The sequence below is a fragment of the Lynx rufus genome, unplaced genomic scaffold, assembly GCF_022079265.1.
Source record: "Lynx rufus isolate CCGP_SWC_20201006 ecotype Redwood Valley unplaced genomic scaffold, mLynRuf1.p SCAF_8, whole genome shotgun sequence".
Lineage (NCBI taxonomy): Eukaryota > Metazoa > Chordata > Mammalia > Carnivora > Felidae > Lynx > Lynx rufus.
In genome coordinates this window covers 38,505,175-38,793,532 of record NW_025814896.1, presented here as the reverse complement: position 1 = coordinate 38,793,532, position 288,358 = coordinate 38,505,175, and the positions used below count along the sequence as shown (strand labels likewise).

General features: G+C 40.1%; 1 protein-coding gene and 1 pseudogene across 1 annotated transcript; one reads left to right on the top strand and one right to left on the bottom strand.

The window, feature by feature from the left end:
* Positions 1 to 46,564: 46,564 nt before the first annotated feature.
* On the bottom strand, positions 46,565 to 176,315 carry SPTLC3 (serine palmitoyltransferase long chain base subunit 3). Its single transcript, XM_047067546.1, has 12 exons — positions 176,199 to 176,315; positions 146,824 to 147,009; positions 134,112 to 134,266; positions 133,326 to 133,474; positions 114,341 to 114,465; positions 112,074 to 112,167; positions 97,617 to 97,722; positions 88,195 to 88,414; positions 79,555 to 79,681; positions 57,044 to 57,179; positions 51,292 to 51,421; positions 46,565 to 46,678 (listed from the first exon to the last, which is right to left on the bottom strand). Exons 1-12 carry the CDS (start codon positions 176,313 to 176,315, stop codon positions 46,565 to 46,567), a joined length of 1,659 nt encoding a protein of 552 aa, XP_046923502.1.
* Positions 176,316 to 233,390: 57,075 nt separating this feature from the next.
* LOC124503880 (60S ribosomal protein L31-like) lies at positions 233,391 to 250,107 on the top strand (annotated as a pseudogene).
* Positions 250,108 to 288,358: the final 38,251 nt, after the last annotated feature.

Genomic DNA, 288,358 nt, shown 5'->3' with positions numbered 1-288,358 from the left:
GGAGTTCACATCTTTATGCAAGGCATCTCAGCTGAGTCTAACCCAAATTAAGACAAGAAACACTTCACCATTCCGAAAGTTTCTCAGGTCACCGTGGCATTTTGCAGAATTTAAATAGCAATAGTAGTGTAGGGTGTGATAGTTGCGTTTTAATTTGTGTCAGGGGGAAGGAAAGGCTAGGCTAGTTGCCGTTTTAGAGACGCCTTGAGCATCTTTAAAATTCTAACCAGCCTTATCATTTTTATTAATGGATTGGCAGCTGTTTATAAAGCACTCGATATCTTTCCCTTTTCAGTAATTTTTGGGGGGGGGTGAGGGGGAGGAGTGCAGGGTCTGGGGAAGGGAGATATTTGGAGGGAGTGCTTGCTCTGGATTTTCAGGCGGTCGGTCCTGTCCAGCATCCATTGCAATCTCCAGGCTCTGAAATGCCAAATAATTGTCAACCCGAGGGCTGGGGGAGAATTTGAAACAATAGACCGTCCGCAGTTCAGATTGGAGATCAAAGGAGATCCTAGCAGTTCAGATCCCACAAGGATCCTCCAGTGTGCTTTCTAATTAGAGTCACTTCCAAAGGGGAGCAGGGTGGGACAGTGGGCACGATGATGAAATACATAAATTAAGATGGCAAACTAGAATCTGAAGGCAGAGAGAGTTTAAGACCGGCTCTATACCACAGTTGTGCCAGATTATGATGTGGGCGCACAGGGACAAATGACTTTTCCTATTGCCTGAGGCAGGCTGGTCTAAATTAGAATCCAGGCGCTGCTGTGTCCCGTATTTCCATCACACACAGTCCCCACATGTGAGCCTCAATTGCCTCTCCTCTCATCTAAAATTAACATTTTTGGATCCTAAGGAAAAATAACTTAAAAAAAAAAACTCTGGAAAGAAATCCTTGCAGTGAGTGTAAATTCTTGTAAATTTGTAAAGGGGGAGTTAGAGATCAAAGTCTTTGTAAAATGTTGTAAAAATTGTAAATTGAATTTTGGGGACAGAAGTCTTTATAAAATGTTGAACAAATGTATGAATGAATCCTATTAAAATCCTTTCACGCTGCGAGATCCAAATTCCAGGTGAGTTTATGTTCTAGTGAGTATACATAGCCAGTATCGATAAACACCCGTAATCTGTGACTGAACTTGCCAAACCAGGCTGCTTTTTAGGGGGTAGGGAAAACCGGACTATAATTTTTTGTGGAAAGAGAATTACAAATTTAATAGCCCAAACAAATTAAGTTGCAAGCACATTTATGGAATTGTGAATTGCTGATCAGTTAAAAAAAAATTCCTACCTCCTCTTTTAGAGTCTTATACAACTTATTCATATCTTTATTATTGCTCTTATTTTGCCCTAATAGAATGTGCCTTCTCACCAGATCCGGATCACCATTTACGTAGAACATTCCAGAATACGTGTCCCCTCCCCTCCCCCAGCATATAGTTTTCTTCTTCCTGGGTTCATAGAGAATATTTTCCAGCAACACTAGATCTAGGTGAGGTGTGAAGAGCTCTGTTACATTCAGGTCTGGTTATGAAATATCACGAGTGAGTGGGGCATCCGGATGGCTCAGTCGGTTTAGTGTCCAATTTTGGCTCATTGGGCTCTGTGCTGACAGCTCAGAGCCTGGAGCCTGCTTCAGATTCTGTGTCTCCCTCTCTCTCTCTGTCCCCCACCCCGGCTCGTATTCTATGTCTCTCAAAAATAAATAAACAAAAATAAATAAATAAAACTCATGAGTGATCACCTATACACACGCTATCTTTCCTTTCTACATAAAAAAGGACTCTGAGGTGAAAGGAGCCCAAATCTCTGAGTTACTGCTCAAAATAGAGCTATTGGACCACGAATATCTGCATTTAACCTTGCGCAGTGAGAAATAAAGCTTGATTGTTCAAAGCCACTGTGATTTAGGGATGTTTGCTATAGCAGCTTATTATTACCTGTCCTGACAAGTACATTCTTCAAGAGAGGAACACCTGTCTCATCATCATTGTATTTCTAGACCTGAGCACAGTGCCTTACATGGAGTAGTTGCTCAATCAGTGGTTGCCCAATGAATGTGGTCTTTATATAGACCTTATTTAATAAATTAAGTGTCCTTAAAGTGTTCCTACTATAGGTGGCTGACCTATAAATATTAACTCTTCTATGTCTGGAATGTACTATCCTCTCATAGATTTTTGTCTTGTGTTATTGGTCTGTTTCTTTTGCAGACAAACTTGTGTAACTGGAATATTAGGAGAAAGCAAGCAAAATTAATAAATCAGAAAACCTTCTTGGAAAAATTACTAAAGAGAAACTTGCAAGTCTATTATGTCAGGATTTTACTGTTGTTCCTTTTTTAAAAAAAACTAAAAATTGTTGCAAGACAGTAAAGAGTAGTTTTAGTGTCTTTAAAACACACTTTTTTTTATCATGGAAAAATTTAAATATGTACAAAATTCAAGAGGCTAATATAAGAAGTCCTTAGACACCCATCACCTAGCTTCAACAAAACTCATGTTTCATCTGTATTCTCATGTACTTTCTCCCTCTCGGATTGTTTTGAAGCAAAATCCATGACATCATATCATTTCATTTATACATATTTCAGTTTGTAGCTCAAGAAGGCAAGGGATCAATTAAAAAAAATTTAAACATGCACACTGTATGTGAGGTATAAAACAGATTTGAAAAGCCAAAACCAGAGACTTACGGGGTGCACGAACAATTAGCATTTAGGGATTGCAGTGGAGGCTGTTATGTGTTACCAAAAATTGTTTCTTTTTCTCCCTAGACTACATTTCCCATTATCCTCTGAAATTCTGGCCAATAGAATGTGGGTGGAGGTAATGTGTGTCACTTCCATATCTAACCCATAAAAGTCTCCTGTGCATGATCCTTCTCTTTTTCCTTCCTTGCTGGCTAAATGTGTCTGCCCAGACCTTAGAACAATGATCAGCCTGGATCCCTGGAGCAGAGCCCTTACCCCACCCCTAACTGTGCCCAGAACACCCTGGCTGGGCTTTTGTTTCATCTATAAACTTAAAAGAAAAATAAACTTAAAAAAATGTGTTAAACCACTAAAATTTGAGGGTTCGTTATAGGAGTTTCACCACCTTCCCTAATAAAGGGAGTACTATTCTGAGAAGGACGGGTGGCAAATCTTTCTTTTTGAGGGACGGATAGCAAAATTTTTTTTTTTTTTTTTTGGTCTGTGGGCTACAAGGTTTCTCTTGCAAATACTCAACCCTCCTGTTACAGTGGTGCAGTGGGAGAGCAGTCAAAGATAATACATGAACAAATGGGTGTGGCTGTGTTTTCATAAAACTGTGCATACACAACAGGCAGCTGGACCACATGACTTAGTTTGCGAATCCCTGTTTGGAGAGACTGGCACACCTCCCCACCTCCTCCCAGGTGCCAATATGAAGTGAAGTTAGATGGATTCCACTTGCTAGCCATGTACCTCTTGGGCCAGTTATTGTACCTCTCTGAATCTGTTTCCTCCTCTGTAAATTGGATCTAAGAATGGCTGTTCTAGGGCTGTTGTGAAGTTCAACTATCACTTCCACATCAAGACAAGGTGAGTAGTCCCAGGTCTTTGGCTCTACTAGATGAAGGACACCATGTTGTGTCCATGAGGGCAGAGAGCTTCTTTGTGTCACTCACTTCCAAATTTGCATAGTCGATGCTCCATAAATATTTGTTCAATGGATGCAACTTTTAGAAAACTGCTGGAAATTGTTGCTGAAAGAATCTGAGATAAACTCTAAGCCCTCAAGGAAACACAAACAAACAAAAAGCCCAAAGTGTTGTTTCATTAGAGTCCTTTGAACTATGAAGGGGTCACAGCACTCAAAAGTGAGAAAATCACCACCCTCAGAGGCTCAGAGGCTCAGAGGCACTCCCAGGGGCCAGGCTTATGGGACACCTGGACCTCTGGCATTCTGCTTCCTGGGGCTCCAACACACGCAGGCAAAACAAAACGTGTGAAGATTGCAGGGATGCCTGTAGCTCTCTCCACTCCACCCTAAGGGCCTCTAAATGTACAAAGAACCTGAATCCACTGAGTGCATGACCTTTTGAGGAGGCCCAGAAATGGCATTCCAGAGTGAGGGCTGTCCTTCCCAGACATGAGCTGGAGCAGTGGGGAGATTGGATTGGCTTTTTGAAAAGGTTTATGAAGGTTCTTCGTTATGCGGCAGCGTCCTTTACTGCATTTCTAGTGTGATATTAAAATATGAGATCCTGCCTGTCCACTGACATCTTCGGCAAATAGCTGGCCCTCATAGCTCTCCTCTGTATTTTATTTACTTATTTTTTTGACATTTTATTTATTTTTGAGAGACAGAGAGAGAGCACGTGTGCAAATGGGGCAGGGGCAGAGAGAGAGGGAGACACAGAATCCGAAGAAGGCTCCAGGCTCTGAGCTGTCAGTACAGACCCCAACATGGGGCTCAAACTCATGAACTGTGAGATCATGAGATGAGCTGAAGTCAGACGCTTAACCAACTGAGCCACCCAGGTGCCCTTCTAATCTGTATTTTTAAAAAGACCCCTTTATTGCTTTTGCTTTGCTATAATTACTTCTGTGCAATCCTGGGAAGCAAAATAAAATCTCAGGGGCATGTTATAGCTGGAAGAGAAAAGCAGTTCATAGTTATAAGGTTATATATTATACATGGTATAATTTTTTTTTAACTTCTGACGATTTCTAGGCAGGAAGTGAGTGAACTATTCACTCAGAGTTGAATCTCAGAGTCTAGATGTTGGAAGGGGCCCACAGAATTCACTATCCAGCTACCTTCTATAGATGAGGAAACTGAGGTCCAGAGAATTAAAGAGACATTTGCAATATTGCAAAGGCACTTGATGGCAGTATTAGGTTTCCCAGCTCCAAGACCAATATTCTGTTGTTCAAAGTAAACTTTTAAAAAATGAAAATATGATCTACACATGGAAAAGAATACATATCCTAAGTGTACAGATCAGTGGAATTTTTACTACCCAGATCAAGAAACAATATATTACCAGCACCCAAGAGGCCAATTACCCAAATGTTACCAATGTCCTGACTTCTATCACCACACATTTGAGTTGCCTTTAAAAAATTAATATAAATTGAATTTTACAGTAGATTTTCTTTGGTATCTGGCTTCTTGTGCTATCATCTATCCCTTTACTCAACTTTTTATTCTGAAAAATTTCAAAGCTCGAGAAAAGTTACATGTATAATTGAATGAACACCCATTCACCCTTGTGGTAGATTGCACAAATGATCAGTTTTTCCTTCATTGTACCCAAGCCCTTCACAACATGACTTTGTGGCTTCTCCCATCACGATGTGGAAGCATCTCCCCTTTGACTGTACTGGCCTTGTGATTAACTTTGACTAACAAAATGCAGCACAAGTGGGTTTGTGCCAGTTCTGTGGTTAGGCCTCAAGAAGCCTCACATGCTTCCTCTCTCTTTGTGTCTGACTTGGAGCTTTGTCACTGCCATGTGAATAAGCCAGGACTAGCCTACTGGAAGAGAAGAGACAGGGTTCCAGTCACTCTAACCAATACCCACCCTGTCCCCAGAAGTAGAGCCACCTACTGATTGCACACACACATAAGGGGACCCAACAGAGATGACAAGAAGCACCCAGGTGTTGTGTGGGGGTTTGTCATACTGAAAAAGCTTCTCAGTATAATCCTTCACCCCAAATATGTCAGCATATACCTCCTGAAGAGGTTCTGCTATATCATCACAGTCTAATCTTGCTCAGGACACTTACCATGGATACAATAATCTTATCTAATTTAAATCCCTATTCAACATTTTCCTACTGTTCCTACAATATCATTTACAGTTATTTATTTTTCTATCCAGGATGCAGATGAGAATTACTCATTGCATTTAATTCCCATTGTCGTGTCTCTTTATGTCTGTCTTGAACAGTCCCTATCTCCTCCCCACCACCCTTTTCTTTTGGTCTTTCATGTCATTAACATGTTTAAAGAGCCCAGGCCAACTGATTTTGCAGTATGACCTTCAGTTTATTCTTGTATGATTGATTCTCCAATATTAGTTTTAGATTATGCACTTTGGGAAGGAATGCTACCTGCATGATGTTGTGTTCTTCTTAGTGCATTGCATCACAGGCACCATGAAGCCCAATTGTCCAGTTGTTTGGGAATCTCTTTCAAGATGCAAAGATCTTGAATCATTTTGTAAGGTTAGGTGAGAATTCTTGACTGAGGATACATTGGTACTTTTTTTATGTGGAAAGAGAAAAACACAAGTTCATCTAATTTCCCAGCAAACTACACCACTTTGTTCTAAGTTGTCAACCTTGTCCAGTCCCCAGAGGGCAATGGGCTATGACCATATTAGAGGGTGATTTATCTATGTGAGTCACTTATTTTTTCATTTGGTCTAATCAGAAGTCATTATCAATTCATTCTTTTTTTAATAATTATTATTTTTAAAGTTTATCTATTTTGAGAGAGAGTGAGAGCACACACAAGTAGGGGAGGTACAGAGAAAGGGAGAGAGAGAATCTTAAGCAGGCTCTGCACTGTCTGCATAGAGCCTGATGTGGGGCTCAAACTCACATACCATGAGATCATGACCTGAGTCAAATTCAAGATTTGGGCATATAGTATAGCCAACTGAGCCACCCAGGCTCCCTTATCAATTAATTATTAATCATCTAGCCTCAAACAACTTCTTCTTCTTCTTCTTCTTCTTCTTCTTCTTCTTCTTCTTCTTTGGAGGAAAGAGCAAGCCAGACTTGGTGTAAGACAAAAGAGAAATACATTTGTTATTAATCACAATTGGCTTCAGTGATTTAAAAATAATAAATACACTAACTCTATGTTGCATTAAAAAAATACAAGGAAGCTAAATATACTTAGAGAAATTACAAAGAGCTCAGTCAGATGAGAAAACGAACAGACTAGAAATGGTCGCTCTTTTTTAACAACTAAGGAGTAGTGGAAATAATCTTTTCAAAAGCTCCTGGCGAGGTTATGTCTGAAAGAAAGCTAAAAGCAGTAACTTTGCATTTAGAAATGGATTTAATGACAGCAGTTCCTCAGCAGAGAAGGAGCAAATGGACACCTCTAAGATGCCACATCAGAGATACATCCACTCACAACAGTTTGCAACTGACTGCTTCTCACATCTTTACTAATAAACACAAGATCTCATCACCAATGCTTGTGGCAAGGATTTCACAATGACTGGGGGTGTTGGGCTTCATTTGTGAGCCAGATGTGTCTAAACTGAAATCTGAAGATTCTCATTTGGTAAACTCTAAACAGGATGATGAAAGTTAAATGAGAAATAGCCCTTTGGAGGAACAAGCATGAAAGAGCTGTTTACACATTTTTGGAACTCAAATTTGGTATGGTTATTTCACAAAGGTCGAGATTTTCCTTTATTTACCTGGTGTCTAACTTAGTTCTGAAATTGTAGTTGTTTTATCCCGATGTGATGAGTAGGAAGTAGTGTTTTGGAATAAAGATTTTCTTTGTTGGGGATATGAAAGCCAAATAATACTTTTAAGGGATGTTCTGGTTACTCACACAGACTGAAGGCTAAACTGTTCTCACACTCTTTGTGTATGTGTATATGAGTAAACAATATGCGATGGTGATATCAGGCACAACGATATTGAAAGGCTTTTTATACATGTATTAGTCAGGGCAAGTAGCATCAGCTGCTATAACAAACAACCCCCCCCCCCCAAAGCTCAATGACTTAACAAAATAAAAGTTTACTGCTTGCGTATACCATAATACTTTGAACACTTTGGTATTAGAGAGAGCAGACTTCCTTTGAGTAATGGGGCCAGGCTCTTTTCATTTAGTGGCTATGCATTTTCTAGAACCTTTATCCAGCAGACAAGGGAAGAGAGGAAAAGATAGATGGAGGATTGCTCAGGAAGCCATTGGCCAGAACTCAGTCACATGGCCCTGCACAACTGCAAAACAGCTAAGAAATATAGATTTCCTCTGTGTTTAAAAGGAAAATAAAATGGATGTGTTGGATGTTTAGTGTTGTTTCCACATGACACTATCTCTGCCAAAATACCACTTGTTTTCACCAGTATGTAAACAAAAGCTTGTAGTTTGTGGACGGGCTAGGTAGAGGAGGGGTCAACAAATTTTTCTATAAAGGGCTAGATAGTAAATATTTTCAGCCTCGTGGGACAAGAAGGGAAATTAAAGACATTACATATGTACTTTTATAATCATTTAAAGTATACCTGTTAAAGCTCTGGGACACTACAAAAAGAGACAGTGGACTGGCTGTGGCCTATGGGTCATAATTTGCTGACCCCCGGACTAGAGAAGAAATTCTAAAAGGAAATACAAGGTGCTGAAGGATTTTATGTTTCTCAGATTCCTTTCTAAGCTGACTTTGACTTTGGTTGAGATTTTTCAGATGACTTCTTATGCCAAATTACATGAGAATGTAGACTAATTGAGGTCATGAAGATTTTGCTCAATAAAATATTTACATTCTTAGGAGATAGCATATAAAATAAAAACATCTACTATAGGGGCGCCTGGGTGGCGCAGTCGGTTAAGCGTCGGACTTCAGCCAGGTCACGATCTCGCGGTCCGTGAGTTCGAGCCCCGCGTCAGGCTCTGGGCTGATGGCTCAGAGCCTGGAGCCTGTTTCCGATTCTGTGTCTCCCTCTCTCTCTGCCCTCCCCCGTTCATGCTCTGTCTCTCTCTGTCCCAAAAATAAATAAACGTTGAAAAACATCTACTATAAATTCAATAATAAATGGGAAATATTAGGTTATATTTCAAAACATAGTAAACATATATGTCATTATAGAAGGGTTCATTTCTGCAACATAATGCACAATTACCACATGCTAGCTAGTATTTTCTAGGTACTTTGTAAAGATGTATTTACTGAGATTAATCTGGTACTTTCATTATCTCAATATAGCAATGAAATGTTGCATTTCTCCTTATTTTTCCTTTTCTTGGTTATTGTACGACTGGATAATAGTATTAATGAGAAACTGGATTTATGGAATAGTCCAGGCAGAGACACGAAGGAAGATGCCTGCTTGGCCTCACCATATCAATCCTGACTCATTAGCTGGTGTGATAAGGGGTAAGATTTTATATATCATTTAGGTTAAGTAAATTTAACAAACTTTTAAAAAGCGAGGTACCTGGGCAGTTAAGTGTCCGACTCTTGATTTTGGCTTAGGTCATGATCCCAGGGTCGTGGGATTGAGCTCTGTGTCAAGCTCCATCCTGAGTGTGGGGCCTGCTTGGGGTTCTCTCTCCCTCCCTCTGCCCCTCTCCCCTGCCCATGCTCTCTCTCTCAAATAAAAAAAATATATAAAATAAAATAAAAAGCATTGCAAAAATGTGGTTTGTAACATAAGATTTTATTAATGAATAGAAGATTTGTTATTTTTATTTTTTTAAGTTTATTTATTTTGAGAGAGAGAGAGAGGTAGAGAGAGAGAGTAAGTGGGGGAGGGGTCAGAGAGGGAGAGAGAGAAAATCTCAAGCAGGCTCCACTCTGTCAATTCAGAGCCCCATGCGGGGCTTAAACTCACAAACGGAGAGATCTTGACTTCAGCCAAAACCAAGAGTCAGATCCTTAACCGACTGAGCCATCCAGGCACCCCTCTTTTAATTTTTTATTAACCATTTTTGTAATTATAAAAGCAATATGTTTTCACTGTTGAAAATATGGAAAATTATAAAAAAGGAAAATCGATTATACATATTTCTATCACCTACAGATTATCACTATTTGCCTTCTGGTATAGTTCTTTCCTGTTGATACACATACACACACACACCAAACACATACATACATATGCACATGCAAATATACATAGTTTATATACCTATTTAGACATTTTACATAGTTTGGGGACATAACTGAAACAATAGCTCATATGACCATTAAAAATCTTCTAAAAGAAAACTTTTAATGATGGCAGCATAGTATCTTATATGAATATATCATAATTTACTTAGCTAACCTCTGTTTTTGGATACTTCTGTTACAAAAATATCTTTAAGTAAAATACCACTAAGAGAGATACATGCAACAAAATAGTTACATCAATAGAAAAACATGTGAGAATATTCATAGCAACTTTATTTCTAATAGTCCGCAGCTGGAAAAAATCTGAATGTGCATCAATTTTAGAATGGACAAGTAATTTTTGCTATATCTATACAATGGAACACCAATCATCAGTGGAAATGAACTGATGACTGGCTACTGCATGTAACAATAATGATGATTCTCACAGCCATAATATTTAATGGAAAAAAATAGATACCAAAGAACACCTTCCCCATGATTCCATTTATATGAAATTCAAGAATAGGGGCAACGAATCTAAGATGCTGAGAGATCAGAATAGTCCTTTGGGAGGGATGCAGACAGGAATAGGGCATGAGGAAAAGTCCAGAGTGCTAGAGGTGCTGTATATTTTGGTCTGGTAATTACATGCTACATTAATAGATTAAAATTAATTGAGCTGTACACTTCAGATTTGCGCAGTTTGTAAATTGTACCTCAATAAACAAAAATAAGAATAAAAATATCCTGTGATGCATCTCTGAAGACAAGTTTTGACTACATTTCTATAATAGTATAATCTCATATGTTCTAAAAAGTGCTGTTTTGAACTAAATAGCATACTATTTTGTAAAAATCTAGGATCTCCTTTTCTGTTACCCTTATAAACTAGATAAAGGACAGCATTTTTCAGATAATGCTAGTAGTGTTTAGTTTTGTCAAAGAATAATAAATCAGTTGTCAGAATCAGGACTAGAACCCTTCTTTAGAATTCATAGAAATTTCCATTTAATCCAGTACTGAATGTAAGATATCTGAATTCAAGGGCGTCTGGCTGGCTCAGTTGGAAGAGCATATGACTCTTGATCTCAAGGTGGTGAGTTCAAGCCCCATGTTGGGTTTAGAGATTATAAATAAATAAATAAATAAATAAATAAATAAATAAATAAACAAACTAACTAACTAACTAACTAAAAAAAAAAAAAAAGAAAGAAATTTGGGCACCTGGGTGGCTCAGTCGGTTTAAGCATCCAACTCTTGATTTCAGCTCAAGTCATGATCTCACAGTTCATGGGTTTGAGCCTCGCATCAGGCTCCATGCTGCAAGTGTGGAGCCTGCTTGAGATTCTCTTTCCCCTCTCTTTTTGCCCCTCCTCTGCTCACGCTCTCTCTCTCTCTCAATAAATAAATACATTAATTAAAAAAAAATCAGAAATCTAAATTCAAAAGTCAATATAATTAAAGATGTTATTCCACGAACTACGCTTTACAAAAAGGATTCATAATAGGATTCTTTGTCTTGTAAAATTTCCTAGTACAATTCAATTATGCTATAATTAATAACAATTGTTTTATATTTTCAAGATACTGCTAGTTTATAGAGTAAAATAATATGCGTCCTAGAGTATACTAGCTTTATATATCAATACTCTGCTATGAGTATTAGTATTAGTATTAGTCTAGTTTCTGCTGTGATAATGCTGCTTAACAAAAACACCAACATTTCAGTGGATGCGGTAACAAATATTTTAGTTTACACTTGCAAATCTGCAGGTCAGCTATGGCTTCACTGATCTTGGCTGGTCCAGGATGGAGTATGGGTTTTAAGTTAGTTTCAAGTCTGCTCCCCATGTCTGCATTTCAGAACTCAAGCCAAAGGAACAACAGAGAGTCCTGGCCCAGCCACATGAGCACATTTAAAGCCTCAGCTTTATGTCACATCCACTTAACATTCCATTAGTCAAAGAACCATAGCCAAGCTCAATATCAAGCATTAGGGAGGTGAAAGCCTAGGGTTAGTACACTATGTCTGTACCAGTAAATACTACTGCATTACAAACAGCACCCAAACTCAGTGTCTTGAAAGAAAAATTTACTATATCTCACAAGCCTGTGAGTTAGTTGGGGTGGTTTTGCTAATTTGGGCTGGTCTCATGCATCTGTGGTCAGATGCCAGGTGGGCTGGGGACTTGTCCATCCAAGGTCACCTTAGCAGGGGCAACACAGCTCTCTTCCATGTGCTATCTCATTCGCCAGCAGGCTAGCTTGGACTTGTCCTCATAATGACAGCAGGGTCCAAGAAAGAATGGAAGATCGTAAGGCTCTTGAGCTAGGCTTTGGAACTTGTACAGCATCATCACTTCTGCTGCATTCTGCTATCTAAGGCAAGTCACAAGACTGGTCCAAATTCAGAGTATGAGCAAATAGACTCTAATGCCTGATGGGAAGACCTTCAAGGGCACATTGCAGAGTGTGCCTTTCTTACTAATAGAAATGCCACATAAGGAATAAAAACCTGTACTGGGTTGCTTATCTTAAGATCTTACTGTATACTGTCCAAAACCATTAAGACATTGCCAGGTGAAGGATTTTGTTCCCACTTAAGGCTTTAGTCAGGCTCATACTGAGATCCTGAGGAAGTTGTCTACTTGTACCTTATGAGAGGAGAGAAAGGGATACATTATACTATTCTAATTTGACTCTCCATGTTTTCAGTGTTCATCATTCAATTAACTGTAAAGAAACTACATGATCACAGAAACCAATGCCAGAATAAATTTAGGCAATGAATAAAATTGTGTAGATAGGGTGTGAATTTTATTCTCATTCCCTCATACTTTTCTCCCAAAGATCTTTCATTCTTCCTTTGAATGTCTGTACCGGGACCTGTGGTGGATTAGACTATTTTCCCCGTTTCTCCAGTGGAATGTATTTTCATACTCCATTGATATTAGGCTTAGCCCTGTGACTTGCTTTGGCTTATGTTCTGTGGATAGAAGCAATGGTGTGTTAGTTTCAAAACTAGGTCTTACGAGACCTTGTTTCTTCTCATGCTCTGTGCTTCTGTCCAGGGGCAGCTACCTAGGTTCTAAGGAGGATGAGAGATATGTGGAGCAGACCTGCACCCAGCCCCCAGTCTGTGGTCAAGGCCAACTGGGCCAAACTTAGGTCATGCAACCCCACCTTCTCTGCAGACAGGCGAATAAATGATCATTGTTTTAAGCTACTAGTTTTAGGGTAATTGTTGTGCAGCATTATTTTGGAATTAGTTAGCTGATTCCTAAAATTCCCAGGGAAATGAGCTGAATTATCTATGACTCAGGTTCACATTTAACCACACAAAACTTGAACAAATTCCCTGTAAAATTGTATAGTTGGGAGACATTCATATCTTACATTTGTAATTTGCCACATCTATATAACTCTTCCACTATTATTAACCTAATTTTGTGGACTTAATTTCAAACCAATCATCTATTTTTTTGTTTTTGTTTTTTAATGTTTATTTTTGAGAGAGAGAGAGAGAGAGAGAGAGAGAGAGAGAGAGAGAGAATGTAGGAGGGGCAGAGAGAGGGGACAGAGGATCTGAAGCAGGCTTTGTGCTGACAGCAGAGAGCCTGAGGCCAGGCTTGAATCCATGAACCGTGAGATCATGACCTGAGCTGATGTTGGAGCTTAACTGACTGAGCCACCCAGGTGCCCCTCAAACCAATCATTTAGATCAACATTTCCACCTATCCATATACAGACAATAATACCCATGAAATCAAAAGTTTGGTGCGTTGTTATATTTTTCATATCTGTAACTGTATCTCTATCTATATATCTGTATGTACATATATACAGTAGTAGTGATAATTCTATGCATGCATCATCAAACCCCATTTGCTACTTTCCTGGGCACATAGAAGATAACATTTCCAAGCTAGGTGGGACCATGTGACTGCATTCTGGCCAAGAATGGTTAGATTAAGAATGGTCAGAATCAGTGGTAATGATTTACTCATTTCTAGACCTGGTTCCTAAAGTCTCCTACACTATCTATCCCCCTCTCTTTCTTTCCTTGTCTACTGGCTAGATGAAAATAATATAATTTAGGACTCTAGGTTCCTTGAAAATAGCAGAGTCAGCTAAGGGAAGGAAGCTTAATTTTTAAACTATGTTATAGATCAGAGACCTACTCCACTCACCCCTTCACCCTCTCTTGCCATCCCACCAACCTGCACTGGACTGTCCATGAGTGAGAAATTAATGCTTACTGTGCTAGGCTACTGAGAATTTGGAGTATATTTTTTTTTAGTAATTAGAGTTACCTGTCTAATAAAAAATGCACAACCCTTAAAATTAGAACATATCCATCCATTTATTACTGAAGCTTAACCTCTGCACCGCCTATAATCCATATGCCATAGTTCGAAAACACTGCTGTGATTCAAATCCCCATTTTACAGTCAAAGAAATAGTCCCCCAGAGGGAAGGTGCCACCCAAGTGTGCATGGTGAGTTAGAGCAGGAGCTGGGGCTTGAATCCAAGATGCCCCAGTCCCAGACTGGCCATATTCCAGGAATGTCGTCCATATATTTAGTCCCCTCAGAATTATGAAATAGCTCGTAATCCACACTGCCAACATCCCATATTGCCTCGGCACCATGGCAGATGCCAAGGACTTTCCTCTTTGATCACCTGTGACTCTGCTTGAGGGTCTTCTCTGGCCACAGGGGTGCATCCTGCCTGCATGCGGTGATGTCCCAGGGCTGCCCTCCACCAGTATACACACACAAGAATTGGTGGGCCAGTACTCCTGTTCCCTTCCTTCAAAGCCTGTTCTACACAGTCTCTCAGCAGAGCTTCAGAGGTACCGAATCCCCCCTTACCCACCTACACTCCCCTCTCTTGGCTCCTTCCCTTTTCCTCTCACTTTCCCCACCCTACATGACATGGCAGATAGCTTGAGGTGAGTGGCCTCTGAACAGAGACCTGAATTTCGGGAAGGACATGCTAGAACAGAGTTTCAGGCAAAAGATTCACCACTTAAAACATCCCTGGAGGTGGGCATGGGCTAGATTCCTCTGGAGAGGTTTGAATGTGTCCCAAGAAAGATGGATGGTCAGCAAAAGGTCTTAAACAGAGGCGCCATTTAACCAGACTTATTTTCGGAATTCAATAACAGACCTTCCCAGAAAATGTGAAGACCAAGGCATTGGTGCTTTTTGGCAAGAAGCAGCATAGGTGCCCCAACAAGGTTCACCTGTGAGCTCCCTCTTGGAGGGGAGGCCAGGCCTGGGTCCAGTGTCCTGTGCATGGCGGCCAATGCCTGCCCTCTGCCTTCCATTTTCACCATGATCTGTCTGTTCCTCCCTCCAGTCGAAAAGAGCTGATGGAGGTGGCCCTGGAGGAGTGAAGGTACCCCCACTGCTTTCTAAACGGACACGTTAGTCTATCTTAAAACCCTTAAACTGCCAGCTACCTCATGCTAAATCCAGAGTGGAGTTAATTCAACTGGGGAGAAAATATGAGCCATGATTAAACAGGCATTTCCCCCACACTTCGCCCTGCACGGAATAAACATCTTTTTGTACCACACCCCGTTAAAATTATTAAAGGAGGCTCCAGGAATATTTCCATGCCCAGGGGAGGAATTCTATTACAAAGGTGGGCAACATTGGCCCTTGAAAACTCTAACAAGGGATCCTGGAAATGGCGGGGAAAATTGGGAGCTGTCTATGGAAAATAATTGACTAAAAGTGGCCCAGACAGGCAGAACAACTCAGCCTTCTGAGGGGAGTCTCTGTCACCCCGTTTCCTTCAGAGGTGGGGAATTCTGTTGTGAAAGCAATTAGGTTGTTCAAGACTTGGAACTAAGACGTCTCAAAATTAAAATAAATCTATGGAAATCCAAAACCAATCAGTACTCAAAAGACTGATTAAGTCTGTCTTTAAACGTATAGATGCTTGAATAATATTATTTGAGTTATTATATTCATGAGGATTCTGAGAAGTCTTATGGCGTTATTAAGTTTTATGCGAAATGATTTTGCAAAGCTGTTTTTGGTGTGAGCCAATGTGACAGGCACTTGGATAAACAGGTTTTTTTTTTCCTCTGGGAGGCACATTTATTGTGGTTTCAAAATAGATTTAAAGAGTTGGGTCAGAAATTGTTTTAAAAGGTGAGCTTACACGCAGGTTTTGCATTTCTTAGTCTGAAGCCCTCACATCCCGGCCCCCAGCCCCACTCTGAAGTTTAAAAAGATGATTTGATAGTACAAATTATTTTCTTTGTTTTCCATTTAACTGAGCTCGTGTTTTTTTTATAGACATATCAACTATTTTTATAACTTAAATCTCTACAAGCTGTGGCATGAAGAGAAATAGCCAATGATTATAAAAAATGTATGCTAAATCACTGCTAATTAAAAATGCAAGTATTGACCATGTTAACAGAGTCAATTAATTGTTTTTTTTTTTACATTATCATTTAACTTTATTCTCTTTTTTATATCCATGAAGACTCATTTTATTAAAAGAGGCCATGATTTCAAGTGCACCGAGGCGGTTAAAAATGCAAAAGACTTCCAGTATTTGAACAACATACTATGGATATTCAGATGAGTATTTTCAGTTGAAAAAAATACATATTCAAATATGTGAAACTTCATGAATGTACTAAAGGAGAGATTTTTACTTCATTTTTTTCTTATTTATCTTTAACTTTAGAGAAGGGATTCAAATCATTACATTATCAATCTGCCCAGTCTCTGTGCTCTGATGTTTTTCATAAAACAGAGATAATAGTATGTTAGCTGACTGGAATTTAAATAAAAATTTGAAAAGAGAAAAAAAAAACTAGGGATAATAATAGTAGCTACTTGTAGGACTATCGAAGGTATTAATTCAGTTAATAAAGAATCTAGGACATTGACTGGCACATGGTAACTTTAAATACATGTTATTTGTATCCCCCAACCTCCAACCCCCAGTTATCGAGTGTGTAGCTAATACTTAACAACTGCTTACTAATGAATATTCTGGTCAGGTAGACCTTTTCTAGAATGTGAGTGATAAGACATGTATTTTCATTAGCTCAGGGAGGCCATTAGCTCAATGACGCTCACATTCATTGGTGCTTATCCTGTGGTACAGCAAACCATTGGTGGTGGTGTGCTGCAGAAAGACCCATTTGTAAGACCGAATGTTAAATTTCCCGGAATTTTGTGCACCGCTTTTAAAGCATGACCATTATTAACAACTAAATCACATAAATGTGCAATTAAATAAATTCTATTAAAAGCAAGTTGATATTCAAAATTTAACATTTCCTCATTATTATACATTTTACGATGACCTCTGCTCTTGAATTTATTTATATCTGTTGTAGCTATGCAGTGGCAAAACTGTCTAATGGTGCGCTTTTACACATCTCCTCCCAACTCTGTGTTCAGTGATGTTATTTAATGTTGGTAGGCTGAAATCAGCCGTGGAGTGAATATTTATACCATAGAACCCAGCAAAGGCTGCAAATCAGGGCTCACAAGCTACTAAATATTTGTCAGCATACCTGTGACTATGCTCAGCCTGGAGGTGGGGGTGAGGGTGGGGGTGGCAGAGATTAGGATCGATGAATATAGTCAAAAAGTGCATTAAGGGCACCTGACTCAGTAGGTTGAGCGTCCAACTTCTGCTCCCAGCATGATCTCATAATCTCGGGGTTTCTTGAGAGTTCGAGCCCTACATCTGGCTGTCTGCTGTCAGTACAGAGCCTGCTTAGGATCCTCTGTTCCCCTCTCTCTGCCCCTACCCCACTTGTACTCTCTCAAAAATGAATAAACATTAAAAAAAGTTTATCATTTAACAAAACCTACAATTTTTACTGCTTCATCCCAAAGTTTTCTTCATGTTTAAGTTTTCACGGATCATTACACAGGGAACACTGAACCCCTATTTGTGATATTTCTGATCACTCAGTGTGAAAATCTATGTGTATTTCCTCTTCTCATTTTCTTTCTTTGCACACAAGCATTTAGATGGTTAACTTTCGGTAGCATAGGAGTAGCATTTTATGCTGCTCCTGGCTCTCTGCCCCCAAAATTTTTCTGAAATTCACCAACTTCTTACCCCCAGAGCCAGCTGGCTCAGCAAGGCCTCCTTCAGGCCTCATCAAGGCCCTGCAACAGCCTTGACCTTCTCATTTTCATTCTTGTTCTTCGCAAATCGTTTTCTCCATATAGTGGTAGGAATGGTGTTTTTTCAGAATACATCAACTTTACTTTTTTCCCCACTTAAAATTTTTTTTTTAATTTTTAATTATTTTTTTAAATGTTTATTTATTTTTGAGAGAGAGATAGAGCGCAAGCAGGGGAGGAGCAGAGAGAGAGGGAGACACAGAATCTGAAGCAGGCTCTAGGCTCCCAGCAGTCAGCACAGAGCCTGACGCAGGGCTCGAAATCACAAATGGTGAGATCATGACCTGAGCTGGAGTCAGAAGCTTAACTGACTGAGCCGCCCAGGGGCCTGGACCATTTTATTTTTTTTTAAATTGCATTACTGAGGTATGATTGACACACAAAAATCTGTACATGTTTAATGTATACAACTTGATGAGTTTGGAGATAACTATACATTAGCGCCATCTATATGAGAAACACCCATCACCTCCAAAAGTTTCTTCCAGTTTTCTTTCTTTATTATCATTATTATTACTAATCATTTTTGTGGTAAGAACACTCTCGTGATCTACCCTTTTAGCAAATGTTTACAACATTAATAACTATAGGCACTATGCTATATAGTAGATCTCTAGGACTTAGTCATAGGAACAAATCTTTGAAACATGCAAATCAGGTCATGTCACTTCCGTCTTAAAACCTTTCCAGGGGGGTATGCATTGCACTTAGAGTAAGATGTAAATTGTGTGTCACAATCCCTAAGAATCCACAAGATCTGGTCTTTGCCTATTTGCCCTACTTCATCTTCTCATTGTTCCTCTTATAGTCCCTGGAACACGTCCATTTTTTTCTGTGTCAGAGTCTTTTGCACAACAGCTCTGTTGTCTGGACCATCTCCACGCTTCCCATTCCTCAAAGCCTCGCTGCTTTTTGTCCTTCAGATTCAAGCTGATATGTCACCTCCTCAGAGAAGTCTCTTTGATCATCCTATATAAAATGGGTCTCTCCTCTTATATTCGTCTTAATATAGGTCTGTATCTCTTTCATTTATTGCATTTTGCATCATTTTAAAATATGTATTATTTATTTGCTCGTCTTTTGTCTGGTTCCCCAGCTAGACAGTAGGCTTCATGAGTTCAGGGACTGGGTCTATCATGTTTCATCAGAGTATGCCCAAAGTCTGGAACAGTGACAGATACATAGCGGGCACTCAGTAACATTTCTTGAATGAAACATGCATGAAGATTTCTTTAAGCCCAGGGTTACATTTTGTTATAACTACCATTTTCAAATGAAAATAACATGAATTTTGCTTCTTTCTCTTTTGACAGAATAACAAAAATTTGTTTCCCTTTCATGTATTTCTTCCCACTTTTATGTCTTTACTGGTCTGTTTCTTTTTGCCTGGCCTACCTGCTGCCCCTCTACCACCTGCTGTCCATGAGGTCTCATCTCCAAGGTTACTCCCCCAGGAACTTTCCTCTGGTCTTCCCAGATCGATATGCCCTTTATTCAACCTCCCTCTTCCTCTATTGTGCCTTCCCAAAGGCTCTTACCTTGCTGAATGTGATTGTAAAGTAGACTATAAACTTTTCCAGAGCCCATACAACTCTATATCCCCGAGGAACCTAACAACATGCTTTATAGATAACCCTGCCCTCAGTAAAAGTTGCTCAATTAGTTTATGATGAAAAACTGAAAAAAAAAAAAATGAGCTAATTACCCAAATGTTTCCAAATGTCCAGATGTTTATCTTCATGTAGGAAAAAAGAAAACTTTGAATGACTGATTAAATGTCTTCCTTTTCATCTTTGTGGTTTAGAATTGTTTAAACACAATCCCATGGTTTGTTTCTTATCAGCTTAACCGTGTTCTCTCCCTTGCTCAAACAGTGCAAATTTGCCTTCGCCTTGTGCTTCCTCTTAAAAAAAAAAAACTTAAGCAACTTAGTGTTTTCCTCTTTAAAGAAAGGCTGAGAAACACTAAAAGTACTAGTATTGAAGAATAAATATCGTGAGGTGAAATTCCTTTTGTGGATTTTGTAGGAAGAGCCAAGGCAGACCTGCTCAAAGGACTGGCTGTCTCTCTAGGCTGGGATCAAAGGGCAGGTGACCTAGATTCCAGACTGATGTTTGCAGCATAATGTGTTTGCAACTCTGCCTCCAAATTCCAAAGAAGGTCACAGTAAAATGAGTGGGGTTGATGATGACTCCATTTTCTTAACTTAAAAGGCTTAGAAAAGTAATGTGCCACTCATTTTCAAAGTTAATGAAAATCTTGTTTTTATTTTGACTTTGTACAAGTATATCTTATAACCCAGCTACACAAAATGGGGGCTATGAACTTTCTGGGATGATGGCGATGATCTCTATTTTGATAGGGTTGTGGATTACCCAGGCGCGTGCATTTCTTAGAATTCATAGAACCAAGCACTTAAGACCTGTGTGTTTCCCCTATAGATATTGGGCCACAATTTTTTAAAAGGAAAAAATAAAAGATAACACATGGGTATTGGGGGAAAAAAAACAAGTAGTACTGAATTAGATAAGGGAAAAGATTCATAATTTAAAAATGACATAGGCAATTATCAGGCAATGTGGTCCATGGCCAGCAGCATCCTTCGGCATCACCTGGGATCTTGTTTATAAGTGAAGACCCTCTGGCCTTACCAGGGAACTGCTGACTCAGGACCCATGGTTTAGCAAGGTGCCTTGTGTAATGTGTCTGCACGTTAAAGCTCGAGAAGCCCTGCCTTAGAAAAACTGGGTGGGGCACAGGTATCTTCTCCACTCTGAGGTCCCTTTTACCAGCTGTGCTGCCTTGTTTACCTGTTACTTTGGTTTAAAGTTAGCCATTTCCTCACCTTCCCACACTTTGCAGAATCTCCCTTTCCTTTTCTCCCTCACAGCCTCCGGTGCCTGTGCCTGGCATTGGAGGCTGTCACTTGGGCCCAATTTTGTTCACAGCCATTCAGTGACTGGCTGAAATGAACCTGGTGGAAACCACTTAACTTCCATGCACTTCTGTTTACGCTTCTTTACAAAAGACATAATGGCACTGGACTACCCAGAGCTTAAATTAATTAATGTTTATAGAGCACTTCAAGCCTTGGGGATAAAAGTCTCTTGGAAAGTGTGTGTAATTATTATTATGGCTAATGAAGCTGGCCGCTAACCCCTCCCCCTCACTGGGGGGTGAGGAGGTGCCTTTAGTAACAAAATCCAGAGAAGGTAGAAATTTAACTCAAAGGTCATTTTCCTTCTTTGGTTACTCTATTGATATTTTCAGGATCTTTTTCTTTCTTTCTCTCTCTCTCTCTGTCTTTCAACTACAAACTGCATGGCATGTAGATAAATTAAGTCAAGTGGGTTTATGGTAAAATAAGCAAACCATGTTCTAAATGCAGTGCTCTTCCTCAATCTCCTACACTGCACCCCTATTGTTCCCTTGTCTGGGAAGGGAGATCTGAAAAGCCTCAGAGAGAGAGAGAAGCTTTTACTAGAAAGTGACTTAGAGTTTATAGCGATGGTTCTCATGATGCTGAAGTTTATTATTTAGTCTTGGGGTTGACCAACTTCCAGAAACATAAAAGTTAGTGCTAACTGCAGTACGAAGATATTCTCAATAGGTCTCTGCTCTAAGAACATTACATTCTAAAGGAACAGACGCCTCTCCAAGTGGCAAATGCACAATTGACAGCGTTTCAAGGGAGACTCATCTGCTGCACAAATGACACTCAGCATTGACAATCTTAAATTACTCTCTATTCATTTCTATGGTTTCAGTCTCAGGTTGTCTCTGTTAGCTTGATTTCAGGGATCCTGAGGGAAGTAAATGCAAAAAGTCAAGGAAGGTGTCCCAGTGCCTTTTGGGACCTTATATGAAAACAATCAATTATTTGAGTTCTGGGACATTAACTCACATTTATACGTACTAAGAGAAACTTGCTACTTTATCTGTTTGGAATCATTTCGAAGACAGAAACTTTAGATGGAAAAGATCTTTTGGGGACGAATTCACACGTTTGTTAACTGGATTTTATCATGCCTAGATAAATCTTCCCAAGGAAGAATTCCTGAATCAGGCCTCAGGACTGCTCTGTGCAGGAAGAGTGAAGTCAACACCTTTGGTTGAAGGAGTTCATCTACAGCACGGACCATGCTTGGAGGAAGAAGAATCACTGAACTTGAAGTGTGAGCAATGTCTTTTGGCCACTATCTTGGCAGCTTATTCAGGACAGGCTCACACCTTCACTTCCTCTGTATTCCCTAGAAAGGTTGAAGGCCCTGATTGGGGTGAGGGGGCAGATAAGTGCCTGGGTGGCTCAGTCAGTTAAGTGCGTGACTCTAAGTTTCAGCGCAGGTCATGTTCTCATGGTTGGTGAGTTTAAGCTTCTCATCGGGCTCAGTGCTGACAGTGTGGAGCCTGCTTGGGATTCTCTTTCTCCCTGTCTCTCTGCCTCTCCCCTGCTCATGATCTCTCTCTCAAAATAAATAAATAAACTTAAAAAAAAAAAAGACCCTGAATGGGGGATAGTGAACAACTGTTCACTGAAAACCTGAGTCAGAGTCCTACAGGCAAATACAGCAAGTTAGTTATGAACATAAATATCAAGTTCACTGAGAGGGCAAGGGTCAATTAAGAGGCATTCCTGAGAATCAACTTTGCCCTGCAACATGAAAAGTTGTTCCTGCCCTCAAGGGGCTTGTGAGATACCTACAGAGACAAGATAAACAGATGAATGTCTGTCTCTTCCCCTAGAAGAGTTTTATGAGGGCAGGAGCCAGGCCTGTTTTACTTACTCTTTGGGTCTTGGTGCTTAGCAGAAGCGCAGTATGTGTTCTTCAAATACGGGGAGGGAGAGGGGTGCCTGGGTGGCTCAGTTGGTTAAGCATCTGACTTTGGCTCAGGTGATGATCTCACAGTTCCTGAGTGTGCATCTGGTAGACGTGTGAGTTTGAATCTCATAGTTTGTGAGTTTGAGTCCCACATAGGGCTCTGTGCTGAAAGCTCAGAGCCTGGAGCCTGCTTCAGATTCTGTGTCTCCCTCTCTCTCTGCCCCTCCCCTGCTCATGCTCTGTCTCTCTCTCTCTCTAAATAAATAAATAAACATTGAAAATATTTAAATGCAGGGAGGCAAAAGAAGGAAGGAAGGAAAGAAGGATGAAAGGAAGGAAAGGAGTGAAATAAACTATGCATGTTGTTGTTATTCAAATAGAAGTCAATTACTATGCTCAGTCTTCAGGAAGTAGGGAGGCAGTGAACCAGGATCCAATGGCGTTAAGGGTTTGGAGAAACAAGTGGGAAAAGGAAGACATTCCAGTGGAGGGGAATAACAAGAACAAGGATGAAAATGAGCAAGTATGTTTGTGGGATGAGCTGGGAATTAAAGGTAAAAAAAAAAAAAAAGATGAACAGAGAGAATGAGATCAACTTACAGGCATTTAGGTATGAGGTAGAAAGGCAGTGTTGCCCTTTATCAGGTCTTGTCCTCAGAATAATGAAAATTTATTAAAACTGAAACATTTACTTAATAACCCAGGCATTTCCAAATAACTGAACATTTGTGATATCCAGAAAAGAATGTCGAAATATTAATGAAACTGAAATTTTCTAGGCTTTTGACAAAGACCAGTAGAGATCCCAAAAAGGCTTTGCTATTTATATATTCATGCTGGATGATAAGTTTTTTAAAAAATTTTGTTTTAATGTTTCTTTACTTTTGAGAGACAGACAGAGCACGAGCAGGGAGGGGCAGAGAGAGAGGAGACACAGAATCCAAAGCAGGCTCCAGGCTCCAAGCTGTCAGAGTCCCATATGGGGCTCGAACCAGAACTGTGAAATCATGACCTGAGCCGCAATCAGATGGGGCAGATGCTTAATCAACTGGGTCACCCAGGCGCCCCTACTGGATGATACGTTTTGAAATTTTTTGAAATAAGTTGCGTCTGAGGGAAGGCATAATTATAATAGTATATGCATAAAAATCAAAGTCTTTTTTTCATGGAAACTAAATTATTTTTGCAGTGGGCATATCTAAAACCAGGAAACAAGAACAGAAAGGGGTTAAAAAATTTGTTTAAAACTTTTCTAAGTCATTGACCAGGATACACAACTTGAACCCTAGGCTCTCTGGAAGTGAGTTGAAATGTTCTTTGAACATAGAATTCTCTATTATAAAATAATAAGGGGGGGGGGGGAGTACAACTTTTCACATAACTTAGAGAGCACTCTGATCGCTGAAGCCCAGTCTCTTGATGTTCTGTACAGGACTGAGCCAATTCAGTGAGCAAAGTGTAAGTAGGTTTTGACTTGGTCTGGACAAAGTTCTTTGAGTGTTCAGACAGGCAAATCTAAGAATAATAGTAGTGAGTGAAGTGTGATCTTTCCCATTCATCTTAATGGGGTTGTCAACTATGAAGTTTAATTATATCACTGTTAGCCATTTGACAGCAGTTATGAGACTCAGAGGCCAGCAATTAGTGGTGACTTCTAGCCCAACGAAGTACCTCCAGTTTCTTGATTGTTGTAATGATTGTTCGCTAAGCAGAAGGTCAGTTACAGTCTTTTTGATCCCAGTCAATCGCCTTAGTGACTGAGTCATTGGCTGCCTAATAATTGGCAAATCCTCTGGTCAGTTAGATCTGTCTTAGGTGTGATGGTCATTCTTCCCAGATGAACCAAGTAGTCTTTCATTTCTGACTGTGATTTCATAAAGAAAACCACAAAATAGGATTAAGAAATGGCCAGTGAGCAAGTTCTGTTTCTTTTGTGTGACTGCCCCTTTTCTCCCTCTGGGGGGATCCAGTCCAACTCACTAACCTGGTAAATACTCAGTGAGGTTGAGTTGCAATTGACAGGCAGAGCCCTCAGGGAAACAAAGCTCGTGGACCAGTTTTTCCTTTATTCTTCCATTTATTCATTTCATAAAATGTGTTTTCAGCTCTGCTATGTGTCAGAAACTGGTTTCAAGTAAGTTTGGTTGACAAGTGAACTTACAGTATACAAGTGAGCAAATTAGAATTTACTTGTGTAATTCCAGTACTCTAGTAACTAGTTTAGAATTTACTTATGTAAGAGAGATAAAGTGCTATGATGACAAGAAAGCAGGTGCTGAGGGTGGTATGGGCATTGACTCAGATCATCAGTGAACAGGAGAAATACCACGCAAGTCAAAATAGGAGCCACATACGTCATTAAATTTTCCTGTAGTCACATTAAGAAAAGTATTAAAAAAGGCATAATTAATTTTAGTAATATATATTTTAACTTGATATATCCAAAATAAAACTTCAACATGTAATGAGTACAAAAATTATTATTTTTAAATGTTTATTTATTTATTTTGAGAGAGAGAGTGTGCACAAGCAGGTGGGGAAGGGGCTGGAAGAGAGGGAGAGACAATCCCAAGCTCAGAGCCCCACTCGGGCTGGATCCCACCAAGCTATGAGATCATCACCTGAGCTGAAATCAAGAGTCAGATGCTTAATCAACTGAGCCCCGCAGGCACCTCATCAATATAAAAATTATTAATGAGATGTTTTACATTCTTTTTTCTTACTAAGTCTTTAAAATCTAGTGTATATTTTACATATATAGTACCTCTGAAGTGTTCAACATCCACATATGGCCAGTGGCTACTATATTGGACAGCACAGCACAGTTTTAAACAGTGGATGAAGAAGGACTTTCCATCACCCAAATAGTGAGAAAGAGCAGCCATGTAGAGATATGTATTCTAGGCAGAGGGATCATGAAGTACAAAGGCACTGAGGCAGGGTTAATTTTTTTTTTTAATGTTTATTTATTTTTGAGAGAGAGAGAGAGCATGAGCAGGGGAGGAGCAGAGAGAGAGAGGGAGACACAGAATCTGAAGCAGGCTCTAGATTCCGAGCTGTCAGCACAGAGCTTGATGTGGGGCTCGAACTCATGAACCGTGAGATCATGACCTGAGCCGAGGTCAGACGCTCAACCGACTGAGCCACCCAGGTGCCCCAAGGCAGGGCTAAGTTTTTAACCAAGTTTGATTTCAATTATAAAATTAGAAAACAAATATAACTTGACATTCAATTTATAATACTTGTATGCAGCTCTGCTAAATGGCAAAACCAAATTATCCTCTCAAAATGCTCATGTAACACAACAGGCCATCATTTCCTAGGAGCTTAAATGAAATGACCTGTTTGGCTCAATTGAATAGCTTGATTATAATAGAAACGAACTCTGTGTAAAACAAAACTCTTTAAATAATGGCTAAGTGAATGCATCTTGAACATATTTTTTCTTTTGTCTTCAAACATGTAAATTCATCACAGTCTAGTGTGCATTTTACTGATAAATATACTAATTGTAGATTCTAGGTTCTAATAGTATTATCTGTCTTCAGGACAGGACTTTGTGAAAAATACATCTGTGGACCATTGCTTGTGTTTTATCTTTCTCTGGAGGCAGGCTGTGTTTGACCCCTCCGTTAGCCTAGCCACATAATGAATTAATTGGAAACAAAGGTATGCTATACATAGAAATGAGAGCTCACAGAGAAATCCCCTAAAAAGAATCATTGAATACATTTTAAAATAAAACGTCTGGAACATGCTCTTCATATCAAGTAAACATTCTTATATTTGTATATGAGTTTGATGTATGTCTGCATTTGGATTCTTCCAAAACTGACCTTAAGAGGAGAATGTGAGTATAAGAAGCTTATTCGAGAGGCAATTCCAAGACACAGGGGTAGACAGGAGGAATGAGACAGGGAGGGAAGGAAGCTAGTACAAGGTGCATTAAGAAGCCAGTCATCCTGGAGGACAACTGGAGCCTATTCAAGCTATGCCACTCTGGGATTCGTGTAGAACATGCTCCAGAATGATCTCAGTTCAAGGGTAATAAATTTATTCCCCAACTCCATCTGTCACAGGCCACACTGCTCCAGGGCTGGGGGAAAAATTTGAATCCCTGAACACTTGTGACCTGACTGCCACAGGGCAGAGAGGGCTCCAGTGCCCAGAGAAGAACTTCAGCAAAGAGATGTGGGTGTCGGCAATTGGAAGGTGGGAAAGGCCAAGTGAATCAGGTGGTCCCTGAGAGTAGCTGCTCCATGTGTATAATGGAAATTCATCCAGTTTACCTTTAGCACTTAACAAGTATATCTTGCATCATCAAGCACTTTACAGTTTTCCAAGGGCCTTCATTTATGTTATTTTACTCAGTCCTCCCAGGGACCCTGAAGGTTGGATTGAGCAGGGTTTACTAGTCATATGTGATAGAGGACAGATTCATGGGGACCTATGCTCCCAGATGGTAAGGGAGGAATGCAGGGATTTGGTTTTTGTGGAAATTATGGTTGCCTCCCCTGTCCCCTCAATCATTGTCTCCCCCCACTGCACAACTATGCACCTGGCACTTTGCATGGGATTGACCCCACCCCCACCTATAGGGATGGGCCTTGATTGGTCAATCGGATCATTGTATTCTTATTAACATAATGTGATTGGTTCAGTTCATTCAGAGCAGAGCGAAGGACCGTAGTAAACTAAATGACGGGGATAAGAGAAAGATATATTTTTACCTCTTTTTTGATTTTACGCGTGGATGAGACATCTGTAGCCCTGTAGTTGTTGGCAGCCATCATGTGAGCGTGAGGCAATCCAGCCTTGCGAAGCCAATGTCACCGATGGCAGAAAAGAGAGATTGAAATGCACGCACACAAAGCAAGAAACAAAAACAGAACCCTTGGAGACATTATTGACCCACTGGATAAAACCCTGCTGAAGCTGAGAAACTCCTTATATGGTTTATGAAAACCATCTGGGGTAGGATTTTCAAACACTTGCAGTTGAGAACGTTTTACCTGATTCCAGACTTGGTGCTCTACACCAAATGCCCCATGTCCTCCTCAAATGAAATGACTTGAAGTTCCTATATTGAAAATCTAGAGGAATTTTACATATCATTTGCATAACATGTTCACATAAATTCTCTCTTTTCATTTGAAGTGTGTGTCATAATCCGTGGAAGCATAAATACAGTCCCCGTTATAGCCTGAAGACCAGCTCTATGTTAGCAATGGAAGAGCAGAAGTGTTAAATAGATGATGAAGAAGAAATTGTTTCAGTTTTAAGTGAATTTGTGGCTAACATAGAGAATATACTATAAATTCATTTTTTTTTTGAGAAATCATAAGTTCAGACAATAAAGGAAGAAAAAGTAAAACTAATGATACCTAGAAAATCAGATTTTCTCTTTTTGGGGGATATGTAACTGTAGCCACTATAAGGGGTTTGTCTACTTTTTTCTCCTTCACCCATCTCACTTATATAGATTAGAAAAGTGAAATACTCATGGTCTTAGCCTATCTTGTTGCAGCTACAGATGGTTACATGATATAGTTCCAGCCAATAAGATGTAAGCAGGAATTTCAGGGAAAGCTTTTGTTTTTCTGATAAAGTGGGGCATGTAATACCATGCCCCTTTCCACTTTTCCCTGTCCTAAATGATGCAAAGTGCAGAACTATTGTGGCCATTTGGAGATAACGAGGAGACAGACGTAAAGCCGAGGGGGGTGGAGTGAAAAGATAGAAACAATCTGGCTACCTGGTGGCCCTACCAGTGGAACTCATGCCAAAAACAGTTGTCTCTGACTTTTCCTAACTGGTATATGCAACCACCTCAACAAGTTTTTGAATATCTAAGGTTATTTTAGACTTTTGCTTTATGTGTTTTTTTATGTTTCAATGGTTGTAACTTGACTCAGGAGATATTCGTATGTCAAACATGTCAGTGAGTGAGTCTTTTTTTAAACATGTATTTATTTACTTAATAAAAGAAATGCCCACCTGCTCTGGTAAAGCAGCAAGAGCCTCTATTGTGGATTCAGACAGTTTTAGGAGAATATCTGGGTTCTTCCCACTAATCACCTCTTTGATTTTTCATTCACTGGGCAATTTCTCTCCTAATTGGTATATTTAGACCATTCATATTTAAAGTGATTATTAATATAATTAGAATAATATCTCCCATGTTTGTAATTAATTTTTTTTTTCGTTGCATTGTTCTTTGCCTCTCTTCCCCAGGCTTTCTTCTTTTTCTGGTTTTAATCAAGCATTATATATGGTTAATTCCATTTTACCTTTTCTCTTGACATATCAGGTATAATTAAGAAAAATTTTAGTGGTTTCCTTGCAGTGTAAAATATACCTTTTTTAAAAAGCTAATGTAAGTCCATCTTCAAATAACATTATAACATTTTACATGAAATCCAGGTTCCTTTTAGGAAAATATTCCTAATTTATCTGTCTTATTCTCTGTGACATCACTGTCTTTTTTCTTACTTATCCATATCTTATATTCACTGCAATATGTTACTCTATTACTTTTTAAGTTATTATTTAAACTAAGAATAATAAGAATATCTTATCTCTACTTATTCCTTCTCTGATACTTTTTTGTTCTTTATGTAGATGCGAGTTTCTGACCTAAATTATTTTTCTTTTGCCCGAAGAGCTTCTTTTAATATCTTCCTTGCAGAGCGGGTCTACTTGTGCTGAATAGCCTTGGTTTTGTTTGTCAGAGAAAGTCTTCATTTCTCTTTCAGTTTTTTCTTTTTTTAAGATTTTACTTTTAAGTAATCTCTGCACCCAAAGTGGGGCTCAAACTCACAACCGTGAGATCAAGAGTCACATGGTCCACCTACTGAGCCAGCCAGGCACCCCTTTCTTCCAATTTTGAAGGATTATTTCACTGGATATAGAATTCCAAGTTGATGGTTGTTTCTTCAACACTTCAAATATTTCACTTTGTTCTCCTTTTGCTTGTGGTTTCTGACGGCAAGTGCACTGTCATCCTTATCCTTATTCTTCTCTAAGGAAGGTATTATTTCCCTGTGGCTTCTTTCAAGATTTTCTTTTTGTCTTTTTCTGCAGTTTGACTATGATAGGGTTTTTGGTTTTTGTTTGTTTGTTTGTTTTTGTGTTTATCTTTCTAGGGTTCCCTGAGCTTCAGGATCTGTGATGTCTTAGTACCCATCATTAGTTTTGGAAAGGTCTCAAACATTATTACTTCTAATATTTCTTCTACTCTATCATTTCTTTCTTCTTCTGATATTCCCATTACTTGTATGTTACACCTTTCAAAATGGCCCTGCAGTTCTTGAATCTTCTGCTCTGGGAAATTTCTGTAGCTTGAGGATAGTTTAAACCTATCTTTAAGGTCACTAATTCTTAACTCAGTCATGTCAAATCTATTGATGAGCCCACTAAAGGCATGCTTCATTTGAATTACAATATTTTTTTTTAATTTTTAACATCCCCTTTGCATACTTTCTTAGAGTTTTTATTTCTCTGCTTATGTTAACCATCTGTTATTGCATGTTGTCTACCTTTTCCATTAGTGTCATTAGTGTATTAGTATAGTTATCTTAAATTCGTTGTCTTATAATTCAAATATTAGTGTCATATCAGAATCTGTTCTGAGGATTGTTTTGTTTTTTTTCAAACTATGATTTTTTTTCTTTTGTATTTTGTATGTTGTATTAGGTAATAAGAACTAAGGTAAATAGACCTTTAGTCTGAGGATTTATGTTTGTCCAATTAGGAGTGTGACTTTGTTTAAGGCTTGCTGTAGCTATGCATGCGAGAAATTTAGAAATACTCTAGTGTCGCTGTTTTTGTCTTGACTTTGAACTTCCCTAAGCATTCCTTACCAGAGAAAGTCTGTCAGCATTTTTAGTGATGGTTCATTATTAATATACTGGAGTTCTATTAATATTATGATAAGATGTTGGGGAAAGGGCATACTTTATAGACTTTAAATTAAATCTCAACATTTTAGTCAGTCTTTGGGCTGTGACCTTCACAAGTATTTTGCAATTGATATAGCTATTTTCCCCTCTGCACCCTACTTCCTTCCCTGGCTGCAGTATTCCCAATCTATTTCCTTGGAACCCTGTCGCATGTTGACTATGCTCCCCAATCCCTTCCTCATTAGATGAAACAAGAAAGCTAGAGGGGACTGGAGTGGGAGACATGACCCTTTCCCAGGTGAGAGAAGGCTCTGACAACGTTCGCCCCCCCCCCCAACCTCCTTGGAGAGTATGAGTTTGTTATGGAAATGTTCTGGACATATTTTTATAAGGATTACTTCCATCCTGGCCAGTGGCCTCTTCACTGTGAGAACCTGGTGGATTTCCTGGAGATAAACCGCATAAAAGTTTGATCCCCCCCTTCCAAGACCAAGGCCCTATGGATTTTCTTACTCTCATGCTAGTCCACACAGCCTCCAGAAATTCATCAGAATTACCTTTGAGTGTCTCTACTACTTTATGGCTCCAACAACTTCTGTTCCAGTTCAGCAGATCATAATGGTCACTTCTGGATGACTCTGCCTCTCCAGATTTCAGAGCGGCTGTTTACACACCTCAGCTCTCTGATGGGTCCACAAAAAGTCATGGATTTTCAGTTTGTTTAGCCATCTTGCTGTAAGAATGGGGGTGACACTTTCAAGCTCCTTACATGTCAGAGCTGAACCCGAAGTCCCCTTCCCTCTCCTCTGGATGTCTCTTTCTTTACCTATTAAAATGAGTACATTTATAGCTACCTTCTGATGCTATTGCCATTATTTTATGAGGCAAAAATCTGTGAAAAAACTAATGCAATACCTGTAGCAGGTGGTCAATGAAATGTCATTCTATATTTAAATTTTAGATGGAATTCCGCTATAAAAAAGCTAAGTAGATTTGAATTTGATACATTTACCTTGCATGAAATCAAGTGGATGTGCTAAAAACAAAAATTAATAGAGAGAAAATAATTTAAACAATGTGAAGAGTTCTGTCAATCCATAGTAAACTTATGTCAACTAACAGGAAGGAGCAGTAAAAAGCTGGGGAGTGAGGGTGAGGAGGAGAAGGAATGAAAACTTCCAGGCAAGAGAAACAATGGATGGGAGATGCTTGGGGTGGGAAGAAGCTAAGAACATTTAAGAAATATGGGAGTGGAACTGAAGGGGGAGAGAGGTGGCGATAAAGCTGGAGGGGAGGTCTAGTGATCATTGCAGAGTGCTTGGACTCTTTTTTAAGATTAGTGGACTAGTTTCTCCAAAACTCAGTTTGTATCATTCACGTATTTCATTGTTTTAATTTTTTTAGAGGTTTTATTTTTTTAATGTTTATTCATTTTCAGAGAGACAGAGAGAAATCATGCGCAAGCTGGGGAGGGGTATAGAGGGGGGTGGAGAAAATTCCAAGCAGGCTCTTCATTGCCAACACAAAGGGCGACATGGGGCTCAAACTCTCGAACTGTGAGACCAAGACCTGAGGCAAAATCAAGAGTCAGAGGCTTAACCAACTGAGCCACCCAGGTGTTCCTCATTCACATATTCAATAAGTAGAAAATTGGCAATGGTGCCTTACTGTTGATTTATTTTGTATTTTTTTATTGCTATCTGAAGTCAATATTTTATGTATTTATGTGAAATTATTATCTCATGTCTTATTTATTTTTAAATTTATTTTTAATTTATTGGTTCTTATTGGTTATTATTACTGTTGAAAAAACTTATTATGTATTATTTTTTAAATCTTTCATATTTGGGGGGAAGTGATCTTCTCCAGTCTTTTGTTTTTCTTTCATTTTAGTTCCTACCATCTTAAAAATGTATGGCTCTTCCCATCTGTTGGTGTAATAATTTGGTGGCTGATAATGATAAGCATTCATTTCTCACTCATGTGTCTTTGAGTTAGTTGATATTCACCTGATCTAGACTGGGCACTGTTTACAGAGCTGGTGTTTGTTTTTGTTTTTGCAATATGGTCCTTTAAATACATCCTTGTTTGGTTTCTTGGACTAGGTTATAACAATTCCATAGTTGACTGGGCAAGTTTTTGTGACTCTAATGACCACAGAACTCAAGGTCAGACATTTGTAAGTTAAAGAGAAAGAGGTGTCTTTTTGTTTGGGTTAACCCAACAGAAGACCCAGAGATAAGGATCTGGGTGCCAATAATTAGTTTGGGAGAAACATAGTGATAGAGTGGGAAAGGGAGATAAGAAAAAAAACCCAGCCAATAAAGTGTTCATTGATGAGCAGGTTACCTCTGTGGGCAGCTGGAGCTTTAACCTGTTGAGGACATTGGGGGAAACTGTACAAGACATACCTTTAAATTATCCCCCAAGATGGCAAAGAGGTTGAAGTGCTTACCTGCCAACTCCCATCATTTACTGGGGAGGGTTGCTCCTGGGATATCAACTTCTGCTTTATGTGGACAGGTGGCTACTAAGAATAGAAAAAACCCTTAGGAAGAGAGATGCTAGTGCTCTGGTAGGAAGTTGTCAGCAGGAAAATGTCCACCAAGCTGCAGGTAACCTCCAGGGTGGGCAGAGAGGACATAGGCAGAGCATCTGCCACAAGAAGGTACTACAATGCAGAGACTAAAATAAACCCAAGAATGTCATGACTCTTTTTATTAAATACACTGTGAACTCAGCTGGTCTTCAGTAAACACTTGTTATATTTAATTAGACCTTTGGGTTCATTTAGCAGAACGTGAATACCTTGCAGATAGGGACAGAATGGTTGCCTTCCTTTCCCAACATCTAGTTCAGAGCCTGACATACCATTACTCAATAAATGATGGTGTAGGGAGGTAGTTTAGGAGAGTAGAGAGAGTTTGACTTTTGGGGCTGAACAGACTGCATTGACTCTTGTGGTTTGGTGACTTATGCCATTGTATTCCAGTGGTCAAGTTACTTGCTTCTCTTATTCCATTTCCTCATCTTCAACACTGAAATAGTGATGCTGAACTCAAATATTATTGTAAGAAGAAAATGAATTAACAGATGTTTAGTGGCTGCTCTGGAATTTCTATATTGGGACAACTTAGAGGAGACAGCAATCTAGACAGAAGAGGAAACAGGGATAGGTATTTTGCAGAAGACTGAGAATATCATCAATCGGGGAAGAGATCCCTCCAAACACCCACTTGATGTTGCTACAATATTTGTTAGATTCTTAGACTAGGGTTTAGCAGGTTACAGGCTTTTAACCAAATGTAGATGTTATTATCAGGCTATTCTGCCAGAGATTGTCCTGGTTTGGAAATGTTGTTTTGTTTATATCTTGTGATACATAATTGTTATTGCAGTATAGTGATGTGACTCCTGAAACAGAAGTTTATAGTCCAAGACAGAAGGTACCCTTGAAATCATTCCTTTCTCCTTTGCTTTTTCTTTCTTGTGAGTATCTGAGTCCTGTGGGTGACTATCAATCCAGGAATCAAAATTCAGAATAGGGTGAGGAACCCAACCCAAAGCCTGGATGAGTGATGAGAAGGTCAGTGTCCTTACCCTCAACATTAAGAATGGCCAATCCTGTCCCCGTAGGGTATGAACTCTGTAGCATAGGGAGACTTGATGGATGGTGGTATTGGGGAAATCAACGAATTCATCCTAGAAAACAGGATGGAGTCCAGCTCTGTCAGTATTCTCACCATGTTGGCTGCTAGGCAGGTTTGCAGGGTGTCTTGAAAAACTTGTAGCAGGCTCCTTTAAGTAGATGACCATGGGGAAAAGGTACTAGATGTTAACCCTCAGTGATGAACATTCCATGTCTGTGATCCGGGTTTCACTCTGAATGGAGCTTAAGGCCTCTCGAGAGGCATCTCCACTCTCCACTCTTTTGTCTCTGAATGCAGAGCCATAAACCTATAAACAGCCTTGACTAGTTATCTTTAGGGCCTGGCATCCAGCCAGCAGGGACTTCAAATCACGACAGGAAACAAAAAAGAATTGTTAACCCAAGAGAGTAATGTTCCGAGCTATTTACGTTGGTATTTTTCTTCCAAATTAAGTTTGTTTTATTTTCTAATTGTGGAAGATCACACCCCCCACCTCATAATCCTTACCCAGAGAAAATGGGGTGTAGTCTTCCAGATCTTTTCTTATGCAGTATATAAATACATGTTTTAAATATGTAATTAGTCTTGTAAAAATATTTATACTTCCAATATCAATAGATACATTTTTTCAGTATTGTTAAACTTTGAATTCATTAAACTTAAGTAAATCTTAAAATAAATAAAAAGTAGTTTAAAAATGAGGCATCGGGGCGCCTGGGTGGCGCAGTCGGTTAAGCGTCCGACTTCAGCCAGGTCACGATCTCGCGGTCCGTGAGTTCGAGCCCCGCGTCAGGCTCTGGGCTGATGGCTCGGAGCCTGGAGCCTGTTTCCGATTCTGTGTCTCCCTCTCTCTCTGCCCCTCCCCCGTTCATGCTCTGTCTCTCTCTGTCCCAAAAATAAATAAACGTTGAAAAAAAAATTAAAAAAAAAAAAATGAGGCATCAAAATTAAATAAATCTCCTATTTATGGACAGTTATGTTATTTCCAACATTTAGATTTTATAAACAATACTTTGATCCTTGTTGCTAAATCTTTGTGATACCTTTATTTGTTCTTAGCTTTCTTTCATATGTATATATTTTTAATCTCTTAATCTCCTTGGGCTGCATTCCAAAAAGTTTCTTTCTTTGTCTACTTAAACCTTCTTTTGTTTTTTAATGTTCATTTATTTTTGAGAGCAAGAAAGGCAGAATGCAAGGAAGGGAGGGGCAGAGAGAGAGAGAGAGAGAGGCAGGGAATCTAAAGCAAGCTCCAGGCTCTGAGCTGTCAGCGCAGAGCCCTACATGGGGCCAGAACTCACGCACCTGAACCATGAGATCATGATCTGAATGGAAGTTGGATGATTAACCGACTGAGCCACCCAGGCAACCCTTGTCTGTTCAACCCTTCTATTGAGATTTTATTTTTAATTATCATAATTTAATATTTCTAAATTTCCATTTTTCAAGTCTGTCCTCTCTTTCTGATATTTTCTATTCATTTTTTAAAAAAATGTCTTTAATCATTTAAACATGATTTTTTTGTGGTGCCTACTATCATGGTTTCTGATAACAACTGCTAGTGCTCTTGTTCACAGTGGATTCTTTCCCCATGAGTTTTGTAATTTTGGTTCATGAGCTCATCTTTCTGTGGACCTCATTGGGAATCCTGGTGTAAAAATATGCCCCTTCAGAGACATTTTCTGATAGCTTCTGCCAGGCACACAATGGGTATTATCAGCTCAGAACATGTTTTATATTAACTGATAGGAGAACTCTAGTGAAAATCTGAATGCCAAATCCATGTGGTCAGACCCATGATTATGAATTCTCAGACTAGACCAATTTTGTCTCCATCTAGATCCTAGACAGAAGAATGTCATTGTCATCTCTCTCTGCCTTTGGGTGGATTGTTCTAGTTCAACTTCTCATCTGTCAGTGGCCAGAGTCCTTATCTGTGTTCCCCTACATGGGCATTAAAACCCAAGCCTAAGTTGTGAGACCAGAAAAACATCCATAGAACATCCAGAGTTTCAGCTCAGTTGTTATAGCTTAAGATTCCAGGTTCCTCTTCATTTTTTATCCCAAGAGATTTCCCTAACTTTCTTGCAAGGCTCAGCTCTGCATCTAAAAGAGTCTTAACATTTTCTCTAGTGTTTCCACTTTGTAGTGAGAGAGTTTTTGGTTATTTAGACTAAAATGTTGCCAAAACTTAAAAGGTCTTAAGTATATCTGCAGTGTAAATTCTCAAAGGAGGAATTTCACGTTTAAGAGACATGTATATTTTTAATGTATCTCATACATTAACATTTCATAGATAATACACAATGTGGAAAGCAGTTTGTCCTCAGAATATCTTATAACTCAAGAGCACAATGATAACCCAGGACAGCTTTGAAATAAATTCTTAGCTCTTTGGATGAAACCTGTCTTCTTATTTCTCTCTCACTTTAAGCATCTTTTTGTTAAAACTCTATCTTTTCAAAAAGTGAAAAAAGCAAATTGCAGAGAGTGAAGCTCACTCTTAGATTTTTATTTCTGGTACATTTCTTCTTTAACAGAACATCTGCCTCATCATGAACTTTGGAAGTTTAGATCAAATGGGCCTAAACAGGAATGCTCATGGAATTCTGATGAACAAGAGTTTTCTAAAAATATGTTCCCAAGTTCTTCCCTCTACAAGGTGAGGACCTACTATATGTATATTCAATGTTCACATCACTCGCATATATACATGTCTAAGGCTGGGTGGTGAAAACAGAGGAAGACACTACCTAGGGATGAAGCAGGAATGAATTAGTGCACATGCTGTGATTTTTTAGTGGCTACCTCTCCTAGTCCTTAAACTGTCACTGAAGAGTAGCTTTGAACAAGTTGCAAAACCCTGAAAGGTCATAACCCAGGAAGGGAGAGACTCCGGGAACATGCACCAGCGAAGATGCATATGGATAAACAAGCCATAAAGTGCACCATATTTTCTCTTTTCCAGCATTCACTGAAGAGTTGACCTCATGCTATTACCCTGTGAAAGTGGAATTTTAAAACAGCCAACCCCAAACAAACCTGTACTAATCCCAGGGTGGCCAGCTTTACCCATCGCTAATGAAACCCAGGAGGGTCCCGAAGTGAAGTGTGACAATTTGAGAGGCAGAGTGAAGATCACAGAGGTGAGAAGACTATCACCTCTCTTTTCCCATCCCAAGGAACATACGGGCCAGACTTAGCATGTCCGAAGTTCTTGTGGCCTGGACAGAGGTCCCCTGCCTGAGAGCTACAAGGAGATGGATGCCCACCTCTGTCACACCCTCTCCTCTAGCTGGCCCAGCTCAGCCCTTTCAAAGGTGCCTTAGCTGAGGGCATTCAGCTGTGACAGCCATTTGCACATGTTATTTCTGAGGAACTAGGTGAATGCACTCACATGGAAGGAGGTGATGAGAATGAGAAATGGTATAAGTGACTGGTCTGATCTCCTGGCTGGCAGGCTGTAGGGTCATGACTCTGTGCTCCCTCACAGGGGTATGGTTAGAGCTTATAAGTTCTCTTCTGTCTGACTGGAGTAAATGGGGTGGTGTTGGAGCAGTGCTGGCAGAGGAAGGCTGGATCTCCAGGAACTAAGATATAAGGGTATTATCTGCCACAATTCTGCTTCTTATTGATCTCTAGATACTCCCTTGGATGGTAGAGTCAGGCTCTGCCATATTCCTCAGAATGGATCCAAAGAGTCAGAATTAAGTCAGCCATCAGACAGGGATCAGAGGTGGACCTCCTCCATGCCCACTTTTCCTTTCTGACTGGTTGAAATCAAGAGCCTCAACCACACATGAAATGATGATGTCCTGGAGCTTTGTGAAGCCACAGGTGGGAAAATAGCTTGGGTCCTTGAAACACTGTGTGGAGGAGTGTGCTTTACAACCCCAGATATTAATTTTGAATTTTATACAAGCAAAAAAAAAAGCCCATCACCTTATATTAGGAAAGTTTAATGTACTTTAATAAATTATCATTCTGAGATTTCTTTTCATTGGATTCCTATATAAATTCTGCTTTTTTTTTCTGGATGCCATGTCTTCTTTTAGTTTGGATGTATTTATTTTTGAGGATTAATCAAATAATATTTTAAAGAAAGGGTACTGAGGAAATAAATTTCTGGACATTTTATGCCAAAACAAAAAGTCCCTATTTTGCCCTCTCTTGATTAGGTAGATTTTTATAGACAAAGGATTTTATATTTAAAACTATTTTTTCCCTCTGAATTCAAAGGCATTGCTTTACTGCCTTTATGCATCTATGCTAATGAGACATTTATGATAGAAAAAGTGTCAGGAGATAACAGCAACCGTGCAAACAGCCAGTACATACACGAACAAGAATCATGTGTAAATGAGAATCAAACATTAATGAGAATCCATTTTCTTCTCTATCAGATTGACAAAGATTATAAAAATGGTAATACTCAGCATTGGTGCATATTGGAAAATGAATATTTGTCTACACTGCTGATGAGTGTGAAATTGGAACAAAATTTCTGGAGGACACATTTATAATATCCAAAAATAAGATCTATTACTTTTACTTTGTAGGTGAGATTTTTTTTTTTCCTAACAGGAAACATTCTAGTTCTCTATTATCTTTGGTGTAGCAAAGTTTCATTGAGCTACATTTAAGTGAAAAGCTATTTTTATTCATCAGCTCAGCACTTACTGGGCCATTTCTACCTTCTGTTTTGTTCTAGCCTCAAGGAAATAGTTCTATGATTTATTTTTTTTTCCTGCTTTTAATTGTCCTGATTTTTTTTTTCTTTCTCAAGCTGTCATTAGATGGATATTGGTTCTTCTGTATGGATCTGTTATACATTTTAAAGTTTCTCTCATGTTTTTTATCCTTTTTTTGGTCTTTTGCTTTATATTACTTTTTTTTCTCTTAAAAAAAAAAAAACCTTTTTTTAAAGTAACCTCTAGGCCCAGCCTGGGGCTCGAACTCATGACCCTGAAATCAATAATTGCATGCTCTGCCAACTGAGCCAGATAGGTGCCTCTAACCTTTGCTTTATATTTTTTAGAGATTTTAAAAACTTCTCTTCTTTGCTTTCTATTGATTTAGTTTCATCAAATATTTAAATATTTTAAATTTTCATGAACTCTAGTTCCCTTTCATATCAACCTATTCTTGTTTTGTCGATGTGATATCTTCATATAATTAGTTTGACCAACAAGGGTAATAATTAGAATATGTAAAAAGTTCTCTTTTTCATGTTATCTGTTCCTGTCACTGAATGTTTTTGTCTTTTTTCAGGTTGGCTACTCATTTTGGTGTTGTTGATTTTCCTCAAATATCTGGTAATCCCTGATCTTTCATCCTTCCTCACAATTGAGGTCTGTGCTGATTAATTTGAGTAGCTGGCATGTTTCTTCTTTACTTGGCTATTATAAATAATAAATGCACAATACAAAATGTAATTTTAAAGAGTGTTATCTTGTTAGAAATGGGCTCACTTTAATAAAATATTTTATTTTTCTATATAATATGCTGGTAATATTGACTATCGATAGGACTGCTAGATTTATCCATATAGGAAATCTGTAACATTGGTTTGATCCCACCTAAAGCTATCTGATTAATAAAATATCTTACAAATATACACTTTGAAATTTTGTCTAAGAATTTTTTGAGTTAAAAATCTCTTCATATTTAGTTGAAATGTTTTAGGGGAATCAAATTATTTTTTTTAATATCAACACATTATTTTATATGTAAAGGAAAATCATTGTGTCATAGATGTCTATACTTTGTGACCATGATGTATTGATGCCTTATGTGGGCATAGATGTATATGTAAAGTGTGTGAAATTGGTGTGAACACTATTAAAATAGTCACATGACTTAGCTACAATTATGTACAAAATAAACACATTATGGGGAAATCATGTATTGTTGGCAAAAGAGATTATTTTTCTTTAAAAAAAAAAAACCCTCATGGAATGATTGGCTGAATCAGCCTGGTGAAAATTTTCATTCAGAAGATGCCAACATCTTTTTCCATGATCTTACATTGCTACCCATTCATTTTTCACACATAGGGCCTTGTTCATACTGGGGCTCACAGTCAAGTTGTAGGCTAGATTGATCTCATCACAGTGAAGCCATTACACTTTTTTTGGTCTTCCTTACACATTTGCTCCATGCATGCTTAAAATCTGGAAAAAACATACTCATGGGCTGGAGAAACAAAGAAGCAGCAATTTCCTTGCCTTATTCCTTGGCCAGTGATGAAGTAGAGAGCATGATGTGGTGATTGGAGCCAGACCTAACTCTGGCCATGGGCATTGCTGCCGACCCCAACCTAATTAAGAAAGATCTTGAATAAACTTGGGTGAGAGCCAAAATCACTAGCCTCTTCAATCAGTATTTTTGATATAAAAATTAGCATCTGGGCTGAGTAAAAGGGAGCCCTGTTTCTTGCCAAAGCAAAAAAAAAAAAAAAAAAAAAAAAACCTCTTTTGCTTCTACTCTGACTTCCTGATGTTGGATATTTTATCAATTTGTATCTGTGATCATTTTCAGAGCAATTGACTTACAATTGTCAAGTTCTGTCCTAAACCCTGTCACAGGCATCAGCCTTTTCCAAATGGGTAAGCTGGACTGACTTGTTTTCTTATTCCTCCTTGAGTTACCCTTCTAATATATAAAGTTTAGCTGAAGTAACTGTAAGAAATTTGACTGGACAAGGAATACGACAAAGGAAAATAACGCAATGCCCCGTTGGAGCTTTGGAAGTCCTCTTTACACATTGGTAACACCCTGAAAACTTCAACAAAATGGCCTTCCAAGATGAGTCCACTATTATTCTCTCCAAGAGTAGAGGATCATAGTAGAGAGTAGTAGTCTAGAGGATAATGTATGTTGAGGTCTTGGTACAGTATCTGGCACATAAGTGTCCAAAAAATGATTGATTTGCTTTCAAGATATCACATGACTGCTTCAGAAATAATTCCTAGTCTTGAGGTGCCTGGGTGGTTTAGCTGGTTGAGCATCTGACTTTGGCTCTGGTGATGATCTCACAGTTCGTGAGTTTGAGACCCACATTGGGCTCTGTGCTGAGCTCAGTTCAAAGCCTGCAGCCTGTTTCAGACTCTGTGTCTCCCTCTCTCTCTGTTCCTCCCCCACTAGCACTCTGTTTCTCTTTTTCAAAAATAAGTAAACATTAACAAAAAAACTCTTTAAAAAGAAATAATTCCCAGTCTTGATCCAGGAAATTCACACTCAGGGTATGATATAGAGAAAGAAAAGATTAATATTTGATTCATGTTAATGCCTTTGTTATACTAAAGACTACTTTCAATGAAATTGAAACAAATTAAGGTACAAAGACATCGCTACCTTTCAGAGAAACTCAGTGAAATATTCTCTGATGAAACCATATGATTTTTGGGGCTTTCTTCAAAGTAATCTGTGAATGGGGGGAAATAGATGAAAGGCCATGAACTGATAATGTTTGAAGCTAGGTGATAGGTGCATGTGGGTTCTCTATACTAATGTCTATCTCTTATTGTATGTTGAAAAATGTCCATTTTAAAACCTTTTAAAGTAGATGGATTAGAAATAATTTTTAAAAAGTGGATGGACTTCTGTCAGTTCCAATCTGAGTCCCTCCCTAAGAATTCCCTTTGGCTGAATAGAATTGTCTTGCCCAAAGTAATGCCCTCTCCCACACCTGTACCTTGGTAACTTGTATCTCATGATTAGTTGATGACAGAAAGAACATAGAGGCTTGTCTCCTTTGCTTCATTTTGAGATAATTCTAACAGGCCATCTCTGTTACATAGCCCTCCATGGGATTGACTGAGGCCTTTATTACGATGAAATCACAGGCTTCTCCTTTTTCCAATCCTGTTTCCTTGCTCCATCCTAGATATTGTCCCATTGTATGTGGTTTCAGTGGTGTGCTGGTAAAGGTTTAATAGATGGCTCTCCACGTACCTGATTTGTAGTGTTTGCCAATTTCCATGGTGTAAATACTTTCAACATGGCCAAATTCAAGCTACCAAGGTGACGTCACAGAAGGAGGAGGTGGAAACAGATGGGCACAATTGGTTCTTTTGACACAGTTCAAGTCAGCACTACCACTCTTGCCAATTTTCCTTAATGGAATTCTTAAATGCAAATCTCTATCTGAGTCTTTATTTAGGGTAACCCAAACTAACACAAAACCATCAATTATTTTTTATATTGTCTATTTTGGTGATTTGTCTATTAAAGAAACTAATATTTCATAGGCAGAATGAAATGACATTGGTCACCTCAAGTGTTTCAGTGAAACACACACACACACACAGCCCACAATACTGTAAGACAGTGTCCCATAATAATTGCTTCAAAACATTTAAAATACAGACACCTTTTAATTTCTTAAAATTACACAGCTACATAGGGTGTTCTGAGAAAACAGACTTCAAATAACTTGTTTATACTGAGACTAGGAAAAATGGCCAAGAGATCACCAGATAAGTTCAAAATATAATTGTTATTATTGCCGTAAATCAAAGTACATATTTAAGAGAGTTAAAGTTTCCTTATCAAATATTTTAAGTAAGAGTAAGCCATTTATAAAATTTGCTATCTCTGTAGGAAATACAGAGGAGCATTGCATGTTTGAAGAACTGTTAAGACTTTTACCCTATTCAAGAGCTGTTGTTGGAATAAATAAATAATCAGAGGCAAATATCCAATTTTGTAGAAAAAGAAAGTACCTGGAAAATGGGAACAAAATGTCCCATTGAGGAGAAAAGGTTGGAATAATTCACTTTACTTTAGTAGTATAAGCACCCTTAATTATCAACAGACACTCAGGACAAAGTTTCTGTTATGTTTAATTAGAGACAACTGATCAGTCAAAACAAGAACTCCAACAATGGTTCTCAAATTATGACCTGGATTAGAATCCCCTGAGGAGACTTGCTAAAATGTAAATTCCTGAGCACCAACAGCTATTCTAATTCAGTTAAGTCTGGTGTGGGGCCCAGGGATCTGCATTTTAACAAGCTTCCTAGTAAATTCTGAAGCCCATGGTGTCTGTCAAACCAAAGCATGCTGAAAGGTAATGTAGCCAAACATCCACAATACAGTTCCATAATAAGATTAGGAATGTGTCTATGCCATTTCCGTTACACAAATGTATTTCCCTTACAAAATCAGTCTGCATCCTTTATCTACTGTTTCACTAAAGGCCATTTTTAGAACATATTCCATCTATCTATCTATCTATCTATCAGCCAGCCAGATTCTCATCTCTGTACCTTTATACTCTTGCTTGCTCTGTAAAGGAAGGGGAAAGTGTGTGTGTGTGTGTGTGTGTGTGTGTGCGTGTATGCATTTGGGAAGGTTGGGGTGCATAACAGAGTTTTGTTAGAAAATTCTCTTTCTCAACAGAACTGGCCAAAGGGACATTTTGGCTGTGGTATAGTTACTGAGATTCAATAATCCCTATTGATTTGAAATTATGCTTTTATTAACCTAGCAGATATTTTCTTATAAAAATTAAAAATTCTCACAATCACCCTCTTAACCAACTTCACTCTATATGACATGTGCTCTTATATTACCAGCCCTATGGGATCTGGGCCCCTCCTAATGTGCATTGAATTTAGTTGTCCTCATAAGTGTATTCAGTGTAGACCCTCTGACAGAGTATTTTTTTTTTTTTAATCTTGCACTTGAGAATGTAATAAATTGCCCTAGGATCTTGATGAAACAGGAGTAGGAGTAATGTCCGCCTTGCTCCCCAGGCCGGGTGGGTAAGTAATTATTTTCCTATCACGACTTAGACTCCGGATCTTCCATAAAAGGCACACTGGTCACAAAGACATCCTTTTATAAGCTTAAAACTCAAAGCGTGGGTGTGAAGATGTGTATGAAGGTCATGGACATCCAGAATGGAAGGGGATGTTTACTGCTTACTGTACCTCAGGTGAAGCCCAGATGTTTCACTGGCCTCTTTGTCTATTGTTCCCTCTATAAGACTGAACACACTTATGCATTTTGGATAATTAACTAGAATCAATTTTGTTTCAATGAACATTTTCTTTCTTTCTTTCTTTCTTTCTTTCTTTCTTTCTTTCTTCTTTCTTCTTTCTTTCTTTCTTTTTAGTTTTACTTATTTATTTTGAGAGAGAGAGAAGGCATGAGTAGGGGAGGAGCAGAGAGAGAGAGGAGAGAGAATACCAAGCAGGCTCCACACCAGCAGTGCAGAGCCTGACTCAGGGCTCAAACTCATGAACCACAAGGTCATTACCTGAGTCGAAGTCGGCGCTTCACTGAGTGAGCCACCCAGGCACACTTAAGTGCACATTCTCGAGTGAGAAGACCTACATGTCTTCCTTTTTTGGGGATATTTATACTACATATATTTTCTTTGCATAAGTAATCCTATGCCAATTCATTGGGAAGAGTTGGAATTTAGTTATCAATATTAGTCCTGGGATGGGGCAACTGCATTTTCAGAACCACTCCCTCTCCTCTTTTGCTAAGAGTGATCCTAACAAATGTTTATGAGAAACTTTACCATTGTGATCCACTTTTAAACTGATGTACCTAGTAGGGGTTATACTTTCCCCATAAAAAGCTCTCTACACAGATCACCTTTATCCTTTAATAAGTTGTGAGCATCAGGGCATATTGCTGTATCCAACACTGGTGCTTCAGGCTGGGTTTCTTTCTCAGTGCACAGCATGAAAGCTTGGGTCCATCTGTGTCACAAGTCAAACTTCTCTTGAAGTGATTTGTTTATACTGTCATTTGATGGAGTGGAATGTTCTGTAACTCATTCAAACTATTACAGAAGCTTTGCTAAAAGGTCACCATTGCTCTTTGGAGTTTCCAAATCTGGGAGCCATCTGGGAGCTTGTTAAAGATAAGGTTTTCCACTGGCTTTTTCCATACCAACTAGATCCAATTAGCAAAAGGGTACTATTCCAGATAAGTTTGTGTTCACATTTAGAAAGAAAGACAGACATAGCAGAGACAGAGAGAAAGAGACAGAGAGAGAACGGAGGTAAATTACAATTAGTCGCTCAATAGTGTATAAGCCTACTTTACACCAGAATTGGAGTTCGTGTTCCAGCAGACAGTAAGAACTCAATAGGTCTGAATGGGGGTGTCAGTGTTAAAAAAGTTGAATAGAAGTTGCTTTCAAATGTTGTTTTTGAATCAATACATTCAAGTATAGTCTTGAGAGTCAACTCTAAAGGAAATTGAATCTCACCATTTACTCAAAATTTAATAGGAAAATGACAACTCATTCCTTAAAGTAATAAGGGCTATGTTCGCAAGCTAAACATTCACTCCACATGGCACAGACAACCTTCCAGTTGCTATAACATTACAGTTTTAGTCTAGGCCTAAAATTGGCTTGTGTTTGCTTTCTGCCCCCTTCCTTACAAAACAAAAGTCTTGGATTTTCCAAACCTCAAAAGCTCAGCTGTAAAACTGTAGGAGACCAGCGAGAGGAAAAGGAAAGTTTCCTTCAAAGACGTCTTTAGTCACTGCTGGCTGATTCTGCTCTCTCCCTCCAAACGTTAACTATGGCTTTTGACACTTGTCCTTGGAAAAAGTCCAAATGTGGCAAATGGTAGAAGCAATATTTCTTTACCCTCCTGCCTGGAGCTCCCCATGATACAGATGAGTTCTAGCTGGGGCATTCATGGGTGAAACAAGGAGGTCAGCTACTGCCCACCACCTCTGCTCATGTCTGCAGATGAAATAAGTAAACACGGAGTGAGAATCTATTGAATTAAAAATCAAAACCCTCTCATTTGGTTGGAATGCCTGAAAGAGTCTGGACCAAAGAGGCTGCACAGTAGCAGCTAAAACACAGGCTCATTGCCATTAAAAATGTTCTAGGAAGTGTGTGTGTGTGTGTGTGTGTGTACGTGTGAGTGTGTGTATGTGCACGTGTGCGCATGCGTGTGTGTGCATGTGTTTGTAGCAGGATACTTGGATGAGGAGAAAAGTTAAAATCTGGAACCATATTTTTGTCTTTGCAGTTCCGGATTGGAGACATTAAAAACATGACATTTCCTTCAGTTCAATTCAGCTGGTTCAGAAACCAAAATTGTCCTTAGAAAGGGGGAGAAATCCATTTATGTTCCTTTTGAGGCAGGGAGGGAGGTCTTTCTGGCAAAGTCTTTAGGTGCAATTCAGGACCAGGAGACTTAATCGTCCAGTTCAAAGCTTGTCTCATCATAGAGTTCAGGGCGTGCTGACTTCTTGTGCCGGGAATACTTCAGTTGCAGGAGATCACCCATTTCATCCAGGTTTTCCAAAACCTGCAAAGAGATTGCCTTCCATCAGTTATTCTTTAAACTCCTAAATGGCTCTGCAATCCAGAGCCTCAGAGATACAATCTTCTTTTGCCATCTTCTTTGATTTTAAAGAAAAGGAGAAAGATCCAAATCATTAAGGTGTGGTTTACAAACCAGCTGTAGAGGAATCTTAGATGCTAATTCATTTTATTTCATATTCTTTAACAGCTTACCCCATATTATGAATATTTAACTTATTTTGGGGGTGTGAAGAGAGGAATAAAAGTGTCTGATGCATGCTTACCCTTTCAGGCCTTATTTTAAAATTTAATGAATTATATATAACCTTGTGGAAGAAAAAGGTAAGGTTGCAGGTTACAACTGGGTTATGTCTTCATGACATAAATGGCCAAGAGCAAAATGGAACACTGTGGGAGCTGATTAGTGTCTTCTTCTCTCTCTCAAATTTCCCTACCCCCAGCTATTAAAAACTCATCTCTGTGTCCCATGGAATCATCAAACTTAAAACCTTAAGGGACTGAGAACTCATCCATTTCAGTTCTCTCCATTCAGGCAGGAAAACGTATCCCCAGTTTTCCCGAGAAACAACCAAGATCCAGAACAGACAAAATCTAATATATCACTAATCTTATGGTACTGGGGATATGCCCTTTTAACATATTTAGGCCTATCTCTCTTACCCTGTCCGTTGAGACAGACGATATTAGGATCTAATGCTTTGAAAAAGGGAAGATGTTTGTTAACACTGGAACGAATGATTAGTGGAGCATAAGGATTTTCCTCTTTGGGAAGTGTTTCAAACTGGCATCAAGTTAGGTACCCACCAACATGTGAAGACTCATCTATTTCTGGGTGGTAGCATTACGGGTGGTTAAAATGTTCTTTTTACTTCAATGTACTTTCTAAATTTTTCCAGCAAATCTAAGCACTAAGACAAAGTAACAAAAGTTGGATTTAAAAGGACATCAACTAGGATAGTGTCTGTTGCTCTTTGCTGAAGGCGGGGATGGAGTAATACAGGGCGTGCATCTGCATACCTGGCAGGGGTAGGAAAGACAATTCCTGGAAGGTATGGGAGGAGAACATAGGTTTTTCTATTCAGGTTAATTTCAACCTTTTTTAGCTTCCATTTTTGTGTCTGCTACAAAGTGTACGTAATATATTGACAATGCATATATAACTTATAAATGGATTTGTGTTGAAGCCCATTGATCAGACTACCCAGAGCACACCTGTACTCAAATGAAGGTAGGTTTATTCCACTTGCTGCAGCTGGGAGTGTGTATTTCAGAAGAACCATCTTAGGAAGAGGGAGTTGGGAAGGTCTCCTTATCACATTTGGACTTGTGCTCCAGATGACTCTAAGCAGGGACCAGTTCTGGGTTGGATGTTGTCTGAAGCAGGAGAAATTCAGTGATTGGCTATGTGCCAAATTCTTAGGTGGAGGGCAGGATGCCTAAGGTGGGGTGATTGGTAAAGGAGCAGCAATCATGTTAGAAGAAGGAAATTCTGAGGCATTTTGTGTTTGTAAAGTGGCTTTGACTCTGTCTTGTTCCAAACATGGTCATGGAGGAGACTTGTCTAATATGTATTTTCTGTGAGTGTTAATGTTCGGTTGTTACCTTAATGCCCTGGCTGTTCATGGGTCATTTTTCACTTTCCCTGATGTGTATATTGAGGAATATGCTCACAATTTTTTATTGATGTAGGTGCCTGATTTCAAAAGTTTAGAGGCATCTGTCTAGATGATGTCTCAGTGCTCCTTCCAAACCAGGTAGTCCAAAGGAATTAAGAACTTGCAAAGAGAACCACAAGGTCTGATGTCTACAGAGTTGGGCATTCATGAATGTTTCAATGCTGCTGAGATCACAAAAAATACAAATCCACCCCCGCTGCCCATCTCCTTCTGTCATCTCTGGGTGCTTCTCCCTGGCCATCTCCTTTGCTCTACCATGCCTAATGCTGCTCTCTTTACTCTTTTCCTCCCTTAATGTGTAAACATGCTCAAGTATTTCCCAATTTTCAAGCGCCTTTTCTAAACCTATTTTTTTTTTGCTTTTACTGTCAAACTCCTCGAAATATTTGACTACTTTTTGAAAAAAATAAATAATTTGTTAAAGTTAATCACTAGAAATAACTCATTTTAGAGAACCTGGGCAATATGGAAAGATACAAAGAACAACAACAAAGTTCACCCATCATCTCAAAGACCTAGAATTTGCTCAGTTATTAGTGTGCCATGCAGAAAGTTGGTATTATGTATGTACTCTGGAGTATACATTGGTTTAAGTCCTAAGAATGTAATGGTGAAGCAGAAAGACATGGAGACTCTGTGTGTATGTGTGTGTAGTTTATTATTGGAGCTCAAAGTATTCACTTTTTTATTTGTTGTATTCTTATTTCTGTTCCCTATATTCTCCTAAACCTGTCTGCTTGGAGGAACATCGAGCTCCTGCTAATTGCTAATCCAATAGCTTCTTCCCATCTCTTGGAGACACTTTGATCCTCCCCCTCCCTGAAACTTTTTCCTTCTTACTGTGTTTAACACTACACTAGTTTGTGTCTTTTCAGACTCCTCTAGCCCCACTGAAGTCTCGTTCCTCACCTGTGGTTCCCGTGTCTACGCTGGGAGATGGGCACTCTGCCGGAGCCTGTTCTTGGCCTGTTCACTTGTGTTTGGACAATTATATCCTCTACCTTTGCTTTCATGATCCCTCAGCTGCCCAAACTACAGAAGCTCCAGCATTGCATATGCTCCCAAGCTTAGAATCTGATTTTCTTTTCCACAGGTGGCCCATAGACATATAATCCCAACCTGTCTAAAACTGAACTTGTTTTGTTTCTCCAGTCTCATTGATGATTTGCTGTTCTTTTTTTTTTTTTAATTTTTTTTAATATTTATTTATTTTTAAGACAGAGAGAGACAGAGCATGAACAGGGGAGGGGCAGAGAGAGAGGGAGACACAGAATCTGAAACAGGCTCCAGGCTCTGAGCGGTCAGCACAGAGCCCGACGTGGGGCTAGAACTCACAGACCGTGAGATCATGACCTGAGCTGAAGTCGGACGCTTAACCGACCGAGCCACCCAGGCGCCCCGATGATTTGCTGTTCTTTATTGCATACCTTATCTCATATAAATGGTTTAGCTTTACCATCCTTCCATTCACCAGGTCTGGAGACCTTGAATTATCTTTGATTCCCTCTTCCCAAATGTTCCCTGCATGTGATCATTTGCCAAGTCTTGGCAGCTCCGTGCATTTACGATGTCTGTTCATATATACGTTTCTTTTGTTTCTACTGCCATTCATCTTGTCATCTCTCTCTCTTTTTTTTTTTTTTTTTAAACAGCTCCATTTTAGGTCCCTTCTTCTTGCCTTTTCCTCTCCAATCAATTTGTTACATTTATTTTGTAGTAACATGATTATGTCACTCCTTTGGTCAGAAACCTTGGATGATGTTCCATAACTTTTATTAAAAAAGCCTTAGCTCAGGGGTGCCTGGGTGGCTCAGTCAGTTAAGCGTCTGACTTTCACTCAGGTCATGATCTCACAGTTTATGAGTTCGAGCCCCACATCAGGTTCTGTGTTGACGGCGCAGAGCCTGGAGCCTGCTTTGGACTCTGTGTCTCCCTCTCACTCTGCCTCTCCCCTGCTCATGCTCTGTCTCTCTCCCTCAAAAATAAACATTAAAAAAAAAAGGCCTAGCTCAAAAGTCACCTCTCCTGTGAAATATATATATAATATCCATATCCATATATATCTTTATATATTATGAGTCATTATATGTGTATGTATATTACACATATACACATAATTAATTCACATCTTTGCACATAACTTATTCATATGTAATGAACGAATTCATATAATCTCATATATCATTTCTACCTTCATGCTTCCACAGTTGTCCATATTTCTTTTCCAAGATGAATTTATTTTGTCCAATATTATCACCAGTTGCTTATTTATTAGTACCACCTCTTAGAGTTTTTGCCCTAGGGTTTTGCACATAGTAGACAGTCAGTGTGTTTGCTAAACTGCATTGACATTATGAGACAGTTCCATCAACCCCACACTGATTGAGATGGCTTAGTTTTCTGATATCACTCATTCACATAAAGATCAAAACCAAAGGACAATGAAATGTGGTTTTTAAATCGTTTACACCTCATGTAGGTCTGGATGATATGATAGATCTGTCTTTGTTATTGTTTTTCCAACACGTTGCTTCATTGGATCATATTTTATTATGATGGGCTTGGTGGCTACGAAAAATGTCAGGTTGTGGGAAGTTAATGCTGAAATAACACGTCAGGTTAGCTTTTGCATTTAAGAACAAGTAAATAGCATAACATGTGGCTACTCAGTCTGTTTTATGAAGCCAAATACTGACTTGAGTTAAGTCTTCACTAAACTCGTTTTCTTTTCTATCCCCTGAGTTGATCACATTGTTGGACGTTGTTGGCATACCCTTGCTTTTTTAGCAGTGAGTTTATGAGTGTTGTTTTTCTACACCACCAAGAGAACCCAGGGACACCGAAGCTAGCTCAATAAATGAATGTGCTCAGAATGCAAGGCACCAGTGCTGGAGATTCTGTTGGCCTGTCGTGTACTTACTGTGTCTAGCATCTCCCGGGTATGTGCTGCTGAAACACAAAACCGAGCCCGAGCTTCTGCGAGGGGAGTAGCTGGAAATCCAACGACCACCACCCCGATTTTTCTATTTAATAGATGCCTTGCAAAAGCCCTACGGGAAAGGTAAAAGAGGAGGTTAACTGAGAGATGACAAAGTTACATGGCAGGAGAAAGAATATGCTAGTTGACATTTCTTATTTTATATCAGTAAGTAAAAATGATTAAAGTTACTAAGCTTCTGTCACATATAATTGACAAGGAAATGGGGCAGTTCTTCCATGGCACCCATGGCTGAGTGTGTATATTATCGGGTCCAGCACATTCATTAGAGCATTGTGAGTACTGAGTCTCTGACATAGAGCAGAAAAAGCTGATGTATATAACCCTGGTTTAACAAGTTGGCATCCTTTGTCTGAAGGGTTTCTAGGAATAAAAACCCCAAAGCTAACACAATGCAATTGCATAAAGAAAGAACATACATGAAGTGCAAAGTTGTATGTCTTAAAAATTTAATACCAATAACAGAATACGGAAATTTCAAGAAGCCTGTACTTAGTGACAAGAATTTGAGAACCAGGATCTGAGGGTCTTCAGGAGCCAATCCTGAGCTGTATGTATTCTCACTCCAGAGCCAAAGATATATATTTTTTGCCCTCATTAAACCAGACATGGAAAACAGCAAGGGTCTCCTCATTTTTTATTGTATGAATAAATACATCCAGGTATGGTCAGGGATAATAAACCCATTGACTGGGTTCAAGGGGAAATGGGGAGGGAGACAGGGAAAGAAATGTGCATACACAGAGTGGCTGGTCCGTAGATGCAGCCTGTAGGATATAAGTCCTATAACTGCAATGCTTTTTGACACAGGGTAAAACCTTTCTAAGCTATGATTCCTTTCTCTTATCTTCTTCTAGCCTCCTTCTTTCACAGAGCTAATCTCAGTGACAATTCTAGAATATCAAGCTCTCAAAGTCTGCAATTTTTTTGTGCTAAGAGCCAACATCAGACAAAAAGGCATGTGCCCCCAAGTGAATCTTTGTCCACTTTGTGCTCTGTTGCTCTCTGTGGGAAACCTTAATTACGAAATGTCTCTGCCCACAATCAAGGTAAATGCCTCAGATCTGTTCTTAGCATTAAGAGGTTTCTGGTGTCCTATTTTAGGCTGGAAGCTGACAGCACCACACAAACCTTCCAGTCATAACTCAGGAAGGATTCTTGAACCAGACGTGGAGAATGAGCCTGTTCATTTATTCATTCCTCTTGCCATGGAGCTGTCTGCCTTTTTGGTTACCTGATGCAGAATGCACGTTATCAGACAAAGTGATGGAGATTGCAAGACCTACTGAGAATACTGCCTCTCTGGCCCTGTGGCCTATGCAAGGCAAGATACGCCTTCTATTTGGACTGGGAAGATTAACAAGGAGACGAAGCTTTCTGAGAAAGCTTGAAAACAGAGGCTGTTCTTTCTCTTTCTTGTTCACCCTATGGAAGGCTGCCCATGGAACTACACAGGATGAGAGCTCATAATTATCTGAGAAACAAGGCAAGGGCTTTTATTGCTAGAATACAAACTACCTGACCCATGATCTCAGGCTACTTTTCGGGACTCCCAAAAGACCATTTTCACTGTCTGTATGTTTCTCTTTGTACCAGAGGAAGCGAGTTTTGCCAAAGAATGCAGAGCAAAATATATGACTGTTGATTCATTAGGCTAATCTGAGGCCTCCCTGGAGCACTTTTGGGCTTAAAATTTACACTACTAAACCTGGCCTTCTCCAGTTAATGTGTCTGATTGCCCTGAACATTTTATATAATGAGCCTCTGGATTTGTACTCCCCAAAGCAAATTAAAGCCAGTGTGGGCTGCAAGAAACCAAACTATGTGGATAATAATAATAATAATAAAAACATTAGCACTGCGTTATGTACAGCATCCCTGCCTCTTGTATCCTCTCATCCTCCAAGTGTATCACAAGGCCCAAGTTTATTTGGTAAACTCTGTACCAAATAATAAATACATTCTTGATTATCTGAGTGAATGTTTCATGGGTGAAATCACATTGTACTGAACGTCATAGAAGATTCCAGTGGTAAGAGCTGCAACAAAACTTTGCCCAAAAGGATATGTGGCTAGAGACTTTATTTTCATTCTGCAGTCGGTGGAAATGTGGAGAAATCACAATTCTTTAGTAAAATCAAAGGGTTTAAAATGAGCAAATGAAAGATCAAGTGCTCATACACTGGCTTCTACAATTAACTCCTTGTCTCAAAAGCTTTTCTATGTATAAACTTTCCATTGAAGAAGTATTTGAGAAGGAAACAAGGCCAGGCAGCAGGGAGGCCCTTGCCAGCAACTCCTGCCAACAATACACGATATTACCTTTTGTAACTAACCTGTTCTAAGTTTCCATAGACAACCCAAGCAATTAGATTTTTCTTTCCATTGCAGTGATTGATGCCTTTTGATTCACCAAAGATGACATTAAAGAGAGTTAAACTTATAGTCTGTGTTGCTTTAATGAGATGTGCATGTTTTCCTCCGTGGACTGAAGCTTCAGAGGCTGTGCTATACACTGAAAAGAGCTCTGGTGTAGGAGGCCAATGGAACTGGCTTTAAATTCTGGGCTCGGGGCGCCTGGGTGGCTCAGTCGGTTAAGCGGCCGACTTCGGCTCAGGTCATGATCTCACGGTCCGTGAGTTCGAGCCCCACGTCGGGCTCTGTGCTGACAGCTCAGAGCCTGGAGCCTGTTTCAGATTCTGTGTCTCCCTCTCTCTGACCCTCCCCTGTTCATGCTCTGTCTCTCTCTGTCTCAAAAATAAATATACGTTAACAAAAAAATTAAAAAAAAAATTCTGGGCTCTACTATCTACAATCCGAGTGACTCTTAGCGGTTTAACTTTTGTGGGTCTCTGTCCTCATTTGTAAACTAGGACTAAGCATCCCAGCCTTGGTGAGTGATTGCTGATGTAAGAGTCTTACTCAGCATATAATCAGTGTTCAGCCACATCATCTCCTCCATAAATACCATGTGAAACTGGAAGGCATTAGATAGACACATCATCTGGTGTCTAACATAGCATATTTGATATGGACAATAGCAGGATATCTACCTACTATTTTCCTGGAAAGTCTATTTTTATTAATGCAGCCAAAGATTGCAATAATTATTTTGGACAGCCATGCAACCATGGTGATTCATTTTTGCACTCAGTTGAAACTAATAACAATAATAATAATAATCCTAGTAGTAGAAGTAGCAGTAATAATAATAACTACCATTGATTAAGTTATTATAGTATACCAAGTACTATATTAAATGCTTTATGTACATTGATAGTTAATACTACTAATAACAGTTCCCACCTAGACCATCGTGCACATGGCCAGCTCCTGTATAAGAAACAACAGGGGCGCCTGGGTGGCTCAGTCGGTTGAGCGGCCGACTTCGGCTCAGGTCATGATCTCGCGGTCCGTGAGTTCAAGCCCTGCATCCGGCTCTGTGCTGACAGCTCAGAGCCTGGAGCCTGTTTCGGATTCTGTGTCTCCCTCTCTCTGACCCTCCCCTGTTCATGCTCTGTCTCTCTCTGTCTCAAAAATAAATAAACGTTAAAAAAAAATTAAAAAAAAAAGAAACAACATGTTTTATTCTGATAGGCCTCATTTTGCTTAATCTTCACAATGGCCTTATGAAATAGGCACAATTACCTCCCATTTTAAAAATGAGAAAACTGGGGCTTCAGAAGTTTGCACAACTTGTCCAAGATCCCCCAGGTAGGAAGAGGTAGGGTCAAATCCTTTCTCATTCCAGACTCCTCAATACACCAAGGAGCATACTTTTACAAGTAACACCCTGTTTTTATTTTTCATATTAGCTGTTGTCCAGTTAGGATTCCTGACATATAAAAGAGCAGAGGTACTCCCTCTCTCTTTGCTATCGCAAAGTTGAATTATTGAATTTAAATGCATTTGTTTTTACTATTTGTGAACTCTTCTTATTACATGGATTCATTTTTCCAGCATGTTGAGATTCTATTTCCAACCTCCACCATCAAAGTCAGAACTATCCGTTACACTCCCTACTGCCTCCCTCCGGTGTTGTGCACTTGAGGCTCTCAAAAATAAAACAAATTTATTTTTGGTGTCTTCATTTGAGCTAGTGATAAAATATTAGATAGACATGGGCTAAGTGTGGAATCTTACTTCCAGAACACCCCATTTTGCCAACCACTCTGATTAAACATAGGCTTTCTTTTGTGCCTTCTGAAATCAGATGGTAAAGGGTTGGGATTATCTGCTATTTTGAATCACAGTTATACCTCCTCCCTGCCATAAGTACAGAGCAGTATCCTGTGTGTGATGTTTCTGTAGCACACTGTCTTCTTGCCCACTACATGCATAGCCTGACCCAGATCTGTGAACAAAGGACCCACTGATGGTAATGGTGTGGCACACTAAAGAACTCATATGTGTGTTTTGTTATTTTGCTGTGGTGAAATGATACAAAAGCATATGCTGAAGAATCAATCTTTCAGAAACTAATAACTCATTCCTACCCATCATGAGTTCTCAACTGATAGCCCCAGAGCCCCTTATCTATACTTAAAATACTCTGCCAATCTATTGAGACTGTTAGAGAGTCAAAAAAAAAATTCCAACAATAGGGTTATGTTGCAGGAGAGTCAGGACCAGTAGAATCTCATAAATATATGTTGACTATTACTTTCCATCGTGCACATGGCCAGACACCCAAATAAATATTTTACATTTAGAAAGGATTTTAATTAAGTTCCTTTTAATAACAGAGGTAGTGTGTGGCAGGTTGGAGAATGGCTCATGTATAAAATTGTCTATGCCATATTGAGAAATAGTCATTTTTTTCTCTTTATGCAGCTATTCTCATGCTCAATTTCAGAGCTGTAATCAATGGGAAACAACTCCGCACAGGTTTATAGGGGAGGCTTAAAGTTTGGTGTTCAGAGCATGAGCCCAAGTTTGGGTTTGTCTCTTGGTAGTCTCTTGATTTTATTACTGCTTAACTTGTAGGAGTTTGGGCAAACTATTTAATTGTTATCAGCCTCAGTTTCTCCCACACTTGAAATAAGGGTGCCTTCTTCTGAGGATGGCCATGAAAAATCAGTGGAGAAAGCACAGAGCCTGGTAATGTTGTTTTCACATGTTGGGAGAGATGGTCTTCAGAAGTTCTCCTTGAAAAAGATCATGGGGCAGAAGGAGGCACAGGTTCATCCTTAATTTACAGTTGAGACCCAGCGGGTGACACCCAAATTCACAGAGCTCAAAAGTGGTGAGCCTTAGCACATGGTTCCTTTTTTTTTTTTTAATTTGTTTTTTACTTGAGAGAAAGAGAGAGTGAGAGGGAGAGAGACAGAGTCCTGAGCAGGCTCTATGCTCAGTGTGGAGCCCGATGTGGGGCTCAATTACATGACCCTGGGATCATGAGCTGAGCTGAAATCAAGAGAAGAGTTGGATGCTCAACCAGCTGAGCCACCCATGTGCCCCTTGATTCCCTTCTTAGAAGACCTGTGAAAAGGCCCTGCTGATGGGTTGGCCGGGGGCTTCCGAGAAACTATACAAATGAATTCTGAACTCGGCACCCCATTCAAAGTGCATAAGCAATGCCAATGCTGAAGGAGCCTCATAGAGTCAGAAGCACTGTCTTTGTCAGATCACCCTGAGGCTCCACTGTTATTCTGAGAGTCTACTGAATACTCACGCTACTTTAGCAGGCATGTAAAGGAGCAGGGGAACGACAGGAGATTCCTCATTGCCATAGATAATGAATCCCATTTCGTTCAGTCTCTGTCTGAAGTATCTTGTATTTTTTGCAAGTTGCCGTACTCTCTGAAGCCCTGAAAGGAGACAGGCATGAAATCCATCAATACCACCAGGAAGAGAGAAGCAAAGGTCAGATTGACTTGGCAAGCATTCCTAAGTCTTTCTGCAGACCTGCATCATTAGCTGGGAGGGGGTCAAAATAGGGTGGGTAATATCTCTTGGTGAGCAAGTGTGGGCACTGATATCTGAGAACTGTCCTGAGTCTGGAAGACAGGATCCAATGGGTGGGGGTGGGGGGGAATTGTGTTATTAGGTACTGCTAGCAACTAAAAGTAGGCTAGTCTGTGGGGTGATGAGGGGACAAAAAGGGTGTCTAGTAAGAAGGAAGGAAATGAACTATCATTTACTAGGTACCTACCATGTATGGATTCTGTTCTAAGTGCTTTAAAGACATTAACTCAGGGAAAGGGAATGTGACAAGAAATGACACACACACACACACACACACACACACACACACACACTTGTTTTAGCCAACTTGAGCTGACCCATTAAGTTGTTTCTCATCTAAGTCTCCAATCAAAGAGCATTTCACCTAACCTGAACTTAAAGGGGTAGCACATCCCTGAACAAAAATAGGTCCAGCTGAGACCACAACTGTTTTCTGAGGCATTTGATAGTAGTAGAGTAATAGAGGGAAGGGAATAGAGGGAAGGGAAGAAGGGGACCTCTGTTTTCCCCAACCACAAAAAATGATGGTGTGGGCTCCAAACAGAAGGTCAAGGAAGGTACCTGTGTCCATTTCCAGGACAAAAGCTCAAAAGCCTCTGGCCTCCATGTGTGTCCCAGTGAGGACATCACATATGAGAGGACAAAGGGAATTAAAGAGTGGAAAGAGTTCTGAAGAAACATGTCTACTCTATGAAGTAAATGAGCAAAACAGCCAAAACCAGAGTGTGTGTGCTCAATACAGAAGATTGAACAGAACTGGATGTTTAAGTCTCCTGGAAATCACTCCAGTGTTTGCATCTGATGCAAGGTGGCTATTGAGCAGGAACAGCTGCTATAGCTGACCTCCATTATGATTGGTCAGGTGTCCATTAAAACTGATCAGAGCTCTTGTTCTACTAATTTTTCAATATTCTGGACATCGATCCTTGGTATCTTTAACTCTCCTGGTGGAAAATGGGTAAAAATGTCAATAAATATGTTAATCAGGTTTCTCCAGTTCCTTCTTGGAGAGTTGGCCCCAGACTGTGTCTTGGCAAAAGGATTCACAGTGGGCATTTCCTGTTCAGCATCCTTCCTCCAAAGGTCCATGATGTTCAGTTAGAGTTGGCCCTGACTTTTCTCTTTGCTACAAGGGTAGCACATGATCAAGACGTGGCCAATTGGAACATTCCATCCCCTTGAATATTGGCTATGGAATACAACCTGGGCTCATCAGTCTTTCAGATCTGCTGAAGAAGAAGTATAAGAATGAGGTCATCCTCAAGCTACATGTTTGTCATCATATGGAGGAACAGGGGAGAGCTTATAGTCTAGTGGGAAGACTGATATTACATCTAAAAATGGATGTAAAATTGCAAATCTAATAAGTGCTGTAGAGAATGCTATATGGTGTTATGAGAACCCATATTAGAAAGATTGGATCAAATTTGAGAAAGTCAATAAATGATGAGTGAGCTGAGATCAGAAAGGTGGACAAATGTTAACAGGAAAAATATCAGAGGACAGCATTTCAGGTACAGGAAACAGGTGCAATGGTCTAGTGGTTTGTAGAAGAAAAGAGTAGTTGAGAACCAGGTAAGATGTGGTTAAATGTGGGGCAAGATAAGGCTGGAGCGATGGGTAGATTGAGAAAAAAAGGACAGGAATTGAAGAATCCAACATTTCATGGTTAGGAAGAGGATGAACTTAAAAGGATGACAAAAACAGCAATCATAGAGGAAGAAGATAACTCAGGAGATAAATTAGTGTTCACCGAATTTGTTAACATGGCAATCATTGGTAACCTTCATTTTGGGGTCCCTGGTTTGGCCTTTGGTTTTAAAGGAACAGGTAGCTTCAAGTAGGGTTTACTTTAACTCATATGTTAAATTTTTGCTGCATAGAAAAAGCCTCCTTGGTGCTTAAAGATGAATTGCTTTGTAACATGCTGAAGGGTTTCTTGGAAACTTGTATGTGCACAGTTTATTTATTTATTTAAACTTATTTAAATTTGTCTTTATTTAAAAAATTCATCTATACATCAAGACTGCGTGTTTAGGGAGGTGATAGCATAACAAGTAGGGAGATATTGTAGAAGAAGAATGAAAAGAAAAAGAGGGGCTGGAGTAAGACTTGTTTTAATGAAGGTGATTCAAATGAAGGCAGAGATATACATCAGCCACCAAAATGTATTCCATATGGCCTGTCGCCTTGTACGTTTAGCTCTTTTGTTGATTGTTAGCTGCACAATGAATAGATGACTTCATCAGGCTGGGTCTGATGATTCCTAAATGATCCCCCTCAAAGACCAGAAGGATTTCCTGGCCTGGAAGTGCATGAATGACTTAAATTGCTTTTCCCAATGGCATTATCTTTGCGCTTGCCCATAATGACTCATCTATCATTGGGCTGCCCAGCTACTTAATTGGCCCCGTCTGTCCCCTTTGCCTTGATTAACCCAAGTAACTGGATCATCAGCTAATGTCATCACTTTACTGCTTCTAGATTGTTTGGAGAGTTGACTGAATAGATCAGAATATTGATCCCAGGGGTAGCTGACTCTTAAGAATTCAATGTTTTCTTCTTGCCCTGTCTTTTCTATCTTTGAATCATTTAGCACAGCATGGCTGACAAGCCATTATGATACACTTCGTGGTCACCATGTTTTCTCATATAGATCACTATTAATGCCTTTGAGGTCCTTTGCATCGGCCAAGATACAGCTCCTTTCAATTACTCTGTTGCTCACTCTTTAAAATTGGAAACATTCTACTCTTGTAGGGCCTGGGGGCAGAAAGGAATTTGTATATATAAAATGCTACTCATCTAGACAGGATGTGGGTGATTTTATTAATTATGCTGTGCTTTGAGATCCTTGCTTTAAGAGTGTTTGTAAGAGAAGGAGGAAATTTTAGCACTTGTCTTTTTGTAGAGATGGCCATGCCAGGGTGGCACTGAGATTGGGCATTGCAGCCACATTCCTTTCCTAACACTCAAAGTCTCTAATTCCAGAATTTCTGGTTCTTCTTTCACATATCACACAGAAGACAGGGAAGGTCTCTGCTCAGATAAATAAGTAAATGAGCTGATCTCTTATGTAGGGTTCTGGAGAGTTTATACGAGTGTTTATTTTGCTATATTCTGGGTTCTCTGAAAAAGGAATAGGCTTTGGAGTGAAATGGACTAAAAAACTAAACTCCACCTGGACAATTTAAGGCCTTAAAACCTTGGTTTTACCTGTAAAATACAGATAAATAAGCTTATCACACAGAAAGATAGGTGGAAATAAAGGGGTTAATGTAGAAACATGCTTAGTACTGTGCCTGGCATGCAGCAGGTGTTTGAAAGGTTAATTACCTTTTTCCATAGGGAAGTAGTTCCAAGTAACCTCAATGGCACCTCAGAATCGCCTGGACAGGTTGGCAAAAATCCCATGCCCGGTCTGCACTCCAGACCAATTAAATAAGTATCTATGGAAATGGGACCCAGGCATGAATTTTGTTTTTTGACAAGGTATAGCCACGGAGACTCAGATATCTCAGAAATAGCCACCATTGCCAGTCCAAGCCCAAAGCCATGCATTTCTGTGTTAAGAGCCGTGCCCTATGTTTATTTCTCAGTTAGATGTGGAAAATAAAAAATGGGCACATGTCGTGGCCTCTTGTTTGGCACGATTACATCTCAGCAGTTAATCAGTGCTTGGGTGCTTGGGTAGTACATTTTGTGGCGGGTGACCTGCTCCCCTGACAGCTGTCTGCTCCAAAGTGCTCATTCAACTTGAGATCAACCCAAGTGTCCCCCTCACCCCTCTCATGAGGCTGGATAAAATATGGATGAACCCATCCAGGCAGCTGACCTGTACACTGCCGTTCTACCCATTCAGCTTTCTAGCTCTGCCAACTTGAGAGATGGGCTAGGTTAACGGAGGCCACAAATACTTTAACCTTCTCTCCAGTGCTGTTAAAACAAAAACAGCTGGGGCAGGGGAAGGAAAACAAATAAAACACAAAGCATCCCACTACAAAGCTTTGCAGTCCCCTAATAAAAACAATCGTCTGTGGCGTTTCCAAAAATATGTTTGGGACAAGTCAATCTCCAGAGGGCCAGAAGGCATCACAGACGGTGGAGACTCCCCGAATGACCCGTCAAAAGCTAAAGAAGGAAAATTTGTTGTCTGCTGAACCACTGGCATGCAAAAGAGAGAGAGAGAGAGAGAGAGAGAGGCATTTCCCTCTGAAACACTAGGAGGAAGAGGTGGATTTTACAAGCTTGTGAGCCAGCTCCAGTGCCACTCTCGATTTTCTGCAGATTTTGCAAGCTCCCTGGCTACCAGACAAGACATGAATATGCCCAGATGCCACATAGTGACTTATTTTGTTATTTCTCAGGCTTTAAAAATGCACATAAAGAAATGAATGCTGCTCTGCCTCCTTAAATTATTTAGCACACCACCGTGACAGTCACAATACAGTCAACGGACTGTCTATGGACAACCTCAAACATGCCCTTAGGCAGCATTGCTTGGAAAATGTTGTCCCTGTTTTTAGAGATGGGAGGAGTGTTTCCATAGAATATTTCTCACAATTTAAGAAGTTGACCTTTCTGAAAAATCAAACTGATGTTAAAGAATGCTTGAATGGCCTGAGAATGACTAATCTCCTTGTCTCTTGCCCCTTCTTTGTCCATTCACCCATGGCTTCTCCCCCCTGGCATGGGGGGTTGGTACTGGGGAGAGACCTTGGAGTCAAGTGTCAGTGTGACAGCAGGAACCCAGCAGTCTGTTATTTTAAGCTCTGGACACCAGACAGGACATTTTGTTTCCAACACACTTAGGGGCAGAGTGATCTCAGGAAAGATCAAGAGGCTACAGAGCAGCAAGAATCATAAGAATCACATTAGCAGTGACAAGCTTCCCAGTGGGATGGGGAAAACTGTTTGGAGTGGTTTGCTAAGAGGAACACACATTTTTATCAGGCACTGAAGCTCTCCCTTTTGATGTCCAGATTCCAAGGTTACGGCGTGTTTTATAGTCATATACTCATGTTCCAATGACTCTTCGGGTCCCTCAGTCATACCCCCGGGAATGCATGCAGGAGCAGGGAGGACGGACGTTAAGGGTGGACAGCGGTCTGCACGGCCTGATTTCAAGGGCCCCAAGAGGACACCATTGCCTCCACTCCCTACCCGCTGCTCAAATATACCATCAGGCATTTAACTCATAAGGAGACATGAGAATGGACATGTCCTGCACACCTATTATGAGCCAGAAATTGTGTTTTGGGGCCCTCTTTGCAGATACAGAAACTGAGGCTGGAGATCATTAACGCATTACCCAGCTGACCCAGAAACTAGCCGTACTTCCTCGTCTATCAAAGTCTGCTGTATGGGGAAAAAGCTGGTAAATTCATGTCCGGTGAGGTGTGAATTCTATGCTTCATGGATTCACACATTTCAGAAATGAAAAGCACTCACTAGGTAAAGGAGTCAGGCCAGCTGCTAAGGTGAAGCAGAAGATAAGAATATTCTGAGGCTGTTGGGAAAGAAGTGGTTTAATGGTAGGGCAAATATCAAGTAATAGATCATTGAGAGGAAGAGCCTTAAGACAGATCTAGGCAGAGTTAGCAGGGTTTTCACACAACAATGCTTCAGAATAAATGATAAGATTTCATGCTAATTTGCATTTAAATAGAGAGCAGTATCTTAGCAAGTCACAAATTACGGAATTCTACACATTAAAGAGGGTAGTTTGGGAGACTGGGGCCTTCTGGAAACTTTGTAAATCAGTGATTCTTAAGCACAGGAACACACCAGAGTCTTCTGGGAATATTTCTTTCTCTAGAATATGTACAGTAAAGCACCCCCCCCCCCGTAGGTATTCTGTTCCAGAAACATTCCCAGGGTAACTGTGTTGTGCATCAGTTAAGAACCATTGTTGAAGTCATAACTTACAGTGTGGGTATTGATTCTGTTGATCTTGTGTGTCTGTTTGGAGGTGGGGGGCACCTGGGAAATGGGTAACTCACTTGCCATAATGTTTACACCACAGTCATGAGAAAGACCCGTGGAGTCAGACCACTGATAGTGGTGAATGCCACCCTAGGATTTGGAAGGTTTTGGTGGGTAATGGGGAGCCATGGCAGCATCATGAGCAGGGCATGCCATGGTCTGAGGGGTTTGAGCAAGAGGAAGCTCATGGTGTGTGGCATGTGGATTAGGATGAGGGGGAAAACTGGAAGTGGCAGGACAAGTAGGAAGCCAGAGTGGCAACAAACATCTGAGGTGGGTGAGGAGGTGTGTGTCAGCAACTGTTCTGATCTGTGGCGGGAAGGCAAAGGAGGTGGCAAAGGACAGGTCCTGAGCAACTGGGTTCATGGGATTTCCTGGAAGGGCTCTGAGAAACATTGCAAGTCAAAGTGGCCATCGGGGAGCCCCATCAAGGCAGCTGCCTACATAATCCAAGCCTCTGGCTTTCCAAGTATCTGCTGGGGAAGCCTCAGAGAGCGGTGTGGGGATCAGGGACATTAACCAGTGTTTAAGACTTAATTAGGTTAGGGGCACCTGGGTGGCTCTGTGGGTTAAGCGACCGGCTTCAGCTCAGATCATTACCGATCACACCGTTTGTGAGTTTGAGCCCTGCATCAGGCTGGCTGCTGTCAGTGCAGAGCCTGCTTCAGATCTTCTGTCTCCCTCTCTCTCTGCACCCTGCCCCTCCTGTCCCCCAACTATTGCATGCTCTCTATCTCTCTCAAGAAAAAAATAAAACATTAAAAAAAAAGACCTAATTAAGCGAGCCCATAGGAGGGACTGGGCTCTCCCTGAAGAAAGAGATTCGAGGAGAAGGGCATCTGATGTGAAGGAGATTCTCCACTGTTGGTTTTGAGGTGGAGAGGGCTGCATGGTAAGGAGTTCAAGCAGTCTCTAGGAGTGGAGAGGGTCTGGCTCACAGCTGGCAAGGAAATGGGGACCTCCTTCTCGCAACCCCCCAAACTAGAGTCTGCCACAAACATGTGAGCTTGGGAGAGGAACCTGAGCTCCAGAAAAGAGGCCAGCTGCAGACACCTTGATTTGGCCTGGTGAGAACCTTGAGCAGAGAACAAACTGTGCCCCAACTCCTGACCCAAGGAGACTGAGATAATAAATGATGTTGTTTTAAGCCGCTAAATTTGTGGTCATTTGTTATGCAGAAATAGAAAACTAATACATTCATTCTTTCTAGCCCCGAGCACACGCTGGGCTTCTCCAGGCACAAATCCACCTGCTTAATCCTCCCCAGCTGTGGCTGGTAGCATAGCTGGTTTTCTCTGCAACTTGTCCTGACAAGAGAGGGGCTGGGGCATGGCATCGGCTGCATTTGGGAGTTTTTGCTGCTTGGCTGAAAATGACCCAGTGGAAAAACAAGGATCAATGTGGAACAGCAGCTCCCCTTCACCCTCTAAGATGCTACAGCTGGAATCATGTTCTTTCCTTCTCCTGTTGTGCTGAGCTAACATGGAATTTCATGTGCGCTCCATCACAAACTCCCCCATCTCAGAGTCCAGCCACACAGAGGAGACAAAAGCGAAGAGGAAGCTTCTGTAGGGCTCACAGTGTAAAAGGATATCTTGTTTGTGGGGAGGGTGGAAGGAAGTGGCCACACTAACCTTCTGCCCCAGTGCCATCTAAAAGACACACAGATTCTCTTTACACTCTTGCTAGGGAAATGTTTTAAGGCCTCCAAGCAAGTGCAGAATTTACTGAGCTGCCCTAAACCTCTACCCTTGCCTAACTCCTAAGGTGAAATAACAAAGGGGTGGGTTTTGCGAGCCACTCCTGCACAACCAGACCAGCTTCCTCTGCTCGCTGGAGTTCAGTTTGCTGGCTCACTCTGTGTTTATTGGATAAATGCACGTTGTCCTACGTACACATAAGCAGCACCAGGGCAGAGAGGCGATGCCTGTCACTTCGCTCGCTCACCCCAACCTGAGGTCCATGCATACAAAAAGGCCAGGTAGGACTTTTTACCCCCCAGCACAGGTGATTAATCACGATGGAGGCAGCCCCTCAGTTGAAAGCCAGCGGAGCGTAGCGCCTGGCCATCTGTTTTGTATTAGCTGTTGCTGAAATGCCAGTGGCCTGAAACCTTTAGAAAACACAGAAAGCCCCAAGTCTCTTTCTCTACCCCTGTCTGGTCCCCAGCGGGTAACCAAGCACATATCTTCAGGAAGCAGCAGCTAATTCCTCCCTCAACAATGCCGGGGCCCTCTGATGGCCCCGTTCCAGGTGGGTTCTCTGTGCACTCCTCTGGCATTCACTGAGGGACTTCCAAGAGACAGAGCTAACAGCATGTTGCCAGGTTTGAGGGGGGAAGAGAAACTGTAGGAAGGCTGACTTTTCTGTCTGCTCTCTGCCCCCGGTAGGTGCTAAGAAGTGAGAGACCTTTTAAAACCCCATATCTAATTATTAGAATTTCTTTGCCCCAACCAGAGTTCTTTTTTGGTTTTCCCTGCCTCTTCCTCCTTTGAGGAAGAAACAGAATTCCTGCTGAAGAGTATATTAGTAAGAACAGCCCCAGATGAGCTTGATGATGTGGATGGATTAGGGTAGTTTTCAGCTCCCACACAGCACTGAAGAAAAGCAACAGTATATAAGGGGAATTTGTGAATGGATCTCATGTCAAATACAAGCAGTAAGAAAGTGAGAAAGTTTGACTGGAGAGCAAACTGCTGTCACCTAGTCCTCCCGCTCCCCCTCCCCAACGCTAAATCTTCCCAGTTTAGTCACTCCCATTTTTAAACCTATCAAACTCAAGTGTAAAAATATGTGTGCCCTGTTCCAGGACCCAGAGCAAAGGTCCAAGGTCACAGCTGGAAGGCACGGGTGCCACTTTCTCCAAGTCCACGTGGGGTTAGAAGCAAGGTCAACACCTCACCTGCCAATCTCATGATAGAAGTTCACAAATGACCAGGATGAAGGAATTAATCCATACAAAATGATTTAAAGATGAGGCATGCTTGTATTTTTCAGTTCAAATGCATGATATGATAAGCCTCACTTTTTTTCCCTTTATCTTTAGATCCCTTTATCTCTTCAGAGGGTTAAAAAAAAAAAAAGGAAATTAATGAATTTCCTTGAAAGACCTTGCCATTTTATTCCTCTTTTTCCTAAAAGTTGAATAAAAAATAGAGTTTAAGCCTTCAGATTTTTTTTTTTTCAAATTTCAGATATGGGCCAGTATGAATGATCTGGTGTGAACTTACCCATGTAGAGATAATATACGTGAACTAGTGCTTCTCAAAGTAGATGAAATGCCTCAAGAGAAGTTGGGCAGGATCGTATATTCATATGAACTCAATGTTGATATGAATGCTCTAGTTTTATTTCTCTGCCTGCACAGAATTCAGTCACCTCTTGTGATGAGTCACATTGACCAGCCAACTGCTGGGTGCTGGTATGATGAGCATCAGAGGTTCAGTGCTTGTTCAGAACTACTAGCCCCCTTTGAGTTCATGGTCCCCAAAGAACCCAAGGGTGGCTGTGTGGCAGGGTTGGGGTGACTCAAAATGAACACATCCATTTTAGATAACTAGCCTAAATCGGTTCATGTGTATAAACTGCACTTTTTAAATTGCAACTTAACAATATTCTGTCTCATCACATTTCCCATTCCAAAAAAAAAAAAAAAAAAGTCCTACTTGTCTGGGAATATGTTACTATTTCCAAAATATACATTCTTCTCTGTTCTGGCCTGATGTCCAGAGCTGTACCAATTTCATGCCATTTTAATTTCTCCTGGAGAAGCATTATGCCCAGGGTCCATTTTCTGTCTCCAAAAAGTGCACAGTATTGAGGAATTTAGCAACATAATAATGATAATGTTCTTGATAACTGCCATGGCCTGGGACTAGGTTCTGTGCAAAAGAAGCAGAAATGGTTGTACTAAAATCCAGACTCAGAGCTCTGAGAGTCCCTATAAAAGGGAAAGAGGTTCATCTTCGGTTCTTTGGACTTTGTTTTTCTTCTTTTCTTAGCTACTTTTATTCCATTCCTGGTCAAGAGTTTATTTACTAAGTCAATAGAGAAAGACTGGGAAACTGTCTAAAGTATACAGTGTCTTCCTACAGTATACATCCATCAAAAGTCTGGGGAAAGAATGTCCTGGACTGAGGTTAAGTACTGTGGCAAAGACTGGCTAGCTATTCACTGAACCCATTTCCTTCTAGGCAGACAGTTACTTCATTTCCGTGGCTCCTTTGTGGTCAGGCAAGGTCATGTGGCCAATAGAGTTATGGCCAATAGAATGTGGGCAGAAATGAAATGTGCCTTTCCAGTCATGGCCCATAAAAACATTATATACACCATGCTCTATTCTCCTTCCTCTTCAGTGGCAAGCTTGGAAGCCATATGTTGAAGCTGGAGAAGCGACAAGATGGAAGGAGGCTGGATTCCTGGAAGAGAACTACCTGTCCAACAGGAACACCCATTTTGGACTTTATATGGCCAAAAAATAAATTTCTATTGTGTTAAGTCACTAATATATTGGGACTTATCTGTTACAAGAATGAATTACTTTAACTAACACTAGCCTTATAAGACTGTATATACCATGAAAACTTTCAAGGATTTAAAATCCTAACACTCCTCTACTTTTCATTGACTCTATGGTGTAAAGGGAAACTGTAATTTTTCTGCAGGAATTTTAGTTTCTCAACCTCTCATTACTAGTCACCAAGTAATGCCATGAAAACATGAAGTTTCTTGATTGAAAAAGATCCTAAGTGCAAATCATCATTAAGATGGAGGAGGGAAGAGATGGGGGTCCCTCCAGCATATTCAGTGGAAAATGCCATTTTGGATGCCTAAGAATCAACCTACTCTTCTCTATTTTAGATATGTACTTTGCCTTGGATGGAGAGGATTAGCTGGTGGCCAGGTCTTGCTGATTACTGTGTATAAAAAAGTCACATGCACTTTTGAGCTTTGGATGTCTCCATAGGAAATGTTAAGTAAGGGATTCAGCTAACTGCTTGTATAATTAAAGGAAAAACTCCATTTTTTACTTCTGCTTTTTGGGTATCATTGGCTTGAATTACCCAGCTTACTCACCTCTGTATTCAATGGTGTCTAGACAAAGTCTTAGTATATGTAATAATATAAAAACATTCATTTATCAAAAGAATAGAAAAGGAACTCTAGATTTAGTCCACACATGTACTTGTCAAGGAAGTGATTCTAACTCCAGTATTTGAACCAAAGTAATTCTATAGGTAACCTATAAAGAAACGATATCATAATTGTTGATAGGTGGTGATTAGATTCTAAGCCTTGTCCAGGAAATCTGCATGGCCCCAAATCTATTCATTCACTTACATATTTGATACTTAAGGCACAATTAATTAACCAATCACTAACTACTTGGAGGGCTGGGTTGGGAGTGTGTGACTAACATTGGAGGAGGGGAAAATTGCAGGAGATGGAGGAGGGAAGGAATATTTTCTGACTGCAGTCATTGAGATAGGGCTTAGAAGGCTGAATAGGGGTTAGGAGATAAAGAATGGGTATAAGTGGGTTGTGGGGAGAGATGAACACCTTCCAGAGAGAGGAAACATCATGAACACACATAAAGAAGCTACCAATTCCTGGTGAATAGTTGATGGGATATGGCCAAAGCTTACACTGAATGCAGTCATTCATTCAGTCAACATGTATTGCTTGGGGCCGGGGACAGTGTCCTTGCCCTCACAGCATTTGTGTTCTCCTGAGGGAGACAGATGATAACCAGGGAAGCAAGTATACAATTCCAGGTGGTGCAAGTGCTATGAAGAAACATGGTGCAGAACAGGTGAGTAACCCACAAAGAAGAGGGTGATATTTTAGAAAGGGTGGTTAGGGGAGATCCCTCTGGGTTGGTGGCAGGAGTTAGAAAGGTCACTCCAGCATGAACCCCCATTTCAAGACCCTGAGTTTGGTTCTGAGACTGTTCTGAGAGATGAGCTGGAATGGCAGAAAGCATAAGGGCATTTGTGTCTGGGGTCCGGAGCAAGGAAGGTCCTGTATGGTGGTCGAGGAATCAACATGAGGAAATGTGGCAAGCCTCCGGGGAATCAGAGAAAGTCCCAATTGTTTTCTTTCATTTTGAAGATAGATTTGTCAGGCTAAGACAAATTTTATCAGTGACAATTTTTGACTTATCTGTGATTTTGAACATAATCTAAACTCGTTCAACTAACAGAATGTATGCTCCTTTTCCATTAGCTGTTGCTTTTTGCATAGAAACCAGTCATCTTTAGCCCCTCAGATATTCTCAGTGAATAGAACTGGGGATTTTGCAATGAAGGGACAGACTACCCAATTTTAATTTTAGAATAAACAATGTTACCATAAAATAGTGACACCATGGTATAATCAAATGTAGTGGTGTCTGGGTGGCTCAATCATTTAAGCATCCAAATTCAGCTCAGGTCATGATCTCACGGTTCATGAGTTTGAACCCTGCATTGGGCTGGGCTCTCTGCTGTCAGCACAGAGACCACTTAGGATCCTCTGTCCCCCTCTCTCTCTGTTCCCCCCACCCCGCTCTCTCTCTTTCAAAAATAAATAAACATTAAAAAAATATAACCAAATGTAGATTTAAAAGACATCCCCTCCTCATTTCAGGCACGGAGAGCCTCTCCATCCCAGAGGCTGATACTCAGAGGGAAAAGGAGAGCGACCCCATTAGCTGAGAGCCTTCATTCCCCAACCCTGCCAAAGGCAGCATGGGATGTGCAGAGTTCTGAGGCCCAGGTAAGGACTTCTTCACAGATGGAACGTTATTTGAATACTTCCCAAGTCATGCAGGAAATAAAAATCTCAGAAAGATTTAGTGTCAGGAGGCCCTCTGTTGGGGAGCGTGTCTATTTAATACTTCCTTCTCAGATCCTGGGCCCATCACTGTTTTGATTTGCCGACAGGCAAAGGAGGCCAGCTTGAGGAAGAATTTCCTGTATTGGCACAATGGCTGGAGGTACTTAGCTTCCATTTGCAGATTCAGTGTCCCCATCCTTCCTTAGCCTTATTGCTCAAATTCACCAAAACCTAGGTTTCCATGCTCTGTTAGGCTTCTTAAGCTTTTTATTCGTATTGAAAGTGGAGAATTGAGGTAATGATTTTGATAATATCTAAGTTTGATTGGTAGTATCTAATATGATCAAGGAAGGATATGAGTAATATTGTGGCTGTGTTATCTTTTGTAGTAATAATGTCTGTGTACTATATTCAGAAAATATATTAAATTAGTGGTGCCTGGGTGGCTCAGTTGGTTGAGCGTCTAAATCTTGATCTCAGCTCAGGTCACAAACTCATGGTTCATGAGTTTGAGCCCCACAGTGGGGTCTGCCTGACAGCGTGGAGCCTACTTGGGATTCTGTCTCTTCCTCTCTCTGCCCCTCCCCCACACATGAGTGTGTGTGTGTGTGTGTGTGTGTGTGTGTGTGTGTTCACTCTCTCTCTCTCTCAAACTTTAAACAATTTAGAAAACATATTAAATTAAAAAGATAAAACACCCTATTGTTGAGGGGTGCCTTGGTGGCTCAGTTGGTTAAGCATCTGACTTCAGCTGAAGTCATGATCTAATAATGGTTCATGGGTTTGAGCCCCGTGTCAGACTCTGTGCTGACATCTCAGAGCCTGGAGCCTGCTTGGGATTCTGTGTCTCCCTTTATCTCTACCCCTCCCCTGCTCATACTCTCTCTCTGTCTCTCAAAAATAAAAATGTTAAAAAAAATTAATAAAAAATTAAAAAAAACAACCAAACAAACAAAAAAAAACCCATCCTGTGAAATTCCCATCTTTTTGAGGATCCGGTATGATGAATTGCCTTATTTCCAAGAAGAACGTAAATCATTGTTTCATCTTTTTTTTTAATATTTATTTTTGAGAGAGAGAGAGACTGAGCACGAGCAGGGGAGGGGCAGAGAGAGGGAGACACACAGAATCTGAAGCAGGCTCCAGGCTCTAAGCTGTCAGCACAGAGCCCGACTTGGGGCTAAACTCACAAACCACGAGATCATCACCTGAGTCAAAGTGGGACACTTAATCGACTGAGCCACCCAGGCACCCCTTATTATTTCATCTTAATTTTACTTTTAGTTTTTCCTCTACCTACACAGTATCCAGACACATCTCTGCTGTTACCCCGAAACTCCCTGTTTAAGGGTAAAAAGGGACAAGTATGACTTTGAAGAACAAAAGAGAATTTCATTTTTCTTAACTTTATTGTATAAGCATAGGATATTTTATTAACAATAATAAAGGTGTAGTCTACTGAAATTGGGTATTATACATTACGAATTGGTATTCTGTCTTTATTTTTTCTTGTAAGTAAAAATTGTTTTCACACTATTGTTTTCATTTCTAGGGATACTACTGGCCACTCAATTATAAACATCAAATATTTCCACACATATGATAGCAAAAAGACATTTTGTGATTCAAAAAGTTGGTGACCATCTCAACAGCCTAGCCCTGAAGAACCAGAAGGGAGAAGGATGGTTACATCATGGATATTATGATTTTACCACAAGTCATTTTGGTGAAATAAGAACTGAGTTAGCCAATGGAATGATTCAAATTTAAGTACTGACTTGTTAATTATAGCTAGAATTGTTCCAAAATTATTCCTATCTCTGGTTAAGTTTTATATCAAAAAAATTGATTTCCATAAAAAGTAAAAATATTACATGTCTGGATTAAACTTAGATATTTGGATAAATTGGTCTATAGGCTGCGGGTTGGCAAGGAGGCAAGTAAGTGCTTGATAAGAATATAGTTGCTATTTCATCCTGACCTGAAATTGAAGGTATTCCAAAATCTTAGTCTGATATTCAATAGATATATCAGGTTGAGTAGACCATGTTTATTTAGAAGAGTGTCAATATCATTTCCACACCATGTCATTAAAATTGTAACAATCACAGCAGGGACATGAGTAGCCAATAGGAGGCTGACAATTATAGTGCAAAGTCAAGCAGACCCCATGTATTTACAGGAAAAGCCATTCTTCCCAAGTTATGAATATGAAATACTTCGTCATAATTTATTTTAACTTATTAAACTTCATTTGTCATAATTTAATTTAAACTTAGCAGTTGCCCATTGGGGATCTCCTTTCTCACCAAATGGATTCCACCTATTGAAGATGCACTAAGACTTGAAGTAATTATTGTACCTTGTCCAACCCAAGGTTTGGACACGAATTATTAGAGAAATGGCAGTCTCTCTGTCAGATGTCTACTATCAAATCAAACACCATAATCAGTATTGTGATCATGAACTCTTAATGACTTTATGTACTTCAAAAAGTTATATGGAAGCACAAGTTTAAGGGAGAGGCTATTGTGAGCACAAGTATCTCATGAGGGCACAAAGCCCTTGGCTATCAGGCACTAATGGATTGTGGATTTCTTATGAATAGAAACCATCATCTTCATATCACTGGTGGTAAGCACAGTGCCTGATACATAGTAGGCTTCCAAAACATATTCTCCAAGTTGAATTAAAAAGAAATGTGCTAAGCCCTAATTGTGCATTGGCCATAATACAGATGATGATAAAATATCTGTTCTGGGACATCTTTTCATCAAAAGAGTCAAGCAGAAATCTTTGAATATTTAATATCAGCCATCTCAGCATTGAACTTGCCCACCATGGTCAAGCCTCTTTCGTGGGTTTCTTGCCCTATGTCTACATCTAGCTTTGCTCATTACGTTTATATTCTAATTATAATGTCACCAATGTCTGAAAAGGTTGTTTACGTGTCACCTATCATCACTTCATGTTTCAGGGAGTGATGGGAGAATCCGATGGGAGGGAGAAAATGACTACAGATCATCATACAGCTGTGATTCTCAAAGTGTGGTCCCTGGGGCCACAGTATCAGCATTGCTTGGAAGCTTGTGAGACGTGCAACAAGCATTTCTGAGTCAGAAACTGTTGGCAATCCATTTCCACTATCTCTCCAGGTGATTATGATACAGGCTCAGATCTGAGACCCATGTTTCTGCATAAGGGAAAGGATAGGGTGTGTGGGGGGGTGTGCTTATGCAGAGGGAAATGTAAAGAAAACAGAGGATGAAATTCTGGCAAATGAAGACAGGGAACATGTCTAACAGAGAAGGGAAGTGGGGGGTGCCTGGGCGGCTCAGTCTGTTAAGCATCTGACTCTTGGTTTCGGCTCAGGTCATGATCTTGCAGTTCATGGGATCCAGCCCCGAACTGGGCTCTGGGCTGACACCTCAGAGCCTGCTTCAGATTCTCTCTCCCCCTCTCTTTCTGCACCTGTCCTTCTTGTTCTCTGCCTCTCTCTTAAAAATAAATAAAAAAGCCCTAAAAGAGAGAGAGAGAAAAGGGGGGGGGGAGAACAGACAGAAAAATAAAAAAGGAACCAGAAAAGAAGAGTGTCTGCATAACTAAGGGTAGACTGCAAAGAGAAGAAGAGGTAGAGAGGTCAGACCAGTCTGGCTGGGGAAGGGCCAGTGGAGTAGGCGAGCAGGGGTGACCTTGGAGGGAGCAGAGTCCATGGAAATGGGCAGAGGATGAGATGAAGTTGTTGAAAAATGAGTGGGGAGGAGGAGGGGAAGCAGGCAGAACCAGTCAGTGTTTCAGGAAGGTCTGTAGCAATGGAAGACAGGCAACTTGCTTGCTGTCGGAAGAGGAAGGGATAAGGGAAAACTTTTTAGGATGAAGGAAATGAACATCCCTGAGAAAAGAGGCAGTGCCTATAGAAGGTGGGGAGGGAGAGAATCAAGCACAGAGATGTGGAGACTAGTCATTTATTTGCTGGGCTAAAAGGGAAAGAGAGGATTCTGTATTTGAACAAGTATTTGTTGAGAAACTGTAACTGCCAGGCACTATTCTCAGTGTAATGAATAAAATGGACAAAATGCTTGTTCACCTGGAATTTACATTCTAATGAGGGAAAACGAAAAATGAGGAGATGCATATGTAATTTTTCAGTGCTCATAAATGCCATGGACACTAAAGCAAGGTAAGGAGAGAGTGTAGTTTAGGATAGCGTCGCTCCCCTCACAGCTGATGTTTGGCAAAGATGCCAGAAATGTAAGGGAGTGGGCCACACAGATATTGGTCAGAAATGCTGGTCTGGAGAGACCAACAAGGGCAAAGACCCAATGCAGGAGCCGTTCCCTGAAGAATGAGGATGCCAGCTGCTTGGAGTGGACTGATGGTGGAAAGATGGTGGGAAAACAGAAGACCTTATCAGGAGAAGCCTTGAAGAACACATTCTGACCTCCACACTCCAGTAAGATGGGAAGCAATGAATAGTTTTGCACTAGGGGTATTCTGAGTTACATTTCTTTAAAAGATTGCTTTGGTTTCTGTATGGAAAACAAGTCATCAAAAGGCAAGAGCAGAATGGAAAGAATATTCAGGAGGATACTCCAGTAATCCAGGTGGGAGCTGACAGGTAGAGTTGGGGCTGGCAAGAAGGGACCAGATTCTGGACATACATCAAAGGATGTGCTGTGGGATTTGCTGATGGAGTAGGTGGAGGTCTAAGAGAAAGGCAGAATCCTAGAATGAGTAAAAACTATTGAAAATTTGGAGGACAGAAAGCAGATGAGTTAAAATAATAGTAACTGTTAGCTTTAATTGAGTATTTACTATGTATCAAGCATCGTGCTAAGTCCCTCACATTATTTATGCCTATGTATGACCCCAATTAAAGATAAGGGACCAAAGCTAAGCAAGACTAAGTAGCTTGCCGGTCACAGAACAAGAGTGGCAGGGAGACTGGGCTATATGCAGTCTGGCCGCAGATTGCACACACCCATTTTTTTTTTTTAACTTTTTTTTATTTTTGAGAGACAGAGAGCACAAGCAGGGGAGGGACAGAGAGAGAGAGGGAGCACACAATCCGAAGCAGGCTCCAGGCTCTGAGCTGTCAGCACAGAGCCTGACACAGGGCTTGAACTTGTGAACCTCGAGATCATAACCTGAGCTGAAGTTAGAAGCTTAACCGACTGAGCCACCAGCTGCTCCAGAGCGCACACCCTTAATCCTCCATGAGATACACCCTCTATATTCTCTGAGAAGGCAAAGATTACCCAGGGTGGGGAAAGGGAGAGTGCAGAAGGAGGCCAAGATTGGAAGTACAAAAAGAATATTACTGATTAATTAAAAAAATATGAATCAAAGATTTAAATAAATAATAAGACAGTTGTTGCCAGTGCTTTCTTAGGGGGGTTGCTATGGTTTGGGGCTTAGCCTCCCATGGTGGCTTATGCCACGGCTAGGTGAAGAGAATGATCAAGCTGCAATCTTTCCGGACCCCTTCAAAAGTGGTGTCAGGTACAGAGGGTCCCAAATACTGAGTGATCCCTCCAGCTGCCGCATGGGTGTGGAATGGATTCCAGGCTTCCAGTCCTGTGAGATAAACATCCTCTAGATCTCGTTTAGCATAAACACTGACCTGAAATCGAGGAGCCCAGTGAGATGGAAGGTGAATCATGACGTATTTATTAAGCCGAGCACCGGGTCTGACACTCACAGGAACACCAGATTAATTCAAGACACATTTCTTGCCTTTAAGGGGCTTACAGCATCGACTTGGCTTATGGACCACCCAACCACCATTAGGATGGAGAAACCAAATCTCCACTTTGGGCTTATTGTGCAGCACGATGTGACAGGCCAGGAGATTAAAAGGGCCTTGGTGCATGTGGAATGCATGCATGGCCTGCAGCCCCTCAGCCTGTGTGCATTAACTCCAGGAGCAGCCTGGCTGCAGAGTGAAGGTGGCTGTGCATAAACATTGTCATTTCACTGAGACTGCTATTTCATCTTTGAACTTTGGCTTCAAAGGAACACTGACCTTATTCCTGTAGCTTGCCTCTCTTTGAAGCCTATGGCTTTGCATTGCAGATTAAAGTGAAGATATTCATCAAGGGACAGATCTGGCCAACTGCTCCCCAAACTCAACCTGAAACAAAGCCTTGAAAGGCTCCAATCACAGTTGCAGTGGAGTGGGCCAAAGATGAAGGCTCGGAGCCTGACTCTCTTTCTCAGATCCTGTAAGGCAGCTCTGGCATGACATAGTGCATCCCTTTGAGCTCCGGGCAACTTTACCCCGAGTGTCCGTATATCTCAGCAGAAAGGGGTGAGTTAATGCAATATTCCCAACCTGTCCTATTCATTTCATTTAAAGCAGGCATTGTTGTAAATGAGGCCAGCATGAATATTCACTGGTGCCTTTGAATTCTTCAAAAGATGTATCAGGCAGAACCATCTGAAACTTGGCTGATGATTCTGTCAATTTTCTTTTCTACTACTTTCCTTTGTTCATCCCTTTGAAAAGAAATTGTCCTGTCTTTCCCCTTGGGTCCTCCCATCTTGGCTCTTAGAAAACAGACACCACACATTGCCTTCTCTGTTCTTTTTCCTTTCTTTTCCCTATTAAGATGGCAGAAGGAGTAAAGTGAGAAAGTTTAACTGGGAGGTAAAAAGAATAATAACTAACTAATTAATTAGAAGGCTGAGAGAGAGAGAACCAAGGGAAATATCTCCCACCTCAGAGGAAGAAAAATTGATGCTAGAAGACTATCAAAGAACAAATGATCAAATCTTTCAATGTGGTTTTTCTGCAGATCTTCATCTGTGATCAGATAAACAGAGTGAGTTCTGTCTGTGATGGAGAGGTAAACCAATCCAGAGGAGGCAAGGAAATGATTATCAGGTTGGGTACATGTAAATTAACTGACTCTGAGAGCATGTACACCAAAAGGTTTAAGAAATTAGTGCTCCTAATTTTTGGATAACTTCCTTCCTTCCTTCCTTCCTTCTTTCCTTCCTTCCTTTCTTTTTCTTTCTTTCTTTCTTTCTTTCTTTCTTTCTTTCTTTCTTTCTTTCTTTCAAGTTTATTCATTACATGAGAGAGAGAACACAAGGAGGGGAGGGGCAGAGAGAGAGGGAGAGAGAGAGAGAATCCCAAGCAGGCTCTGCACTGTCAGTGTGGAGCCTGATGTGGGGCTCAAACTCATGAACCACCAGATCATGACCTGAGCCAAAACCAACACTCAGACACTTAACCAAGGTATCCCCAGGCACCCCTCCTAGTTATTCACCTTTAAAATAATACCATTTTTGTCACTGTAGGACAATTCATTTAACTCGTATTTTAGCTTAAATTTCAAACAACTGTTTTCCATTAATAAATGCATGAAGTTCAGGAAGATCATCAATATAGCTTCCTGAGAAGCCAGAGGTTCCAGACCAGTTTTTTTCATGCAACTAGGACAGCTCACATGGGAGCAACTCTATTTCTAGCTTTGGTTTTAAAAGGTTGAAAGATTATCTGATTATCTATGCCATATCCTTTAATTTACTAACTCCCTCTCCCACAAATTTGGGTGTGGTCATATGCCTAGTTTTGGCCAAAGGACTATAAGCAAGGTGGTAAGTGTCTCTTCCAGGCGGATGCTCCTCTGTTCTCTGCCAGGAGACTGCCAAGCCTTAGGCTACAAGTAGCCTGAGTCACTGCCCCCATGGAGGACAGCTGTGCAGAGAGTTGTCTATTTGTATTAGACTTGGCATGAGCAAGAACTAAACTTTGATTCCAGGAAGCCATAGAGATTTTCAGGGTTTATTTGTTATGGTGGCATAACTCTTCTTATCCTGACTAATCCAGGGCCTTGGAGGACATCTAGTCTTACCTCTCTTCCATCATAAGAATCTTTCTATAGCATCCCTGGATGTGGTCCAAATACTTATCACCTGAGATTTGAACACCTCAATAATAATAGCAAATAACAGTAGTGAGCAATTATAAGATGGTCACTAAATAATTGTTTTCAGACATAATTTTAAGAATTTTATATATCTTAATTTACCTAATTTTCACAGAAACATGAGCTCAATCAATATGATTTTCCTAATTTTACAGTGGGAGGAACAACACATTGGGAGGTAAACTTGCTCAGAGGTGAACAGATAAGTTAAATCACTTGTTAAAGCAAGAGTAAATAGCATCCCAGGAGTCACATCCAGGTAGCAGCTTTCAGTTTATGCCTTTAACCATTGCACCACATGGACTCCCTAGATTGGATTTTTATTTCCTTTGCACGCAGACGATTCAACAAGAGACAGAATCATAAAACCCCAAAGACAAGGTTGGAAGAGACTTTGGAGAACAATCAATCACTGCATTTTACATGGAAGAAGAAAATCTTTCTGCAAGCCATTTTCCTGTTTTAGTGAAAAGTAAAGGTCTATCTCGGGGATTTTCAAACCAGTGTCCTGGGGAGCACTAGGACCTCGGGGGCTGCCAGCATGAAGGTAGGTAGAGACACAACTTCAACCAGCTCAGCCCTGTTCCGATCTGTTGTATATAGGAGACTTCTGGGTAAAATTTGTATGTGAATAAAGTACTCTGCTGTTTTAATAAAATTGGGAAATGGATCTCCCCATGCTTGTACTGAAGCAGGAGGCTTGGAAGGTTGCACTCAACAATGGAGGGCTTCCCACCAGCTGGGAGGTGGGGGGGGCACATGGATTTTATGGCTCAGGGACCAGTCCTGGGGCCAGGATAATCTGCTACTTCCATAAATGCACTCACTCGATTGCCTGGCAGCAAGACTGCCTTATTCATCATTGTATCCCCACTGTGATATGTAGTAGAAGCTCTGTAAGCTGTATCTAAGAGATAGAAGGAGAGTTCCAAAAGGCTTTGATGAAACAATTTTTCAAAGAGACGATTAAGCTCCTTTGGCTTGAGCAAAGAAACACACTTTGGCTGTGGTGACCCAAATGTCTGCAAAATGACTGGGAAGTTGTCGTGTGTGTTCTGTCCACATATCCTCAAGTGGGCAGTGGTAACCAACCCCTTCCCAACCTCTGGCTTGTTTCCAGGGAAACACAAGTGACGGCCCCAAGCAGGCACAGGCAAACACATACCGCTGTTTGCTTCATTTTAACGGAACTGATCACACAAAATTATCCAACTTTGCAGATCATGTTAAGAGGTGAATTAGAAAGTTTTCTTTGCTTAAGAAAAAGCATTTCTTTCTTTTTCTGTGTGTGCTAGTGTATTTTTGTACTATGGGTTATTATATATCACGTACAAATTGGGTTTGTACAAATTGATTTTACAAATTGGGTGAAGACAAAGGTATATATCTGAGAAGGGGGCAGATTGATAAGGCAGAAGGGAGACAGAGAGAAGTTTAAGGAAGGATTTATGGGAGTTGTGCTCCCCTCATACCCTCTTACCTTGTGTGGTTCCATCCAGTCCCATGATAAATTTCATTGATCTGATGATTTGCTCTGCTATCGGTGGGCTCATGGATGTAGCATAAGCAGCACTATGTGAGTGAACTCGTAAATAATCCACAAGGTCCTTTAATAAAAGAGTAAGCCCCAAAAGAAGGCAAATAAGTCTCAATGTTTGTGGTGAGAATTATATCTCATCCCCTCCCCACCTATCATAGGACAAGACGTTTGATTCTCGAATGTGGTCTGATTTTCAAGGGGGAATCACCAAACGGTTTATTTTGTGTTATCTCTTCTTCTTAGCCTCTCCCGCAAAAACCTACATGGCATACAAAAGTGGGATGCTGAGAATTCAGAGTTAAAGTCTGTAAGGCAAAACCACATGTGTAAAGCAAAAACGATTTCCCAAACATTTGTTGAATACCTAGCACGTAGGAGCACTGGCTTTGTATGCAGGAATCTCCAAAGAATACAGGATGCGCTTCTTGCCCTTGAGCCTACAACATTAGATTGTGCCCAGGGAAAAGTAATGGGAGGAAAAGTAACAGGACGTGCAAACCTGTATATGCAATAGGGTGATAAGACTTCGGAAGACAGGGATGGGTATTGCTAGTGGGAGCAGAGTGGGAAGGAGGGCTTCAGTGAAGAGGAAGAGATGGGGAGGGAGGGCTTCAGTGAAGAGGAGGAATGGTCTTAAAGAATCAAGACAGATAAAGAAGAAAAGGGAGTGGCAGAAGGGAGAGGTGGGAAATTAAACCAGATTATACATGAGGACCAGATAGACTCTGGTTATGCCTTGGTCAGCAGACAGCTATTGCAATTTTTGTGCAACGTTATTTGGAGTGCTGACCCACTGCAGATGCTGGTCTTTAGTGATAGGAATGACTCTTTGCTTGCATGCCTGACTCCTGAGGCCAAATAGAAGGTCCCAGGTAAGCTTGCTGAAAGCCTTAAGAAGCTCCTATAACACAATGCCACAGTGGGGAGGGCCATAAGCTTGCATCTGGAGGTGCTCAGTATTGACTGACTGGACCATCCACTGGTCCACCTGTGCTGGCTCATGGCTTAGGACCCTCAGGATGCTCTGCAGAAGAGCTAGTGGGCTGATGATAGTTCTCAAATTAGCAATGAGTCAGAAAAGGATCAGCCACCTTCTCTTCAAAGATGAGGAGACAGTTTAGAATCCCACTGAGGGGTCTTTTCTGATCTATTCCCTCATAAGGTGAACTGGGTAAAGCCCTGCTTTGGGCAGACCCATCTCCTCCTAAACACCCATTTCCACCCCTAAGCCTGGGACTGTGCCCACCCTTCACTTTTCCATCTCGCTTGGAGAAAGGGTACTATGGTTGTTCACAAGCATTTTAAACATTCTTTTTTTCTAAATTTTTTAATGTTTTATTTAGTTTTGAGAGGAAGAGTGCCAGTGGGGGAGGGACAGAGAGAGATCATGACCTGAGCCAATGTCGAACGCCAAACCAACTGAGCCACTCAGGGGTCCCACCGTTTTAAGCATTCTGAGCTCATCTTCCTCAGTAAAGTGAACGGCCCATCTCACAGGTGGTTGATGATGTGATGCACCTACCTGGCCCATGGGGGACACTAGCAGCTCCATTCTGTCCCTCCTGCCTCCTTCAATGTGTCCTTCATTCTAAATCTCCTCTTCCATCATCCTTCTTCCCCAACTTTCTTTCTATTGTCCTTCATTTCATACTCATTTCTTTCTTTTGTTTCTTCCTTCTACTCTGATTCCCTTTTTCGTTTCAAATTCTCCATTTAAATCTTTTTCTCCTCTCCATTCCTAAGTATTTCCTTCTTCCCTTCCCTTCCCTATCCTTTCTTATCCTTTCCTGTCCCTTTTCTTTCTTCTCCCTACCCCCGGGGCCTTCTTCTCTGCTTTCATTTTTCCTTCAGCAAATTTGTACAAGGACTTGCTCCAGGCTCTGTTCTAGATATGGGAGACTAAGAAGAGAAGGAAGATATAAAGACTAGTCCCTGGTAGCCATTATCCACTTACATTAAAATTAAAATTAAGTTTCCATCTATGCTTTTGTTTAGTGAATCTCATACAGGCAGTTGGGTGGGTTTTCACCATAGTCAAAGAGTATGTGCATCATGATGGCCTGACTTAAAGCATTGGCCACACAGTATTTGGAAAGTTCACTCTGGAGGATTGGGGGGCAGAGGTGGGGGTGGAGAGTGTGCAGCTCAGAGGGAGGGGGGGGAGAGAGAGAGAGAGAGAGAGAGAGAGAGAGAGAGAGAGATGGTCATTTTCCAGGGTAGCTGAAGCCAGGCTGTTCTTCACAGCATTATGCTCAGTGCTGCTCCATGAGCAACATCAAAGGTTTTCTTTCTCTGTTGAGAGTTAGTGCCTGACAATGCTGGGGAACCCGAGTAGGAGAGAGTGGGTAGGGCACAGGTGACAGGATGATGGGGGCTCATGTGGACTAAGGCTGGAAAGGGCTGCTTCAAGGAGGTGATCTGGCCTTGAAGGATGGATGGATTTGGACAGATGCAGAGGAAGGGAAAGGCATGGGCATGTGCTAAAATTAGGAATGAGGCCGGCATCTTATCAGCAAAGCATAAAGAGTCAGTCGGGAGTAGAGGGAAAATTTCTCACGACAAAGTTATTCCCTTGAAGGGAAGCATGACCAAGGAGTTACAGGACAAGCTCTGGAACCTGACTGCTTGGGTTCAAATCCTGGCTCTGCCACTTACTGATGTGTGACCATCGGCAAGTTACTAAATCTCTCTGGGTTTTACTTTTCTTCTCCGAAAAATGAGATAATAGTAATGCTAACTTCAGGGTCATTATGAAAATTAAATGAGTTAATATATATGTAGTACCTAGGGGGCACCTGGGTAGCTCAGTCAGTTTAAGTGTCTAACTCTTGATTTCGGCTCAGGTCATGATCTCACAGTCTGTGAGACCGCATAGGGCTCTGGGCTGACAGCACAGAGCCTGTTGGGTTCTCTCTCCCTCTCTTTCTGCACCCCCCCCAAAATAAATGAAAAAAATTTTTAAAAATCCTTAAAGATGTGCTTGGGTGGCTCATTATCCAAACAAAACATGGTTGGATAACAAGGATTTGGACCCAAACGGCCTGGCTCTGGAATCCCCACCCTTAGCACCACACTACAATACTTCTCCAGACCAGAGGGGCTGGCCTGGCATGCGGTGAGGGGGGCAGGGGAGCACAGAGACTACCACCTTCACTTGTACTTCACTGTGATACTTTCCCTGATCCACAGATTGCTCCTTTTTGGGGGGAGGTGGGAAGAATCCCTAATATACTCAAGTGTCAACAGCACTAAACTACAGACCGAATCACATCAGTCTCAAAATTCTTTGGGGCTATTGCTCTTGTTTCTCCAAGGGGAGTGAGACCCCCTTGAGAGCAGGGATGGATTAAACACTCTTCTAAAGCCCAGAATGGTGGGTACCTAGCAGGGGCCTGGTAAATACTGATGATCTAATGAAAAGAAGAGGGGTTTTAGGGAGTGAGGAAGGATGGGGAGGGTCCCTGAAGTATATAGGGTATATAGAGGGTAACTAAGCTGTATGCTTAGGAATAAGAATAGAAATATTCTCTTCGTTTTGGGGCATCACTGGACAAAGATCAGACAAAGAAACAAAACAAAGCTTTCTTGCGTCCCTAAAGGGCTCTTCTCAATGTCCTCAGCCCCTAATTTTCCTTTCCAAATTGGGAAATTTCATAAAGCCAAGGTCATGTGCATTCTTAGTTTGAATAAATGCCTCATCAAAGCAGTTATCATTCCCTTTTAACATTAAGACTGTCTTGCCCACCATCTTATTTCTTTTAGACTGGGTCCCCTTCCTCTGAAGGTCTTAGTTTGTGGACAGCGCTAGTTTTCTTGTGTGGTTCAGAAAGTGGGGCTCTTTAAGTAACTTCTGCTGAGCATCAAGGAAGGTCTTGATGCCTGGTTTCTGGTTCCCTCTTCTCATTCCCCCACTGGGCACCAGGAGCCATGAATTAAGAGTTTGCTTTGGTCTTTTCAAGGAAAGTCTGGGTTATGTCTTCCTTCAGGGTGGGTTAGAGGTCTCCTCCTACCAAGGTTTCCAAGTCTTTTTTGTAAGTTCAAAACCCTGATTATTTTCTCTACCCATGGGCCTGGAGTTCAAGGGCAAGGGTAGTTTGCTGAGGAAGTCAGACAGGAGGCTCTTAGAATAAACATCTCGGTGTTCATACCATGACCCCCATTTACTTCAAAGGGCTGTTAAATATAGCCGGGGCTGAGCAGACAGGGCAGAGCTAGCTTCTGCAAGAGGCCTGCCTTTGTCTGGCACACAGGCTTCTGGGGCTAACGCTCACCCCAAACTTGGCTGCCCTGTCAGACTTCCCTCCTCCAGAATTCTAGCCCTGCAATCTATCAATCATTAAGGCTACCTTTTCTTCACTTGCTTGCAATCTTCTCAGCCTATGGAGACTATGAAAGCCAGTGGTTAGCAGCAGGCATGCAAGGGGACTCAGGATCCATGCCTGAGACATATTTGGACCCCTCAAAATCAGGGTCTTCAGTGTTGACCACACCTCCTTAGCAACTGGATCGACACACACATTAAAAAACAAAAATAAGAAACCTAGCCCCATCAGCTCAGGCTCTAACAGGTGGAGAGAAGTCATTATCTGATACTTCACCTCAAAGGTCTTGAAAGGACAGAATGTTCCAAGTTGGGTTGCTCACAGATCATCTACAGCAGTTCTAAACTCAAAGTGAACAAAATAGCAAAATCTTGCTGGCTCTGGAGAGACCATTTGGGAGGTCTCCCTAAAGCGGGGAGAGAAGGTCGAGGCCAGGGCAGTAAATTACAACAAGCAGAGATGACTTTGTCGGACATTCTCTGACAGCAAGCCTGAGGCCAAGACAGAATCTTTACTCTCAGTGATACTATCTTAGCACCAAATCATTTTTTTTCTCCCCTTGTTTCCAAACACTTTTCTTTCTGTGACATGTCTGGTGGCTAACAAAGACTGTAGTCCTGACTTTGATCAACTCCACAAAGACTTCTAGAGCCTCCTAGAAACTGCTATTAGGAACATAGTGTCTCTACTTTTAACCCTAGCACTGACATTTAAAAAGAGAGCCAGACAGTTGTACCTTTTTCTAGATATTTTGACCCAAGTAATTATTTTCAACTCTCAAGATTCACTAAGAACCCCATGAACATAGTGAAATTGAAATTATTAGGGATTCAGAAAAATGTAAAGTTCTAGTGTGTGCATTTTAACATTCTTAGGGGTAAATTTTGTTGCTTTTGTACTCAAAGGTTAGAATCCTGGATATTTTGCAGTACATCCCCAAACTGAAGTATACACTGCAAAATATCCGGGAGAAAATATGATTAAACTCTGAAAACTCTTCTAATTATTTAAATAGGTAAGTGGAAAGATTTCTTTCAAATTAAAACTGTTAGCATTTGTCCAATCCTATGACCTATCAATTAAAAATCCTAATTCAAAACAAAGTCAAAGTGAAATTTTTTTTTTGCAAAAATACTCCAAAATCCAGAGGATTGAAAACCGTGAGTTAAATGGAAACCACACGTAATTTAAAATTAATATGACTTGGGGCACCTGGGTGGCTCAGTTGATTAAGCATCGGATTATTATTTTTAAAAAATTTTTTTAACGTTTTATTTTATTTTTTTTTTTGAGACACAGAGAGACAGAGCATGAACGGGGGAGGGTCAGAGAGAGGGAGACACAGAATCTGAAACAGGCTCCAGGCTCTGAGCTGTCAGCACAGAGCCCGACACGGGGCTCGAACTCACGGACCGCGAGATCATGACCTGAGCCGAGGTCGGCCGCTTAACCGACTGAGCCACCCAGGCGCTCCAAGCATCAGTTTATTGATTTCAGCATAGGTCGTGGTCTCACAGTTCCTGGGATTGGTTGGTGGGATCCAGCCCCACGTCCTGTCTGAATCCCCTGCTTGAGATTCTCTCTGCCCCTCCCCTGCTCATGCATGTATGCTCTCTCTCAAAAATAAATAAATAAATAAACAAACAAACATTAAAAAAAATTAACATAACTAAAAAAAAAAAAAAAACTAAAGGTACAGACAAGTAGATACCAAAATTCCATTAACTCTTAGGCATAGCAGGTTGGAAGGAAACCAATTTATCTGAGTTTATCACAGACTCACCAAAACCATTCCAGACAGGTGTGTATTTGACCGATTTTGAACTCATCAGGGAATGGCACATATAAACACTTTCTCAAGTGGCCTCCACGTCTTGGAAACTGCCCTATGTTTTCTAGGTTTTGCATCTTGCTCTTTTAGGGCAGTAAGTCTCTGTAGGGACTAATGGACCTCTGCCAAACACGCTCTAATTCTTGCTGCCATCTAGTGGTAAATTCAGAGACTGCAGTGTATAGTGTGGAGCGGGAGAAGACCTGGAGAAGACCTTTCCTCTGGAAAGGAAATGGGTGGGGGAAGGATGATGCCGTTCTCTGGATCCAGGCGCGCAGAGAATGAGTATTTTAAAGAGCAAGGAAATGAACATTTTTCTGCATTGCAATTAATATAAATGATAATTTTCCACAATTGCCCAGTGTCTGTCCCAAATGAATACGAGTTACATAGATAAGAACAAACACACTTTTAAAACAGTCCTCCTGACTTTAGGATGGAGAGTAAGAGAGAACCGAGTGAGCTGGACCTGACTTCAGGCCAATCAGGGGTCTTTGTTTAAAGCAGATATCAGATGAAGGAACTCCAGGGGGAAAATGTGACATCTACCAAATTTGACAACATTTCAAGGATATGCTTGCTTCAGTTTATTCAGGTGCCCTTGGTTCAGGAAACATAGTTACGCTTGGTTAAAAATTTTGTAGCTCAGAACTGCTGCTAAAGTAATCACAAAACCACAAGCTCACAAAGCAATGTAACCCGGATAAGGGACCTCCTAAATTTGAGACCCTCTGATCCCCTTGCTTCGACAGTTGAGAAGGGAACGTTTAACCTTTCACCAGATTTAGCTAAATTTTGTAGATCCTAGGCATTCCCTATGTTTTTAGCATTACCAAACTAATTCCCAAAGGCCAGCGGAGGGAGGATGGAAAACGATGCTCTGAGCTTAGAAGAAAGTAATGCTTATTGAAGGGTCAAGACCACTGAATACTCTGAACATTTGAAGCATTTGTGCATCTCATGGCAAGGTAAGGGACCACAGTGAAATCTGTTGTTTTAAATCATGGGCTTTCAGTGAATAGACTGTATTCTGCTACAATCCCTAATTTGTCTAACTGGTTTACCAGGACTCTGAACTCTTGTGTGTAAGTAATGAGTAAGGAATTGGGAATTTTGGAGAAACTGTTGATGCCACCTGCATGCACTGGTTTTGGGCCCAGTGTGCCTCCTCAGAGAAGCCAACATCACTGTCATAAGTCACTTTGGGACAGGTGTAGGCCTGAATGAGACAGCTATCAGGACTCGGATAAAGGGCAGACAACAGGCTTCTTTATCAATCAAATCCTCTCTTTAATTTCTTTTATTTTTTATTATTTTTTAAAAGTTTATTTATTTGGAGAAAGAGAGAGCAAGTGAACATGAGTTGGGGAGAGGGGCAGATGGTGGGGGACAGGGAGAGAGAGGGAATCTTCAGCAGGCTCCATGCGCAGCACAGAGACTGACATGGGGCTCCATCCCACAAACAATGAGATCATGACCTGAGCCCAAACCAAGAATCGGATGCTTAACCTACTGAGCCACCCTGGCACCCTTCTGTTTAATTTATTTTAAACACTTATTGGTTTATATTGGCAATCCCCTTGATGATACTGGCCCTAAAACAACAGGGATAACACTCAATAGTCCGATTCCATCAGGTGAGAATTTTAAATCATGTAGATAAGATATTAGAGGGGCATCTGGCTGGCTCAGTAGGCATAGCATGTGACTCTTGATCTTAGGGTCATGATTTCGAGCCCAACATTGGGGATAGAGATTACTTAAAATAAATAAATAAATAAATAAATAAAATCTTAACAAAGAAGATATTAGAGGGTGACACAATTTGATGTATGGCTTATCCAAAATGTGGGATAGAATTATTTTGCAGAGAAAATCTCTTGATCTGATCTTATTATGGCTTTGATTAAAACTCTTAAAACCCAGAACTTGTAGTACAGGGTCAACCTCATTAATAATCTGACCTTTGCCCACTGTTGCTATTACCTGTTTTATGTTTTTCATGCTACAAAAACCAAACTACTTCTCATTCTGTAACGTTCCCTTATCAATTTCTGTGGTTTGCTATACATTATTCCCTCTTTTTGAAAGATACCTTCCCTTATCATTTGTCTACAAGACTGGTATTTATTCTAAGACTCCTTAGATACTACCTTGCAGAGTGAACCATCCCTCTCCTTGTACTAAGTCTTTGTGTATACTTCTGGTGTTGTCATTTTATTACAATGTGATTACTATTCACTATTAGAGAGTGAATTCTTTGACATTCTGGGTCTACTTGGCTGTGAAGCCACTGTATCTGGGTTGCCATGATCTATTGAGGTGTGGTGAAGTGAACTGAAGTCCTCACGGAATCCAGAGAAGCCCTGCAGACTGTGTCCCCAGAGTGTTCAGGTTTTAAATAGACACAGGGAGTCCCTCTCTTACCTTCCTTCCAGCTATGTAACCTCCTGAGGCTCCAAAGCTTTTGGTGAATGTGCCCATAAACACATCAACATCTCGAGGGTCCAGTCCAAAGAATTCTACAACACCCCGGCCAGTTGGGCCCACGGACCCAATACTGTGAGCTTCGTCTATGTAGAGGTAAGCCTTGTATTTCTTCTTTAGAGCCACGATCTGAGGCAGATTCACGATGGAACCTTCCATGCTAGGGCATAAGGAGAAATGCTTGTCACTTGCGTACACTTTCTTGGGAAGCTCTGTGATGGTCTCCCTTCCAGTACTTCTCAGACAGCCTGCCCTGACACCAGTCAGCCATGACAGGGATATGCAATTCCTTTCTTCTTAAGGCATATTCTATTTTGCTAAGATAACTCTGTTAATCTTGTAAAGCTAATCTGGTATTATTTTATTGGTATAATTCACATTCAGTAGATTCAAGTGCTTTGAGTTGTTATAGCTAATTCCCAAGTAAACAACTAGCTCCCTGCATTGTTGATCAATTTATTTGTAAAGTCAGCTAGTGTAACTAGACTGACCATTTTGGATTCTAGGTATTTTGCTAGTTTTAATTAAATTGCTCTATGGTAATCCATCTTTATCAGGTTGCTGCTCTCTGTTTGACCAGTTCTGTCTGACCTAAACTCAGTGCTTGAATTGCCAAAGATTAAAGGAAAGAATTAAAAACACACAGAACTCTGCCTAAGACACATAGTATTAATAAAAGCACCATAGAAAGTTCTTAGGATCTCTTCTTCAGTGCTTATTGGAAATCAAGGGCTTATTTGAGGTATCTGGTAGTGTCCCATCTTTTTATTCCTTTAGGCCAATGGTTCTCATTCTTGAGTGAGCATCAGAATCCCCTGAATTATTTTTTAAAACACAGATTACTGCCTCCCTCCAACTCCCCACAGAGATCCTGATTTAGCAGATTTGGGGTGGGCTGAGAATTTGTATTTCTACCAAGCTCCCAGGAGATATCCTATCGCTGGTTGGGAACAACACTTTGAGAACCACTGCCATAGATGAACCCTTTTATTTTAGTCCTAAGTGCTTAATTTTTCATGGTATTGTAAATTGCAAAATCACTTCAAGTCCTCCAGCAAAGGGAAAAATATGAAGTAAATAAATAAGTAAAATTCATATTTACACGGCACCTTTGGAACTCAGTGGATTGAAAAGAACTTTTGGCTTTAATCAGTTGTCAGAACACTTGGTGAGCTGTGTCTATACCACACACAGTTTTGACTGCACTGACAGGCGAGTTCTATGAAAACACACAGACTCTCACCCTCACCACACAAAGGAGATTGTCAAACAACTCAAGCAACCCTTCAATTTAGCTCAAGAACTAATCGATTGACGCAAACAGAAAGTTGAACTTCTCCCTTCTTCCTAATTAGTTTATTTATTAAATTTAATGCAATACAAAAATAAACTTAAGTGTCAGATCGATTCAGTCAAAACAGTCCAGCTGGTTGTGCAGTTGCCCAGGCCAAGTAGTGTTGGTCTGGAGGGAGTATAATGATCATCAAGTGCAGGATTTGTACTTTTGGTTTCTTTAAAGGCCTTTCTTATTTAGAGCAGTTTTAAGGTCACATCAAAATTGAGCAGAAGGTACAGAGATTTCCCATGCACTCCCTGCCCCACATCTGCATAACTTTCCCCATTATCAACATCCCTCACCAGAGCAATGCCTTTGTTACAAATGAACCTATGTTGACACATCATCACCACCCAAAGTCCAGAGTTAACATGAGGGTTGTCTCTTGGTGTTGTGCATTCTGTAAATTTGGACAAACGTATGAGGACATGTACCCATTCTTAGGATATCTTACAGACTATCTTCACTGCCCCCCAAATCCACTGTGTTCTGCTTATTTGTTCCTCTCCCCACCCAACCCCTGGCAACTACTGATCTTTTCACTCTCTCCAGAGTTTTGCCTTATCCAGAATGCCATATAGTTGAAATCATGCACTGGGTAGACTTTTTAGATTGGCTTCTTTCACTTATTAATATGCATTTAGGTCTCTTCCATATCTTTTTATGGCTTGAGAGCTCATTTCATTTTTAGTGCCAAATAGCATTCCACTGTCTGGATGTAGCACAGTTAACTTATTCATCCTCTGACTTGAAGGACATTTTGGTTGCTTCCAAGTTTTGGCAATTATGAATAAAGATGCTATAAACATCCACTTTCAGGATTTTGTATGGACACATTTTCAACTCCTTTGGGTAAATACCAAGGAGCATGATTGCTGGATTGTATGGTAAGAATATGTTTCATTTTGTAAGAAACCACCAAACTGTCCTCCAAAGTGGCTGTACATATTGCATTCCCAGCACCAGTGTATAATAAGTCTTTCTGTTGTGGCACATACATCCTCGCCAGCATTTTACTGTTGTCATTTTTCCAGATTCTGGCCTCCTACCAGATGTGTAGCGGTATCTTGTTGCTTTAATTTACATTTCCCTGATGACATATGATGTGAAGCATCTTTTCATATGTGAATTTCCATGTATGTATCTTATTTGGTGAGGTGTCAGTTAAGGTCTTTTTAATCAGGTTGTTTGCTTTTTACTGGTGAGTGTTAAGAGTTCTTTGTGTATTTTAGATAACAGTCCTTTATCAGATCTATCTTTTGCAAATATTTTCTCCCAGTCTCTGGCTTGTCTTCCTGTTCTCATGGCATGGTCTTCTGCAGAGCAGAAGTTGGTAATTTTAATGAAGCCAGTTTACTGCATTTGTGTTTTTCACAAGGCCAGTCTGAATGGCTGTTTTCAGATTTTCATGAAATGGAAAACAAATACAGTCATTTTCTCTTATATAAGTTTGTAAGTTAATTCCAGTATTTTCTTAGATTAATTGCTTGTTCACATGGTTTGCATTGAGAGTAGAAGGTAAGGCCATCTGACTAAGCTTAGATTGTAGCCACACCACTTCCCAGCTGAGGACTTGGGCAACGTACGTGATGTTCTTTGCTTCACGTAGAACAAGCATGATGATGGAACCCTGCTCATAAGGTCTTTTTAAGGAAGCCTAGAAATAATGCTTGTGAAGTGTCTGACACATAATGAGCACTCGTTGAGTCATTCTTTTTCTTAGGAGGAGCTTACGAGAAAATGGTTGCAGTGAGGCCCAACTCGAGAAATTGGTAGCCCTTGACAATACTCTGTGTCGAATCTTCTAGGAGAGAGGCATATGTGTGTCATACATAATAAATAGCTATATGCCCTCAAAATTCTAGAATCTACTTCTCATCTTTAACATGTTATAAGTTGGTAACACAACTATGCTAAAAACCTGCCATGTCACAAAGAGCCATTCTTTGTTCTGGAACCGAATTTGGCAGGAGCCAGAGTTAATGCTGAACAGTTTGCAGACACTCAAGGCAGCTAATTAGCTATCCTTCGCTGGGGCTGGTCTAGCTGATGTTAGGAGTCTGCCCACCTGGTTTATATTTCTTCCTCTAAGATTAATGACTCTACAATACTGCTGATTTCTGGAGTTAATGCAGGGCACACATGGGTCCTAGGGAGAACTCAGCTTTTATAAAGAGTTATATTCACCCGCACTAAGTTTTCATTTTCTCAGTGTGACCAAATTTGAATCGAACCTTTTCCTATAGTGGGATATTGAGATTGTGCATGCATAAAAAAGGCTATCTGTGTGATTCCTATAAATTGCCATCAAAAAACACTGCCAAAAATGAAGTGTTTTATTTTTTCTTCCTGAATGGAAGGTTGTGTTTCAGAGACTTCAAAAAAAGAAAAACAACTAAAATACAACTGTAGGTAGAGATAATTCTACCCGTTCATTTGAAGCTCTGTGAAAGGACCTGAATTATTCTTAAACCAGCAAGCTAGTGAATAATTTCTTTATATCTTTTCTGTTACATAATGTATTAGCTAAGTGACAAGACTCTTTTTTGAAATCTCCCTCTCACCACCTTCTCCTCCACATATAAAGCATATTATCCATTGGCAGGATTGGGCATTAAACCACTGATTTGCCAACTTACATGGTGGAAAAATCTCCTTGGCGGGCCCAAAGCATAATCCAAGGAAGAAAAGAAGGTAAAGAGAGGAAAAGAAAGGAGCTAAGACTAATTAAAAATAAAGTACTTTCTTTTTCTTTTTTCTTTATTTGTTTAAACCGTAGGTTAAAGTTCTCAATCCTTAAACTTACATTAATTTGGGCAGGAGAATGGCTTACGTCCTTAGAGGAAATGATATTCTGAGACTTAAACATTTGTTTACATATGTATTTTCTGGAAGGGCTAGTTATTATTTCTTAATACTTTTTATTTTGGAAGTTTGGGCTCTAGTTATACTAGATTATATCCCAGGTTATTTGGGACCCGCTGCCCTTCTCTAGTGTGTGTGTGTGTGTGTGTGTGTGTGTGTATACACACACACATAAATATGTGTGTGTGTGTGTGTGTGTATACACACACACATAAATATGTGTGTGTGTGTGTGTGTGTGTGTGTGTGTGTATATATATATATATATATATATATATATATATATATATGGCTTGAACTCACGACCCTGAGATCAAGACCTGAGCTGAGATCAAGAGTTGGACACTTAACTGACTGAGCCACTCAGGTGCCCCTTTAGTAGATTTTTTAGTAGTTTTGAGATTTCTCAACCACAATGACTTTTCAGAGACACAAAACTAGAAGAGTCTGACTTTAAAACAATACTTAAAAGAAAGCAGATGAGAATGCTAAAATACGATTGTACTTTTAAGCCCCAAATCATGAACTCATGGAACTTTATATTTCAAGTTTCAATCTCCCTATTTTACAGATGAAGAAACTGAACCCTAGGTAGGTAAATGGTGAAGGCCACATGGATGACTTCACCTTTTCTGTGTTTACTTCGTTGGATGGCGACACGTGAATGGACTCCCTTGTTGATATGTGGCCTCTGTCCCAGCAGGGCTGCCTGGTTTGAACCCTGGCTCTCTCTCATCTCAGCCATCTGCCTTGAGTCGAGTGTCTTCATCTTCACAGTGACATCAAAATACTGGGGGGACACCTGGGTGGCTCAGTCAGTTGAGTGTTTGACTTTGGCTCAGGTCATGGTCTCATGGTTCAGTTGATGAGTTCAAGCCCCACCTTGGGCTCTGTGCTGTCAGCACGCAGCCCACTTCAGATCCTCTGTCCCCCTCTCTCTGACCCTTCCCCACTCGTGCTCTTTCAAAAATAAATAAACCTTTAAAAATAGATATAAAATGCTTTATAAAAAATGTACAGGGGAGGCTTACTCAAAATCACACATGGGGAGCAAGGAGTAAGCCCACGTGTTTAGTAAGTAGCAGACACATAATAAATGTGAGCTCCTTCCCCTGACATCCATTCTCCAGCTGGGTGAAGAGCAAACAGCTTCACTCTGCAGACAGCTTACCGTTTTCCACGTTGCAACTTCCTCAACTGAAAATAAATTTAATGATGGAGACAGCTGCCCTTGTTGTGGACTTACTGTGGGCTGGGCTTCTGTCAGGAACTGGTCCTATGATCTTATTTAATATTTACAAAAGAACCCTATGAAGGATACAGCGCTGTAGGTGACAACACTAGGATTTGAACCCAGGGCCTGGGCCTTCCTCCAAACCCTGGCTCCTCCATATTCTCTATATAGATAATGAGACTTAGATGGTTTATGGATGGCGGCATTATTATTGTCATTACTATTAATTACTATAATTATCATTCTCATAACTGCTTTTGTGAAGTTTATGGACTTCTTAGACTTGGTATCTAGCTTTTCCTACCTTGATACTTGCCTGAAACTGTCTGATTTGGCTGAATGCTCTTTTTAGGAATTATGAAAAAAAAATGGACTCATGGGAGGCTTTTGTGGTGGGGGGACTTTGCCCATGGTGGCAAACCATAGCAATAGATAAAAAAATATATATCTGGGAGTAAAACTTCAAAGGAAGCTTTGTGTTGATATCAACAAGGTATGTGTCTATAACACAACTCTAAAAAGTAGAAGTGTGTTTCTGAACTGTTGATTCCTAACCCTGGCCCTTTGGAAAATCCTGTGGGAAATAATTTCATTTTTTGGTGATAGAAGCAAATGAGAATGCCCACTATGTGCCAGAACTCCAGTCTAGGCTAGCCTTGTTTTAAAAATGAGGAAACTGAGGCCCCAGGAAATATTGAGGCCTAAATGGTGCCCTGCTTCTTAGCATTGAATGGGCCCTTTTAGCTCACAGTTTCATTTAAAGACAAGATTCTGTGCGGGTAAGATAAAAGAAAGCTCCTGTGAAGGGAGGTCCATGGAAAGTGGAGGTTTCACTGTATAAATAAATGTCAGGATGACTGAGCCACTATGGTAGATTGTCTCCAAAGACTGCCTGCAAGTCTCCCCATCTCTCCACACACAAGCCAATCCTCCCATTAAGAGGTGGGCTCTGGGGCACTTGGGTGGCTCAGTTGGTTAAGTGTCTGACTTCAGCTCAGGTCAGGACCTCACAGTCTGTGAGTTTGAGCCCTGCGCTGAGCTCCGTGCTGACAGCTTAGAGCCTGGAGCCTGCTTCAGATTCTGTGTCTCCCTCTCTCTCTGCCCCTCCCCTACACACACTCTGTCTGTTTCTCTCTCTCTCTCTCTCTCTCTCTCTCTCAGAAATAAATAAACAAAAATAAATTAAAAAAAAAAAAGAGGTGCTCTCTCTCTTCCCCTTGAATCTGAGCTGGCCTTTTGCCATACTTTGACCAATAGAGCATGGCAGATTTGCTGTACTGGTTCTAGGCCTAGCCATTAAAAGGCAGCAGCTTCTGCTCTCATCTTCTTGGAAGACAGATGTTCCTTCCATGTTGTAAGGAAGCTCCAGCTTGATCGCTCAGTGAGAAGAGCCTACATATGGAGAAGGCACTCCAGAGAAGAGAAGGGAACAAGGTACTTCAGTCAACCGCCAGTGCTGAGTGAGGTCATTTTCACATTCCAGATCCCAGCTGAACTCCCAGCTGAATGCAACCCCATGAATGACCCCAACCAGCACCACGTGGAGCAGAAAAACTGCCCAGTTGGTCCAGACAACCCACAGCGATGTGGGGAATATTAACTCATTGCTGTGTGTAAGCCGTTATGCTTCAAATGGCTTGTTACACAGTATGAGATAACAGAGCAGGCACCATTGCTAGTGAATCCCAGGTTGTGGTTTGGTGCCATGCCGGTGTGGAGCCAAAAGTCCACACCTGGCCCTCCTGCCCTCCTGAGACCATGGTGTGACATGGGCCCAGCCATTAACAAGCCTTGCTGCTGGAGTGGTTTCTCTATGTAACTGATGGGAATAGTTGACAGTGAAACGCTGGTGGTCCACTTAATTTCAGCCACGATCAAAGTACTTAAAACACAACTTTCCTTTAGTGGAGCTAAGCTTTGTTTATTTGCAGTTGGATTCGGTTAACTCTGGTTAAAGGAGACGCCCCATCTGCTCTCCCTCAGCTGATCCATGCTCCTGCAAGCCCAGGCCTGAATGACAGGTGTTTAGATAAGGGCTCCCCTCCTAAGCTGGCAGCTGGCACAGATCACACAAGGGAGCAAGACCTGTGCCTGAGGTTATGACAGCCCAGAGTCCATAGGAGATGACTTCCCAAAAGTAGCAAGTTCAAGGCCAGTGAGTAAATTATTAATTAAATTGAATTTTTTTTAATTTTTTTAAATGTTTATTTTGGGTTTTTTTGAGAGAGAAAGAGAGAGAGAGAGAGAGAGAGAGATAGAGAGAGAGCAAGCAGGGGAAGGGCAGAGAGAGAAGGAGACACAGAATCTGAAGCAGGCTCCAGACTCTGAGCTCTCAGCACAGAGCCTCACATGGGGCTCAAACTCACAAACCGTGAGATGATGACCTGAGCCAAAGTCGGATGCTTATCTGACTGAGCCACCCAGGAGCCCCTAAATTGAATTATTAATTGAATTAATCCACAGCAGGGTATCTCAGCCTCAGCACTGTTGATATTTTGAGCAGGGTGATCCTCTGTTGTAAGGGCCTACCTTGTGCACTGTAGGATGTCTAGCAACATCCCTCGCCTCTGCCCACCAGATGCCAGTAGTACTAAAGTTGCGACAACTGACAATTGCCAAGTGTGTCCAGAGTAGAGGTGGGTTGCGGGGAAGAAATCACCTTGGTTGAGAATGCTGCTTTAAGGTGATTGCAAAGACTTCACAAAGAAGACACGGTCTGGGGGCTGACCTGAGGAGGTACTGCATACATTGGGTTACTGAAAACGTGAAATACCAGCTTTGCAACCCCACAGAAGCACTGGGAACACCCAGAACACCAACCCCTGGGGCAGTAAGGACTAGAGAAAAAACAAAATGATATCTGGCTTATTATTGTTGTTGTTGTTATTATTATTATTATTTTACATTTAGTAGAAAGTACTTCTTTTTTTCCAAAAGGGATGAAGACACATTTCTTCTGCTGCTGGTTTATCTATTCATGGAACAGAAACGATGTGCACTCTGGCTGAATGAAGAGCTCTATCAGATCTCAAGTTTCCTTTGCAAACACACTTCTCCTTGCAGGGAAGTTAAGCTCTCATTCCCTTCTGTTTAATATTGTTCACTTTTCTGTAATTATAAGAAACGTCTCCCTTGATTCTTTCAACATTACGATTGTTTGAGAGCTGATTTAGGAGTGAGCACTCTGAGATGATGTTTCTTTGACTCAGGGACTTGGGCATTAAACAGAAGGGGTGGGAGGCACCCTTCATTTTAGTGTCAGTAATCAGTTCGGACAGAGAATGAAGCAAATCCCACCACCATGTTCCTCATAAAAGTGCAGCTCTCAGTGGCTTAGTGGGTGTTTTGTCCACTTAGCTTCAAAGTGGTGGGAAATGGAGCATACCTTCAGATGCTGAGTCCAGCCACTCCCAGCTTTGGATCAGGAATTGCCCTTGAGGTTAGTCTTACCTTGTGGAAGATGAGCAGGGTTTTTGTATTCTAATGCCAACAACTGGCCAAGTTCAGCAAGCCACTGGAGTTTGTGTGTACTGTCTAGTTAGAAGCACCTGGGTACGTAGCAGCCATATCTACTATAGCCATAGAAGGCAAGAAGCATTCTGATGTTGAATAACCCAGCCAGCAAAAGCCTTTGAAGTTGTGGGCCAGTGAAAGGTAGTGGAAAGAATTATTGCAATGCCCTCTAAGGGCATTTCTGAGGACACCTTCACAAGCATCCAGCCTCCAAGGTATTCTGCCATATGTACAGACATTGAAAAGATAGGTGACCCAAGGCTGACAGCTCACATTGGTAGCTCTGGCTCAGGTCTCTCCATAATACCTAATACCTAACTCGTTTTTCCATTTAGCTAGGAGAGGTCAGCCTTTCCTCATTTGTTAGCTTGCTACAGGCCCCACTGTGTGCAAACATCTCAGGTGATTTACATACCTGTAGATGCCCTCAACTAGGATGAGAATCTTCTTCCAAGCTCTGCGGATTCGAGGCTGGCCATAGATTACAGCATCTCTCAGGAGCTTCTCTAGGCTTTGCATGTCTTTAAATAATACCAAAAAAGAAAGTGAGTCATGACAGGGTTTGCTTTTTCCTCCCCCATTTTCTTTTTTGAGAAAGCATCAGGTTTCTTTCTTCTTCTTTTTTTTTAATGTTTATTATTTTTGAGATAGAGATATAGAGCATGCAGGGAAGGGGCAGACAGAGAGGGAGTCACAGAATCAGAAGCAGGCTCCCGGCTCTGAGCTGTCAGCACAGAGCCTGATGCGGGGCTTGAACTCACAGACCGCAAGTTGGACGCTCAACCGACTGAGCCACCCAGGCACCCCAAGAGAAGGCATCAGGTTTCTTAGGTTCAGGCTTAGACCTGAACTTTTTCAGAGAGCCAGATTAGAATCAGAGAACACCTGGGGAGGCTTATACTTTAGTACAATTTAACTCTGACAAGATGAATAGTCAGGTTTATATAGTAGGCAGAATCACCCCACCCCCACCCCCTGCTGGAGGCACATGGTTTTATAGGCTCTTTTTCTTTTGAGAGAGAGAGAGAGAGAGAGATTGAGAGAACACGAGCAGGGAAGGGGCAGAGGGAGAAGGAGAGAGAAAAAATCCCAAGCAAGCTCTGCACTGCCAGTGCAGAACCCACTGTGGGTCTCGAACCCACGAACTGTGAGATCATGACCCGAGCCGAAGTCAAAAGCCAGACGCTTAACCGGCTAAGCCATCCAGGCACCCTGGTTTCATAAACTCTTAAAGGGCTCTCCTCTCCTGCTTCGGCAGAGATTGGAGATTCTCCATTAAGTGCATCCTGTGGGCTTCAGCTTTGATACCAGGTTAAAATGAACTTGGAGGTATATCATTAACTGATACTCACCAGTTGTGTAGCCATGAGCATATGAGAGTTTAGCTGAGTTAGTACAGAGTGGTGTCATTGCTGGCAGGTGTCTCACTTCCTACACTTTGAGACATGACTTTCGACATCCCCCACTCCAAACTTTAAGGCACGGGAAAAATTAGCACTCCTTCGAAAATTATTTGGAAGCATCTGGATACATTAATAAGTGCTCACAATTATTAAGCCCTATCTGGATTCCAGCCTTCCTTCTAAGCATATTCTTTGTAATGACTTGTCTAATCCTAAACATGACCCTAAGGGGAGGTACCTTCATTTTATGTTTCAGGAAACCAGGGCACATATAGGTCTGGTAAATTGCCTGAAGTTTATGATCACAACCAGCATAGCCAGGATCTGAACCTATGCAGTCTGGTACCATGACACGCATTCGGAACCACTACCTTAGTTGAGAGCTCTTGTTCCTTCTTCTCAAACTACTCCATGGTCATGTTGAACAAAGAAGGATGGATGTCTGGTGGATTATTCTTGTTAACTTGTTATGTCAAATATAATTCACAGTGACTTTTCATTTATCTGCAGCCAGATGTAGATGACTGAGGACTTAGGCTGAGTGATTATTGGGGAAGATTGGCCTACCATTCCAGCTGTAGGGCTGTGTGTGTGTGTGTGTGTGTGTGTGTGTGTGTTTAACTTGCAAAGCCCAGAGAGAGAGAAAAAAGGCAGAGGCTTATGTGCAAGTTTTTTAGATTCATTATATTTTTACCACATTTCTTTGTACCTTCAGAACTCTCCCTTTTTGAGAATCTGAAACCAAAATACGTTAGGTCTATAATCTGATTTCAGTTTGAAAAGCTGGAGATGCTACTGAACAGCTGACCTGACTGCTATGTAATGTTCATCAGGCATTAGAGATTCCACTAAAAAATGCTCACAGGAGGGCTTCCTGGGTGGCTCAGTTGGTTAAGCAACTGATTTTGGCTCAGGTCATGACCTCAATGTTCATGAGTTCGGGCCCCGTGTCGGGCTCTATGCTGACGGCTCAGAGCCTGGAGCCTGCTTCAGATTCTGTGTCTCTGTCTGTCTCTGCCCCTCCCCTGCTCTCTGTCTGTCTCTCTCCCAAAAAATAAATAATAAACATTAATTTTTTTAAAAATGCTCACAGGAAAAACCTAGCAGATATAAATCTAAGACGGTACAGTCAATATTGGTTTTAGCCACTGCATCAAGAAGCAATATACCAAAGAAGAGATATTCAGTGGATTGTCACTGGTCTAGGCTTAAGTTGGCTGAGGTTCTTTCTTTCAGTGGAGATCCCTGAAACTTCATTTTTAGTCCCAGTCTGTGGTGGAATCTGTTTTAGGATTTCCTTACAGCTCTAGTACCAGCACACAATATTAGCACAAAATCAGTGTTTGATTATGGAAAGGAATGTAGACCAGGAAAAAGGAAGGAGAATACCACTTTAAGATCTAAATAGAAATTATGAAAAAGGATACTTGCCTCATTTCTGCAATAATATTTCTTTAAAATTTTTTTAAAAATATTTATTTATTTTTGACAGACAGAATGCAAGCAGGGGAGGGGCAGAGAGAGAGGGAGACACAGAATCCAAAGCAGGCTCCCGGCTCTGAGCTGTCAGCACAGAGCCTGACGCAGGGCTTGAACCCATGAACCATGAGATCATGACCTGAGCTGAAGTCACTTAACCGACTGAGCCACCCAGGTGCCCCTCTGCAATATTTCTTACATTAACTGTGTTTTTGGTTTTGAAGACAGGCAGACATCTTGTGTCTTCACAGATGTAGTGTTTTACTGACACTACATCATTACCCACTAGATGGCAGCCAAGGAAACAGAAAGCAGCTTTCTTATTTTGAGAATTTCTGGGACAGTAAACCTTTGCCTGTATGGACATTTTGCTTTAGGCTGAGTTCCTAAGATGTTGAAGGAACCCGCGTGATTGAGATATACAGCTCCTTTTTCTATAATCTACTGCAGGCCTGTTAGTCTCTGAATGGAATAAAGAAATGACGAATGTAAGATTTCTGTAGAGTGTTTTCCTTCTGCGAAGTGGAATTTATAAGTTTTTTGGTACAGAAATGACACATGATGAGGGTGGTTCCAATGCCATAATAATAAAAACAAACCCAGTGAACCAAATTAGCAGTCACTTAAAAAGTGAATATTCTAAGATGTTGAAAAATCTGTATATGCAGACGTTATTCTACTTTTTATGCAATCAACTAGGTCACGTACATATTATAGGTTTAGTCTGGGATTAGGTTTAAAATGGACACCACTAAAGAACATAGAAGACTCTCTCCATTCTTGCATTAACAAGCTGGACCGAGAACAAGCCTTTAAATGGCCACGATGTGTTTCATGCATTTTGCAGATGGAAACAAGAGGAATCCCAGTCCCTTCCATGGCAGGGAACTCATCCTGTTCCCCTTGAACAGAGAGTTGCCTGGGGATTGTCTTTGGTGAAGCTTCAGAAAACCCGTGGGGTCCACACACTGGGATTCTTGAGCAGAGGGGGATTCAATCAGTCTTATTTCCCCTTGTGAAGCAGAAACTCATTGACCTCTTAGAATCACAGAAGCTGCGCAGAGAAAGGGATAACTTCACTCAGTGCGGGATTCTGGACTTACATTAGTGTCTGGTAGCTTCTCTTCGGTTCTTAGGGTCTGCCTGTATAATGCTACAGCATGTGGGGTACAGATCTGTAGGATTCAGGGGTTTGTGGTTTATGTTCTGCAGGCCTTGTGCGAGTCTACTGTTTCAACAAGCCACATGCTAACATTTTTAAATAATGTTGCTTATTAAAGCACTTATATTTGCATGATGTTAATCCTCATGACACCTCTAAGAAGTAGGAAAGAATGATTAGGTTTGTGTTTTTTGTTTCTTTTTTTTTTGTTTATTTATTTATTTTGAGAGAGAGAGCAGGGGAGGGACAGAGAGAGGGGGAGAGAGAGAATCCCAAGCAGGCTCTGGACTGTCAGCATGGAACATGATGTGGGGCTTGAACTGTGAGATCATGACCTGAGCTGAAATTAAGAGTCAGATGCTTAACTGACTGAACCACCAGGTTTATAAAACCAACAACAACCAAAAACCAAATGCAAATAAATCAGTTTGATATATAAAGAAAATACTGAGATATAGATATTAAAATAAAAGAATAAATTTGATGCTATCAAGGGCATATACATAGCACTATTGTATAATATCTTTCTAATCTTATGACACGCTACGAATTTGTGATTGCCACAAATTTGGGTATCAGCAATGCCTTAGACATCATTCACTACCATCTGGCTCAATAAAGTGATTTTCTTTGGTTTGTAAAGGGCTGAGAGGAGCAAGCTGGCATGATGGGTGCTGAACATTTAGCCATTAAAAATGAAAACAGAGGCCACATCTAGGTGAGTGATGCAAAGGAAGTCCTGGTGTGTCACAGGCATGACTAATCGGTTTACTGAATTACTGAACACCTGGAATAATCCAACAGTGTGCCAAAAACGAATCAGGCTTAGGTGACAAATATACTTTGAGAGCCTGTTCTTGAGCCTGTCCTTAAATTCAAAGCCCTGATAGTATCAACAAGCCTCTGGGGTCTGGGGAAGCTGCAGTTAATGTACTGTGAAAAGTGGGCACGGGGAAACAAGGAAGCCATATTCTTCTCAGAAGAGAGGTTGGGTATAGTTCAAAAAGTGTCTTCCTGATGATAAGAAGTCGATATTGGGCTTTGTTCTAACTTTTGCATACAGTACAACACTGTTTCTTCTGCCACGGTTTCCTCGTTCCTCTTCTCTTGTGCCACTGACCTTTTATCGAGACACAAGACCGTTCTTACTGCTCATCCGTCAGTGGCTTTCCCTTCCTCTGGATCCAGGGCCAGCTGTCATGGTCGGGCTGAATACGGCCTGTACCTTCCATATGCTGCTCAGTGTGGTTGATGGTTCATACCTTCTTCCTTCAAAAGTCCACAAAACCCACCTCCAGCTACAGCTACATTTAGATGCATTCCCTGCTTCCCTGTTCCATGGGCTGCTCACCAAAGATATTTTCATGTCTGCACATGATAGGCATCCATCAGATATCTCTTAAGTGAAAAGATGGTTGGATGATGAAGGAATGCTACCTGTTACTCTAAGCCCTTACTTCCCATCTGTTCCACCATTCTTCTTGTTCCTTTGGAGATGCCCAATTTCATCCTTCAAATGCTGAGCCCAAATGTGGAATATTAAGCAATGGGTACTTCAGTAACTGTGAATGATGACAAAGAAATCATTCTTACTTTTAAGATGGTGATGGGGGAAATGCCTCCTTTTTTAGCCTATGGGGGAAATGCCTCCTTTTTTACCCTATGGGGAAAAGCATAATCATGATGGCTAACTTTGGTAAGCAAAGTAAATGTCTTTCTCAAGTCACATTTATAGTCTCTTCCTCATGAGATCAGTGAGGGAATTTCTGATGCATTGAAAATTTGGTATGTTAAGTTTTATAGTTTGGGTAAATACTTAGGCTCAGATTTTCTTGGTAGCTCTGTCAGTATGTGGGTAGGTGTTGCATGGCCTTTGGACAGGTTTGTAAGAAGCATGGTGATCTTGCCAAGAGTGCGAAAGGCAACAGAGAGCAGGGGACTGAGCTGATTTGAGGGTGAGGCAGGTGCTAGGGGCAGGGCCTGGGTACCTGGGGAGGGAAACCAGTAATTCTGACCTCAGGGACATGAGACAAAGGACAGGGAGAGCCTAAAGCATGGGGACAGAGTGTCCTCAGAGTTCTGGGCCGATGCAGCATGTAGAGCTCTGATTCTCCGGGAGGAATTAAACATAGTACTCAACTGGGATCCCTAAGTGCTTGAGGTCAATGCAGGAAGGTAAGATGCGATTCAGGGAACAACTTGGGGGCTCAGAGGTCAGTTCTGGGATCCTGCATCTCAGATCAAGGGCAACCAGAGTGAACCCTGGCTGCATCTGCCTAACCCACTGCCTTGCTCTGGGAGGGCTGCATGGAAGAGCAAGTCTCCTGCATTCCACTAGCCAGGGGGAGACAGCCTTGGAAAAGGCTGGGAAAGGAGGTAAAGGCGAATTGTGCTTAAAAGTAGGAACTGGAAGGGCACCGAGGTGGCTCAGTCAGTTGGGCGTCGACTTATGCTTGAGTCATAATCTCACAGTTAGTGGGTTGAAACACCACATCGGGTTCTGTGCTGATAGCTCGGAGCCCTGAGCATGCTTCAGATTCTGTGTCTCCTTCTCTCTGCTCTTTCCCCGCCTGTTCTGTTCTCTCTCTCTCTCTCTCTCTCTCTCTCAAATAAATAAATAAAATTAAAAACAAGGGAACTAGAATCAGATCTCCTTGGTGTAAATGCCAGCTCTGCCTCTGTGTCTAGTTCTGTGTCTCCTCACCACTCTGTCCCTCTGTTTCTTCCCCTGTAAAAAGGAGATGATCCTAGCAGGTGTCTCATTGTGTAGTTATGAGGCTCAAATGACTTAGTACATGTAAAAGGCTCATTGCAGCAAGGGTTCAATACTATTAGTTGTTGTAAAACATATAGAAACAATCACTGTCTTTATTAAAGTGAACAGCTCAGTTCAGGAGTCCAAGGAGGACCTTAAGATCTAAAAGGTTGTGGCTTATAAAAAAAATAGTTTCAGTGTTGTTTATAGGTTTGATCTTCCACTCAAACAGCACTCCTGAGCCCTCAGAAGCAGAACTCAGAGTTTTCCCACAAACATTGCACTCATTGTTCTGTCTCCCCTTGCCCTTTAAATGCCTCTAGGTACAACCTTGGTTCTTCCTCTCCACTTTTTTTCTTTTCCAACTGCTCCAAATTCTTGGTCTGCCCAGCCCTCTGACCTCACTGAAACTCTCCTAGCTGAGAAAAAAATTGCTTCTCCTCTCCAAGACTAGTTCCAGAAGCCCTTTGTGACGCCCTTTAGGTCGGAGATTGCCTGCCTACCCTACAGCCTTGTAAGTGTGGTCCTGCACCAGCAGTACTGGTGACACTTGGGAGATGGGCAGAAATGCTGAGGCTCAGACCCCGCCCCAGGTCTACTGAATCAGAGTCTGCATTTAAACAACCACCCCCTAGTGAATTCAGTGTATGTTAAAGTCTGAGAAACACTGTTCCAGAATCTAGATCCTAAGTAATTACCAGCAAAGTGAACAGGTTCTGAGAAAAAAAATAACTCAGTCCTGATTTTCCCATATCTCTGCAACAAGATGTCACCCTTTCCAGAGACTTAAAATTTTCCCAGGGTTTGAGGTCCTGAAATGTCAGGGTGTTAATACTCAGCCCAGAGGATGTGTCTACCAAAGGCATCCGCATGCCCCAAGGAGCTGCGGCCCACTTTCTCAAAATGCACCAGAATCGCAGTGGAGAACAGATTTACTGGTCACTGGTCAGAGCTGACTCTGTAGCTTAGGCTGTCAAATGTGCTGAAGAGTCTTTTTTGTGGCACCTAATGAGTCACAAAGGCAACCCAAGGACTGGCTATTTCACTGAAGCTGCCCAAAGGAGAAAATGCAGAGATATTCTTAGCATTTAGCCAGAGGAATTCAGAGGCTAAATTTTAGCATTCTGGGTTAAAATTTAGGCCACTAACAGGACAAGCAATCATATAGATTGATTTTTACACAATAATGCACTGATATGGCCTGGAAGTAGCTGGACTTAGCTAGTGGGTAAGAGTGTTAGTTAGCACATGCTGTACAGGCCCTGCCTATATCCCTCAGCCTGGCTCCTTATTGAAAACACAGGCCATTCTTGGTCCAAGAGCTTTCTTCCTGGCTGTGGGGGCATACTGAGCCTAAGCAGGAACAGCCTCCAACCTCCCACACATGGGAATTGGTGTATAAATAACCCAGTTCCCGCACCCCACTGAAGTATGTCTACACTGAGTTCCCAGGTAGGATTAAGCTCTGGCTGTCTATTGTGGTAACCTGCTTGACAACATGCCTTTTGTTGGCTGCCTTTCCTTCTCTGTCTCCATTCTCTGCTCATCTGCTGGTGCTTCCTTGGATCATGTCCTAAATAAATGAGTTACACTCAAACCCTTGTCTCTGGGTCGCTCCTGGGAGAAATGAACCATGATAAGAGCAACACACGTGGGTTTGAATTTGGACTCTGGCCGTTTATCATGTGTGATGTTGGACAGGCCATTTAATCATTTTGAGAATCAGTTTTCTCTTAATAAGTAGAGATAATGGAAAGAACTATAAATATGGGGTTTTGTTAAAATTAAATGAACTGATTATGCAAAGGGCTTAACATAGTGCCTAGTGATAAATATGGTCTCAGTAATTGTCCGTATTCACTATCCAGGAAGAGTTAATCTATGGTGATAAAGAATTCTAGTACCTGACTTTGAATTTGGTATGGCTAAAAATGCACTCTGAGTCCTTGGAGATTTTCCCCTGGAGGGTAGCCTTTGTGTGTTCTGATTCTGTTCCCTTTCAGAATTTTCCTTCTGTTTGGTCCCTTTGTTGCTTGTTCTGATCTTGTGGGAAATAGAGAAATGAGGAATAGCTTGACGTTATTTAAGCTGTTCAAATAGGATTGAACATCAAGCTTGTCCAAATAGAATTCAAAGCTTACACTGGTCTGAATAGGTGTAACTGCACCTTAGGTATATTTTAGCCATACACAGTTAAAAAATTCAAGGATCCACAATTCTGACTGATATACAGTGGCTCTAAATAACAAAGAGTATCCTTTAGTACTGATTTACATAAAACAGGACCTCTTCTCCTCCAAAAGTCAGGGGAGTATCTCAAGGTGTAAGCAGAGGTCACAGGCAGAGGAAAGCCCAGGAGGGCAGAACAAGTAGCCGGTTGTGTGAAATCCCATCATCCCGATGTTTAAGTACATTCTGGTTTAGGCAGCCATTCTTAAGAACCCATCTCACACGTTATTAGCTTCGGTCTCTGCTGTGTTGTATGCTTATCCCCACACAGGAAGGCAACTTAATATCCTCTACATCTTCTTTACATTATTAGTCCAATCTGCATGGATGCACGTTGAGGATTAAAGCATCATTGTCTATTGAGGAATTTAGTAGTATCCTGGGAACAGCAAAGTGGGAAAGACAGTCAGCAGCTACTGATGCCTTACATACCGTGATCCTACTGAATTCTTTCTCCTCTGTACACCGTCTCATCTCTCTCACGTCTAGAGGAAGAAGTCATTCAAAGGCCCCTGGAGGAACCCCTTTCTCAGACGTGACTGTTTTTGCGATGTAAACACAATAGCTGTGAAATTGTGCCCATTCCTAAAGGTAGTAAGCACGCTAGTGAGTGGGCACAAAGGCTTTGTGTGTGAGAATGAAAGTGTATTCATTTCCTACCAGGCTGTAAGAAATTAGCACAGACTGAATGGCTCAAAACAACATGTTCTCTTACAGTTCCGGAGACCAGAAATCTGAAATGGGTCTCACGTGATTTTAATCAACGTGTGGGCATGGCTGCCTTCCTTTCTGGAAGCTGTACGTGGAGAATCTATTTCCTTGCCTTTTCTAGCTTTCAGAGGCTTCTGGCATTCCATGGTGTGTGACCTTCTTCCCTCTTCAAAGCCAGCAGTGACCATCAGAGTCTTGCTCACATGGCACCACTCTGACACTCCCTCCTTTGCTTCTCTTTTCTGCATTTAAAGACTCTGTGATTACACTGGACCCATGCAGACAATCCCTTTAAGGTTAGCTGTTTAGCAACTTGAATTCCATCTGCAACTTTAATTCCTCTTTATCACATAATATATTTATAGGTTTTGGGGATTAGGACATGGACATTTTTAAAGGCCATTATTCTACCAACCACAGAAAGTTGAAGAGCAACAGCAGCTTAATAATAGAATTTTCACTAGATGATGGAATCGGGACCCACATTGCACACACTCTCAGCTAGTTGGAAGGGGCAGCATTTATACAGACAGCTCCGGGCTTCACCACTGAGCAGTTGTATGATCTTGGACAAGTTGTTTAATACCTCAAAGCCTGGATCTCCTCATTTGTAAACTAGCACCTACCTCATGGGGTTGTCCATGAGATTAAATAAGTACATCAGAGAAGGCCACTAGCTCAGCATCTGGCACAAAGGAAATTTGCAGTAAGTGCTGTTTACCGGTATAAAATGACCACAGCTAACATTTATTAGAAAGATGTAAATGAGAAATGTTTTCTGTTTTCTGGGAACACAAAGGGAAGGCGTGAAGAATAAGTTACTGAATGTTTTAAGAGCTTTGTAAAATTGGTAGATAAAATGAAATTCTTGAATTAAAGTTCCAGCAAAAATTAAGGAATTAAAATTTTATTTGAAGATAATATCAAACTCAACAAAAAATTATAAGAATAAGAGTACTACAAAGAACGCCCACATACTCTTTTTTCCAGATTCATCTATTAACACTATTCCATTTACTTTATCAATCTATCTATCTATCTATCTATCTAATTTTATCTATCTAACTAATTTTTTTTATCTATCTAACTAATTTTACCTAGTATTATCTAACCTACTGGCCATATTCCAATTTTGTGAATTAGTCAGGAATGTCCTTTATAGCATCTCCCTATCTCTTTCAGAATCCAGTCCAGGGTCTGGTACTGTACTTAGTTATCACAGCTCTTTGGTATCCTTTTATCTGAATCATCTCCTCAGCCTTTCTTTGTTTTTTATGATATTAGCATATTTACAGAATACATTCCCTTTTTTTTTTGTTTTCTTTCCAACAAAGTGTTTCTACTTTGGGGTTGTCTAACAATAAAACTCAGTGTTCTGATCTGTATACTATGTTAGTTATGTTGAATCTTTCTCAGTGTATCACATCTGGAGACACACAATGTTCACCTGTCCCTCACCAATGATATCAGTTTTTACCAGCTGTCCAGATGCTGTCGGATTTCTTCCTGATATAGTTACTGTGCTTTCTGTTGGATGTATTTTCACTGGAATTGCTATCCTGAGATTAGAATCTGAAGTAAGAGATATGGAATAACTGCATAGGGTGGCATGGGCAGGACCAGGAGAAGCTGGCTGAACTTCTCTCTGTCCCTGGAACAATTTCTGAGCAGTTGGAACTAATGGAAAGATTCAATCTGTGGGTGAACTGCATACTTTATTTGAGTATTTAAAATAAAGTTGTTTTGTAGGGGTCTGCTTAGAAGTTTTCCCACTGTATGGTTTCTGTTCAATCATCTGTATATATTTGTGTTTGAACAAAAATGTGGAAATAATCTTCATTGATGTGTTCATGTTGTTGGCATCTACTCTATATACCCATGAATAACAGCAGAATTTTTGATAACTGTGGGATTGGAATGCAGGGGATGATTATCCCTTCTATTCATATTTTAGCCTCAGCCAGCAGGAAAAGAATCAATTCAAGCCATCCCTTGCCCCACTCCCCTCAAAAGGAAGAGTTGTTAACATAGCGGGTCAGGGCCTGACGTTCCTTCGCCATGTTGGCCATGGGAAATTGTCTCAAGAAGCATTAGCCAAAACCAGTTTCACTTCCTGGCTTATGTGTTACAAGCTCTCAAGTTTCTAGTCTCTATGTAGACCAAGAATGGCTTGTCCTGCAAGTCATTTTGGCTGCTTTTCCAGTGACCGGGTGTGTAAATGGTATAAAAGGACTCCGAGTCTGCTGAGTCATTCATTTTGGATTCAGAGGAAGAAGTAGGAAATGACACTTGGGTGTCCAGCTTCTGCCCCAGCAATGGCGGCTAGAGAAGCTGTATTAGTTATCTATTGCTACGTAACAAATTACCCCAACACAATTAACACTTATTATCCACAGATTCTGCAGGTTAGGAATTTGGGAACCTTAGGTGGGTGTTCTGGCTCAAGAAAGTTGTGAGCTGCAGTCAGGATGTTGGAACTACAGTCATCTGAAAGCCTGAGTGAAGCCAGAAGATCAGTAAAGATATCCCGTTCACGTGGTTGTTGGCAAGAGGCCTCAGTTCTTCTGTATAGGCTGCTTAAGTGCCCTCACTAGTGATGCCAGAGAGAACAGGCAGAAGCCATAAGCCTTTAACACCTAGCCTTAAGAATGACATATCATCACTTCTACTGTATTCTTTTGATCACATAAACCAATCCTGAGACAATCCAGGAAGGGACTATTCAAGGCATAAATACCGGGAGGTGGGCGGGGGGCGGGGGGAATCATTGGAGAATCACTACCATAAAATCTTAAGCTGGAGAGTAGGAAATTCTTGGTTAGTGTTTAAGAAAACGTTTAGTCTCCCAGTTGAGTATATACACATGTCTGTCTGCTTATCTATCTATCTATCTATCTATGTATCATCTATCTTTCTATCATCATCTCTATAGACCGCCAAGGGAAATCTGGAAAATGGTAGAATTTGGGTTAAATTCCAAATAGTAACAAATGCAGGATAGTGAAGGTGTACAAGAACTATTATGGGGACAGTTGATCTTTACAATCCATAAGCAGATGGGTCTTTTCCTTCTGAGGCTGTTCAAAGCCTATCTCAAATCAAAGCTTATACCTTTGTTTTCACTGCCACTAGACATGAGGGAGGGCTACTAAAGGCATTGAACAAAGCCAATTCATCCAGAGATCAGCATGGAATGAAGCAGAACTGTCCAAACACCTTTTGTTGCTTCCTGAAGTACATATATCTTAGTTTGTGTATATATATATACATATACATACATATATACCTATACATATATATATATACACACACATATGTATGTATGTATATATATACATACACATATATATCATATAACATATTGGCTCTTCATTAACTGGCCAAGACCTTATTTTTCAGCTCTTCTCCAGTAGTTCAGCCTCACACTAGAGGTCTTGCTGCTTTTTACATACTCCAGGTTATTCTGTTTAGAAATTTCCTTTCCCATATCCCTGATCAGAATTCTCTTAATCCTTCAAAGTCTATGGCAAATGCTATCCATTTCATGCAATCCCCAAAGTGAAATGATCTTTGCATTCCTCTGGGTCATCATAATGTTTTCTACTATCCTTTGGTGGCACTGGCAATGAAAATGATGAGGATAATAATAATCACAATAACACAGCAGGTACAAGTGACTCAGAAGTTTTCACTGCTAGGCATTGTGCTAAGCACTTTATATGCCTTCACTTACATATCAGTGAATCAGGCATTGTAATTATCATTTTTGGAATAAGTAAATTGAGATCCAAGAAGGTTAAATTATTTGACTAGGACCACATGCTAATAAGCTATAGGACAAGGACACAAATGCTTGGGGGGGGGAAAGCCTATACTTTTTTCTTTAATACCAAAGATATTGTACGATAACAATTATATTTTTAGGAAAATTTATTTATGAGGAAGTTGGCATATTTTAAATGTAAAATTCAATGATTTTAATAAGAATGTAAATATCACACCAATCAAAATATCAAATATTTCTATGACCCCAGAAAGTTCCTTTATGCCTCTTCTCACCAATTCCCTCCCCTACAATCAGAGTCAAGCATCTTTGTGATTTCTATGACCATAGATAGTTTTGTCTGTTTTTTATTTGCTATAAACAAACTCATACACTATATACTATTTTGTGTCTGGTTTATTTCATTAAAAATAATTTTTCTGAAGAGTCATCCATGGTGTGGGTATCCGTAGTTTATTCCGTTGTTTTTTTTTTTTTTTTTAAATCAGAGAGTCATATTCCATTATATGAATGTAACAGATCTTTTCCATTCTCCTATTATAGATATTTGGGTTGTTTCCAGTCTTGGCTATTATGACTAAATCTGCTGTGGACATTCTTGTACAAGTCTTTTTGTGGACATGTGCTGGAAATTCCAAGGTGAAGAATTTATGGATCATGGTATAGGGATATGTTTATAAGACTGCCAAGCTGTTTTTCAAAGAAGTTGTATAATTGTACCCTCCAGCAATGGGTGAGAGTTGCTTCATATCTTTGCTAATATTTGGTGTTGTCATCTTTTTTATTTTAGCCATTTTGGTGAGCATGAAGAGGTCCACTGGCCAAAGCCTGTACTCTTAATCACTGCCTGATATTGCTGTGGCCCTTTTTCTACTTAACCCACAATACAGTTAGTTTGATACATATCTGCCTCTCCTAGTAGATTGTAAGCATGTGCTGGGTGGGAATAGTGAAAGGAGTTCTTCTAAGGAAGAACACCACTTTTTACCTGACAATAACATAAAACTTAAGTCTTAAAACTTTCCTAAGGCAGAGTTATAGAAAAGGGAGAGTTATAACACTTCTGATGATTAAATGTCAGTCCTAAGAGATCAGTCATGTTTTCAGAGGCTGCACTGTAAGACCACAAATAACAGTGACACTAATGTGTTTGGGTTACAGTTAGCAATCTGGGTGTTTAAGACACTTCAACCATTTATTTAAGGTCAGCAGAGGTTAACAAGCCAGTAGTGAAAATAAACATAATTGCATTTCATGAGGCTAAGTTCCCCCATTCAAATGGGGCAAGGACAAAGACGCATGTTCTAGAAGAAAGCAGTATATGTCAGGAGAGATGCATTGATACTCACTGTTGTGTTTGAAGATCCTTATGGTTGCACCTGAGAGTCGGGCCCCGAGTACGAGAGATGCATGGTTTAACTCATCACTTAAAATGAGGCATCCCTGTTCAGAAAGCAAACACACAAAGCACAGGCCAATAAATAAAATTAAAGAAAAATAGCATGTGGAAATAGAACGACACTTCAAGACCTTTAACAGACATCCCTCAAACCCATTTTAATTTTAAAAGGCCAAGAGTTTTACCTGGTGTCTATATGGGTAAAATCCTGTAGACAATTAGCTGATGAACATGGGGATTATTTTAAGGGATTATATCTTTAATCATTTGCATTTGATTTTCATCAGAGAAGATCATTCAAGATCTTGGTTAAATGCCAGCTAGCATTTTCTAAAGAATTGATGTTTGGCAGGAAAATGGATATACTTTGGGTGGGTTGTGGATTTGCTGGGGTTCCTCAATCATGCGTTGGATTATTTGGGATATGGTGTTCTTGTTCTGGAGGGGAGGGGTCTTTTCTGCAGGGTCTTTCAAGCTCTTGTTTTCCTATTCTCATTCTCCTCTGTATTGACATCATTGTAGACCAAAGTATCAATGCTTTCCAGTTAAAAACTTTGCATTTGGAAAAGTATGGATGGCAATTCAGTCTGAGGCAAGTGAAAAAGATCAATCAAATTTACTTCTTATAAATTACAGTTGTAAATTTATTTTCCTTTTTTAATTTAAAACTTTCAAAACTATAAAATTGTTCCAGCATACAAAAAATGAAGAGACAAACTATGGTGGCCATTTGTTTTTGTGGCCACCCAGAAGGTTTGAGTTCTTGCTCATACTTTAGAAAGTTCACACATGAAGTGTTGTAAGTTTTTTGGGGAAGAGCCAACAATACTCTAGATGAGTATGTGTGTATTTATAATTTTTTGGTGGACATTTGAGAGTTACTTATAAACCTGATGATACCTCACCCCTAAATTCTTCAGCATGTACTTACTAAGAGCAAGGATGTTCTCTGGCTAAATCACAATGCAATGATCACACCCAAGAAAGCCAACATTTATGTAGTACTATCATCTAAGAGACAGCCCAAATTCATGTTTCCCCAAATGTCCTAATGATGTCAATGTCTTTTATAGATGTTTTCTTTCCTTCTATTTTTTTCAGTGCAGAATCCAATCAAAGATAATATGTTGCATTCAGTTGTCATGAGTCAGATTTTTTAAACCTAAATCTGATTATGGCACTTACTTAAACGCAGCCAATCAATGTCCCCATTTTCCTCAGAAAGAATTTCCAACACTCAAGGAGAACTACAAGGCTCTGTGAAATTTGGCACCTGCCTTCATCTCCAGTCTCCTTATCATCCACTACCCTATATTCTAGTTCTTCCAAAGCTCAGTGCTTTATGCATGCTGCTATCTCTTCCTTACCTTAAAGAAAAAAACTTGACAAGTAACAGATTCAGTTCTCACATCACACACTTTGCACGAGCATCTCAGCCTTTCTTAAGAAGAGCTTGGAAGCAACTCTTTTGCTTTTCTCCATGTATGTGCATGCCTTTTCTGTGGCATTCATCCTATTTTATTTGGTGTATCGTTTCCCCCACCAGACTGTAAACTACATAAACTTACAAGGCACAGATCTTGTTCATCTTTGTCCTGTATCTTGCCTTATATGAGGGCAAACTAGTTTCTCAAAAAGTGATTTGTTAATGAATAAATGAGTGACATGAGCAAAATGTTTTGTTCAAATAAATGCCCAATAAGTGTTTTCTGCATTGCACCTGGGGACTTGGGAACCTAAAAATTTAACTGTTTTTGCTAAACTATCATCAAAGATGAGATGTGACCCACATCTAGGGCTTGAATTCTATAACTGAAATATCATTATGAACAGATTTGCTGGACTAAGCTGTTATATTTATTTAAAAAGCTGGACATCCAGGGGCAATTGGATGACTCAGTTAGTTAAATGTTTGACTCTTAATTTCAACTCAGGTCATGATGTGGTTTGTGAGATCGAACCCCACATCTGTGCCATCAGCACAGAGAATGCTTGGGATTCTTTCTTTCTCTCTCTCTCTCTCTGCCCCTACTGCACTCATTCTCTCACTCTCTCTCTCAAAATAAACATTAAAAAAAATAAAAAAATAGAAAGCTGGACATCCAATCAGCTTTTCCTAAAAAAAAGGACCTTCTCAGCCATACTTCTAATAGTACCTGCCCAGAGTTATAATTCTTAGGCACACGGAAGAAGACAATTATGTTAACAAATTCTCACCTTTCCAACTAGTGCTGGGATATTCATTGAGTTAGTTGCAAATCCCATCCCAAAGACCATAGCTGCTTCTACATTCAGGAACTCAGCCACAAGGTTCTCCAACTCTTTGTGTTTATCCAAACTTCCTACAGGAAATGATAGGATGAGTCAGTTTTCCCTTCTCTCAACAAGATCGAAAACTCGAAACCCAGTGCATCACCAAAAGACATGTGTGAGAATGTATGTATATTTGTCACAGCCCCAATCAAGAAACAACCCAAATGTTCACATACTGCAGAATGAAGGAATTAAATGCCTTGTGGAGATATTTACAGAGCAGAATTAAACACAGGAAGGAACAATAGTGCCCCACGCAACAAAATGAAAAGAATCTCACAAATATATTGTTGCGTGAAAGAAGTCTGACACTTACACATGCATACAGGCTGAATCCATTTACATAAAGTTTACAAACTGGGGTGCCTGGGGCACTCAGTCGGTTAAGTGTTCGACTTCGGCCTAGGTCAAGATCTTGCCGTTGCCGAGTTCAAGCCCTGCGTCAGGCTCTGTGCTGACAGACTGTGTTCAGAGATTGGAGCCTGTTTCAGATTCTGGGTCTCCCTCTCTCTCTCTGCCCCTCCCCCACTCACCCTCTCTCATTAGAAGTCAGGATAGTGGTTAATTTTGTTGGGAGCACGAGGAGACCTTTGAGATTCTCTAAATGTTGTGTTTCTAGATTTCGATGCTGGTTACATGGGTATGTTTGCTTTGTGAAAATCTAATACTTAACAACTGGCGTACTTTTATATATAAATATTGATAATGCAATAAAACCTACAAAAAATACCACAATTTTTCTCTTCCCTCACCCTACATCCCTCAAGTGATTAATTAAATTGTAACGCTCCCAGGGGGTGCCCCACACTTAAATGCAAACAGATCCCATGACATCTATAGACAGTAGTAAATCTAGTTATAAATTATTGAACCTTTGGAGTGTGCTAGATTTCAAAGGTTACCATTCAAGTTATCTCATTTAATCCTAAAAGCCCAATAATGCAGTTATCATTACTTTATAGATTAGAAAACCAAGGTGTAAAGAGGTCACAGATAAAAACCAACAGAGATAATCCAGTCTAACTCCAAAGTTCATGTTTTACCGTTCTGCTATCTTTTATATGCTTATGCTCTGACTCCTTCTTATACTGAATCGCTCATGCCTTACTAAGAGTAAATGTTAATGATCCTCATATTTTTCTGTTTGCCGTCACTGTCCTAGATCTGCAGTGTCCAATATAGTAGTCACGAGCTACATGTGGTTAGTGCAATAGGGTTTTAAATTGTACTTAATTTTAGTTAACTTTATTTAAACTTAAAAACTGAAGCATTGTAAAATATTTTCCACTGAACACAACTTTATTATCTGGGTAGGATTATATTCTACTTATTTCACTTTAACCAATGAAAATTTAGTGTCTGAACTGAGATGTCCTGTAAGAGTAAAATACACACTATTTTTTGAACATTTAGTACAACAAAACAAATACAATAACAAAAATAATGTAAAATGGTTCATAAATATTTTTATGTTGATTACATGTTCAAATGATAATATTTTGGATATATTGGGTCAAACAAAACCCATAATGAAATTAAATTTACTTGTTTTTTTTAACTTTTTTTTTAATGTGGCCACTAGAAGTTTTATTTCATTTTATTTCATTTATTTTTTAATTTTTAAAAATTAAAAAAATTTAATGTTTATTTATATTTCTGAGATAGAGAGACACAGAGCGCAAGCAGAGTGAGGGAATGCAAGAGAGAGAGAGGGAGACACAGAATCCGAAGCAGGCTCCAGGCTCTGAGCTTTTAGCACAGAGTCCAACACCGGGCTCGAACTCATGGACCATGAGATCATGACCTGAGCTGAAGTCGGACACTTAACTGACTGAGCCATCCAGGTGCTCCTGGAAATTTTAAATTACATATATGTCTTGCATTATATTTTTATTGGACACTGCTGCTGGAGATGATTCATTGGACAAAACACAAAAATGTACAAGTGGAGGTACGTAATTTGCAACCACAGAACACAGAAGCAGATTTAACTCAGCTTTAAGTTAGAGGAATATTGTTAGCACATTCAGGATTACTTATAAACATGCTTTTTTCAACCTAAAGGTCAACATGTTTTACTATACAGAGTGTGATATCAGAATTTTATTTAAATTGGTAAATTAGCTTGCTTCTTGTGCTAAAATGGTGAAGGGTTGAACTTGAGAAGGCATTGACTAGTGAGTTCAAAATTTTATTTTGCATTTAATATGAAAGAGCACATTTCATGTATCATCTTTGCCCTTCCTGAGAGGTCACACTGTCATACAACAGATGGCTGCTGGCCTTTCTTCTCAGTTCAGAATTCATTTATCCTCCCAAATGTCAGAAACCATAGTAAAACAAGTATTCTAGCAGAATCAATTTTACTCAAGCTTGGGGGGAGGGGAGTTAAAACTTAAATTGTTATTTAAAACTTTATTATCAAAGATACAGAGAAAAAAGGAATACTAAAATTTAAAGATGTGACATGGGCACATAATCACTCATTGTATTTGTTTTTACCTAACAGAGACTACATCCAAAGGGAATGACCCCACGATAGATAGTGACCAGGCCATTGGCCTGGGCATGACATCCTTGGGTTCTGGCCCAGCTCTTCTGCTAAATAACAGAACAGCCTCTGGCTAACTCTTCTGGAAGTTTCCAGAGAGGTTGGGAGAAGTACTGTTTTAGGCTTCCCTGATGTTGGGACTGTTTTTTTCCTCCACATAGAATGGTCTTCTTGCAGCTCCCACTCACTTTTTGACGTCCACCTAACATGATGTCTTTCCTCAGGTGCTGTTTTCTTTTTTTTTTTTTTTTTTAATGTTTTTATTTATTTTTGAGACAGAGAGAGACAGAGCATGAGCAGGGGAGGAGCAGAGAGAGAGGGAGACACAGAATCCGAAGTAGGCTCCAGGCTCTGAGCTGTCAGCACAGAGACCAATGCGGGGCTCAAACTCACAGACTGTGAGATCACGACCTGAGCCGAAGTCAGACGCTCAACCGACTGAGCTACCCAGGCGCCCCCTCAGGCGCTGTTTTCAACTTCTCCAGGCACACTTGGTCAGTTTCTTCTGAGATCACAAAAGCTTCATCACATAATGATTATAGCACTTATGAAGTTGAACTAAGAACATTCATGGGGCCATCTTCTCTACTACAGAAAGAGCCCTCAGCGTGCCAGTACTGTGTGCAGGATGTTCATCTTGGCAACCATAGAGACTAGTGCAGAACTAACACACACTAGGTGCTTGTTGAGTAGCATGCAGACTTTTGATGGAGTATAAGGACAGAACTGAGCCCAGAGTAGGGGACTGCACATGGAAGAAGGTCCAAGAAGCCATGTGATGCCAGGGCAACAAGGTGTCTAAGTAGTGAGCTCCACTTTGAAAGTACCCATACCTGAAGAAGTCCCTGGCAAGGATGAAAGGTGCCCAAACATTGCCAGCTTGGTAAATTTCCCCATGAGCCTTTCCTTCCCAGAGACTTGGGTGACAACTGTGTCCTGGCCCAGTCACCCAGAAGTGATGAGTAGAAGTTCATGGTGACTCTCTGTGATGTCTTTCTCCACCTTCATCTTACCCAAATCTGCCATCCCAGGGCTTTAGCTGTAACAGTTGCATCACCAAAAGTCCTTAGGATTATGTGGAATGTATTGTAAGCAATCAAATAGCCAACCAACTAATAAGAAGTGGGTGTGTCCAAGAACAACCTGAGAAATTGCCCTGTATGAGGTCTTTATCATTAGCCCTGGCTTAAGGAGAGGGAGAAGAGAGGAAATGCAGGTATCCATATTAGGTCTACAGATCCAGCCTTCTTCTGGATTTCCAGTGGTCAAGTGGATAGTAAACTAATTTTCAAATATACCAATTTCTATGACCAGATGTCTCACAGCTGAGGTATGAATTATGACTGGTTTTGCACGTAGGAACTTATCTTCATTTATAGAAAACAACAGTCCCCACCCCCAACCCACCTTATCATAGAATTTCTCTGTTTGGTGCTCCTGGCTCAAATTTCATAAACAGATATGAGAGAGTCTCAGGATTGCTAGACATTTTCTACTTCAGGAAGCCATGCTTCTCAAAGTTAGCAAAGCTGTCTGGGTGGGATGTGGTTCATTAAGGAATATTGAGAAGTATGGCTTATTTGTATTAATAGAGTGCTACTTTCCTCCTCCTGCTCTTCACACTGAAGAACTAAAAATGTAGGAAGACTTGGGGAAACAAAGCAGTCACAAAAACGTAACAAGCTTGCTTTTTGTAAATATTCAGGCTATACCCCAATTTGGGTGGAGGTGCCTGAGTCATGTCAAGCTGCAGTTGGTGGTCTGAGTGCTTGAGTGGTTCTAGAAATTATAGTCAACATTTTGTCTTTATTATGTAAATATGGACTTTTTTTTTTAAATCCCAAGAAAGCATAGCGATAGTCCTAACCAAAGGTACAAATAAATCCACAGTAATTTTTACTTCTTTTTCTCTCTGACTTTGGTTTTGTTTCTGTTTTTCAGTCTCTGAAGGTCAACAACAGCTGCAAATTGGCTAGTGACAATGGATCTCCAAATTGCTACGTTGTGCATATATTGACATTTATTCTCATCCTGAAGGTTTATTTATCCAATGGGATACTGCAAACCTGCTTTGTGAATAAAAGAACAAATACAAACAGGATGTATCCTCTTCCCAGCTCTCTCCATGGTATTTTCATGTGCCAAACACTGGGCTTAGCACCATCAGTCAAATCAATAAAAATTAGATGCAGGAGAAAGTATGGATATTATGTTTATAGACTGGATACTTCTCCTGGATTTTTATTAATACTGACTGGTTCATACTCTTTAGTCAGAACATAAAGACTGCTGGCCTTCAAACTGACACTGACTAATAATAGTAAAGGGTGTGGGTGTTATTAACAAGCCTGTTTCACCACCCATGTCTTCTGTGTGGCACACGTGAAGACTAGTTTTCAAATTGTGACTGTAGTCACTTTTTTTCCAGAATATCCTGTTTGTCGATTGTTCTTTAGACTTGATCTAGGAGCAGACTGGCATTTGTCATGACAACCTGCCAGCGGGCTCATCTGGCTGTTCCAGTTGTGCCATGGATATCAGCCCACATCTGAGCCAGTTTGCTTGAACTGGGGACCTGAATGTGGGAAGTTAAGAGTAGACATTGACGAGGTCCTTGGTCTTCCTCAAGTTGATATCAGTGACTATAAAGGATACACATAGGTGCTGGTGTCAATGAAAGTTAATCTGTATCCTTAGTGTGTTTAGATGTAACAGGATTTTTTTTGTGTGTCTAAATGAAATAAAAGAGACAAAACTTTGATATACGTTGATGTGCACTGGATTTGGAAATCTGAACAATTGCTAATAAATCTAGAGGACTCCTCTTCCCTACTGCTATGATGGCGAGTGCTCATCTACACAGCAAACATTTTATAGAGGGCCAGAGAGAAAATATTTTGACTTTGTGGGCCAGACGGTCTCTGTTACAACTATTCAGCTCTGCCATTATAAAGTGAAAGTGGTCATAGACAATACACAAAAGAATGGCTGTGGCTGTGTGCCAATAAAACTTTGATGGATACCGAAATTTGAATTCCATATAATTTCACATGTTGCAAAATATTATTCTTATTTTTATTTTTTTTGACCACTTAAAATTGTACGAAGTGTTTGTGACCTGCAGGCAGTACGAAAATGGGGCAGCTGGAATAGTTGGGTGACCTTTGAGGTAGATGGTCTCTGATGTTAGCTATGAATAGTATGGGGTAGTGCCAAGAGCTCTTCAGTGGAACCCAGGAGAACTGGTGTCCAGTCTTGACTCCTCAGCCCACCGACTGCAGACACATTGATTGGCAGGTTATTAAAAAGCTCTAGGCTTCATGCATCGCATCGTATACTATTTGTGTGGGTGGAGAGAGGGTGGAGGAACACGCACATATTCTGAAATTCCGAGTTTCAACTTTGTTCACTCATCCCAGGCATCGCCTTGCTGGAAAGTATTATACTTACATAAAATTATTGGGATATCTTGTTGAATTGTTATGCTCACTTGGCTCTGTTGAACCTACAAGGCCAAATCTGCACTTGCAGAAATATCTCTGCTCGTTGCAATTTGGCTGTGCTGTAATTTCTGTCATTGTCAAGAGAGGGGCAATTACCTTGTCAGAACTATAACAGGTATCTGGAAATTACCAAAAGGCTTTCAGAAACCGAGATACGCTTTCATTTTCCTACTCCCAAACAATTCCCCTGAGAGTCTGTCTCCCATTAAAAATACCCTTAAAGAAAAATAAAGAGGCTTAAGAGAAACACAATGAAATCTCATTAATCAGAATTTACAATAATTTGGTTGGAGAGGAGCTGGCACTGTTTATGAAGAAGGGTTTTGCTGTGTAAATTAAGAAGGTACAGCTAATTGATGTGGGGATGTTTATAGCTTATTTAATCAAATCCACTGCTTTAAAGCATGTTTATAGCATTGATTTGCATAAAATGGTATTAATTAAAATTGTTTTTTTAAAAAAAGAAAACAAGATCTCTACTTAGTAGCAATTTCTTAGAAACTGCTCAATCTCATAGGAACTTTAAGGCCATAAGATGATATTTATTTGAAATTGCTTTAATTCAGACATTTTGCAGATTCAGGCTGGCCCCTATTTCAATAGTTCAGGCTGGTGAGACTGTACATTTCCTGGATCTAGACACAAATATTTGAGAAAGAAACACAGAAAGAGCCATGATAATTTGAATGAAATGATAGCAGACAATTTTCCAGGAAGATAAAGAGGGAGAAAAATTATCGAATGATTTAGGATCATGTTCTCAAACTGAGAAATAGAAATTTCAGCAAATTGGTACAACTAACATAAATATCACACCCGAAGCTTGAACATGGAAAATAATTTCCTATTCTATCCAGTCGCATCATTTCCTAACTTAATATGTCCCTTCTGATGTTTTTAAGATGAAGCTGTTTGAAGGCTACTTCTTAAAATTCCAATTATGACTTGAGTGAATAGTCTGCACTAGGCAGTTTTGAGGTATGTTTACTATTCAGGTTTCCCTGATGAGCTGAATCAAGCACAAGGCTTTCCTTTTCAAAGGAAGAGAAGTCTCTAAGTAGAGATGAGCTTTGCTTGAAGCAGAGTTAGTCTTGCCACAATTTCATGAGTGTGTTTTCTTAGAAGTGAACTTCTGACCAACAGTTGCCAGCAGCACAAAGGGCTTACAGAGGGTATGTGTTCAAATCATATACTGTTATTACACATTTGCTCTTACCCAGGAAAAGAAAGAGAGAGATACGAAACACCCTTATAGGATAAAAGTGGGGGAGGGGGGAAGAAAGGAAACAAAAGTTTCTCTTTCCTTTGCCTGAATTTAACGTTTCCTGCATTTGGACATTTAGACCAGCAATGTGTGGCAGGATGCGCTCAGACATCAAAACCAACTTGCTTCTCTGATTTTCTGGCTTGCCTCTTACCTACTTTACAGTTTTTATTTATACTCCTCCGCTCCCAGGCATATGTGGTATTCACTCCACATAAAGTAAAACACCATTGCCTTTTTGGAAAATGTTTGACTAATTTGGTCAAGAAAGGCGGCCATGCAACATAGTTTCCAGTGGTTCCCAAAGTTTAGTCCCTAGAGCAGTAGCATCAACATCACCTGGGAAGTCATTAGAAATGTGAGATCTTGGGTTCTATTCCAGCCCAGCTGAACCAGAAACTATAGGTGGGGCCAACAACCTGTGTTTTTCCAAGCCCTGCAGGTAATTCTGATGTGAGCTGAAGTTTGAGAGCCAGCGGTTTAAGCTTAAGAATCCACATAGCCTGTGGCGGGGTCCTTTCAGTAGACCGGAAAATTTGGTCTGATTTAGTGGGCACGTCTTGGAAGTGTCAGAATTATTTTCATAAGTCTGTGCCTTCATTTTAGACTCTTGTTGACTTTTAAGGAAATAACTGACCTGAGAAATATGAGATCATTGTGGAAGAATCAGAAATTAAATACAAAATACAGTATAACCATCTGTATCATGCAAATATTCAAGTAAAATATATTTTTAAAAATGTACTCATGATATACATACTGTTATAAAACTTGTTTAATTCTCTTAACAATCTATTTTCCATTTTACAGAGGAGAAAACTGAAGGCCAGGAAGGCACAGAGTTTATCTCAAGCCCTAGCAAGTCAAAGGGGAAAACTAAAATTTGAACCGAAGCAAACTAAACCCAGAGCCTCTGCTCTCAATCATGGTGCTAAGAAATTACATTTATAATATTTACATGGTTAAATAACATTATGGTAACCAGACCTACCAAGTATATTTAATCAATTTTCTATTGTTGGAAATTCACTTATTTTTCCCAGTTTTTACTATTATTCAACATATCGCACTGATTATTCTTGATCATACATCTTTGAGCACTTATTCAAAAAATTTAAGGCAAAATTTCTCAAAATGAAATTGCTGAGTTACATGGCTTTCTATTGATACATTTTCAAATTGCCTTCCAATATACTCTATCTACAGTTTATAAGAGTGCCCTTTACTCCTTTGAAACTATGGGATTTTTTTTTAAACTTTTGCCAACCAGGCAAAAAATGGGAACTCCATGTCTTTTTTTTTTTTTTTTAATTTTTTTTTTCAACGTTTTTTATTTATTTTTGGGACAGAGAGTGACAGAGCATGAACGGGGGAGGGGCAGAGAGAGAGGGAGACACAGAATTGGAAACAGGCTCCAGGCTCTGAGCCATCAGCCCAGAGCCGGACGCGGGGCTCGAACCCACGGACCGCGAGATCGTGACCTGGCTGAAGTCGGACGCTTAACCGACTGCGCCACCCAGGCGCCCCAGGAACTCCATGTCTTAAACATTCTTTGATTATTGGGGCAGAGTATTTCCACAGGTTCATTGGCCATTTACCTTTCTTTCTTTCTTTCTCTTTCTTTCTTCTTTCTTTCTTTCTTGCTTGCTTGCTTGCTTTTAATTACCTATTTGTGTATTGGATCTACTTCTTAAAGTAAGATTTTCATTACACTGTACAAACACGAAACATATACATTATACATACACTATAACATACATATAGAAAAGGAAACAAATTGGGGTGCCTGGGTGGTGCAGCCTGTTAAGCAACCGACTCTAGATTTCAGCTCAGGTGATGATCTCATGGTTTGTGAGTTCAATCCCCACATTGGGCTGGGTGCTGACAGCATGGAGCCTGCTTGGGATTCTCTCTTTCCCTCTCTCTCTGCCCCTCCCCTGTTCACGCATACACTGTCTCTCTCTCTCACTCTCAAAAGAAATAAATAAACTTAAAAAAAAAGAAAAGGAAACAAATTGTAATTATAGAACACTATGAAGTTTCAAAAAGTGAACGCACGTATAAACTGCATCAAGATAAAAAAAAAATACAGACAGCACCTAAGAAGTCCCTTTGTGCCCCCTTCTAGTCACCATCTATTTCTCTTGAAAGGTAATTACTACCCTATGCATTCTCAGCAGGGATGATGTTACTCCTGACAGTGACCACCTGTTCTTGGAGGGAGGGCAGATAACTTACTCTGTGTATAAGGTACAGATATCCATGACCTCAATAAACAGGTGGTTATTATATATGCAATGTTAAAATACCACAGGAAGCAGTGATAAAGAAGAAAAGATGGAGAAACATCACACTATCCTGACTGTGCAGTTTTGCTCTTTTGCACGTTGTCAAAATCTTGGCCCACTTCTTCTAATTTTGTTGTTTGACTTTTAACTTCGCGGACATGACTTTTACAAACAGGAGTTTAAATGCTTCATTTTGTTGGCTCTTCTCCCTTATGATTTCTGGGAGTGCTTTCTCTGGTTCTCCTGAACATGAGGACACAGTAGACAACTATCTGAATCAGGCTTGACAAATCTGAAGGGCAAGTAGTTGTGCCTAGACGTTGGGCTGGGAACAAGCTTCCTTTCCTCTAACAGGGAAAAGTACCTGTTTTCCATGGACATGGGTGGCCTGTGTTGCATGGTGTCAGTCTGAGAGTCATTTAAAATGGATCCCTCCCTCTAAGAGGACATTCTTCTGGGTAAGGTGAATTAGGTGAGGTGAATTCTGCTGGAGGTTATTATGGGTAGAACTGAAATATGATCAAGTGACAAGCTACGGAAGAGGCTGCTATGGTCTGAATGTTTGTGTCTCCCCCAAATTTATATTGGAAACCTAATGCCCAAAGTGATGGTGGTAATAGGTGAGGCCTTTGGGAAGTGATTACGTCAGAAAGATGAAGCCCTCCATAAATAGGATCGGTGTTCTTATAAAAGAGGTCCCAGACAGTTGGCTCATCCCTTCCACTACATGAGGATATAACCAAAAGTTTGCAACATGGAAGAGTGCCCTCACTTGACCATGCTGGCAGTCTCTAGAATGGTGAGCAATGAACTTTATTGTTTATGAGTCACATAGTCTGTGATATTTTGTTATAGCAGCTTGATTGGACTAAGACAGAGGCATTGCACATATCAGAGGAGCTACAGCCTGATAGTCCTAGCAGGGCCCTTACCAAGGAAAGCAGAAAAGTACATTTTGTATTTGAATTGTTGGAGTCCTTTTCCTGTGTTTATTTGTTCATTTATTATCACCTCACTTATTCATTCAGTTTTGATTTTATTTACGTAGTTATTTCTGGTGGTGGTGGTCGTTCTTATTTTTTATATTTCAATCTCAAATACATTTGCAATTTACACAAGTGTAATTTACTTAGATATAATACATGAAGTAGGAATCTAATTTATTTCCTTATATGATCAGTCATTTATCATGACACTAATTATGACATAATTGGTCCTTTTCCAACTGATATGAAAAATCGTTCTTTTAATTTTTTTTTTTTTTTGAGATAGAGTATGGGAGCAGGGGAGAGGGGCAAAGGGAGAGAAAAAGAGAGAATTTTTTTTTTTTAACGTTTATTTATTTTGGAGATAGAGAGACAGACTGGGGGAGGGGCAGAGAGAGAGAGGGAGACACAGAATCCAAAGCAGGCTCTAGACTCTGAGCCTGTCAGCACAGAGCCCGACATGGGACTCAAACCCACAAAGTGCAGGATCATGACCTGGGCCAAAGTCAGACACTCAACCGACTGAGCCACCCAGGTGCCCCAAAAAAGAGAGAATCTTAAGCAGGCTCCATGCTCAGCACAGAGCCTGATCGATACAGGGCTTGATCCCATGACCCTAGGATCATGATCTGAGCCAAAATCAAGAGTTGGATGCTCAAAGGACTGAGCCACCCAGGTGTCCCAAAGTTGTTTTTATTGTCTACAAATAAGTGTGCCAAGTGTGCCTGTCTCTAGACTTCCACTTACACTCCCCGACCTCCTCACCCTGTCCATTAATGTCATTAGGAATGTGTTCAGTTTACATACTCATTTGGTGAAGAACTGATATAGAAGTATAACACTGAGGGGTTCCTGGGTGGCTCAGTCGGTTGAGCGTCTGACTCTTGGTTTCAGCTCAGGCCATGATCTCACACTTTGTGAGATCAAGGCCCGGGTGGGTCTCTGCACTGACCGCGTGGAGCCTGCTTGGGATTCTCTTCCTCTCTCTCTGCCCCTCCCCTGCTCATGTGCTCACACGGACATGCTCTCTCTCTTTCTAAATAAATAAACAAACAAACAAACATTTAAAAACAAGTATAACACTGAGTCATTACCTTCTAGGATATGTTATCTCTAATTTTTTCAAGTCTTCTTTTAAGTTTTTTACAAAATTTTTACAGTTTTCTTCAAATAGTTTCTAGACATTTTGAACATAAGTTTATTCCCTAGGTGTTTGCTAGTTTTGTTCATACTTATGAATAGTATAATTTCTCTAATATATCTTCTTACTGATTATTGATTATTGACTTTATTAATTTTATTTTATTATTAAAATTTTTTTATTGTTTATTTATTTTTCAGAGAAAGACAGCATGAGCAGGGTAGGGACAGAGAGAGAGGGAGACACAGAATCTGAAGTAGGCTAAAGGCTCTGAGCTGTCAGCACAGAGCCCGACATGGGGCTCGAACTCACGAAGCGCATGATCATGACCTGAGGCAAAGTTGGATGCTTAACCAACTGCGTCACCCAGCCGTCCCAGATACTTATTATTTCTAATAACTTTTTTGCTATTTAAGTATGTAAAATGGAAGAAAGTAGACCAAAACTCTGTCCCTCCTTCTCAGCTCCCTCTTATCTCTGTGGTGGCCCCAAGACAGAGCCCCTCCAGAGGTCCCCTTTGCTCCTCACAGATCACAGCTTGAAAACCAGAGAGGTGAACAATCAAATCATCTAGCAATAATGGTTAATTTACCTCTTATTATACCTATACTTCTTATTCTCTCACATGATGGTCATTCAATAAATATTTATTGACTTAAAGAATGAAAAGTGAATGAATATTATGTTGTCTAGTACTTCCAAATATTAAAGATGGTAAAACACATCTTCATCTTTTTTCTGACTTTAAAGTGAAAGCTTCTAGTGTCTCATCATGAAATGTAGTACAGTTTCTTTGTTTGAAGTAGTTATTTTTTTATTGCATTCTAGAATCTCCTATTTTTATTCTATTAAAATTTGTGTAAGGAATATTATAAATGCTTAGTGATATCTATCAAGATAATCGTGTTTTCTTCTTGGATCTTCCTTTTTTTAAAAAAAAAATGTTTATTTTATTTATCTTGAGAGAGAGAGAGAGCAGGAGATAGGAAAAGAGAGGGAGAGAGAGAATCCCAAGTGGGTTCCACATTGTCAGTGCAGAGTCCAACACAGGGCTCAAACTCACAAACCATAAGATCATGACTTGAGCTGAAATCAAGAGGGACGCTTAACCAACTGAGCCACCCAGGGGCCCCTTTGGATCTTTCAATATCATGAATTGCTTTATTATTGGGCTAATGATCCTCATAGTCCCTGAAGGGGACTTGATCCTAGCACCTTGATCCTAGCATCTTGTTATTTGAATACACTGTTGGATTTGCAATGTCAGTTGCTTACATTTTTTTTTTTTTACTAAGTAATACTGCCTTCAATTTTCCTTTTATTAAATGCTTGTTTGTCAGATTTTGTTCAGTGGTCATCAACTCTGGTTGCTGCTCATCAAAATCACTTCTAGTGACTTATTAAAATACAATGCCTTAGTCCAATAGAAACTGTCCTTCTCTAATTCGTAAGTTTCTGTTCTTATTTTTAATAATTCAATACTTCTGTTTTCCTTTTATTCCTTACTGCATGAGTAGCTTATTTTACTAGCTTCAATCTTTCTTCTTAAAGAAAAAGCTGGACCCTATGGTGTTCTCATAGTTGTTAGTTGCATGTTTAAAGCAATGTAAATGTAAGTTCATTTCCCTTTTGATTCAAGAACCTTTTAGGAAAGGGCTTTAAAATCTTCCAGAGGTTTTAAAACAAGGAATAGTTTCTAATTTTGTTATTTATTTTTAGCTTTATTTCACTGTGATCCAAGAATGTGACCCCTGTAGATTCTATGTTTTGGAATTTAAAGAGGTTTTCTTTGTTGCATAAAACATAGTAAATTTTTGTGAAAATTCAGTAACTAGAAAGATGAATTATGCTGGTAATATGTTTTAGGGCTCATAATTCAATATATAAATATTAAATGAAGCTCAATAGTTAAATTGTTAGTGTCCTTTATGTTTTATATCTTCCTTCCTTTCCCCCTGCCTTCCTTTCTTCTCCCTCCCTCCCTCCTTCTCTCTCTCCCTCCCTCCCTTCCTTCCTCCTTTACTTTTCAAGGACTGGGAGGTACTTTGTGGTCTCCTATCACTATTTTATTTTTCTTTCTTTTGTTTCTAATAAGCCTGTGGAATGTCAAATTGACCCACATGACTTCCAAAGCCTCCCATAGTTCATTATTTTAATTTCCAGGTGTACAGAAAAATAGTGTTACTTGATTCATAGAGGACTTAGGAGTTGTATCTGTCTTCATTATGGGCTCTCCACATCATTTTTATAAGGTGAGTCTCTTATTGTGTTTAATGGCTAATAACTTTAAGCTAATCTTCTGCTTTCCTTTTTGTTTCCATTTGCGCCACACATTACGTTGTTTGTCTATTTTTTAAAGTTTAGCTTCTTCTTTACTCTTCAGCTTAATTCATATGAAAGAAGAATGAGCAATTATACAATTACTTTCCCCCAGGGGCTGCTGCATTACATTTTCACTGTCGAACCAATACAGGCAGACAAACAGCTTCCACATACGGAAAAATTAAATAGTTCTTTCAGATAAAGAAATTCAAAGATCAAATGCGGGGATACCTTGCATAAGGGAGATATTATTGATCATTGGTTGATGTTAATCCTCAGACATCATGAACAATTTGTACACAATTCTCAATCCTAGTACTGAAAATCTAAATGTAAACAGTTATTCAGGTGACTTTCCAGCTAAAAATCTGGAGGCAAACCACCTTAAAAAAAGGATATTGAGCAGCAGTATCTCCAACTTTTGAGAAGCGGTTCAGTTTAGAGTTTGCAATAACACACCAAAATCAAAAATTTCTAATCTTTCATGACATGTTAACAAAATTCTTGGGAATAACTAGGCTGTAATTACCAAAGATATGGTTTCTGGCACACAGTTTGAAGTAGACTGCCCCGATCAAGGAGAATTCCAACCAAAGCAAAAAACAAAAAACAAACAAACAAACAAAAAGACCCCACCCATGAATATAGAAGAGAAGAATTAAAAATGTGTCTGGCATTTTAAATGCTTGATTGGGACTCCAACTTGCCATGTCACTCTGCTTCCTATTTAGGATATTTAAAAAAATGCACCCTTCCCCTCATCAGCCTAGATGGAAGGTTAAATTGACCACAAGACAGTCAAAGACTCCCTTAATTCTGCGTGCCACGATTGTTTCGTTGTACATGACACTAAACAGCAGCACGTCATTTCACCTCTTAAAAACAGCATTTGCAATTGTGTACATATGAGTCTGGAAATGTTTCATTACTTATCGTTACTTGCAGCTCGGTGTATTTTGGGCTGAGTTCTAATATTTGCAGGTGCAGATCGGGCAAACAACCTTACTCCTGGGCTCTCTCTTTGTTGCCCTTTTTACTGACTGGACCTCCCTCTTGGGCACTGAGTGGATTGGTGGTGGGTGCAGCAGGCAGGTGAGAGGCAAGTGTCTGGCTGAGATCTATCTACTTTTCATCCTTTGGAAGAACTTTTTTATTATTATTTTTTTAACATTTATTTATTATTGAGAACAGAGACACAGAGCATGAGCATGGGAGGGGCAGAGAGAGGAGGAGACACAGAATCCGAAGCAGGCTTCAGGCTCTGAGCTATCAGCACAGAGCCCGACGCGGGGCCTGAACTCACAAGCCGCGAGATCATGACCTGAGCCGAAGTCAGATGCTTAACCAACTGAGCCACCCAGGTGCCCCTGGAAGAACTTTAACTTACGTGTGTTTGTTTTTATTACAGCACAGAGTTGAGTTTGGGTTTTTGGCCAAATCTCAGTTGTTTGCTTTCATTGGGCAAATATGGTCTTCTTAACATATTTTTGGCCAAAATACCATGTGTGGTCTTCTATCCTTTCACAATGCTTCAAATACTTCCTCTTGATTTTGTTTTTGTTTAGTTTTCTATTTTGTAATATGATTCTGTGTGCTTTCCCCCTTGAACATTGGAAACTATTTTTAAAAGCTCTGGGGAAGTACTCTTAAGTGATTAAATGTTCCTAAACTTTTACTTTGGGTTCCTTAAGAAGTATTTTTGGTTACTAAATTGGTAAGCCTCTTTGGTCCCAAATTTTCATTGATAATCCACTGGCACTGTTAACCATTCTCTTAAGACTAGATAGCCTATGTTGTCCAAAAGTTATTTGCATTTCTTGAAATAAATGGTATTCAACATTACACTACTACATTCTTGTGTGTTATGCTAAGGTTACTGTTTATGTTGCAGAATACTTTCAAAGGTACCCTGTTTATTTATTTATTTTTTGACTGCTCATATCCACCCTCGTTATCAGTTCTTCCTTTTGCCTAAAATTAGTGTGGGTGGCTTCTATTTTGCTCTCTCACTGTTTCCTTGAAAATTGTTAAAATCTTCTTCCCAGAGCTCAAGCTGGAGACTAAGTGAAGCAAGTAAAAGCCCAGTGATTCAGAAGGCTGAGTAAAGAGAGAAAAAAACTTAGGCTGCTGGCAGTCCAAACTGGGATCTTCATCTCTGACTGGCTTCTCTGGGCTCGGTGACTCTGCAGAAGCAGGGACTCCTATTCCGTATCTGGCCCCCTACAGGACACAAACCATTGCCCATGTCAGGCTGCCTCCTGTTAGCTTCTGCTGGCTGTGATTGGAAAGTGTTCTGTCTCAAATGTGTTTTCTGTCTGGTTCTTTAACAGTCCCGGTGCTGGGTGTCTCTAGCACCAGAGGAAACATTCCCAAAGCTTACTGACTCCATGCCTCTTAGGATTGGGGGTATTCTTCCAGTCTCTGCCTACCCCCGCCAAATGGGCGACCCAGTTCTGCTAAGTGATTGACGTAGAAACTTCCTCTATACTCTGCTTATGCCTCTTGCCTCAAATGAAGATAAATAAGATGCCTTTCTTAAAAAATCTGGGCAAACACTTATAAACTCTGGATCTTTAGCTAAATGTTTATTGAATGGATGGATTAAAAGATTACTTTGTTCAACTTGAATTGTTCTTTGTTGCATGGGTCTGAATAATTACATGTTTTTAATGCCCTTCTGTCAACTGGTTATCTAAGAGGGGCACATGGCTTGTTTTCCATTAATGGTAAATCCCTTTTTAGTAGATTTACCTTGGATTCTTAGGCTGGCCTGAAACTGACCTGGGGAACCCTGCATACATTATTCTGGATGGGAAACTGCTGCTATAGAAGCTGAGCTGGACTGGGAGGTAGTATAGTCAATAAGCCACTAGGAGCACATTATTCAGTCACTATGATTCTGTTTCCTCCTCTAGAAGATGAAATAACATCACCCGTGCCACCTCCTAGAGCAGAGAACTTTTGTGAAGAATAAATGAGATGATATAGAAGAAAACAATGTATCAGAAATATGGCAAGACACTCTAGAGGGGCAAGCCTGCATCGCTTTTTCCCCCTGAGGTGGAAAGGGCCAGAAGTTTCCTTCTCACAGATTTCACTCCTTTGAATAAGAGAAAAAATGTTTCAGCTAAGAGAGAAACAAATAGGCAGACAACTTGGCCAATTCAATCCCTCCCTTTATAAAGCTTATGTTTTAGCAGCAGCGATGGGCAATATCCAAATACAAAAGCAAGATCAGTGATGGACATCATTAAGAAAAGTGGAAGGAAGAGCAAAATCTAAATGAAAAGTTGCTCAATGGATATACAACTTTAGTCATGAAAGAAGAATAAGTTCTAGAGATCTGCTGTACAACATAGTGCCTATAATTAACAATACTGCATAGTGCTCTGTAAAAATTCATTGAAAGTGTGGATCTCAAGCATAAGAGACTGTTAAAAACTGAGAACAAACTGAGGGTTGATGGGGGGTGGGAGGGAGGGGAGGGTGGGTGATGGGTATTGAGGAGGGCACCTTTTGGGATGAGCACTGGGGGTTGTATGGAAACCAATTTGTCAATAAATTTCATATATATATATATAAAAAAAAGAATAACAGGTATGGGGGCACCTGGTTGGCTCAGTAGGTGGAGAATGTGATGCTCAGGGTTGATCCTGGGATTGTGGATTCAAGCTCCATGCTGAGTGTAGAGATTACTTAAAAATAAAAATCTTAAAAAAAAATAAAGTATTAAAAAAAAATGAAGACATACTATGAACAATCACAACAGTTAAAAACTTTGTATTTCCAAGGTTATAAGATGTGCTTTTGCATTGCAATGAAAGTGGTAGGAATCTTCACCTAAAGTTAAATGCTATCTTACATATAATATGAAAGAGATAGTGACAATTAAGACTTGAGTATTCATAGAAAAGTGTAAAATACTTGGGGGAGGCAAATTTTATGTAATTTATATCTAATACCTGAATATGAAAAGATGCAGAGTGTGTTAAAATATTGACTATTTTGATGCACTGCTAATGGACTTATTTATAAGATAAATTAAACAAAAAGAGTTTACTAATTAAAAAAAAAAAAAAGGAAGTGTGGATCTCATGTTAAATGTTCTTACCATAAGAAGTGGGGACACAAAAAACTTTCTGAGGCGATGGATATGTTTATTACCTTGGTTGTGGTGATGGTTTCAGGGTATCTATGTATCCAAACCCAACAAATTGTATACATTAAATAAGTATAGTTTTTTGTTTTTTTTAAAAAAAATTTTTTTAATGTTTATTTATTTGGGGGACAGAGAGAGACAGAGCATGAATGGGGGAGGGGCAGAGAGAGAGGGAGACACAGAATCGGAAGCAGGCTCTAGGCTCTAAGCCATCAGCCCAGAGCCTGACGCGGGGCTCGAACTCACGGACCGCGAGATCGTGACCTGAGCTGAAGTCGGACACTTAACCGACTGAGCCACCCAGGCGCCCCAAAATAAGTATAGTTTTAAAAAGTATCAATTATACTTCACAAAGCTGTTTAAAAAAAATAAAAGTGGGAGAAAAGACCCAGAAAAGGACCAGATGAAAGGGGCACCATAGTGTTATTTTAGATAATGTGGTCAGGAAAGATCCATTTTTATTTATTCTGGAGAATTAAAACCTATAATTAATAAATTGCCTGGCAAGAGCATAATGCTTGAAATTTCCAAAAAGGCCTTCAGATACTTTTTTCTTTTTGCATTTTATAACAGCTTTTTGAGGTACACAATCTAGGTAGGATTCAAGTTCGAGAAGTTACCACAAGGAATCTGAGACCCAACTGGACAAACTTTCAAAACAGTGAACATACATACCCATTTCATGTCTGGTGCTGGCCACACCTAAGCCATATTGCTCTAAAACATCCTTTACCGTCTTCATAGATTCATCATAACTGGCAGCCAGGCCAAGGAAGTTATATGAGCCCATGTTGATCACATCTTTAATGATTCTTCCAGTAAACCTGCAGAGAGAAGAGCACAAAGGGCATTCTCATTTCACATCATCTAGTGTTCCATAAAAGACTTTTACAAGGAGATCTTGGGTCTGGGCCAAATCATATATTTTCTTTTTCCTTTCTGACATGCACTGCTGTCGACACAAAAGGGTCCACCCTTCGAGGACAGTAACCCTATATTGAAGCTGGGCAAAGCATTGGAAAAAGGTATCCCAAGTCATGGAATATTACTCGGCCCTGATTTCCCTTGGGCACTTGCTTCTGTGACACCTGTGCTCTTGTTTACATTCCGGCAAGAACTTTCTAAGTGAGAAAGAGCCGGCGTGATCACTGTCTCCTTCAGCAAGAAGTAGGGGTGGGGTATAATCTGTCAATAAAGCCTAAGAGGCTCTTCCTGGCTGGTTCTGTGTGTCCTGCACCTTCTGACACAGGCTTTACTTTAATTGTAATATAAAACAGCAACCTTGGCAACTGAATTACCATGACTGCCCCAATGGCATTATGAGGGCTTGCAAAGGGCTCCATGATGGAAGACCAGTGGCTTCCATGATTTGGCTTTTATCAGATCTGTAATCTGGGGCCCCCGCCAGGATTTCCTGGAAAGTAATTCCTTCAACTAAGCCCCTCCAGAAGGCTGTCTCACCGAAATGTCCAGTTGTAGTCGTCTGACACCCTCTCCATCACATCGAACAGAGCCGACGGGGCGCTGCAGATGGGCCGGTTCCAGTTGTCTCTGATTCTCATGTACAGGTTCCGCGTGTAAAAGTTCTCAAAGTTTTGATAAAGCGGCACAAAATCCTGTTGTAACAGAGGCAGAAGTTTACCTTTGGTCTCCTGCTTTTTGTACTTTATTTGCATTGGAAGGCTGGAAGAGCCATGCAAATCCTCCATCTGCAAATAGTTTTTGAGCAACGCCCTATCAGTAAGGGGACAGACAGGTGGGTCCACAAATAACTCTGTGAGGCCTCTATTCCCAAAGAGCTTACATTTGAGTGGGAAGAAGTAAAAAAAAAATGTGACACATAAAGGTAGCAAGGGTGACAGTGCAATACAAGTCCCAAAATGAGTGGTGGAGACAATGAACCCTGCAGGATTCCATCTGAAAAGTAACAATATATGTTTATGTCAAAGGAGTTTAGCTGGAAAAAAAGCAGTCAGAGGATAATTCAGTCTTAACTTTTTTGAACATGAATATCCCACTCATGTTTTCAGAAATGTGGATGAACTTGATCTTGGACCTATTGGCACAACTCTTGGCAGTTGGCTAGCTGTCATATAGCTGAGGGCCTAGAAACCTAGTTGACGAGCGTGTGGGGGCACCTGGCTTCTCCCACAGTCGAAGTAATAGCACTGCTTTATTGTATAAAAGGTTATCCATGCATGAGGGGTTTGCAGTCTGGCTGAGGCTTAAAGCAAGACATATCTAACTTTTGGTCATCTAACTCCTAATAGTACAAAGCAGAAAATACAAACTTTGGTCTAAGCCAAGTACTTCGGGCATTTGTAAGATTAGATCAAGAGAGAGTCACATCTTGCTGGAGGAATGAAGGTAGCTTTATGTAGGAGAGGTCTTGGAGCTGGGCACTGAAGGTGGAGTGAGATTGCTTGGGCAGGGATGCTAGGAAAGGGCACTCAGGATGAATGGATCTGTGCTGGAAATGTAGTGTGTATTTGAGAAAAATGAGGAAAAATAAAACATGAGACAGAACTTGTCACTCTGATCAGAACCTATAATGGCTCCCACCTCATTCAGAGTCAAAGCCAAGGTCCTGAGGGGTCTGCTCCCCGTTACCTTCCCGATCCCGTCTGCTTACTCTTCCCTGTGCTATGTTAAGGCTGCAATATCCCGTTGGGCACAGAAAGTGGGAACTCAAGTGTCTAGATGAAGAACTCACACATTATCCTGGAGGCAATGGGGAAGCGCTGAATAACTGGGAGGAGTTTTCTTATTCTCCCATTCTCTTTGAGTTCTTCACTCTCCTTCCCTTAATGGAATAGAGCTGATATCCTGAGGGAACAAGGGGGACCAAGGGTAAGGCTTTGTGGAAGACCTTCTTGTGCTACTGGTTTGGTCTACTCATCTCCTGATCTGGTCCATTCCAGAGGAAAATATATAGAATCTGCAGGTTTTGGTGGCTGGTGGTTGCATCCAAGCCACAGTCTTTTTTGTGACATCATTAGGTTTTCAGTGGCAATGGCATCATTGCTGGGGGGAAATTGTGATTATCTATAAGAAAGAATGTTTCTAACCACACACTGGGGGACTATCTGTTGCATGTAAATTTGGAGGATGAAAAGGCAACTGGTTACATTTGTAAGTTGAAAATCTCATACCAAATGCATTTGTCCCCAAGTAGCTAAGTATCCTGATAGAGGTTATAATAATTATACCCTTTTATGGTCTAACAGGGAAATGAACATATTTTTGAGAGAAAAGGAGATTATGCAATTTCAGGAAAATCTTTTCCAAATGATTTCCTCTTTTTTTTCCCCCAAACTGTTTACTGATTTATGGATTACTCCATATCCCTAAATGGATTACTCTATATCCCACAAATGTTATTTCTGTCCTCCTCTTTCTAGCTTTATTTCTTATTTGAAATGACATCATATAAATTCATACTATCATGAGAAAAGAGAGATGTAGGTCTGTAAGTACTATTTTTGGACTCTGGATGGAATTATAGTTTTAGATTTTTTTTTGAGAAATCTTAGTCAAAATAAAATAAACAGCTGGTTCAGGAAAACACTTGGTTTTAGGTAGGAAAAACCCCAAATATTATGTCTACAATCTTTTTTTAATATACATTTTTTTATTTTTGATAAAGAGTGCAAGTGGGGGAGAGGGGCAGAAGGAGAGAGAGGAAAATCCAAGCAGGCTCCATGCTCAGTGCAGAGTCTGATATAGGGCTCAATTCCATGATCCTGGGGTCATGACCTGAGCTGAAATCTAGAGTCAGACTCTCAACCAACTGAGCCACCCACATACCCCTATGTCTACAATATTAAAACACAATTAATTTCAATGTAGAACCACAAGATGATAGAACCACATGTAGAACCACATGATACCAGGGCAGAGGGGACACGGAAATCATAGAGTTCAAATACCCGTTAGACATGGGAGGAAAACAGACCCAGCAAGGTGAGTGACTTGAATTCTGGCCAGCCTCTGGCTTCAGTCACTTTGTCAGGAGTCACTTCAGAGTGACTTCAGGCTGGCATCTGCCCCACTTGGCCAAGCTTCCCTCCAAAACATCAGTGGTAACAAAAACCATAACACACAAAATGGAAAGCTAGAGCCAACAGATTGCCAGACCATGGAGGAATGTCCACTCATCATAAGCAACTTGGCATCAACTTGAGGAAACAACCTAGGGCTTTTCATCATTGATGCCTCATAGATGTATGCCATCATAGCCCCTTGAGGGAAGGTGGGAAAACACTCCATGCTGTCCAAACTTTCTGACTCCTGGCTCGGAGATCCAGATTTTCCACCTATGAGGAAATAGGCAGTCAGCTTTCTATTGAGATAAGTGCTCTGAGGGAAACATACAGGGATTCTAACTTATTCTGTGGGATCAGAGAAGACTTTTTATCTAGTAGGAATCATCTTCACATTCAGTAGGATTTTTTATAAATTAAGTACTTGAAACTTTTCTGCCAAAGGGATGGGCCAGTTTTTTAACCATGTAGAGCCATTTCGTTGTGAGTAGTGTGAGTGCTAACCCAGATCTGAAACACAAGCTCGGCAGTCTATGTGTCCCTGAGAGGGAACTGCTTAGAATTCAAGGTCTGGTTCAAGGAAGAATTGCCTTCTTTTGCAGCTTTGTCCTGTTCTTTCTCTGCACCTGTGAGGCTTCCTGCCTCTGCATGGGTGTATTTTCACCCCACCCCATTCCTTTGAGTACCAGTGAGGTTTCTTCAGGAGCAGTCAACACCTTCCTAAGGTCAATGTCCTCTAATCTCAGGTAAGCCTCCCACAGCATTTTCGCTCTACCAGAAAATGAAACTGGACTAGATATTGCAAAAACAGGAGCATTGCAAGATATCTTTATCTATCTGTAGATTCAACTTGTCACTTGGCCTACTCACTACCTTTATTTTTCCTCCTGACACAAATGGCTAGATGTGAGAGTGAAATTTGGGCCATAAGAACACAATTGTTTTGGGGGTGTGGAGTGTAGGAGGGTTGAGGAAAATCCAAAAATGCAGGCACAAAAATGTCTTTTGTTTCTACTGCAATATGGCAATCTTTCTTTTTCCACCTTTAAGCTAGTAGGATACTTTATAATTTTCCAAGTGTTATACATATTTCTATCCAACTTTTATAGACGAATCAATGGAAAGTCAGAAAATATGTAAGGAGTCATGAGTTTAATTCCCCAAAACATTTTCTGTAATAATTGAGCATGTACCTCAACAAAACAAACAGAAGGAAATAACTAAGAAGGAAGCCAAATAATGCCAGGAAAAGTAGTAAGAAAGTGATGGAATATAGTTTAGCCCAAGTAGTTTTGTATATGCAGTATAGAGAAACAGAACCTAAAAATTAACAAATAAATGATAACTTGGAAAATGGGTATGTGGGAGAAAGAAACATTATTAAATTCTTCACCTGGTCAGTGGAAGACTCTAGTTAGTGAATAACTATCTAAATTCTAAATATATGTGTTAAAAATTCAAAGAAAACCATTAAAAACTGGTAAGGAGAAATACTATATACAACTTCCTAACAGTGATGAGAAGAAAAAAATGTACAACAAAGAAAATTCAGTCAAATGTATCAAAGGTATGAAAGGAAAAGTATTTAAAATAAAAAAAACCCCAGAAAATGTAAATGTTAAATATAGAGATGGCAGGAATAAGTTTAAACACATGAGTAATTAAAGTATTAGGTTTAACCACAAGGAGTTGCCAATGTCTGTTTTTAACCTACAAAAACAGCAATTTCCTATGGTTCAAGAAAGTAATTGCTCATAGCTTATATTATTATTTTTTTAAACACAGAAGTTTTCACATGTGTTTTAAAATAAAACTATATGCTGCTTATAAGAGACCTACATTTTCTGAAAATGATGAAGACTGAAATAATGAGATGGCTACTGAAGAAAAGGCAGATGTATAAATACTAATATTGGAGACAGCAGAGTACAAGGAAAAGCAAATCTAGGGAACAAATACACCAAGAACTGTGAGAGCCAGGATTATATATCTGACAGTTACACTGAAATACATAAGAAAAAGAAAAACTGACAAATCCATACGCACAGTGGAAAACATTAATACTCATTTCTCAGAAATTATAAGCTTGATACAAAAAAAGAAGTAAGTCTAGAGGATTCAAATAACATAGTTAGCCCATTTGTTCTAATAGACTTGAAAGACAGTATACAGTTTTTCATGGCGCATATGTAAAGTTACTAGAAATTCCAATACAACTAACTGAGAAGCTGTGGCAGCTAAGGAGAGATACTCATTAAGGTGGTAGCAGTTGAAATTAAAATATGAAAATATCAACAGCTTTCCCATATGCCATCAATAACTAATTAGAATATGGGATTGAGAAGGGCTCCTGGGTGGCTTCAGTCAGTTAAGCATCTGACTCTTGATATCAGCTCATGTCATGATCTCACCATAATCTTGCAGGATCAAGCCCTAGGTCAGGCTCCACACTAAGTGGGGAAACTGCTTGGGATTCTCTCTCTCTCTCTCTCTCTCTCTCTCTCTCTCTCTCTCTCTTTATCCCTTCCCTGCTCATGCTCTCTCCCAAAATAAATAAACATTTAAAAAATACGGGATAGAGAAAAAAGATAGTATTCAAATAATACCACCATCGAAAACTTGTACCCAAATAATGATCATAAGAGGAAATCTAAGACCTTAGAATAAAGAACATTATAAAATTTTATTAAAGAACATAATAAATATCTAAATAAATAGAGAGTCGTATCATGTTTATTAATGGGAAGACTACTATTCAGGTGTCAAATTTTCCAAAGTTCACCTATACCTATAGATTTAATATTACCAATTAAAATGGCAACAGTTATTTTTTTTAAATTCGATGCCTGAAAAGCTCATTCTAAAGTATACACAGAGAAAAAATCTGTAAGAATTACCTAAAAACTTACAAATTTACATGAAAAAATAGACAAATGGATCAATAATTCAAATCAGTGGATTAAAAAAATGCAATTAATTATATTGAGACAACTTAAAAATCTTTAAAAAGAATGTTCTACCTCACACAATACATAGAAATCAATTCCAAGTGAATTTATGGGTTAATGAATAAAAACCACAAATCATAAAAGTACTAAATGACATTGTAGGAAAATTTGTTTTAACTTTAAGATGAAAAAAATGTCTTCCTAAACATGATTAACTCTCCCTTCCCGAAGAACAAAACTAACAACAAAGAAAAGGAAATGTTTGATACATAGGACTTAAAAAAATAAAATGGCTGCATATAACATAGAAAAAATTAGAAGCCAAGAAACAGAATTAGAAAAATATCTAAAATCATTTAATAGGCAAATTATTGATATAAGGATATATAGAAAGAGAGATCAGTGAGAAAAAACAATTTAATGAAATTAAGAGCAAGGGATATGAATAGGCAATTCTAGAGGAATAAGTCTAAAGCACTAATAATCATGTGAAAAGAAGCTTAGTCTCACTGTTAATCGGGAAAATGCAAATCAAGACAAGAACAAAAAATGTTAACCTATGAGAGTGGCAAAAGAAAAAATATGTTGATAACATCAACGTGTCAAGCTCTGGTGAAGAGACAAGCACTCCTAGGTACTGCTGACTGGAGTCTAGCTAGGCAAGCTTGTTGAAAGGCAATTTGCCGATCTCTCAGAAGTTAAAGTGTACATTCCTTGAACCCAGAAAGCCACCTCTAGGAATTATCCTTGAATAAATACATATGCTATTCATCGAAGAATTGTTTGAAATAATAAAATACTAAAAAAGGAATATAATCATATATCCACATTATGCAATACCATCATGCAAGTATTAAAAGGAATGAAGTAACCTTGTACTGGCATGTAAAGATCTCCAGATAAGGGTTAGGTGATAAAAAGTAAGTCACACAACAATGTGTATGATATCCCATTTATCCCATTTACGAAAGGACAGAGTAAGTGCAAATGAAACTTTTGTGTGTAATTACATGCATGAAAAAGACAGGAAGAATGCAAAAAGAGATTGCTTCTGCTCATTATTTCCATAGTAAAAAGGTAAGGAAAAAAAGACACAAGTTTGAGAGGAGACTCTTCATTAGGGCTTGTCATAGTTCACCCATGTGACACATTGGCAGTATTAATTGGTATAGATAGCAAAGCTCTACCTTATCAAAATCAATTAACTCTGCCTGCCTACTATTTGTAGATTCCTTCTTGCAAAGGGAAGCAGAGAGGCCTATATTGTAAAAGAACTAAACAAATGATTTAACTAACATTTAAATGATATTACGTTGTGTGTGTAATGTGTGTGTGTGTGTGTGTGTGTGTGTGTGTGTACACATAAGTATATATATATGTATTTGTTTGGATAAATGTTGACCTGAGTATTCACTGTATGGGGCTGTGATCTGATTTTACTGATGGTCTTATTTCACAAAATATTTCTAGAACTATCATTTTGGAGCTGTTATAACCTATGGTACATGCTTCACTGCTAGGAGAAATTGTGGAAAATATTCATCCCTTGCAGGGCGCATTTGCTTTTTAGAAGCAGTCAGAAGGTATTTGGAACCAAGCCTATTTGGGGATATTGGGGGTTTCACTGGCCAGCAATTTCTGCTGCATTTAAAGCTATTGATTTCTTAGCAATATTTAAATCAAGGAAGTGAGGGAGTGACCATTTGTATGCACAGGAAAGTCTGAGAAACATTGTTCTAAAACACTGGTTTCTAACTTTGGCTATACCTAGGAATCATGTGGGAAGCTTTTATGAACCCCACTAAGGGTGCACAACAGGTCAATTCAATCAGAATATTTGCAGGCAAAGCCCAGGTATTAGAGGCTTTTAAAACTTCTCAGGTGATTCCAATGTGCATCCTAGGCCAAGAACCACTGGTCTAATATTACCATCTCACAAGCTGCTGGTTAATATGTTATGTTCCCAGGGAAACCCCAATGAAAGCTCTCTGAGTTTGGACTCACCCAGGTCCAAACAGGAAGACCAGAGCTTGGGCCATCTGTGTGTGTGCTTTGGACAAAACTCATACTCAGTGACCTTAATGGAACCCATCCTTCAAATTATTCAGAAGGAAGTCTCTCTGGGGGAATCCTGCTATCCTATCAGGATGCAAAAGGGAAATTTTTAATTTATGCGAACATTTGGAGATTTGTCTTAAAATTCTTTACAGTTACAACTTGCTGAACACTCTGTTTCATGTGGGAGTAAAAATCTCTGGGGATGGGCCAGAAATGTCTGGGATTTACTTGTAGGGGCACTGGGGACTGTCTGGATCCAGTGTGAACATGAAATTGCACTGAAATGTTTTACAACAGGCTAGTGCCATATGGAGTGGGTCTTGCTGAACCAGTTATCGAAACATAAGGATTGAGAAATGGGGCTGTGCTTGAGGTTTTTCAAGTCTCTGATGTTGCTTGACATTCATTTGGGTTTATTTGCTGACATCCTCTTCTAGATTTTGCAAAGTTAAGTTGTTGCATCATTGAGAAAGTGATTTATCCAGAGGTCTTTAATAAATTGTAATTCACTGCTGAAGCGGTCTTTGGTTTAAAAAATCAATGTGTCCCCAAAATTAAGAGTTAAAAGGAGAACTTATGCAAGAATATTTAAACCTTGTACCTGTCTGTATGGTCCTTTTCCTTGCCACTGTATTCTGATTGTTAGTGGAGTCTGTCAGAAGTGCAGATGCCTTGGGCCTATGATCTTTTTTAGTGCTCTTCTGGAGGAAGATTTTTATTTTTGTATTCTTTTCACTTATTTTGTACTAAGTGAATCAGTAATGAAGTGATCTAGATAAGGGAATTATCAGAGCCTCATGTTTTGGAGTGTTAGAGCTAGAAATCAAAAAGAAGAAGAACACAAAAAGATTCTAATTTGGGGCATCACTTTAGTTGAAAGGATGGTTTGGTCTGAGAGGAGTCATCCCAGTGAGAGAGAAGATAGGAAAATTGAATTAATGAATTCTTGTATTTGATTAAAAAAAGAAAGAAATGAGGGGATGAACATGTCAATTAGCTTGACTGTGGCAATCATTTTGTTATGTATATTTTAATCAAAATATCATGTTGTACACCTTAAATTTTTACTACTTTTATTAAAGATAAAACAAATAAAAAGAATGCACATAGAGGGGCACCTGGGTAGCTCAGTCCCCTTAAGCGTCTGACTCTCGATTTTAGCTCAGATCATGATCTCACAATTCATGGTGATCGAGCCCCACATCGGGCTCTGTGCTCACAGCGTGGAGCCTGCTTGGGACTCTCTCTCTCCCTCTCTCTCTCTCTGCCCCTCTCTGCTCTCTCTCTCAAAATAAATAAACATTTTAAAAAAAGAACTCACATGGAGTAAAAGAGTATAATCAGTAATCAGACAGCTGCTTATGATCTTTCTGGAAAACATAATTACTATTCTCTACCACCACCTCACGGATGCACTTTTCCTTAGTGTCATTTTGTTCTTGGTTGGTTGTTCTTATGGGACAACTTATTCTGCACTCTCAGTGGCCAGAATGGAATATATTGCTCATGTCTGCTAGAAGAACCAGGAGTCACTGGAAAACAGCGTGTTTCCAGCAAGAGACTTTAAGATGTGCCTCAGGTAGCTTATCAGCACAAAGCAAGAGTACTGTCAGAAGTACAGGGCTGGGGGAAATATTAAAAGGATAAAGGTCAGCCTGAAGTTAGGGTTTCTAGTGACCAAGTCCCATCAAAAAGAATATAGCTACTGCAGCCATTGTTACTCTGGAAGGCTATAAATGTCTAAAGGGGCTCAAAAGGAAGGAACACATAATAAAAAGCGTGCCATGTGAAAGGTATATCCATCAAGATGAGTCAATGGCTGATGCTCTCTACCTCACAGAGGTCAAACAGGTGGGAAATCATTTATTTTGTAAAGAAATGCAAGGCACTGATTTATGTGATGCACTGCCTCCCTCCTGGGAGGAGGTTGGAGCAGTTCTTGCAGCCATAGTGACTGGTGCTACAATACAGGCTGCTTGTGCTCAGTGTATCCCATTGTTCAGGACCAGGCACCCCTTCCCCCAGTGCCAGGAGTGTTGGAGGCTGGCAGCTTGCTGAAGGAAGCTGCCTGGCTCAGGATCACATCCTTCTATGGTGGTTAGCTCCCATCTATCTTCCTTTGAGACTCACACCTTCCCTCAGTGAGGAAGCACCCTCTCATCTCCAGGGCTCCCTGTGGGATCCACTGAGGCCTTGTCTGGGACTGCATCACAATTCACCTGCCTTATCTTGCTCCTGTATCTTGCTCCCTTGCAGGTATACAGGTGTTACTTCCAAGATCACTCCATAAAAACCATTCTGCCCTCAACTCTCCATCTCAGAGTCTGCTTCCCCGAGAACCAGTTTGCATATATATAAAAATATGTTCTGCTTGAAATGTAAGAAATTCTTTAGAAAAACCAAACTAACTAGCCCTGATGGGTTGATAGAGCAAAAATATTGGCACAGGTCAGAAAATAGATGGCAGAGCTGAAGCCTAAGCCTGCCAAGGGATGCCACACCTGAGAAATTTACATTTGACTCACTCTCTGTCCTAGTAAATATTCTGAAATGTGCTAATTTATTGTGCACCAGTTACCTACACCTAGGGAGCAGGCAGATTGGTGATAAGAGCTTCTAGAACAGACAGCTGGTGTCAGGGAGGGGCTGTGGGGATCCTTGGGAGAATGGCCAAGTGGAATCTGCTTTCTCATTTCAGTCTCCCATTTCATCATCAGCTCCTACTAGATTTTACTGTTTCTATATTCTTTGCCACTTAAGAACCTGTACATCCTCAAAACCGTATCTGTGGACATCTTTTTGCCAACATAAAACCTTTCCATTGTGATGGGTGTGCCACTACTATTCTCGTTTCTGACCAAAGTAGAAATTTGAGATTACCCTAGTTTCTTCCCTTTATCTTATTTTCTATACCTGCAGCTGCCAAGACTTGTTGATTCTACTTCCTAAATATCTCTATAATTCCCTTTTCTTCATTCCATCTACCTCTTCCCCAGTTTAAGCATAAATATCTCTTTCCTAAAATATTATAAGGCTTTTGAAATTGTCACTTTGCTTCTAGTCTTGAATTGGAATTTTATCTCTTACATCTACTAAATTCTCTAAAGTTCTTCATTCTCTTCTCTTCCTTCCTCTTTTTTCTCCATAGACCTTCCTTGGGAGATTTCATCTACTTCTATGGCTTTGATGTTGATATGCTCAAGATATTCTAAAGATCCCACAGTATCCACACTATCCATATGGGACTTTTCTCTGAGGGTCTAGACCTTTATATCTATGTGCCAATTCTCAAACTCTCAGAAAAAAAATTGGCCCCTTTCCCCTCCAATTGGATCTTTCTTCTCTATTCCCCATTTCAATGAATTCCACAGCCTTCTTTCTGCCCAGCTGTCTAAGGCATAAACCTAGGTGTGGTCTTTGATTTGTCCATTTCCCTAATTCCCCAGGTCAAGCCAATCATCCCTGACTCCATCTTCTTTAACATCTCTTGGTCTTATCTCTTACTACCACTCCTATTATAACTACTACCCTGGTCTTACCCCAAAGTCTCATCTAGCTTTTTTGTTTGTTTGGTTTTTTGTTTGTTTGTTTGTTTTTAAGCTGGATTTCTCCATCAGCCTCTTAACTGGTTTTTTGGTCTGTGCTGTCCTCCTGCAATCCCTTCTTCATAGGCCAGTGGGCATGGTCTTTCTAATCTGCAAATCTGCATTCCTCTGCCTGAATTCTTTCAATGCCTACCCATTGTTCTTATAATAAATATCTTTGGCTTATAGAAACCCATTATAGTGTGGTCTCTACTTGCCTCTCAAACAATCTTTCTCCCCACATACTCCCACTGTCACTTACAATAGTCCAGTCATTGGAATTCCTCAGTTTCTTGAATGTACAATGCTTTCTCTTACCTCTTTCACACCATGGTTTCTTTCCCTATGTTCTTTACTTAGCTGTGTTCAAGTCTCCATCATGTGGAATGATCTATGCCCATAATCATCATAGTATTTCAAAGCAATTTTTAGAAAAAAGGAATTCAGGGCATCATAAACCATTTGAACCGATTTAGAAAACATGTTAGGGAGATTCAGGCTCTTTGCAGATAACTGAATATTTTCCATGTTGTCCTGATAGCTCTGTAGACTTTTGTGGGCTAACTATCAAAAGTATCTAGCTTGGGTTCTAAATTGGGGTGTTTTTGCACTTCACGATGCATTTGGCAATGTTTGCATGCATGTTGGATTGTCAAAGTGTGTGGTTGGAGCACTGGGTGTTATATGGAAACCAATTTGACAATAAATTTCATATTTAAAAAAAAGTGTGTGGTAGAATGCTAATTCACTGATATGAATAGAGGCCAGGGATGCTTTTAAAAATCCTATGATGCACAAGACAGCCTCTCCCATCAAAGAATTATCCAATCCAAAATGTTAAATGGTATTAAAGTTGACAAACTTCGACTATAATGAAATTATAGTTTCATATTTCACTCAGGCACACTTTTCTATTCTAGAACAAAACATAAATAATACTCATCTTGCAGTGAGAAGACCAGCATACAGTCCTATCCAAACGCCTTTGCTCTTATATTTTGATTTTTTCATTTCTTTAAAATGGTATTTTAGGAGCACCTGTGTGGCTCAGTCGGTTAAGCATCTGACTTCGGCTCAGGTCATGATCTCCCAGTCTGTGAGTTCAAGCCCTGTGTGGGGCTCTGTGCTGATAGCTCAGAACCTGGACCCTGCTTCGGATTCTGTGTCTCCCTCTCTCTCTGCCCCTCCCCCACTCACACTCTGTTTCTCTCTCCTTCAAAAATAAATAAACTTAAAAAAATTGTCTTTTAATACCTATCTCATGGGATTGTTATAAAAATTAAATATAATAATGTCTGAGAAAACCCTTAGTTCAGTATCTGGTGAATAGTAGTTAGTTGCTCAATAAAATACTTAAAAAAAAAAAAAACAAATCCAACACATAGGGTATGGGGTTTATGGGGTGGAGATGAATAGAATTTACCCAAATGGTTTCTGAGAGCATCACTCGTTTTAGGATCTGTACACGTATCACCACTTCTGAGAACATTTAATAGAAGAATATGCATTGACAAAGATCCAAGCACGTACACATACATACTTTTTGTTCTTCTCGTTCTACGGCTGCGTTGCACTTTTCTATTCCGCAGTTCCTCAGAAAGTCTCTGAAATAGCCAAATAGGGTTCCAAGTCCATATCCCAAGTAAGTGAAAACCATAACATGAAGAGGTGCTTCCTCAAAGGATTCAACAATTGGCTTATCGTAAAAATGTGGTTTCCCATTTTGCTAAAACACAAAAGAAAATAGAAGGTTAGTTCTCTTTTATTGCAATAAAATATAATACTTAAAACTTTGGACTTTCAAACTTTTAAATTTCAAAGGACATGTTTAAGATCATAAAAAGTGCTTAGAGAAAAGTGGAAATTGATCATTAAAGAGGGTAATCAGAAAGTTACATTTTATTTTACAACCCCCTAATAAAATAATTGATTCAGGCAAAAATTCTCAACAGATGCTAAATCCATTAGGTGAAAAGTTAATGAGGAATATGGTTTTTGCAAGATGCCAAAGTATCACCCCGTAGGTTACCCCCTAATCACAAATCTGAGGTTACTACCTTGACCAGGTGATCAAATTACATCACCAATGTTGGAACAAGAGCATCTGTGCTCTTACCATAATGTAATACTCAATACTCTAATGATACATTTAACCTGAGTTTAGTCAAATGTTTATATCTAATATTAATTTCACAAGAAATATCAGGATCAGGATAAGGGAATGTGGTAAATGACTTCATGAGGAAACAATAAGATAATCCACAATGTGCACAGCAAAGGACATTATCAACAAAATGAAAAGGCAACCGATGGAATGGGAGAAAAAAATGTGCAAACCATATATATGATAAGGGGTTAATATCCAAAATAGATAAGGAACTCATACAACTAAAAAATTCTTATAAACCATGTTTAAAAATGGGCAAAGGAGGGGTGCCCAGGTGGCTCAGTCGGTTAAGCATCCGACTCTTGATTTCAGCTCAGGTCATGATCTCGCGGTTCATGAGATCGAGGTCTGTGTGGGGCTCCGTGTGCTGACAGTGTGGAGACTGCTTAGGATTCTCTTTCTCCCTCTCTCTCTGCCATTCCCCCACTCATGCTGCTCTCTGTCTTTCCAAATAAATAAACTTAAAAGAAATGAGCAAAGGACCTGAATAGACATTTTCCCAAAGAAGATATACAAATGGCCAACAAGTATATGAAAAGGTGCTTAACATCACTAATCAGGGGGATGCAAATGAAGACTACAGTGAGACACCACCTCACACCTATTAGGGTCTGGGTACTCTCAAAAAGATAAAAGATAACAATCATTTGTGAGGATGTGGAGAAAAGGCAACACTTGTACACTGTTGGTGGGAATGTAAATTGGTACAACCAATATGAAAACATGCAACCCATATGGAGGTTCCTCAAAAAAATTTTAAAAATAGAACTATCACATGATCCAGCAATCCCATTTCTGGGTATATATCCATAGGAAATGAAATCAGTGTCTTGAAGAGGTATCTGCACCTCCAAGTTCATTCCATCATTATTCATGAGAACCAAGACACAGAAACAATCTAAGTGTCTGTAGATAGATGAATATACAAAGAATATAGAGTACTGTGGAATACTATTTAGCCACAGAAAGGAGGAAATCCTGCCATTTGCAACAATATAGATAAACCTGGATGACATCATGCTAAATGAAATAAGCCAGACATAGACAAATACCGCACAATCTCATTTATATGTGGAATCTAAAAGATCTGAACTCACAGAAGCAGAGAGTAGAATGGTGGTTGCAAGGGGCAGGAAGTAGGGGAAAGGGTGAGATGTTGGCCAAAGTACACAAATCTTCAGTTACGAGGTGGATAAGTTCTGGGATCTAATGTGCAGCATGGTTATCACAGTTAATACTGTATAGTATATTTGAAATTTGATCAGTGTATCTAAAGTGTTTCACCACACACAAAAAATGGTAACTAGGTGAGGTGATGGATATATTAATTAGCTTGACTGTGGTAATAATTTCACAGTGTTTACATGTATCAAATAACATTGTATATACAGTTTTTATTTGTCAATTATACCTCAAAAAGCTGGAGAAAAGAAGAAAAAAGGGGGGAAAAGGGGTCTGTGGTGGAGGGGACTTTAAGAGACACAACCCAATGCTGTGTGTGTTCTTTCATTGGATCCTATTTTCTTGTTGTTGTAAAAGCCTGGTTAAAAATACATAATTTGAACAACTGTGTAAGTCCAAATGTGGCCTGGGTATGTATCTTATTAAGGAGTTATTGTTAATTTTGTTAGGAGTGACAGTAGTGTTATAGTTATGTGGGGAAATGTTTTAAACTTTATAGTGTATGCTGAAGTATTAGGGGAATGAAATGTTATGACACCTGTAATTTCTTTCCAAATTAAATACATATGAAGCAATTTGGGGGAAATGTTAATAACTATTCAGTTAGGTAGAGGTTATATGAGTGTTTGTTATTTTTTAACTGTGTGTGTGTTTGAAATTTTTTATAACAGAAAGTTATAGGAAGTATTTCTTTATATTAGGTGTCAACATTCCAGTGGAAAGTCACTTTTAGTACCAAACCATTCTGATTCCTGCTTAGTTGATTTGTATATAGTAGCATAATCAATATTGGCTCAATGGATTAGTGAGTAAATTATTCCTAAGGATAATGTTTAATTACATTTTAGTCTTTAATAAATATTTATACATTCATTCATTCTTTCATTCAACAAATATAATGCAATGCACAGATTCTGCATTTCTCAATGAGGACTGTTTTAACTACTTGGAATATGTAACTTTTAGTGACTTACAGGAAATTGTCTAATGCCTACTAATATTTAATGCATTAATTTAATTTACACATATATATTTAAATGATGCATTATATGACATCATGTTAATTGGAAACATTCTTTTTGCTACTCTCATAATCTCTGTTGTTACTACCAGCACTGTTTGATTCCATCAACACAGTTTTCTAGAACATGTCACCTTCCTTTCCTCTATGTTGCTTGAGCTGCAATGTTATAGGATCTCTATGTGACTTAGTCACTGGAAGTTTTATCCCAAGCCACAAAATATATGACAATCAAAAAAATCTACCTGTAGGGGCCCCTGGGTAGCTCAGTTGGTTGAGCATTTGACTCTTGATTTCGGCTCAGGTTGTGGAACTGGGCCCCATGTCAGGCTCTGTGCTGAGCATGGAACCTGCTTGAGATTCTCTCTCTCTCTGTCTGCTCCTCTCCCCCACTCGTGTGTGCTCTCTCTCTCTCTCTCAAATAGTAATAATAATAATAATAATAATAAATGTATCTGTATATGAATATTTCTCATCTCCACATAACTTGTTTTTAAAGCAATTTAAAAAATCTTTTTATAATGACATTGAACACTTAAATTGTTACATCAAAACTCCATGAGATATTATTCCTTGCCTCCTTATTTATCCATTATATCAGGTTACTTTTCTAGATACCCAAAACTAACATGGATGGATGTTGCTCTTGTCTCACATGTCTTCCCCAAACATTACCTGGTGGTCTCAAATAATGACAGTGAGATAGCATTGCTTAATATGAGGTCTTGAATGAGAGGTTATAATCAATGTCCTGTATTTGGGATTACAGAGTATTCAGTGGGTGCCAACTGTGAGCTGACTATATGCTATGTTCTGGGGATACTAAGATGAACAAAACAGACCAGGTCCCTGGCTCCTGATTTCTTGACCTCCTTCTCACTATGTCCTCACAGCAGTCCTGTAGGTCTGGTGGACAGCTGATATTACTACTGTAGTGCCAATCTTTGGCTCCTTTCCCTGGCTCTATTCTGTGTTTGACCTTTGGACTGCATCTGTCTCCTGCGTTTCAAGTGACCTCCTGACTCAGTTAGGAACCATCTCCTGGTTCCTTCCACATCATTGGGGCACACAATTAGCTTCCTTTCTTCCTGGATTTGTCAGAGTCCAGAAAAAGAGACTGAGATCCTCATGAGGAGGAGTTGATAAACTTTTGTGACTTGTTGGTACAAGGTCGAGGAAGAGGAAAATGAAAAGTATCTGCAAGGAGCATTATGGTATTGTTGATAAGAAGACAGAGGGAATTAGAAGGGGGTGCTGCTTATGGGGGAAGACAATGCTGAGTTGGAGGTGGTTATGGTTCTCAGAAGTGGGACTGTTTGATGAGCAGTTAGAGATGCAGGGAAAGAGAGAGGCCCTGGCTGAGACAGAGTCAACTACTATGAGGTACAATTTAAGCCATGATTGAAGGTGAATGTGATAAAGGACTAATTATAGAGAACAGTAGGTCTGAGACAAAATTAGGGACCATAGGGAAAGAAGGGTGAGTAAAAGGGGCCAAATACAGGTGACTTCCAGAAAACTGATTTAGTCTGCTCACAAATTAACCACTTTGGTTGATTTCAAAGATGGCTAAATTATGTAACCCCATGAAAAGAGATAAACTTCCAGGCCATCCTGTGAAGATCAGCAGAAGATTCTCCCTTTTTCCTTTCCTGGCCCTATATCCATTTATGAGCTCCACATGTGGCCAAATCAAGCAACACATTTCCCCTGAAATCCATGGGAACTTTCTGCTTACATTGGCTCTGACGCAAACCTGCAGTGCACACAATGGTCTACCTAGATGCAAATAACACTCTCAGTTGGGTGCACAGCCTGAGCTTGTGTAACTATTATTTTGCCCCTGTGACTTGTTCTGGAAGAAAGTTATAACATAAAGAAGAAATTTTCAACAATGCCCATCAGCTCCAACCAATATCAACTTTATTTTCTCTCATATAGCTTGATTTATTTATTTTAATTTAATTTAATGTAATTTTATTTGGCAGGGAGAAAATGAGATATCTTGATGGAGAACAAAGTCACATGGAAATATATAGGTCTAAACAGATGGAAAGCAACTCATTTACTATATCCCTTTATTTAAAATTGAAGTCCATCATAGCTCTTGGGAAAGATTTCTGAATCTGGGGTTGGATAGTTATTCTGAAATATGAGATTTTGTCTTTTCAAAGTAAATGAAGCATTAAAATATTGCTTAATAAATTTGCTGGCCAAATACTGACACAGCATGGTAATCTGTAATGTGCTTTTCTTCTCTGTTCTAACTTTTCCTTCATAGCCTTGAAAAGAAATAGATCCTGAGCCACCTGGCCCAGAGAACCTGCTCATTTGGGACATTGTGACACCCTGAGGTTTGTTCACCCTGAATTCCTGTCACATCTGGAAATAAACAGGGTGTTGGGGCATGCTGGGAGGACCCACTTTTACAGATGACTAGTCTTCCATTCAAAGTAGCAGGTCTTTTGTTGGCTGCCTATTGTAGACAGTTCTAGGTTAACATCAGAGGGAATATGAACTCAATAAATACAGTCACTTTCTCCCAGAATTGTTAATGTTATGGTGTATGTGGGAGGTGGGGTGAGGACAGGAAAGGGAGTGAACAAAAACGACCACAACATAAAACAAAAAGTAGATGTCATAAAGATGCCACAAATGGAGGGACCATATCATACAGGGGGAATCAGGGATGGCTTCCTGAAAGAGGTGGAATTTGAGCCCAGTCTTAAAGAGCTTAATGGTAGACAGCCCTTGGACAGCCATGAGACTGCCAGGGTTCAAATCCTGGTACTTTCATTTGCTGACTGGATGACCTTGTTCAAGTTCCTTAATTTCTCTTGTCCTTAAATTCCCCAAGTGTACAATGGAGCTAATGAAGTTGTTTTGAAAATTAAATGAGATAATATATGCAAAGTACCTGCCGCAGAGTAAGTACTCATGAAATGTTAACGATTTTCATGAAATCCGAATAGAGAAGAGAGATGAAACTGTTAGACTAAAACATTTAGGAAAAAAGGGAAAGAATATGCATAGAGCCCTGGCCAGTACTTCTACACAGGGAGAAGTGGGAGGAGGAGAATCTTCCAGGAGACAGCAAATGTGGGAGGTTCAAGAGGGAGGAGAAGAGGGGAGTTGGGACACTGGAGCTGAGGAAGACCATTGCATATGTGGTGTGCTGGTGAAGGGGTGGGACAGACAGGAAGTGGTGGTATTGGGTACTAATAGTAAGGGGAGCTACTTCTTTGGGAATAAAGAAACAGCATATTTAGGAATTTAAGAAATTACCCAATAGATTAAGGATAACTGGAGATAAAGGGAAGAGATAGTATAATTCTCAGAACAGGGACCCTGAGGGGGATGGGCAGAAGAGCACATGTGACTATCTTGACCAGAATGACACTGAGGGTCTCAGTAGCATCCCCTATGCAACCTCCTCAGAATTTTGGAAAGAAAGAAAAAAAAAAACATGCTGCAGGCTTTTGTTTTGCTCTAGGTCCTTAGAGTGGGATAAAAAGGGATGAGCAAATCTGGAATCAAGTTAATTCTGTAGATTAAGCACTCACTCAGAAGCGAGCTTTTGTTTTCAGACTGAGGCAGTCCACGGAATTTGGCACATTCCATTATACTGCTGTGTTGGTCCATGGAAAGAAAAGCCAAGATGAGGATGAAGAGGCTGTCAGGTTTTGGTCACTAGGAGGGTAGGAGGGTAGGAAGTTTGGGAATAAGACAGTCTTTGGGATGACAAAATGCTGAAGGGAACTTCTAGCACCGGAGATAAAAAAGAGGGCCATCTTCTTTTTTGAAACAGGATCTATGCAGAATTTCCCACATTATGAGAGTTGGGTAGATAGTCCTGCGAGGTCTCCTAGGTAGAACACAAACTTCCAAGGATACTGCATTTTTAGGAATGAGTGTCTACCTACATTGTAATAGCTAAGTTTTGAGCAGAGAAACAGAACCACTGTGAATGATATGGAATAAGAGATAATTCTAGAGATGATGTTGTACTCAAATGTGGGAAATGGTTAAAAATTTATGGAAGGCGAGACTATTTCCACAGTGGTGCTGGTGAAGAGCTTCCATAATCTGTCTTAGCAGTAAAACAAGCATAACTCATAAAAATTATAAAAATACAACCATTTAAAGTACCTGGAAATGGTCTTAAGGACATACAGCAGATGAAGAAACATTTGCTTACTGCTAGTGTGTGTGTGTGTATGTATGTGTATATATATATATATATATTCCTTTTTAAAAAAATTATCATCCCTAAGGTAGTAAAATTTAAAGCAGTTCCTTCTTCAGTAGAATCCTTTTCGTTTTACTCTAAAATATTTGAGTGTCTTCTTAATTCCAAAGTTGCCATTTATTTCTCTTCTAAAATACTTTGGAATGTCAATTATATGAATGACATAGCCCCAAAGCTCATGAAAGCAGAATGATACAGAAATGATGAGAGTACACAATTCTACCTTGTTTGGAAAGTGCTTTATACCTGAAAGTTGTTTGGGTATATCAAGAAATAAGTACATTAACCACAGCCTTATATTATGTGTTTGGTAGATTAAATGTTTAGAAATGCTTTATGAAACTCTTATGTCCCAGTTTAGTCTATGTCCTAACATCTCATTACAAATAAGTGAGACACTTCTGCTTAGAGTATGCCATTTGATTCTATATGTAGATAGTCATGTTCAATTTGGGAGTAAGCACCTTACTAATAATTTTATTTCTGATTTTTAAGACACCAGGTATAATTAATCATTAACTACTGGCAACCCCTAGATTAAGATGTTCTACATGATAGAGCCAAGTGGAAACCTCTTATCTAGGGTATTCCAGGAGGGTGGCTAGAGTTAAAGAAACTGAGTTGCTCAATCAACAAAAATTATTCAAACCACTGAGATACACTAACATATGACAACTTAGGTTAAAATTATTTTTATACAGTCTTAAAACTCATCAAGCATCCAGTCTACCTAAAAGATTTTGTTATTGTTGCTTTCTCCTATTTCAACACTAAACCAAGCCTTATTAAGTGCCTGTGTTACCAAATACTGTGCCAGGAGACCGGATGTGCCCACAGATAGACTACAGGCTGACAGATGTTAACACAGGGAGATTTTCAGGGTACTGTGGGAACTGAGAGAAAGATGTATCTAACCCTGGCTGGAAGAGGTAGGAGAGGCTTCATGAATGAGAACACAGTTGACCAAGGGCTTGAAAGATGAATGCAGGAAGGATAAGGGCAGTAAGAATGGATAGAGAGAAAGATCCCCAATATAGAACTGAAAGCATCAGGCGAGATGCTCATCAACCTTTCTCCTGGACCACTGCAATCACTCCCTGGATGGTCTCCTTATTCCATCCTGACTCTTCAAATTTTCAGCAGCTTAGGTAACTTAGCTATAAAGTCCATTTATAGCAGTATTTCCAAAGTGCTCCCTAGAGATGGCCATTAACAAAAAGGGTTTTGGAAAGGCTACATACCTCTGTGTCTTAGGTTTTGATAGTCTATAAAAGTTAGAATATAAGAGCCATCTTTCTCATCCTTCAATGTTCTTCCCTATTGCTAGCACACAGCTTCCCATGGTAGGTGCTGACTAAAACTCACTGATTGAATCAGCTTATTGAATGATATCAAAATAACGAAGTGAAAAACCATTTAACTTTGGGAAATGCAGCACATGTATCAAATGTATTTTTAGCCTTTCATGCAAATCTACCTAAGCCATGACAAAAATTCTCTCTGGGAAGTGGTGGTTTCTAGCATGAAGCTAAGTGTCTTAGCAGATAAATGACCTGGCTCAAGTTCTCTGATTTGCTTCAGCAACATTAAACTTTCATTCACAGCTTGATTTTTATCCCCTCCAAATCTTTTCTCATGAGGCTACTTTCCTGTGATTTCTTCAGTTCTTACTCTTTTCCCTACTTGCCCTCTGCTGCCACTCTCCTTGATCTCCACTCCACATACATATATACCCTTTGTCCAAAGTTTGAGGCCCAGCTCTGGCTGCTTCACTTTGTAAAAAGATCCAGCATCGATGTACTCACTGCATAACACTGTCATTATACTCACTCCATCATATTACAATAATATTTTTAAAAGAGAAGTCATTTAATAAAAGGACAGAAAATAAAGGATCACTTGCAAAAACAATAGCTTTCATTATCTTGCACTCAGGCCTTTCAAATATTTCAAATATTTTAACCCCGTTGTTTGTCCAGTGTGGCAAAGGCTGGCTGTTCACCAAACCCATTTCTCTTTCCTCTTCCTCCCAGCTGGGCTACATTTCTCATATCCCACCCCCATGTGACCGAGTGATGGCCAATGTGAAATGGCCACTTCCATGCTTGGCCCATAAAAAAGTCTATCTCATGGTCCATGGTCTTTCTCTTTCCCCTACTGCCCTCTGAATGGTGATAGCCAAAGTGACCCTGAAGCCACATATTGAAGATTGCAGAACTTTTGTTAGCCTGGTTCTCTGAATAACTACGTGGGCAGAGTCCTCACAACCTCCTCCTCCTCCAGTTTCATATCACTATCACTTAGACTTACTACAAATGAGAAATAAACTTCTATTAGGTTATGTCATTGAGAATTGGTGGCTCATTTATTATGACATCTAGTCTTATACTATAGGAATTCTTTTAAATTTTGTTGTTGTTGTTTCCAACCCTTGCTTAGATGTATTTGAGAGAAGTCTAAGAACTGAGTCACCCCCTGAGGAAACGTGTGTATCAGGACCCATCTGGACTGATAAAATTCAAATTTAAATCTGGGGAAGCTTATGCCAGAAAATTCACTGAGTCAAAGATTCAATTCTTGATTTATTGAGCATCTCTGTATGTTAGGTAGTTCATGATGGGAAAAAGGATGTTACCTGATTTAGGCTTCAGTGACCACAGAAGTCAGAGAGACAAGATTATAAACATGGAAATTTTTCAGGGGATAAGATTTTTTATATATTAACTACTCCAATCCTTTTTTCTAGCAATGAACAAGTTCCGTTCTTGTGAGGTTAAGTTTGTTTTCCATTGTCTTGGCTTTTCCCTTTCACCACCTGAGAAGGTAGCCTGTCAGTCAGGGCAGCTCATGAAGACAGCCATAGGCTTCCAGAGGGTACACCCAGATTGGGAAATGAAGGGCTCAAAGAAAAGGGAGGATTGCTTGGAAGGGTGTAAAGAGTCCCTAGCAGAGTGCCCAGTGAATATCTGCTGTAGAGATGAGTGAAATGAGAGAGAGAGCAAAAGAGAGAGAGACCGAGAGCACTAACATTGGGAAAGGCTGGGAGAGGAGAGGAAGGCCTTCTGGGATAGGAGGACTAGCATGGGCATTTGCTAGTGGGTGGAAATGAGAGGAATAGAATCTTGCACAGACCTCTGGCTGGACCTCGTGTGTTACCTACTTAGAGATGAGATGTATGGCACCCACTGGAATTGAATGAGCCTTCTATGGCAAGGTAACCTAGACTTTCTGTTTCAGATAGCAGTGAAAGAAAGGTGTGCCTTCACTGGGATGCCTGTTTATCAGAACTGCAGGAGGAACACAGTGCAGAAAAACTTGGAGGATCACCAGATCTAACCTGGGATGACAGCTGGAGAGGAGGCTCTAAAGTCAATTTGACATAATTTAACTAGGAACAAAATGGCTATTCTTCACCAAACTGCAGTGATTGCATTCTTCTGATACTATTTACAACCAGCTGGCTTACTTGAAGAACACAGAGCTTTTATTAAGTTATCCTGATAAACCAAAGAAAACAATGTACCAGTGATTTAATATCACTGAGAATCACTACCATCTATTATCTTCTTGATCAGTTATGTGTCATGTAAGAAGAGTGCCTCTCTCTGAGGTGCTCAAAGATTTTGTGGCCATGATCTTATTTATTTACATGAGATTCTTAAGAGGGAGGTGGCGGATTACTGTAGTAGAATTAAAATTATCTTTACTTAATAATAGAGACATACAGCAATTATGGGGAAATTGAGCAATTTCCCCAAGGTTATAAGGCAGGACAGGTCAGGGCAAAGTTGAATTTTTCAACTTTACAATAGCAAGGTTGAAGAAGAAAAGCTTGAAGTTAGACCTTTGATACAGGATCTTTGGAACATATTTCAGAAATAAAATAGCTATAGGACTGAATCCTTTATCTTTCCAGGTAAGTACCAGTAGCTGCAAACACTCTGTGGGAAGGGTGCTACCATGTGCATGTACCTGTACTTGGAGTACCATTCAGGGAGTCTCTCTTATAGCCCATCTTCATAGAGTTCACAGGCTAATGGGGAAATAAAATATGCATAGAAAAACATAATATTTCAGGACTAGAAAGAAAGAAGTATTCAGTAGCAGCATCTAATCAAGTGTGTAGCAGTGGGAAAAAGCAAAAAGGGAGTCTGATAAGTCATCCCGTACTTATACATTTGTTCATTCATTCATTCAACAAATGCTGCTATGCTAGGTTCAGGTGACATCGTGGTGACCAAGAGGGTCACAGCCCCTGACCTCATGGTCTATATGTGTGCTGTCCAATACAATAATCTCTAGCCACACGTGGCTATTTACATTTAAAATTAAATAATTACAATTAAATAAATTTAGAGATTTAGATCCTCAGTTGCACTAGTCACATTTCAAATGTTCCATGTGGCTAATGTCTACCTTATGGAAGGGAGCAGATATACAACATTTCCATCACCAAAAGAAATTCGGTTGTTCAGAGATTGGCCAATTGTGGCCTATAGGTCATATCGGGCCCACCAACTACTTTATTATAAATAAAGTTTTATTGGAACACAGCTATACCCATTTGTTTATATATTGTCTATGGCTGCTTTCATACCATAACGGCAGACTTAAGTAGTTGTGACAGAGACTGCATGGCCCACAGAGCTGACAAATATTTACTATCTGGCCCTTTACAGAAAACTTTGGGAACCCCTGGTCTAGATGGAAATATCAGTACAGAACAAATACTTACCAAAAGGGAAATGCTGAATAAATGAGTGCTGTGGCATGGACAGACTAGGGATCTGACCTAGTTCAGGGAAAAAAGAAAGGCCTTCCTAAAGAATACAGTGTTTAAAATGAGATCTGAATAATCAGTAGGAGTTTACCAGGCACCATTTACCCAGCAGAAGAAAGGGCCTGAAGAACTGGGGGGTGGGGTGTGTTTGGCAGGCATAGACAGCACAGTGAGGGGACAGGCATGGGTAACTGTCATTTCTGGGAGGGGAACTCTATCCATTGTGTCTGCTGCTAGCACACCAGTGCCTAGAATGACATCTGATATGTAGTAGATATCCAATAAATATTTGATGAATGAATGAATGAATGAATGAATGAATGAATTGCCCAGGGAGGTTATGTAGAGCTTAAAAACAGAGTTTAGCACTGCAGCCTTGAGCCTAACAAGGTAGCCACTGAGGAGTTGAAGAAAACCATGGCTTAAGAACCTGATCAGGGGCACCTGGGTGGCTCAGTCTGTTAAGCATCCGACTTGGGCTCAGGTCATGATCTCATGGTTTGTGGGTTTGAGCCCTGTGTCAGGCTCTGTGCTGACAGTTCAGAGCCTGGAGCCTGCTTCAGATTCTGTGTCTCCCTCTCTGCCCCTCCTCCACTCATGCTCTGTCTGTCTGTCTGTCTCTCTCAAAACTAAAATAAAACATTAAAAAAAAAAAAAAAGAACCTGATCAGATATGTGTTTTCCAAAGGGCCCTTGGAAGCTGGGTGAAGAATGGATCTTTAGGAGCACCCACATTCAGTGATTCACAGGGATTTGTGGTCATGTGGTTGGTAATTTTAAAGTCTTTCCCTCATCCAGCGTGGAAGATTTAATGAAGCAAACTTATTCAGTTGATTTTGAAATTTTGAATTTATCAAAAACCAAAAAGGAAAGAGTCACTTAAACTGCATGGGAATGAACCAATAACACAGGTGTGCTTTGACACCAGGTGAGGTGTGCACTGTGGTATTTCTTTACCATGCCAGGCAGCCAGTGACTCATAGGTGAGTTATAACAAGGGTGGGGCTTTTGGAAGGGCACAAAGTGTGGTTCTGGGAGTCATTTGGCTGAGCTCAGTGGACTGAACTTGGATTACAAACAATGGTTTTTCTCTTTGAAGCAAACTGAATCTATTTTTTTCTTTTGTACCTCAGTGATGTTGAACTACATATTTGAACTGCACCCAAAACTTCCTGTCCTGTGAAGCTAGACCAAACTGTGCCTGACATTCAGCACCATGAAGAAGCAGAAGGCCCTGTCACCTAGAAAGAAAAAAACTTGCTAAGGATTCAGTTGCTGTTCCTTCTCTATGTGTTTATTAGTATTTGGTTCGTGGTTACACATACCTATTCTCCTTGCTTTTCTCCTCCCTTTTTTTGCCTGTCACCCTGTAAAACCACACATTTTATGCATGTCAAGAGCAGTCTGGAACCTATAACACGGTTTACCTTTTGCTTGTCTTTGAAGGCAGAACGTGTCCTTAAAGAGATAATGGTTAGTTGAAAGTATATGGATTTCCTGGCTGAAATCTTTGTTTCCATGGAAGACAGCATATACCATTTTAGTTTCCATGAAAACCTTTTGCTCTGTGGAAAAGTAAGTATCCTGTCTCCAAACAACAAATTCACCAAGAATATGGTGTCATAAACAATTTATTTCATTGTTTTCAAAAAATATGATAATAGCCATGGTCATAGCTATAATTACCTGATTAATTTTTCTTACCTTGTGACATATAATGTAGAAAAAAGTAACTTCCCCAAGAGCAAGGCTAATCTTGGCTAGTTTTTATCTGCACTCTTGAATCAACTAATTAAGTAGATTCAGGCATTTTTAGCCATATCATAGTTTCTGAGCCCTAAGTAGTGAATTGGTGTGAGGCCTGAGTCCTTTGGTTGGTATAAAGATTGTTTACACTTAACAATAACAACAACAACAACAACAACAACAACAAAAACCCACTGTGTTCATGACCTGCTTTTTTCAGACTTTAAGTCATTTTCTCAGACCACCATGTGGAGTAGTTCTGTTTTCAGTCTGTAGGCTCCTGATTCAGTGATCTTGCTAAGGACTGATCAGTGGTGGGGCACCTGGCTGGCTCAGTCTGGAGAGCATGCAATTAATCTTGGGGTCATGATTTTGAACCCCATGTTGGGCATAGAGTTTACTTTTTAAAAAAAGAAAGGAAAAGAATTGACCAATGGCAAGCATGGCCCCTTAAAGAAAATGCCAGAACCTCTTGCATAAACTAACAAACCAAATCCTGAGGTACATCAGTTGTGGGATTTTCCCTGGTGCCCCAAATTATTTGCAAGAGTTGGCAAAAGGTGTTACTGCCAAGAGCTTCTATGGAGTTTGTTTTTGGTTCTATGATGTGAAACGCAGTGTTGTGTAGAGGTGCTAGAAACTGGAAGTGGACAGAGGTGTGTCTTGCTCTGGATTGGCCATTTTGAGGTCTTGGGCAAGTGATGACACTTATTTGAGTCTCAGTAGCCTATTGAGAAATGTGTCAATAAGATCTAGAAAATGAGATAACATGCTTCTCTGAGATCTGAGATCAGTTCTTCTAATATTATTCAAGTGTTTGAGACGATCTGGAGCCTAGTTTCTTTAAGAATAATTATCAAGTAGGTAACAGAGAAACATGCCATGTAAAGAGCCCAAGAGCTCCTACCATGTCAATGTCATTGCCTTGGACAAACTCAGAAAAGGAACTAAGACACAACTAGACTACAAGAAAGTGCTCATGGTATGAAATGCTTGAAAATGAAGTTGAGGTTGATAAAGGGCTCAGAAGAAGGTACTTTTGAAGAATACACATGCTATATAACATAAAGATGTGAAGACAAAGGAAATGATTTTAAAAGAAAGATTTATAGGAAGTTGTGCTATCTGATGTACCATGTAAAATCACTTTGCTGCCCAACTATGGATATCTAAGGTAGAAATTAACATTTTTTCAAGGCTTTTAGAATTTCAAGGACTTCTTAAAAAAATTTATTAAAAGTGGCCCCCAAAGTTTACAGCACTTTTTTTCTTGTGAATTAAACTACTGAAGGACATATGCCCTGATTTTTTTCATTTCCCACATGTTCTTGCAAGGAGTAGTTGATGGAGTTGTATGCACTATATTAGGGCTGGATCAGTCCTTTGAGACATTATTGAACTTTCAGGTCAGAATGTCTGGGATTGTTGTTCAGCTCTGTCCCCATCATCCATGTGGCTTTGGTCTCATTATTTTTCTGAGCCCTTGTTTTTTCATCCCTATAATGGGCCAGTAACAGTCATTCTGTCTACTTCACAGCATTGATGTGAGGGTCCAATAAGATCTTGGATACAGATGATTGTACAGTGATAAGGATCTGGGTAGCTGAAGGTTAAAAAAGACAAAGAATTGGCTAAGTTTTTAAGAAATCACTGTCTTAATTTCAGGTTCCCCTGAAGCAGACCCTGAGTAAAGGATTCAAATGTAAGTTGCTTATTTAGAAGGTGACCCCAGGAAGCACTGGTAGAGAGGGGGATGGGACAGTGAAGGGAAGGAAACCAGTGAAGAGTGTGCTGTCAAGCCATTTACTACTGTGGGCAATGGGACCTCATTTCCAGATGGGGAAACTGAGGCACAGAGGGATCATGCCACTTGTCCAAGGTCACAGATCTACGAACATGAAGCTGGAATTCAAGCCTACACAGTGCCAATGGGAAGCCCTACTCCCAATCTCTATCTGATGATTCAGCTTATTAGGGCAGCCAGGCTGTGGGGTGTGGCAACAGGTTATGTGATGTTAGGAATCAGATGATCCTGGTTCCACTACTTACCAGACAAGTGATTGTCTGATCTCTTCAAACCTTGAATCCTTATATGTGAAATTTGAAAGCCTATTGTGAGGACTCACAATACTATTTCAAAAGCATAAACACATGGTAGGGCCGAAAAGCATAAACCTCATGTGTGGTAGCAGTCATTCACTCTAGTTAATATTGATTTCTCTGACACGGTGTTCTCAGATATCTGCAAAAAAAGAAGTTTCTAAGTGTGGCTTTTATTTTGGAAAACAAGAAAGGAGACACCTTTACTTCCTACATGAGACAAACGCAATTTTGTAATATCAATTTTAAGATGGAGGCTAGAGAATTTGAAATAGCAGATACCACTCAGAGTCATCAAATACTGTGGTCCGTATTTGTTTAACAGTGTGTGGTGGGCAGGGTCCTCACGTTGGTGTGACTTTGGAGGTAATTACTTAGCTTTGTTGACCTTCATTCCTCCATCTATAAGAAGACAAGGGATGGAGTGGAATTGTAGTAATTTCTAAACTAAATTCTCTTTCTGCCAGATGGATTATACTAAGGTCAAAAACAGAAAATTGCTCTTGATACCTTTGGAATTCTCTGTGTATGTACAACAGGGGAGTTTCTCTAGACAGCCTTCTGTTAGCCTTTCCTTTAATTAATGAGATGTCAATTTACACATTACTCACTTCTTTTTTAAGCCAGCATCCATCTTGGTAGTTCAACTGGAGGAATGAACATAGGGGTGATATTGTGCCCACACATGAATGGACTGGTTAGGGAACATGTAGACCCAGACCCAAGAGACAGGAATGCTTCTTTATCATTCAAAGGAACATATAGAAATACAACCCCACAATAGCTTATGCATGTTCAAGTAGTTAGTTTGAGCACATACAGGCAGCACTATCCTGAACAAAGAGGCATAAGATATACCTAATGGAATATCCAACACAAGGAAGAAAGTTGGTTTTTTGTTTGTTTTTTTGTTTGTTTCAGATTCCATGTCTTTTAAGAGGGAACAGACCTCCGTGTGACCAGACAGAGGGGCATCAGAAACAACTAGGTAACATCTGTTACCATGACTTCATGGGCCTCGGGTCAAAGACGTCCACCTTCTCAGAAGACCCCTGCCCCAAATTTTGCCCTTAAGAACCCTGACTTGTAAGCCAGCGAGGAGTTTGGGGTTTTTGAGCATTAGCTCCTTGTTCTACTGGGTGACACCACACCAATAAATCATCTTCCTTCATGGCCAAAGCGCCCTTGCAATTTTCCTTTGCGTGCTGCATACCAGATGGATGGATTCTCATTTACTTTGGTTATATTTTATCCAGAGATTAAACTCACCAATGTTAAAGGGACAGTTTTATAACATCTTTCCACAGTCAAAACTATATATTATGTAACGTTTTCTAATAAAAACAATCAAAAGGCAGTGTAGGTCAAAATTCACTAAGTGGTGTAATTTAGATTTGTACATTTCATAGTGTATAGATTTTACCTCAAAGAAGAGGGGGAAATAGCTATAGACAAATATTGAAGCCACATGGTATGCATGCAAAAGGGTTTAGGATGAAGTGTACTGATTCTACATCTTTCTTTGAAATGCATAAAACTTGATAGAGAATTGATAGATGGATGGATTGATGGATAGTCATGTAATAAACAAATATAGTAAAATGTTAATTATAGAATCTAGGTATATGAGTATTTATAGTAGAACTCTTTTAATTTTTATGTGATTTTATAAATATTCACAATAAGACATTTGAGAAAAAGGAAATTATTTTTCTAGTGAAAAAAGCACCTGGGGCCAGTCTGCACTACTAACTAGGAGTTTAATCTTAGGCAAGTTCACTTAATTTTTGTATGATCAGTTGACTCATCTAAAAAAATGGGATAGAGTAAGAGTATTAGACTCATAAGGTATTTGTAAGGTTCTTAGCATGTAGTGTGATGGAAAAGTTTGTTAAATGAAATTTAAAAAGTCATCTCATATACAGGGACATGAGTGGGAGAACAGATTATACTGATTGTTTTTGACATTCAACTCTAAGAATGCAGAGTTTTATTAAAACCAGATGACAGGCTTATACACCCTGAGGTATTTGTCATTTTCTCTCTAACCCAGGTAAATTTCATCTCCTACTAAGAGGTAGCAAGAATCATCAGGATGGGTCAATAATACTTAGTTTCTGTTTTCATTTCCTTCAAAAAATTCCACTTGCTTAAAGCATGCTCCCTGACCCCAGGCTCAGTGTATATGTAATATCTGGATATCAGTATAAAAGCATGTAGCTACCTGGTCGTATAAAATAATCTAGTGATTCGGTGATTTTCAAAAAGAGAACAGTAAATGGTAGTCATGTTCTCCATCAAAGGTTAGGAAACCTGTAAATTAGTTAGTAAGAGGTTTACACTTTGAAATTTACAAAGAAGCCTGTGTGTCACATAAGTGGAGCTTTCCCCATCTTTTAAAGAACTAGGCATATGAACAGCAAAGGCAATTTAAATAACAAACAAAATAAGCTGAAATGAGAGTTCTTACTAACAGTAGATTAGCACAAATAGGTGGTCTTTACTCATTCCACAAATATCTTTGAGCACCTACAGGCTCTGATCTAGGTGCTGGGGGTTTAGTTATGAATAAGACAGAAATCTCTGCCCACATGGTATTTACATGCTAGATGTTGAGGCAGACAAGAGACAGGAAATCAGTTAGTATGTACGTCTGTGTGCAGGCCATGCATGTATGTGTGTGTGTGTGTGTGTGTGTGTGTGTGTGTGGACAGTGTTAAGGACTAAAGAAAACAATCAGGAAGGGAAGGGAGGAGGTGAGAAGGTTTGCAATTTTTTTTTTAAGTTTATTTTTATTTTTGAGACAGAGAGAGACAGAACATGAATGGGGGAGGGGCAGAGAGAGAGAGGGAGACACAGAATCTGAAACAGGCTCCAGGCCCTGAGCCATCAGCCCAGAGCCCGATGCGGGTCTCGAACTCACGGACCGCGAGATGGTGACCTGAGCTGAAGTCAGACGCTTAACCGACTGAGCCACCCAGGCGCCCCAAGGTTTGCAATTTTTTAGATAGAGTTGTGAGCTTACATCTCACAAAGAAGGTAACATTTGAGTGAGGACTTGAGGGTAGGGAAGGTGCAGGCATGTGTACATCTGGGAAGTGCATATGGGAGAGGAGGTGTGAATGTCCCACATGGGAAGATGCATGGCCTGTTTGCTCCAGTGTGGCTGGAAAAGATTAAGTACAGGGAAAAGAAGCATGAGATGAGTCAGAGATGACCAAGCCATAGACTCTTATGGTCATTTTAAGGATTTTGGCTTTTATTTTAGAGTATAATTTCAGCCATGGAAAGGATTGGGCAGAAGAGTGACATCTCTGGATTTCATTTCAACAAGACCCCTCTGGCTGCTCTATTGAGAACAGTCTTGCTGGTGGTAGTAGAAAAGAAGGGAGAGGCAGAAGCAGACTATGGTAGTTTTAAAATATGTCCATGAATTCTTTGATATTCTTCCCATTGAGAATTGGTTGGGGAGGGGGGGCCCTTGGACCAGGTGGGCTTGCTTGTGACTATTTCAACCTATCGAGTAGGGTGGTAGTGAAACCGAACTCTGAGGCTAGGTTATAAAAGGGCATGAGATTTCTACTGCATTTACTACAAAACACTCTTAAAGCCCTCCCTGCCAGTGAGACCACATAGGCAATTCCTTCTTGTCCTTTTTTTCAGCCATTCCAGCCCAAATGTCGGACATGGGAGTGAAGAAGCCATGTTGGAGACAAATCCTTCTGGCCCAGCTATTCCAGATCCAGCCAGTAGAGTCATCCCAATTGAGGGCCCAGACATCATGGAACAGGAAAGAGATGTCCCATTGTGTAATTTCTGAATTCTTGACCAGTAGAATCCATGAGTATAATAAAATGACTATTGTTTAATGTCACTATGTGTTGGGATGAATGATTATGCAACAATAGATAACTGGGGCACAGAGAGAAGAGATGAGCCTCCTACAACAATCTGGGTAAGAAATAATGGTGGCTGAACTAGGGTAGTTGCTGTGGAGAGGTGAGAAGTAGATTCTGGATATATTGTAGAAGTCGGATCATGTATTTGCTGACTGATTGAATGGCAAGTGAAAGACAAAAGTCATGAGTGATGCTAGGATTTTGGGTTTCAGCCACTGGAAGGGCAGAGTTACCATTTACTGGGATGGGAAAGACTATAAGGGAACAGGTTTGAAGGTGGAGGGTGGGAGTCTCAGGAACTCAGTTTTGGACATGGTAAGTTGGAGATGCCTTTTGATGATCCAAGTGGAAAGTAGGTGGTTGGAAATGACATAGATACACACACACATACACAATCATAAGACAAGATCAGATCATTGTGAAAGAAATGTAGTCAGAAAAGAGAAGGGGTGGAAGAACTGAGCCTTGGGTCACTCCATTGTTTAAAGGTCAAGGAGATAAAGAGAATCCAGGAATGGAAACTAGAAAGGAATAATTAGTGATATAGGAGTATTGTATTGTAGAAGCCAAGAAGAATGTGCTTTAAGGAGGAGGGGCTGATTACTTGGGTCAAATGCTGCTGACAGGCCAAGTAAAATGGGTCCTGAGAGGGTCCTGAGAAGCCACCATTGGATGATGGAATTTGAGGGTTTAAGACTATCATTTATTGAGCACCTATAATATGCCAGGCATTGTATTGAATATTCTTATAATAGCAGTAGAGGAGAAAGAGATGGCTGCAGGCTAACTTCAATAGATGATAGCTATCATTTATTGAGTATCTATTGTATATCTGATAGTTAAGGGGAGACTTACATATGCTATCTCATTTAATCCTCACCATTGCCTTGTGGGGTATGGATCAGGGACGTGAAGCCGCCCAATGTGGCACAGCTAGTAAGGGTCAGAGCTGGGACTCAAACCCAATTCTATCTGATGTTGAAGCTCTCGGTCTTTCTGCTATCATTCCTCCTGAAGTGGTTTCCTGGGAAATCCTGGTGAAAAGCCACCAGAAAAGAAATATCTTTCTAACTTCAAGTTAAGTTTTGCTCAAGGTTTTTAGGGAGGATTTAAAAATGGTTTTCTAGTAAAAAAGTATGAATGCGCTGTAGAGTAACTTGCAAAATTCTAATATAAATTTTCTAAGTAAATAAATAACACGTGTGGGGGCTTGTCGCCTGAGTGGCTTTGGATTACATGTGTTTTTCTCTCTTTGGTGAATCAATTTGTGAATTCATTACCCTGTCTTCCCCGGAGAGGTTGATTTGCTGGTTATTCTGGTTGGGTTGTGAGGGCAGATATAGCCTAATTAACAAAGGCACTCCAGAGCTGAGGTTCTTAACCTGGAGATTTGAGAAAGTCAGGGAAGGCATGAATTCTCTACCTGGAAAACTTTGGGACTATGGACATGTTTGTTTCTCCACAGGAAGTATCTATCAACTTCTCAAAAGGATCCTTGACTTCCAAAAGGTTAAGCCCCACATGCAGAGAAAGACCATCAGGTATAACTTGTAGTTATGAGGATAATCATGATTTTCACTCAATCCTTTTCTTGGGCAACTTTTGAAGGCCCAGTTATGTCATATCTAGAGAACACTAATGGTGACCAGGCCTTATGATTGCATTGTCTAACAAAAGCCTTGTGGGTCACTTCCTACAAAGCCTGAGGAATGAGATTTGACCAGTAAAATATTGTCAGTTCTCTGACATTTTGACGGACATCTTGGTACATAATATTTGGTCAGGAAAATCAAGTATATGTGGTTGGTCATAATTGTTCCTCAAACTTGCACATCCCAGGACCAAGTGTTAACAACTCAGGAAAATGAAGATGTGAGATTCCTCTATTGCTTTTTAAAAATATATAGTCTAAGTTAAGAAAAGCCAAATTCCCTGAGCCATTTTCCTGAATATATATGAGAAAATATCACTCAATTAATGACCTCTTATTTTTATCGTCCTATTTGCTTATAGTTCCGAGGTTATAGATTTGTGACTGGTAGCAATGTTTCCATTAAATCCATGCTATTTGAATTTTTAGATTAGATGCCAATATTTAAAAATCAGCAGATCCCACCAGCCCCCCCACCCCTCCAGGCACCTCTCCCCACCCCATTTGGATTTCCAGCTTCTTTTGAAACTCTTGAGGCAGCAGGATTCAGATTGGCTATGTGATGTAGATTGGGAACAATTCTGAATACTTCTCAGAGCTATGCTTATAGTGTTGTTTTTTAAATGGTTAATCTAAATTTCGAATTTGTTTCTAATTTAGTGGCAACAGCTCCTTCTCACATGAATTTATAGGTTGGTATACTGTACAATTCCAGAAAAACTACTTTAGTTCAGGCCTACTGAGACAAATGTGACAATACTTAGTGAAAAGATTAAGTGTATTTAAAAATAAATGTAGTTGATTCTTTGCAAGTAATTAGGTTAATATCAATCTATCACTAGCAGTATTTCCAAAGGGAGAGTTTTTCTAGGACACCTTAACAAATAGACAAAATTAATTTTATATGGCCGATATTAAATATGCTTAATTAAAAACATGTATTGTTTTAATTAACAAAAACATCTGCACCTGAGCACACATGCTCCCCTGAGTCAGCTCTTTCTTTGTAGATAATGCAGTAAATTACAGGCCTCCTCAGGTTAAATAATTACACTCCAGATCTGGCAGCATTCAAATGATTGTGCTTTTGCATTGGTGATATTTGAGTTTATTGTATTTGGTATTTGGCTATGCCAGCAAGACACTGATCTTAAAGCATACAGCCATTATTTCAAAACACAAGCCAAACAAAAGTGTACAGTTTAGGGAAAGTCATCTTTGCCACAGATTAAATGCAATGGATGGCCCAGACAAACTCTTCCCTCAAAAGGCAATATGCCAGTACTTTTGCAAATGGTTACTAAGCGAGATTGCGGAGTGATTTTTCTGGGCATTTTAAGAAATAGAATATCCACGTGTTCATTTATCTACTGCTGCTTAACAAACCACAGTTAAAACCTTGTATGTTTGCTCAGGAATCTATAATTTGGGCAGGGCTCAGCTCAACACATCACTACTGCATGAGGTATCAATAGGAGCAGATAGACACCAGGGCTAGAGGACCCACTTCCAACATAGGTTACTCACACAGTAGACAAGCCTGTGCCACATCCTAGCCAGGGGCACGACAAGGATACTTGGTTTCTCTCTACTTGGGCTTCTCTTTGGGGCTGCTTGGGCTTCCTCCAAGCATGGTGGCTGGGTTCCAAGAGCAAGTATTCCAAGAAGACTGAGATCAAGCCAGAGGCTTCTTGTAACTAAGTCTCAGAAGTTCCAGATTATCCCCTCTGTCTCATGCTATTGGCCAAGTGAGTCATTAGGTGCAGCCCAGACTCAAACCTCTCAATGAGAAATATCCCAAAGAATTTGTAACTATCCTCCATATATCACATCACATGTCCAATATGTCACTATTAGCACCTATTCAAGGTGGCCATGTGTCCTGGAAGAAAGCTTCTGAATATCAAATTATTCCAAGGCTCCATCCGGGGTTCAGTCTGAGTCCATATTACTCAGAGTCACATGGATTGATTTTCTGTAAAATCAGAGTTGTTTAAAGTGAAGTATGGGGGTGGGGTGGGTCATTGATGTAGTGTATCCATGAGTGGATTATGTTGCATATTGAAAGCTCTGGTATATGACAGTTTGGTGCCATTTGGTGATAAGCTCATATATTCATTAAGAACAATAAAAGCAAACAAGCAAAACAATCCATAATACCTTTAACTCACATTGATCTTGCCCGTCAAGACTGAGGTAAATTAGCCTTTTTGCTGTAGAAGGAGGTATGAATCCCATTTCTATTAATGTCTTGCGGTTAGAGAGGCAGTGTGGACTAAGGACTTGGATTCTAAAATTAGACAAACCTAGAGTTTCCAAAGCTAGAGCTGATACTTGTGAGCTGATGACCATGCCATGACATACATCTTTTGTTTTCTCTACTGCCAGCCACAGTAGGAGGTTCTGTTTATGTTGCTTAAGAGCATAATCTAGTCTTTTATGATTAGGCTGAAGATAATCCATAAGCCCTGTTCTAGAAGTCACCAGATATAAAACCTACACAGCCTGAGAAAACCACATCTGATCAAGCCAATTTTCTTCTCAAAACTGCCTCATTACAAATATATATGGCTATACACTTTTGTTGCTCTATCTCTTGCATTCTGATGATTTCTTTCTGCAAGCACCTATACCTCAGTTTGAGGGCTTTCTATGGTCATACGTACTCAGGCTAGAAGTGCTCTGTGGTTAATGTTCCTCTGAGCATCCCTCAACTGATGATGGACAGGACTTCACTGATATATACCTCTTTTTCTTGTGACTTAGTTGGGGCAACTTCAAGGCATATTCTACATCATCACTGAGTTGTCCCCCCAAATCTGAGCCCTAGTTGCCCACAGTGGTAACCTGTTCATGAATGTATTTTCTTCCTTGTCTTCTGAGTCTCACTTAACCATTCCCCTAATTCCTGGGTTCACCTCTCAAATAAATTACTTGCACTCAAATCCTTATGCCTGGGTCTGTTTCTTAGAGCATGTAAATTAAGACAAAGATATTTTATGATCTTATTTTGCCTACTTTTACAGGCTTATTACTGCTTATCTCCATTAAACATCCTAAACTTAGTCTCATTAACCCAGCCTCCCAAGACCAAACACATCTTGATGTTTGTCTTGATGTTTTGTATCTTTTAAAGACCATTTCCCTTTGTTAGAATGCCTTTTCATGACTGTGTTCCTGGCTACTTTGCCTTTAGGAGTCAGTCCAAGAGTGGCTTCTTTGACTTCCTATCCTGGGTCAGATGCCCCCTCCTCTGTACTCCCAAATATGGATCATATACCTCTGCTCTGACACACTGTTTCCAAAGATGGTCACAAAAATTCCTCCAATATCCACAATCTTTTGCAAGCTCACCCCATTAAGAAGCAGACCCCATTTCCCTTCCCCTTTCATCTGGACTGGCCTTGTGACTAACTTTGACAACAGAATGTGGCAAAAATGAGCCGAAGCCTTACAAGGACTAGCCGTTTCCATTTTCATTCTCTTGGAAGCCAGCCTTCATGTAAAGAAGCTTGAGCTACTCTGTAGATACTGAGAGATCACATGGAGAGATTATCCTTGTGAAGGAGACACAAGATGTCCCAGACAACAGTCAGTATCATGGTCTCAGTGGGTCCATATTGAATGCTCATTAAACACCATATGGAGCCCAGACAGCCATTCGTACCAAGCCTTGCCTGAATTCCTAGCCCATAGAAATCAACATCAGTTGTTTAAAATGACTGAATTTTGGGGTAATTGTTAGACAGCAATGGAAAACTACAATATCTATTATAGAACTTGTCATTAAATACCACAATTACTTATTTACTTGTCTGTCACATTTGTGAGCTACTATAAATGGAGACAATTTTCATCTTAATAGCTGTGACACCTGACCTATGGGAATGCTTTACAATGGTGAGCCTAGGAAAAAATGAGGCTTCTTAAGGAGATCACAGAGAAACCTTGTCACACTGGAGATTTTTTAAAGGAAATGAGTACCAAAAAACAAAAGGTTCTAGAGAATGATTGTGGAAGACAAGAGTGGATGAAAATTCAGAGCAATTGCAAGGGACCTCCAAAATGTGTATTAGAATTCTTCTAACAATTGGTGAGATTATTGACCTCTGTTTCAATCCATATGCAGCCTAGATGGGCCCCACAGTCACAAGTATTTACGAGGGCCTGTCAGGCAGTTATCACTCTGTGCAATTAAACTGTACATCATGGTTCTCACTCTCCGGAAGAAGTTTACTGTAACAGAAAAGCAGATGTACCAACACATTGTGGGCTGCAGGAGGATATGAAAAGGTGGGGAGGACAGAAGGCTCAGATTCAATGATTTTAGACCTAGGCAGGATTTCCACGAATCCGCTTCATCTTTTCCCTTCACGTAGTGTTTACCGAGTACCGCCTGGGCATGGCACTCCCTCTCCCTCTTATGCTGAAGCCTCGCCAAATTGAGAGGAGTTTCTCACATGTTCCACACTCTGTCATGCCTCATAGCCTTTGCTCTTTCCCCCTTCCTTCCTGGAATGATTTATGACCCATGCTTCCATCCCTTCACCTAGCAATGCTTGTATTCGTCTCTGGAGCTCCTCCCCCTTCTTTTCCTCATCCCGTCCCCAGGAAGAAACCCCCCATTTGCTCTGCCATTTCAAATGTCTCCAGATTCAGTGTGAGTCCTCCCTGCTCTGCAAAACCATCACTGACCACCCCAACCTGGGGTTTCCTAGAATGTGGTGGAAAGGGAACTGGTTTTGGAGCAACATGAATTTGGGTTCAAATCCTGGCTATGCCGCTTGTGATTCTGCACAAGCTCTTTAATCTCTCACGTTTCCTCATCTGTAAACTGGTCATGATGCTCCCACTTCATAAGGCTGTAATGAGGGTGTGGGAGATCGCTACATACAGTGTTTAGCTGAGTCCTGGTATGTAACACACCAGTGATACATGTTATTTTCTTCCTCCTCTCTGAACTTCTGGCATTTAATATCTGCACCACTCATTTGTCCTCAAATCATAGTTATTTTGTGACAGCTCCTGTCCTGTACCATCATTTAACTTAAGGTTATTCCTTGCTCATTTTTAATATACGCTTCCTCCTAATATCTAAAATATAACTTTTTATATCTTTATATGTCCCAAGAACAACAGATTCTTAATAAATATCAGTGCATGAATGAATAGACAGTGGAGTGGGTGGCTGCCTCTTAGGGCTTTCTATAGTACACTTTGTAAAGTACAGCATTCCAGGTTAAGAACTCACTCAATTAGAATAACTCTAATTTCAGGGTATTTTTTTTTTTCCAGGAAAGGAATGATTAGGGAAAAGTTCAACACTTTTCCTTATCCTACTGGATCAGTGTAACAGAGGAAAATGAAGACCCCATCCCATGAAAAGATAACTCGGAGGCAATGCAGTATTGAGAACAATGAAGACACAAAGACTACCCCTCCAGCTCCAGGCTTTTTTTTTTTTTTTTTTTAATATGCATGTATGACCAGATCAGAGATAATGAGTGAGAATGAAAGAGCAATTATGTGAAGAGTAATCCCCAATTGATTACATGGGAATTAAGTAAGCTGATAGGAAATATCAAGTTTGGATTAAGATATTAAGGGCCCTCCCGTCATTTAGATGGAAACAGTCATGAGGAGGGAGGACAAATCCTCTGTGACTGACTGAGGATCCATCTGTCAGAAGTAAGGGGTAGGATGACATATTATAAGTGAACGAATAAATGGACTTAATCAGGGATGAAAACCAAGGATCAGTGCACCCTCAGGACATATGAGACTTAAAGAGAAGACAGCACAAAATAGGGCCAAGCTCCAAAAAACCTCCAGAAAGGAACTCTAGAAGTTTTCTAGACAGGTGTCTGCTCCCTTGCTAGTCTTGAGGTTGCGGTAGTGAGCTGCACTCCATTATGAGGATGGCAAAGCCATGCTACACTGGAGCAAAGAGCAGGAGGGTTCTTGAGAGAGTGCCTCACAGTGATTTCAATATGCTTTTTTATGCCAAAGGACCCTTTGTTCAAAGTCTTATAGAGTCCCACGATACATAAAAGAAACAGAGGTATTGCTGTATGATTGCAAAGAAGCAAGAAGAGAAAGGGTGAGGGGATCTTGGAAGATGATAATATCTTGGATCCCGCTTCCTAGGACCTTATGCTTAGCAGAACATGTTGGGAAAACCACTGGCCCAGGATATCTATAAGCCTTTATGAATTGCTCTTGTCAACTGGCAAGGTTTTTGGCTAAGATTCAGTTGGTTAAAGCCTTCCAAAGCAAAATGTACTAAAACTAGAGACTAAAGATCATGTAGTAAAGATGACTTCATCCCCCTCGAGGGGAAAACAGGCCTTTGTCTGCTTTACTACACCAAAATCTCAGCAGGGTTTATTCTTTCTGGAAAATATTCTTCAAGTCATAACTGAGACTCTCAGTGGAAGCCAATTTCAATTTAGTAACACCTAAATATATCTGAACCAACAGGTTCTGGATGGCTCTTCAGAATGAGCTGTTAGAAGAGACAAGAGCAGCCTTCATATTTCCTAAGAGAGGCCTTGCTGTCCGAGGATATTTTCAGTCTTACAGGACGGTTTAATAATGAATACTTGGGATCTTGAGGTTCATCCTAACTTAAGAGTGAATGTAACCATTGAGTTAAGTTTCTAACCTCAGACACTAGAAGGGTAGTTACAAAACCAAGAGAAAGTAAAGAGACAGAAGAATGGCTTTGAAGGCCTTTCTGCCAAATGAGAGCCCTCAGGGTCATACTGGCTGAGAGTGTAAGTAGGTTTGTGGCCAGTGTTCCTGGCATGTCAGGAGTGTAGAGCGTCTTGGGTGGTTAGTAGTCTGAATCAACACTTACTGACAAATAGATGGCGGATACTATCATGACTGTCCTCATGGGAAAGATAGGAGTTGAATGTTTTCTCTTCACATTGCAGTAGGTTTCAGATACTCAGCTGAGAGAGACCAGACCTGAGGTTTTTGGTGGACACTTCAAAGCCGAGGGTAATGCCTATTGTTAAGAAGGGGACATATTTTGGGACCACTGCCTTTTCACACATGCTCCAGGCTCCAGAGTGCCCCTCCCCATCCATGTCTTTCAACTGGAAGCATGAATTTAATTCACTGAGAGGTGGACTGGCCCCCAGCCTGCCTTTCCTGTCCTGTGATCTTAGAACAATCTGACCTTTTCCCTGGGTGGATGCTGGTTCCTAGGGGATGGATGTGTAATGCAGGACAGCAGGGGTTCCCCACCCAGCTCCACATTTCCTAAGAGTGAAGGCACCTGTTTGGCTATGCTAATTTGCTCCTGATGCAGGTGAGCTCACCCCTAGCTGCTTTAGCACAGAAGGGAGGAAAGATGCCTTTTCACAGGTACCTTATATACCTAGGCTCCCTCTTTGAATGTGCTGACAACATTTTCTTAAGTTCCTCTTCCTCCTCAGTAACATCCCCATCAAACATTCTGTCAGAGCAAGAGCCAAAAACAGAAAAAAAAAAAAAAAGTATCAAATGGGAAAACAATGAAATGCCTGTTTGGTTCCTGTGTGCAGTGAGCAACAATAAGCCACACTTTCTGAAGTGTCTCAGAAAGGAATGCCTGTGATGTTCTTTCAAAGAAGGACTCTGGCCCCAAACCAAGCTGTAAGCCATGACAATGCTCCACTAAACACCAAAAAGAATTCGCCTTTCAGCCAGAGAGGCATTTCTCATGTACTGGGGGAAAATGCCACCCACACCACGTCACCTCAGCACATTTACTGTCACTCCCCTCTTCCTGCTGAAGCCAGAGGAACGTAGCACACTGTGACTGTTGGGTGGACTGAAACTCAGCTGAGGAGTCTGAGCCCTGGGAACTCTGCCCCCTAAGATGTGCTCCCAGGAAAGCAGGAGTCTAGGAGGTGTGTTTGTATTTTAGGGAGTTTACGGCTCTTGGGTCCTCTCTCCTACAGAAAGACCTTCTCCCCTTCGTCCCCACCTAAACTTTCCCCGTAGCCAGGCATTTGAAGTTAGCTGAAGTGTCAAAACACTTTGTAAAAAGGCCATTGAGTCAGGAGGGCTTCACCGCGCCTGGGCAAGTTCAAGTCCTTCAGAGGAAAAGGGGAGGGATCGCCTCTTACCTGGGCTTCTTTCACTATTCCATTTTTCGTGCAGTTTCCACTTTGCAGGCTGTCGCTCTGTTTCCTGTGATTGTGCAGATTCCCATTGCAGACAGCACCACCTCCAGGATTAGCCATTTGTGTGAAATGATGGAATCCAGCCGGTTTTCGTCCAGAGGTTCTAGGCAAGCTTTAGTTTTGAAGTTGGTGAGGGAATGAGAGAGGAAGCACTTTGGGCTGAGTCCCTGAAGGAATCCTACCGATCAGGCTTTCCAGAAGAAGAGCAACAGCCTATCTTTGGGGCAGATCTTTGAAACAAAAAACAAGTGGTTACCTTTACACTCCTCAGCTCAGAATGTGACCTTCAGGACAACAAACCTGCTTTTGAAACTAGGAAGGAGATTGTCCATGCTGGCTCCTTGGGGGGGCTGAGGAAATCTGGAAACTGCAAAACCCAGAGGCAACTGCGAGGAGGCCGGCTGAGGGGGTGGAGCATCTTTTAAAGACACACACACACACACACACACAGCACAGTCAAGGTCTCCTATGTGCAGTCAGTTTCGAATTTACGTCTACCCCCACCCCTCCCTCCTGCATCTAATTACAACTTTTGGTTGTAGACCAAGCTCAAGGTCAACATTCCCCCCCCCCCAAACAAAACAACACTCAGCAGTGGTTGCCTGGGCTAGCAAGAAGGAGAGGAGAATGGGAAGTTACTGTTTCACTAGCACTGAGGTTTTTAGCTGGTTCCTTGGATGGTGGTGATGGTTGCACAACAGTGTGAATGTACTTAATGCCACTGAACTTTACACTTCAAAACGGTTAAGATGGTAAGTTTTGTGTGATGTGGCACACAATAATACATAATACAAAATGGCAAAAATAATAATAATGTTCAGAACCCATCTGATGTTAAAGCCAGTGATAACACAAGGGGTATTGGCTCATCCAGAATTCCAGTAATACGAATCTGGGAGACAGAATATTTGGTTTCTGGTTAAGGCTGTGTTATTTTACCATGTGACTTCAGGAGAGCCATTTGCCTTCTTTTTTGCCTCATTTCTTCACGTGTACAAAGAGACAAAACATTTTTCAGTGGGCCAGTGGCTGAGGGGGCAGCAGGAAAATAAAAGTGTGGCCTGGGTTTGTTACTGACACAGGTGTTGTGGGGCAGATGGTGAATGCAGTGCCACAGTCCTGCTACACCTCTGGTTTACTCATTAACTCTTATTGTCTCGATGCTTTAGTTACTAGAGGGCTGTTTTCTCCTACCATCAAATGGCATTGTAGTTTGTTGGACAGTGTCAATCATTTACAGCTTGTTCAGTCCTCAAGCCCACTGTCATGGTTGCCCTGAATGGAGCCTTCTTTAACATCAGGCACTTAGGAAAAAACAAAAAAAAACAAAAATGAGCCATTTATTGGATCAATGGACAAAAACAAAGACACACACAAGCAAAAAACAAAAAACAGAAATGGTCCCGGTTGTTAGAGCCTCATTTCTTGGTTCTCAGCTCTCTAGGACTGGGTTCATTTCCCAGTCCATTGGCTTATGGAGGAGGTGATGATAATGCTTCTTCTAACCATGGTTTGCATGTGAGGGTTGCCAATTTTCCACCTCAGGGAGAGCTAAAGGAATAAGGTGAGGTCTTAGGCCAAATAATGAGATGGGGCTAATGCCAAGTGTGGCCACCCCTTTGTTTCTCAAGCTCAGACTTTCTATTGCATCTCTCCCAACCTTTGTTATCAGAGCAGAGCTAGCTTTTCCCTGGCTAACTGTAACTCCCTGTTACACTGGGAGTTGGGAGTTATTTGTATTGGCTTATTTCCTTCTAGACTTATGCAAAAAGGAGATGAAAAGGTAGGATGGGACACTGATAACTGCTGGCCTGACTGCCCCAGCTTACTTAGGGAGACAGGTTGAAGGGGTGCCTGGATGGCTTAGTTGGTTGGGCATCTGACTCTTGATTTTGGCTCAGGTTCACGGGATCCAGCCCAACATCGGGCTCTGGGTTGACAGCGTGGAGACTGCTTGGGATACTCTCTCTCTCCCTCTCTCTGCCCCTCCCCTGATCTCATGCATGCTCGCTCTCGCTCTCAAACTAAATAAACATTTTTTTTTTAAAGGAAGACAGGTTGAAGACATGGTGTTATTTTGACTCAGCTCTAATTATCCATACAAAGTTTTTTTTGTTTTTTTTAATAAAGATTTTGAGATAAAACTAACTAAATTCTGTACATTAGATGTTTCTATCCCTCTTCCTTTTCTTTTCTTCTTCCTTCTCCTTCCCTTTCATCTTTTGAATTTCCTTTTCCTTTTTTCCTACTCTTCCTCCTCTTCCTCTTTTATGTTTTGTTTTTATTTTCTTTTTACAAGGGGACAAAAACCATATATAAAGAATACATCTCAAAACAGAACTGAAATCTGCATCACTTTGCTTTCCCCCTATTGTCAATTGCCAACTTTAGATAATCACATGTCAACCTTCTAAAAGTATCTATTACATGTCCTCATTCTTGAAACTTTTCCACTTTGCTTGCCATGTTGGAATATGTGAGTTGCAATGTGCACAAAATCATATAAAGACAGCGACCATTTGTCATCAGGCACCACGGACATGCATAATCATGATGGCTCATTGTTTCTCCAGGAAAAATAAGTGGGGAGGTCTGTTTGCATTGTGTTGTAGCTTTGAGTTTAAAGACATTTATTGCTATGGTCTGAATCTTTGTGTTCTCCTAAGCTCATATGTTGAAATCATGACCCAAGGTTATGTGGTATTAGGGAGTGGGGCAGTTGGGAGGTGATTAGATCATGTTGGGAGAGTCTCCATAAATGAGATTTGTGTCCATACAAAAGAGGTCCCAGAGAGCTCCCTTCCCTCTTTAGCCATGTGAGGTTACAGTGAAAAGACAGCCATTTAAGAAGCAGATTCTCACCAGACACCACATTTACCAGTGCCTTGATTTTGGACTTCTAGCCTCCAGAACTGTGAGAAATAAGCTTGTGTTGTTTCTAAGCTACTCAGTTTAGGGTATCTTGGTATAGCAGCCGAAACATACTAAGACCTCAATCAACACTAAATGCCAACTGAATGTTGGGTATGATTTGCTGTCTCTGAATAACTAAGTGAACTTCAGATCAACCAGGAAACTTAGTATTTCAATAACTGTCAAGTATCGGTTTTCTACGCCTCTCCATACAATAACGAACAAGACAAACACAGTCTCCACCTTCACAAAACCAAGAGTTAGCAGCACTTACATATCCTTTCAAGAAATCTCATTAGTGAAAGTAAAAAGAAACCTGTCCATTAGTGTATTAAAGGCAAAGATGAAATCAGTTTACTGTGGCCTTGTGGTGTTTCCTGAAGGGGATTCTTGGCCTAGATGCCCACTTCTAGAAGTAGGGAAGAAAGAGATGTTCAGAGGCCTGATAATATGTTCTGAAAATGTTGGCAGAAAAGGGAATGAATGACAAAAGTAAGTGGTCAGAATTTCACAGTGTCTAGAGATCTATTCTTTCTCTGTGACTCGGTCTTTGCTTCTGTAGTGGAGGGTGACGCTAATGCCAAAACTAAAGTCCCACACACCATGATATCTCTCCTTCAACTGCTGTCTGGAGAACCATCAACTACAACGAAGAGAAGTAACACAAATTGTTATGGGTTGAGACATTTTATTGAATTAGCCAAATAATAAATACATTTTTTATTTTCCCTTCCTGATCCATGAAAATCCTATTAAATAGATGCAAAGATCGAATGATATCTCTGTACCTCCTGGGATTTGATAGTCTGGGATTCCTCCTCAGAGAAATATTTAAACGTCCTAAAGTATTCAGACTAGAAAAATTTTAGTGCAAGGATAATTCAGATCCAAAGCTTTTCTTACCAATAAGTTGTAAACACCATGACACAAGAAGGCCAGATATCAGTGTTACAGATTTCAGGTGTCTGTTTGGTTTTTATTTCTTTCGAAACATTGACTAACAGAATGGCAAAGCTATATTAAGTTAGAAAAAAAAATCTTTTTATTGATGACTACTACCCCATGGTCAGCAAGAGTGGAGTAATTCTGCTTTTCTCCTTGACATAATCCTCTGGGAGTAGTGTCTACTTGAGTTCTTTTGGCGGCAGTTACCTTCAGAATGCCTGTAGCAAATAACAGGCAGTGTCTCTCCTCCCTATGGATGCCCCTATGGATGTCTGGACTCTTTGGCTATGAAACAACATCTGTTAAAGAAAGCCCAGAGAAAGAGGAACATAAATACCATATAATTTCACTTGTATGAGGAACCTAAAAAATAAAACAAATGAATAAACAAATAAAAAGCAGAAACAGACCCATAAATACAGAGAACAAACTCTTGGTTGCCAGAGGGGATGGGGAGGTGGGTTGGGAGAAGGGCAACATGTGTGAAGGGGAGTGGGAGGTATAGCCTTCCAGTTATGGAATGGATAAGTCATGGAGATGAAATGTACAGCAGAGGGAATATAGTCAATGATATTAGAACAGCATTGTATGGTGACAGGTGATAGCTATGCTTGTGGTGAGCAGAGCATAACTTACAAAGTTATTGAATCACTATTTTGTACATCTGAAACTAATGTAGCATTGTGTATCAACTATACTTCAATAACCCTCCCCCCAAAAAAACTTTCAGAATTGAAATTTTCAAAACAAAACTAGGTACTTCTCAGAAGTACTCCAGAGCCTCTGCTATAACCCAGCTATTCCAGATGTTTGGAAATGAGCTTCTCACAGGCACTGAATTTGGGTGAAATTTACCTAATTTTATTAATCAAAAAATTTTTTTTATTTCTGTCACTAGAGAATTCTTAGTTCCTTTAGAGAATTCTTTGCACAAAGCAACGATGATTTACTTAAGTGGGTTTTAAATTAATACTTGGCATATTAAATTAGAAATTGAAAACCTAGTAAAGTTCAATCTTTGTATCTTATTAGGACTTTTGTATAAAATAAGAAAATACTTTTGTGATTATTAATTCATTAATATTTGACTGATATATGTTGAGTAGGCTAAATTCTCCTGAAGCAAAAAGTGCCATTTATAAACTTAGTTAATCCACTGCCTTAAAATATTTAAAACTTAGTTAATTAAATGCCTTTAAAATTTAAAACATAAAAACACTTGACTGTATTTTATTTTTTTTAAGCATCTCAAATGACTACTGGGGAAACTTCTAGCCTTAATAGGCAAAACCCTGCCAAACAAAAAAATGACTTATGTAAATTTAATAAATGTAAATAAATTTACATGGCAAATCGAGTTCTCAATATCCCAATGGTGTCTGAACTGGTTAGTATGCTGTTACACATCTTAACTTAGAATTACAAGACTTCTATGTTGAAAGTGTCTTAAATATTATAATTTTTAAGCTCATTCACACACATACATTATTCCTAAATTTAACAGGCAAGCATTAACACTGTGAATTTTATTTTCTTTATCACCTCCATACTAATGTCAGTATTCCCAGGATTCAAAATACGATCACCCAACTTTAGGGAACAGATGTACCCTCTTGGTAAGGTTGAGGTTCCTGGCAGTGGTCCTAAGGATAAAGAGAATTGACAGAGGTGTGGGGGCCCCAAAGGCCATGGAATCCAGGAGAGCTGAACCAGAGCCCCAGTGATGGGCTAGTCCTATATTTTTCCATCTTGTCAACAGAGAGCCCCGAGTCCACTTTGCTGGACTTCTGGGGGCTTATTTGAGAAGAATGAATTCTGTAACTCTCTTCACTGTCACATTGTTTCCTGCAGTGTTTTCACATTCTCTTTTTTAAAAAAATCAGAAGTCAGGGGTGCCTGGGTGGCACAGTTAATTAAGTGTTGGGTGGCTCAGTTGGTTAAGTGTCTGACTCTTGGTTTTGGCTCAGGTCATATCTTGCAGTTCGTGGGTTCAAGTCCCTCACTGGGCTCTGTGCTGACGCACGGAGTCTGTTTGGAATTCTCTCCCTCCCTCTCTTTCTGTCCCTCCCCTGCTCTCTCTCTCTCTCTCTCTCTCTCTCTCTCAAAATAAATAATAAAACTTAAAACAAATCAGAACTAATTTTACAACATCTTGATTGAACTTGCTTCTTTTCATAATATATGTTATGATTTGGAAATTTTATTATACTGACCAAATAATAAATTTTTATTTTGCCTTCCTAATCTATCTTGGGCATTCAGGCCCAGATCTTTGGTTATTCTAGTGATAATTTCAACCCTCCTGGTTTCACATATTGCTGTGCTACAGAAATCAAACTCCTTCTTTAGCTCATACAGTGTAAATTCAGAGTATGGAACAAAGTAGAACTGTCATAATCAAATCATCTATATGTTCTTAAGGTCATGGACAACTTCAATTCTCATTGTCAAGTTTCTGTGGACGGAAGTAACTAGACTGAATAGAAACCAAATTTGGGTATAATCTGGATTTAAAAAATTATGTATCTGATATGTTTATTTTAATTACATTTGCTTTTTTTATTTTAAAAGTAGAATGTTACAAGTTACTGGAGAGTTCTGTTGACTTGGATTCTTGATTAATCTTTACTTTGTTATGGCTTTAATGGTTGAAATAAGAAGGATGATATAAAGGGGAACACCCGTTCATCCCATATTAAAGCAGGTTTCTAGTAATAAACTCTTGAGATGTGTCTATTAGGTGCAGTTCAATCAGATTTCTCTTAAATTATTCATGACTGCCTAAAATGAGCCAGTCACTGTGCTTAGCTGTCAAGAAACAAGCTCTCAAGAAACAAAGATGAATCGGATACAGTCCCTGCCCTCAAAGAACTGTGGGCAAGGGAAACACGCAGGGAAGTGTAGTCCAATGTGAGGGGAGAATCAAGAACTAGGGAGTACACGTGAGGGAACAACTAATTTTGCCCAGTGTGGAAAACCACACATCAGAGGCAGGATTTGAACGAGGACTTGGTACATGAATAAGTGAGTATCAGGAGACAAGATGGGGAAAGAATGTTTCAGGCAGAGGGAGTGGCATGAAAGCATAAATTTGAGGCTTGTGTGGGAAAATATATGACAAAAGAGTCACATAACAATGAGGAGAGACAGATCAACTTTTTCTAAATGAGGAAGTGAAATCAGGGGTCCTTTCCAAATTGCAGGTGGGATACGAAGAGCTTGAAGTGCATGTGGAGAGGATATAGGCAGGTCATTGCAGGAAACTTCCCAGACCTCTTGATTGACCCTGGCCCCCAAGTGGATGGGAGGGAATGCAGACATTTTAAGTGAGTGCCAAGTAAGGCTGGGAAGCGACTGTGAGGGTGAGACTTTGCAAGGCTGCCAGGACATCACTGAGGCTGTCAGTGGGTGCATGGAGGTGTAGGGAGGGACCCCTGCAATGTTTTGGTGAGACCACTCAGCACCAAGCAGCCTAGGAGTGTGCTGAATTGTGCCACAGAACACCTAGCACACCATTTGGGGAGGCGTCGTGCCTCACTGTTGCAGGGAGCAAGACTGGATGCATTACAGTTTGCTGGACAAACCTGGGAGAGTGGAGATATGGCCCCTCACTTTCTACTCCCTCCATAGTGGCCTTCGGTGTGAGCAACCCCAGAATGAGAAAGAGATGGGCCAAGGGAAAACATACTACATGTGATCGAACATTAAATCTGAATTGACCAAGAAGTGACTGCAATTCTCTGAGAAAACCCAGAAAGTGACCATACCAGTTTGTCTGCTATGGGGTAGAAATTGTGACTCTTAATGAAGTTTAGTGTTCACATCTCTGGGGTTTGTGCACCATTGTGATTGGGAAAGTCGTGAATAATTCATTATTTATCATATTTATTACCACAGGCCTTTGCCTGGAAGTAGATCAAATCCACTGAGGCGAGGCAGTCCGTGCCTCTTTCGTATCCTCTTGGCATCCCCTGGGAGCCCTGCCAAACAGTTCCCCATGTGCCAGCTGCCTCCTGTATCTCTCCTCTATGCTGCGCTGCACAAGTTCTCTGACCACGGGGTGCGATGCACTTATGTGGCACGGCTAGCTAACTGTGTTAGGAACTCACATCCCTGGGAGCAATCCCCAACCAATGAAGGACAAGAGCTTGTGCATAGATGCCCATATTCTTTTCTTCTCTATGGGATGATTCTGAGGTGTGTTAATTGTCTCTCAAGACTCCCCAATGAGATTGAGTGCCCCCCTGCCACCTCCCGCAGTAAGCATCTTGTGAAAACACTTGTTACTAGTTTTCCTCCCTTCTTTGTTCTATTTATCAATCTTCCCGGAAATGCCCTCCAAATGAAGGCTTGTACCCAAATCCTTGTCTCAGAGTCTGTTTGGGAGAACCTAAACAAAGACAAATGAGTCCCACTTAGTCCATCAGATCTGTTGATCAGAGATCCAATTGTACCTTTTGAATGATCAATATTGGATTGCCCTGAAGATTGAGAGACAACATATGGAAAAACTCAATGTGGTTCTTGAGTAAAAAACCTCAGTAAACCTGGGAGAGAGACAAGAAACCTGCACTCTTGTGTCTCCCATAGGAAAGGTTTGTGGGGCATATAATAAGAAGAGAGTCTCTACAATCCTAATTGGGGAAAGAAAGTCATGAAGTTGAGTTATAGTATCAAGAAAGCACTAAGCATTTGAATGAGGAATGGGCTCAGAAAAGTCTCTGAGAATGTGTTTTTTAATGTTTTATTTATTATTTTTGAAACAGAGAGAGAGAGAGACAGAGACAGACAGAGTATAAGCAGGGAAGGGGCAAAGAGAAAAGGAGACACAGAATCTGTAGCAGGCTCTAGGCTCTGAGCTGTCAGCACAGAGCCTGACGCGGGGCTCCAAATCACAAACTGAGATCATGACCTGAGCGGAAGTAGGTCGCTTAGCCAACTGAGCCACCCAGGCGCCCCAGAGAATGTGTTTTACCTGCATAAAAAGTAAAACTAACCTAGCTTTTCTTTAAAGCCCTGGTGGAAAAAAAAATCCTTTTGTTTCTAGCTAGTCAGGGAAGATAAATGGAAATTGTAGGCTCATTATCTTTCCTAGTTTTCTACTGCTGTAGTAACAAATTTTCATAAACTTGTCTGTAACCACACAAATTCATCATCTTACAGTTCTGTAAGTCAAGGGCCTGACGTGGGCCTTACTGGGCTAAAATCAATGCATGAGCAGGATTGCATTCTTTCCTGGAGGCTTTAGGAGAAGCTGTTTCCTTGACTTTTCTACCTTCTCGAGGTCCCCGCCCCCCGCCCTTCCATGGTTTACAGCTTCCTTCCTCTATCTGCAAAGCCAGCAATTTTGTATCTCTTCTGCTTTCTTCAGTTGCCCATCTCTGACTGAGCACAGCTGGGAAAGGTTGTCTGCTTTCCAAAAATCACATGATTAGATTGGGACCATCTGGATAATCCAAGATAATCTCAGAATAACCTCAATTACATCTGCAAAATACCTTTTGCTACATAAGGTACCACATTCACAGCTTCCTGGGATTAGGGTGTGGACATTTTTGGAAAGCCATGATTTTGCCTACTAGAGTACCTATTACAAATAATTTAAAATATATGAAGAGTCACAGAGGGTCCCTTTATTTAGTTTATTCCTGCTTTTTTATTTTCAGCTGAAGTCTTTTTTTTTTTTATTTAAATTCGAGTTAGTTAACATACAGTGCAATATGGGTTTCAGGAGTAGAATTCAGTAATCCATCACTCACATGCAAAACCCAGTGCTCATCATAACAAGTGCCCTCAATACCCATCACCCATCTCGCCCATCTCCCACCCACCTCCTTCCATCAACCCTCAGTTTGTTCTCTATCATTAAAAATCTTTCATGGTTTGGTTTGTTTCCCTGTCTTCTCTTCCCTCATCCCCTGTCCTGGCTTCCCATATGTTCATCTGTTTTGTTTCTTAAATTCTTAAATTTGTTTCTTAAATTTGTTTCTTAAATGATATCATATGGTATTTGTCTTTCTCTGACTGACTTATTTCACTTAGCATAATACACTCTAGTTCCATATACATGGAATATTACTCAGCCATCAAATAGTTTATTCTTCTTTTTTTAAAAAAAGAATATAGTAAATGTGTATTTGTAAAGGCTTTCGTGGGTTTATTCCTCAAGTTACATATCCCAAACCTTTTCATAGCAATTTTTATTGCAGTCTTATTTATTTAGACAAAAGAATACTACGTGTGCAACTCAATGAATTTTCAAAAAATGAACACATCTAGGAATCACCACCCAGATCAAGAAATACAATGGTCTAGCCTGAAGAGTCTCCTCATGCCCTGTCCCACTCATTGCTGTCTTCTCTCCAAAATAACACACTAGGTTGATTTTTGCCACCATAGATCAGTTTTGCCTCTTAATCTTAAACAGAACTATACAGTGTAAATTCTTTTTTATGTGGTTTCTTTCACTCAATTATTGTGTTTGAGAGAGTTTTCCATGTTGGAGTATGCAGCAGCAACTTGTTCATCCTGACAGGTATGTAGCATTCCACCTTAAAAACCTACCATAATTTATTTATCTATTCTATTGTAGACATTGGATTGTTTCTAGTTTTTAGCTATTAATGTTATTGCTACTGTAAATTTTCTAGTATATATATCTCTTGTTAGCCATATATATATACATTAATGTTGAGTATGTACCTAGGAATGGAATCATTGGGACATAAGGTATACATGTTTTCAACTTTGGAAGATACTGACAAACAGTTTTCCAAGTGTTTGCACCATGATCATTCTAGCTGGTCTACATCTTCAACAACACTCGGTACAGTTAGTCTTTTAAAAATTTTAAACATTCTAGTGTGTAGTTGTATCTCATGGTGTTTTTTTTTATTTTGTTTAAAGACAGAATTTACAAAGTGAAATGTACAAATCCAAAGGGTACAACTGAACAAATTTTATCAAACCTTAAGCTTGTTTGAGCTTTCAGATTCCAAGTTGTTGCACTGTGAATTTTCCTACCCAGACAATTTTGGAGAAACTAAATCTCTTGTGACTGAAGAGGAAAAACTGTATTTATTCCATGTTCCTAACCCATTCCTTCTTGTGTCAGACATAATACTCAGGCAGAAGCAGGCACTCAACTGGGTCTGTGGACTGTTGGATTGACTGAGTGAGTACGTGTTAGTAACCTGAGAAGCCATTACCTACTTCCTCAAGGGACACTTGTCCAGGAAAGGGAAAGGCAGAACCTTAGCCTATGAGTCTCAATAACATTACATAGTAGCCTAGCAGCAAGAGAGTTTGCTTGCTTGGCTCCAGGCTCTTGTTGTGGCTGCCAAACCACAAGTATGTGATAAGAATGAAGCCAAGAGCATTCTGACTTCAAAACAGTCTCTTTTCTTCTTCTTCTTTTTCCTCTTCTTCCTCTTCTTCTTCTTCTTCTCCTTTTTCTTCTTTTTCTTCTTCTTCTTCTTCTTCTTCTTCTTCTTCTTCTTCTTCTTCTCCTTTTTCTTCTTCTTCTTCTTCTTCTTCTTCTTCTTCTTCTTCTTCCTCTCCTCCTCCTCCTCCTCCTCCTCTTTCTTCTTCCTCTCTCTCTCTCTCTCTCTCTCTTTCTCTTTTGGCTCTTATCACATTCCTGTATGAGTCACGTACAACTAGATATTTATGTCATGGTTAAAGCATATTCTTCTCCATGCCCCTGGCACACACAAGTCCTGATGCTTCATACTTAGCTTGCTACAGGAGATGACCCGTGTAGTTTTAACTCATCTGCAAGTAAACAAGGTGGAAAAAAGCTGTTGGCTTGTATAAAGATGTTGACCTGGATATTCTCTGTTTAATTAAACAGTCTCAATTTTCATTTCAAGAATATATGTCTTATGAAGGCTGGATGGTGTGGATAACTGGCTCTGCTGGGATTAGGCAAATTAATTTCTCTGAAGCTTCTTTATTTCCATCTATAAAAGATAATAGCAGCCTTCTAGGGCTGTCATAAGGATTATATGAAAGAACATTGGAAAGCACATTGTACAAAAGTTTAGAGTCTCTCTTCCACCTTTATCCATGAACATGGTTAGTGATGATGTAACGACTTTTATGGAGCTAAGAAGAAATGTTCCAAAACCACAAGCTGTAAGTTTGATTGATGTAAGATCACCCATCAAGAAAGTTTAGTAGGAGGGACTGCAACTTCAAATCATCCGGATCCTCTTAGAATTTCTACCCAAGAAACAAGGAAGGGGGGCAGATATTGGCAGGGATTACATTACCCAGTTCAAATGTAATGTCCACACTGAAGTGACTCCAGGCTCTATCATCTCAGACCATGTTTTCCAAAGCCACTATGGTCATCACATTTCCTTGGTCAAAGGAGAAAGGTCATTGAGCAGTGCCTGAGGGAGGGTTTTATGGGATATGTGTGGAAGTGGAACATATTGCTTCTTCCTATTTCCATTGTTGCAACTCAGCGACCTGGCCATGCTTACCTGCAAGGGAGGTTAGGAAAGGCCATCTATCTGTATGTCTGGGAGGAAAAGAAGAATGCAGATTTTGACAATCATTAGCCACTTCAGGCATATATGGCTGATAGCTTGATGCAAGGTAATCTTTCCCACATTCATGAGAATTTAATTGTAGCCACATCACTGTGGCAGCAATGTAGGTAAAAATCAGAGGCTATCAAAAAATATTTATAAATTGCTTTCAGTCCTGTTGTTTAAATAAAACCTATCTCTAGGTTTCTTTTTATGTTTATTTATTTATTTTGAGAAAGAAATACAGAGAGAGTGGGGGTTGGGTCAGAGAAAGAGAGAGAAAGAGAGAATCCCCACAGAATCCACGCTGTCAGTGCAGAGCCCAATATGGGGCTTGAACTCATGAACTGTGAGATCATGACCTGAGCCAAAACCCAGAGTCAGACGCCCACCCAACTGAGCCATCCCAGCGCCTCATATTTCTAGTTTTCTTAAATTCAGAGACTCAGTGGGAGGCATTTATGTAGCCTGTCTCTCAATTTTCTAGGCAGTTTATTTGGATTCCTAAGTGTGACTGGGTCATTTTATATCCCTGCTGTGCATGGTCTAGTTAAAACCCACCTCATTCTAGACAGTTGAAGGGTAAACCCATCCTGGGGTGGTCTGACGCTGGATGTAAAACCTGAGGTGATTCTAAGCTTCCAAGCTTAATTCTCTAAGCTTCCAAGAGGCTTATGACTGATATTTCTGATATACTGACAAGAGGTTCAGCACTATGGATCCTAGCTGATGATGAGCTCTGGAGCTGCTGGAGGGCCGAATCTTTCTAAGCACAGCAATTGTAAATATAGCACACATAAAATCACAGCCCACAATTCAACTGTGCAAAAAAAATGTAACTTTTCTTGGAACTTAATCTCGAGGACCCATTCCCCTCCTATCAGATGGTTGAGATAATATCAGTCCATTAGTCTAGTTATGGGGGCCATTCATGAACTCAGCTTGTTCCGGAAACAGCAGGCTTGAAGCATGATACTCACTACCTTTGGTCATTGACATGTGCTACAGAGCATCTTCTCATTCTGCCCTTCTGCCCCTTTCAGCTCCAGGGGATTTCTCTGTCCCTTCTCTGTGCCATGTGGGAAGGCAAAGATCCAATCTGCTGTTTCTCTGCCAGGCTGTGTCCCCCAGGACATCCCTCCCTTCTCAGACTTGCTGCTGTCACTCATGTGAGTCTTTTGTGTTCCCCAAGGTCTTCCCTTTTGGAATACAAAAGTCCAGAGCAATTTTAGTCCTCTCCATACTGTTCTGTAACTTCTTCCTCCTGGCTCAATGAGAATAGAGTAGCTGAACAGCTAGGGTGAGAGGTAAAGAAGAGAGTGAATGTCCATCAATAACTATATTAGAATAATATTCTACAACAATAATTCACCTGCACACCTATATTCCTTAGGACATATAGACACATACATACAAAGGAAGAAAGCAAACATATTGTCTCCCTATGGCCTTTGAAATGGATGTGTGTGAGCTTAGGCATTTCAAATTGTTTTCTTTCAGCTACATATACATACATACATATATACAGACACATACATATATACACAAACACTGTAGATAATTTTGTAAGAAAAATTGTCCACAATTCAGAGATGGCCAAGGGAAATAACAAAATGTCCTTTCAGGTGGAGTGCAGGACAAAGTCCAGTGAATTCTCAGGGGGTCATCTGATTCTGTAAGAGTGTGCACCTTTTGATTGATTTTCTGTTAACTATTTTACAGTTCTGTGGAGTTAAAGGTTAATGTGTAGAAAATTGATAGCAATGCTAATGATTCTTGTGGATAGCAATGCAAGTGAATTTCGACTAGTAAAGATACAATTGATTTCTGCCAATTTGAAAAGATATCCCCACACATTAAATTGCCTTGTCTTATAGAATACTATCCAGTTTCATGTTTATTAGAATATTAATGTCTGCATTCTTCTTTCTCTATATATTTATCAACATATAAATATATTCATATGTTTTTTCAAATTCTCCTTTGACCCAGTCTTAATATATTACTGTTGATTAATATATACCCATTTATTATTATCTTTTATTTTTTTTCTAATGTTTATTTTTGAGAAAGCGAGTGAGTAGGGGAGGGGCAGAGAGAGAGGAGAACAGAGGATCTGAAGCGGGCTCTGTGCTGACGGCAGAGAGCCCGATGTGGGGCTCAAACTCACAAGCTGTGAGATCATGACCTGAACCGAAATCAGATGCTTAACTGACTGAGCTACCCAGGTGTCCTGCATTACTTTGATCCATTTTAAGGTCAAAATATTTCAGGACTATATCCTCCTGTAAAATTAAAAGTATTAGAAGATGTTACAGTCCTCATTTTCGCCCTTTTCAAGAAAAACAAAATGCTAGCTTTGGAGGTTTAAATTCAAAGCGACATTTGGTGAGATATAAAAGTTGACCACATAATAACTTTTGCATCCATACTTTATAGAGGGTGGCCTGTAGGACGTTGGATAATGGACATCAGTTACATCAAGGGATATATGATTTGAGTATCATACGGCTAACAATCTCCAATCCAGTTGTGAAGTTAAGGCATGGATAGGTAAAATGAAAAGTGCCCATAAGATTAAAATATCTAATCAATATCAAAATTAATTAGTAATTTGAGATAAAATAAATTATACTTCTCCAGCAGTGAAAAGTATGGTCATCATGTTGTAATTTGGGGGAAAGAGAAGAGCATAGGTGATAATGTTTTACAAGGATATGTTGCCATTTGCAACAATACGGATGAACCTGGAAGGCACTGTGCTAAGTGAAATAAATCAGACAGAGAAAGACAAATATTGTATCATCTTACTTATATGTGGAATCTAAACAAACAAAAACATTTTTGGAAAAAGAGATCAAATTTGTGGTTATCAGAGATGGTGGGGGAATGGAGTATTGGAGGAAGGTGATTAAAAGGCACAAACTTCCAATATATGCTAACTAACTTAGATGTAAATTAAAAAATAAATCAGTTACTTAATAAAAAAAGGGACAAACTTCATGTTACAAGACAAATAAGTAGTAAGAATGTAATGTACATGATGACCATGGTTTTCACTGCTGTATGATATACAGGAAGGCTGTTAATAGAGTAGATACTATGACTACTTACCAAAGGAATTTTTTTTCCTTTTTCTGCCTTTTCTTTTTATCATATCTATATGAGACAATATATGCTAACTACACTTACTGTGGTGATCATTTCACAATATATGCAATTCAAACCATCCTGCTGTACATCCTAAGCTTATATAGTAATGTATATCAATTATATGTTAATAAAACTGGGGGAAAAGATATTGTTTTATATCAGTTTGGTATATGGGTACAGAATTGATCAATCAGCTCAGCTTTTATTATTTTCCTTTTTGTCTCTTCTTCAAACCAAAAGGTGTGATTCAAAGTTGAAGGGTACCATTCCTGGGGTCCTTTTTTATAATGTTTATAACAATTCTTGCTTTCTTCAGACTGGCTTCTCTTGATTTTTATTTCTGGCCTGAACTCATGATTCACGATATTTTGCAAAGCTGCCATAAACATTTTTTCTTGAATTTCCATACAGAGAAAATATGAGTAGACCTAAGAGCAGGACTAACTACCTACTTTGCAGGCCCAATACAAAATGAAAGTATGGACCCTTTGTTTAAACAAGAAACAGAATATTGCCACCACCCCAGAATCTCCCTCATGCTCCCCCAACTATTACTTTCCAAGGGTAACCATTACCCCCACTTCTAATGGCAGATTAATTTGGCCTCTTTTTGACTTTATATTAGTGGAATTATGAAGAATATATTCCTTTGTGTCTGAATTCTTTTGCTCAACATTGTGATGGTAAAATTTTTCCATATCCTTGTATGTAATTGTAATTTCTTTGCTTTTTTTTCTAGATAACATTCATTTTATAGAATCTTAAAATTGTTACCACTAGTATCATAGTAGGTTTCCTTTTGTCCCAGATCTTTTCTTCACATGGGCACACACACACACACACATTTTGATGAATTCAGTCTATTGTGAATGGAGGTGGGGAAGATGGGGTTGTATATTAACTGGGTTTTGACCTCTGCATAGAGTGTTGCTTGCTCAGTAACTGCAATGTGTTAAATATCCTGAAGATATTGGTGGACACATTTAATCACATCATCTTCTTTTCTACATGGCTACTTTTTTTTTCTTCCTGTGAACGAGATAGTGCATGAAACTTTAGCTGGTGGCATACCAAATCTGTATTCAACCTGTTTTTCCAGTTCTGGGAACCTGACAACTTTCCCTCATTCCATTTCCAACTAGTTGGTTTCTAGTTCTTGCCATATTGGTATAATGATAAGCATGAAGAAATCACGCATACCAAATGACAGATGGAAAAATTCACAGAAACGAACCACAACTAAGATGTGCATCAATTACATCTTAACTTGTTTTGAATGCAGGGATAGGTCATCAAATATTTTCTGCCAATGTTTTTGAAGTCTCCAAGACTGAACTTTATTCTTTTTATTTCTTTACTTAGCAGTGTTATTAATGTGTAATTCACATACCCTATAGTTCACTCGTGTAAAAGATACAATTAAATGGTTTTTACTACACTTCTAGAGTCATGCAATTCCCACCACAGTCTCAGAACATTTTCATTACCCTAAAAGGAAACCCTATACCATTAGCAGTCACTCCTCATTTTTCTCCAGTCTCCTCCTCCCCTCTGTTTGTCTCCAGGTAGACAACCACTAATCTAGGTTTTGTCCCTATTGTTTTACCTTTACCTTTTATGGACATTTGATATAAATGGAATCACATGATATATGTTCTTTTGTCAATGGCTTCTTTCACTACATCACGGCTTTTTATGGCTGAATAACATTCCTATATATATATATATATATATATACACATATATATAACATTTTGTTTAACATTCATCAGCTGATGAATATCTGGATTATTTCTGCTTTTTGATTATTATGAATAATATTGCTATGATCACTTGTGTACAAATTTTATGCAAAAACATGTTTTCATTTCACTTGGGTGTATATGTGGTTGTAGAATTACTGGGCCATAGATTAATTCTGTTTAACCATTTTTAACAACTAGCAGACTGTTTTCTAAAAACTATCTTACTTGCAACCAGCAATGGAGAAGTGTTCCAATTGCTGCACATCCTCACCAACACTTGTTATTATCGGTCTTTTTGGTTATATAGCTATTCTAGAATGTATGAGGTGGTATCTCATTATGGATTTGATTTGCATTTCCATGATGGCTGATGATGTTTAACATCTTTTCATGTGTTTATTGACCATGTGTATGTTTTCTTTGGAGAAATACCTATTCATGTCATTTGCCCATTTTTAATTGGGTTATTTGTCCTTTTTTATTATTAAGTTGTAGGAGTTATTTATATATTCTACATACAAGTCCCTTTTCATATGTATGATTTCCAAATATTTTATCCCATTTGTAGATTGTCTTTTTGTATTTTCTTTATGGTATTCCTTGAAGCACAAAATTTCTTTTTTAATTGAAGTATATTTGACACACAGTGTCATATTATTTCAGGTATACCACATAATGATTTGACAATTCTGTATATCCGTCAGTGCTCACTACAATAAGTGTAGTCACTATCTGTCATCAAAGTTTTTAATTTTAATGAAGTCTAATTTATCTATTTTTCTTTCTCATTTATTTTTTTGTGCCATTGAATTTGATTCTTTAATGAGATTTCGAAGCATTATTGGAATTGTTAATGTTTAAAGATTCTTTTTTTTCCTGGAACATAGTTCCAGGAAACATAGTAAACTATGTTTATTATCATTTTAGGGAAGAATTTGTAATGTTAAACCACTCAGTGATTTTATTTTATTTTTTTTAACTTTATTTATTTATTTTGAGAAAGAGTGAGCAGGGAAGGGGCAGAGGGAGATGGAGAGAGAGAATCCCAAGCAGGCTCCACGCAGTTGGTGCAGACCCCTATGAGGGGCCCAATCTCACCAACTGTGAGATCATGACCTGAGCCAAAATCCAGAGTCAGATGCTTAACTGACTGAGCCAGCCAGGTGCTCCAAGCCATTTACTGATTTTCTATATGTTTTGGGGAGGTTGGGATTCCCTCTTATTGCCTATAGCTGGTTTGAAAGAAAATCTTTTCTTAAAATAAAATGGGATTTTTTTTTTCTAACAAGAGAAAACAGGGTGACCAGGAGATGAATGACCTTGGAGTCAGCCACAGGATAAGAATGTTTGGGGGCTGTTTGGCATCTGGTTATCCTGGCAGCCAAGATGCAAAGATCCTAAGGGAATCAGTCTAGTAATATGTACTTAGTGATTCTGGGCCCAGGCTGGGCTAAGGATTATGGAAGACTGACACACAGGCTGAGTTCTGTTCTGTTTAGGATCTCATAAAGTAGACAGAAGAGACATATCTAACATACAGGAAGCAATTATGAACAATCTCTCTAATTCCCAAGGTATCCAATTTAATGCTCAATTGGTAAGTCTTCAGTAAATATTTATATAATTACCTGAAAGATAATGTAGAATCAGGGATTAAATTGTCTGGTATGGAGTATAATTATGGTGTGACTTTGGGCAAGCCATCTCACCTTTCTGAGCTTTTATTTATTCATCTGTAAATGGGCACGAAAATACCACTTAGTTCAGAAGGTTGTCAGGAAGGGTAAATGAGACACTGCCTATGTAAACATGCATGTAACTATCAAAACTCAAAATTGTTATGAATGCAGGAACAGAGATAGCAGGGAAGAGTGGTTTAGACATGGGGTTTGGAGTTAGAACCTGGTGAAAGTTCTGTATCTGTGTTCTCTTGGACAAGCCCTTGTTTGTAAGACGTACATTGTGAGATTTTTGTGTGGAATATTTTAAATGAGGTCATATATACAAAGGTCTGAAAACTGGAGGATCTTTTAGGTGAAGAAGGCAATAGGTACAAAGCATTAAAGTGCATAGTTTTCCCAGTATGTAAGAAAAAAGTTCTAAACAAGCAGAGTTGCGAACACCTGGGCAGAGGGGAAGGACTAAATATAGAATCAGAGAACTTATAGCAAGCTCCATGGAAAATCAGAGAAAGACTATTTAATCAGCAACTATTTTGTTTGATACTTGTCTCAGGCTGGAGAAAAAGTGATCTGCTATATTGGGAAAACTCCTGTTATGGGTAAACTGGAAGCCTGGGTTTGGTTCTAGCTCAACCACTAGTTAACTGCGTGTCTCGGACCAGTCACTTAACCTCCCTGGGCCCTGTCACCAGCTGAGTTCCTCAAAATTTAATTTGAGTGACAGTAAGCTCCAGGCTGACCTAGTTTCCCCCACAGTGCCACCGTCAGACTGCTGCCGAGGTTTAGAAAACAAAGAATGTTGGATCATCTGGGACTTGGAGCGATTTTCTAATGCCCCAGACTTGGTGCTTGGACCATCGTTGATGGTTTATAGCAAAATATGTGAACACATTTAGATACCCAATTTCAGTCCAAAGTGGTACTTGGCAAGATGTTCCAGATCATTCATATGTCTTTCTGCATCACAACAGACACTCCCATGAAATTGCCGCAACACATTTCTTGAACATTTACTATAGCATACATAAAGAAATTCCTCAAATCCCAAGTGTGCTTGCACTTCTAGTTTTCACAAAACTAAACACAACTGACTAATTAGTTCCCAAATCAAGAAACAGACTATAACCAGGGCCCCAGAACCTTACTTACTTTCTGTTCCAGTCATTACCTCCCCCAAGGATAACCATTATTTCTAACAGCATAGAGTGGTTCAAAAATGTCAAAAAGCTCAATAAAAATAAGAATTACTGGGTCTTTATTTAGAGATCTTAAATGTGCATAAGTGTAATGTGCCTAGATAAATAGGTACCACACTTTTGGAAAATAACTTGGCACTATGTCTCAAGATGTGTTAACATGTTTGTTCTATTCCATTCTCAGAAATTTATCCAAGGAAAATCTGCTTAAAAGGGATTATTTTATATTCATGAATATTCTCACTTAGTTATTGATAATTATTAGACCAGAAATAGCTTTGTGGATGTCAGATACTCAATACCAAATGAATCATTAATTAGCGTAATGAAGCAGTAAGCAGCTGTTAAAAGGGAAGATTCTGCAATAACAGGGAAAGCATTCATCTTGTAATGTCTAGGAAAAATTGCAAGTGTAAAATTGCACTATACTAGAATCTTTTCTTCATAAAACGCAAATGCACATGTACTAAAGCTGGAAAATAGTTATGAAGGGATGGATGTTGGTTGCTTTCTATATCTATTATATTATAAAACTGTTACTGTGATAAAAATCCAATGGGCAAAATAAGAACATGTAAGCTTCTATGTTTAAAATGAACATTTTATAACAGTACGTCAGGACTTTTAGAGTACAAAAGGAAATCATAAGCCTATTTTTTTTTAAATCTAAAAGTCACCCAACAGCTATGAGAATAATAAAAACGTTAAAGTACGGTAGCCTCCAATGTTGGCAATGCTTCAAGGCAATGAGCACTCTCTCCCCTAATTGATGGTGGATATAAAATTGCTACAATCTCTGGAAAACAAGCAAGCATTAACTGGTAAAATAAAAATTCATATGCCCTTGACCAACATTCTTGCTTGTAGGAATCTACCCATGTAAATAAAAGTACCAGGACTAAAAGATAGGTGTATCAAATGTATCTGGTGCCCACAGCCTTATTTGAAGTAAAAAAACAAGCAAGCAAGCAAACAAACACATCTGGGAACAACCTGAATGTTTAATAATTGGGCAAATTTTGGTACATCCATAAATGAAAGGTTTTGCAGCTATGGTAAGGAATGACTTAGATCTCTAAGATTGACTTGGAGGCACACTCATGAATGGTTGCCAAGTGAGATAAAAAGAAGACATATGTGAAGAATACAAATTTGCTTTGTAAAAATATTATAAAATGTCATACACACTTGTGGGGCATTGAGAAATATGTGAAATTATTCTAGTTACCCGGGAAAATGAATGAATGGATATTGGCTTTTTCTTTTTTCTTTTCTTTTCTTCTCTTTTTTTCTTTTCTTTCTTTTCTTTTCTTCTCTTTTTTAATGTTTATGTATTTAAAAATTTTTTTAAATGTTTTTATGTATTTTTGAGACACAGAGAGACAGAGCATGAGCAGGGGAGCGGCAGAGAGAGAGAGAGACACAGAATCTGAAGCAGGCTCCAGGCTCTGAGCTGTCAGCACAGAGACCGATGCAGGGCTTGAACTCATGGAGTGTGAGATCATGACCTGAGCTGAAGTTGGACACTTAACCAACTGAGCCACCCAGGTGCCCCAAATGTTTATGTATTTTTGAGAAAGAGAGAGACAGAGCATGAGCGAGGAGGGGCAGAGAGAGGGGGAGACACAGAATCTGAATCAGGCTCCAAGATCTGAGCTGTCAGCACAGAGCCCTACGCAGGGCTCGCTGACTGTGAGATCATGACCTGAGCCAAAGTTGGACGCTTAACCAACTGAGCCCCCCAGGTGCCCCTGGCTTTTTCTAAATGTATCTTTACATCCATGAATTTGAGTACATGTTATTGCATAATCTCTGAAAAGGAATTTAATTTAAAAAGATGTATTTTTTAAGTCGACGATTTTTCCAAAGCACTTATGCTTGAATACTGATCAATAAGTCCTCTGACATAACATACTGTTAGGTATAGAATTGTTACTAATGAGGCTATTTCATCTAATACCAAATGGCATATAAGACCCTACATATGATACCTCTTGTGCAGTTCCATGAATACAAAAACCTCTAAAATAAAGGAGAACTGATTATGAATATTCATTTTACAGAATGTTCATTTTTTGTGCTTATGAGGACTATTTTTAGTGTTTCTTTTTTTTTAAGTAGAATTATATAGCATCCTTAATGTTTTCACTGAATATGACATTTTCCTAAATGCTGTCCAAGAATAATGGCATGGGATAAAGTGAGTGAGAAGCATCTCTTGATTTCCTACATCCACAAATATTTGAGCCTCACTTTCAGCCGGTAAAATGCTGCAGTTGTTCCTTTCTTCACTTAAAATGGGGTGGAGCAGAAACTTGGGCCAGTATCCAGATGTGACCTCTGGCATTCCCCAATTCTCCAACCCTGTTCACATTGTCCAAACTTGCTTCATTGGAAGGGCAGGGCTCCCGTCAGCCTTGTCTCCAGAAACCACCTGCTTAGTGGTGAAAGGTGCCATAAGAGCTCTTAGTCTTCCAGCAATTACAGTATAGGAACCACTAAGAGCACGGAGAAAATACTTCGGTCCCCAGGGTGTATTGCAAGCACAATGGTCCTAAGAGTCACATGTTCCTTCTTGCCAAAGGATCGTCTGACCAAGGATCTTATATAGTCAGCCAAGAGGATTGTTGATACACCAATCAAATTGTTACCTATGGGCACAAATTTGGTTAATTTTTTCTTAACCTACATTTCTTTTTTATTGTTTATCATTCAGGTGACAAAAATTCTGACATGATTTCTGCCTCTTCATTCTCCAAACCGTAAGGCATGGACTCATGTTATATATGGCACTGAGTTACAAAGTGCCCAAATCACAGAAAAAGAGGAGTTACTGCCTTGAATCTCAGGGAATATCTTACCTAAACTTCCTCTTCCTGTCCGCCCCCCAAGTATCCCTCACAGATTGTTCTTAACTAATGATAAAGCTTAGTTCTCAAAGTTTAGTAAACTACTTTGGAATTCAGCATTATAATATTTTAGGTTGTGAGAGGGAGTTGTCCTACAAGGGCCCATGCTTAATATATTTTCTATTGTGGTGAGAACAGATAGCATGAGATCTACTTTCTTAATAAAAATTTAGATAACAATAGTTAACTATAAGCACGATGTTGTACAGTACATCTCTAGAACTTTCTCATCTTGCTTCACTGAAACTTTTTACCCGTCGAATAGTAACTCTACCCTTCCTACCTCCTTCTAGCCCCTGGCAACCACCATTATACTTTTTTTGTGTTTGACAATCCTAGATTTCTCATATAAGTGGAATCACACAGTATTTGTTCTTCCGCAACCGGCTTATTTTCCTTAACATAGTGTTTTCAAGGTTTATCCAAATTGTTGCCCATAGCAAGAGTTCGATCTTTTTTATGGATGAATAATATTCCATTTATGGATATTTTGCACTTCCTGTATCCATTCATCCATTAATGGGTATTTAGGTTGCTTCCACATCTTGGCTCTTATGAATAATGCTACAATGAACTTAGAGATGCATAAACTTCTTTGAGATCCTGATATTCTTTTGAATAAATATGCAGAAGTGAGATGGGTGGATCATATAATAATTCTATTTTTAATTTTCTGAGGAAGCCGCTTACTGTTTTCTATCACAGTTTCATCATTTTGTTTTCCCACCAATATTGTACAAGGATTCCAATTTCTCCATATCCTTGTCAACACTGGCTATCTTTTTTATTTTTATTTATTATTTTTTTTGAAGATAGCCATTCTACAAGGTGTGCTCATCTTGAGTACTCTAACATCTTAATGTAATCTAGACCTCTCAAAAAGGTACTTTGGTTCAAATAGCATTCTTTTTTTAAAAAATAAAATTTAGGGGGTGCCTGAGTGGCTCAGTGGATTAAGCCTCTGACTTCAACTCAGGTCATGATCTCACTGTTGGTGGGTTCAAGCCCCGCGTCAGGCTCTGTGCTGACAGCTCAGAGCCTGCTTCCGGTTCTGTATCTCCCTCTCTCTCTGCCCCTCCCCCACTCACACTCTGTCTCTCTGTGTCTCTTGAAAATAAATAAATGTTAAAAAATTTTAAAAAATAAATAAATAAATAAAATAAAATTTAGTTTATTTATGTATTTTTTGAGAGAGAGAGAGTGAGCAGAGGAGGAGCAGAGAGAAAGGAAGAGAGAGAATCCCCATTGTCAGCGCGGAGCCTGATGCAGGGCTCGAACACACAAACTGCGAGACCATGACCTAAGCCAAAATCAAGAGTCAGATACTTAAGTGACTGAGCCACCCAGGTGCCCCTCATCTAAGATTGTTACGTCTGTTTCTGTGGAGGATCAAGGACTGGAACTTCTCACTCTGCCATCTTACTTATATGACTCACCAAGATGTTTCCTGGAACCATTTTACTTTTTATTTATTTATTTATTTTTTTAAGCCTCTTTCTTTCTTTCTTTCTTTCTTTCTTTCTTTCTTTCTTTCTTTCTTTTCTTTCTCTTTCTTTCTTCTTTCTTTCTCTTTCTTTCTTTCTTTCTTTCTTTCTTTCTTTCTTTCTTCTTTCTTTTACTTTTTTTAAGATTCCTGGGGACCTACTTCCTGAGATTCAGATTTAATTGATATCAGTAGGTGTCTTTTTAATGTTTTATTTACTTTTTGAGAGACAGCAAGTATAAGTGGGGGAGGGGCAGAGAGAGAGTGGGGGACAGAGGATCCAAAGCAGGCTCTGTGTTGACAGCTGACAGCAGGAATCCTGACGTGGGGCTTGAACTCACAAAGTGCAAGATCATGACCGGGCACTAAGTTAGCTGCTCAACCGACTGAACCACTCAGGTACCCTGGGACCATTTTACTTTTAAGTGATCCTTTCTTTCTTTCTTTTTTTTTTTTTTTTAATGAGGCTAATTGAAATAAAACAGAAATATATCTATATTATAATTTTCTATTTTATGTGATATTTTATAACAATCCTATGAGGGAAAGACAGGCAGATATTTTATTTTTATTTTATGAATCAGAAAACTGCATCCAAAGAGGTTAAGCTCATTGTCCGCCATCTTACTCTGTGAATGAAGGTATGCACACAGTTTTGTCTGGGAGTGTGAAAAGCAGTTTCCCCCATTCAGTAGCATATGGGGAAAGGGATGATAGTTCTGAACACTGTGAGTTGTTAATTGTAGCTATCTAAAGCCCAGAACCTCCCTAGTTTGGTGACTTTATTGCTGTCCTGAATTGGAGCAAAAAGGTGGGGCATTCCACACCTAAACTCTCCTGTTTTTATCCATATGTATGGGTGCTTGTGGTGTGGTTTGTGTTGGAAACTGCCTGCATAAACACGCTCACCAAAGGAAGAAAATAAGGGAAATATATGTGGCAATATGTACCATATATATATATATATATATATACCCAAACATATATACATTTATCATCACATAAGGGGCGCCTGGGTGGCTCAGCTGGTTGAGTGTCTTGACTCAATTTTGGCTCAAGTCATGATCCCAGAGTTGTAGGCTCAAACCTCTCATTGGGCTCTCTCTGTGTTGAGTGTGGAGGCTGCTTAAGATTCTCTCTCTCCCTTTACCCCTCTCCCTTACTCACATGCTCTGTCTCAAACAAAATACATATTGTCATAAAAAAGCTAATCCAGGTTGTTGTAAAGGCAATAGTCATAGGTATAATTTTTAAGTAGAATGCTGAAGAGCAGCAGAAATGTTTTGACAGTAACATAATAAATTCTGTGGCTTCTTTGGTGATGGATTAATGCAGTAGAAATGTGGCACCTTCTCGTCAGAATCCACTGACATTGCACTACTCAAAGACATTATTGTTCCCATCTCGACTGGCTCTTTTTGTGGGGAGATTCACATGCCTCAGAGAAGAGGCAGGAGGAACCACAATGAGAATAAAAAGATGGAAATAACATTTTATAATTTATCAAGCTAGAGAATTCCACGGTTACACATTTTATTAAAGAAAAAAAAGCACAGATATTTTTTTCTTTCTTAACCTGTGTTTTAGATGCTGCAGCATCTTTGTGCTAATCTATCCCCATCTGTGCTGGGGCATCACCACTGATCCAGTTCTTGCCAGTGTCCTCACAAAGGCAGCAGATCCATGGTGCAAGGGTGCCTTTCTTTAAGAAAAATACTGAAAAGATGATGAAATTTTTCCGTGTTAAAGTGACCAAGGCTCAGTTAGACTTTTCCATCATGCATTAATAGTGTCTAGACCATTTTACCCAACCTCCTTCAAAGCGGGTTGTTTGGTATCTTGGACTGTTATTTGTAAGCTTTCAATGAGAAAAAATATATACACATATGTTAGGGAGCTGGTTCTGATTTGAGATGCTTGGGGGACGAGTTGCACACCTTTGGAGACAGACCAATATGGGCTTGACTTTTGCATTTGATCTGGTCCTTACAAACTCTGAGCTCTCTGCAATTCTGAGACTCAGTTTTCCTGTCTATATAATTTACAACAAATATACTGTTTCTTCCATGTTTCCAGACTCTCTGGCCTATTTACTACACTTTTTGCCAACTAACAAACCCATTGTTTTAAATTTAATGCCTATGATTTGAAAATAAAACTGACATACTGTTTTAAAGTAAGGTTATCCTATGGTTTCCACCTTTTCAAATACCCTATAAATACAAAAGGTTTCCATTTATGGATGTGAAATGCATGATAATGGGGTGTAAAATAGTGTACTTAAAGAGAGGACACAAACTCTACAAACTGACCCAGAAACGCTTTCAGGAACTATGAGTGCTTAATCTTCCCTAATTTAGAAAACATCATTGAGGAAAAAGTGCAAAAAAGGTTGGTTTTCCTTCTACTGGGTTGACCTATTCTGAGGATCCAGCAGCATGGAAACAGAGCCCTCAATCTGTCCCATCTTCTACGTGTTTACATGGGTCAGTTCTGGGTAACTCAGCCTTCCTAATTTGACTGTGTATGGGATCTTATTGATGTAGAAGAACCCTCATTTTTTGCAGTTGAAGAAACCACGGTTCAGAAAAGTGTGTAACTTGTGCAGGAAGAGTACACGTGGCTAATGGCAGAAAGAGGGTAAGAAGCTCTTTCTCCTGATCCGAAGTCCAGGACTCAGGACCATGCCTATTCTATGCAGAATATAACTCTGTAAAGAGGGATGATTTAAATTCTCATCCATATTCTTAAAAGGAAATAAAAATTCCTTGTGTGCGGTAGCAATAACTTTGGGAAAAGTCCTTTTATGAATGGGTCTAGAGCCGAATGGCTGATTCCCTAAAGTTCCAGGGAGAGGTCTAGTGCCATAAATAACAAAAACAAGAGGCTTCCTGATGAGAGCCTAGCTGTATGTTCTGGCTTTGATATTAATTCAAGAAGCTAGTCTGAGTCAGAGCAATTGCAGCTGAGATAAGATTTAGCCTAATGAAACCCTTTGGGGAGTGCCTCATGCCATTTCCTGTGCTGTTTATGTTTTTGACTTGTGCAATCCCACAAACTATGTTAAATACTTCTTTTGTGACGTAGCCATGTTGATGCCACACATCCAGAAGTCCTTACAGAGAAAAAAAAAAGTCTAGAAGCTTCGTACTTTCAGGAGGAAGACCGGCTCTTTTAAAATTATTATTATTATTTACAGAATCATTTACTACCATTTACTCGTTTTTTAAAAATGTTTATTTATTTATTTATTTATTTATCTACCTATCTATCTATTTATTTATTTAGAGAGCACCAGAGAGCATGAGTGGGGGAGAGGCAGAAAGAGAGGGAGCAAAAATCCCAAACAGGTTTGGCATTGTCAGCACAAAGCCTAATGCGGCGCTTGACCCCAAGAACCACAAGATCTTGACCTGAGCTGAAATCAAGAGTCGGATGCTTAGCCAACTGAGCCACCTAAGTGCCCCTACCATTTACTCTTGTTATCAAAAATAGTTCAATTCTTTTTGCAAAACAAAAACAAAATGGCACGTACTGGACATGTACATCACATTTTTCTTCCTGTGACTCTAGCTTACCCCCACCCCACTAAAAGAAACAAAAATTAAAAGCCCAACAACAACAAAACAACTCTATCTGACCACATTTACAGAAAATGACACCAGGATACACTTTTTACAAAAACAGAAGGAGGTGTCATCTGCTCTGTGTCCAAAGATTTCTTCTCTATGTCTTGTACCAAGTGAGTAACAATCATTGAACAAGCTGTGTGCCAAATCAAAGTGTAACTTCTGCATATGTCAGATCTCATGAGAGACGGTGAATGTAGGAATTTTTCCAGCAGTATGAAAAACTTCAGAAAAAAGAAAAGGAAAGGTGTTAATGTGGGTGTGCTCCTCAAAATCCAAGTGTTCGTAACATGCCATGGCCAATGCTGCCCTTGCTACTCAAACTGCAAAGCCTGCTTAGATTATAAACGTCATGATGCTCAAACTCCTATATGACCAATGGCAAGAAGAAGCTAGAGGCATTTGCTGTGCCAGAAAAGACCTTGCAGCACACCAAACTCACTTTGGGCATTAATGTGGCTAACATTGCTGTGCCCAAAGCTAGTACCAGCACCATGTAATTAATGTGACACGGTCCCCAGTAACATTTTTAGTTGCCAATACATGATGATGAGAGTTTGGACGAAGCTGTAGACATGAGATTTAACTGTTCAGAGGTCTTTAAATTTATCTCTGGTAGGGAAATAGCTACAGTTTTCCTGCAGCTATGTTTTGTTGGTTTAACTTGCCAGCACTGCTGAATATAGACCACTTGTATCAAGTGTTTTCATTGCTGAGTTATATGTACTAGCATTACGGAAATAGTTTTCAGATAATGGAGGAGAACTCTACAACTCTGTGTCCTTAGTTTGAAGACTGGCTATCTTTTAAACTTGATTTTATACTATTTTTCCTTTGGCTATGGCATTCTCGGTCATGCAACCAATAATCCCATCTCCTGGTCTATGTATAATTCTAATAGTTATACCTTGTAAGAGCAGTTACATATGGGTGAGTAAAAGTCTGTTTCTCTGTTGTTTGATGGCAGCGACTAGCCACAGGTGGCTACTTAAATCTAAATTTAATACAATTAAAATTAAATGAAAATTCAAATTCACTTCTTTAATCACAAGAATCACATTTCACATGCTCAATAGCCATATGTGGCTAGTGGTTCCATATTGGCTAGTGAAGACCTGGAACATTCCCATCATCACAGAATGTTCTATTGGGCAGTGCTGGTCTATTTGGTAAAGACTAAGGAAGCAGGTTTATGTAATTGACCAGATTACATTAGATATGCTAATTGACACTTTCTGTTTGAAATAATGAAAATGATGGATGGAATTTTTCTTCTTTTAAAATTTTTTTAATGTTTATTTTATTTTTGAAAGAGAGAGAGAGAGAGAGAGGAAACAGGGAAGGGGCAGAGACAGAGGGAGACACAGAATCTGAAGCTGGCTCCAGGTTCCGAGCTGTCAGAATGGAGCCCGATGCAGGGCTCGAACTCACAAACCGTGAGATCATGATCTAAGCTGAAGTAGGATGCTGAAATGACTGAGCTACCCAGGTGCCCCAAGAATTTTTCTTTTTTAAATTTAAGTGCCTCACTGAGCTGGTATTTAAAAAAAAGGCATTTGCAGTTTTCAAACTGAAGTGGAAGCAGAAACGGTATGAGTTAGATTAAATGCCACAGCGGGAACTTCTCCAGGAGTTTCTAAGAAACTTGAGAAACTGAGTTTCTGATTTGGCTTTATGGAACAGAGGACACAGGAGGCCGATCTTCGGGCCCACCCAAAGTAGAAGTCTATTGGGACATCTCACAAAGCTGGGATTCTTAAGGGCTATTCCTTTGGAGGGAAGGTGAACTAAAAAGAAATTTCACCCTGAAGGAAGGAACATAGATAAAACTTGTTTTTTTGTTTTTTGTTTTTACCTTGGTATAGGATAGAAAAGAAATCTCTAAGAATATGTGAGCCAAGGTTTTAGTCCATATTCACACTCCCTTTGTGATCTGGAAAATTTCAATCAGATCATTTAATTGAAGTGGCCCCATTCTAATAATACTCTTAGGCACCTCGTGATGAAAATGCATATCCTTTCTGTAAAACCTCAAATTCAAACTCACATTAAATAACTTCCACACAAAAATTAGATGAAAATGAGCAGCTCATGGTCAAAACATTACAGTGCACAAGAAAGTGAAGTTCACATTCATTTGCGATAATAGAAATACAAATTAAAACCAAAATGAGACAAAGTTGCACACTACCAGCTTGATAAGATTTAAAACTTGATGATAGTAAGTGATCACAAAGATGTAGAAAGATCAGGACTCTCATCCACTGTTGGTTTGGATGTAACGGTACCGCTTTGGAAACCAGTTTAGTATCAAATATGGTATTGAACCTATGCACTTCTGTAATATAATAATCCACTTCAAGAGAAAATTGTGTACATGTGTAACAGAATAGGTATATAAGAATGTTCATAGCTCCATGATTCATGATAGCCAAACATCAAAGACCACCTAACTTACATGATAGCAGACTGAATCAATAAATTCCAATATAGTCATGCAATGAAATGAAATTCAGCAGTGAAAATGACTAAATGAAGCTACATGCCTCAGTGTGGATGAACTTTGAAACCAATGTTGAATGCAAGAAGCAATCTTAGAACAAAATTTATCACATAATTTTATTTATGTAAGTTCAAAACCAAGCAGAACAAAATTATAACCATACATAACTTAAACATAAATATAAAGGGTATGTACTATTTATACATTAGAGATACAAACACAGATGGGAAAAAAAAAGCTGAAAGAAAAGAATGGTTAACACACCATTCAGAGGTGAGAGAGGAATATCATATGGAAGAGCTACTCAGAGGATCTTCTAAAAGACTCTGTCTTCAGTGTCTTAAACTGGGTGATGGAAACATAGCTATGCCTTAAAGTACATATGTATTGCATATCTTGCATATTTGGTCTATTAAATAACAGTGAACGTTCTGAATGAAGTACAATACAAAGGATCATCTGAGTAGTAAGAGGCAGTGCTGGAATTGTCATCCATATCCGCCAGGTGAATTGGCTGCTCCTTTCACATACATTCCCCAGCGCATATTCAAAGCAGTGACTTTCCTTCTTCACCTCTTTCTCTGCCATCAACATTTCTTAACATATTTTCTTTCTTTTTTTAACATTATTTTTACAATTTTTTTAATGTTTATTTAGTTCTGAGAGAGAGAGACAGAGTGCGAGTCGGGGAGGGGCAGAGAGAGGGGGAGACACAGAATCCGAAGCAGGCTGCAGGCTCTGAGCTGTCAGCACAGAGCCCAGTGGGGCCTTCAGACTCACGAACCAGTGAGATCATGACCTGAGCCGAAGTCAGTGCTTAACTGACTGAGCAACCCAGGTGCCCCAACATTTCTTAACATATTTTCTATCTTCCAGAAATCTGTACACATCTCTTGTCCTGTAACTACAGTCTCACTCCCTATTCTCTTCAGTGTTTTAGGATAATACAATCACACACGTACATACAAACTGACCCAATTAGATAGAGATGATTCAGGCCACAGAAGAGAACTTAAAGAAACATACCAATTTAAGAAGATATTGTATCCATAAATCAAGAACGTAATGCTATGAAAAGGAACAAAGTGTAGTAAATGATCCTTTTAAATAAAAAAAGGAGAAAATAAAAAATTCTCAAAATGTAGAACATGAAAAGGGTATGGAATGTTTTAGAGAAATCGAAACAGAGATCTATCCAGGAGGTGTAACAGCCAGCAAGTAGTAGCGCCCCAAAGATAGAACAAAGCAGATAAAGGAGTCTAAATTATCTGAAGAGCAATGAGTATTTTTCAGAGCTGAAGGGGAATAGAGTTATTTGAACAGAAAAGCCCCTCATCCGCATTCTGATTATGAAATGTCAGAACACTAAGGATAAAAAGAACAAAAGGAACTTTTGACTACAGAATTATTGGAAATATCAGATACCAGAAAAATAATGGAAAATAATCTGCCTTCAGATTTCTCCATCCACTCATCCTTCCATCCATGTGTCCACCCACACATGTCAACTCATCTTTCCTGAATTTTCTTTTATGATATCTACATTTCCTAAGCTATTTCCTTACAGTAGTTATCATATACACTTTAAGGAGATCAGTGATGTGTTTTCTTTTAAATATGAACAATATTATTAACTCTTCTAGTATGGCATTTGCTTTTATGTCTTATAGTAGGAGCTGTTTTACCCCAAATTCCTTGCAATTTGTTTTAGCTAAAATGAATACTTACAATACATGTGATTCTGAAACTTACTTTTTTTCATTTAACATCTAAATAATACACAATGTCAATACAGATCTAATTAACTCCACCTCTTAGCTATCTAATATTTCCTTATAGACATTTACCACAATTTATTCAACTGCTTGCTCATTAAGAGTCATTCCACTTATTCCCAGTAACCCTGTGTTAGTATCTTAGAGTATCAGAATCCAAGAGAATTGACAAGTATCCAGAGTGGGTGGGGAGCTGGTGAGATCCAAATTATCATAGTGTATTTCAAGAGTTTGTACTGTGTGTGTCACCCTCTATCTGTACAGAATTCTGGCATCTCTACACAGAACTATCATCTGCTTATCACTGGAAAATATATCTCCAGGTGACAGCTTAGCTTTTCTTCTAGGGAAAAGGTACATGATGTATACATGATGCGAGGCTGTATTTTTCTTCTCAAATGGGATTTCAGTTACTCTTAACTCACTTCTGCTTCCCAAGCAAGTCACAAGAATGACAAATTCTACAGATTTCTATCTTGCTTTAGAATAGGAAACATAATTTCTGACTCCCCAAACTGGTAACCTTAAGTATATACCTCTTAGAGCTTATCTGGGTGAGAGATGGTGAATAGTAATTAATTTGGTTTCCTAAGCTAATTACAGAAAGTTATATGCTGCTTTTTTTTTACATGAGCTCTACCTCCCAAACAGATAGAAGGACACGCTTCAGCAAGCACTATATTACCTCTCAGTGTGAGAAGTAAATGTAGCCAAATTGGTTTTATTTCCAAAGCAAATTTTATGAACCATGAACTTAACTGAAAAAAAAATTCTTTAAAGAGTTTACCGTGAATTCTTTTAAATGTATAAATATGTAAAAATGTATACATATTTGAGCATAATACTGGCTTTTTCTGCATCAGGACTTTAGTCCTTTTCATTATAGATTTTTTGAACACATCACTGCTTTATCTTTTTCTATTGACTTTTCAGAATTTTTGGCCATAATTTAGTCTTTGAGATACAGGCTATTATTAAAGTATTAACCGTCTAATATTCATTATCTCTTACAAAAGTCATTAATTTTTTAATCTAAGCTTATTATTTTATCTTTATGATAGGTTTTTATTGGCATTATTGCTCACCCTTAGACCCTTTACAACCATTATTTCCACTATTTTATTTTGATTGATTTCTCAGGTAATGTATTGGTTTTTGACAATTGTGTGAGATGTGTAACCACCACCAAAAATAATATGAAGAACATCTGCACCCCTCAGAAAGTTCACCCACGCACTTTTCCAGTCCATTTCCCATGTCTCCTTTTATTTCCTTCCCCTCAAACCCACTACTTGATTCCTATTTCCACATATTAGCTCTCCCTGAATTTGGATTTCAAATAAATGCGATCACCATGGCACATACTCTTAGCTAGCCTCCTTAACATTATATTTTGGAGATTCAACCATGCCATTGTGTCTATCAGTAGCTTATTTTTAATTGTAAAATAATATTCCATTATGTATATACTACAAATTGTGTATCTAGTTCTTTGCCAGTGGGCATTTGGATTGTTTCAAGCTTTTCAATATACTGAAGAAGGCTTCTGGCAATATTCTTATATGAGCCTTTTTATGGACATATGTTGTCATTTCTCTTGGGTAAGTACCTGGGAGTGAAATTACTGGGTCATAAGGTAAACTTTATAAGAAATTGCCAAACAACTTCGAATAATGAATGTTCTACTTTATACTCCAATGAATAATATGCAAAGGTTCCATTTGCTTCACATCTTTGCAAGTATTTACTCTTCCAGTGTATCCCATGATGACTGGTTATTCTACCTCTCATTTTGATTTTTTCAGTTTCTCCCGCTCTAATTGATCCTACACAGTACTCCGAGGTTCACTGTCCTCAGGCTCAATTCTAGTGAAATAATACTCAACTCAAGTTCTTTCAATGACAAAAACATGGAATGTTAGGTTAGTCTGACACGGAAGGTTCTCTGTGATCTGACCCTTGCTTAAATTTTTAATTTTATCTCCTAATCTCTAATACACAAATTCCACACACCTCACATTCCAGCCAAACTAGCTGTAGCTGGCAGTTCCCCAAACCTGCTAGGTGATTTCTCCCTCTGATTTTCTTCACACTGTTCCCCACCCTCAAACCCTTCCCTGACATTCCTCATCCCCCACGCCTGCCCATTCCCCAGCACTCAGCTCACATTGTAACCTTTTATGACATCCAGTCCCCCAACCATGATATTGAACTTGAGAACCCTTTTAGAATTTGATTTTTTTTGCCTTTGTTTTAGGATGTTTCACTTTCACCTTTTATTATAGTTCATTTACTATATATCTTTGGGTTCCTTCCTGGTTGCAAGCTAGTTTGAAGCCAAGGATACATATCCTATTTCTTCTCTGTTTGCCATGGCCCTGAATCACTCTTCATGGAAAGACTGACTAAGCTGAATGAGCTCTAAGTGGAAATATGAGTGCTGTTTATGATCAGTGGTGGCCACTCCTTTTTAACTGAATTTTGTCTTGTCTGCTTATTTAAAACTAGTTATTTGGAGAGGCTATCAGACCTACTTACCAGATGCTGTTTGTATAAAAAGCGGCAGAAGTGACAAAAATGTGGGCTTTGGAGTCAGACAGACCTGTGTTTCTGCCTATCAACTGTGAGACTTTGACAAGTCACTGAATACTTTTGGAGTTTAAATTTTCTTTTTCTTTCTTTTCTTTTCTTTTCTTTTTTTTTTTTTTTTTTGGTGAGAATGATTGTGCTTCATTGTCTTGTTGTGACAATTAAATAAAGTAAGTTCTCCAAGCATGTTAGAGTTTTCTTCTTTTCTTTAATACAGAATGTTGATCCACAGATAAAACTTTAAAATTCTCCTTAATGATTGTTCTTTATGTAAAATTTAAAAGAGTTAGGAGGACATTCATTATGGCCCCATATTGGCAACAATGAACCAAACCTAAGGACCATGTAAGTTACATACCCACTTTCTAAAAAACCACTGGGACTGAGGTAACTGGGTGGCTCAATCGGTTAACTGTCAGATTCTTGATTTCAAGTCTCACAAAGGGTTCCGTGCTGACAGTGTGAAATCTGCTTGGAATTCTCTCTCTCCCTATCTCTCCATCCCTACCCACCGCCCCCCCCCACTCTCTGTCTCTCAAAATAATTAAATAAACTTAAAAAAAGTTAAAAACAAAACAAAACAAAAAACACTGGACCAGGCCCTGCCTCAGTTGAGCAAGAGGAGACACATGATCCCTACTGCCCAAGAGAGTCAGCCAATGCTCCTTCCCATCCTATTAAAGAATTGAGGAAAAAAAAAAAAAAAAGAATTGAGAGAAGTGTGGATTCATAAGAAGTGTGGGTATCAGCCTGGTGTAGCAAGTGTTCATGATAAAGATGCTTTCTCATGTCTAAAGACAAGTGATGGGATTTCTAAGAGAATCACACATAAAGACCAGGGATGCCTGCAAAAGGGAATGCTGGATCTCTTTCCCAGATAGGCAACTCCCAAGGCAAGCATACTTGCAATCTGCCCCATAGCCTAACTGAAGAGGGAGAGGGAAGACAAAGGGGCAGGATAGACAGCAAGGACGAATGGTGGAGATGCTCACACTTTCACAGTTAGGATGCAGAGTTTCCTATGGCATTACAGAAAAAAAGCCAGTTTTGCATCATCTAGTCAATTATCTACTAAAGACAGTTGTTCAAAGGCAAAGGCTCCTTACTGCAAGGTGTGTCGTTTTCCACCAGGAAAGGATGATAAGGGAATGTGGATGTGAGCCACTACATGAGCAAATTGTGTCGTAGGAAGAACCCCAGTTAGGCCTTCCAAAGATTTTGTGCATGCAAACTGTGAGTCAGTGTCAGAATCTCTTTCACTTGGGGGCATGTTGGTGGCCACTTTGGGGCAGCTCAGAGTCAGCAACAACCACAGAGAAACAACAAACATATCCAGTAAAAAGGCATTTACCATTCCCCCTGATCTCCTCTTCCTCACCCAACATCCGAGTAGCTAGAGACTAGAAAAAAGAGAACCAAGAGGGATTCCAGAGATGGACTGTGTCTTCCTATTCACCAAGTTCAAGATGCCGGAGCAGCAGGAAAGAGCAGACCACAGTCTCATCCATTCTGAAGATTCAACCTTTAGAGAGGGGGTAAAATGGGATTTAAATAGGCATTTAGATAAAAATATTAAAATGAATAGAATCTTGGTAATTGAAGGTAACTAGAAAATCATGGAATCTGCCCAAGAGATACCTAAGGGACTAGACGGGGAGCTGCAGCAGAGCTCCAAAGGAGAGGCACAGTGTGGAATCAGAAAAAATTTTCTTGTTTTTGTTCCACTCTGTTGAGATTTAATGAACTGGCCAACAGTGCATTCAAAATAATAAAATTTTCACAAATTACCCTTGTAAGTAGTCAGCAAGTTACACAAAATTTAAGAGGACATTTAGAAAAAAAAAGTTTTCATTATGATAAGTTGCCTGAATAGGACACATTTAAAATATTGATGTACTGAGGATAAATTTTACTGAGAAGAGATTTCATATGGACTTTTAGCAGGTTTTGTTTTTCTTTTAATCAGTTTTCTTCTCTTCTCTTCTTTCTCTTCTCTTCTCTTCTCTTCTCTTCTCTTCTCTTCTCTTTTCTTTTATTTATTTTGTGAAGCAGATTCTGCTAGTTGCCTCCCAACAGCCTTGATAATGGAGTCCATTTTGTTCAAGTCTGGGCAGTGTCACGCCCCCTGGGATAGATCTAACCAATCTAAACCAACCATAAGGTCTCTATTCCCTTTGCTGGTGATTGTTTCAGGAAAAGGCTGGCCAGTAAGCTGTGCCTACAACTGCTGGAAAATGTCCAGAAGAGGTTTATTTCAGGCCTCCCAAAAATCCACAAGAAAAGACACCTTCTCCCTTCCTTCCTTCTCTGTTGTGTGGCAAGGAGGTGGTTCTTGGAGCTACCACACGCATCTCATGTTCACAGGGAAAGGTTCTACTGATACTCTGTGGAGGGCAGGCTGCAAGTGGGAAAACATTTTCATCCACAAAGGCACCGAGCTGCAGGGCCACACTGTGAGTAGCCTTCATGCAGCTGGCTTGGAGACAGGTGGCCTCCCCTTTGTGGATCCAGGACATGGATGTCCTGCCTCTTGCGCAGGAAGCTCCAGCAGACACACTGGGCAAGGGGCCAGTGTCCTCCTGGGCCTGGGGGCCACGGTGGGAAAGAAAGACAGCTCCTCAGAGACTGGACACTGCTCTTAGCAGAGGCCCTTCTGAAGTTGCCAGAGCTCAAGGCAATCAGTTGTGATTTGCTAGTGCCCACAAGCCAAAGATTTTTGGTCTGCCCAGAATGAAGAAGGCCATGGTCTCATCCAGGAAGAGCATCCGGGGCACATGGCCACTGTGGTTTCTGTATCTACATCTGAGGGTCTTGAGGGCCTCAAAAGTTCTTCTGGTTAGAAAAAAGAAAGTTCAATGGGCCAGGAAAGTAGTGGCATGACTAAGCTTGGGCTGACATCTTGTGGTTGGGTGTGAAATAGGCATTTCAGGAAGAAATTCCCACAGACTGGGAAAGAGTGGGAAGATAGGGGGCCCTGAGAATAGCAAATATTAAGAAGCAATTAGCTGGGGGCTTATGGGTGGCTTAGTTGGTCAAGCCTCCAACTCTTGATTTCAGCTCAGGCCATGATTTCACGGTTCATGGGATCGAGCCCCACATTGGGTTCCACACCCACAGGGCTGAGGTTGCTTGGGATTCTCTCTTTCTCTGTCCCTCCTCTGCTCACACACTCTCTCTTTCTCTCTCAAAATAAATAAACATTTAAAAATTAAAAAAACCCAATTAACTAAAAAACAAAAAATTACCAAATGTTTTCTGATTTTATGATGATATTCTTTAACTGAATTTTAAAATATATCTATGAAAATGTAATATGCAGTATTATATATATATATATATTTGCTAACCTATATGGAAAATTATATATATATTTGCTAATATATATATTTGCTAATATATATATTTGCTAATCTATATATATATATATATATATTTGCTAATCTATATATATATATATATATCTGCTAATCTATATGGCAAATTAAGTATATATAATTTGCCATATAAATGGCACAGGTAGAAGTTATCCAAGAAAAGGTTAGTTCTGCATCCAGTTAATTTCTAGTACATGGGAGATCTTCTTTCCTTTACTGTTTGGTGGTCCATAATCTGAGCAGCCCGTAGATGCTGGTAGGTATTCCTGAGAACACTGAAGAATGTTAGGATGTTCCACAAACCCACCTATGCCCTGGTCACTTTATGTTCTAGGCTCAGGCTCAGGCTAAGTCCCTTCCGTCTGTCTCCTCCTGCACATCTCTGACATCTTTTCCACATTGTAGTTATTCCCTCTGGTCTGTTTTGCCAAAGAATGTGGACAAAGAGTCTCCCTCCTATCATAACTAATAAAAGGGCTGCAGATTAAACAGACTTTCCTGACACTTGAGATAACATAAGGGAACTGCAGTACACAAAAGGAAAACTTGAAAATAATACTCCAGCTTTTATTTTCCTGGAATTCACTACCTGCTTTTCCCCTGTGATTTCTCTACTGGCCGTAGCTCCTAGCTTAATGCCATGTAACCAAGTCCTGCCTTTTGCTCCCAAAAGGATCCAAAGGGTTTTTAATGTCATCTGAGTGAAAGACCCTGAGTCCTGCCTCTGGTTCCTGAGGATGCAAAGGCTCAATTCACATCATATTAATTTCTGCAGTGGTACATCCAGATCATGAGGATACCAGATGCTTTCTTGTTGAGGGCAGAGGAAAAAGGGGTGATTGATTCAATTCAATTCAACCCCCATTTCAGGTTTGGTATCTGGGAGGTGGCATGGGGGGTAGTTTTGGGATACTGGTCATGTTCTATTTCTTAATCTGTGAGCTGACTCCATGCTCATGTTTATTTTGTGAAAACCATGCAGCTGTACTTACTACATTTGCACATTTCATTATATATGTTATTCTTCACCAAAGAAACTTTGCTTGAAAATTCTAATACCTCTGCACATTTGCCAGGACATAAATATACAATGCAGCAGGTGGCACTTGTAAAAAGCATAAAAATCAGTTTTAGAGAAATAAAGATGCCACCTTTCCCCATACATTTGAGTGAGTGTAAGTGTAAGTAAATGTAAATGTAAGTAAATGTAAGTAAAAGTGTAAGTAAATCTGCTTTATGTGCTTTTGCTAAAGAAAGTGGGTCAAAAATCTACAAACATGGTAGACTTCTCAAAGACAATGGCAAGTGCCGCCATTAGGAAACACTCAGGCTAGTTCTATACTTAATACTCTCCAGAGTAGGAAGTTAATGTGGAACCAGTTTCAGGGGACATAAATTAAAGAAGAGATCTAGTTGTCATTATATCTGCATACTATCGTTATAGCTGTGTTAATAGTTATTGTTATGTTGATGTATTATCGGAAATACCACATACTTTTTAATATTCTTAAAAGTCATAAAGAACTTTAACTAGTATCTTCTCCAAATTGGCGGTAGCCTCATAATACATCCATGTATAGTGGGAAGGAGAAAAAAGAAAGGAGAAAGTGGGTCAAATTCATACCTTTCAGCATTTGCAACATGTCAGGTGAACCACATTATCTTTCAAGCTGCTTCCTCACCATCTGACCCGCCCACCCACCCCAGAGCCTGGCAATGAGAATAAAGAAAATGCTGCACACTGAAGTCCTCTGTAAACTTCCTTCACAGGGTAAATCTTGATGATTGCAGATCTGTCTTGAGAATGAAAGACCAAATGAGTCCATGTTCTGTAACCCTAATGGCAGCTTCAGATTTCCAGCACTTTGGTACCTTGCTAGATGGTCTCAAGGAAGCAGTGTTGGCAAAATTCGATTGCTGCACCCCTATGCCCGTAGGAGTATTATTTATAATAGCAAGACATGGGAACAACCTAGGTGTTCATCGATGGATGAATGGATAGAGATGTTGTGGTATATATATACAGTGGAATTTCATTCAGCCAGAAACCACAAGGAAATCATACCATTTGTGACAACAGAGAAAGACAAATACTGTATGATCTCATTTATATGTGGAATCTTCAAAAAAATCATAGGAAAAGAGATCAGACTTGTGGTTACCAGAGACAGAGGAGGGTGGGAGGAAGGGAATTGGAGAAAGGTTGTCAAAAGGTACAAAGTCCAGTTATAAGATCAATTAAGTACTAGCTATGCAGCACATACGATGACTGTAGCTAACACTGATATATAGGAGCTATATGTAGTTGAGAGAGTAAATCTTGAGAGTTCTCATCACAAGAAGAAAATTTGACTTCCTTCCCCACTTTAAAAGAAGTATCAGATGCCTCCTCCAAAAGCCTTCATAGGATGAACATACTTATTCTTGGATAACAGCATATCTTGCAAGATCTTTTCTCCTCTTTTTACTGTCGCTATATGAGAAGATGGATGTTAGCTGAACTTATTGAGGTAATCATTTCACAATATGTAAATTAAACCATTATGCTCTATGCCTTAAACTTATACAGTGATGTATGTCAATTATTTCTCAATAAAATGGGGAAAATGTAAAAATTCAACTAGCCTTTGATTAATGGTGCTTAATAATCTGCCACATGAAGTGATGTGTGTGTGTGTGTGTGTATATATATATATATATATATATATATATATATAGCTTGTGCTGCCTGGAAGTTAATTGTTCTGTGGGGTATGATACAAAGTGGGAGTAGGATAATTCTATTCTTACATTCAGCTCTGCACCACTGCAGATGATGTGTCAGTACCCACCCCCCACACACACACACTTCTTTCTCTGCCACTGCTTCGGTGCACATACGTGACCTCTAACTACCAGTTCCTGTGACATTGTGCTAGGGGGTGTTCTCTGGTGAGTGAGGCTGACTCACTTTTCGTGTGTCTCTATACTTTTCTACACATATATTCATTCCCAAAAATATCCAGTATTGTCCAGACTTACAATCTACATGTCACTGGTATCACAATTTAGGTGTTTTTTGTTTTATTTTGTTTTTGTTGTTGTTATTTTTTTCCAAATCATTTTACTTCAATCAGTGTTATATTTTTGAGTTGCATCCATATGGATACATATAGCTGTATAATATTCCATTGTATGCATATAGTATATGTTTATCAATTCTATTTTTTTATTATTTAGGTTATTTCCAACTTTGTTTTTTTGTTTTGTTTTTTGTTGTTACAAACAATATTTTTGTGAACCTCATACACGTGTCTCCTTGTGGATGTGTGCAAGAGTTTCTTTAGAGTGGTATCTAATCATAACAACATTGATAGTAAGACCTGAGGGGGCACCTGGGCAGCTCAGTAGGTTAAGTGTCCAACTTCAGCTCAGGTCATGATCTCGCGGTTCACGGGTTGGAGCCCCAAGTCCGGTTCTGTGCTAACAGCTCAGAGCCTGGAGCCTGCTTCGGATTCTGTATCTCCCTCTCTGTCTCTGCTCCTCCCCCCACCTCTCTCTCAAATATAAATAAACATTAAAAGAAGAAAAGTAAAAACCTGCAACTTACTGAGAGCTAAAGATATAACTTCTAAACATTTCAGATGTATTAAATCTTTCCATTCTCACTTCAAATAATATTTAGATAATATACTCAGATAATTATTATCCTCATTTTATGCATACAGAAAATGTAAGTGGGCAGTTGATGGGTCATGTGCTAAATTTTCGATTTTACCAGATATAGCAAATTATCCTTCAAAATGTTATAACAATTTCCATTTCCATTAGAGGTATATGTAAGTTTTTATTGGTCTATATTGTTGCAGCACTTAAAAACATCAGACTTTCAAAAATCTTGATAGAGTTAAAAATGTATATTTATGTGTTATTTGTGTCAATGGCTCAGATGAGAAAGAGAGAGATCAAAGTAAATCCTGTCTTAAGAGTATGGATAGTAAGGAGACCACAGAAGTTAGGAGTTTGAGAACACAGTAAAATGCCCCAAGGAGAGTCAAACGCTACTGATTGCTAGCACATGCATCTCCAAAAGGTGGAGCATACACTAGTATTGGCTTTGTTTTCCCAACACTCACAGGCGTACAAAGGGGAAAGTCTCAACTGAAAATCAGAGTATAGAAAATCTCATCTCTAACTTTCAATTCTCTCTTGGCTTGAATATTATAACTTTACAGTGAGTGATGTATCCTGAACACCCCACACTCTTTTTTACTTGTGAATGTTTCAAATAGCACCAAAAAAAATCAGTACCTTTGTTTAAAAAACCTAAAATATTCACTTCTCCCCAGAATTGGTTAATTTTTTTATATCTCCTGCAAAAGGAAAGGATGTTTATTATGTATGTTTGATTGACGGAAAGATAAACTCAAATTATGAACATAAGGAGATTAAGGATCTTTAAAATTATGGTCAAAAGCAGATAAAAATAAAACTTTTTGGCTCATGGAGGTTGTGGGAAATGCCATTTTCCATGAACACACTTACATTTACACTTTAAGTGCACCGAGACCTAAAATCCCACCAAATGGAAAATTCCCACCATTGGGAAGTGGGCTTCTTACCACATGGGCCGCTGATTCCCTCCTCATCAAAGGGACCCTTTGTATTTAGCAGATTTCAGAAACTCTAGTATTTTGGTGAGGGGGGCTATGCAAACATACTTGACTGAGTAAAAGTGTAAGATACGTTTTGCAAAGAAATAAAAGTTCAGGCCATAAAATTTAGGATATGCTCACAGCAGCAAAAACAAAAACAAAAACAAAAGCAAAAACAAAAAAAAAACACTACATTTTAGACACACAGTCCATGTTTGTGTGGCAAACGCCTTTCCCCACAGAAACTTAGAAGTACTATCACCTCCAAAAAACGGTAGTCCCTCCTCCTCAAAGGGAGCATTTCAGAACTCTAAAACTTCTGATTCTCTATTGATTTGTACAGAACAAGCTTTATGAGGCCACGAACCACCCCTCTGATTAGGCATTTCCGGAGAGAATACTAAAGTAACAATACAAGTTTCCTTCTTTTTCTTCTCAGTCCCACCCATCTTTAAAAGGTCTCTACATTCTTCAAAAACCAACCTGGATTATTTAGTAGAAAACATGTGAAAAATAAATATCTCTTCCTAGCATTCCAGTTAGAAAGAGAGAAAAGAGTATAATAGAATATATATATATATATATATATATATTAGAATTATATATAAAACAGTCTTAAACACCAAGAATTATATATATATATGTAATATATATATATATATATATATATATATATATATATAATAGAAAGGGTATAATGTCACTATTATCCACCAAATTCCCTCCCTCAGGGATGGAATGTCTTCTCTTCCTCTTGCTTAGAACTAAAATAAATATATATGTCATGGTGGAATCTTGGTTATGAGGGATTGGTTTCTAAGTGATTTAGTGATAATAAGCCAGTCCTTATTCTTCTATGAAATTACTTGAAGGTAGATGGAGTCTGCAATGATATTTTTTAAAAAAAGATTCTTGTTTTAAAAAACACTACCCTTTGTGTTTTGATTTAGACACAGTGTGTCTATTCTCCATTAGATCTATTCCTGAGCTGTCCTAAGGTATCTGAGATCTCAAACTATATACAACACATGATTCCCCAAGAGCCCATCCCACTAAAGAACATTCTAATTAGCAAGCTTTCTGGTAATGAAGTACTCAGAAGCCAATGTTTCTGCAAGTATTATTAGTGGACATTCATAGGATTAATAATGGCAAGACAGTTTACCTGATGCAACTTATAACACCTGAGTGTAAATAAAAGTTCAGTGAAGCTAGTCATTTTGATTTATTTTGATTTTTTATTGTGTCCCTCCCCACCCAACCCCCCCCCCCCCCCACTGCCTAACCTCAACCCACAGCCATTGTGTACATTTTAAGCATAATTCATTGTCCATTGGTGATTGGTGTCTGGGCTCTTTATGCTATGGACACCCACCATCGAATGCCTGTGGCAATATTTTCTTTAACATTTAAAGTTCCAGAGGGCCAGGATTACATTGAAAGCACTCATCACAGCCACTCATTCATCTAACAGACATTTAGTGAGTGCTTACTATATGCCTAGGACTGTACTATACCATGACTTAACCCTTGTCAACTGAGTCTTTATTAAACTACATCAGTAAGAGATGATGCCTAGACCAGGACTGAAAGACAAAAGAGTAATAATGAATAGAGAAGAGTAATAATGCTCTGAAAGACCTTTGATGCTAAGAGCTTTGGGTCCTCTGTCTACCTGACCTACTTCATTCTGCCTTCTGTATTTTTAAATATTTTTCTCCAAAGCCTGGAGCCTTTGACAATAACCTATAATATGGAGAAAGATATTAAATAATATGAGGACACACTGTTAGCAATAAAGAGTGAGAAACAGTTCTCACTGATAACAGCTTCTTTTTTCACTCAACATTAGTTAAGGGACTGGTTTAAAAAACAGTCTTAAACACCAAGACTTAATTGCTCAAGTCCATAAAAATCCAGAAGAGTTAACATGGAGCTTGGAGGAGAATTTCCAATGTGTGACAGGCTCTGCCAGCGCTGAAGCCTCGTCACATAACCACAAGTGGGATTTCTGAAGTGGAAAGTTGCCTTTGGAAAAATTTCTGCAGTCGTGGTAAATATTTGCTTGTTTGCTTTCCTCCATTAGCTCAAATCCCCCTCAGTACGAATGGCAGGAGAAAGGAAGATTTTGGCAAACAAGAATGTGGGGATTGTAATGGATCATTCAGTTCAGGGGTCTGTGAACTTTCTGTATAGGTGCAGATAGTAATATCATTGGTTTTGTAGGTCATATGGTTTCTATGGCAACTACTAGCCTTGACCATTGTAGCTTGAAAACATTCATAGATGGTACACACACAAATGGGCATGGCTGTGTTCCAATAGAAGTTTATTTCATAAAAAAGCACAGGGCCAGATCCTGCCTGCCAGCAGTGGTTCTGACTACTAATCTAGTTGGATCCTTCGTTTTTTTAATAAAAAGGAGCACTAATGTGCCAGCAAGGCCCATGTTCTTGGCATGGTCTAGAGGGAGTTAAGACCCAAAGAGCAAGAAAAAAAATGATGGAGAATAGTAGCATTTACTAAAATTAAAACATTCTAAAACTATACATTTTATATGAACTCATACAAAATGAAAGACAAAATAAACATGTAATGATTTCCTTTGGGCGAGCTTAGGAACAAAGGGAGTGGGAATTTGGAATAAATAAATAAAATGAGGAAAATAGACTTTGAGGGGTGAATGATTATGCTGTGCTTTGAACAGAGCTTCTGGTTGACACAAGCCCTGCAGCTGAGGCCCCACTAAGAAAAGATACACTCAAAATAATACAAAAACAATACAAATTTTCATCTTGATTTCAACCCAAAGAAACACAGCCATATAAAAATACGCCCTGAATGTAGAAGATCATGATTTACCATGAATATAATATGATATAGCCTCATGGTATTGAATAGCAAATATTGAAAGCACCATGCAGGATGCCATAGTATAATTTGTACAAGCTATGGAAATGAACTAAACATCACTTCTAGAAGCTCCCCATCTTTTGGGAAAAACCAATGCCTAAATGAGTATTATTGAAAGTGTGGTTTGTGGAACACTGGTGACCAGAAAATTTTTACTGCAGATGTGGGATGCTACATGTACAACAGTTGAGAACAAGTTTTTTTTTTTTTTTTTTTTAATGTTATTTGTTTTTGAGAGAGAGAGAGAGACAGGTTGTGAGCAGGGGAGGGTCAGAGAGACAGAATCTGATGAAGGCTCCAGGCACTGAGCTGTCAGCACAGAGCCTGATGCAGGGCTTGAACTCATGAATCATGAGATCATGACCTGAGCTGAAGTTGGACGCTTAACTGACTGAGCCTCCCAGACACCTTGAGAACAAATGTTTCAAAACTTTCATAGCAATCTGTACCACAGCATCTAGGTGGACTTGTCTTACTGCACCAGCTATAGATTAAGTCAGGTGTCATCGAACTCATGTGATGAGACACAATGGCAGAAGTCACATAATCATTGAACTCTGTAGGTCCCCATTCTGGAAAATTGTCCAGATTAAGGAGTTTGTGATGGATTGTAAATCGAGTACTATTTTTTTCATTGAAAGAGTCTTGTGATAAAAAAAAAAAAAATCCAGTTGAACTGAATAATGTGCTAAGAAAAATAGTAAATATAGAAATTTCATAAAGGCTAATAAGTCAAGATATTTTTCTTTTGAAGATAGTAATGTTGAAGCTGGTCATAAGCAACTGTTAATGTATGTGGGGGCACGTGGTTACTGAGGGGAAAGTTTGGTGGAGAATGTTTGAACTGCGGAATGAACTCTGTTTCTGCAAGGCAAGCAGCCAGTTTGTTACTTTAAGGATGAAATGGGACAGTCTTGCTTATTTGTCTAATACTCTGGGCATTTTAATGATCTTAACACTGCCTTGCAATGGAAAAGTTCAACATGTCTTTCTATTGTGGATAAGACCAAAGGACAAAAGCCCAAATCAGAAACTTGGAAGAATAGGGTTTCTAAAGCAGATTAGTTCCATGATTTAACAGTAATTACAAGACAACTTCAACAACAAGAACCTTGTTAGTTCTTCTATGTTTGTCTTTGGCTGCTACTGGTGCTGGCCCCTGGGGACACAGGAACATTGAGGCTCCTTCAGCCACAACTTTGTTTCAGTATTAGACTCCTACTTCCTGTTCTCTACATCACTCCTGCCGTGATTCCCAGAACTCAGAGCCTCACCTCCCTTTGTCCAAGCCCCCCAGGTTTCTCCTCAAGACCAGACTGTTCACCTTGAGGCTCTGTTTCTCCCTGTATCTGCACATCTGGGATGTCAACACTTATTTATTTATTTATTTATTTATCTATCTATTTATTTATTTATTTAAATGTTTATTTATTTTGAGAGAGAGAAAAAAAACCTGTACATGTGCACACATGTGCACGAGCAGGGGAGGGGCAGAGAGAGAGGGAAAGAGAAAATTCCAAGCAGCACTGACAGCACAGAGCCCAATGTGGGGCTCTATCTCACAAACTGTGAGATCATGACCTGAGCCAAAATCAAGTGTCAGACACCTAACCAACTGAGCCACTCAGGTGTCCCTGGGCTGTCAGCTCTTGGTCTGCCAACAGAATTGAAAGTGGAGTGGACTTAGCATGGGCAGCCAAGGAAGCTGAGTCTTGTTTTTGTCATCATGGAAATCCCAGCAGTGTGCACTGGAAGGTGCTTCAAAAGGATGGGGCCAAATGCTTCTGGGCAAAGTCAGAGCTGCTGGCCACCCCAAGTCTGCTCCAAGCCAGTACCCTTCTTGGCTTCTCAGGGCCAGCTCACTCCTGTGTCCTGGGAGGGAGCCCCTACTATTGGCTCCTAAAAACTTGGGGCATATAGCTCCATGATGGACAGATGGAGGCAAGGCAGGTGAGAGGGAAGCAAGGCTGGAAGGAGACAGGAGTGTTGCTGAGTGTGGTTCTCTGGAGCAGGGGCAGCTCTCAGGACTTCCTAGGATGGAAGCATGAGTCAGGTAGAGGGAACATTGGATCACAAAGGTCTCATTGCTACCCACTCAGAACAGGGTCCTGGATTGCCCAGCCAGGCAAAGGGGGTGGATATAAGGCAGATTTCCAGGGCCTGAGACTGGCAGAGAGAGGCTGGACATGAAAGGATTGCACTCAGGCTCCTGCTCCTCCTCCTGGCTCTTGTCATTACAAGCTCCTTCACATGGTACTCTCTCCAGGCCCCCCTCATACCTGTGTTCTCTCCTATAGTCTACAGCTTTGCTCACTCTCTCTCTGCCAGCCTCTACTCTTGGTTCCCTGCTTCCACCATCCCACACTTGGAGTTCCCAAAACTTTGATGCTAGCATCTTTGGCTTACTAGCTGATCTTCTGGGCATTCCATCTACTTGGGGTCCTCAAAGCAGCTTTGAAGTCTAGATGACTATGATGACAATTTGAGCTTTCTGGATCACTATGCAGATGGGAAATGCATCCTATCAGAGGAGAGAATTAAATCTTCTTGCAAGGTCCTTTTGAAGATGGGGCTAGGGAAGACATAGGTCACCTAGGAGCAGTAGGTATGGGTACCACAAAGACACTACTGTTTGTAAATTCCTACAGAGGCCACAGAGGCTGCTAGGGAGAAGGCTTCAAAATATGGCCTATGTCCTGGAATAGTTTACCCTGGTGAAGCCTCTGGTCCCCAGGATGATAAACAGCATTCAGTGGAAGAAGATGTCTTGCTGGCCTCTCTTCAATCACTAGGAGAAACTAGTGCCATATAACCTTGAAAACTCACAAACTGACGACACAAGAGGACCCTCTCTGAAGACAGCAGAGCCCAATGTAGATAAGGGACATTACTCAGAGGAGGGAAACAGTGGCCATTGGAACATGCACAGATAGGTCTTACAGTGGAAGAGTTTTAGACTCACATAATTACTATATGACAGATCTGATCTTTAGAAGGAGAAGATAAATCTCTCAAAAACAGACTGATATGATGAACAACTTCTACAGAAAAATCCAAGTAATTTTTTAACAGTACCAGATTATAATATTTTTATAAGAATTCTGCATGATGCTTTAAAAATTATGAGTAAAAACGAAAGAAAAGTTAAATAAGCAAAATGGAAGATGTAAAACAGTACAATAACAAAATTCAAGAATTAGAAAAGAAATTACGCTGTAAATTACACATTGGTACTTTTAATTAAAAAGTCTGTGCCATTTTAATTATAGCCTGGACTGCAGAAAGAGCTCCTCATGTAGAGACAATGAGAATGACCATTTGAGAGAGGTCCTTAGAAAATAAGCCATTAGAGGGGTACCTGTGTGAGTCAGTTGATTGAATGTTCGACTCTTGATTTTAGCTCAGGTCATGATCTCATGGTTCCTGAGTTTCACTGACAGTGCAGAGCCTGCTTGGGATACTCTGTCTCCCTCTCTCTCTCTGCTCCTCTCTTGCTAGAGAATATATGCATGCATGTTCTCTCTCTCTCAAAATAAATAAATAAACATTTAAAAAAAAAAAAACATTAGATGGCTCAGCTTTGACGGTCAATTTCAGAAACATGTTCACCAGATGTTTTCACCAAAAAGGCATGCAAGCCAGGGGGGAGCTCTTTCGCCCTCACATAGATATCAAGGAAGTTCTCTGCCTTGCATCAAAAATGTCCCAACTTTCAAGGACTTCCTGTTCTGAAAAAGGAGGATTTGGGCTTTTACCTGAGGAAAGGCCTACAACTAGTCCTAGTGAGTCATCAAAAGGGACCAGTAAATTAATGACCTGAAGTAGACTGTGATGAATCATATTTTAAACCTTAGAGCAGTCATTTAAAAATAACACAAAACTAGTAAGAAATAATCAACACAGGAATTGTAATGTTAGCTGAAAAGCATTCGACACCAAAGAAAGCAGTCAATAGGTATGAAGAATAAAAATGACAGGAGACATATAGAAAACAAATAAAAAATCACAGACACAAATGCAATCACATCACATTTTATATCACATTAAATATACATGGTCTAAATACCCCAATCATAAGGCAAATATTCTCAAGCTGGATAAGAAAGCATGGTTGGACTATAGATGTTTTCAAAAGACACACCTTAAATTTAAAGACACAGAGAGACTGAAAATAAAAGAAAAAAAAAAGATATGTAAACAGTAACCAAAAGAGAGGTGGAATGACTATATCAATAAAATAGATGTTAAGAAATAGTATTGGAGAGAGAAACATCTGAAGGATAAAAATTGAACACATCAGGAATATACATTATAAATGTATACATATGTAATAACAATTCTGTAATACATTGAAGCAAACACTGCTAGAATTGAAAAGAGCAATAGAAAATTCAATAGCTATAGTTGGATAATTCAAGACCCCATTCTGAATAATTGCTAGAGCAACTGGACAGAAAATTAGCAAAGAAATGGAAGACCTGAACAACACTATCAATTAACTTGAGATATATGGAATACTCCACTCAACGATTACAGAATACAGATTATTTTCCAATACACATGTAACATTCTCTGTGATATACCATATGCTAAGCCATAAAATAACACTAAATTTTAAATGATCTAAATCAAAGCATATTCTCCAACTAAGCCAGATTTGGTATGCTTAAAAACTATTTTCCCATATAAATTGAATGTCAGAACAGTAATTTTGTTTGTTCAAGATCAGGGTGAAATGTCCTATGATTTAAACTTTATAAATTTCCTATATTGGATTTATGAGTTACATAAGTTACCACTGTTTACATAACCAGTTTAAAATAAAAAATTATGTGTATAAATTTAAGTTTGTGTATATACATAGTGAAATGAAATGATAATAATGGGTGCCTTTTTAATGTTTTAAATTTAATTAAATTTTATAAAGCCACAGATTTAATGTGTTAACTAATTTGTAATTTCCCAATCCTTATCTAAAGATCTTAGATAAATGAGTCAATTAATTAAGTTTTGATAGCCAAGAAAGTTTATTATTATTATTATTATTAAAGATAGAGCAAGCAGGGAAGGGGCAGAGAGAGAGTGAGAGAATCTTAAGCATGACCTGGGGATCATAACCTGAGCTAAAATCAAGAATCAGATGCTACCCAGGGACCCTGAAAGCCAGGAAAGTTTCTAAAAGCAGAAAAAAAAACACTTACTAATAAACATAAATTCTACTCTTACTATTTTAAATTGTAATCGATTAACAACAAATATACAATTGTCTTCGGATGACATCTATCTTCTCCAAATTATACAGCTAGAAATAAATATGTTTGTTTATACATGTGTGAGAATCCATCCACTTCAATTGTTAAAATGATGTTTTTATAAGGAAAAAATAGTGACATAATACTTGTTTTTTGTCCTGTAGTTCTTTCTTGTGCTGGTTATTTGATTAAAGATGACTTTAATATAAATGGTTAATTATATAAGATATAAATATAATATGCATAAAATAAAATATGGGAATTTCTGCTTAAGAAATTTATAATAGTTTATTCTCAGGATAAATTTAATATATCTACATTGTTTAATATAGTGATAAATTAATTATATCTAAAGGCTACAGGTAAAAGCTTAAATAATTACCTCTTTATATATCTGTATATCCCTAAGTATATACATATAGTAGTACAGTAATAAATCTTTCACCCTAAATTATTACATAAATAATGTAAAACAGAAATAAAATTCTATGCTTAGATTGTGGAGTTTGCTTTTGTAACTTAATTATTCTGTTAAATATTGGTGCCTTTTTACACTTCAATCAGTTTTTAAAAACTCCTTGGTTTTTTCCCCTTAATTTTGTTTTTATAATTGTTATTTATTGTGTTTTTATGATGTTCTAAAATTATTTCTGATTTTAGATAGTTATAATTTATATTGCCTTTGGTGCTATCAGTCTTTATTTTGTCCTTCCAAAATTCACAATAGTAATTTGCTCTTTTACTGTACAAAAAAAGAGGAAATAGGATAAATTAAGTTTGTTAAAATTCTTCAGGCCTTAATGAATTCAGAACTACAATGACAGACTTTGTCCTCCAACCTTGGTGTTTAAAAACAAAACAAAACCAAACCCCACAAAACCAGAAAAATCCAAAAGAGAGCTGATCTTCCTGGATGAATTGTATATAAGTAGAATCTATCAATAGAAATATCTTTTAATAATTATACACTCTCCAAGTTACAAGAAGTAGGCTTATGTTTAAAGCTAAGTACCAGAACAGTAACTATCACAAATTTCTACTCCAGGATTCTAGATTCACAAATCCCTTTGTGTCCATGAAAATTCGGAACAAGTGGTAGGAGTACTCACTTGATTTATGTGAGAATCACAAGGGACCTCCTGCTTATCTCAGTGTTTTGTGAGAACCAGTGGCCAAGCCATAACTGACTTGTTTAATACGTCCAATAGCAAAACCTGTGAAAACTTCCATTGCAGGGTCTCCACTACATTTAATGAGTTCTCATCCTATACTCTTTTTTTTTTTTTTACATTTTAAAAACTTTATCATGCTTTAGAAGATATAAAAATACAAAACATTTGCATTTTTTTTAAGTTAAAAGGTTTTAACACTGGCTACATTTTCAACATTTTCCTTTAGATAGATTTCTCTAAGATTTAATAGACTGAAGTCAGACCTCATACTAGCTTTACCAATTTTTCAAAAACAAAGAAGAGTCCATGAGAAAACAGTTACATAGGTTATATATTTACTGCTCCTAACATATCCAATTATGGCAAGCCTTGGAACCAAGCATTCATAGGCAAGCCAAGTCATGCTGTGATTTGATGGCCCCATCACCATTCTTTGCACTAAACTCTGGAAGAAGGCAACATGTCAACCCCTTTAGTGATTTCCCAGTGGTAACTTCTACAGATGCCTACTAGTAGCACCTGGCCCTAGAAACTCTTGCTCCTGGAATCAAGAGGTCATGAGGCAAAAGCCAGTGTGGTAGGGCCCAGGCCCACATGGCCTTGGGGCAGTTGCAAGTGAACAGTTCACATAATCATCAGGAGTAACTTGTTTTGGTTCTCAAACATTTTTAGTACTCAAATAGTGATAGTAATATTAGTCCCTTAACTGTAAGCCCCCCAAACAAAACTAATGAAGTTCTCAAAACAGTTTCAAAATTGTTGCTGTACTTGAAATAAGTTACAATATAAAAAAAAAAAAGTCCATGGAATAACTTAAAGACCCACACTGTTTTTACTAGAATGTGTCGATGCTTAGTTGATGAAAAGAGCAACTTTAGGATTTCCAGAAATAACAACATAATCCCATGGTAGTCTGAATTCCAATCAGCCAATTCTTAAAGTTTTCCATAGAAACATTTTTTAAAGTTTATTTATTTTGAGAGAGAAAGAGAAAGAGAGCAGGGGAGGGACAGAGAGAAGGAGAGACAGAATCCCAAGCAGGCTCCACGCTATCAGCAAGGAGCCTGATGCAGGGTTCGAACTCACCATCTGTGAGATCATGATCTGAGCTGAGAGCAAGAGTCAGACATTTGACTGAGCCACCCAGATGCCCCTCCATAGAAACTTTTTTAAAGAGAAACACTGAATATTTATGGTACAAGTACAACAGTTTTAAAAGAACAGCATTTGGGATACCATGCTTATGAATTCTAATCAATACAATTCCCAAAGTATGGCTAAGAGTTAACAAGAAGCACAATCATCGGAGAAACCACAAGTAGCAGTCGGCCATTACTAACTACATTATTGTAGGCATGCCACCAGCTCAGAGCAGCCTTTGGTTGAGAGCCTGTGCTGGTCTGGCTGAAGATGCTCCTGTACCTGCACCAAAGTGCTTGGACAACAGAGAAGTCTTAGTCACTCTTAGAAGCTACCCATGAAGTCTGGACCAGGTGCTGGTTACTACTCACAGTCTAGCACCTGAAGGCATTCATCAATTATCTTATGAGTACTTCACATGGACACAGAAACCCAGCTCTTTGAAAGTAAGTCTCTTAGCCTTTTTAATTTTGTTCTTTAAGATAACATAATATTGATCCAATGATAGAGGCACAAATTTCTTTTTCTCTCTCCGGTGTCAACGGTAATTAAACACATGGATGACATCCTGTACCCACTGAGAGCCTCTCATTTTTTGGAGGCCAATTGAATACAGGCCATTAACACATGCCCCAAATGTTTTGCAAAGAACTTGGTATAAAAGAACCAAAGGGTTCACACCTATCTGATAGCCATGACCACTTACTGTGCCCTTCAAAGGTCTCTATCCACTGCTGCCTCACTTTAAATACAAACACCCTCCTTTCTTTACCTGAAGAAAGAGAACCCAATAATTACATAACATCATTTTGGGAGCTATCTACCATCAGTATGGATATTCTAGATGAGATAACTCTGACTTTCTTGTCATTTTATAGGCTCATACTTATTAAAAACAAAAAAAAAAACCTAAACAATTTCAAAGCTGGGTATGGCATCAGAAACTTGAATTTGCCTTTGACATATAAGCTTCACCCAGAAATTAAATTATTTCCAGATGGCTAAATTAATGGCTGTTTCCTGGACTTGTCAGCTGACAGAACATAAAGAAGTAGATATTTATACTGATAGTGAGTATATTTTTGATTAGTTCATGATTTTGAAATGCTTTAGGAATGAAGAGATGTCCTGGCCACTATAGGATAGTGAATTGAAAATATTCAGATGTTTTGCTCTTATCTAAAGTTATAAGACATAATGAAAGTAGAGTTTTGTGGAAATGCTTTATAATATTATCCACAAGAGCAAAAGGTATTACTGAGGCTGCTTCCGGATTTGTCCCACCTGTTGATGATACAACCCCCAAAAGACTGTGAAGGTGGGACATGGGTATGGTTGAGGCTTTTCCTTCTGGAAAGCTATGGCAGTAATGACAGGGGAAAATTATTGCTTGATTTTGCATTTTTGACTTGGAGAATCTTTTTTTTTTAATGTTTATTTTTGACAGAGAGAGAGAGAGAGAGAGAGACAGAGCATGAGCGGGGGAGGGGCAGAGAGCGAGGGAGACACAGAATCAGAAGCAGGCTCCAGGCCCTGAGCTGTCAGCACAGAGCCTGACGTGGGGCTCGAACTCACAGACCTCGAGATCATGACCTGAGCCGAAGTTGATGCTCAACTGACTGAGCCACCCAGGTGCCCCCTGACTTGGAGAATCTTAACTTATCTTTGCAGTAATGGGGACACATAGTTCACTGGTACTACTATTAAGAACTCCGTAAGGTTTACCTTTTATTCAGAAACTCCATTTTATCACCCATAAACCTCAGGGAAAATAAAAAGAACTAACAGAATCCTAAAGCCATAATGATCAAAGCACTCAAAAACCCTCAAGCTTCTAAGGCCTTATTCCCATGGGCCTTGATAGCAATAAGATCAATTTCTCATAGGGCTCAGAAGTTATCTCCTTCTTCATTATTAACAGGTTACCTCATGAGTTTGAGAATTACTTTCAATTCTAGATTCTACTCTTCTATACTCTGATATGAGTAATTACTCTAGGGAACTCATATAATACCTCTGACTTTATCACCAATAGGTACAAACAATTTCTAAAACAGCCACTGAAGCAGCCGCTGCATATGAGACCTGGAGGTTTTGCGCTCTCAAAAAGGCACCAGAGAAAAACTGCCCTTGACTCTCAATAAGACAAGACTGTATACAGTACTGCTAATGACTGACACAGTGAAACTCCAAGGTGTTGATCTTTAGGCTCTGTTTCCCAGCTTAAAAGACTTCTCTGGTCTACTGGAGTCTGCTCCATCAGGAGACCTAACACTGAGGGTTCTTAGAAATTCTCCAGATGATGTTGGGTGCAGATGATGTTGAGTGCAGAAATGGATGGCTTTCACCCAAGACCCAAGATGTCAGAATCAGATAAATGTTCTGCTCTTCAGTAACCCTTTCCTTTCTTCTCTCTACGCAAACCAAATCACAGCTTGTGTTGTCCTCTGACACTCTCTTAATATGATCTCCCTTATCATTCTGTTACTTTTAACTGACCCTACCCCATGCCATGATCTTCTACCATTTAAGAAAACACAAAATACTTTGGCACATTTTTCTCAGACCATAGCTTCTGGACAAAAATTTGATAACTGTTCCTTTAAACACTCAAGGTAAATTCCCTTATACTGATCTTTCTGGTTCATGAGCTTCTCTCACATAACTGATTCAAAATTTAGGCTAATAAAAATTGGATATTGACCCATGTCAACAAAATGGTTCTGCAAAAGCCATTACAACCCTCTCAGAATAACCTAGTCCAGTGGGGACTAATGTTGGACTGTGTTTGATCCAATTGTCAGATACACTCTCGGTTTTTTTGCAGGAACTGATGGATTCTTTGGGGTATAGAGTATTTGGTGAATACTATTGCAAAATAATACTTATAATCTCAATACAGTTCGTGCCCCATTAGGATCTGCTGCTTTTGTGGTCATCAGGCTTATCCTAAATACAAAGATAACTTAGTGTGTATTGTCTGCTACATACTAATCCTGCATATTCAGGATAATTGTTAGAGATTTTCATATATTTAAAACTACTACCCTTCCAGGGGATCATGTTTCTCTGAACAAAAGATATCCAGAGACCTCCAGAAAGAGGCAAACAGCGTCTACTTGGAAGAACTCCAAGAAACATAACTGACTTTTCCATGCATAGTATTTGAACAGCAACTCCCATGGTAGGGATACTGCAACTAGAAAAGTTGCATGAAGTCCAAAACTTACTTTTGACACTAGCAGATGTCATGAGTTACACACTTTGTTCTTTGGAAACCCAACAAATCAGAATAAATTTATTAGTCAGAATCATAGATAACCACAAAGATGTTAGTTTCCTCTTAACTAGACAATGGAGAGTTTGTCTTATAGCCAACACTTCCTGCTGCACCTACCTACTTCAGGCAATAAGATGGAGAGCCTGTGATTAGGCTAAAGGAAAAGGCACCCAGGTCTCCACCACTGACCTTGTTGGGTTCCAGGCCATGTTTTCTTGCCTCAGTTTGATGATTATGTCCCTGTGGTCAGGCCTGTTGAAAGGACTAATAACCATTCTGTTTCTGGTAACCTCCTGCAATGCCGTTGAGTGATGCATCCCATCCAGAGTCTTAAACGCTCCTGGGCAGTCATTGCCATGTCTGATGATTCAGCAACTCACCCTGCAACAAAGCAGCAGGAGAGATTACCTCTGGGCCAGTGCACTCTGGACCAACACCTGATTAGTAATGCCTCAGCAACAGAGAATATCATCGATTTATGTCCTGAAACCTAACAGTCTGGTCTTGGCTGAAAGAGGGTACCAAGAAAGAGAGAAGCGGCCCCTGACATTTGGGAACAGGCTTGGCACCGTCTGTTAAGACCTTGCTGTTAGGAGCAAGACCTGGCCCTCACAGCTTGGACATAATGCTCTCCTGTTCAGTAGAAACAATTTCACAGAACACCAACATTAGGAAGGCCACATTGCAGCTCTGAGGGGTCAAGGCAGAAAGAAAACCACTCCATGGTCATGTCCAAATGTAGTCAGACACATGAACATTGTCCAAATCACAAAGTTGAGCAAATACCCCTCCTGGCTAATACATCTAACAGCTGCTTTACCCATCATAGCACTAACCTCACTTCCTTCCAAATTGTACATAAGATTTTTCAAGCTACTTCATCATAGAACCAACTCTACTTCCTGCAGCATCTATTGCAGAGCAAAGATGATTCCTCGAACCTGCCCCTAAAGCACCCAACCCAAGCCCCCAATCCTATAGTGTCTTCTCTAACATGTTCTTACTGAGAGACTCCACACTTCCCCCATGGTATTGCCCCTCATTTCAATGAGAAATAAATTCAACTTGTTCAATCACAGGTCTATCCCTGGTGGTCTTTGGCTGGAGGACATTGACAATGTAAAATAAAGAACACTTCTGAGGGTACATCCTTGGATACCTGGCTAGACACATATCCAAGGACTGTTTTTTTTTTTAATTGAAATTATTGCCAAAGAAGATAACCCCAAGTCACAAGGTCAAGTTGTAACCTCCCATTGATCGAACTGCTTATTTTATTTTCTTTGCTTGTATAAATAATTAATATGAACTATTTAGAATAGTATGATGGTGTTATTCTTTAAATATTTTTTTCTTTATAAAATACTCATGTGATTCTGAGGCAGAGAGCAGGTTGGGAATTCCTTGTCTGTGCCAGTGGGACTCAGGTGAGGGTTTGCATTTCATTACAACTTTGCAGTAGGTAGTCCTTGTAAAATCCTTACCCACTATCTCCTTGGGCCCTAGGATAGTGCTAGAGGTTAGGTGGCACCTCTAACCTCAAGAAATCAGAGTAGTTGGTAAATCATAGTAAAAAAAATAATAAGAAACTGACATATACTAAAAACTCACTGTGCTGTGCACTATTGTGAATCCTTTGTGATTTTAACCTCACACCCCAGAGGCAGGTACTGTCATTAGCATTGTTGGTTAAGGGGAAGACTGAGCTGCACGGATACTCAGGAAACTTGCCGCAGGTCAATGAGCAAAGAGGGGAGTATGCAGCATGGGAGGGGAGCATTTGGGTCCAGAGTCCTTGCTCTTGAAACCACCATCTGGGGCCCAGCAAGAGCCAGGCCCAATCTCTGCCCTTCCATGTACAGAGCTTTCAGGGGGCTCATTTATCCCTTCTCTTCTTGAATTCCCCTCTTCGGAACAATCAGGACAAGGTGAGGGCAGTGACTGACACAGAAAAATGTACTGTCCCGCTGTGGCAGATGCTCCTTCAAAAGGTGACTTTTCTCCTTGATGCCAAGTTCTCTTTTGCATAAAGTTGTGGGATAAGAGCAAGGCTAAAGCCAAGGGTGGCTCACAGCCTGACTTGTTCCTGGTGGAGCCTGAAGTTGCTCTGAATATAAGGACTTTCTTACTTATCTACCTGGTCCCAGGGGAAGCTGGATGGCTCCTGGTCAAGACTTATGCAGTTAGTTTCCTTCTGACCCCATGGAAGTTGCAATGGCATTGATTCCTAGAGTGTGTCAACAGGACGCCTGGTTCTCTGTGGCTTTTAGAGTTTCTGAGACCCTGAGCCCCCAAAGGGGGCTGCACCAAAGGTTTAGTGACTGTTCATGTGCCATCAGCATCTCAATAGATGACTTGTATTTCTCTGCAAAAATAGTACTTTTAAGGAGAAAAAGCATGCTACCTATAACAAAAATCCAGTCCCCATTCCTATATCCACCTCCCTTTCCCCAGAGTTGACCTTGATCTTGAAGGTGATGCACACCATGATGTGGTATTTGAATACTCTTATTACACACCCCTGTCTGGTGAACAATATGTCAACTTGTCTCCCATATATAGGTTTGCACACAAATGACCTCACAGTTCATGTCCTCTCCCAGGTCCACTTCTTCAGGATATCCTACTTTTGTGTCTGGGTATTTTATCTCCATGGGTCAGGTATGGGAAAAGGTACAGAGAGATTTCTTCTGATAGTGCTGCCCAATATTTACACAAGCACAGAAGATAATTTGGTTGGAAATTACAGGTTACCATGATTCTTGGCTTAAGGGCAAAGTGAGAGACAAACAAATCGGGGCCTGAGCCCACGTGTTCCCAAGGACGGGCAATCTCTCGGCCTGATTCTGTGCAATGCTGCACATCTTGGAACTGGCTGTGTTTCTCTGAAGGAAACAGGCCCAGAGAGCAGAGGCACTTTCTCAAGTTCTCAGACAGTCTGAGCAGAACAAGTCCCATATCCCAAGTTCCGGATACCTGGCCCAGTGCTCCCTGCACTGACCTCAGGGCCTCTCGATATGAGGGTCCATGAAGGTCACAGAAGCGTGTTTCTTTTTCCTCTTCCTCCAGCAAAGGGCAGCCATTTATGTATAAACTGTTATAGTTGGTGGTTTCCTTGCTCTGCTTCAGGGAAGCTCCCTGAGAAGCCACAACTGGACTGTGTTCACTGGCCCCTGGGAGATAGGGCTATGTCCTGACTTCAGAGCCATCACCCAGGCCCTAGAATTCTTCCCAGGATTATTGATCTCTGTTAAGAGCAACGTGCTTCAGGAAGGTAAGGCCTCCCTGGACCTAGGGGATGAGTCTAATCAATCTAAGCCGATCACAGGGTTCTCACTCTTTTTGCTGGTGACCGTTCCTGGGACAGCCTGGCCAGTGAGCTGTATACCTCCATCTGGTAGAAAGTGTCTAGAAGAAGTTTGAGGTGGGGGGAACTTACAGAAATACACAAGGAAAGAAAGAAAAACCACCTTTTTCTCCCTTCTCTGTAGTGTGACAACAGGGTGGTTCTTGGAGTATCTCACACCCACGAGGGAAGTTTCTGCTGACACCCTGGGGTGGGCAGGCTGTAAGTAGGAAAGCATGTTCATCCATTGAGCTACCAAGCCATTCCAGAGTTGCCTTCATGCATTGACAGGAGACAGGTATTCGGTGTCCTCTCCAAAATCAGGGACACTAGTTTCCTGTCCTTGCACAGGAAGCTCCAGCAGACACACTGGGCAAGGGGCCCGTGTCCTCCCGGGCCTGGGGGCCACAGTAAGAAGGAAAGGCAACTCCTGCAGAGACTGGACGCTGCTCTTAGCAGAGGCCCTTCTGACACTGCTAGAGCTCAAGGCAACCCGTTGTAATTTGTCAGTGTCCACAAGCTCAAGATTATTCACCTGCTCAGACTCAATAAAGAAAACAAGAGGGAGGAAAGGGATGAAGAAATTGATATGTGGCCTGGAAAAATATAGAAATGACTAAGCATAGGCTGACATCTTGTGGCTGGATCTGAAAAAGGCATTTCACTAAGAACTGAAAAGAGCTGTCATTGTGGGAACTGCTGGAAGGGATGGCCTGCGGTCTGAGAACACAAGACTTAAACTTGCATTCTGCCTTCATTTTTACTCATCTCCTTTATTATTACACTTTTTCAGTAGCCTTTCTCAGCATAGCTACAAGAAAAGGAGTATTTTAACTTTAATGACCACAGACAAACTTAATTCTGGCTAATAGTAAATTATTATTACCACTATTTTGGTTTTAGATTAATAAGCCATTCACCTAGTGTCATTAGATAACCCCTTTCTTTGGATGGTCGACATAATGCAGTAGACTTGAGTGATTTGTAGAGTTAGCTAACTAGGAGTTCAAAAGGTGTGCCTCATACCTTTCCTTCTTTTTTTTTTTAATTTATTTATTTATTTTTGAGAGGAAGAGAGAGAGAGAGAGAGCACAGGGTAGAGGCAGAGAGAGAGGGAGACAGAGGGAATCCCAAGCAGGCTCCACACTGTTAGCACAGAGCCTGATGCAGGGCTTGATCCCACGAAATGGGAGATCATGACCTGAGCGGAAATCAACAGTCAGACAACTAACCGACTGAACCATCTGGGCGCCCCCCTTTCCTTCTTGAGAGTAAGCTCACAGACAAGATGTGTTCCCATTTACCTAGATGGAACCTAATAGCAATGCCTGGTGTCCATAACCAGCAGGTGGTAGATGAAGCCTTGAGTGCAGGTGCCTCAGACCCCAGAGCCCAGAGGTAGAGCTGATGATCATCACTTCCTTCCAATGGGTAGTGCAAGCAAGGTCTGCACATTGTCTTATTTAATTTTTAAAACCACTCTGTAAGGTACATATTGTTATGCTCACTCTACAAGTGAGGGTGTGAAACTGAGGGTTCTTGAGGTTGGCTCCCTGGGAAACTGAGCCTTGGCCTATTTCCCAAACCAGGCCTTATCATATGTCTCCACTTTTGAGATAATCTACCTTTTGCTGTCCTTCGCCTCAACACTTCCCTCCCTTTCTTTTATACGTCTCTCCTATATCTTGGGCTCCCAAGAAATTGTCTTCAGCATTTGTTGCTACGGTTCTTCTTGAAATATTAGTCAATAAAGAGCTGTTATCCCCACCCCCCCACCCAGGGACATTTACAATATAATAGATAAGGGGCTTTGAACACAGAGAGCCTTTGGGATTAAAAGGAAACATGTCAGACTGCAAGAAATATATGAGAGGAGGATATTTGGAGAGCAGGTAAACAAAGATCTCTTTTAAATAACCCCACAAAAAAATAAACAAACAAACAAACAAATAAATAACCCCACAAAGACAACACTGTCCTCGGCAGCCTAGGGCTCCCAGACCGCCCAGATTACATATCTGGTGTAATTGAAAATCCAACTAGAGGCAAGTAGTTGTTTACTCGGCATCCCGGACAGATTTATCACTAGACCAATGAACACACTACCTGAGAAGAGCTAGATGCTGCTCCTAAAGCAAATAGAACGGATTTCTCCATCATTTTCAAAACCAATATCTTTATAATTCCAAAATACAAAGGGCCAGAACATTTTAATTCCAATTAACCTCCATCCTTCATTTTTCCTAGAACAAATTTGAATAACAGTGAACTGGTGTACGATATTGTCCCCCACAGAAAATACACTCATGGAACACTTATTAAGGTCAGTAAAATTCTGCACTCGATTCCAGTGTGGTGGTTCTTTGCCCCCAAGTGAGCAATGCTCTGATACCAGCTGAATGTCTTACAGTTCAACTCAACTCTGACACAGTCTACCTGGAGATGGCATCAGATCCCACAGGTTAAGGGCCGAGTCCCACAAGACTGCTTGTCACTTCAGATGCCAGTCATGAGTCCAAGCTGTCACTTATGCTTCCAACCAACGGGATATACATCAGAGGTTCCCATGCCCCCTTCTTTGCATTCAATTAATTTTCTGGAGCACTCACAGAAGTCAGGAAACGGATTTACTTATATATTACTGGTTTATTACAAAGGGTATTAAAGGATACAAACTAGTAGCCAGATGAAGGGACACTTAGGGCAAGGTATGGGGTAAGGGTGGGGGCTTCCATGCCCTCTCTGAGGGCACTCTCCCCCAATTCTCCATGTGTTTGTGAACTGGGAAGGAATCTCCCAGAACCCCAACCTTTTGGATTTTTCTATAGGTCTCATTACATGGACAAGATCAATTAAATCATTGGCCATTGGCACTTGAACTCAATCTCCAGCCCCTGTTCCGTCCCTGGAAATCAGGGGGTGGGACTGAAAGTTCCAACCTTCTTATCACAAGATTGGTTCCCTGGCAACCAGCCCCATCCTGAGATGCTTTCCAAAAGCCACTGCATTGACATAATCTCAGGTGTGGTTGAAAGGGGTTTGTTATGAATACTAAGACACCTTTATCACTCAGGAGATTCTAAGGGTTTTAGGAGATTTGTGCCAGAAACATCTGGGATGAAGATGAAATACATATTTATTATAAATCACAATATCACAGTCAGGCAACCAGATCCCTGGCTAAGCACTTTTTCTAAATTATCTTATTTAATCCATATAAAACACCTACTAGGTATATGGAGATCTCTATTTTACAGATGAAATATCTCACTACCAGATGGATTAGGTGGCCTGTCTGGGGTTGTAGGGACAGAGCTGGCATCTGAGTTTAGACATATTCATAGTATTTACCTGATTTTTTTGGTAGTAAAATGAAATATCAACTCTGATATTTTAAAAATTGTCCTTTTCCCTATGTGATAGTGGGTAATGAAGGGAGGGAAAGAGTCTTCCTCTCCCCTGAAAGGTCTTCCAGTTAGAATGAGAATTAAATTGGATTTACACAGATTAACGGGAGGAAAAAAATTCCAAATTTTGTTATGTGTGCGTGAAGTCCCGACAATAAAATGGAGACCTCCAGAAATGACCAAGGCAGAGAGATTTTATACTTTTTAAATAGAGAGACAATAAATCTGTGAGGAATTGACAGGTCAAAGAAATCTTAACTTTGGGAGCTTCAGTTAGTAAGGAATTCTAAACAGAATTTGGGCTGTGATAGTGAATTAGTAAAAAGTCACAAGGGCTGTTTATACAGCCTTCTCAGCCCTTAATCTCCCATCTCTGGTGATAAGGATGTCTCTCTACCTCCTGGTCCAGGGAGGCTACCTTCCACATGGGAGATTTATTTCCTGCTTTCAGGGGGACAGAGGAGGGTCTGGGCGTTCTTGCACAGGCCGTCTCTTCAATAACTTTTATTTAAGGGTGCCTCGGTTAAGTGTCCGACTTCTGCTCAGGTCATGATCTTGTGGTTCATGAGTTTGAGCCCCATGTCTGGTTCTGTGCTGATAGATCAGAGCCTGGAGCCTGCTTCAGATTCTGCATCTCCTTCTCTCTCTGCCCCTCCCCTGCTCACACTGTGTCTCTGTCTCTGTCTCTGTCTCTCTCTCTCTCTCAAAAATAAGTAAACATTAAAAAAAATTAAAATAACCAATATGCCAAAATGACACATTTTGGGACAACCTGCCCTTGGCCCCTATGGCAAGAATGGTGGACAGGGAACTTGAACATGCATCTCAGTCCCTTTTGCTAATTGTAGTTACCTGGTTTCCCTAGGTATGTTGTGGGAGGCTCTCTCTCTCCTTTACTGCAATGATCCCAAGTTGGAGTCCCCTCTGGGTGACAGCAGGGATTCTGAGAACCCTGGAGAGTACCAGAATGTTCCTCAGGCCCACTTGTGCCCTGGGCACCTCCTGTTGCATACAAAGTTTCACCTCCTCCCTCTTTCTGCTCCTGCATGGCTGTGAACCCCTTTGTCCCCTTGTAGTTATTCTCTCTGGTCCATTCTGCCAGAGAATATGAACAAACAATAATTCTCCAAAGAACAATTAACACATGGCTTTTTCAATTCAACATTTAAAGATAATCTAAGGGAGTTACAATGTAGAAAGGGGAAACAAAATAAAATATCAGATCCCTTTTTCTAGAATTCAGCAACTTGCTTCTTCTCTGGGGCCCTTCCTGCCCTCCTACTTCAAGAGTCCAAGTTTTCAAGATATTCCAGAATACAAGACTGCTGACTCCTGTCCAGAAAACAAAACATCAATTCACATCATCCTAACCTGTAAGGGGAACACTCTACTGTGAAGATAGTGGCTCTTTATGTTTCTAAATGGGGCGCTTAGTTCCCAGGGGGTACAATCTGCATTTAGCTTAACTTCACCTGTGGAGTGTTTTTCCAGGACACTGATACTGGCTTGTATTTGATAACCATTTGAATGACTGAGGGGATGTGCTAAAAATGTCTCTTCTAAAAACTGAGGAAGTTTGCCCCAAATACAAATTTAATTTTTACCTTTAAAACCACAGGAAAGGCATGCTTAAAATATGCTGTTTTTTTTCTTAAATTATGGCTGTATGTTGGGGGGAAACCAGTTGAATTGCTCCAGGCCTCAAAATTAAGATAGTAAAACATAGACCACAAGGTCTTCTGAGGTTAAAGTAAGGTAACTATTAAAAAGCATCTTGCAAACTATCAAACACTATAAATGCCAAGCCACTTCTGTTTCGCTTTTGTTTTCAGGGTGACTTGACCCAATCCTTCTGCAACTGATGAATTAGAGCTCATTAGTTATCAAGTGTGGTTCTGTTTACATGTAGGCATATTGGGAGAAATATGCCAAAATTAACCTTTGCATCTCTTGGGATTAATATTTTGAAATATCTGAATATGCCTTTCAATTGTATATTTCTGGGTAAATGACACTTCTCTTCCTGAGGCAGTTTTTTTTTTTTCAAAGGAGGGAAATAGAGGGGCGGCGGGGGAAAACAGAAATTAGGATTAAAATTATTATAACGATAGTTAAAGAGAAAAAATAATACTGAGCCCTTGAATGAAATACAGGGTCTCCTCACCCTTCACACAATGCAATAATCTTGAAAATTCATTTGTGATTTGTGATGAGGGATAGAAACAGAAAAGTGTTCATCTTTAGCCCAGAATGCTGCCCTATAGCCTGCATAGTTCCGATAAGGATCAAATAGGTGCTGGCTGTTACATTCTTAAAGCATCTCATGACTGCCTGTACAGCTTCCTGGTTAATATCGAGCTGAAGGATAAGCACCAGAGAAAGCTTACAAAAGTAGTTTTACAAGTAGAAAGTCGAAGAAAACATTTATGATCTAATACTCCCTTACATCTCCTCCTCCTTGAGCACTAAGCGTATAATCACCACCATCATAAAGCAGAAGTGCAGCTCTTTCTGCCCCCGGGCTGGGTCCCCATGCTGTAATAAAAGCACCTTTTTGCACAAAAAACGTCTCAAGAATTCCTTCGTGACCGTTTACTCGCGTCCTCACATCAATTTCTGTATGTATATCATACTTCAAGAAAAGATAACTTAAAAAAATCTATACAAGTCATCTACACTCTACCTCACAAAATAAAATACTGCACACGCGTGCGCGCGCGCACACACACACACACACACACACACACACCAGCAGGTTGGGGGGATCATGAAGTCAATCATAAAGAAATTAAAAAATGCTTAATTTTTTATGCACATTTGTGATTAGTGTGAACAAAAGTGTGACTTTACTTCATGCACTTTTGCTACGGAAAGTGAACAAAAACCAGTGAACCTGGAAAACTCCCGAAACATGATGGCAGAGACACCATCAGGAAAAAACTCAAGATGCCTTGGTAAATAATCCAGTCTCAGTTTCTGGGCTAAATTTCAGGCTATAGCAGTTTAAGAATAGGTTTGGCACTATTATATATGCATGTATAGACTTATTTGTTACAATAGACTTCGTATATTTTTATTGTTATTTTGTATTTTTAGAAACGGCACATAATTTATATTCTCAGAGGTCATAAGTCAGCTTTAACTACAATATTCCCTGATCCTAGCCTGAACCTTCCTGAGGTGCTAAAACTCAACAAGGCGTTGTGGAAATCAATTGTAATTAGAGCAAGGAGAACCTATGTTGGAGTCTGCCCCGACTCAGCACTGAAAGGACCTTAAATGAATTGTGTAACTTCTTGAGTTGTACTGTGCAATTCTGAGTCTATCTGGAGTTGGTTAGATATCACAAGTCAATGGCAAACACCTCTACAAGACTGCTCTCACTTCAGATGTCAGCCCCAAGCTTGAGAGTTCCATCTGCCTGCACTTTTGACCAACTGGCTATAAATTCAGGAGTTCCCATTGTTCCTTAAGGCTTGATAGTTTGCTAGAAGATCTCACAGATTCAGGAAAGGCTGTACTTATAAATAATTAAAATAAAGAATACAAGTGAGGAGCAATCAGATGGAGAGATGCACAGGGTGATGTCTGGGATGGTCCCCAAAGTGAAATTTGCATGTCTTTTGGACATGTCTCCCTCCTGGCACATTAATGTATAATCACCAACTAAGGAAGCTCAATTGAGGTTTGGGTATCAGGGTATTTTACTGGGATTTCATTATGTAAGTATGATTGATTGGATCATTGGCCACATGACTGCACTCAATGCCCAGGCCCTCTTCCCTCCCAAGAGGTTGGACTGATATCATGTGCCCCTCCCAAAACATGAGACAACTGGTTGGTATTTCCAGTATGGATACCTGCCTCACCGATATGGGAAGCTCCCCCTCTATTTATCCTATATCATTTTCCTCTTCAAGGTCTTCATGTACCCCCAACCAGACTCACTGGTGTGTGGATTCATCTCTACTCTCCTCAGGCCATCAACCTAACTCCTACTGTATGCACTAAAAAGGAAGAACAACCCCTTCCTACAGGCTCACCTATCAGACCTCATCTGCCTTGGATAGCCACCAGGGAATAAAAGAGGACTTAGAACTAGATGGAGGGGCCATTGGATGAAGTACTCCTGTCCCCCAGATGCAATAATACACCTAACTGGAGTCCCCTTTTATAAAGATGGTTTAGCTCCTCTTCACCCTGCTAAGCTTGTGCCCCCCTCCCTCCCTGTCCCCATCTATTCCTCTGTGGTCCACCATGAAATAAACTACCCTGTGAGGGGAGCTCAGATTCCTCCTTCTCCTGGCCTCTTTGGGCAGTGGTCCATTCATGTTTAATGTTCTGGTGAGAGATTTTTACATCTCCAAGGCCTCTCTCTCAGCAGGAAGCAGCTTCAGAAGATGAGACCTTCAGCCCTTTCTCTTTAGAAATAAGGAGGGTCAAATCTGTCAGAGGGAATAAGAGAGAGCAGGGACAGGACTCTGGTCCCCTCCACCTATCTAGGAAATCCAGGATTCCTAGATAATAATAATGTCCCTTGGGTAGATCTTCCAGGATAGCTATAGCCTTTGGGTAGGAATATGCAAAGGGAAGACCCTCACTGAATGGAGACACTCAACTATGAAGAGAGGACCAAACCAGCCTGCACCAAGATAGACCCCAGTACCGACTTTCCCACTCACTATAATGCTAAAAATCATATGTGGGTGGAGATTTAACATGCTAATGACACATTCAATGTATGTAACACCATATTCTGTCCACTGTGTTTGTGCATTCAACCTCCAGTATCTCCTTACCCCAACCTACTTGGATGTGTCTCTTTTCCTACCTTAGCCCCTTTAAAAAATTTTTCAGGGAGCTAGCCTGAAGGACGCTTTCCGTTTGTGTTGTCTCCCTTGTGCTCTGGCATAAGCCCTAATAAAAGCCTCGCCTGGAACCCTTACTTGACCTCTATGCAATTTCTTGTTTAGAGAGCCCAAGGACCTAAGTTGATACCATCAACACTCATGCCATTAGCCTCAATCAATGACTTCTAGGACTTGATGGGTACACTTCCAGCTTCCTCTCCCCTCAGATGGGTCAGGTCTAAGGCATTGTGATCTGTACTAGTCCCGTACTTCCTGAGTCACCTTGGGGACAGCTGGTTTGACAACACATTCTTCTTTGGCGATGTTTCCTCCCTGTTTCCTTTCCTACTCCAGTCCCCCGTGTTACTTTTATCACCCCAACGAACTAAATGCCCATAAATTCTGGACTCAGGGTATGTTTCTGGGGAAAACTTCACTAAAAGTATGACCGATAATGTTCATTCCCTATTGTGGGTCTTGACAATGTGGATGTATTATCTCATTTTTGTTGTCCCTGAGATCTAGCATCATGTCTTTACAACCACCACGTCCCATAGCCAGTGGCAATACAGAAGAAAGCTGAGGAGGAAGGAGTCCTAGTTTATTCTGGTAGATGGGTATTTGTATGGTAGGGAAAGATAGGATAAAATAGGCAGAGAGGGAAAGGTTAGGACCTGAGGTCCCTGGGGGGAAAAACGCATACTTTGAAACAATGCTGGGAGTGTCTGACCACAGTAAATCCCCTCTGGGGTAAGGTTCCTCTTAAGAATGTAACAGACATAACCTACTCCCACTCAGGAATTTGACAATCAAAATACTTAACTATAAGAAGTAAACCATAAAACTTATGTTACACAAGGACAGTATGACCATAGTCTGATTCTTCACACAATGCAACAAGCCAATCAGGCATGAACAACCTAACACCTAGAGTCACCTATCCAGTTAAGGGTAGAACCTGAGAAGGAAGGAAAGGGAAGGGAAGGGAAGGGGAGGGGCTGACCAGAACCTTGTAAAACAAAGACTCTTGCCTATAATCTAGGACATTCACTTTTGAGTGCCCTCTGTCAATAAAGAGAGCTTCCATACTATTCTTTCTTTCTGATCTTATGTTCTAATAAGCTTTTGCCTGCTGCTCATTTTGTGTCCACCTCTTCATTCTTCAAAGTGGTGAGACAATGAATCCTGGATATTGAGGGGAAAAAATCCTGCAACGTTTGTGTGTATATGTGCATGCCCAGACAGTTCAATTTCTAAAAGTAAATATTTATTTAGTATTTTTGGGACAGTATTTCCCTTACTGATATTCTGAATAATCTGGAGTTTAGCGTGTCCCCAAATAAATAAATGTGAATTGTGTTCAAGAAAGAAAAATTATATGTTTCCTTAAGGTAAATTATCAGATTTCTTACCATAATCATTTATCAGAGAGAACTGTGACTTTATGAGATAAAATGCAAGAGGTGTTTTTTCTGCCTTTCTTATTGTTCCTTCTCCTCCTTGTTCTCTCTCCCTTCTTTTTGCCACTCCATAGTCCTTCCCTACACTGGTATTTCCTGGACATTCCCCACCTCTCACAGACACTTTTAAAAGATGGTATGCTTTGATGATTCCTCCAGATATCTGTCCCAGGGTCTATGCATTTTTACATAACAGCATATTTCCTCTATCTTCAACTCTTGCTAAAGCATTCCAAAAGACAGTGTCTCCCAAGGAAAGAGTTCAAAAATTGTTAGTCAGAATGTTATGTAGAAGTTTCTGGTTGTTCTTAGAATCATGAGTTCCCTCTAAGTCTTGGGTAATTCAGGAGGTATCAGACTTAAGTTTTGTAATGGAGAATAGATATAATCTGGGTTGATCAAGGATCAGATGGAGAGAAATGGTCAAGTACTCTCTCTCTCTCTTTTAATTATGGAAGATTCCATCTACCTTCAAGTGGTTTCATTCAAGAATAAAGACTGGTTTACAATAGCTAAATAGCTCAAAAATATTTTCAAGAGCCCACAGTATACCATGAAACAGGTTTACTTTGCTTCAGGGAAGTGGGAAGGATAAGACATTCTTTCTATCCCTGAGCTTCAGGGATTTTGTCAGTAACAGTGACACCAAACATCTCTTTGGGCTTCTCTTTGGAACTGGAATGCCAAGAAGAGACAATTGATTTATCTCAGTATTTTCCACTGGAGAATCCAGGTTAGTTAAGAAGTCCATTTGTTTCAAAATGTATGGGACTAAGACAAAAGAAGAGAAATATTTTGGTTACTGTTGATGTTTTTGCTGGGGTTGCAAGATCAGAGGAGATGGTTCATAGCTAGTAAAAATTCTTAAATTTAATAGGGACCTAGGATTTTCAGAGTTCTGCAGTTCTTCTTTTGAGAATTAGGTGTAGTGTTTTATGGAGGTGACAGTACCTTGAATTTTCTCTGTGGAGAAAGGAGTTTGCCATAAAAACATTGGATGTGTAACTAAAATATAATTAATTTTATTGTTAGAGCCTATCTTAACTTTTTATGAACTGAATTTGTTTTTAGTAATAGAAGGCTACCTTTTCATCCAGTCAAGCATGTTTTCATAGCTCCCTTACAGAAATGCCCAAATTTCTGCAATCCACTCAACACAGAAGGCCCTTTTATGAGGAAGGAATCTGTAATAGCTTGATGTGAAGCCCATCTCCCACCTTGTGCGGATTATCCAGCTGGTGTCACTTTAATTTTTTTTTAATGTTTATTTATTTTTGAGAGAGAGAGGTGGGGGAAGAGGCAGAGAGAGAAGGAAACAAAATTCGAAGCAGACCCCAGGCCCTGAGCTGTCGGCACAGAGCCCCACACAGGGCTCAAACTCTTGAACCAAGATCATGACCTGAGCTGAAGACAGACACTTAACCCTCTGAGCCACCTAGATGCCCCGGTATCGCTTTAAAATCCCTATGGGTTTAAAGGTTTAATACTAATGATCTAGTGAAAATTGGTGTCTTCCATTGTTTAGTTAGTTATAAGGGTGTTTTGGAGTTTTTTGTTTTGGGAGGGGGCCTTGGTCTGATTTGGACTGAAGACTTTTAATCTTCTTGTGTTTCTAGTTTGAGTGTGTTTTCACATTGATCAAGCATACCTAACAAACTTTTCTTTCTCCTAGGTGAGACAAAAGAAAATGAATGATTGCTGGTGAAAAGTGATAACTTTAGGTTAAAAGGAGTGTTATTGATTTGTTCTGTGTTATATGAATAATTCATAACAAAAGGAGAAAGCAGAGGTGCTTAGGGACACAACATTTATTGAAAAGTCATAATATTAAAAGTAGGGAAGAATTAAGAGTTAGAGATAAAGGAATTTTCCATTCTCTGATCTCTAATTCAGATATCCCCCTATGGTCTTTGACAGGAAATTATTACTGGGTAAAAGAAGAATTAGCATGTGTATGGCTCTATTGCTTGGGTGTGCGTGTGTGTGAGACTACCAATTAGTAGTCTTCTGTTAGGGTATTTCTACTGAGTTTTCAGATCCTAACTTCTGTTCCTGAAATACACTTCCCTTTATTCTGCTGATCTCTCTATTTCAAACAGTCAATGAATGCACTGTTTACATTGGCAATCTCTATGTACATATTTGAAAACAAATTTTAAATCTGATGGCACCAAGTTTTGATGAGACTGTGAAGCAACAGAAATTTTTATATATGCCTGATGGGAATATAAATTTTATAATTGGGTAGTATTTTATAAGCTAGAAAATTTATATTCTAAACTCAATAATACCCCTCCAATGTTTTCCTTATTGGTAAAATGGAGTTAATAATGTATCTACTTAACAGAATCCTTAGATTAACTTAGTAAAACAAACTAATTAGTAAAGCTAATTAAATTAATTAAGTCACTAAATTAGTAAAACAAACAGACTAATAAAAGTTAGCTCTTATTATCATTAGTAGTAGTTGCAGTAACAGTTATAGTATATTCCTCTTGTTAACTATGTACTATAGAAAACCATTGTTTATAATAACAAAAAATTTTTTTGAAACAACTTCAAAGAATGAATAAGTTCTGTATACTCTTACAGTGGAATACTATACAGGCAGTACATGCATCAACAGGGATGAATCTCAAAAATATATCATTGCAAATTGGTGCAGCCGCTCTGGAAAGCAGTGTGGAGGTTCCTCAGAAAATTAAAAATAGACCTACCCTATGACCCAGCAATAGCACTGCTAGGAATTTACCCAAGGGATACAGGAGTGCTGATGCATAGGGGCACTTGTACCCCAATGTTTATAGCAGCACTCTCAACAATAGCCAAATTATGGAAAGAGCCTAAATGTCCATCAACTGATGAATGGATAAAGAAATTGTGGTTTATATACACAATGGAATACTACGTGGCAATGAGAAAGAATGAAATATGGCCTTTTGTAGCAACATGGATGGAACTGGAGAGTGTGATGCTAAGTGAAATAAGCCATACAGAGAAAGACAGATACCATATGGTTTCACTCTTATGTGGATCCTGAGGAAGTTAACAGAAACCCATGGGGGAGGGGAAGGAAAAAAAAAAAAAGAGGTTAGAGTGGGAGAGAGCCAAAGCATAAGAGACTGTTAAAAACTGAGAACAAACTGAGGGTTGATGGGGGGTGGGAGGGAGGAGAGGGTGGGTGATGGGTATTGAGGAGGGCACCTTTTGGGATGAGCACTGGGTGTTGTATGGAAACCAATTTGACAATAAATTTCATATATTGAAAAAAAAAAAGAAACAACTTCAAAGAATGAATAAGTTCTGTATACTCTTACAGTGGAATACTATACAGGCAGTACATGCATCAACAGGGATGAATCTCAAAAATATATCATTGAGTAAAAACCAATTTTCAGAAAAATAAAGTACGATACCAGTTATACTTAGGCTAAAATATACAAACAATATTGTAGACTTTATAAGGTATAATTATAAATGCTTTAAAAGCTTAAAGAAGATATAGAAATAATAATCCCCAAATTCAGGATTGCTGATAACTCAAGTGAGGAATGAGGGGTCTGTAATCAGAGATGGAATTTCACTTTCCAACTTGGGTCCCACAAAGAAGGGTGGAGAGAAGAAGGGCTGTTCTGCTATCAACGAGGTAGTGACCAGAGAATACACATCAACATTCACAAGTGCATCTGTGGAGTGGTTTCAAGAAGCATGCCCCTTGGGCACTTAAAGGGATCCAGAAATTTGCCATGAAGGAGATGGGAACTCCAGACATGCACATTGACACCAGCTTCAACAAAGCTGTCTGGGCCAAAGAAATAAGGAATATTCCATACCATATCCATGTGCGGTTGTCCCGAAAATGTAATGAGGATGAAGACTCGTCAAACAAGCTCTATATGTTAGTTACCTATGTACCTGTCACCACTTTTGAAAATTTACAGACCGTGAATGTGGATGAGAACTAATGGTTGATTGCCAAGTAAAGGTATAAAACTGCAAAAAAAAAAAAAAAATGGAATTTCAATTGGATGGTGATTCTATTTCTTAAGTTGGGAGTTCACTGTATCTTTCATTGTCTTTTACTGCATCTTAAATATTGCCCTCCAAATAAATTAGCACAGAACAACAGAAAAGAACAAATACCATATTAATGAATTGGTGTTTGTGTGTTTCCTGTGAATAGTACTTATTTGTTAACTAAGTAGGAGCCTGTATATTGAAAATCAGAAGTGTTCATACAAAAAAGGGTTTGAGTCTCTGCTGAGACTGGAACAAAAAACACACTGTGGAAATGTATGCATTCAACACTCACCAGTCAACACCCATAGAGTTACAGAAGGCAGGCCAGTTGACCTGAGAACCAATAAGTCATCAGCTTTGCCCAAGTGAGCTGAATTGCTTTGTCTGTTCTGAATTTCACAAAATATTTTGCTCTTCCATGGCCCTAGGGATGGTTTTATCCATTTACATCTGAACTATTTTTATATTCCTTGCTGGCTGTTCCTTATCATGCCCATGCCAGCATTTGCTCTCATGTTAACATTTCCAGAGGGTGGTATTTTGCCTGAAACACATATCAGAGCTCATTTATTTATTTTTTGAGAGTCTATCATGTGCCAATAATTATTGGGTACTGACTCAACTCTTTTAAATGTTTGATAAATGGCTTTTGAATTGATTTTTCTAAATATTATTTACCCATATGAGAAATGTTGCCGAGGTAGGCCAGAAAGGTGAAGCGGCTCTAAGGGACATCTTTCTCATGCTGCATGTCCTCTATCCTCACCAGTGTCCTACTTGAACCCCAAAGTTGGTGTCAGGTATGTTTCTAAAAGATCCTCCAAAGCCCAAAGCCCTTTATATTATGTCAGGGTTACTCATGATTATTAAGTTTGTAAACATCTTTTACATTTTACATTTTTGGTCGGAAGAAGTGAGAACATTTCTGAGATCAACTTATTTTTTCACTTAGTATCAGTTATAGGGCTGATTTTAAATCAATTCTTAGGGGCATCTGGGTGGCTCAGTCAGTTGAGCATCCAACTTCGGCTCAGGTCATGATCTCATGGTTTGTGAGTTTGAGCCCCACGTCCAGCTCTGTGTTGTCAGCTCTGAACCTGGAGCCTGCTTCGGATTCTGTGTCTCCCCTTCTCTCTGCTCCTCCCCTTCTCATGCTCTGTCTCTCTGTCTCTCAATAATAAATAAACATTAAAAAAATTAAATCAATTCTTAGTCTCACATGCTGTGGCTTAATTGTTTCAACTCACAGTCCAGAGGAGTAAACATGGGGCCACGCTGCATGTTGAAGTACTTCAAATGACTGAACAGCTTCTGCAAACACTAACGGGTGGGGTCACATGACAGCAAGAGAGATTTCTGAAGTGGAAATTTGCTTTCAGAAAAATCTCTGCAGTTACAGGGATTTCTGCAGACACAGTGCATGGTGATTTGTTTTTGTTTTTTGCTTTTTCCAATTGGCTTGTTCACAGCTTCTATCCTTGGCACAACATTATTGCTCTTTTATTTGAATTTATCCACAGAGTTTATGATAATAATTATTATTATATTTTTCATAATAGCTGAGATTCAGTCAAGTGTTATCATGTGCCAGCCTGCATTTTAAGCAGAGTTTTTCTAGCCCAACCAGCCTAAGAACACCAGAGATAAGTCTCTAGTCCTACTAAGCCAGATAATTGACTCATTGCAAGGAGGGAGAGAACACGCTAGTGGAAGTGTGGTCTATTGTGCCAAATAAAATAAAAAGTACAATTGTAGGATTTTGGAGAAGGGTGAAATTTAACATCTGAAGTAACATCCTGATGGACTCAAAGCAAAGCAAGGCTATGTATAAGGCGTCAGCATTAAATCTGGACACAAAATGGACTCAAGATCCTTTTGCTTGTTTGAGACAGTAAAATTAAGGTAGATGTGGAGGACTATAGCTAGAAACTCCTTACCTGAAGGTTTGCACATGGCTTGTAAGTCTGGGCTGTTTTTCTGTGTCAAAGGGACTTAGATTCTCTAGGTAAGAGCAGGATGCTTTTGTGGGAAGCTGTCAGGAGCACAGACAAGTCTGGCTGTCAGCCAGAAAGGAAATGGGACCTCAGTCCTACAACAACAAGGCACTGAGTTCAGCCAACAATCTGAATGAGCTCAGAACACTTTTCCCCAGAGCCTCTGGTAAGGAATGCAGCCTGCCGATACTTTGATTTCGTCCTTGTGTGAATCCTTAACTTAGCAGAGGAACCATGTGAACCCCCGGGACTTATGACCTACAGAAACTGTAAGATAATAAATGTTTGTTTGGTTTTTTTTAAAAGACACAAAGCCTGAAACAAACAGAGTGGGGTTTCATTCACACTGGGTATGATTTCAAAGAGCAGTATTTCTCAGAGTCTATGATTTAGAGAACAGAGTTTCTCAGTGGGTAAAAAAGCATTTGTCACCCAATGAAAGGGTTTTGCAATGCTTTACAGCTATAGGGTGCCCTTGGGAGGAATGTTGTTTGAGGTTAACTTGGTGCTGGCTTTATCTTTTCTATTTACCGAGCTTGATAATAGCCAGACTTTTACTTTAAATTCCAAGCTAATTTTTACTTTCTCAAGGAATTGACTTATTTCATCCTTAAACATTCCTATGCAGTAGGTAGTATTATTATCCTATTTTATAGATGAGGAAACTCAAGAGTAGGAAGTGACCAACTGCCCAAATGGGAGAAAAATTGTAAGGAGTGGTTCCAGGCTTCAACCTAGGCCATCTGTCTTCAAAACCAAGTGCTTAACTGCTTAATTTTCATTCTGTCCTGTTACATGAGCCTTTTCATGTAGGCCAATAAAATATATTATTTTAGGAAATGGAAATAGAATTTCTCTTAGGGAAAAAAAATTCATTTCCACCATTTCTCAGGCCAGAATATGAGACATAGATTAATACAGGTAACGGTACAAACAGGGTAATTGAGCAGGTCTGTGTTAACAACAGTAAAAATCCTAACATGTGTACACATTCATCATATGCTAGGCCTATATAAATGTATTAACCAACTTAACTTTTTTTTTTAATATAATTTATTGTTAAATTGGCTAACATACAGTGTATACAGTGTGCTCTTGGAATTGGGGGTAGATTCCCGTGATTCATCACTTACATACAACACCCAGTACTCATACCAACAAGCGCCCTCCTCAATGCCCATCACCCATTTCCCCCTCTCCTCCGCCCACCCCTCCATCAACCCTCAGTTTGTTCTCTGTATTTAGGAATCTCTTATGGTTTGCCTTCCTCCACTTCTGTTTGTAACTATTTTTTTCCCCTTCCCTTCACCCATGGTCTTCTGCTAAGTTTCTCAAGTTCTACATATGAGTGAAGACATATGATATCTGTCTTTCTCTGACTGACTTACTTCATTAGCATAGTACCCTCCAGTTCCACCCACCTTGCTGCAAATGGCATGATTTCATTCTTTCTCATTGCCAAGTAGTATACCATTGTATATATAAACCACATCTTCTTTATCCATTCATCAGTTGTTGGAGATTTAGGTTCTTTCCATAACTTGGCTATTGTTGAAAGCGCTGCTATAAACACTGGGGGTACATGTGCCCCTATGAATCAGCACTCCTATATCCTTTGGATAAATTCCTAGTAGTGCTATTGCTGGGTCATAGGGTAGTTTTATTTTTAATTTTTTGAGGAACCTCCACACTGTTTTCCAGAGCGGCTGCACCAGTTTGCATTCCTACCAACAGTGCAAGAGGGTTCCCACTTCTCCACATCCTCTTCAGCATCTATTGTTTCCTGAGTTGTTAATTTTAGCCACTCTGACCAGTGTAACTCACTTAACTTTTACAGCAACACTGTAAACTAGAGTGATCCCCATTTTATAGATGAGCCAACTGTGGCCTCCAGAGGTGAAGTAACTTGCCCAAGGTGATATGGATTATAGGAGGTAGAGCTGGGATCCACATATGAGAGTCTTGTCTCTAAAGCTCAATATATTAGTGACTTTGTTATATATGAATACGCAAGAATTAGGGGACATAGGGACAAAAAGAAGGGAAGTAGGAATAGAGGTGATGTGGTGACTGAACCCATTGAAAGGGAACAAGGAACTTCCCAGCTCAGATGGCAAATATTCATTTTGTACTTGTTTATACTGCTCTAATATAAACATCTCTGTCTCTTCAAATATGTTCTGTACATAAAGGTTTCTATAAATGGGATTCTTTGGTAGTAGAGTTAGGAAAATGAGATTCAGAAAAAAGTCACAAGATATATAATGCAAGCGGTATAATTCATGACAGATTGTAAATAATAGCCAGAAGGAATGGGAAAAATATCACCTCAGGTATTTACAATTGTTATGGTGGTGGTGGGGAATTTGGAACTTTCCAGAACATGCAAAGAGAGCTGGAGTCAATCTTATTGAGATTGTAGACAACGATGTTGCATGTCTATTAAGCATTGAAAGTGAAAACACCCGGAAAGTTGATTTTAATTATACCATTGACAAGTGATATATTAGTAACTGTTAATTATTTCTGGCACCTAGCATAACATCAGGTATGTGGTTGTCCTGAATAAATAAATATTTGTTGAATAAAAATCATGAATAAATGAATGACTGGTTGTTTTTAAACAACAATAATTAATGGATAGAAGTGATGTATTTTTTTCTGTTGTGCTTACAGATGATTAGAAACTTTCTCACCCACACACTATTTATATCTTTATCTGGTGAGTTAGAGTATAGGCTACAGACGTTTGCCAATGCCTTCCAGTTTATGACAGTGGCACCTAATGCATGTGTCATGACTGAAATCAACAAGTAGGTGGTACTTGATTCATCAAATTCTGCATAGTGAAATCAATGTTGATGAGATAACACAGACTAAATTCAGAGCACAAAGTCTGTCATGACCAACGCTTATTCATTTTCTTCCTAAATGTTTGTATTACCCATTTTCTAAAATGGAAGACTTTTTATAATATACCATGACTTTTAAGACTCAATTTTCTGAACGTATAAAACTTTTGCTTTTCTTTTGGTGATTTATTTTCAGGAGCATTATTTACTGAGTGCCCTTTTCTGGGCTGTGATGCAATGGTGGTCTTGAGGTAGGCAATTGGCAGCATTCTTGAATTGCAAGTAGCAGAATCCACTCTACTAGTTAAGTAATAAAGTAAACTTATTCTTAGATATTAGATAGCTCATAGCATTATAGAGGGCTAGAGAATTAGATATGGAGCCTAGGCAGCAAGAATGCTGGCTAAATGATACCGCTAATGACGCCAGGAGAGACCCAATGCCACTACCATCAGGCACACCAGCTCTACAGGTGTCATAGGTGCAGGTGCTATTTCCATGACCTCAGCCAGTGCTCCATGTGAAATACGAATTCTCTCCACTATACTTAGTCACCCTCACCAGAACATGGATTCTACATGGCAACTAGTTTCTCTTCCAAATCAAGTTGGGAATATGTGATTGGGAGTTGAAATCATATATCTGGGTCTTACTTACAAAGGAATCTGGAAATGATTAATTCTGGTTTCTACCTAAGGAAGGCAGACTTATAATGTGGGAAATTCTAAACAGAGAAAGGCTCCTCAAAACACACTAGGTACCCACTCACATGGTATTCATTCACTATGGCCGTGGAATCACATAGGGGTGTACATTGGGCCATATTTTGGACAAGGAGGAGAGATCTCTTCTACAGGACCTTATCCTGCTGCCCTGTTAAAACAGCTCTTTCTTGGTCTTGTCTCTTCTTTTCTGTTAGTTATCATCTCTTCCTGTTGCTGGTTACAGGGGAAAAAAATGTTTATTCTTTTTATTAGTCATGCTAGATACAATTTGCTGAGTTTTTTATTTTTTCTGGGCTCTATGCAAGAGAGCTTTACATATATTTCAATTTTATTCTTCATAAAACCTTCATAAACCTGTGAGATAGATATTCTTCCAGCCTTGAATTTTATAGGTGAACACACTGAGGTTGGGAGCAGTTCAGGTGTCTTATGGGACACGGAGTGAGTGACAGACCTGAAATTTGAGCCACCTCTTCAGACTCCAACTCCTGTTCTCTTCTTGTCCATTATGTTAAACCTTTCTCTTAAATTTACACACAGTAATTGATCAATAGACTCAATTGTTCTCCAAGTTGATTAATTACTTATAGGTAGTTAGATTGACATCTTTTCCCTCTACCAATAAGTGAATGAAGCGTTCTGAATTCATGTAACTTACAAGAGTTTCAAAACTGTCAACAAAACAATCACCAGAGAGTAGCACTGCTTCAAAGATAAATCTAGCTATTTTGTGTCGGGAGGGATTATTCTAATGAGTTCTGAATGAAGCAAGCTAGGACTGCTGATCTTGTAAGAACCACAACCATTCTGCACTGATTCCTGGGGATTCAAGGATGAGTAAGGCTCAGTGGCCACCTTTTGGGGCAGAGAGTCAGAAGAGGTCCCAGCTGGTTATTCTATAGGTTTGGTTTGATCCATCTTTTCTGGTAACTCTAACTAGAGCCCATCCTTTGACCCATCCTCCAAGCTAACTCACCATCATACCCACTAATACCAAAAAGTAAAGTTGCAGCTTTAAGGCTTTTCCCTCTTTCAAGCTTCAATGGCTATAGATTTGCCCAACAACCCATTTACCTCATGGATACAGGCGAAACACAGGATGGTGTCTTCAATAGGGAGAATGATTACTACATCTATCTTGAGAGGTTGTTATGAATTTTGAAATTTACATGTTACTGTGGGTTATGCCATGGCTCATCCTGAAAACCAGAGATGCTGGCTTTTGAGAATATTAGCTAAAACTGATTTCCTATAAAATTCATGTATGCTTGTTTTTTGTTTTTTGTTTTTTCAACGTTTATTTATTTTTTGGGACAGAGAGAGACAGAGCATGAACGGGGGAGGGGCAGAGAGAGAGGGAGACACAGAATCAGAAACATGCTCCAGGCTCTGAGCCATCAGCCCAGAGCCCGACGCGGGGCTCGAACTCACGGACCGCGAGATCGTGACCTGGCTGAAGTCGAAGCCTTAACCGACTGCGCCACCCAGGCGCCCCTCATGTATGCTTTTAAAATTGAAAGACTCTTTTACTTCCTAATAGCCACTGATGATTTTTATCTTGGGAAAGATATACTGTTATTTTTATAAAAATAGGTTTGAGAGCAGGAGTGTAAAACAAACTTCTTAATGTTTTTCCCTCTGTAGAGCCCACTTCTGTGTATTTTTACAGAGAAGCTCAGACTGTGTTCCATGGCATACCCAGGATGCATATGCGGGGTTCCTTGGGGTGATAGCAGAGGGAGAGTTGGGGGCACCCTTCCAGATTCACAAGCCCTTACCTGCTTCCCCAGTATCCCTCTGCTTGAACCTGTTTGGTATTTGGGGCTTTGTGTCAATTTGCATTTGAAAGAAGGAGTTCACTGCTCACATGAGTTTGGAAACTACTGAGGTAGAGAAGGGTTGAGAGAAAGCAATTTGTTCCTACTCACTGATGACTTCAAGGGAGTATATTAGGCCCCACCTGATCTTTATATGCTTGGGTTTCAGTTAGTTGTTTTCGTTCCTCAAGGTATGAATTCCCAACACCCAATGTACCCATATTCATTTGTCATTTCAAAAAGATGCCCAAATCAAATATATATTACTGAGCAAATCTGCCATTTTGGAAAATGTCTGATTTTGTCTATGAAAGCAAATCCTAAAAAGGTTATTTTCTGAAGAAAAAAAATCAGGTATGGGATTTTTGCAGTAAATTAGGGAGTATTAACATGGTGTGACACACTCAGTTTGCCCTCTTCTGGAAGTTTCTAATTCAATTTGTAAAAGTTGAATTTTCCTGTGGCTGATACTGTCACACTGGTTCTCTGATTCTCTGTCTGCCCCCTCCCCCACCTCCACCAACCTCCCACTTGGCAAAATGTCTTCTGCTCTCTTTTAAAAGGGAGGAAGAGTTTTAAAAAGACCTGCTACGTGTCCCAGTGGTTTGTTTATAGCCCCCTCAGCCTGCCTTGCTCTGGGGCTAACACAAACTTCAGCTTCGAGTGAACAGAATGTTCGCTTCTCTGTATGTGGATGTTTTTGTCTCTGTACCTGGGTCTGCCTATGGGCTTGGTCACTCCCAAGTGCTGGAAATGTTTGGCTGACACTATGCTGTGCACGGACGGCATATAACCTGCCAGTGTCAGGCCTGGCTGCCCTTGCCACTGATTGCTGGGTTCATTTCATTCCTCTCTACATTGGGAGACTCGGGGCTCTCTCTGCTTCTCCTGCATGTGCACAGAGCAACCAGTGGCCTTTTCTCTTGCCTCCTTTCAGGGGTGCTGTGGCCCTGTTCCTGAGAACCACTGGCTGCCAGTGCAGTGGGGAGAGCACATCCCCAAAGTGTGGGGAGAGCACAGCCCCAAAGTGGAGCTGGGCTCATTAGCAGGCTTCTTCTCAAGCCCCAGTGTGCAGGGCAGACATCAAGATAGACAGACAGGAACTGAATTGGGCTCCAAATTATTTCTGAGTTTCACCTCTGGCAGTAAAGTCCCACATCTGACCCCAAGCAGCAGCCTGCAAATTGGTCTTCAGAGCTCTCCTTGGTGGCTGGAGACAGAACCTAACACTACAATTAAGGCTGTGCCAGCCTTTCAGTGATCACTGTGCCTTTTCTGCTGCACTGGACTGTCTGGAGTGAATGGAGCACCTCCACCCCCACAGAGGGCAGCCCAGCCCAATTGCTCTGCTTGGAGGGGTATGTTGCCATTTGAGCCTTGGAATTATTATTATTATTGTAGTTATTTTTCAGGCAGTCTTTAAATGGTCTTATCCTTATTTCTGACTTCAAAGGTGGACCTTTCTTTAAGTATGGAGAGGGGAACAGGGAGGCCCCATGTGAGTACGAGAGATGGATATTGGGCCTTTGAAGGATTAGTTCATTCCTTCTCTCCTTCCTTCCTTCAACAAATATTTACTGAGGGCTACAGTGTGTCAGGAACTCCTCTAGGCACACTTGTGGTGTTCACCAATGAACAAAACAAAGATCCTGCCCTCGCAGCACCTACCTTTTGGCCTCTAAGTGTACTAGGACACATTCAGATGGAAATACTGTCCCTGGCCACACCCACACCCTTAGGGCTACTGAAAGCAAGGCCGGTATCTGCCTTGCTCTGAGCCCAGCAACAGTTCATGCTCCTCGGGGCACACTGTGGCATCACCAGCAGCTCACAGCCCCTCAGTGCCCAGTGACTGGCAGCTCCTGTGCCCAGCTGTTGGGCTGTGCTGAGACAGGTCTTGTGGCTGACTCTACGTGCCCATCCCCCACCGCCCGGATTTTGGCTCAGTTCTAGAAGGCAGTCTGGTGCCTGCTGCCGTTCCGCCTGGAATCCTCTTTCTTTTGCTGCTTCCGGGATTTTTCTGAAGTGGGAAAGGGCTGCTCAGCCTGCCCTAGGAGTTAATGACCCTCGCCCAACCCTCAAGGGACCCTCGGCCTCCACTAGGAGGTCGTGGATAAATGCTCCAACCTCCAGGAGCGGGAAACTTTGGAGGCTTGCTCTGTGTTCTGGCTGCCCGGCTGCCATCAGGGTAACAGCTCAACAGTGCACGTTTTATCGGCTCTGCTCTCTGCCCTGTCTCCTGCTTTCCCACGCCACATTCCTACTTCACGGAATCACCAAACCAACCAATGGCACTTGAGCCCACGTCTCAGACACTACTTCCGGGGAACTCCAATCGGGACTCCTCTGTCACCTGTCTTCTCAAGGACACTCATTTGAAGGCAACCTAGAGAGTGATGGCGATGGTGATAACTGATGATAATAACAGTGACTGCCTTATCTATTTGAGGGCTTGCAGCTCACCAGGCACTGCTCTGAGCACCGGTGTGTGCTGACATCTTTCTTGCTCACAGATGCTCTTTCAGGTGTCATTATTACCCTCATTTCACATGTCAGGAAACTGAGGCACCAAGAGATTCAGTAACTTGTCCAAGGCCACCCAGTCATAGAACTGAGTCATAGAATTGAGATTTAATTTAAGGCTGTCTCTAGAGTCTATACCCTGTGCCATCTCTCATTTCAAGAAAATACGGGCCCCAAATGCACAGAAAAGGCTCCGTGTCTTTTCCAAGTCAGTGAATGAGGCTGTGTTGGTGCCAGGAGAGGGGTCTTGAGTGTCACTGAGGAAAAGGTGGCAGATTTGTAATTTCAAAGATGTATCATCTATGTATCTACTGTCTATCATCTCCTATCGCACATGCTCTTTTTATAAGTGACAGTCACTCTTCTCACCTCTTGAACTTGGGAAGCTTATCTCCACAGTGGATATGGTGAAAGTGATGTTCCATGACTTCTGTGGCTGGGTCAGAAAAGGTGACAGGGCTCTCTCTCTCTCTCTCTTTTCTCTCCCTTGTCTCAACAAGAGACTTGGGAACCCTGAAGCATCTGTGTAAGAACTCTGGGCACCTGCAGTTGCCATGCTTGTGAGACCTTATGGAGAAGCCACTAGAGACAGACAGCATTGTCCAGGAAGCCCCAGCTGATCCAGCCCACATCTGTGCAAGATGACCTCAGATCAGCCACCAGCTGACTGACGGCAGCTTCATCACGGACAGAGACAGAACCACTCAGCTGAGATGCTTCCACATTCCTAACCCACAGAAACCATATGAGATAAACAATGATTATTTTTGTTTTAAGCCACGGAGATTTGGGGTGACTTGTTATATAGCAATCTAATATAGAAAATTTCAGACAATAATCTTTATGGCTTTTACTAATTGGGTTATAACCCATTTTGGGTAAATGTCTAAAATATTTGTAATGATAATAACATTATCTAACTTTTACTGTGAACTTGGTGTATGTCAATTACTGTCCTAAGCACACTGTATGAATTAACTCATCTAATTGTCACAGCAACTTCATAATCTCAGTATAAATATGAATGAAAGAAAGGACAGAGGTGAGTTAACTTACTCTATGTCGTGCAGCTGGTAAGTGTTAGACCAGGAGTTCAGAACTGCAGTCTATGCATTACTCCATTAAGCCCCAAATCACACAAAGTCATACCGAATCACTTTTCGAACTGTGCCAGGACTTTATAATAAAAATGTTATTTGTATACAAGAATGTCTGCTTGCAAGTGATACCGTTTGGAAAGGAAAAATTGACATCAATGTTCCTCATCTGTGTGACACTTTAAATAAAACAAAAATGAAATTACCCAGGAATTAGACTAGAATTTGTTTTATAGGTAGATGTTTGTACATTTCAAGTGACTATGACTGGCTCCATATTCAACTTGTTGGTGTAAATAATAAACTTGTGCAATTATTACTTGATACACTTAATAACTACAAATGTTTGTCATTGGGACCAAAAGGTTACTCATTATAGGAAAGCAAAAATTTTTTTTTCCTAGTAATTGTAGTATTTATTGATCACTTAGCAGATGATTCTATAGTCATTTGTTGATTTAATTCTCCCAACAATTTTTAGAAGAATCCTCTTAATGGTATCATCTTATAGTAACTTTCCCAACCTTGTTGGGGAGGTTCTGGATCTAGGAGGTGGCTGAGCTGGGTTTAAACCTAGACCCAAGAGATGCCGTAGTTTGGCCCTCTCCTCCCTGGTGGTAGAAGACAGCTGACCACACAAACATTTCATGTTTGTAAACTGAGTTTTTTCATTCACTTGGGGCTGTTTGAATGATTTTTACATCCATAGGAAGAGGGAAAGAAAGACATTTCAGGAAGACAATGTCTTCCTTTCTTCCTGTTTCTGACAAGTTTGGTCTTTGTAACCCTTGACAAGGAAACAGATTTCCTTTACACACCTCTGTCTCCTTACCTAGAATTCTCCTCACCAACCTTCTCTAACCAACTCCCCAATCGTCTGGTTCCTTTATACCTTTGCCGAAGAGTCAGAAACTTCGAGGGTCTTTCCTGACCCCTCCACGTAGCCATCAACCACTCCTTACTTTCAGTTCCTTGCATATGTATATCTATCTCTGTACAATATCAAAATAACCCATTTTTGCTGACCTTCTTCACTTCCTACCTGGGAACTACCTGAAGATTGAGACTATCTGGTTCACTCGTGTTTCTCCAGTGACTAGTTCTGTTTCTAGGACATAATAGGTGTCCAGAATATGGTTGTGTGATAAATGAATAAGGGTGAGCTTTTAAAATAAAAGGGAGTATGAATATGGCTTTGTACTTCCATTGCTTAACTACGTCTGCTGTATAGCAAGTGCTCAAGACATTTACTAAATGAATTGGTTCAGCAGATTAGAGGTTTTAGCTAGAGTCCTAAGATGAGGCAGTTTTATGGAAAACCATAAGCTTAACTATCCCCAAAATGAACATATTTCTTTTAAAGCAGCTTTAAGAAACTCAACGCCCTTACATTCTGGAGGGAACAGAGATATTTTCATTTTATGCCTAATAAGGAATAAGATGTTCTTTTGACTTTTTCTCTTTTTAAAGCCAACACATTCACTTACAGCACTAGTCTACCAGTTATTTGAGAGTGAAGTTAGGCTTAGAGCTGTATCCCTATTCCTCTGCCTCTATTCATGTTGAAGAAAATAATTTGAATTTCCATGTACAAACTCCCATGAATGCTGGGTATGATGGGAGACAGCCATGCAGGCCAGGGGAGGGGGTGGGGAGCATGTTTACTCAACTTCAACTTCACTGTTTTGACAGTTGGTCATGATAAATTGGCTGGTACCAGATCATCCAAGAATCATGTTTTTCTATAGTCATAATGCCAGGGAGTGATCATATTATCCAATCCTCTCATTTGATAATTGAGGGAAATAGGGATGTAGGGGGTGATGTTTCCTGCCTACAGTTATATAATTAGTGGCAGAGTTAGAAATAAACACCACTCCTCTTGAATCTAAGTGTCATTGTCACTATTTCAACACATTCTATTGTTGTCCATTAACCACTGAACAAAATTACTACAAACTTCTTGGGGATAATGGCTGTACTTCTCTCCTCTGCTATTTTTATGACATCAAGGTTCAATCTCTACATATCCTTGGCTCAGCCCATCATGTGTCTACCTAGAATAACAAAAGAGGGGTCTCTATCACCTTCAAGCATTGCACAGTAGAGAGGGTAGGTCTCCTGGGCACCTGCTTTTTTGCTCATTAATGAATTCTCTCAAGTTCAAAATGGTCAAATTCCAGCTTAGTAAACTCCCATAGAATAGTCATGTGTCTGTACCTAGACAATGCTTGTCCTGAGGAAAGGGCTGATATTGGCAGCAAAAGAACAATATGGATGCTCTGGAGGCTTCTATTTGGAAAACACTGAAAAACCATCTTTAAGGCTCCAAGGTGGCAAGTCTGCTTTTTCACCTGTTTTTCCTTCCTGCTTTTCAAAGAGTGCACATCCTTCCTTCATTCTTTCCCCAATCCTCTATCCATTATGGTTCTTTGATGGCAAAGTTGGTTATAGCAACCAATTTTAGTTAATGTAAGAGGAAGCTATTCTTTGGAAGGTTTATAGGGGCTCATGGAGCCTAAAACAGGGGGAGACTCAGATGTTGGCAGGAGCAGTGTGGGGCAGGAGGCTCCCCTAGGACCAAACACTCCTTGGTTTAGGGTCCCTCATCTCTCTGATTAAGGTTCATATTCTAGGTCACAACTATCTAGTGGGTCTGGGTTGAGTCACTTGATTTAAGCAAGTGATTGATTCTAGTTCAGGGAAGCAGGGCTCTGATCATACTCCATCTTAGTTTGAGTTTCCTAAGAAGCAGACCAAGAGACAAGGATTCAAGTATACATAGTGATCCCAGGAGGCATCTAAGGGACAGTCGGAAAGTGAGACAGAGAAAGGAAGGCAGCCAGATGCTTAACTGAGCCAGTTCCTGCACTGGGCACCAGGGGATTTATCTCACAGGGAAAACTGAGGAACCTATGTGGAACCCACACTGCAGAGTATCTATCCCAAGGGCAAGGGAACTGGGATTTATGTCCACCAGCTCTCATCAGTGATTGCTTGGGGGTGATGGGAGTCCATCCTCAGTCCCTTCTGGAATGCCTCAAGAAGGAGCTGAATGGTCTTGGGAAAGGGAAGCACAGACTGGCAGCTGAAAACCAAGCAATCTTGCACTAACATATTGTATTAGTTTTCTATCAGTTTCTATTATCTTTCTTTTAATTTCCTGATTACCATAAACTTAGTGGCCAAAAACACAAATTTATATACTGAAGGTCAGAAGTGTAAAATCAAGGTGGTGAAGAGCTACCTTCCTTTTGGAGGCTTTAGGATACAATCCATTTCCTTGCTTTTTCCAGCTTCCAGAGGTTGCTTGCATTCCTTGGCTCATGGCCCCTTCCTGTATCCTCAAAGCCAGCAGAGTAGCATGTCCTCCCTCTGACTCTGCATCCCTCTCTTTTTGTTGTCACCTAGGCTTCTCCTTCTCTGACTCTGCCTCTCCTGCTACCCTGTTATCAAAGATTACATTGGGTACACCAGGACAAGCCACGAGAATCTTCCCATACAAGGTTCTTCATCACATCTGCAAAGTCCTACCCATCTGTGTAAAGTAACATCACAAGTTTCAGGGATTAGACTGCTAACATCTTTGAGGGGCCATTATCCAGCCTACCACACAGGATAGGGCCCCAGACTGCTAGCCTTTATTGGGGGCAGGAGGGAACTGTTGGGAACAGGGCATACACACAGACCAGCCAAAGAAGGACAAATATCTTCAATAGAAAAGCATTTTCTCCTTGCTTCATAGAGTAAGTTGTCCTCCCTGCTAGCTCTACTTGGTTTAAGATGAGAGAAAATGAATGGCTTTGTGTCCTTAATCCCAGAACTATGGAATGATGATACCCACTAAACATCCTGTAGGATTCTCACACTGATCCCAACATGGCTGAGAGCAGTTCAAATCACTATCCGCTCTTCTCCCTTGTCCAAGTCACCTTCTGCTGATGTTCATTTGCACCCAATTCAGCCACCTCTAGGCCCACCATGTGACTTCCAGATCAAGTGTCCAGCAAACAGCAGGAGTTCCCTAAATATATTTGCTGATAGAAGTAAAGGAGGGGGTGCAGATACTGATGGAGCCCTGTGTGTGCATGCATATATGTGTTCACATTCACCTTCTCTGCATCAGAATGAACTCTGTGCACAAACTAAGAGGCAAGCCTGGCTTGGAGCCTTTAAGCAAAAGTGAGGGGCACTGTAATTTATTTTGGGTCAACCCTTGGCAGACATAATCAATCTCCTCTCATGCTTCTCCCACACTGCTGGCATGCTGAGCAGTGAGGGTGGGAAGGGGGAGCCAGGAAGCCCCAGCCCCTGACCTGTCCTGCACTCTTGTGTGGATCAGCCCAAGGCAGGATCAGAGCCTGCTTGGAGGAAAATGCTGACATCTTCTTGGTGATATGACAGGCCTCCCTCTGAAGGCCTGATGTTTCTTGAGCAGCTGAGTTTCAGCTGCAGGGCAAAGCTATCATACTGGTTTACTCTGGGATCAAATTAGAAAAATCATTTCCCCAAATACCCTCTCTTGCTAGAGTTCCCACACAGTTAGAAGAAACAAAATCTCCCTCAATCGATTCCATTGGTTCTGATGTCAAGTTCCTAAGCCCCTCTGAGGCTCCAGTACCTCACCCTCCAGGCTCCTTTCCTTCTGCACATGGTCCTATATATCACTCCTCAAACCTGTCTGGGCAATTCTGTTATTATTGAGGGAGCTGAACAAACTATGCCTAAGTTGTGTGTTTGTTTACAAATAGAAAGTTGTGCTGTCCAAATGCCAAATTTTAACTAATGATAGTTTCTTTTAAATAGAACACTTAGGTGGGGGGCAGGAGAAAACCCAACCCCCTTCCTCACAAAATTAACCACTGTTGCTGACCACTTTTGTGGTCCTGGCTCTACGCTTTCTGAGGAATGTATAATTGGAAATAGAAGATATTTTTCCAGCTACATTTTCTGTGGGAATTATGTTTTAGTTTTATTTTTCTTATTTTTAGGTCTCCCATGATACTTCATGAGTGTCAGCTAGACCTTTGACTTTCAGGTTTGCTCTACTCATTTGAGTAATGGCAAAGGGAAAAGGAGGTGAGGATTTAAGTCACTTTTCTAACCCTACACAGTGGGCTGGGTAAAGAGACTGTGTTAAATAAGAGTTGCCACTCCTTCTTTTTCAAAAATGGCTTGGCAATGGTCAGCCAACTGCATGGCCTAGTAAAGAAGGCGCTTTATCACAATGCAAGGACTTTTCCCCTCGGGCTTGGGACAGTGCAGATAGAGGTAGGAGAGGGGATGAGCAGCCTGTGTGTGGTCTCTGGGATCTAGTCCTCTACCTGCCCAGCCAGACACCCTAGAGGGCTCCAAAAGCCATTTCAGACCTCAGTGGGCATGTATTCAGAGATACTGCCTTTGTGGAAATTTAAGTACATCTGAATACTCTTCAGCTTGAAACCCCACAAGGCAGGATGGAGCTCAGGAAGATGTAGCATTTGAAGCATTGCCCTGTTACCTGACAGCTTTCAGGAAAAGCACTGCAGACAAAGCCTGTGGTCATGCAGTACTGGGCATTTAATGGCTCCTCACTACCCTTTAGATACACTAGGAGTCCTTGCTGTGACTCCCCAGGCTCTGAAGACCCCGTGTAATTCTGCTTTTTAACTCCCATTACCTGCTTTGTCAATATCTATCTTGTCTACTTGTTTATAAGCTCTGCAAAGGAAGGGACCAAGTTTTCCTCACGCACAGCTTTATCCCCAGGGCTTAACAGAGTTCTTGACACATAGCAGGTGAGCAATCATTGTTGGTTGGATGAGTGAATGAAATCAAATAACTTCTTCAGTTGACTGGAGTAGTAGAAAAATGTTCGGAGTCAGGCAGATTTGGGGAAGCTCAGATCACTGGCCTGGTCAGACCATAATTTTGTGGAAAGGGACTGAACTCAGAGAGGTTCTTGCTGTGCTTACTCTGTGCCCATGGTTGGTCAGGGAGAAAATGGTTTAACATGCCTGGAAGGGACACAGAAGCTGAAGTTTCTTTCTGGTTGGTTTGTGAAAGTACATGCAGCAGAAATGGTCACCACCTGTCTTCAGACCTGGTCTTTACCGGATGTAGGTGGGTAAGAATTGGTGTAGTTTCTTTCCTTCCCTTGGAATAGAGTTATGTCGAACCCCCTTCTTTGGTGTTTATGCTGGGGTGTGCTCAAATTAGGGAATATTGCTTCCCAAAGATTTGAAGAACAGCTACTCCAAACCAAGAAGCAGCCCAGTGACAGTTCATATACCTACTGCCTACCTGCCTGCTGACACCCATGCTCAAACTCAAACCTCCTAAGTGGAGACACAGCCTGTCCTTGTGGTGTGATCTATTTCTGTTCTCAGGGAAGCAGAAGCAGGCCTATGACATCCAAGATCCATTAGATGGCTGTATTGCATTTCTTTCCATTAACAGATGTTTCTTCTCCCAGCACAGAGAACTCTGTGGTAGCCTTCTGACTGTGTGTCTCACAGTGAGACTTTCTGTCTCAGACCTGCACTGAGCACTGTGTTGTTCTGGTCTCATCACACTTCTCTGTCAAAGAGTGTGAAGATGTTCTGGAAGCTTCCTCTCGAACACAGCTGGGGCTTTTAGATTCTACAGAGATAGTGTGGTCTAATTCAGAGGTACTGCACTAGTTGTCAGGAAATGTGGTTTTTACCCCACTTCTTACCCTACCTGGGACAGTGAGATTGTATTAGTTTTTCCTTCTTTCTCCACTCTTGTCACGATTCACTGGGAGTTGAATATCTTCCTGCCCTATTGGCCTTGGACTTGGTCATGTGATTTGCTTTGGCCAATGGAAGGTGATGTGACAGGATGCTAGTTATAAGCTGAGGTTTTAAGGGCTCTCACTCCTCAAAACTCTTCTGCTTTTAATGGCATCTTGAGAAAATCTTGCGCTGGGTGGGCAACTGTTAAACTTCCAGAGGAGACGAGACCCACAGGATTACCGGTCAACCTGCCACTTGTGAGCAAGAAACAAGTATTTGCTATTGCAAGCCACTGAGTTTTGGGGTTGTTTATTGTTGTTAGACATTGTTGCCACCAATATCTGATTAATATAAAGACTTTCAAGTTTTTCTAATTTATTTGAATTTAGGTGGGATATTTTTTCATCTGAGGTATAATTTGCATACAATAAAATGAATAAATCTAACTTTTTTACTGCATTTAATGAATTTTGCGGGGGCATTTAATGAACTTTGTCAATGTTATACACTCATGTAACTGCTGCCCCAAACACACTATTGAACACTTTGTAACACTTCAGCCAATTCTTTCCTGTTCCTTTCTAGCAATTCTGCACCCCCCACCCCCGACACACACACACACACACACACACACACTCAATAAATAACCACTTGCTGATTTCTATTACTGGAGTTTAGTTTTTCCTGCTTTGGGGCTTCATATGGTATAGTCTCTTTGTGTCTGGCTCCTTTTGACCAACAATGTTTTTTAAAGGTTCATCCATGTTGTGTGCATAACTAGTTTATTCTTGTAATTACTGACTAGTATATCATTGTATGAATATACCACAATACACCATCATTTATTCCTATATTACCCAGTGATAGACAATTTGGTTGTTTCTGGATTTGGGCTATTGTAAATAAAGCTGCTCTGTGTGGACATTTGTTTTTACTTCTTGGTAAATAGCTGGAAATGGAGTTGACAGGCTGTAGGGCAAATTATTTTCCAAACTGGTTAAGCCATATTGTCTTTGGTTAACAACATATTATAGTTTTAATGCCTGTTACATGCTTGCCAACACTTGGTGTTTCCAGTCTTTTTAATTTTAACCTTTCCATTGGCCATGTAGTGGCATAACACCATGGTTTTACTTTTCATTTCCCTGATGGGTAATGGCAGTGAGCATCTTTTCAGGTGATTATTGGCCATTACTATATCTTCGTTTATGTGTCTAAGTCCTTTGCCCATTTTTTAAATTGGATTCTTTTTTTTTTTTTTTTTTGTCTTACAATTGAGTTGTCAGAGTTCTTCGTATGCTCTGGGTACAAGTCCTTTATCACATACACGCATTGCAAACAATTTCTTGTAGGTTTTTCTATCAGTCACTGAGAATTGAGCATTGCAATCTCTATTATTGTGGATTTGTCCATTTCTTCCCTTAGTTATGTTAGTCTTTGCGTTTTGGAGTCACGCATTTTGGAGTTCTGTGATTTAATACACCACTTAGGACTGTTTACATCTTTGAGATAAATTTCTTTAATCATCACGGAATGTCCTTCTTTATTCCTTATAATACTGTCTTGAAGTTTACTTTGTCAGACATTAATACAGCCACTCTAGATTTTGTTTGCTTATTGTTTATATGTCAGATCTTTTTCCTTCTTCCTTTTACTTGCAACTGATTTGTCTTTATATTCGAAGGTGTCCTTTTAGACAACAAATAGTTGAGTCTTCATTTTTGTCCTGTCAGATACTGTATTTCAGGTTTTTTTTTCTATTTAAATTCAATAATTATTGTTGTCATGGGTTTATGTCTACCATTTGATATTTATTTTTATTTTCTATTTGTCCCATCTGTCCATCTTTCCTTTACTTCTCTTCTGCCTTCTTTTGGGTGAATCAAGTATATTTTTTCAATATTCCATTCCATTTCATCCCTCAACTTTTTTTTTAATGTTTATTTATTTTTGAGAGAGAGAAAGAGAGAGAGCATGAGCAGGGGAAGGTTAGAAAGAGAGAGACACAGAGTCTGAAGCAGGGTCCAGGCTCTGAGCTGTCAGCACAGAGCCCAACATGGGGTTCGAACCCATGAACCATGAGATCATGACCTGACTTAAAGTTGGATGCTTAACCGACTGAGCCACCCAGGTGCCCCTCATCCCTCAACTTTGTAAGTGATACCTCTTTATGTCATTTTTTTTTTTTTGAGTGGTTGGCCTGGATTATAATAAACATCTTAAGATTATCACAGTCTTTTACAGGATGTCTTAAGCTTTCACACACACTGTAAGAATTTATAACGTTGTTAAATTTACTCCCCCGCCACCTTATATGCTTCTGTTGCCATTTGTTCTTACTGTTGTATGCTCTAAACCCTATAAAATACTCATTATTTTTGTTTTAATTAATAGATTTAAAAATTAATATAATATGATAATTTTAAAAGTGTTTATGCTTACCCACACAGTTTGCTCTTTCTGGTATTCCTCATTCCTTACTAGTGATCAAAGAATCCACGTGGCATTTTCCTTCAGTCTGTAAAACATCTTTCAGTTTGTCTTGTAGAGCAGACCCTTGTCTGTAGAAGAGTCCTCCTCCACCACCCTGTGGGGCATGAAAACAGCCTTGATTCTCCTCTTCTCTAGGAGGAGACCATTATTTAAGTTGTTGTTGTTGTTGTTTTAATGTTCTCAGGTCTCCAAAGGGTTTGAAAAAATGATTTTAGAACTTATTCTTTTTGTGTTCTTGGTTAGGGTGGGAATAACAGTGTTTTAAAACTTCCTTAATCTGAAACAGAAGTCCAGGATTTAGTTTGCTCATTTGGACATGAGAAGTTTAAACTTCAATCATTTATTTGATCAAAAAGCATTTCTGAGCAGCCCTTCCAGAAGCTCAGCGTCCAAACTATAGATAAGCATAGAGCTTTCCTTGCAGTGACTTTTTTTTTTTTTTTTTAACGTTTATTTAGTTTTGAGACAGAGAGGAAGAGCATGAACAGGGGAGGAGCAGAGAGAGAGGGAGACACAGAATCTGAAACAGGCTCCAGGCTCTGAGCTGTCAGCACAGAGCCCGACGTGGGGCTCGAACTCACGGACCGTGAGATCATGACCTGAGCCGAAGTCGGACGCTTAACCGACCAAGCCACCCAGGCGCCCCATCCTCGCAGTGACTTCTTAGATAAAGTTTTATATCTCTAATATGACCCTGAGCATGACATTTTAACATGTTGTTTGACACTTTGCATTTCTGTATCTTGATGCTTGATAATTCTTGAGACTTTTTATTATTTGTTTTCCTGATTCATTCACAGCTGCACAAAGGGACTGTCTGCTTATTTTGGAATGGCTGATCTGTGTTTTTGTGTGTGTCATTTCCCACACCCTCCTTCCCATCTTGGAAATGTCTTTTCCTTCTATAGTCAATGGCCATTCCCCTTTCTCTCTCTTGAAAGCACCTAAGACATTTCCTTCCTCCAGCCTCCAGCCCCAAATTCAAAAAGGCCCATAATTTTTGGTTTGTGCCTCATTATTCAGGTTTGAATTAACAAAGCAACTTCCAAGATAACCTTACTGCTTATGAAGGACTGGTGTTCATTTTGATTGGTCAGTACCTGTGCATTACTGGTTATTATATATTTCGTAAATCACTCTACCAGGACTGTCAGACCTTTGCATTGTGCCTACCTCATAGTATGTACTTAGTACATATTTGATAAATAAAGTAAGAGTCTCCAGGATGATCATATGTGATAGCAAGGTTTTCTAGCTGCCAGGCCCTGTTCTCTGGAGATGGGATACAAAGACAAATGAGGCACCATCCCTGGCCTTAATTGGGATCCATACATGTATGTTGGACATCTACAACCTTCCATCCCAATGTTTTGTTCAGGCCACTGCTATGGACACCTGCTGTTTACCAGTGTATCCCAAGTGTACTTGCTATATCCCATATCTCTTGCTTTTTGCACCATTGCCAATACTCTCTGAATCCAGTTTTGATTACTGGGAAGACAGGATCTGGAGAGTAACTACACTGCTCTTTGTTTTTCAGGCATACAATTCTAGTTATATGTGACATAGTCCCTCAGAAGATCCCTAGTGGATAGAGCTCAGTTGCCTACAGTGTTGGTCAGCTCAGTAATGACCTCTTGGATTGCCTTTCCCTCCTCTCATGTTTCATTCTTCCCAGTCTCCATGCCTGTTCCTTAGGAATCACTTTCAAAGTAAATTTCCTGAATGCAAGCCATGTTTCTACCTTTTTACTTGTAAACAAGTAATCACAGAACAATGTGATTAGTGTGTTAATAATCATTAGAATCATGAATTTTAATGGGGAATTCTTTACTGAAAAATTACACTTGAAGTAGTCTTTAGGGAGGAGCAGAAGGCAGACAGATAAGATGGAGAAGGGCATTCTATGCTGAAAGAACAGTGTGAAAGTCAAGGATGGTAGCCAGATTCCAATATGGCCACCAGGGATTATAACCTCTTAGTATTGACACCCTCAAGCAGTCCCCTCCACCACTGTACCAGGACTGACCACATTGTACCAGGACTGACCTGTGAGACCCATAGGACAGGACAGAATTGATGGTATGTCTCTTCTGAGATTAGGCTATAGAAGGCTTCAGCTTCTATCATGGGTTCTGTCCTTCTTGGGTCTGTTCTCTGGAGTGGGAATGTAGCTGCCATGCCATGAGGACAATTTAGGCTACTTATGGAGAGGTGACATGGTGGGAAACTGAGTTCTCTGGCTAACAGTCAACAACAGCTATCAACAACCACATGAGCGAGCCTACAAGTAAGTGTCCTAGCCCAGTCAGGTCTTCAGACGATTGCAGCCTGGGCCATCAGTTTGACTGCAACCTTGGGAGGAATTCAGACCCAACTAAGCCACTCCTGGACTAAGATAATACATGCTTGGGATAAGTTGTTATGCAATAGTAACCAGTACAGAAAGGAATTGTGAGAAAGCATCATGCACTTTGGAATTAAAGTGAACCTTTTTAGGTCCTTCCAACTCCAAAATTAATGACTGTATCATCAGTTAAGTCAACATTGTCGAGATTAAATGCATCATCTTTGAAGACAGACCACCCACATTAAGTCCCTCCTCTGGTGCGTACTAACGTTGTAATCTTGGACAATTTGCTTGACTGCTAAGCTTTAACTTTCTGGTCTGTAATTTGGGATTGGAACTCATATCTATCTCAAAGGATTGTAAAAGTTACATGAGACACTCAATGTAAAGCTGCTATTATTTTTCTTGAACATGATAAACACAGTAAATTTAAGCTATTATTATTTTTATAAAAATAGTCCCAAGTCCCAAACCTCAATTACAAAGCTAGGTTACAGAATAATGTGACAGCCTCGCTTTTTCTGGTTTTATTTATAGTCTCTCTTAGCCATTTTCAAGGATAAATTCAACAGAAACTTTCCCCTTTTCTTTTTAATCAACTTAGTTCCAGAAGTCTAAGAATTTGAAGTGTAAAGGTATATTCAATACCTTTAATTAGTAACCACTAATACATTTCCCCAATGTGCCAACAAAAAGGTTGAAAGTAATCAGCTGATGAAAGGTTAATTAACTCAATCTTTCATGGTTCAGAACAAGCTGAGCTATGCTTCAAAAACACTTCATTTTGGGAGGAGAGACTTATGAGCAAAAAGAAAAATGAAAGAAAACTCCATCCAAACTAAGCTGAGAACAAGCAAGCAAGCAAACAAACAAACAAACAAACAATAAATAAACAAAAACAAAGCCAAGGAGACTGACAGCTCAGCCTTATTCCCTTTTTTCTCAAGACCTACCCACTCCTGAAGGGGAATTGGTACAGGGAATTCTGTGAGATGACACAGTCTGAGGAAATGGTTAATCCAGTCCCTCCCAGGGCAGAACTCTGGATGGCAAAGCAGCGGGGAGGACGAGTCAGGGCTCTGAGGCCAGTCAACTAACACACTAGCCATTAGATGAAGTTTCTATGAAAGGTTCTGGCCTCTCCTGAATCTTCCCCCCATCTCCCTCACCTTATTTGATCTCCCTAAAAAAACCTGTGTCTGGCAGGTCATTTCTACCCTATGAATTTAAATAACCAGATTACAGCTCCTACGGGCATTTGGGCACACAGTTCCTCTATCCTCCATGATAGAAGGACTTCAAGTACCAGGGAACAGTTGGGGCAGATTTTTGTCTGAGCATCAGTGAATTTTCAGTACCCAAGAAATCATCCCCTGGGGTGGGCTGCTACCAAGAGCATCCTAAGGGCCCTTACAGCAAGAAAGGCATGACACAGCCCACAGTGACATGAGTCAGATTGAAAGTACAACCTCTAGGAAGGCAGACTAACATCTGCAGTTACTATGGAATTCAGTTAATCCCATTGATATCAAGGGATTCAATTTATAGGAAGTATTTCTCCTTTCCTTCTTATAAAGCTAACATATATAGTTTGGGATTCTTTGTGGCAGAATTTTGTCATTACATCAAATAAGCTCTACCAGGAAAACTTTCTTAGATTTTTCTTTGTTTCCCACTCCTGCTGTGACTACATGTTGGGCTTCTTTTTGCCCATAATGCCCATTGCAGTGCCAAGATGGTGCAGGGAAGTCACATGGGAGCTTGATAAACACATGGCTGTAGGATGCATGGAATGGCTTCTGGCTTCCAACTTGGACAAGTTGATATTCCAGATGTTGAAGGCAACTTGAAGAAATGGTACTAGCCTATGTCCAGGATTTAGAATTTGAAGAAAAGATAAATAAAATGAAAAAGAAAATAAGGTTCTTGTTTTTACTTTCTTTCTCATATTTATATCTCAATCTAAAATGTTCTTTAGAAAAAAGAGAAGAGTCATGGAAAAGAGTGAGGAAAAACTAAGGAGGGGGTAAAGGGGGGAGTTCACAGACTGGCGGGTGATCTGAAGGGGTTTGGATCCTCACAAGGGGCAGCAGCGCAGTTGACAGAAGACACATGGTCGCTCTGCCCACTCTATGCCCACTCGGGCAGGTATTGTGGTGGGAAGTCACCTTTCAGTGTGTGGAGAAGGGACGGCCTACTTTCAGGTTTCCTCATGGATTTGTGGGGTGTCCCTGAGTTCTGTGAGGCTGTGGTAGAACTGTTTTGTTCCTTTGCCACTCTGTATCTGAGTAATCTTGGAAAGAATAATCCTGGAGGTCATGGATGTCTATTTTCACTGATGTCATCTGGCCCACTGACTAATGCCATGAAAACCCTGCACTGTCTTAATGGTGGCTGCAAGGACAGAGTGTCATGCCTAAATGTGTTTTAGGGTGACCATCAATGCCACTTGAGACCTTAACACAGTGGAACTAGCACTGTCCAAATGCTGGAGGGGGCGTGTGTCCAGACTTGACTGTGACACACTAGACTCTTATGAGCCACCAGGTCCACTCATGGCTAATGAGGGCATCAGACTGGATGAGCTCATTCTTCCCTTGCTCCTCCATCAGTGTAGATATTTACTTTACATCAGCTCTTTATAGATCTAAATTATGTGGGTATGAAAAATGCATTTTTATGTTAGACCTCAACCTTTGGAATTAACCAGCTTTCCAGGTCTTACTTTATCAAACTCAGGTCATGATCTGCAATTTTCTAACCAGCTTGTCCTGCTCAAATCATATCCAGCCCATCTTAATTTATGATTTCTATACTGTTGGGGAAAAAATATGAGTAGTGTCTACAGAAAGTTGAAACACCATCAAACACTTGCTCTCATGTATACACAACTTTAAATACTTCATATAAACCTCTACAAGCAGATTGGAGAAGTGAATCATTAAGTGAGTGATGTAATGGTAAATAGCTTTCACTCATATGATGCTTTCGGTATGCCAGGCCCATGTTTCATGTGCTGTACGCATATCTCACAACAACCCTATGGGGTGGGCTTTATTTTTTTTGCAGTTGAGGAAACACAGTGCATGTGTGCAGTCAGGCTGTGTTGGATAGGGCCTGTGCATTCCTTCAGACATGCCCGCTGTCCCTGGAATCCAGTTCCACTATATCCATTATCCAAGGGGAAAAAGGCTACAGGCTTGGAAGTCATCCAGCCCTGGGTATGAGTTCTGGCTGTGGTCCTTAGCTGTGAGATTTCTGCCATATTTCTGAACCCCCCTGAACTTCATTTCCCTTCTCTGTAAAATGAAGGTAATTCCATGTACATGGCAAGTTGCAGTGGGCTAAATGGATTAATGGGGGAATCTGGCACAAGGAAGTTTCCCCACCAATGCTGCTTCTCCCTCCCATGCCTTCCATTTCCTGTGTTCCCTCCCTCCCCACTCCATCTGATTGATTTTGCTTTCTAGTCATGTGTCATTTACTTCTTGTGCTTCCCCAGAAGAAAAGTTAGAGTTGCACCCTCTCTGTAAGCCCCCCTTATCACTTTTTCTCTCTTTTTCTCACCCATGAGTATTTCCTTTCTGGATTCACCACCTTCCTTAGGCTGGGATGCTCAAGCTTCATTTTTTTTTTCTTTTTCCTTTTTTGCAGAACAGCCCATGGGGATGCCATCCTGGGACTCTGAACATCCTGTCCCTCCCTGCTCAGTACAATCGCATCTCAGCATCTAAGAGCAGCCACATAACCGCAACACAGACAAGAGTCAGAGGAGGTCACTGGATTCTAATTATAAACAAAGCAAGCCGGAGTTGTATAATTAGGTTGGAAGGAACAGAGTTACAGTTGTTTTAAGGGTTGTGACCCAAACTGACAAAAGGCAGGAAACTCAGGGAGGCAGATGCCTCATCAACCTTGCTTTTGAATGGCTCGGTTTGGGGGGCTGATACATTGTTCCCCTTCAAGGGATTTTGAGCTTCTAATTTCTGAATTTTCATTTTTAAGGCATTCACAGAACATTATACCTGGGAGACTGATGGACTCCTTTGAAACTTAAATAACCCAAAGGAGCCATCCAAAACTGTGGGTGGAATATGTATTCATGCATTTTTAAAAAGGTATATTATATACATCAGAGACTTGGATGGCTCATTAGGAAGGGTTTGGTGGAGTATGTAATTCAGGATTTAATGTGCTGTCCATGGACTAAGCTTATCAGGGCTGTGCTAAAGCTGTTTTATTTTACTTTATTTTCCACAGTAACATCTAAAGCCTAAAGCATTTACACAAAATGACTGACTAATCATTTGCATAGTTTCATTTTTGAAATCTAAGCCTTTTTCAAGTTAGATGAAAACCAGACATACCTGAAGCCAATATGCCTTCCATGAAACTTCAATAACCTTGGTAAAATTTTTCTTTTTCTTCTTTTGATTTACACCTAAGCTGAGAATGAGTTATTTTGTCTCTGGGAGATTTTCTGTCCTTGGATCCATGCAATGCAACTTTGGGCATGCCTCATAGAAAAGCAAGCTTAAGTTGGATTAAGCTACATAAGCGTTTGTTAATATTTTATTATTTAGCATATCAATCATCCTTTATATTTCCCAGGGTTCAAAAAAAAAGGAGAAGGTGGTTGGCCAGATTTAGAGGGAAGCCAATGGGATGATCAAGCTTTGGGGAATTACATATTTGAGATATGAGAGGAGTAATCAAGTGGCAAGGGGGAGGAGACAAAACTTAACTCCCCACACCTTGTGTGGATTCAAAGATTGATATTTCCCCCAATCCCTGAATATCGCACCTCTTTTCTTCATTTCTATTCTGCCAAAAATTGTAAACATAAAACATATTTCTTCCTCTGTTGCTGTCCAATTGGCCAGCAATATTCAAACTACCCATGGGTCCATATGGCTCTTGAACATCGCTGAACATTCCTTTTTCTCCAAGGCAGACCTTGGAGAGCTGCCGAGAGAAGCAAATTCAGTGAAGGAACAATCTCTCTTTTTAGTGTGTGGAGAATGGGTCATATTGCTGATGCTGGTGGAGAGCCTGAAAGGGTCCCCAGCTCTTACCCAGAGCCTTTTGACCATCCTGAGGGTATTGCAATGGTGAGAAAAGGTACAAGGAAAGATCTATTTATATTCATTCATTCATTCATTCATGCACTTATTCATTAATTCAGTCATTCATTTGGAAAGGCATATTTTTCAGGTAGTATTTAAGGAGCAACATAAAGGGCTTCCAAGCTATTTGACACTGTGGATGACTGTAGAGAAACATGCTTCATTTAAAATATGCAGGGGAGTATGTGAAAACTCCCTTTTCAAGGTAAACTGGAAAATGGTTTGGGTTTTTTCTAATCTGTTTGTTCTGATAGCATTAGGTGAAGCATTGTGTTATGGGTAGCAAGGAAGGGCAAAAAGGGAGAGAATAATTTATTGAACATCTGCTATATGCCAACCAAGCCGATCACTGTGCTAGGAATGTTACACACATCTGTTATTTTGTCCCCTACCACCCAGCAGGGTAATCAGATTGCCCTCCTTACAAGTAAAGCAGCTGAGACAAAAGGTGAGAAACTTGACGCATGATAACATGTTGGGTTAGCAGTTGTTGTCTTGGTTCTGCAGCTAACTAGCTCTGTGACTTGTTCCAACTCAGAGTATCTGTCTCATTTTTCTTCTTTGTCCGATGAGTGAGCAGGACTAGGGCTCTAGCAAATCCTGGAAGGAAGGTTCAGGACTCTAATATTCCATGTATTTTCTGTAGATTCTGTGATCTCTTCCAAGAAGGAAACGTTAGTGCCTCTAAACCCATATGATAGAGCCAGCACCTGGGAAAGCCCAAAGTGCCATGTGGGGCCTCTGCTATTAGGTTTTGGGGGAAGCACAGCAAAGGAGGATCGTCTTGTTTAGTCTGGAAAACGTGAATGATCAGGTTATCAGCTTCTAACAAGCGAGAAGTTGAGGAATACTGAACATTACTTTGCACCAGAGATACGAGTGAGATTTGTGGCCAGCAACCAAAACAGCCTTGTGCTCGCTTCTCGGATGCCCCTGACTCCCTTTCTTAGCTGGACAGAGTGCCATTTCCTGCTAATTTATTTAAGATAAATAAATTAAAAGTAGCTGTGTCTTGTTGCCTACTATTCATCTTTCCTTAGTCCTTTCTAGTCTTCTTTCTAAATTTTCTTCTTACCTCTCGCCTCATTTATTTTGCATAAAACTCTCCTATAGATCCCAAGATTACTTTGCCACTCTTAAAACAGTAAACTGGGGTATACGGGTGGAATAAAAGACCATGGTCAGTTACTCTGTGTGAGACATGAAAGCAATATCATTTGACATAACCCTTTCCTGATCTCCAGATCCCTGTGTTGTGAGCAAGCATTGTTATTTAGAGCCCGATAATTATTTTATTGTTTTATTTATTATTTTATTTTGTCTTTTTGGACTTAATTGTTTTTTAAAGTACATTTTCTGCAAACATTATGGTTCTTGGTATGTTCAACTTAAGATCTTCAGTTCAGAAGAAATACTGAGCTCAGCTCTGGGCTTTGCTTTTATCCAACCTCTGTCCCTTGTGTAACTAACCCCCTTTATTTTTCTTTGGCCTATGTGAAGATTGTCCCTGAAATTAGAAAAGTAATCTCTTTCTAGATTAATTCATTTGTGATTTTATTAATTTCTGGGCCAGGCTCTTCCATCTTTTACAATATACTGGTGATGCTAAGAACTTATCAGAAATGTTTTACCCCCAAAGTCTATGACCTCAGTTGAAAAGCACAAATTGAGGATTTACTCTGAGGTAGATACTATTCTGTCCACAGAATGCAGAGCTGAGTAAAGCATTGTTTATACCCTCAAGGGATTTATATGCTTGTACACAAATCCACAATTTGCTACTATGAAAAGCATCCCAGTGAAGTGTTGTGGGGTTCAGAGTTAAGAGGATCAAAGGTCCTCTTGCAAGTGTTTGAGGTATGTGGAGGTGAGATCATTAGCTGCTTTCTATATCAAAGGGTTGCTGCCCGTAGGGACATTATCCTCTGTGGACACTTGGGGGTGTGTAAGTGGCATCCATCTTTTCCCTGTTATTATTCCTGTGGAGAAATAGTCCTATCAAAGGCCAAGTCCCACATCCAATCTAATGCCTTGAAAAGGATTAAAAATATTCAACAGACTTATTGAGGTAAAATTTACATTTTGTTCCTGTGTTATTTGGTTTCTCAGTAACCCTGGGCGCAGTTAGCATTCTTTCCTGGACAGTGTCCTGTTACCTGGGTTACAGTGACATTAACCCCTCCTAGATGCCCCTTCCTCTCAGGCTGCCTCTCTTCCCTACCCACTGGAGAGGCCCTTTCTTTCACTGTATCCAATTTTGGGGTTCCCAAAGACTAACAGCTGGGCCAGCATATTTTCTCTCCCTTTTCTCCCTTTCCCTAGGTGATTTAATCCTTTTTCATAACTTAAATACCATCTTATAATGATAGTGCCCAACTTTATCTCTAAGCTGTATCTTTCCTTTAGGCTTTCATCTCACTTATTTAACTGCCTATGTGCTATTTCCATTTGGATATCTCACAGACATCTGAGACATAATTGTTTAAATGGAATGATTGGTTTCCACCCTCCCCTCACCCCTGTTGCTCCTGTTCTCAGCAATGGTGTTAACAACCAGCCACTCAGTTGCTCAAGCCAGAAGTCTAGGATTTCACCCGTGACTCATTCCCTCCCTCTCTACGTAGGATCAGCAGTGATCCCAGTGAGTCTGTTTAATAAATGTCTTGGATCTGACCACCTCTCACTATCTTCCTTAACACGCCTTTGGCTGTGACTGTCATGGTCTTCATCTGAATTAACACAACTGCTCTCCCTGATCATACTCCAGCAGTGATCTTAAGCATGCGAATCTCACATTGCCATTTCCACCTTACCTAAGCTTCCTCAATGGTGCTTTTTTTTTTCTTATATCCATCCCTGTACAACAGGCAAAAAAGAAAACAAATACAACTCTTTTTTTCCCCGTGCATAAACATGACCATTCCTCTTTGTTGTTATGAGTCTACTTTTTTATTCTTTCTTCTTACCCTCTGAGGATCTTCTAAAAGGAAGACAAGTTTCCTCCTTGAGAGAAGGTGGGGTGAATTTTTCAAAGTAACACAGTGTTAATATAATCAGAATTGGGAAGGAATTGAAAAGGTCTGCTGAAAGGTCTTTGCCCTCCATTCCCCAATATTCCATGAGTCAATCTGCCAATAACAGGTGCCAACAGAGGAGCATTTATTTTCACTGCAATAATAATGCCAATGCCACTGATTCAAGTGGAAAATATTTCAAGGGTGACAGATTCTGTAACACAGGAGTGAGAATTTACTGTTTTTATCTAGGTTCCCCCTACAACTGGCCTTCCCCTTCATTTAAATTTCACTGCTACTGGAAGAGGATGGGTTTGGGCCTGGCTCCCATATGGAAATTAATTGATATTCTTCCTCACACTGGGCTGGATAATTTAAAAATTAATATACTGTGCAGACAGAAGTGCCTAAAGGTTACAGAGACTGACTGGTGAGCTGCAAGCATTTAAGTCTGCCAAGCAGAATAAGAAATAGATAAAGCTAAATTACAGACCTATTAAAAATAAATTAGTGGTGTCGAAAAAGCAAATTAAGATGCAGATAATCAATCTAATTTCAGGGTCTCTGGTGAGTGTTAATGCTTAATCCTTCTCATGTTTGATGAAGCCATCTATTAATTAAAAATATTTATATAAAAAATAGCCTGCACAAGGTCTGTATTTCAAGAGGGACCAACTTCAATTGATGTGACTCTCAGATGATGGCCTTGATTTTATAGCGAAAGGCAAGGCCTGCCTTTGCGCTGTCTAAATTAGAGCCCATTTTCTAAAATCTCTTTGCCAGCTGGAGAGAGCATCTGCCTCACTTTCCTCCACTTCCATTTTTGTCCACTCTTCTCTTCTCTTCTCTTCTCTTCTCTTCTCTTCTCTTCTCCTCTCTTCTCGTGACCAGTTCTAAACCATCCATCTTGTTTCCTTGTGCCCCATCAGTGCTCTTAATGCAGAGGTTGTAGCTGCATATCAAAGCATAGAAAGAAGTTGGATTCATAACTGCTTTTGAGAGGAAAAGGGTCAAATGAGCAGAAAGACCATGAACTGGGAGAAGGGAAGATGTATTCATTGAGATGGGGGCATAGCAGGATGCCGAGTCCTGGAGCAAACCCATAGGAAAAAATCACAGAGGATTTTAAGTCCTGTGAGTGTTGGCAGATATGAAACTCTTGGATAGGGGTAAGAGTGAATCCTAACGCAACTTACAATCTGATAGCATTTTGCTTTCCTTCTAGTCAGTATATTGAAGAAGAGGTTTACCATAAAGGTGCCGGAAGCATAGGACCAAATGACAGTTAGCCTTTTACGTCTATTTCTCTCATCCAACCTCTGATGCGGGGTCAGAGAATAACTTATCAGGGAGGCTGTCCAGAGCTGTGTCCTACTTACTGGTCCTTCTGGAGTTAAAGCTCATGGTTTTGCAGCATGGGAATAAATAGAGAAAAGGAGGCCAATACTGCTGCTGTACCTCACTGTCCTACTTTGCAGCAAAAAGGGGATTGAGTCAGAGGCTGGAATCAAAGCAAATCTTCCCAGCCTGCTAAAGGCTTGCTCCTGCAACTCTAGTGCCTGCTAATAATGGTAGGAAGAATGGTAGAAGGCAACATGCAGATTTTGGGTCTTTTTAACTCACTTTTTAGTTGAAAATGTCATACGACACACAGGAAAAAGCAAAAAAAGAAAAAAAAAACTTTGAAAAAGAGGGATAAGTACAGAGTGAAAAGCCAGGCTTCCTGTATCAGGCGGGGTTTGATTATCACAGAGGAAAAGTGCTTTGCACTGGGAAGAAAGGAAGAAAGAAAGAAGGAAGGTAACTTGCAGCCCTGACAAAACAGAGCTCTTGCCTGGATGAGGCGCCATGCTCCTTGCTAGCCGTCTCACACGGTAATGCTATTAGGAACAGGTCTCCCCTGTGTTTCTGTTGGTTGTCCCCAAGGAAGCACTGTGCCCACCTTAACCAGGCCCCCTGCATCTTGATTCCCACCCAGTGACTGCAGGCAACAGGCTTTTCCTACTCGATGAGTTTGACACCTGAGAACGTTAAGTTTAGTACCTTATTTTGTACAGTCTGTACAACAATGACAACAGCAACAGCAATGAACAGGTGAATCATTATTTTCTTCCCCACAGCACTTAATTTACCTGGGAGAAGTGGGTGCATTCCTGGGCAGGTCCCAGCCATTGCATCAGGTCTAAAGATTTTTGGCTCCCCTGCCCACTCTGGTTTCATGATGTTGTCTCTGCGGTGTGCCAACGCAGATGCACAGTGTGGATAACAGTGCAGATGAGCTGCATTGCTAATAGACCACAGTACTATTTTTATGTTTATGTATTTCCATGCCTCTCTCTATATGTGTGCATAAAAGTAATGCCACTGCTTTGTGGCAACGTGGAAATGAAGGTATCTGCCAGGAGACTGACAGGTGACTCAAGAGACTAAAGCTTTTCTTCAGCAATTTCCCCGAGGGCTTCTACAAATTTAGAGCAAAAGAGAAAGTTTATATCACTGTATAGGGAACATTCAACCCAAATTGCTATTTAAAATTTAGAGATGGCCCCAGCCTCCCTTTTCAGCATTATAAGGTATATTTCATAACTGCCAGAAGGGGGTTTATGTCAGATGGCATCCTGTCCTTAGATACTGCTCTTTGATGCTGTGACCTGACCACCTCATGTATTTCCGTAGTTTTGCCACTTGGACCATTGTGAACACTTCAGTCATTAGATGCTGATGATTCATAAAGAAAATTAACAACTGAGAAAGCCCATGAGTTCCTTCATCCCTCTATATCCAATCTCCGTGCTTCCCTTTGCTCCAGGAAGCTGACCTCAACAGATAATTTCCCCTGGACCACCTTGCCCTCTGGTTTCCTGTGTGTCCACCAGAGAGGGGCAATGGTAGAAGATCTTCAGTGGAAGAGATTGGGGTCACAACTTCAGCCAGGAGAGGGTAGGTCAGTCTCTTTCCCCCGCTGTAGCTCCCGCCAACATTCTGCTCATGCTCTTTCTTAGAGCTGCTTCTTTATGCGGTATCAACATCCTGCTGCTGCTAATCCGTGGGTGCTTTGCCAACCGAAGCTGGCTTCCGGAAACCTGCCTCCATGTCTGAAAGTAGTCCTTCTATGAAATATCCTCTGTTACGAGTTTGAATATCTCTACCTGTGTTCTGCCAGGACCCCAAGTAATGGAGCTGCCATACCTATTGGGAAATTGGCTGAGTTGTGGCTTCTAAGGTAGCAAACTCCAGAACAGGCTGAAGGCTCATAAAGCTGCAGGGAGTTCTGGCCTCGTGATGAGTCCTGAGTCCAGGACCTCTGAAGTCCTCATGTCTGAATTTATGAGTTTTTTTTTTTTTTTAATCATCCATTGGTAAGTCTCACTGGGATTTAATCAGTAAGAAAATATCAAATGGCAGATGGCAGTATAGTTACAATCTTGAACTTGACATTAGAGAGATGTGGATTCAAATCTTAGTTTTGATAGTGATTATAGACGCTTGCCCTTTCTGAAACTGTTTCTTTACAGGTGAAAGGGTGTCATCCTATCCCATTCATACAGGGTTCTTGTGAAGAGTAGGGATGATGGCTATAAAATAGCACGGCGTCAGGAATGCCTCTTTCAAGGCACACTTCCCTGCCATAGCCCCATCTATGTACACACACACGCACACATGTGGGCACACATACACACACATGTGAGTGCACACACTTAGCATTTTCCTCCCAAATATATCTTGACTTTAGCTTCAATAAGAGTATCCAGAAAATACAGCCTGATGGGGTAGGTACTATCACTATAGTGGTTTGGCAATATGTCAACTAGACCAGGCTGAACTACATCCCCCAAATTCCCTTTCCTGTATGGTTCCAGTGAGGGTATGCCATAAGAAAGACTTGGGGGTGAGAAGTAGAGTGTGGAAGTGAGATGGCAGCCATATTGTGATTCACACCCACTGTCTCTGATTTGCTAACTTGCCTCATCCTTGCAGGCTTGCAAATTCTCGTTCCACCATCCTGTGACCCTCCTGTGGTTCCTCTGACCCAGGGAATTGGTGTGTGTGTTTAGCAGCAGACGAAAGTCTTTTGCAGGACACCAAACTTCGAAGGTCAGAGGCAATACAAAGTGATATGCATTTCAGCCCATTTTCAGGTTTAAGATAATGTGTGTAGGTTCCATTTTGTTCCTTGTTCTCCCCACCTTACAACCATCTTACCTTCCCAGCTACCTGATGTCCTATGGATTTCCATCTCTGACATCAGTGTCAGACCTATAACACACACACACACACACACACACACACACACACACCAGAAACTGAAGAACAAGGCTTTAGGTTCACTTGAACTCTATTTCTTGGCTGAGGCAAGGACTGCCTCTAGACTTGTAGTACTTCTACAATTAAAGGTGGAGGCACCCAGACTTGCCTGAAGTTCAACCAGTAGCTGGTATCATTGCTCACGTCCTGTTTCTGGTGGTGTGAAGAGGCATTGACAGTGTGTTTGAGTGGTCAGAGGCCACTTGGAGAAGTCAGATCCCCACGTTTGTAGAAACCCAGAACTGGCATCTGGCAGGGATGGAATCTAGCTGCATTCATACACTCACAGTACCTACAGCTCACCAGTCTCTGCTTCCCTTGCCCAGACACCCTCCAGGAGCCAATGTTGGGTCAGGAAGAAAGCACAGCATGGCATTTAGAGGTTCTCAGGAATGAGGAAGCAGTGGGAACCTGGCTTCTGTTGAGTTACTGATATCCCCAATCATGCTGTAAGAAACATCCTCTTAAGTAGGGTGGATAACGTATGAAGATATTCACCTTTTCTCCCCCTCACCCCCCGCCCCACACTGGATTCTCCCTTTCCCTCCAGTCATGCAAGGTGATTCCTGCTTCAGAGGACCGATGTATAAGGGCAAGGCCAGGAAATCAAAAATGGTCTGTAGCTTTCCCAGGCTTTTGTGTTCTAAAATCCTATGCAATTAGGGGAAATTGGAGATTTGCAGCTAAGGGAAAAAAAAGGACTTAAGCTTTGCTCTCATCTTCAGAGTAGGAAACTATTTTCCTTGGTCCAGTAGTGAGAGAGGGGAAAGTAGTCGATAGGGTCTGCAGGAGCCTTCTAAGAATGCTTTTCTCCAAAAGCAAAGCCTTGGAGAGAAAGTGGCAAAGTGGTACATTTAGGAGACAGGTTCCATGTAGCCTCGCAGGAAAGTTCCTGGATCCTTGGTGTCACTCATAGACAATTGAGACCATTTGGTCAGGTCCCTGACCAAAAGGAAGACCTTCTCTGCAATAGTCTGACTGCAATCACACCATTCCTTCTTATTTCTCACCACACCAGGACTGTACACAGATGTATTCAGCCAATATTTTGGGATAGTGATAACATGATAAGAGCTAGCTCTTACATTGCAGGCATGATGTGCCAGTCACAGTTCTAATCACTTCTCATATATTAACTCATTCAGTCATCATGAAAACCCTACAAAGTGACATTTTACAACCCATTTTACAGATAAGGAAACCAAGACCACACATCCAGGAATCAAATCTAGGCCATTCAGTTTAGGATCCATGCTTGTTTGGTGGCTGTCAAAGACAGTGATTATTTCTCATTCATATACCTGAGTTTGTAGGCATAGATTAATACTAAATAGGTAACCATGTTTGCAATTAACATATTTTATCTTGGCAGTTACACAGGAGAGAATCAGTCACTTTGTCTGGAGGTGGAAGCAAGAGGTGTAGACCAAGACCTGCTAATAATACTTTAGCAGCCTTTCAGGGGTCAGAAGTGAAGGCTTCCGATTCTCAAAGAGACCTGTCTGTGGCCTCAATAGTATCATGCTCTCAGCCAAACGTCTGGAACATAATAAGCCCCCAATAAATATCAGCTGCTTTAATGATTATGATGACGATTATGGTTATTATCACCCCAGAGGAGGCTACACAGAGCCAATTTGCCAGCACAGAATGACTGCCCTCTCGCTCCACGTTTCCCTTCACAGGACTAGATTCATCTGAGGTCAACACGGCAATTACTCCACCTCTGCCTGGAGTGTCCAGTCCTTAATTCACTTCTCTCTCCTGTTGAGAATGAACACAATCTGATCTTCTAAATTAAGAGTTCGGTGTACTAACACTTTCAAAATTATTTGCATTTAAAAGGGGAGGGTAGTGCTTAACAAAAATGAAGACATATTTAATGATGTAATCACAGGATTCTATACGGTATTTAACAGTGGAATAGCAGGATTCAATAGCTGTGATAATGGTGAAGTGACCACGAGCTCTCAGGTCTTCCCTATGACTAAATGCATGCTCTACACATCCTCCTTCCTGTCTGCCTCATAGGTAGGGCACAACAGTATGATCAAAGAACTGAGAGGTGGCTGCACATGGGAACAACTATGAAGGATAAAACATCATTGAATGATACTCAAAACATCAGGGGCACCTGGGCAGCTCAGCTGGTTGAGCATCTGACTTCAGCTCAGGTCAATCTCAGGGTTTGTGGGTTCAAGCCCAGCATTGGGGTCTGTGCTGACAACTCGGAGCCTGGAGCCTGCTTCAGAGTCTGTGTCTCCCTCTGTCTCTACTCTTCCCCTGCTCACACCTCTCTCTCTCTCTCTCTCTCTCAAAAATGAATAAACATTAAAAAAATTAAAATAAATAAATAAATAAATAAAACATCAAAGCCTCATGAAGACTGCTGGGAAATAGCTCTGTTTACATAGAGGATACAGAAGCCAACCTGCTGTGTGTTTGAGGGTAGGAGGTGTCAGAAAGAGTTCCCAAGAGCAGCCATACCAGAAAATACAGGTGTGTATTATGCAAGGGATGCTCACCCAAGATGCTTGTGTGACTAGAGAAGTATTTTTGGAGAGGTACGACATGAATGAATGAATGAATGAATGACTTAATGAATGAATACATGAGTCTCGGTGATATTAAATTCCCAGTGAACAAGTGACTGTTTGGTAAAGACCAGTTGATTTATTTGATCAAAATGAGAACAGATAGTGTTAAGTCATTCCCATGGTAGCTATTAAAATACCTTAATCACATATAATGTTCAATAAAGATTTATGGGGTCAGTGAATATAATGCATGAGGTGCAGGTAATAGAAAGATCAACAAACAGCAACCCAAGAAGCTCCAGTTTCTATTTTAGCAGAGTCCCAAAGCGGCTGTGTGACTGTTGCTCAGTTTCTCAGTCTCTCAATCTTCAGACACTTTCTCTGCAAAATTAACGGTCAAACCTGGATAATATTTAGGCTCATTTCCAGCTAGATAATGGAATAGTAGTGTATTCTGTACTTGGGCACCTTCAAGTGAAAGTTGATAGTTACTCTTTGGAATGCCATGTTTCTCCTTTGGGTACCTCCTCCCTTTGATCAGTGGCTACCTGGTGACAATCTCTTTCCATGTCCTGTCCCAAGTCTCCTGAAACGATCAGCCACATCTAACATTTATCAATTGCTGA

Bases quoted from the DNA above. Each gene is read 5' to 3' on its own strand.
- SPTLC3 (XM_047067546.1), bottom strand. From the start codon at position 176,315: ATGGCTAATCCTGGAGGTGGTGCTGTCTGCAATGGGAATCTGCACAAT. The intron at 133,475-134,111 runs GTGAGACAGCCT...TTCTCTCTGCAG, and splicing joins GACTACAACTGGACATTTCG to GTTTACTGGAAGAATCATTA. The intron at 114,466-133,325 runs GTATGTATGTTC...CATTTCCTGTAG, and splicing joins CAGCACCAGACATGAAATGG to GAAGTTTGGATAAACACAAA.